Source organism: Nyctibius grandis, chromosome 10 (genome assembly GCF_013368605.1).
Source record: "Nyctibius grandis isolate bNycGra1 chromosome 10, bNycGra1.pri, whole genome shotgun sequence".
NCBI classification, from domain to species: domain Eukaryota; kingdom Metazoa; phylum Chordata; class Aves; order Nyctibiiformes; family Nyctibiidae; genus Nyctibius; species Nyctibius grandis.
Genome location: NC_090667.1, coordinates 5,382,974 through 5,651,906, shown reverse-complemented (window position 1 = coordinate 5,651,906; position 268,933 = coordinate 5,382,974). Strand labels below are relative to the sequence as shown.

At 41.7% G+C, this 268,933-nt stretch overlaps 2 protein-coding genes across 2 annotated transcripts; both read left to right on the top strand.

Annotated features, from left to right (window-relative positions):
* The first annotated feature begins 60,405 nt into the window (after positions 1-60,405).
* On the top strand, positions 60,406-240,981 carry ADAMTS2 (ADAM metallopeptidase with thrombospondin type 1 motif 2). Its single transcript, XM_068408867.1, has 22 exons — positions 60,406-60,493; positions 61,487-61,848; positions 129,258-129,417; positions 187,097-187,299; positions 198,486-198,569; positions 208,350-208,506; positions 209,405-209,510; positions 211,171-211,314; positions 213,223-213,355; positions 214,844-214,957; positions 221,825-221,970; positions 223,405-223,580; positions 227,401-227,534; positions 228,361-228,484; positions 229,127-229,207; positions 230,643-230,806; positions 231,993-232,152; positions 232,824-232,956; positions 234,737-234,944; positions 235,367-235,496; positions 236,174-236,263; positions 240,069-240,981. Exons 1-22 carry the CDS (start codon positions 60,406-60,408, stop codon positions 240,521-240,523), a joined length of 3,552 nt encoding a protein of 1,183 aa, XP_068264968.1. The 3' UTR covers positions 240,524-240,981.
* Positions 240,982-254,431: 13,450 nt separating this feature from the next.
* LOC137668228 (uncharacterized) lies at positions 254,432-257,769 on the top strand. The gene is made up of 2 exons (XM_068409607.1): positions 254,432-254,496; positions 256,259-257,769. Exon 2 carries the CDS (start codon positions 256,261-256,263, stop codon positions 257,251-257,253), a length of 993 nt encoding a protein of 330 aa, XP_068265708.1. The 5' UTR covers positions 254,432-254,496; positions 256,259-256,260; the 3' UTR covers positions 257,254-257,769.
* The last annotated feature ends 11,164 nt before the right edge of the window (positions 257,770-268,933 follow it).

Below are 268,933 nucleotides of genomic sequence, written 5' to 3'. Positions count from 1 at the left end.
GGTGGCACTTAACGACATACTTAGCATGTGCTAAATGATTTAAGTGATCTTGCTTAGGAATACAATAGGCAGAACGTGACCTTTGATATGTAACACAAAAAAATAGGCATCTGCGAAAGCACCATGTTCCCAGTTTTTTGATTAGTTCTTATTCTGCTTAGCTCTGTTAATGAACAGTCTGATTTGCATATCGCTGTCTACACAGACATACTTGTCTTTTTCCTTTGACTCTGATATTTTCCTACATGCAGAGTTTGAAAATTCAGCTGCTGTGAGAAACATGTGGCACCGACACTCTGCTATGACTCAGTTGCTGGCAGGTAGCCCTAAACACTTGCTGAGTAAGCTGTTATTCCTGAGTTTGCAATTCAATGGCTTATATTTTGTTGGAAAAATTAATACAGTGATGTGATAGTTTTTGTGGCTTCTTTTTACTTGGCACGTTTCTCCTACCTGTCATCTTTCTGTTGCTTTAGTATCAGCCTAACATAAGGATTTAAAAGCAGCGGTCTCTTTTTCAATACCTGAGAATCTCTCATACACCTGTTTCTCTGAGGTATTTCTGCCTAATTTGCTGAATTATTAAGGACAAAAGAAAGAACCTGATGTTATGTTTTTTTGATTATGGTAATAGGAAGTATTAGGAAATAGAAACTATGCCTTTGTAGAAGTAGCATTTTTTGTTGGACTGAATTTTTGTCTCTCAAAGTTCCCAGACCTTTCAGTCTTAAAAAGGGCAAAATTTATTTTGTGCTACTTGCAGAAACACTACATTGTAAAATAGGAAATAAAGTACAGATTTCACATGTTTTTACATATTTGTTTACCCTGATAAATTCAATTTTTATCTTAATTTTGAAATGTTGTAACAAGGCATGGGATTATCTTAAAAAGAACTCAGTCTGCTGCTACTGCCAGATTTCCAAAGAACTTAGGAAACCCAACCTAGGAAACCTTATTTTAATATAGTTCTGAGTGTACAGTTCATTACTGTCACTAAGACACTCAGATTTAGCTTGACTTAAATGTCAGAAAATATTATTCAGGTGTGGAAGACACCAAAGATCACAGCTAACTGGTATATTGAATCTTAATTAGCAAGGAGACCATATAAAACTCAGAAGATTCTATGAAGTAAGAAAACAACCCTGACATTCTCTGTTCGGCTCCGGGAATTTATTGCTGACTTTGATCTCCAGTGATAATCTCCAAAGAGTTGTGATTCTGGCTGGCTTAAAAATTGGTTTTACTTTCAAACTTTGCCTGTTAAGTCATTGTTACCAAACAGCTCTGGAGGGACTAGAACCTCATAAAAGGCACTTCATTTCCCATTGTGAAAGTTAGAGATTAGGCAACAAAATTACATAAACCAAAGATTGTTTCTTCTCTGCAGCTCAGTTTACTTAGTGTTAAATATATTCTGTGCATTGGTTTGTATCATGGTTGTATCATGTTTTTTTTAACAATCAGCACGTTTTGTGCAGGCCCCATGATGTTTAACAATATTTTTAAAGGATATAATAAACAAATAGTTGTGAAATGGACTAATGCATTATTCTTTCCTTGAGATAAGACCGCAGTCCATGTCATAGTTAACGGACTCATCTGGCAACTGGGGGAAAAAAAAAAGAAAAAAACTTTTTCTTCTAGCTTTTCTTCTTTGATATTTGTTCTTGGCAGGATTATTTCTAATTATATTGTTCCTTTTCCTAATCTGAGAAGGGACACATCGTGAGTGAACAAGCAGCTCATGCATCTGAACTGCGGCTAATAAAGTGCAGACTTTCTGCTGAAATCTTTAGCTGAAGCTAAATTTAAATTTTTAAGAAGTCCATTGTCACGACTAATTACACAATTTCCCTTTGTTATATGAGGACATTATGGGAGCAATCTGTGAAACACTCTGCATCAAACTTCAAATTATTTGGACTTTTATTATGGTAAAGTTTATGAATTTGCAATGTGACCTTGAAAAACACTTAAGGCACTCAGAACTCTGAGATGAGTTTAGCTTTTATTTGAGACTACTTTTATTTGAGACAGCCATGTTAAATGTTATCACATACTTATACTGTAATTTTATTGGCAACATATCATCTGTGTTATAAAAAATTATTGGGATACCAGCATCTGTTTCTTTCTTCCTGACACTTCCAGTGTTATGAAAACCAAAGCTGAAATCTCTTATTAGAGAAGTTGGAAAATATTCTCGTGTTCATATTTAAACACAAAGCAACTCTAAGCCCATTTTCTCATTTCTACCTTGCATAAGTAAAAACCATTACTGGTATTTTCTAGGCAGATATCTACCAAAATCAATGAACTAGTACACAGATTTGCATGAAGTGCTGCAGAAAAAATGCCCTGGGGAACCTTTCTGAATGTTTACGTAAAGACCCTGTTGGTATGAATTCTGTTGAAATGTTATGTTGTGCTAGGACGAATGTGAACAACATTCGTTGGATGCTGAAAGTGATGCTTAGAGAGGATTAGATCAACTTGTCATACAAAGTTTGTTCGCTAACATTTTGGTTGGCTGTAGCATACAAGACTTGACTGTCTTGTGTTATTGAACCTTATGTTTATCATGATGCAGGAATAGGTGTAGGAGATTTCAGTCAGTACTGAATTGGCATTTTTATGCAGAATGGAGCTGATACAAACTTGTACTTTTCAGTCTATAGGAAGTTCTGAATTCTATGTTTTGTTTTCATCTCAGGATAGGAAGCAATGCACTTTCAAAAGCAAGTTCTTAATGCAGCTTTGTTTAAACTGACACATTGCTGACAAAAATTGTCTATAAAAGCAAAACATAATTTTCCCAATGGCTGCTTTGCGATGTAAAACTTCATTCTGGTGTATTCTGGGCACCTTCAGATATGTAACTACATGTCCTCTGTTCTTTGGGAAGCAAAGTAGTACCATTGTCACAAAATATACAGGACATTATGAATACTGTTAGTTTTACTTCTAAGGTTTAGTAACATGGTTGCAAATAGTCCTTTTTCCTTGGATTATTTATCGCTTTCTACATTTGGGAGTGTAGATGCCTTTTAATGGCCAAATTCCTTTATTTTCATTGCCATTTTTTCAATGTTTCCAAGAAAAAACATGTGGGAGGTAGGTCTGCTCTAAAACGGAAAGAAAGTAGATCTTGTCCTGGAACTCATCATCTCTTGGTGAAGTTGTGCTGTTGCTGTGGAATCAGTTTGACAGAGAATGGTCGGTCACACTGTTCCTGTTATAGCTTAGCTGGATTTATAGGTTATCAGTTTCTGTCAGGGCCCAGCTGTGTGTCTTCAAATCCTGCTGAAAATTGCTGCCCTCTAGTATTTCTCTGATACATTGTCATGTGTAGCTCTTCAGCAGCTTGGACATGTCTTGAAGCCCTTATGATTTGAATAACTGTGGTGGAGCAAGTAGAAATAAGTACTAATGATTTGCATTTCATTCAGCTCGGAGCAAACACAGACTAGATACTCCAAAGGCCTCTAGAGAAGTGTAACATAACTGTTAATGACTTACAGAAAGCTTTGTTAATTGTTTCCCAGTTAACTGGTTCCAGGAGATTCTGAAAGAAGATATGAAATCAAACTATGGGTTTGCAGACCTCAGCCATTTCCATTGTCAGGGGAAGGGGTGAGCAGAGAAGACAGCAAGAGGAGACAATTGGTTCTTGATCAGAAAATGAAGTTGTGTGATAGAAACTTCTTGTGTTTTTGTGTCTCTGTGTCAATATTATAGCAGTTTCACTTGGTATTGCATGGACTCTTAGTTTTCTGTGGACTAAGAATCAATGAAAACAACCTGTTGTAGCTATGCTGAAACTCATTCTATTGGAGTCTACACCTCCACTGTGAAATGTTTCTATATATGGAAAAAAGCTGAAAGCCATTATAACAAATCGATATTGGAGTGTTATTGGTGGGAAGGGAGGGTTGGGAAGAGGGGTGCCTGTATGAGGTAATAATGAAGAAGAGAAGAGAAAAGGACAAGTACATGGAAGAGAGACAGGAACAAGCTTGACAAGGAGCTGGCAGTCCAAATCTGAGAAAAGCTCAGAGGAAGAGTTCATGTATCTCCATAGCATATATAGTGACTCTCTAACCTTGCTCTGTTGGTTTCAGTTAAAACAAAAAAAAAAGCCTTTGGTAGATATGGCAAGTCCAGATGACTTAAGAGGATGAACAGAGGATGAGCAACAGGAGGATGCCAGGTGTGTTCTCCAACTCTTTGGAGTTTGAATAAATTTTCAGCCAAATAAACAGTCTTTTGAATTTTAGTCTGAAAGTTAATATCCTGTATGCGATAATCTGATCAGCTGTTCAGATGTCCTTCAGCAGAAATCGTGGCTCTTAACACCTCATGGAATTTCATGCAGCTGTCCTTACTGTTAGTTTTGACTACTCCCTGTTATTTTTTTTGCCTGGCTTAGTTTTCTGCCACTGTCTGAACTGAATGAGCTTACAGAGGGGTTAGAAATACACTTGAGCCAGCACCAGTACAATGTTTAATATTCTTAGATTATTAGAGTAGCTGTAGCACTTGAATTTTGCAAGAATTCCTGAACAAACTTTCAAAGACATGTTTGAACTATGTAAATCAAAACTGTAACTGAGGGTGATTACCAAAGGAGAATGTATATTTGTATTTATGCTGCCTGAGCTGTATGAAAGTCTTGCTGCCGTCCTTAGTCATGCTTTTCTTAATTGCAAACAGTTGCAAACGACTGTTTGTTTGCATAGAATTAGTAAAGAATGGACGCTTAGGCATTTTCACCATCTAGCAAGGAGTCTTTCATGAGAGCGAAACACCAATACTTAACAGTATAGATTACTCCCTATTGACTTTGGTAAATATCAAGATATTTTCATTTTCTTCAACCAGTCTGTTCTTGCTGTCAGTCATAATATAGCTAGAATCGCTATTGTGCTTTCCAAACAGATGTTTGTGGGAAAGCTGCCTGTTTTATTGATACTTGGTAGAACTGAAATAGATTTCTCTATAGATTTGTCTCTGATATGCTATTGATACGCATCATCAACAATCCCTGTTCTATGGAAGTAATCAGGAGAATGAAATGGAGGTGGTTCAGAGAAAGCTGATGCGACAAAATTATGGACAGTGTAACACTGTTGTAAAGGAATGCAACTTCTTAGACTTATGATCATTTTTAATGACAGGATGGATTTTCAATCAAATTTTTTTTTGTGACTTGATTATCTTCTGGTTCTCAATGATAAATATTAGGGGAATGGACATTGTATTTGTTCAGCTGGTGTGCAGGAAGTGTGATTTGGCACATCCAAGTAGCTCTTAGGTGGTAGATGCTTATAAATAATTACACAAGAGTTACATTAACTTAATTTTACTTTATTTAAGGAACAGTATAAAATGTACTTTGTTAACTGGCTTCCAAGGAAGAGGAAACGTAGGGCATGTAATAATATGTTACATTTAGAAATCCATAGAAACATAGCTTTTCATTACAGGCTTTGTTTTCCTACTATTGCATATATTATTTTTTTATCTTATAATTTCTGCTTTTTATTCTGTCTATATTTATAGAAGAGGTCCTTCACTTGTAGTCTGTGACTGCTGACTCTTCCCTTCAAGAATAGATTATTGACTATTTTCTAGTGCCTTTAGTATTATAAAACCTTTTTTTTAGTTTGCTATTGGTGAAGAAGTCATTCAAAAATAGTTTTAGTAGTTTGGCTAAAGCCTGTAAGTTACATGCTGTTTTAGCTTTTTATCGTATTGAATTCAGGAGGTGAAAATGACATAGTAATGAAAAGTCAGAAGGGGGAGAAGTGGATCAATATATTGCTAAATACTTATTGAAATTTTCATGCTTAGACTGTTCTGGGCGGTTTTATTTCTGCTTAACATTTGCTGAGTAAAAGTCATTGCCCTAGAGATGCAAGATTTATTGACACACAGAGATGAAAATGATTAGCTAAAAGGTTTCTGCACGAAGAGAATCAAAATCAGCTGAAACACTACAGGGTGGCTCATGTACAGGAGGCAGAGCTATTTCAAATAAGTTATTAATGTTCAAAGCTAAAAGCTGAGCTTGTTAGTATTACACCAATTGCTTTGCTTCCTTTGCAGGGACCATAAAATTCTGAAAAAAGCTTTCATTTATATATATATGTTTATATATTCTATATACACACACACTTTGCCTGTTAGAGTTCATAAAGGCATTACTATATTTTCATAGATTTATTTTCTAATTAAGTACATGTTTGTTTATTTGCAGATTCCAGCTTTTCAAGAATTGACTTTATGGGATGTTCCTGCAGTCCTGACACAGGTAAAGCTCTATGACAATATATTCTGATTCATTAGGAATCATGCTCACCCGTTTTCCATTTGATTTCATAAGCCACAAACTAGGTGTATTGGTATACTGTATTTAGCTTTTTAAACATCTGAAAGATGTTAGCATGATTTGGCTTACACTGCCTGTGAGCCTGCCAGAAGGACTAGGCAGAACTTCTGCTTTTTGGCCTACTGAAGAGCAGGTTGTGTCTTCAGACTTTCCCTTGACTGTACAGGCAGAGTATAGCAAAGCCTGGAAAGATTAATTGTCAGACAGATCAAATTGAAATACAGTGTGGTTTGGTGCTCTTGGAAGCCAAATATAGGGAAAAATTCATTCTCTAACTAGATGGCATTCAAAAGAATTTACTAACCTTACTAACGCCACTTACAATCCCAGTGTCACTACACTTCTAGTGATAAACTCTAGTAGGCCACCTCTTTACTTCCTTCATCCAGTTGCTGAATGGACAATCATCCTTACACATGGTCCTGAGGAAATTTGTGGTACTCTGTAAGAACACACTGTGTTCCCACCTTAGCAGGCTGGCACAAATGCCACAGGGGTACTTCTTGTTGCAGAGGCTGGGGTAAGCACAGAAAGTGCTTGAAGCAGTGTTAGTGTCCCGGTGGTCCTCAGAATCAGAACTGGGTTTCAGGAAGGAGATGTCTTGCTGTTCAGCTTGTCTTGACCAAAGAACAGGGTCTTTATATATCTTACTGTTTCTCCTTATTAAATCTGGAATGTCCTAAGCAAAAACTACTAAATAAAAAAGATTAAATACAACTCGCAATTCAGAGAAAATGAGATGAGAGATTGCTGAACACCAGACAAACCTGGAAGTATTGAATAATAATGTATATTGTTGCAGGAAATGTATGAAATTTGATTCTATGTTTCATGCAGGTTTTAAAGCTCTGAGCAGGTTTTATTTTCAAATAGAAATTATTAAATATAACTTTTCAATACTTTTACATGATTAATGTAACAGGCTGATCTTTCTTTGAGTACATCATAAATACCATCCACATTGGTGTGCTATATATGGAGAGTTTTATTGCTGCAGCACTTTATGAAATTATTCTTTGGGAAATTATAGATAGTCAATGAATAATTCAAGGGAAAGAATAAAATGAAATCTAATAAAGTCTGCATATGATTGAACTTTGACATTATTACAGTAATGTGTATATACAAACCTTGCTGTTATTCTGGAAAAATGATTCAAGTAGAGCTTGATTTTTATAAGAAGAGATGTTTTCACACTTAACTTGTCTGAGAAGAAAAGTGACAATTACTAACTAGTTGGTAACCTGAACACCAGTCATACTTTCTTCTTTTTCCATAGAAGTAAAGAGCAAAAGATAGAAAAGATAAGTTGTTGAGGAAATATTGGATTTTTGCCAGGGATTCCAATCATTATAAGAATTTCTGGGAGTCTGAAAATACTCCTGTAAATCAGAAAAAGAAAAACCTTGAGGAAAGGCACCTCTTACAGGATTATAACAAAATTTTTGTGCTAGGCACAAAGAAGTCAGAGCAATGGACATGGCAGTGGGTACAAAATGGCCCAGATGGAATGAGAAAAAGTAGTATCACTGCTGAAAGCAGCTGTACCCTTTTCTCCCTTTGCTACTTTGGAGAAATTAAAGGGGTGAGGCAGAGGTGGTTACAACAGGTAGGCAAGGGGGAGAATGGTGTAGTTTTTACTGAGATGGGAAAAACTGGGGCAAGTAATGAGGGAGACTGAGGAAGTATCATATTTGTGTTTTCCTTTGTGTACAGCTGCAGGACTCAGTTTCCTGTCTATACTAAATTACTAGGCCATGAAAATAGTTCATAAACTCTCTGATACATGCTTTAGATTGCTATGATAGAGTCCCTGTCACTAACATCTTGTGTAACTCCTTACAGGAGGGTTGGGTAACTGGAAAGGGCACAGAAGTGTGCACCCAAGAGCTTAGGAGTAGCTTTCACACCTTTGTACAATCTCACAGTCATAGAGGAAAAGGGAGTAAGGCAAGAGAGGTGCTGTTCCTCCTCCAGAGGTTTAAAGCCTAGTTAGCATCAGACTGCTGCCCTGAACTGCCCTCAGGATTTTGTGCTCTCTCCCTCCTATCTGCACAGGTGTCGCCTAGAGGCTGACCTCCCAGCTTAGTGTAGAGGTGGTATGAATGCCTATAGTATCTTCATGCTATGCAGGCTTTGACTTTGGAGACAGTTTTAAGCAAAAAGCCCCATCATTTCAATGGTCCTTGAGCCTGGGAAAAGGACAGAGTCAAAATCAAGCCCACCCTGTATTTCAAGCAGCTACAGGAGTTTCAGGCTCTCTGTGTTAAAAAATAAAGTCCTGTGGCTCCCTTCCCAGTAATTTCATACAAATACATCCATTTTTTCTATTTTATTTGGTATATAACATGGCACCACTTCTTCAGTGGCTGTAAATCAAAGTAACGCCATTGATTTTAGTAGGAGTATATGAATTCACTGCAACTGGTTGGCTCGTGATTAACCTCAGTGGTCCCAGAGAGATTTATGTTAGCTGGAGGTTTAATCCACTGATTTCAGGGGAGCTGTCCAACTTACTCCAGGTGGAGAGCTGCCTAGCTCCTATTACTATTTCTTTCAAATTTGTTAAAAAAAATTGATCACAGGACACAGAAGAAAAAAAATTATGAGCTTGACATGTTGATGACTGTTGTGGAGTTTCCTTAAGATGAACTGATCTTTAGGTTTAGAACCAAGTCTTGCTTTCTCCTTGCTGCATATCACCAGCTCTTAAGTTTGTCCCTAACTTGAAGTAAATGAACAATCTCACTGAAGCTGTTAGACATGTGCCATCGTGCTGTGGTGCTGTTGAAGTCCCTCCACTGAGGACAGTTGACACAGCACTCTAAAACTAATGTAAATGAGAGTAGGATCAAGTATTTTTCTGTTTGTGTTTCCTTTTATTAGAAAAGGAAGAAAATAAAAAAGGGAATGGTGAAAAATCAAGTAAGTCGTATTCTTATTTGTCTGGAAAAGTCATGAGTACTTTTTTGGAATTGCCCCCTGGTTTGTTATGAAACTCTAAAATTTTTATTTTTAGTTTATTTTCATAACTAATCGGAGTTTCACAAAGATGGAAATTTGTAAGTGTGTGGGAATTGATGTGCACTAATTTTTGTTCTTTCCCCTGTTCAGTTTGAGGATCTGCATGTTGATCTATTTCTTTTGAATTAATGTTTATTTCAGTAAGCTGAGGGAATTGTTATTATTATTATGAAAGGGCCTGGTATATATGTAAATGAAATGCAGTGAAGCAGGAGAAAGGAACTAATTTGCTGCTGGAATTTGAGGATAAGTTATCTTGGCCAAAGCTTCTAGGTAAATATTATCTCATACATCTGACCTGCTTCCTCCTTGTCTTAATGAATTCTTGTATTGTAAATTTGTGTAAGGGAAATTGATTTGGAACACTAACAGTTTAATCACAGTCACCTTATATGTTACTGGAATATTTTCAGTTACAAGAAGTGTAACATGAGTCCACCTTATTTTTAAGGAATCTAGGGAAACAATTACTGTCCTTGTTGTCAATGTGTGATGACTGCATCTTTCACAACTCCTCTCTGCAACAAAATTTGAGTTATTGTCTAGTCTAGACCTTTGTCTGCAGAGAAACATATAGTCCTTAAAGAATTTTCAGCAGTTCTTCCATTGTGTTGGGATGAGTAGCAAGAAACAGGGGACAGAGTATTCATGAGGCAATGCTGTATTCGGATTTGTGTCAGTTTAGAAGAGGGAAACTACCTGTGATCCTACCAAATTCAGTAGCACTGATAGCAGGTTTGAGTAAGATTGATACTCTTCATAGAGACTAACTGTATGTAATAAAAAGGTATTAAATATATTTTTAAAGAAAAAATGATCTATACGTGGATCAAGGTCCTGAATATTTGAGGATACTGTACATAATCAACCTGTTTCCTTCCTAGTTTTTCCTAATTCATAGGAGGGAAACTGAGGCAGAGGAATGACAGGAGTTAGCTTGTGGTGTACCTGCTTATCAGGAAACTGTGAATTCAAGTTTCTTTTGCCAAGTCATCTACTGTGCCATTTCTCAAAGTAATTTGAATACTGAGAAAAAGACTTAAATACTTATTAGGCATCTCTCTTAAAACATTTAAATGGGCTCTTGAAATGATGTTGGGTTATGAGAGGTGGCTGATTACTGTTAACTCGAGTGAGCTATGATGGGTCAGATAAAACAGAGTTACTGTGATCAGCTGAAGATCCAGGTTTTAAAGTGCAACTCTTTTTTTATTTCACTTTATTTTGCTCCCAAGGATTTCACTTTGATAAACTGCTTAGAAACGTGGTGTTAGGAGACTTAGTTCTTTAGTTACAATATAGGGAAAATGCATCTTTTTTGTTTGAAGAAAACTTGGTTTTATGAGAATTCCTTTGATACTTGCAGTATATACAACACACAGCGGGATCAGTTATCAAAAAGGTGACTCTCTCATGCAAGTTAAAGGCTGAAATGATGAATTCCACATCTGTTAAACAGACTTAATTTCTGGTGACATTATAAACTGAAAAGGGCAAGCAGCTCCTTTTTCATCACATGCAGATCTCTCCAAAACAGATTACAATTTAGAATGTGTTCAGAATTGAAGGTAAAACATCCCTTAGTCACTGCTGAATGATGTGGAGAATGTGAGTTACCCTGTTAGGGGAATACTTGCTGACTTCTTAGGATACATTTTGGCTCACTATCTTGAAAGATCTTGCTGGATTCAAGTTTTACAATTATAAAGATGGGCTCTTGGAGCAGATAATTGGTATCAGTAACTTTCTGTGGTAACATGAATTATATGTTACCAGACAAAAGTTAGTCTCGTGTTCTGATATGTTAATCCACTGCATGGTGGAAGGATACAAACATGAAAAACATCTATTAATCATAATTTAGCATTGAAAGACATAGTCAGATTCTGAATCCCTTATCTCATAACGGGCTACGGAATTACTGCTGGTGTAAAATTTGAAGGAAGCATTGACAAGTCATTACTGACTCCATTACTTTTTATACATCTGTGTCCAAGGCATAAGAAAAAAATTTGCAGAGTCAAGTTTGCAATGCGGCCTTTTTTAAAGGATGCTGCACAATGAAATACCTGCAGGTTTGATACATTCTGTAATAACTACTTTGAAACAGGACTTCGTAGTGTTTTATGGTTTCTTTTCATGGAAATCTGCCCCATCTGTTTCACAGATACTTTTTTTTTTTTTTAGTCCGTTTCCCTCCCAAACCCTTTTCTGTCTTCAAGGAAGTGATCCTAGATTTACTATTCCTACTTTTCTGATGAGTCTGTTATAGAACGCATCTAATCTTTTTCCTTTCTTTTTATTGCTCACAAAAGATGGGATATATCCCACCTTTGCAGCTAAAATGAATTTGGAAGATAGTTTTAATAGCTGATTATTATTATATGATTTTCTAAACTATAATCCACGTGCTACTGGTTAGAATACTTTGTCATGGATAGACTTCCAAGTCTTTGGTTTAGTGATATTTTCAAAGAGATTACGATTATTCAAAAGCTTTCTAGCAAAAAATACAGTTATGGAATAGGCTTAGGCCATTTGTTTATCTTGTGGTTTATATAATCTGCAGCAACTCTGTTCTACATTTTCAGAGAAGTTTTTTCTCTTCCAAAAAGAAACTGTTTTACATAAGAGCCAGCTCTAGACTCTGAACCACTGGAAATTAACAGGGTAGCATCTGTGGAACAACCACATGTCCACTTCAGTGCATTCATCTCAGCTGTTACCATTTCTCTGAACTTAGGAAAACACAGGTCAGGAAAACATGGTCATAAAGGCACCACACAATTACCTTTTCAGAACTGCAGAGCTGAGAAGCATAACAAGAATTTGCAGAATACATGTTCTTTTTAATGCATTTCTACTACATAAAAATACACTGCAAAGTCAGGGCTAAGAAAAGGATAGAAAGAAGAGCTCTGCTTATAGTGGCTTAGTTATTTTCCAGCATTGTTGTTTTGTAGTTCTCCCACTTCATCTGAACAATTTTCTTCTGAGTTATAACATAACTCCACATCCTCACAATTCCTTTCATAAATATCATCACCGATTACCATTCAGTAAAGTGCAATTTGTTCTTGACATATGTAGTTAAAGGGCTCAATCATGGGCCTGGCATTGCTCTGATATAAAAATTACTCCAAGCTGCTTTGAAGATTGCAGCAAATACCTCCTAACATTTTGAAAACAGAGATTAAACAAAATTCTAATATCACTTAGAGGAATGTGTTGAGATCTTTGTGCCTTTTGAGAGTGGGAATGTCATCAATGGGGAAATCTGAGGGGTCAGATCTTCAGCATGGTATTACTTTGATCATAGATTTTCCCTAGGAAATTATTTCTTCCTTCTATTTTTTTCTCCTGAGGATATTAGTTCTGCCTTTCACCTTACACTCGTGCCTTGTAGATTTTAATTAAAACCCCTTTCCCAGAATGAAAGGGAATTTATAAGTATGAAATTTTAATGAAATGCTTATTTTTATTAAATATTTATCCTTTTTTATTCTGGTCTACATTTTTCTTTGTCGTTTTGGGACAGCAGGTGCTTGAAAGGCTTTTGTTTTGTATTTTCAATGAAAGTTTGACATTATTTGATGTAAATGGCTTCTGACAAGCTAAGGGTATAGCTGGGTCATACCAAAGGTGGTCACCCAGAGGACAGTTTCTCTGAGAATTGCTGTCAGACTCATTTCCCGTGCAGCCAATCATTTAACAGGCAAGATGGTATCACTCCTGTTTAATAAAATGAGTTTTACATTGGAGAAGCAACAAAAAACCTTGCAGTATTTGCTATTTACTTTTAGGACAGAGAGAAAAGTAATGCAGTTGCCTAACATCTGTGTTGTTATCGCCAGGTGTCTACGAATCAAATGTTACAGCAACAGGTTTTTTGCTCAGTCCTAATAATTCTGTTTCAACAGCACATTGATGAGCAGAAGCTAATGTCCTTCTGTTCAGGTGTACTTTTTAGAGTACTGCATAGTTTGTTTCTGAGAAAGTCTCTCCCTTTTCTGAGTAGGCTGATAAAATTTCAGGCAGTTATGACTTTATAGCCCATTTTAAGTATGCACTTAGTCATACGTTTAGGAGGAGCAAGAACAGTTACTGTGTAGAATGCAATGAGGCAAATGATTAAAGAGAGTTTCTTTCAGGCCAGCTGATGCAAAGACTGAGGTCTTGTAGCCAGCCCCACATCTTGACTTCTGTCCTCGGGGTTTGTGAGTAGAAGTACCTTTACACTGTTTGTCCTGTATTTTGCCATTAAAAAATCATCAGCTTTAAAATTGACCAAAGCAGAGATTTTCTCTCCACGTTGTGCTGGATTACAAGTCCTATGTTTTGAGTTGGTGTAATCATGGAGATGCACTGGTAGTCTGTCATACATGGGGACTCCAGTATGTGTTTGTAGTAACATATCCTCAGAGCTGCTGACTGTTGGGCACTGTTTCCAAAGCAGCCTTACGAGTGAGTTCTAGAGTGTGTCTCTCTCTCCTTCACACAGGTCTAGCTGCTCCGTTTTCAAAGCACTAAGTCTGATTCTGTCATATATCTATCTTTCCTGCTTCTTAGACCCTGTTATGCCTTCTATCATCTAAGCAGTCTCAGTCTCTCTTGAAGTTGTTCTCAGTAACATCCAATGGTAGTAGAAGGGATGGCTGAGAAAAGAGACAGAAAATTTTCTGTGGAATTTTTTTATGTTCCATGAGAAAGAACACTATGGAACATTTACCCAGAGTGACACCAAAATGAAAACTAACAGTACTTGTCTTTTAACCAAAAAAGACCTTGCTACTCTGATTAGGAATAAATGAACAGGAGAGATGCTTCTCTGGGCCCAAAGCAGAGGTGAGGCATGTATTGTCTGAGACATTTTCTCCTTTGAGAGCATCGGATTTCCTCCGATTCAAGAGAAAGTGTAGAGGTCTGGGTTCTTATTCAGTCCTCACTTTGGCAAATACTCATCCAAGCTAGTGCCAGAACTAAAGCCTTCAGTCATGAGATTGCTCTCAAATTCTCATAAAATGCACTGCTTTTTTTTCTCATCATATCACATCAAGACAGTGCAAACATCAATGCCATTTAATGAACTGTGATGCTAGCTCATTGGTTCCAGGCAATAACTTTTTACTTAGCTCTATTATACAAAGATTAATATTAGCATGATCACTTCATCTGATTATTATTTTTTAAGCTGTCCCAGTTTTATGGACGTTGCGTGAATAAATTGTATTTGTTCTTCTTCTTCCCCTTGCAAGCACAGTTCCCTAATATTAAATCTTCCAACATCCTGCATCCTTTCTATCAGGGTGTGCTGTTGCTGAGCAACACCAGATTTGCTCTTTAAAATTATCCAGGTTTCTTTAGCCAGCTTTGTGATCTGGTGCAGCAGGGAAGCAGTAATATGTTTTAGTGCTTTAAAAATATATGTATTTTTTGTTCAAAGTATTTATTAACATTTATTGTATTTGGGCCATCATACATGGGTTTGTGGCTATACAATTAAAAATAATACAGTTTCACATAATTTTTTAATTCTGCTATGGGGATTTTTGTAATTATATAACTGTACTTGTATAACATACATTAACTCCTTATATATCAGTGCATGAAGAGAGAAAAATTAAAACATACATGTAAAGTTCTTATTAGAAAGATTTTAATTGATTTTTTTTTTTCCTAAAGCGTATATATTTCTGCTTTCTGAATGGTGTATGAGTGTGGATTCTTTATAGTTGGAGTTTTAAGATGATTCACCCTTCTCCTTAACCCTGCTAACCCTCAACTGTCTAGACATCACAAAAGTTGGCAAAATGTTTCTTTTGACCTTATAATTGAATGGTGTAGGAATTCTTTTCCTGTAGATGAAGCACTATTGACTGTTTTGACATGGGCTGTAATTTTAAACCTTGACCATAGGACCATGTAAATCTCAAATGTTTTATTCTTCAGTGTCAATTTTTAATGACAATAGCAAAACCCTTCACTTATAATACTTACTTTATTGAACTGATCCTGTGAATAATATGGCCATGACTAGCAAGGTGATAAAATGTATGTGTAAGATTTGCACATACGGTCAACAGGACTCCACTGACCCTTTATATTCAGTAAAGGTATATCTGAACTTTGAGACTCTGAGCTCACAACGTGCAGGTATCTTTAACTTTCCTGGACTTGAACATTTGTATAGAATGACGCATATGCAAAAAAGGAAACTCTTCTTAACTGGACCTAAGTTTTTACAGGATTCGGCATTGCAGACTTGATGTTGCAGCACTGTGGCAGAGATAGTTAAAGGAAGCATTTTCTTTGTAATGGGAGCAGGATCAAAGTAATTTAAAGGGTAATATTTGCTAATTTTGATAGAACAAATGATTGCTGTCAATTTTAAAATGACTTTCAGTAAATACGAGGTCATGGATTATCCTCTGCTATTGAATCCCTTGCTCTGATTCTGTTGAAAGCAGGATCCTGCTGGTTTTTATGGGAGCAAACAAGGGTTCTTTCTGGTGTTAGAAAGATTTTTTTTTTTTTTTTTTTTTTATTGTTCATCACTGTTTGCAGCAGATGAGTTTTTTGATGATGGGTTTACAGCAGTTGACCACTTGCATTTTCTCACTTATTTAGTTGGGAAAGAGGTGTAAGTGTTGCAACTAAAGTCAGTGGTTTCTGTGCTGTTCCTTCTCTAGGACATCAAGGTAACAAGGTATGTGTTATAATGTCATTAGAATCGAATAACATTGTCAGTATATTTTCTTACGGATCAGCTTTTTGTCAGTTGCTTGGGTCATGTGGTTAGTAATGTCTTCATTTTGTTGGGAAAGTAGCTAGGAATCCTCACACTGAAGAAAATGGGAAGTTAATTAATGCAAACATCTTAACGAGCCATCTGTTGAGACTGTGCCATACCTGTCAAGCCTCATGCACCATGAGGCACGTGGCTTGGCTCTCTCCTTGTGCTGTCTTGCATCTAGTTTTGTATCTCAACCAACAGTGATGCCTCTTCCTGGTTCTGTATGGCAGATTGGATCTGCTTGACCTGACTCAGGACTTGCGCCTGGCTTGCAGGGTTGCAAAGCAGGAGAGAGGCTGAAGGCTTGCTTACCTGGTGGAAGCTCAGGCTCCTAAGAACCCTAGTGAAAATTACAAACCTCAGCTACAGCAGAGGACTGTGACTGCCTTCCTCCTCCTGGTGCATGACTGAACACATGGGAATGCTTTGAGATGAGTCTTGAGCAGTCTGCCATGTTTGCACATTGCTAGAGAGCTGTTTACCAGGAGCTGAGTCTGTTTGAAGCATGTTCTTCCCTAGGTTCAGCAGAAAGTACTGTTAGCATGAGTTCAAACTGTTAGTACAAGGAGTTGAGAGAATAAACCAGTGGCAATAAGCTTGGAAATGGAGCTGCATTTTCAGGCACAGAAAGGAAGAGATTGGGCTGCAGCTTTGTACTTGCTTTCAGTTGATTTTCAGCTCACTGTTACTAAACAGACACTATCTTCAGCCCCTGCACTTCACCCTCAGCTGCATATGTCCACTGTTCTCCAGTTTTAGTGCTTGTAGAGCTACTCAATGAGTTGGATCAAGGAGCTAATTTGACTAAAAATGAATATTCGGAGGGTGGCGGTTGCTGGGTTAGTTTGCAGTTGCATCAGTTCCCTTATCAGACTCGCTGTGCAACCTTGGGAGAGCTAAAGCCAGCATAGAGAGGCAAGGAGAAGGAGTAGTTTCATAGAAAGGGGAATTTAGAAGTACCCCATTTCACTGGCAGACTGGATTTTTGCTGGATTAAAGCAGCTGTGTAACCATGGCCACAGATCTCATAGGACAGCTGAAGGGTGCTCTCTGTGCTTTTCTGCAAAGCTTGTAAATACCTGCTTTGCAAAGGAGTAGTGCTGCAAGAACCTTGTGTGTGAACTTCTGGAGGTTTATGGGACTTTTTAATTGTTTGTATGATAAGAGGGAGTTCTGGGGAGGTACCTTCGCATAAACCAACAGTGTAGCCATCAGCTGAATGTGTAAGTGGAAGAATCTTGCCTATTCTCCATCACAGCTTCCTCCTTATTGACTCTCTTCTTGTGTGCTCAAGTCAATATAACGATTAGAGATCAGTTTTAATTAAAAGGAGAGAATATTCAACCCCCGGAAGACGAAAAGAAGGAAGTGCTTGAATGCATGTGCAGAACAGAAAGCTAGAAGAAATGCTTTGGCAGTCATTGCAGAGGAGGCAAGGAAGAAGAGCACAGCAAATAATGATCAAAAAATGTTGACTGCCACATTTTTAAAGCTGTGAGAACTCCTTGAAAATGTTGACCCAAGCAATGATTACGCCTAAGAGAAACAAAAGGGAATTACTTAGGAGCTAATAAATCCAAGAAGGAAGACAAAACCAGTATCAGGGGAAAGTGTTAAAATGATGTGCAAAGGATGAAAGGATATTTTAAGTCCAGATATTCCTTTATGAATTTATGGGAAATGAGCCTGCTTTTGAATTTGAATTTGAAAGCTCTCCAAGAAGAAAAAAAATGCATTTTAAAATTCTGTAATTCTAATATAGCTGGGAGAAGTCTTTTTATTAATCAGGTCTCAGAAGGATGTCCTCAAATACAACTTCGTATTTCTCTTTAAGAATCTCATTTCCAGTGATGCTTGTAAAAAAAATTGGGTGCAGTTAGGTTGTTGGTATACTTATAGCACAGTTTATGACACTAACAGGTAGTATCTATACGTGCTTGTTTCACTGTGGTCTGCTTGTGGCTATTTGTATTCACCCGTCTCCTGTCTCTTTGCATGGATGGTAAGCTCTCTCTGGACAGAGATAATTTTTTGATTCTGTGTTGCTACACACGTCGTGTGGCTGCGTCCCAGCCCTTGGCTAAGAATCGTATTTAGTGTCACAACAAGGATAATGCCATTCAAATACCACTAAACTTTGCTGTGCTTCAGAGCCTTCTGACCTCTAACCTGTGCCCATTACAGTGAATTTCTGCTGCCATTTCTGGGTTGAGTTTGGCTGCTTTGGACTCCTGACCCTCACTGACCCAATTTATCAAACAGAGTGACAGTAATTCCATTAAGTAAGTTGAACAGGTAGTTGAAGAAGAGAAGTAGACTAAAAAGTGAATCATAAAGACTCAAAAAATATTAAAACAAGTGAAAATAACTTAATGTTTATTACTGAAAAAAAACTAAGATTTTTTTTAAGTCAATCTCTTCATGAGATATTAAACATAAGCAAATGCTATGTGCTTTGCTGAATTACAGCAGCATGAAATTAAAAAAAAAAAAAAAAGCATAAATCCATGCGGTGGACCTGAGAAGTGACATTGGTCATGTCCCTCAGGATGAAAGACTAAGTTTAGTATACTCTCTAGGTTCTAAAACAAGCCAACTTGTATTTAGTTTCCTTCTTAGTAGAGCATTGCAGGTACGTGCACAGGGCCAAAATCTCAGTCAGCACCTTTCAAAAGTTGACAATTTTCTTGGTGTCATTTGTTTACATTTTCACATTATCAGCATAGAAAGTCTTGAAGAAAGACCACAGCCAGTTAATTAACAGTTTAGTAATGGAAAGAGTTAACTGAGAATGCAGGAAAAGTTTTTTTGACAAATGAAGCTGCTGTTCTTTACTCAGTTGTTAAAGGCATTGGAAGCTTCTGGCATACTGATGCACAACCTTCAGCAGGTCAGAAGAGTAGGTCACTAGTTTTGTCTAGTGTACTTTGACTCTTATGAAATCTAATTGCATCCACTCAGCTCAGTGAACTTATGCTTAACTTAAATCATATTGCAAAGCATTCAAGAAAACATTTTTTTTTCCCAATGACAGGAAAATGATGCTAGCAAAAGTCTTGAGCGATGAAGGATTTTTTAATGATATGCTTGATATTTCAGAATCTTTAATTTCAGTTTTTGAAAGTCACAAGTAGCTCTGAATGCTGCACATCATTATCTAAAACAAACACTTCATTATTTCCCTGAGCACATCCTGGAAATAATGATCAGTTGCTGCCTACAGAAGATAACAAACAACAAATATTGTACTGTAGAAAGAATGAAATTTTGCACTGAAGTGCTTATCCTATGCCTCTTTTAATTTGCACATTATTCAGATGGTATCTAAAAGAATATTTATTTATACACCAAAAGTTAAACTCATTAAAAAGCACCACCACACCGACAACTCAAGATGTACATTTATTTTCCAAAATCTCATTAAGCTCAGGTACTTCTACATTTCCTTTCATAATAATGAAGCCCATACAGAGTTTCTTTCTGCTAAAACTGAACAAGGAATTTTTTAAAACAAGGTGTGCAATCCTTATAGACAAAACTGTTAGGACAAATGTATTCTGCCTCCCCTTCTGCTTCTGCTTTAGCGATCTGTGAAGGACTCCCTTCAATACCTTGCCTGGTCCCCTTCTTCAGATGTAAGTACAACTTGAACACGTTGTAAAAGTATACAGTATTGGTAGTTGGAAGGGAGCATGAGAAACAATAACAAAGGCTTCAAAGTATAAAGCTGCTCCTTGTATTATTTTCGTGTTAATGTGGAGTGTTTGGGGGTTTGCATAATTCAAAATGGCGCTAGATCAGAGAGAGGCAGGTTGAAATTTGTCAGTCATGTTACTTCCTCAGCAACATCACCATTTCATCACCCTGCTGGGATGTGTGTGTATTTGTCCACCTGTGTCAGTAACTGCTTAGTAGTAAACCTGTGCTAACAGCACTCCTTCACACTGTCAGTTCTTGCATGTGAATCAGATCTGAATTACTCAGCATTGCGCTGAATGGTCAAAGGCTCAGAGTCAAGTTTCAGGGCCCCAAATCCTTATACTTTTATTTGGGAAAAGAGTCCTCACTGATACAGCAATTCAGCTTAAATGGGTAAAGTAAATGTCCTGGGGAAGCCTTCCAGATTCTGTCCCTTATTTTCTGCTACTTATCGTTAGAAACGGCGAGACCCTTGTTAGTTTTAGACCTTCTAATTGTCATTTAAAGTATGCCTGTTAACCATGTTCCCCTTGTAACCTAAGAGTGAGTTTAAACTGTGTGAAAAGTATAAAATTGTCTGTTTTTATCGCATGTCTTTTACTTCTGGTGGAGTAAATGGAAGATAAAGTTCCTAGCACATTGGTGCGGACAGGTTTTAACCTGCGGAGGATCAAAATTACATGGAGGAGATACTTTTCCTGGATCTGACTTTTTACCCACTATCATCAGTTGCAAAATTCCCTTAGCAGAATTGGGCCTCAGATTTCCTAGTCACTTATTACTCTTAAATACTTTTTAAAAACATCGTAGAAATCCATTAGCGATTGAAAAAACGTATGATCTTTACATACTTGACTTATCTCAATGCTTTGGCCTATCCTCAAAAGGCTCTCATTTTTCAAAGATGTTTTAAACTGGAATGACATTTTGAATTCCTCCCAGTATGAGTAATCAGGGTAAAGCCTTGCAAGTATTTGTTACATTGCAAAGAAGATAAATAAAGGGCGCAACTTCCAAAAGTTTTTTTCTTTTTCTCTGTCTCCTGAAAGATTCTGTAATTTTAATACAAAGAACAACATCAAAGAAGAAAAAACTTAAATCTATCCTCTCCTCTCACTTTTAGGAAGTTGTTAATGTGATGATACTATTTATTTTTGGCTTCTTGAATTCTCTGCAGAATCACCTTAGTGTTCATTTATTATAGTCTTTTGAACAGATGTTCAAAATAAAGATGTTTAATGGAAATGTGTGATTAATACCAAGATCCACCCAAAATGTCCTGGAAAAAAAATCTGTTGTCTGTAACTGTGATTAAAGTGTCTCTGTAAGTTCCATAGCAAGTTTGCCAACCTCTTTATAGCTCATTCTCCATTACAGGGGAGAGCAGTGGATTAGACAGTGGGAGTTACGCTTCTTTATTTTCATTATTGTAATAAAATATAAGTATTATTTAATAAGTATGTGAGGATGAATTGAGCAGTAGGGCTTGAAGACGAAAACATTAGTTTTATAATCTTCCTAGAATTGCCATTTCCATATTCCAAGAACACTTAATCAGGACCATTATGGCAGTGCCTGCTTCTCTTTTCCCAAGGAAAGCACCACTAGCCGACATCACTTTCTGAGAAGTTATGGAAAAAGCTGTATTATTGTGTGACATGGACATCCTTTATCGTGTCCAGCCCAGCATCTGTGCGGACATGACGGAAGTGTACTTCAGCTAGTGAAGGATACAGAATATGATGAGGCATCAGAATATTAACAGAGGAGAGGGCTGTAACATGCACAGGAGCTGGCTGTGTCTAGATTTTTACTCCCTACTAGAATGAGAGTGACTTAGTTTTACAAAGATCATCGGTCTGTAATAAGGACTTACTGCACAGGGCTCACGACCTTTGCTTTAAAAAATGTTATTGAGTTTCTTTCTAGTGATGAAGTGTTCACTGCTGAGAAACAATCCTGAGCATGATGATAAAAGACTGCAAATGCCTAGCTGGGGAGGTACATCTCTAAAGGTGGTATTTTTTACAGCTGAAATATGTTATGCTAAAATACTCCCAGTTGGCCTAATTAAAACTGAGAAGCAAATGAATGCCGTATTTGCCATCTTCATGTTCTTATGCTCTTAACCTATATGATGTGCATTTATGCTTCAATAAAGTTCATTAAGGACCACATAACCTAAAGATAAATTGCAGAAATGGTAATTATTTGATTAAAAACCCATGACAGTATTTTACAGTAGTTATAATGAATTTCAGAAAACTCCTTTCAGTAACTTTGGGTTTAATCCGAAGAGTATCGTAAAGCATTAAATGGTTCTTTATACTAACAAATATTGAATTTTCTCCATGTTGTTGTACATGTGAGGTACTGCACACAAACCACAGGAACTACAGGATCCTTTTCTCAAGGCATTAGAGTGAACTAAGGAGAATTAGTGATCACACATCTTCATCTGTGTGTTTTGCCTTATCTGATTGCTCTCTGTTCATAAGAGAAGTCAATTTGGAGATGTGAAAGTTACTGTCTCCTCCCGTGTATTTCCAGCTTCTTACGCCCTCACAGAAACATCATTTAGATTCAGTTCTGTGACATCGCAGGAGCAGCACGGTGACACAGTTTTACTGGACAGATGCAAGAGGAAGCAGAGATTGCTGTTTGCAGTGCTGTCATTTGATCACAAGTGGAGAAAAAGGATGTTCATTCAACGTTGCTCAGTAATTGATACGTTTTGAAGTGAGGTGCAGTAGAACTGAGCAAAAGAGCAGCAATTTTTAGAGAGACTGAAGGGGCCAGAGGAGGGCACAGGACACCGTCTGACAGTACTATCATCCTAAATAGATCAGACTCTACTCTTTTCCCCAGGAAGAATAACTTAGAAGAAATTCCATATTGAGGCCTTTCCAGAAGGTGAAATATCCTTGTCCCTCTGTCTTCAGTGCAGATAGCTGAACGCAGTAATCATTGCTCTCCTGTTTGGTTGGAAATTGGCTTTCACGTTCCCAGTTTCACATTCGCTCTTACTGGATGGGGACACAAAAAAGTCACAGTCTTAATTTTTTGTTATATGCCCTGTGCACATTTAAGGCATTGCTATCAGATTCAGGTCTCTTGCTGAACATATGGCAAGGTTTGTCTTTCCAAGCTGCAAGACATTCAGCAGCTTGCTGATTTCCTTCTTAGTTACTGCCTCTTAGTTCTCAAAGAGCCAGTTCATACAAGCCTACTTTCCTGTTTCAGGAGATCATACTATGGGATCATGCAGTCATTGGGAAAAAGATTATTTCGTTGAAGGGAATTAATAATTATGGAAGAATTAAAACTCAATGTTAAAACCAGAAGCATTTTAAAGACAATATTTCTTTGGCTAAGTAGTTTTCTTAATTATAATTCTGACCTTCTACTCAATACATTATTGGACCTCTAAGAACAGATAATTGTCATATTCTAACAGATAGTCTTTATTTTTCTTGATTATTTTTCAATTTTCTACAGGACTTGTATATCAACACATTTTTTTAAATGTTGATTTACGATACTTTTTGGATTAAAGCCAAAGTTACTGAAAGGAGTTTTCTGAAATTCGTTATAACTACTGTAAAATACTGTCATGGGTTTGTAATTCAATAATTACCATTTCTGCAATTTATCTTTAAGTTATGTAGTACCTTAATGAACTTTATTGAAGCATAAATGCACACCATGGGATGGGCAGGGCTGCAGGCTGCAAACCACCTCCCCCTCGGTGGGGCAGGGACGCAGGGGTGCAGGGCTGGAAGGATGCAGAGCTGCAGGCTGCAAAGCACTTTGCCCTCCGCGGAGCAGGGGCTGAGGCCCGGCCAGGGACCCTGTGTCGGGAGGCGATGGGGTTTGCTCGGGGCTTCGGGAAGGGGCCAACCCCCCCCGCCCCCGCCCCGCCGCCTCTCGCACTCGTGCAGCAGGGCGCCCTCTGATGCGTCCCAGCGTGGCACCTGGGAGCCGGGCTACTCGCCACCTTCCCAGCAGCCCCTTTACAACAGGATGGTGGGCAAAGAAGCAGAGCCCTCCCTCCCTCTGCCGCAGCAACGGCTTGGAGAGGCTGGATCCCACTGAGCCCCCTCTTGCTCACCCCCAGTCCCCCATTGCCAACCAAGGACGCTGTGACAAGCCCCCCACGAATGTCCTCCTCCACGTGGGGTGCAGCACCCTGCCGTGGAGCGGGACCTTTCCCCCCAGGGGAAGGAGGAGAAATGTGTTTGTGCTCCCCGGCTTGTCATCAAAGGCTCTTTTCCAGCCGCGGCACCCAGTGAGGTGCTTTGCAGCATGTCTGGGCTGGGGAATTTGGCTGCTGAGGACTTTTCTGAGTGCTTTTTGTCTTGTGTGGCTCCTTCCCTCGAGCCCCACCACCTCCTGACCCTCCGCGCACACCCCATCTCACTCGGGTCCCTCCTCAGAGGGAGCCGTGCATCCTCCCGAGCATCCCCAAGCCGCTTTATGCACCCTGGTTGGTCAACCCAGCTCCGGCAAAGCTGGCAGCGGGGAGCTGAGACATCACAGTGTCCAGCTGGCTCCTCTCCTGTGCTGCCGGAGGGCCCTGCGTGTCCCTCGTGTGTCCCTGATCCCTTTTTTTGAACCTGAACTGTGTCCAGTTCTGGGCCCCACACTTCAAGAAAGATGTTGAGCTGTTGGAGCGAGTCCAGAGGAGGGCAACCAAGCTGGTGAAGGGTCTGGAGGGTCTGACCTGTGAGGAAGGGCTGAGGGAGCTGGGGTTGTTTAGCCTGGAGAAGAGGAGGCTCAGAGGTGACCTTACTGCAGTCTACAACTACCTGAAGGGAGGTTGTAGTGGAGTGGGAGTCGGCCTCTTCTCCCAGGCAACTAGTGATAGCACAAGAGGACACAGCCTCAAGCTTTGCCAGGGGAGGTTCAGGTTGGACATTAGGAAGCATTTCTTCTCAGCAAGGGTCATTAGCCATTGGAAGGGGCTGCCCAGGGAGGTGGTGGAGTCACCATCTCTGGAGGTGTTTAAGAAAAGACTGGACATGGCCCTTAGTGCCATGGTCTAGTTGACATGGTGGTGTCAGGGCAATGGTTGGACTCGATGATCCCAGAGGGCTCTTCCAACCTGACTGATTCTGTGATTCTGTAATAATGGTTTGTATCCTTACTGTTTATTAGGCTTTAAAATGCCTACCCATTTGTGTACACATCTTCCTAAAGTGAAAGGTAGCTAATGGTTATGTCATAAGCAGGACAGTGACCTCTAATGGTAAATAAGCAACTCACATGATGAATTGCAAAGACTTGTTCTCATTATAATTGTAATGAAACTGCATTTTCTGTACCTTTCTTCAGGGCCCACAGAAGGCACAGGCAGAGCAATAGTCACATAAGGCAGCAAGACAATTAGGGGCAGTAAAAAACAGCCCTGATCCCCTGCCAGAGCACTGACAAGCTAGCTCCTGCTGCTGCCTAAGGAGAAGCCAGTGTATATAAACATGGTCACTTCAGGTGTGAGTGCAGGAAACCCCTTTGAAAAATCTGTCACCCCATGTTACATCATCTCATCCCTTTGAACAGTGCCAGAAGCAGCCCCTTTTTGCTCCCTTTCCAGATCTCTGGGCAGTTTTTCCCTCTTTTCTTCCCCTTCCTGGGAAAGGTGTGACCTGCTCACTCTCCCTTCAGTATTTCTTGCTTGCATTGCTGTGCTGAGGAGCCCTGGGCCAGCTTTGCCTTTAGTAAAGCAGCACTGCAAGTGTTTTACAGGAGCAGGTACTGTCTAGAGTACAGCTGGGAAATGTGAGACAGACATTGATCTGCCTGATGCCAGAGAGCACCGAGTTGGGAAACAGCTCTGAGAGCCTTTCTCTTTTTTCTGGTTAAACATGGCAAAACTTTTACCCTTCTCTAGGCAAAAAACTTTACTAACACAAATTCAAGTTTGAATCTAATGTACAGAAATAATAGCTTGGTGACAATTTTGAACTTTATATATAATATTTCCCTTTAGTCTTCATAATACTGGATAATATTATCAAGTTATCTATTGCTGTTTGAATTGGGATAATGTGAGATGATGGGGATACGTAGATGTACCACATATGGGTCTCAGCACCAACTGCAACCTGATGCAGACAGTGTTCAGCAGTGCCAACACTAACATGGTGTCTGTTTTGCACTTGTGGGGTATAATCATCAGGTCAAGATGAGAAACATTTGTTAAGGTGGAATCAGATCAAAGAAAACTAGCACATTACCTCCGCAATGTAATCCTTAGCTTTCTGGGCAAGAGAGTTTGAATTTTTCACTTTTAGCTGTGAGGGAAACTGGAAACGGTTTGGCCAGGAAATTTCCCAGAACACCCTGAACAGGACTGCTCTGCTCCTCAGCTTCTTTGCTGAAACTTACACTGTCTCAGGAATTTCTTCTTTTCTTTTTTTTGCTGCAATTCACATCTTGATTAGTCTTACAGACGGTAGAGATTTTATTTTGTTACCTGGTGTATTACACAGATATAGGCTGCAGATTTTGAAGGCTCCTGGGAACTCAGGGTTTTTTTCACACTTATTTCCAATATTACTGTAAGTTTTTGTGTTTCAGATTAAGTTTTGGTTTTTTTTTTGTATTTTCCTAGTATTAGCATCTGGTTTGCTTTCATTTAATACCAGGAAGGCAGTTGTGACAAGAGTATCAGTGTTGACACCTTCTGATTTCAACAGTGAGATTTTCAAAGTCAGTCCTAAAATCTCAAATCTGTCCCTGAATTCAGATTCTGTGCTGAAGTCAGAAAGGTTTTATTACTCCAAATTCTTTTGCAATACTTGATCTTGAAGATTGCTAGCATTCTGGGTCAAAATCTTATGAAAAAATCTGTGATTTGGGCCTTAATTTAAAAATTGATCTCAAAGAACAGACTGTTTCCTACACACATCACTCTGTAGATAAGCCATTGGGAACAAGTCAAATGCTTGCAGTAATAAGGAATCTAGATGCATTAGGAACTGATGATCAGTAGACTGGAGAATCCTCATCAAAATAGCTAAATTTCTATATTTTTTTTTCCTGCAGTAAGAATAACAGTGTTATAGGTTGATGACGACCTACCAATAAGAAGAGACTAAATTATGTGAAATAATCTATGGCATTCCAGATTAGAATGTGTTTGTTTAGCTTGATTAAAAAGGAATGCACAAGCGTGGTGTGAGATTCTGAAGGATGGGACTGAAAGGTGGTGAAGTTCATAGTTAAGCAGTCTCACTGCTCCAGTTTGGAGGAGTCTGGGTGCATAGCCAGCCTCTCCTAAATGTCCTGACCATGGAATTTAAGTATCTTCTTACTGCTCATTCTAGATTAGTATTGTCTGATTTCTTTCAAAGCACTCTGAGTCTTAGCCCTTTTTCTCCTGAAATTTTCTGTTTGAGATGAAAGATCTAAAGACACTGCTACTCTAAAATAATTTCTTGTATGTTTGAACTATCAAATGTGATTTTTCTCTCTGTTTTCCTCATTGTTTATGTTTTGTGTTCATATGTTTTCATGCTGCCTCCGCTGCCACAGGCTTTTTAATTGTTTGAACAATTATACCTTCGGGGTGTTCATAGATGTAAAACTTACTGGTGCCATAATGTTCTGCAAAGGGATGGTGATTTAAACTCCCTGCATTTAGAGTCTTTCTTAGAGATTAACAGCTCTTACATTTAAAAATAGTCTGAAAGCAATTATTTTAGTTATTTTGCATGTTTAATAAAGTTACTAAAAATTTTCTGTGATAGGAACATGGCATAAACCAAAATTAGCTAATAAAATAAATCTTATATTACTGGAAAAGGTAAAGGAAATGAACCATATGCAAATACATTTTTAGTGGATGTTGTTTTTGGAAGCAATGTTTGTTTAAGAATTAGTTTATACAGTTTTAAAATGATGTATTCTGCAGAACTGTAGCTGACTTAGTAACATCAGCCAAAGGAGAAGGTAGCAGAGTTTATGACTTTCTAAGTGTATTTCTTGGTGAAGCCAGAAGGTAAAATATTTTAAGATTCGTATGGTGGCAGAGTATAGATTATAAGTGTGCTGAGTGTTGGACACTGGACCAGAAGGGATGGATAAAACCACATTTTAAAACTCTTTCAGTAGAGTTCAAAGCATTGACGAATTACCTGTGATAGAGATAATGAAAAATGTATTTTATTATTCTTTCCTGATAGCTGGAGTATTTCTTTTTGTGCAAATTTTAATCAGACTACATCCCACTTCAGGCTAACATTATAAACCAAGATTTAAGTTAAGGAAGCACAAGCAGTGCTATATGGGCCTTCCTTGTCCTTAGCATAAGCATACTAATCTAGGGTGATTATCTCTGAGTTTTCTAATCGACATTAACTGGATAATTTTGTGATAGAATTGAAGTTATTTGATGTAATAATTAAGTCTCACAAATATATTTTTTCCTGAAAACTACTGGAAGACTTTATTTAACTAATAAAACACTTTGTGACAATTCCCCAACATTAAAAAAATCCAATTACTGTTTCATAATCCTGTGAAAAAATTGCAAAAGATTTGTCTGTCAGACAGTTAAGTGTTCTGCTTTAACGTGAGCAATTACATTGAGGGCTCTTGTATAGTCAGTAAAAGAAGACAGAAATATATACCATTGCTCAGCTGTTGTAATGCAATTTGTTATAATTTTCTACTCTTTTTTGCCTGCAGGTTTCCATCTTTTTATATAGTATATATATGTATTAGATATAAATAAAATATAATAGAATATAGGAATATTGGAAAGTAATACATATATTTCTGTGGTGCTGTTTCTGTCAGTTCGTATTTAATATTTCCTGCTTTCTGGTCTAAATACAGGGTGGACTTTACAAGTACTTGCTGGAATGGATCATTTATACCTTGCTTTTAAAATCCTATGTGATACTTAGTGATATGGAGAATAATACTCAGTTTAATTAAAAATATCTAGTTTTGGTTCATAGAGTTTTTTAGATGTGACATACACAAATATATATATTTCAGATTTGTGTTTTCACATCTCTACAAATTAGAAATGATTGTTTTATCAAGCCATAAACAGCGAATAATACAACAATAACACATTTCATCTATGTTATGAAATGCAGTCAATGAACAATCTGAAGGGAGTAACTGTGTAATGTATTTGGATCTTAATAATGATTTGGGGATTTGTAAAGTACTCACGGGCTTCTCTGCAATCACTTCTGGGGACACTGATGTGTGCATTCAGCAATGGCAGAATGAAAAGATAAGAAACTGCCAAGTATTAGCCTGTAAAAACTAATATACAAGAATATTACAAATATTGTAAATGACCTGACCCTTGAGGTGCAATTATACACTGACTGTGGTGGATTATTAGAATTTCCTGTATGACTCTATCGATCCAGCTTAAAAGTGGGCAATGGGAAGAGCAAACAAGAAAGCACTATAGTAGATCTAGATATGGATGCATGAGTCCATGTTTGAAAGGCTCCACAGAAATAGCTGGCTGCTTGTATCCTGTCTCTGTGGTGCTGCAAGCCTTGTTCTGTGGAAGCTCAGAACCTGGAAAACAAAAAAACCTCACTCAGTTAACAGATGCAATTAATGAGAGCCTTAAGGGCTACGAAATATCAGAAGATATCTATACTTTTCAAAAGCTGTTTTCAGGAGCTTCCACCCATCACAATGAGGTGGAAACAGAGTCCATGTTAGAACTGCAGCAGCCTACCCAGGAGGCTAGCTAAACCCCTGCTGCACTGCTGGACCCAGTTTACCACATCCCTGTGCCACGGTGTGGAACACTTGGTAGAATGGTGGAGCACAGCCCCAGTGCTCAGGGTGTGACCCATGTTCCGGCTGCCCACAGGTCCCATCTATTCTCACAGCACACAAAGCTGGGACTATCTAGGAAGGTTTCCACAGCTGAATTTACTACCCAATATCACCTGAATGAAAGCAGGAACATATGGTGGCCCTTCAGCCTGGGAACACTGTGCCCAGGATATCCTGCTGCGTCCTCTGTAGTAGCATGAACACACAGTTTTCTCTCCCCACTTGAAGATGTGGCCTGTTGCAGTGTGTGTACTCCAGGAAAGCAGCTATGAAGCTTTCCTGAAAAAGCTTTTTTTTTTTTCCATGAAAGCTGTACTCCAGGAAATCTTTGCTATGAAGAAACTTAGCAGAGGAAGCAAAGTCTCCTGCATTTGTTCTATTAATACTAGAAGAACTTCCACACGTATCCCTGATTTTCTGATAGATGATGATCTCCTGTAAAGATTTTATAATGTGGAACTTGAATTTTCGTAGAAAGTATCTTCTAAAAGAAAGCTTTAAAAATCACTAAGAAATGTTCTGGCTTTAAAAGTGTATTTGTAGCCATTGAATTATACAACACCTGAAGACACAAATCAGTCACACAAGATTATTTAGGCAACATGACTTCAGTTTCTAAGTTCTTGAATTTGAAAGCCTTCTATGTTGCAAACATAGATATGCACTATTTAAAAGACAGAGAAAATTAATCTGTGATAAAACTTTTGTGTGGCTTATACCTTGAACCACAGATTCTGAGGACAGCATATACTTTTTATGTGAAAGGAAACAGAGTTCAAATTTAGGACACTAACCACTTGGAGGCTTAAACAGTCTAGATACAATGAAATTCTGCAATTAACCTTAAAATCTGCCTCTGTAGAACTGCAGATTAATCGGTCTTACATCTCAATCAACCATGAACAAGCAATATAGTGCATTGAACAAAAGAATAGGAGATTTCAGCATAGCAATGATTTGGATTCTTAGTGTATCTGTAATAGGAATTTTAATCCTGTAATTCCTCTGTGTCACAGGCTAGAATCTCTAGGTCATAGTAAACAATCCCCAAGAAATTCTTAATCTGTTCAAAACCCATATCAAATAAGATGGGCAGAAATGTCTTGTTTGACAAGTATATATTATTTAGAATCACTTTTTACTTAACAGTAAACACTATATGGAACAAAAAGGAAATATGATAACAGCTGGTTATTACAAAGGGTTGGAAGAACTGTTAAATTTGTCAAAACACTCTGAGCCAGATTTTAATTGTTTTGGTTGGTACGTGCTTCAGATTTTCAATTGGAACTGGAAAAGGAACTTGATTTGCTGTATCATGGAATAGTTATACATGCCCCATTGTCCCTATTTCAGTCATTACTCAGGAAATTAACACTGATTCACAAAGGAGCCAATAATTGTTTTGTTCCTCGTAGCAACAGGAATTCAGGAATGATGACTGAGGACATTCAGAAAGGTCTTTCTCATTGTTCCCATTCTGTGATCTAAAAGTTTATTTGATATAAATGTGCAGAGAATAATGAGACTAACAGGACAAAGTTTATATTTTTCGTTAATGACATCTAGATGCCACCTAGCACCTAGTAACTATAAAACACAGAGGACAAGAGTAAAACAGAGGCATTAATATGATTCTGCCTGAAATAAAGTGCTGATAGAGATGTCCCAAACAGTCTTTCTGTGCATTTCTGGAATCAAGCTGTGTAGTTCAGGTAAGGCAATCTGAAGTGTTGCAACCTGAGTAGAAATATAATGGCATTCTGCGCATGGCAAAGCTTTTCTACCAGTTCCCTCAACGGCCTAACTGGTGGAGTTACACCCGTGGTTGGTAAATTACGCCTCTTAGTAAAAAGCATAGGTGTACAGCAAACTCTAAATGCACTAGTCTGCTCCTAATCTGCCCCATCTATTAATACCTCTGAAAACCCCCTTGACAAAACAAAGGGAACAGAACACCTAGGAATCCAAGTAGATTAAAAACTACAATTGACAAAAGAGGGAAAAGATTTTTTTTTTTTTAATTATTTCCAGGAAACCTTCATAAGAGCTGCAGTTTAAAATATATGCAGTCAAAATGCATTTTTATATACCATTACTTTAAAATTTTATTGAATTGGAGGGGATGTATTTAAGGGTTGTCACTGTTCAACACATAGTGCCCACTGTGGCTCTGAAGTCAATCAAGTATGAATTTGTAGGTCTCACGCTGAAGGATAAGTGTGATGTGACGTGACTTTTTCTGCCTGCCTTCTTGAAACAACCAGATTTATTTGAAACTGGGCGAGCTATTATATTCAGTCTGTTCACAGTAGCTCTCTTCCTACTTTCATACTTAGATGCCATTAACATTAATGGGAGCTATGCACAGAGAGAGGAAATTAAATGGCTTAATTTTCTTGCATCTGGCAGACAGCTGTACTTGAAAGCACACCATACAGGAGAGTGAGTAAAGAATAGCATTTCCTTTTATTTGCTGATTCCTACTGTAATAAATACAGGCTAGGGAATGAAGTATTACAATATCCAACTGCTGCTGAAAATTTTACAACTAAACCCCTGGACAGCATGTTTGACAGAAATTAGCTGTATTGTATCCCCAAACCACTATTTTTGGGTTCTGTATGCAAATTACTGTTCAAAACTCACGATGGACAAATTAAGATAGTATATGGCAGCTTGGGAACACCCCAAGCATATAATCAAGCAGAGTTAGTCTGAGAAAAGATGTTCTTTCTCTAGTCTGTGCATATTTATGGCGAATCTATGGTCTTTGTATTTTTTCTAAAAGTGAGACAGCAGCATCATTTTCCTAAATCACCTCTGTACCCAAGAATCTAAAATTAATTGAGTGTTATTAAGCATTGCCTGTGACAGTGTCAGATTCATAGCACCAGAGGTCAAGCCTGCTGATTCACAGAGAAAAACAGGTTAAACAGTGAGTTGGTGATATAAACCGTGACATCTGCCCACAGTCGGTTCAGAAACTTTGTATGCACATCCGTGCAAACATGTATTTATGACCAAACACATCGTATGGATCACAACACAAGTTAACAGGGTGATCCAGGACCCATTGAAGTTAGTGTTTACTGCTGATGCTGGTGGACCCGGTGTTTTGCTCAGGGTGCATTTTCATGATCAGATTGAGGTGATCTGCGCTGAATTGCCACTGATCTGTCTTATTCTTCAGCCAGCCCAGGGCAGAAGGTGGGACAGTCCTTTTTGGTGACAATACAGTTTTAGATTGGCTTAAATCGATTATGAAACCACATCCTTACACAGCAATGACAGTATAATAAGGATGCAGAAAGCAATTTATTGCACTGTCATATGAATGAGCAAATTATTTTATTCAATAAAGATACCATATTTCAGTCTACATTAGTACATGTCTTTCCATGTCCTGCAGTCTAGCATTCACCGTGGTACAGCTGCAGCAACATTCCTAACATCCTGGGCAGTATGGATGTATAATAAAACTTGTCTTTTACCTGAAAGATCCCAGTATCTGATTAGGAAAAAATAAGCTTTACCCTCAAGTAATCCTTGTCTTTAAGCTCCTCACTCAGATTAATAAGTCTAAGTTCCCCCACAGAATCCCTAATTACTTCTAAATTTTTCCATCTGTGGATACAATTTTTGTTTGTTTTTGTTTGCAGTGGTAAGCTCATTTTGGTGTCTGCATTGTCAGTATGCACCAATACTCCTCATTATTGTTGAGTTTCTGTATGGCTTTAAAGAATTCCCAATTTACAAGTGGTCAGACTTTTACTTCAGACATTAGTCAACTTGTGCTATTTAGCTGACTGTGATCTTTTTTTTTGCAAATTATACTATATAAAGATTAATCTAAAAGGGAAAGTGGGCACTGACAATTCCTCAGAGTGGTATGTGGTTATTTTTGCTTTGAACTCAAACAGGCTGGTCCCTAGCCACAGTGGCAGATATATCATCTGAGTTACATAATAAATTTGTCACTTTTAATTCTGTTTGGGAAGATTTATAGAATTTAGGGCTTTATGATCTGGGACTCGGTCTGTACATAGTGTTCTTTTTGCACAGAGGGAGGAATAAAAGGTCTTGTTTTATGACTTGGCTGGTTGTCCTACCTGTGAGACTTTTCTCCATTGGGCGTGTTTTTCTCTAGTAGAATTATGGACAATAAAAATGAAACAGAAGTAGCAAATTGCCAAATGGCAACTTGACTTTAAAGACCACAACTGACCATGAATGAACTGAAAACTATTTCTAGAAGCGTAAACACCCGATTCTTCTCTCACATGGGTGTCAGAATAACACCAGTGAAGGTGTAGTGATTCAGGTTAAAAAAAAAGTATGTAGCAGCATCAAGTTTTCACTATTTCCAATATGATGCTGTGTTTGATGGGACGTGGTAAGTGATGTGTCAGATTTAAGACTTTCAATATAACAGCCGTGAGTAATCTCAAGAACTGAGTTTAAACAGTACAGCCCAGAAATGCCTTGTTCCATTTGAAAGATGGGATCCTTAGTGCATTTAAGCTGTCTGTGAAAAATCCAATTACTATTAAATAAATGCTTACCGTAACAATTTTGCTGAAGCTAGTTTGAGCATCTTTGAAGCAGTTCTCAGTTCACTTTTCTCACTATTCCTTGTTCACACCGTACATTTTCTTGTCCCATCTTGTTCTGTGTCTGAGTATCACAGTCAGCTGACGGATTCCTGTTATAAACATAATTTTTTTCATTGAGTTTCCAGAGAGTATAGTGCTTCACTGCAGCAAGGGAGACCTTCCTAAAGAACAGGGCACTGCAGAGATCAAGAGTATAATCGCTTGGCTGCTGAGCACCTGAATGTTTCTACAGGGATCCTGAATGCCTTGACATAAGGTGGGGTAAAACATAGGTCATGTTTGCAGGGTGTTATTATTCCTCTGTAATGATGCCAGTGTTCCTCTGCTTTCCTGTGGGAATGCTCTGTTCCAGAATAATCCTTTAAATCCTTTATTCTAAAATAGAATGTCTGCAGAAAGGAGATTCATGACAATACTTAGGGTCTGATACTTGTTTGTCTGTAGTTATCCTGGTCAATATAACCATGCAGACAAGATTTTAAACTTGGAAAAGCCACCAGGGTTTCTCTGTTTTGAACTTATATATCTGAATCTTACAAAGATTTTCTCCCCATGTTACGGTAAGTGATGTAGTAGGCAATGCTCTTTTAAAAAATACCATTCTCTCACATGCCTTGTGATTTTTGGAAATCCTATATAAAAAAACAAAGCCACACCATTACAGCTGCTGTCTTATCTCCCTTAAATCTCTCAGAGATTCTTTTCAGCCTTGATGTGTCTTCTGGGCATCCAGAGTCAGCTGGTGAGCTTTGACTGTCCTATTCATTCTTTGCCTTCTTTTACTTTTACCTCATACTACCACCTAATTCTCTGTGCCAGCTGTTTATAATACATCCCTGTCAGGGAAACAAAACCTAACAGAACAAGCAGCATACTTCTTACAAATATACTCTAACTCTTCATGCTGTTCATTTGCCTGCGTGCTGTCACCTTGTACCTGCTTCTCTGTTCACACCTCGCTTGACACTAAAACCTTCTGAGGCAAAATGGTTTTGATTCTGTGTTTGCATAGCACAGGGGTAATCTTTCCTTGCACTCCAACTACTGCTATCATATGTATTTTCACCATAGTAATGAACAGAGATCCCAATACTCCAGAGAATAAAGAAAGAGGAAAAAAATGTAGTTAAAAGGAATGACTGTAGTGATGCAGGAGTCACACAGACTGAAAGCAGAAAGATGGAAGAATATGCTGGACTTTGTAAAACTCCACTGTTATATAACTTCATATAAATTTCAGAGTAGTGTGAATTTATGTCCATAACATTACCAGATCATTCTACTTTATTATTCACTTTTAATTAAAAAAAAAAAAAGGTCCAGAAGGGTATTTTTATCCCTGCAGAGATCTTTCAATAAAATAAAAAGAAAGGTAACAGCTAAATCAGTATTCTGTATCTATCAGGTCTACTCTGGTCAGAAAAAGAAAAGGAAAAAAGTGACAGAGTAAAACTCTGATCTCATTTTACACTCAGACCTGATTAAGGGTTTACATAAGATGATAAAAGTGACAGTCAGTCTACACAAATATAATAAAATTGAAGAATTTTTATGGGCATAATAAAGAGACTTTTTAATTTATACTGCAGTCAAATAGGCACTCTCGCTAAAAACATCCCCCTGACTGAGACTCACTAATACCAGATCAAAATCTGAAGTAAAATGAGTAGAAATTAAAACAAAAATAGTGATTATTGCAGTGGGATGGGACAAAACACAGTTCTTTTAAATGGATCAAAGCTGCTATCCAAGATAGGGTTGTGACTTGCTCCAGCCAGGAACAAGCGAACAATGTTCATTTTCTTTGGGCTTCACAAAACACACTTGGGAGATCATTTAAATCAGATGAATTCATCTGAACCCAGCTATCCTTTTTATCCCTTGTGAAGCTAGTAAAAAAAAAAAAAAAAAAAAGTAATGGATCGAAACGAAACATTTTCAATACATTTGCCAGTGCGATTCACGCCCTTTCTAGAAGAGGAAGTACCACAGAAATAAGAAAGCCCTTCTGCTGATCCCATCATACTTTGGAGGCTGGAGGTAAAAGTCACTGGCCATGGTCAGCAAGATTCCCAGAAACTTCACTGAGAAATCGATTGAGTTTGAGAAGAAAAAATGAGGACAGGGCTAATTCCATAGGAATTCTGTCACTGCTCACTAAACTGAGGAATAATAGGAGTCATTCTGTTGGCTTTCATTAAGTTTTGGATCTGGCCTTATAAAAACAGTGTTTCATCTGAGTATCACAAAACACTTAAGTAGATCTGTCTTTGGGAGGATGTTTATACTGCTTAAAAGGGACTACTGACAGAAATACAGACTCTGAATTATAGCTGGCTTAAATGAAAAATTTTCTGTATCTCATCTTTTTCCTTATGGAACCATTTCACAACCTTAAGTGAAAAGCTAATCTCTGTAAGGTTTTTGAAACATCTTATAAATTTTAGTGAGGAATTATATCCCTATCAAATTCCATAGAGAAGTTAAAAGGTTGACTAGAAATGTAGAATTCTTTGGCAAAATCAATAGTTCTCCAAATATGTTCTACAGACCCCAATAAATTTCCATGAAACCTTGCTGTTTCATCCTGCTTGGAAATCTTGGTTGCTCAATTAACAGAGCAAAACTGTTTTGCAGTGCTCATCATCTTTCTGGTAGCTACAACCTGTAACAGAAACTGTTGAGCTCCAAGGCAGGAATAATAGCATGAAATTCTAAAGGCTCTCTCTTATGGTGGCTGTCAGAGTGCAGGCCTCAAGTAGCCGTCTCCGGTCTTTAAAGCTCTTTCATCTGTAGGAGCTACACCCTATTCCTGACATAGGTAATTTAGCATTTTTATATGTTCTGCTGAAATGTTTCACTGGCCATTTCAGGTCAGGTTTCCTGGATCATAAGTTCTGATCCAACTATTGAAATTCTTAGATTTTTCTTATGGAAAATTTATTTCTATTCATATAGCTTTCCATCGCTATAGCTGGAGATGCCAGCATGGAAGTAGAATTTCGTGGCACTTCTCCAGGTTTGATAGATGTTGATTTGCCCAGAACTGTAGCAATGAAAAGTGTCTGCACAACCAGGTGTCCTAACTGAAAAGGAATATAATAGAACATCAAATATATAAAACTAGGCTGTCTTATACTGCAACTTTGAAAATCAGGCAGTAAAAATCTATTCTAAGAGACACTTTGAAAATGTGATTAAATGTTATCTCATTTATTTAGTTTTTGTCCAGGGCCAAAATACAGCTATACCTGGGTGTGACTCTGTCTCTGCTGTGACACTTTCTGTAAAAATAGTCATGGATCAACTTGATCTCTGGTATAATTACATGGTATTAAACTCTGTCAAATATGCTTAGCACGCACCCAAAAAAGGACAGGAGATCATTTGTGGTATCAAAGCTTTATAACATGCAATCCTGTGCACGGGGTTGTTATTTTATAAAAGTGATAGTTATAGTTATCACTTCAATAGCTCTTCTGTTTTCAAGACTTCTGGTTGAAGCATCTGAAGTAATTCCTTGCTGGGCTCAGTGCTGTTTGTTGACTGGGGGATTGAGTGAACATGCTGTTGCTGGGAAACTGAGAGTGAGAGGCAGAAGTAAAACACGGCAGGTGGAAGCAGCATGTGGAAATGGTGGTGTTCCCTTTTGTTTTTAATAAGATTTCCCTGTATTTTATTAATATGTACCTGTTGTACCAGTCTATCAATAGACTGTTTGAGGAAAGAGGTGTTTGGCTGTCATTGGAAAGTTAGAGTGTGGTCAAGGCACAATGAAGTGAGATTTCAAATAAAATATTATATTATTGCCAGAATATTAGTGAAAAAAATGCTATACGTGTTCCAAGAGCAAGAATACTATCTAACTGGTGATTTTATGTTTTCTGTCCTTATTTTGGGTAAAGATGTACCCTTTTAGTGGACTGTAATGTAGCAGAAGAACAAAAAAAAAACAAAACAGAAAAAGAACAGACTAACTTGGGATGGAGAACCTCAGTTTTTAATGAGAGGATTGTCAAGGAAATATCATGACCATCATTCCACACAGAGGTCTGCAGATGCTGCTGGTGCATAAACAAAAAATAACAGAAAGATAAAAAAGAGGGACAGAAGATGTATTGAAAACTATTATGTTGCCAAGAGAAGGGCATAGTGTTGGTGCAACATGTTTGTGCTAATGGAGCAAATATTTTTTAAAAAAAGATAGTAGGAGATAGAGAAGACAAGAATTTTCTCTTAGAATAAATGTGTATAGGATGGCTAGCATCTTGCTGCGGACTAAATCAAGGTCCTCCAGAGTGAAAAAACTAGATAAATTTGCCTAAAAGCCTAAAACACCCTGTATGGGGTTGTAGGATTTGTATTCTCTACAGGCTGGACACCAAAGGAAACCTTTAATACATATTCCTCAATGGCAGAACCCAACATAAAATGGCAAATAACATCTTTGGGTTAGAGCCAGCTGAGTTCTACTCTCAGGCCCCCAACTACTGTAGCATCTACAGGGACTGTGTTAAACCTAGAAGTCAATACATTTGTTGCTGCATTTGGAATAAAACCAGCAAAGAACTGCAGGAAGGATGAGCTTTAATTTTAGATATCCATTCCAAAGATAAAAAGCTTTACTATCTTCCAAGGGACAAACTGACCTAGGATGCTACAGAAACTTTCCTCTGTTTTTTTTTAAGTACTTACATAATAGTGAATGAAAAGTTCCTTTTTCAGTGAGATTACAGTAAAAGAGCTGAGAACCTTCACATGGGAAGGAATACGTTAGAGTAATTTAAATATACCATGACTTCCTTTGTGTGCTGTCAGAGGTAGGCTGTTGTTTTTTGTCATCTGAGAATGATGATGTAGTATGGGGTAAGCTGATTGCTGTAACTCCTTGCTATGATCAAGTGATCTGAGACAGTATTTATGCCAACATGTAAAATATAATAGTATGTAAGAGGTATACATTGAACTATGTAATTAATACTGGAAATCAAGGATATGACACTGAAACTAGTTTAAAATCGCTTCCCAAATTAATACGTGCATCAGATGACAAAGATGAGTATACTTCTAGATAGGGTATTAAGTCATATTGGAGGTACAATTGGCAATATAACAGGGGAATCCTTAAAGCAAGAATCATAGCAATAGATTTGGGGTTGAAACAAAAATGAAAGTGAGGAGTGAGCTGCCAAAAAGTTAAACTTGGAAAAGAAGAAATGTGCCCTGAAAACATGCTATATTTTATACTGCAGAGCTTTATTAGAAAACAATATTTCATTAACAAAGCCTGGGGCAGAGAAATGGTGAAATATGCCAAAGATGACTATAGTAGGCAATAATACCCAGAGAATAAGGGCAAAACCCTGCCTCATAGAAACCAATGAACTTTTGCCATTGGTTGAGTGGGATCAACATCCTCCAACAGAAGTCAGTGGGAAATAACTAGGAGAGATGTCCAGATTAGATGCACTGATGAGATTTACATTGGCTCTGAGAGGAGACAGATCCTCCTTTAAAAAAAAAAGTTGTCAAACATGACCCAGTGAATATAAATTAAGAAAGGAATTGCTGTCCATCTGCAGTTGCTAAGTCCCCATTCTGCCAACCTCACTCTGAACTAAAATCAATAGGACTATTCAAAGGGCGAGGTACTGCTCACCATAATGCAGTAGCTTGCTAAAATACATTAGAAACCATTTCTGGGGGCCTGTTTAACTTGTGAAAGGGTTGATGACAAATAACTTAGTGAATAAAATGTCATTTAACATAGATTTTCTTGAAATCATTCTGTCTTTCAAGCTTCACTCATTATGTAGAGTTCCTATGATCCCCTTGGTGTATTACAAATATGACTATAGCCTAGCTAGCATAGGTACTCTTATTCAAACCTTCCATTCTATACACTAAGAATAACTGCAAAACAAGTTAATGTCCATAAGTCAAGAAAGCTTATGAGGTCACATATACTTGGAGTGATGCCCAGCATATGTATTGCAAGCTTTCAGTATGCTGGAAGTGCTAATACATGTAAAATATATTCCATCAGATTCAGCCAAGACATGCCTATGAGCACAGAATGATGCAAAAAGAAGTACGTGCCAATTAGAGCTAGTAGCAAGTCACTTCAGTGTAGGCAGTGTGCTGCTTTCTTCCAGGTGAAAACCCAGATGAATGACATACCCACAAGTCATCTGCTCGTTAGAAAGTATGGCAAGAGGAAATCTGGCTCGTGCTGTGTTTTGTTGGCAAAATTTCTGCAGAAAGTGAATCAAAGTGGCATAGGCAAGCATTAATGGAAACCTTCTGAGTTTGCTTTGGCTTCTGGAACAGTGCAGCCTTGAGCCATGTGAAGGGAAGCGTATCAGAAATGTCATCATACATGACATGGGAATGGATGTAATGCTGCGGTACAACCTTTCTGTGCCATCTAGCAAGACCATTTGAAGTATCTGTTCCAACAGAAGCTGCAGTGACAAATTCAGTGCTGTGTCCCTTTCCGTGCCCTGTGGCCCTGGATGCAAAGGTGGCTGGCAGGGAAAGGATATACGGGGTCAGAGAGTGGGAGAGAGGCTGCAGTACCACTGCTTGAAGTTGGGAGAATCTTGCTGTGAGGCTCACACTCAAGTTAGGTTCACTAGCAGATCTTGGAAATGAGATTTTAAATTTAAATGGGCGGATATTTGAATTGCAAATATTTGCACTCTATTTTGGGAATTGAAACAATAGTATATAACTGTATCTGTCTGCTTTAGTGATGGCTGTTGTTCCTTTCAGGTGGAGAGAGCAAATACTTGTGAAGAAACTTCAATTATTCAGCTATAGGGAATCCGAAGAATTGCCCCCAAAACTTACAAACAATGGGTTAGAAAAAGTCATAATCTGTTTAGAGAATATTTTTAAGCAGTGGAATTTTTTACCATGGTGCATAGTCTCTCAGCCTTACATTATTCTTCTAACAGAGAATACAGCCTAGAAGATTTTGTAGGTAAAAGGTGAGAGAGGAAATAACACTATCTACATTTTGCAAATGGAAAATTAAAGAATAGACCTCAATGGCTAGATTTGCAAAGTTACTTAGTGAAAACCCCCTGGAGTCAGATGTCCAGATGCCCATAAAAATCTTGCCCTGAATGACTTGCCTAAGGTCAGAAGAGAAATCTGTGGCAGAACAGGAATTTAAATCAGCTTTCCTGATTCTCTTAAACAACATCATATTTCCTCTAAATTAAGCCATACTTTTTCAACTACAGGTTGCTGAGCATTTCTGGTTTTATGAAGACCCCAATTATATAGCAAACTGCATGTCTCCTCCAGCTTCCCATATGGCAAAAACAAGGGGTTAAGGTTAACCTACTACAAATTTAGATATTTAATTCAGTTGCCTGAAATAGGACCTCTGAGTCTGTGTATAATCAGGAAATTATACTGTGAAGAGAGTTAAGTACTAAGGATGCTCTGAATTGCCCTCTCCAGGTCCATTGACTACATTGGGTGTTCATACTACTGAAGTTGCCTAATGTTAGATGGTTGCCTAAAATGAAGAGTCATTGGAAATGTGGGAGTTGTTTTCTGGGTCTCTGAAGAAAAGTGAGGCAGAAGGGAAAAGAGATGAAGTCTTGAAGTGAAATAGGTTTTTACTCAGCATATTTGAGAGGAGCTGCCTTATCTGCCACACTCACTATTTAAAAAGAAAAGAAAATTATTACTAGTTTTTAAGGACTAAAAGAATTTTTTAAACGTCACTTTTTGAAGTCAAGCTAAAAATCAATTAAAAGTAAGGGCCATGTTTATTAAGTAACCATTCTTTTAGCTTAATACTGATTAGAGAACAATTCATTTCAAGCTAAACATAATTACCATAGCAAATTATTGAACACAAATGATGTGAAAAAAACCTCAGGGAACCCCCCTTTTAATACTACAATGATATTTATTCTAATATCTAAATATATACATTTATTACAGATGGATCATTTTAGGAGTTGAGCTCTATTCACCATCTTTATGCATAGGTATGCCATACCATGTACTGTACTTTAATTAGGGTAGGTGATTCAGTTAACTGATCAGTCAGATTATTTATAAAAGCTGTTATCCAAACCGTGAAAAAAGAAAGACATGAACAATTAGAGCTTTTTTTAGCTATTCCTTAAATGCTCTGTTTTTGAATGAGGACTCTGCTGTTAAGGGAACGGTATAATTTCCTCTATTTTGTCATTAAAGGGGACATTTGACACGGAGTCCTCAGTTCTTTAATAGTCTGAGTCTAAGCTTATTGTTGTTAATGGATCAACATCTTTGACTAATTTACTCAGACCATAATTGCAGCCGGTGTAAAGGGAGGGGCCCGGACTGCTTATTGCGGGGCTGAGAACGGGCAGGGCACAGGCTTGTCTGTCACAATTACATGGTTCCGAAAAAAGCTCCTGACAGGCATTACCCACAGAAAATTCCTACGCACTGAAGTTTGCTTTTTATGAATCTAAGGTTTTATTATGGAAGAAATGGCAGCTGAAATTACAATTGATTAGAGAACTGATTCAGTAATTCATATTCCTGTTTGGATTAGTAAGATATAGAAAAGTGACCTTAAAAAAACCCTGATAATAGTCTGAATAAAATGGACAAATGTAAATTTTTGGGGAGACATTTGTTCAAGGCAGTATCATGAATTCACTGAAAAGCCACCTCTCTTCAGAGAGAGCTAATGTGCATGTTTTAAACTGTCTGACTTTCCTCAAAGGTAAGCAAAATCACTGCCCTGCCAGGTGGGCTGCTGCTTGCAGCCGGTTAGATAAAGTACCCAGTTAGTCAATGTATAGAAACTCAGTGCTCCCTGGAGGTAGCTGTCAGTAGTATAGTTTAATCACTCTGGGATCTGCCATGGGAAATAATAAGACATGAGGAGAATAGTTAATTCAATGTAAAATGTCATGGAAAACTGAACATCAGGCTCTAGATAAAAGTTAGAAATTCACAAAGTGAAAGGAATGTCTGTACTCAGTGTGAATATAATCTCCCAAACTTTTAATCCCTGTGCTTCCATTTCAGAGTTAAATAGCACTGAAATTCAGAATATCAATACCAAACTTACAGGCTGTTCCAGTTTTTTAAGTCCTAAGTGTCCTAAAAAAGTTTGCTTGAATCATGGCTTCAAGGAACTGCCTTGTAGTTCAGTGCTCCCCACAGAGGAGGCAGTGGGAGGCTGCAGAGGCACACCTCTGTTAAGGGCATATGCCAACACCTGGCATGTTCCTGGGTAATGAAGCCTTCAGATCCCTCACACCCAGGTAAAATCATACTCAAGCAACAGCAGCTACTTCAGACAAAATGATGGTGACAGACACTCTATGACTCTCTGAAGCAACACTGTACACCCCTCATCTGCAGCAGACTATTTTAAGCACCAGCTCAGCTACACCTGTTCCCAAAGCCTCCTCTCTACCACGGGTAAATTTCCAAAAGTTTAAGACCCAGTATTGCACGGAGTTTCTCGAGGGCACTGTGGCATTGCCTGCCCTGCAGCTGCCCTTCTGTCTAATGGTGCAATCATACTCTGAACTGACAGATGTTGCGAATGTAAGCGAGCAAGTAGAAATAATAAAAGGGATCTAAAGAGCTCAGAGATACGTGCAGGAAGTAAAATGAGATTCAAGCTGGAGAAGTGCAAGCTAATATACCTGGAGGAAATAATAAATTCGGTTCTGGACAGCTCAACAACAGAAATGTAAAAGGAATTCAGAGACAACCAACAAAAATGATTAAGAGGCAAGACAGAGTAGCTTTGCAGAAAGATGAATAGCTCCAAGGGGGCAGCCCTGAAGCCCTTACTCAGCTAATGTTAGGGGACCATGGTATTCCAGAATCTATTCCTACTCTCAGTCCAATAAATAATATAATTAGTGTTCAGATGAACAGGTAATGATGACAACCCAAAGGGAAAGAAGGTTGAAAGGTAGGAACTTACCAAACCCAAGTGCAGGAAGCCATGGGAGACACCGTATTTCCCATGGAACAAGTCTGTATCAGCATTAGGACAGTCTTGAAAGAAAACCAGAACACTTTTGATTTCTTATTCCATAGGTGTTTGGGCTGCTTGTGTGTTTGTTACCTAGTTCACTTCGTTTCTAATGGCTGGAGGAGGTAAAGGATTGTAAGTGTTGAGGTAAAAGAATGTGAGGGAAGTGTGGGGCTTTGAAACAGAAGGTAGAAGGTTCTTTTGCACGTGATTAAAATGGCATATGTTGACTTTGATTGTAAGGTATTACTTGTATGTGAAATGGTCTAAAGAGATGACTACATTTATATTTGAACTCAGATTAAAATTTACATAACTTCAAATTTTTTGTATTTAAGTTAGACTATATTTATAAAATGTGTAACAAAAATAAGGACAATAAACATTTCTGTCATCTTGTATATTGACATATATGGACAGTAGAAAAGTTTATCTGCCATGGCCATTGTGTAATTCAAGCCAAAATATTGGTGAATTGAAAGGTAACATTTTCCAGGACACCAGAGCCTTGCAAGGTATTTAATTTTGAAAATTCATTTATAGCTGGTACTTTCAGTGTATTTTTCAGTATCAAGTGCATATATTTCAGAATTATATATTTTCTTTCACTGTGATTATATACTTTGTTCTTGACATTTATTTTTGTCCTTTGTCATTAAAAACATCAGCAATTCAATATACTTTTCAACAATTTCTTTACTAAGCATATAGACACAAAAGTAACAATTGCCATCTTGTGTGTTGTAAACTCTTTGAATCTGTTAATGATTCCACTGTCCATACACAGTGTTTTAAGTACAGGCAGCTAGATATAAATTATGCATTCCTGGAAGATGATTTTAAGTGACTAGGAAGCTGAACATCTGTTCTGTAGGTGAACAGAATGGCAGCTGATCTCATATTGTCAGAAAGGCAGTGTGTTTATTCCCAAACTTTTTGTTTGATGCTTGGCTGTGCCTCAGTGTGGATGATGCAAATGACATCTGAGAAGTGCACACAAGTACGTGAAACACAGGCGTGTCTGATTTAAAATCTTTTGCCACGAGTTGATCATGCCAGCTGTTGGGAAGTGCTCACCAGTAACCCATATGTTGCAATCAAGATAAGCAATGACTGTATGTCATATATGCTTTAAATTGAACAGGAAAAGCTTGTAGAAGTCCTCAGGAAAAGTACTGTACCACTCACTCTGTCTGTACATCGGGTATTAGAGGGCATTGTTGCTAATAAATACCAGCAGCACTACTTTGCAGTAATACTCCTTCGTTTGTGAGAAATCACTGAGCCAAATAACAAGAAGTCGTTGCATACCCTTGGGTTACAATTCCGCGTCTCTGCAGGAATAACTTACCCCAGCAAGAATTGGATGGGGCTCTGTTTGTGGTATTATTGTTTCCGCTTCACAATTGTTTTAATTGTGACTGAGACCTCAGCCATTTGTTAACAATTTGGATTTTTGTCAGAGGTGTGGCAGGGAATGTGAGTTGTTTTGGAAGAGAACAGTTGGAACAAATTACTTTGATTGTTCTATAGAATTAATCAAGATGCCAATAAAAACAAGAGTCCAAATTCAAACTGTGTTCCTACAACAGTGGGAGGTAGAACCAGAGTGTTTTTGTGGAAGTTTTCACCATGTTATTCTATGAAGTTGGTGAGAGCTGTGTGTCTCATGCTGTTTCTCCACCAGCCTCCAGTAAAATGAAGCACAGACTTGCTGAACAGGTAGTTCCTGCTATTTGTGAGCCTCCAATATCCTTTACCTTTACATGAGTTTTAGGTTCCCTCTCTCGCTTTCCTGACAATAGTGCACTTCTGGTAGATAAAATGACTGTTTTAGTGCAGAAGGAAGAAAATGTACACAAATGAAATGCAACTAAAAAGAAAATCAGTCTCAAGAGTGAGTGAACGTTTTTAGCCAGTCCTCACCTGGATCTCCCTTTCTTCTAATGCAGAAACGTAAATCAGCTTCACGATGATGTTCTGAAGGTCTTGAGCAGCCACTTGCAGGTGAGAAAATATGGGGAAAATAATATTCTGCTTGCTTTTAATAAGGAACATAGGATTTGGGATTGTAATATGGGATGTTCTGTATTATAGAGAGTATCTAGCAACCTTCCCAGTAGCAGAATTTTTACAACAGTAGCTTCCAACAAGCAGTAGAGACTCTATGAACAAATTGTTTCTGTAAATGTAAGCTAATTGTTTCTGTAAATGGCCAATACAGAGATTTAAGAATCACTACTTTGTTGAATGCCATTGCTAACAATTGATGGTGAAAGTGGCTATTATCCTCCAACCATGTGTGTATCTCCCTTGAGCTGAAGGAGAACTTCCTCTAGTTGATATGCAAAAGCAGGCACACCGCTGAGTTGCCTTTAATCTGTCTCGGGCAAGGCCATGGGTCTTGAAGAGGATCAATACAGTACATACAAGCTACTCTCAAAGAGCTGTCTGACCATATGATATAGTTTCAGCAACTAAATTACATTCAGAAGATGTATAGAAGGTGTTTTTATTTGTGTATGTGTCCTGAAAGAGACATACAAATTTACCTTAAACGGAATAGTAAATACTGATGAAACCTTGTGGTCCTTGAGGAAGACTGTGAAACCTCATGTCTTTTTGTTTTCATAAGTGGTGACTATTCCCCCCTGCAATAACTATTCTTTGCATTTGGTGTATGGTAAGCTTGGGACTTGTTTAATGAACTGCTCACAGAGCTGTTGACTTTTGTATTTTGCATTCATAGCATTTCTTCTTAATTTTGAGATAATCACCTTAGATATTCAAATGAATTAGGGAGGAAACAATTGCTTTTCATACAATCAAATCCTTTGAATGGGTTTTTTTACTGGAAGGGATTGTTTGGGGGCTGTAATCAGTCAGCAATGGCTGGATTTCTTGTATTTTGATGAAAAGGAATTGGATTACAAAGCAGCTTGCCATTGCCTTGGAGAAGGCTGAGAACGTCAGGGTGCTGGACTCTTCACAAAACATGGCTATTCCCCCGAGCCTCTGAAACAGGCGCTGAGCTATGCTGAAAATCTATCTCCCTCTGTAGATGCTATGAACTCCTAGAAATCAGTGCCAAAAAAGTTCCCAGAATGGGGACACATTCTAATCGCAGCACACTGAACCCCAGCCATGATCATGTACTTTTGAACTGTTACGTGCAGTCCTCTGCTACTGCATCTGATTACATGTTATTTTGAGGCTTCAGATAAGCAAATGCAGAGCAGTTCAGAATGATAAGCTAAAAATGCTTGTATCAGGGATATCTCAAAAAAATTTTTTAGACAGTTACAGAAGAAATTCCTCTCCCACCCTCCTGAAATGTGATCATTACAATAACATATATTGCAAAAGAAAGCATCTGTATCAACACCTCCTAATAGAAATGAACGGAAATACTGACTTTGCCTATTATTATTATAAGGGTTGTTAGTACTGCTAATAAAATGGTTCTTAAGCTCCACAGCTAGATGGGTTTCCTGTGGAATTGTCTAAACCCTTCCAATGCTAACTGTTTTCAATATTAAGAAAAGTATGTGCAGAACTGTTGTACCAGAATAAGGCCACCTTTCCCAGGAAATACAGCTCCAGTTACAGTTGTATTGAAGAAAGGCCAAAAAGGCCAGAGCAGAGCGCTTATAGACACATTTCCTTGTCATATGTGGAATGCTAAATTACTGCTGACGTGCAGCGCTTGTGTTTAGAATTGAATTTGCAATGGGAAGCTTACTGCAGCAGGACCAAAAGGATGCCAGCAAAAGGGCACGAAGGCAGACTCCTACATGCTTCTGCCACTCAAAACCTTTCTGCCCCACATGTACAGAGCACTTCATTTGCTCCTGGGTTCTTGTCTCTTTTCCAAAGCCCACAGGTTGCCTCGCCCTTCACCTTCCTGAATTCTTTACCATTTTCTGGCAGCCATCTGCTGTGTCTCAGTCGGAAATGTCTGCTCCTCTGTCTTAATTTAAAAAACCCTAACATTTCCTCCCAGTTCTCTTGGAGAGGAATGCACATCATAGACTGTTGCTCACAGTAAGCTGTACCTTTGTCTCAACAGCTGAACAGTGTGAGCAGAGAGAAAACAGGCAGATGCAAGATCATCTTGCAGAGTAGAAAGTGGATGAGCCTCCAAACAATACTGTATTCTAACCCAAACTGATTGCTGAACTTTCAGCTCAATTTTAATTTCCCTTGATGCCATATTTTAAAATAAATATGTGGCCCTTTTTCATTAGTATTATCCGGCCTTCTATTACTGCTGTTGCCATGATGTTCCAAGTAGCCATGCAGTGTGGATGTGAGAGGTCTCAATATCTGCAGATTGGTTACAATAACAATCTTTCTGGTCCCTCAGTTTAAACAATTTAAAATGTCATGCCAGGAATGAAAAAATATTAATCACTGCACAGCTAAAAAGAGTTCGTAGGAAGAAGACTGACATTGTAGATTCAGACACCTGTTGAATGAGATGGGGATGGTGCTGAGAAGGAGATAACCTTTGCCTTGAAATCTCATGTCAAGTTAGCATGATGTGAGATCCTGTAGTTTCCGAGTGCAGGTCCATGGAGCTCAACTTCTCTTTTGTTTTGAAGCGAAACACCATGTAACATGCAGGAGCATTGGTACACAAAGGGTAATATTTGGATATTTTGGGATAACTTAAATATACAATTAAGCAAAATAGTTCCTTCTCATTATGACATAAGTGGCAGTTTGTCTAAGCAGATTTAATGATTATAACAGCGGGGACCAACTTTTTTCTTTCATAATTAGCCCTATTAGAGTGAAGACATGCACATGGTTGACCTTGAAAGAAGAATCAATATTTTTTTTGCTTTTCTCAGTGTATATGTATTTAGCATACAATGTGTATGCTTTCCCTTTTTCATTTCTTGCATCATTTAAAATACTGTTTGATCAACATCTAACGTGAAGTAATATCTAAGAAAGGATTGAATGCAGATGTTTAATGTAAGTTGCATGTTCTTTCACTGTTCTGATGTACCAAATTACCAAACCTTGTAACAGTGAACAAATGTTTATCCAAGTGTAATGCAGATTCATTATGGTGATGTTAGAATATGTTCTGAGGTAATGATTACACGGTCCATTGAGACTTGAGTTCTATTCTTGATTTTCCAGCTGACCTGCTGCATGAATGTAGGCATGTTATACTCTTACACCCTGCCAGTGATTTTCTTACCATGTTTATCATGTCTTGTTTCTGTAAACGGTAAGATGTTTACAAAAGAGTGAGGCATTTACTGTATTTAATAGGATTTAGCACAATATGATCTAGTCTTGTTGGAATCTGCTTGGCATTACAGTGATTCAGATAATTACTTATAATCATGGCTCTTAATTCACCAATGGCACATTTTCTTTAGGGAATCTGTACATTAATCCTCTCTTGTAATGATATTGTCATAATGATATTAAAGTTGTAAGAGGCTGAACTGCAAAATTTAAATCTAGTTATTTAATGGCCTCAGAGAGCTTTGAGAACTATTTGGTTTAGGTCTTAGTAAAGATCAGAGGAATGGGAGTATCAGTTTATGTAGTAACAGTGGTCAGCAGTAGCTCAGGTTGTTCTTCAGTCCACCATTCAGTTTGAGAGCAGAATTTTTAAGAACTGGCCAGATATTGCCCACCCTTTAGCTTCCATCACATTTGTATTTTGTTTTGAAGATTATTTCCCTTTCCCCCTCCTGCTTGCAACGTCCAATTAAAAAAATGAGAATATCAACTTCATGAGAAGCTTCACGTTTGTACGATATCATAGCAACGTCTGTGCTCAAATTGCATTTAAAGGATGAAGCCAGGTGGAACACCATCAGTAAGCAAGACAGGCGTAACATTGGAATAGGGAAATTTCTAGACAAACTTGGAAAAGAATGAAGCAACTCTTTGTCTTAGTAACCTTGGAAAAGATAACATTTCAGAAATACTTAGTCTGGTCATAAGGAGCATTTGCTTTTCTCTCTTCTCCCATGGAACATGGCAGCTACTAGCTACAATACAGTGCCACCTGGAAGAAGAAATACTGTAGATTTCTTAAATATACTAAAACCCAATTATTTTTCCCTTGTCCCTCAAAGTCAGAATTGCTCATATTTCTGATACGTACATACCCAGTAGCAAATAATGTTTGAGTAACGACTTAGAGTGAAGAGATGAAGGAGTCATGGAGACGGTATTTGCAGCTCTCTAGGAAGAGATTATTTTTCCATGTGGACAAAGTCAGATTTGTGTATAGCTTGTGCTACAGCTGCATTTCCACTTTTGCTCTTGATGTATTTCATAATCAGCACAATTTACAGTCAGAGTTATTTCTTGTTAAGACAGTGGGTCAGGAATCTAAAAAACTATTCAAAGACTACCTGTAGTATGGCTCTGGGGTTAAGAAAAGAATTGCTGGTAGTGGTAGTGCCTGAATGGTCTGTAAGGTCCCTGAACTACAATAAACTAGGGAGAAGATTTTTGAAAGTGTGGGCTTTTGATTAACTTCTCTAAAATAGAACAGAGTTTGGGCTTTACCATTATTAGGAAATGGCTATAATACTGAAAACTATAAACTATAAAGATACATTTTAGCACTCTGTATGTATATGAGAAGTCCCATGATTACCATCAAACTAAATTATTAATTTAACTACTGCCAGTTGACATGATAAATATGACATACCTATAGAATATTTCAAGCATATTTCTAAGAGAGGATAAAATTCAGAAGAATATTTGGCTCTTGTTAAAATATTTAACTGGAGTCACTTTTAGAACCAGAGGAGTTGATGTCTGTCCTTAGTTGGTTCATATGTATTTGTGTGTACACAACTGTAGTGAGGGCAGGTTTTACAAAAGGAAGGTACAGAGATTGAAAACTGATTAGTTTTAAGAATTGTCCCCCGTATCACGCACATCGGTATGCGCATATTCTACAGAACATGTACTTCTTGCAAAACCTGCCAGGCACAGAATGAAATCCCTCTTATGAGGACAGCTGGAGAGTTATGCAACTTCAGGAGGATTATGCAGATGTGTATATGCTGTGAAGTTGCCTGATGGATTATGAGCCTGTGTAGGTTTGATTTAAAAATAAAAACAACTTAATTCTCTTCTCTAGTGAATGCAATGTTTCCAGAGAGGACCAGAAGCCTGGAGTCTGCAGAACTGATAGAGTCTGACTGATGCATAGAGCTATTTTGGTGTCTTCAGTCTGACCAGCAATGAGAACACAGACAGATCAGAAATTAAAGAGTTGTTCCTGCTTTTAAAGAATTCATCTTTGACATAGACAAGATGCACGGACTGCTTTTGAAGTTAAGTAATTCGTGTATAGCACTGCCTAAAGAAGACAGAACCCAGAAGTTATTATAGGTGGAAAAGGTTGTCAGGGAATGCAAAGCATATGCACTTTGATCATTGATAACTATCCCTTATGTAGTATCACATCATTACTCTGAGCATGAAAAAAGATTGATAAAATACCACACTGCAGTTGGTTAACTATGTTGAAACTCAAGCAGCCCCCAAACCCCCAAATTACCACACAATGGCTGAGGAAATAAATTGTATCACATTTAGTAGACATACTTCACGTTCTTCACCTGCTTCTGTGTTTAAGGTTTCTTTGCTGTCTGACCATGAAATGCACTTTAAATAATTGTCAAAACCTACATGTTAGAGGCTGGGACACTATAAGCACAGCAGGCTGAAATAATTCAAAAACGCGTTGCCAGTAGGTGATTCTGATTGTATTAACATCCATTTCACATGAGGGTCACAGTTCTGAGTTCAGTGAATTTACTCTTGATTTATACGTCTATAAAGGACAGGAACAATCATAAGATACTCCCTGTGATACTCTGAAATCAATACAAAGAACCAAAGAACAAGGAAGGCTGCTAACAAGCTTTCAGGTCATGGACTGAGCGCTGCAGTCTACTTGTCAGCCATTGGTTGAAAGTGGAGCAAAAACCAGCTATAAATTTCCTAAACATTAGATATCTGTTTGAAAGTGATTTTATTACATTTGTGAAATGAAGAAGGTCATTAGAAACATCCAGATTTTCCCTTTGTTCCCTTGGGGCACTGAAATGCCTAACGTGCGATTTGCATTTGCTGCACCAAGCCAGCTTTCTACAGCTTTGAATTTTCAAGTGAAATTTTCTTATTATGCTTTGTGAATGTGTTTCCTTAAATGTTCATTTCTGTGAACTTGCTTTATTATTTCCACTAAACTGGACTTTCTTAAGCTGCAACAATTTTTTGTATGACCCAGGTTTTATTAGTTTACAAGGTGTGCTTACTCAGTTGGAGCTATTCGTAGTTTGGACTAGACCCTAACATGTCATTTGAAGAATAAGCTGAAGAACAGCCAGAAACGTTTGGTTATTTTACTGCATGTGTTTCAATAATGGCCCTGGGCTTGCTAGAGATTTTCCATGCTATTTTCCTTTGATGCTAGAGTGACATAATTTATAGTACACTCTAGGAGTGCCAGCTCACACTCAAGTAAGTTCTGTTCTGGGGTTAAAAATAAGGCAGGGATGGGATTCAATTTCTGCGCTACAAAGGTGAATAGGAATTATTCTAGTCTTCGTCCTTCTATTGAGTTTTTATTGGTGACAAATGATCTAAGAGGCTTGCTTTCAAATATTCCTAAAGAATCCCTGCCCTCATTCCTTCATCTGAATGAGTGAAGGATTAGGTAGAGCTTCCATGTGCAATGCCGCATAATTTGGCAGGCTTGGCAAGTGGAGCTAAAGGAAATGCAAAATTCACAATTTCAACATAAATCTCCTTTAGTAAGGTGGAAAATGCACATTCCCAAAAGTTTTCCATCTCCAGACTGCCTGAGAAGTGTTTTCCTTTATCTGTTAGGCACTGTGATTGTGACCTTCCCCCGGAGCTGGCAGTTCTCATTGAGTCAAATTCCATGAACCTCTGAGCTTGTTTGACTTGAGGCTGCAGATATTCCGCATTGGACAAGATCCCAGTAATCTGCTGTGCTTTTCCTTCTGTGTTACTTATATACTTAAACGGCAGCTACAGAAATTATATAATTTCTGTGGCTGATGAAAAACCTCTTTAAGTATAGGATCCTGGATAGTAGTAAGTTTTCCTTAACCTAATTTGGAATGACTTTTCTGATCAAGCATGGTGCTAGCATATGAACTCAGTATTTCTGCCACTGCTTAAAGCTTAAACTCGTCTCTGAAGATGCAATTATTTACGGTTTTCTCCCTTTCAGCTTTATGGCTCCCAGAAAGCATGATTAAGGGAAAAAAAAAAAAAAAGGCTAAGTTGCAAATGCCCAGCATTTCTCGAGGTGGTAGTGTAGGCAGTGAGAAGGGAGACGGGAAACAGCTTGAGACTTCTGTTGTTAAAGGAAATAATTATTCAGATAAATTGTTTGTAAATGTAAAGAATAAATACTATTTGAAAAGTGTGTCTCAAGTAATAGATAAGGATTGCAGGGATGACTTTTTGAAAGATTATACCACCTGTCAGGATTTTGGGATGGAAATCCTTATTTTTCTACTTGTTTCACTGAACTGCTGCGTTGAACTTTGTACTTAGGCGGGTCACTTTCTTCACTGTCTTACTAACTCAATAGAGCTCAGTCTCCACTGAGCCTTCTAGGCATTACTTCAATACAAACATACAAATAATGATTCTGAGGCTGGAAAATCTCCTGGTCTATTTTAAATGGGTATTTGTTTTTAGTGAAGATATAAATTACTAAGATGGCCTATTATCAGAGTTGCAGCTGTGAAACAGGCAACTGGAAAGCAGAATTTGTTTTGTTTGAAGAGAGAAATGAATCTGAAGATCTTGATAAGGCTTAATTTTAAAGACTTCTCATGTTTCTTAACTGCTCTGTTTTGAGGAAAAACCTGCTTTTTGTCTATACTCCATTAGATTTATACATGAATATTTCAGAGTAATTTTCTAGTAGTTGTAAAGAATACTTTTGCTTTGTTTCTTAATATATACTCTTTATGTGTGTCCTTACTCACTAAAACAATGCCCAGACTGAACAACCGATTAATATTGTCAGCAGTGGGTGAATCAGTGAAAATGAATCGTGTGGTTTTTCTGGAGGGTGAAGAAATCTGCATGGCTGAAATGCTCCTGAGACAGTTTCTTTCTAGCAGAACAATTTGTAAGTATGGTTGGTTGAAACTGCTCCATCAAAATCGTTTCTCAACAATAAATTAATATGTTGACTAGAAACATGTTTTTCCTCCAGAAATGTTTCTTCTGGAAGATGTTGATTCTGCTCTTTTTAAAAAGTCACGGTGCACAAAGCCAAAATATTTCGGCCAAACTTGCTAAATGTTTTTCAGGGAAAATTATGTATAGCTAGATTTGCACTGGGAAAAAAGTCCCAAAGCCTTGACTGGGGCCTAGTTGCCCTAAGATTCCTTTGTAGGTAAGGCTGATAGTGAAAGTGATGCCCCAGAGGGTGACAGACCTTAGGGCCATCTAACTTTTGTTCAGTCTCCCAAATCTTGCACAAATCTGAACTTGGTGACTTGCTCAAATTTGTGGCATAATAAGATGCTAAATAAGGTCTGTCTTTCTGTATGGGCTGAAGTATGTCGATAGGCAGGATAGGAATGCTTTATTGTCACTGCCTGTGTGTTTGATGTTTCTGAGATTTCAGACCTAGGAGAGTTATTTTAGCAACAGATTGACATGAACAATATGAAGAAGGGTAGAACAGTATTGAAAAAGTGTTTGGTTCATTCAGTGACTCTATTTTCTCTCCTCAAAATAGATCTCTCATAAACTGGAAAGGAACTGGTTAGTAACAAATGAGAATTCTTCAAGAGGGAAATCAAATGTCCCAGTACTAATTAGTTGAAATTAAGATCATTCAAATATTTATATACGGAAGGCAAGTATTCCGGGAACATGCTGGGATAAATCACATGGCTGGAATATTAATAGCGAGGCAATAAATCTGCACAGAAGGAATCAAGGTGAAGACATAGCGGAGGGATTGTACTATTTATCAAAAGACAATTATACTAGCAGTTAAATACAGATAGTTAGTGAAAGAAGTGGTAACACTGACATTTTATGTGTTATGCTGACAGAGAAAATGTAAAGGGGAATTAAGATGGAAGATTTACTGTGGGCCACAAAATCAGGACAAAGTGGCTGAACCAAATACAGACGAAGGTGAAGGAAACTTGGATCCATGCCCCTAGTTCTGTTACTTCCTTCCCCGCATCTGAGTGCAGATTCGTGTGTGTGTACAGTTCAGCTGCAAGCCTGTGGTCAGGTAGGAGCTTTGGGTCACGTGCAGAAGGAATTTGAACCTGTGCTATCAATGACCACAGACCCGAGAAGCCGTCCACGGCTGGTCCCTATGCGGCCAGCAGCTGGCAGGTTAATCTCTCGGCCGGATTTGCAGGCAGCCTGACCTTTTACTGTCTCAGGCTGCAGGTATCCTACACGGGTAGCACTGAGACACGGAGAGAGGTTGGGAACAATGCCTGCTGCTCCGTTCTGTCTTGGAAGACTGTACACTTGAACCTTAGATAGCTGAGGTGAGAGTTAAGTCCCGTAGCCCAACAGTGACAGTCTTCAAAACTACTGCTTAAGTTTTTGTCAGTGAAGTTCCTTAAGCCCCCGAAGTTCTGGGGCATATCCTGTGCTGCTCCTGTCTCAGCAGAATCAGCCAAGTCTTCTGAGGACCTGTCTGCTGGGGCAGTGTGAGCGTGTCTGCTAAGGGCCAAGGAGCTGGTTCTCAGGAATCTCAGGATGAGCAGGCAGAGGGCATGCCCCCTCGTTATACAGGCAATCAGTAGCTCTCCTGTTGTAGGCAGGATTTTATTAGTTACCAATTAAAGATGTACATATTTTTCGTAATATTACCTCATTTCTTACTCCAGGAATCAAAGTGACTAGGCTGGGTATTACTGCTTTAATTTAGTTTCTTGTCACTTTATTTTTCTTAGAATATTTCTTTGGCTCTTTCTTTCTTAAAAGAAGAGTAGAAGTGAAATTATTAAAAAGAGCTTGATAATTTAGTAATTTATTAGTTGTTACATTGGTCTGGTTTTTCTGTGTGATGGATTGTTTCATTACTGTGCTCAGGTAAAGGGGGGAAAAGGCAGGACTCCCTCAGTTTTAGTTACTGCTCTTTAGCATACACTGCTTCAAAGTCAGCATTAAATACATGCATTTTTTCCTAGCTAGTATATAATACCGCCACGTAATGGCAAAAGGGTTCAACCAATACAGAGCCTGGAAATGTCAAGTGGGGAGGAAATGAACTGACACGCTATTTTAATTTTTCTTCTTTTTTGTTAAGCTTTATAATGTTGCATAGCCCCAAAGTATGCACAGCAGTTAAGGGTGAAAGCAAAGACAATGATCTGCATAAGAAACATAATGCAGGCAACACACAGTCCTTTTGCAGAAAGGTATCGTATTCCCCATAGGAGGTCAGAAATGAGAACCCTCCTTTCTGGGGAGCCTCTCGCCTAAGAGCTGGGACCTCTTTGGGTCATGAGGGCTGTAAGCAGACTGTAAGTCACCTGCTCAGGTGATAACATGCGCTTTGGAGAAGGCACAGTGCTGCAGTCCAGCATCTCCCCTCACAGCCCAACTAACATAGGGAAAAGATTGATTTTCCCTTGAAAACAGCAAGAGACCTTAGAAGTCTCAGATACAAGGTTTCTCATTGCAATGTGCAGTTTAATGTGTTTTGAACACTTTCATAGCAGCAGCTGGTGATTTAAGCTTAGGATCTTTTCATTTTACTAAGCAAAATTAAATGTTGAGAGAACATCTCCACAGGGAAGGTCTGGCTGCAGTTTATACAGATGTACCCTAGCTAGAACAGGAACTGATGGCACAAACTTGGTGCAGACAAGAAGATCTGTAAATCCAAGTAAATCCTCAGTCAGTCTGTGCTGAACTCCATGTTGGTTCAGTTACAGTGCTGTCCGTAGCTCAGCGAGCTTGTTTAAAGCTACTTTGGGTATTTCAGCATAAGCTGCTAGAACACCCTTTCTTCAGATTAGGTATTCGTTCAGGACACAAAGCATCATTTTCTCCTTTCTCTATGCCTGTCTCCAGCAAAGGCAAACATCTGTGTGATTGTAGTCGTGTTTGGCAGCAGCACAGGCATACCCTCAGCTCAAACTATCGGAGCACAGTTGCAGTATCTAGTCCTCCTCCCTGTGACTTCATTCACACCAATTAATTGAGAGGTTTGTAGACTATGAGTAATGCAGTAGTATATACATTTCACATTGAGTTTTTCTAGTTCATTCTAAAAACATTTGAAGCATCGTTCTGGAGACAGCCATGGCAAGGCCCTACCATGGAAACCCAGGCAGTGACCTTGGCTGCCCGTGTCAAGAATCCTGGGCGAATAGTTTAGGAAATGGGGAAGAACGAGTTTTGAGGAGGGCATTCCCCTGAATTTCTGTGCTATAGTGGTGTAAGAGCAGGGATGTAAGAACTTTTTCAATGTCACTCGTTCAGGCTCTGTGGTTGTTGGCATGCTTCGGACCACCTCCTCAGGGTCAAAACATGGATCCATGTTTTCTCTGGAAGGGTAATGAGCCCATTGCTGTGCCATGTGGCACATCCTCAGTTTGTCTAAATTTGCATCATGAATCTGTTGCAGAAAATATTGGCTCTGTTGAAGTCAGTGGCAAAACTCTCACTGGCTTCAGTGGTCGATCAGGATGTACTCCAGCAAATTCAGTGGAAGCAGAGTTTTTACCAACTGCAGATCTGGCTCTATTTTTTGACACTTGTTCTCAGTTTGGTTTTGTTTAAGAGAAAATTTTAAAGAAGGTTTTAAAACAGCTCCACCAACCCCTGGAGCCCAGGGAGCTTTTGGGTCTTGGCCCCATGTGGTAAGATAACAACATGTGCACATAGAATTTGGTTCCCATATAGAAATAAACTTCTACGTGAAGGCAGTTACTGATTCTTTTTGTTTGTATCATTACTCTGCAGTACAGCTGTTATACATATTAAAGCATATTTTCTAACCTCCAATTGTTTCAAGATTAAAAATCCATCTTAATTAGTAGAACTATTGGCTGGGTTGTTTTGTATTTCTCTAAAATACCTTGTCTCCTTATTTTTTTCTGGATGCATCATATACAAATAAGAACTTTGATTTCAAATATAGGGCCAACCCCTCTCCCTTTCAAGTTTATGAGCAGAAGTTATTTCAATTTGAGTAGGATGGGATGGAGGGAACACAAAAAAGCCACATCATCGCCTTAAAATACAAGTCCAATAAAAATGAAGTTGGAACATTACCAGCTGTGTACTGATGAAAGTATATGAGATTTTAAGTAAGAGAAGCTGCTCAATATGGACTCACAAACAAAACAAAACAAAAAATGAGCCAACAGAAAATAAACAAAAGGAAGAACTGGGAGAAGCAATCCCAAGCAGAGGTCATTTGAAAAGATAAGTAAAGGGATGTTTGAATGTAATGTACAAATTGATCTACTCCATTATTCAGAATAATCTTTCCCTTTTTATCCTTAACCTAAAAAATGGGAAAACCAAACCAGAACAACAAACTAAGCAAGCAGAAAATCATGTACTGCCATAACTGATCAGACCTGGGGTCCATAAAAGCCAGTCACTGGCATTGAGCAGTACTAGCTAAGTGTTGTTTTTCTTCTATACCCTTCACTTGTGCCCATCATATAGGGGTGGAAGGTAACAACTGGACCCTTAGTCATACAGGAGCAAGAATAGTCAAGGATACCCAGGAAAATTCGTTGGCAGAGGACCAGCTTCCTGCAGGAAGCCATTGCATGCAGATTTCCAGAGGGGTGTAATAGATGCAGATGAGTGAGACAGTGAGAGTCAGTCTGCTGTAGGTCAGGCCGGGGACTGGTGAGGACAGCGAGAGCCCAAGAAGGGCTGTTAGGATTCTGCAAGGTTAAAGAGTAAAGTGGTGAAAACAGCAAATGATCCCTATAACGTAACAGCTGAGTAAATATATACATTATCTGTAAGGAAAGTGGTTGGCATTTATCCTGGCCATATGGAAACAAATATAACTTGTTTTTTCCGTAAAGGCCACTCTTGATTATTTAATTATTTTAAAAATCATCTTCTATATCGTATTTATAGTATTCCTGATTGCTTTCAGGGTCTCTCTCTCCATTTGCAGATATTTAATATAAGATGGCTTTGCAGCAAGTAATTTCAGTGTTATTAGCAAATAGTCCAAACAATTTTTTTCACGTGAAATGGCTGCGTAGAATAATTTATTCGCTCGGATGAAGATCTCTGATCACAGTTTGCCATTGTTGGTGGCACTTTCTCCATTTGGGTCCTTGCTTTCAACGGGAAAGCCGAGACTCCAACAAAACTCATGCCGAGGTGCCTTAAGTTTGCCTAGTCTGGCTCTGGTTTTCTTTGACCACCAGTTTCCATGTGAATTCACAGCCTGCAGCCGGGACCGCGCAGCCCGCGGGCCTCGATAGCTGGGGGCTCCCCAGCCCGGCGCGGGGTGTGGGGTGTGGGGGGTTCGTTTTACTGCAAACCGCTTTCGGCCAACTCCCACCCCCGCTCCCACACCCCGTCCCGGCGCGGGGGAGCGCCCCGGGGAGCGGGAGGGTCCCGGCTGGGGAAGGCCGGCGGCGGGGCGGGCGGTCCCCGCGGCCCCGGCGGGGCGGGCGGTCCCCGCTCCCCGCGGCCCGTCCCCGCTCCCCGCGGCCCGGCTGCGCCGTGTGGCAGCGCCTCTGTCAATCAGCCTGACTTCACTCCTGCACGCCCTGTGTTTCCAGTATTATACCCCCGCCGCCTCCTGGTGTCTCTGCTTCGCTGCGAGCCGGGAGCGCGGCCGCCACTGCTGCTGCGGCTGCGGCTGGGCGAATGCGCGGGCGGCGGGGCGCGGGGCAGCGCTGAGCGGCGCGGAGAGGCGCGGAGCGGGGCTGCCGCCTGGCCCGCCCCGGCTGCGGGCGGCTGCGGGCAGCCCGGGCGCCGGCCCCCGCGTCGGGCCGGGGCCGCCGCGATGGACCCTCCCGCGGGCATCGCCTGCCTCCTGCTCTGCTGCGCGCTCGCCCTGCCCGCCGGTGCCCTGCGGCGTCCCGGGGACAGAGGTAGGTCTCCGCCGAGACGCCGCGGTCGCCCCGCCGCCTTTGGGCTGCTCGCCTTGCCCCGCCGCCGCCGGCCGGTGCCTCGCAGCCCGCCCGTCTGAAGTCGCGGCTCGTCGGCCCGCGGCTTTCCGCTCCCCTTGAACTTCTTCTGCGGCTACTTTTGCCGGGTTTCCAGTTGTTTCCTGCAAGCGGCAGGCGGGGACGGGGACAGAGGCGCCCGCGCCGCCGGCGGGGAGGGGACGCGGGAGCCCCGCCGGCAGGGACAGCGCTGCGCCGGTGCCCGCAGCCCCGCGGCCGCCCGCTGCCAGCCCCGCGGAGGGGGCGAGCCCCGGCGGGCCGGCGGGCAGGGTTCGGTGCCCGGAGTTCCCCGTGCGGGATGAAGCACACGGCGGCTCGTCTGCCCCCTCCTCTTCCTGCCCCGGCCATCGCCGCCGTCCGAAGCTCCCGAGGCTGCCGCTGACACCACTGCCGATCGCTGCCCGTGGCGTCCCCATCCCCAGTCGACTCTTCCCCGCCGCCCCGGGGGTACTTTGAGGGACGTGCCTTTCCCTTGCAGGCTTACCACCTACACACCAAGCCCCCACCCCTGCCCCTCCGAGCAGTCCCGAAGTGAATCAGCGACCTCTTATCATCGCTGGCCACCCGGGTAGCCCCGAAGTTCCCAAGGCGACCCGGGCACCGAGCGGGTGGGCGGGGGAGCAGGGTCTCGGCTGGGTGGGCAAAGGGTTGCGGGACCCCGCTGCATGGGCAGGAGCGCAGGGTCCCTGCTGGGTTGGGAGGCTCACGCTGCCGTCTGGTGTTTTGGGGAGCAAAAGACAAGTTTGAATGAACTCTGCACAGTTCATGCTGGTGAATGAAGTGCCTGCACAGAGTGCAGTGTCCATCTGCCTTATGTAAGTGTCTGCTGTGCTAATGAATAATGGAATTAAAATCCCGCGGCATCAGGATATGTTTAGTTGTAGTATCTCTCTCCTCTCTTGCTTTTTCCCTGTAAAGATCCAATTCTGAGGAATATAGAGGAGTACAGCCTCGTCATCCCCACCAGCACCGATTCAGAGGGCAGGTTCCTATCCCACTTGGTGTCTGGACCGCCAAAAGCACGCTTCAGGAGAGCTGCGGAGGACTTGCAACGTGAAGCAGCAAATGAGCAAATATTTTACAATGTCACTGTTTTTGGAAGAGAGTTTCACTTCAGGTTGCGGCCAAACTCCAGGCTCGTGGCCCCTGGAGCAACAGTTGAATGGCAGGAGGACTCTGATGAGACTCACATTGAACCTCTCTATGGGAATTGCCTGTATGTTGGGGATATCACTGATTTGCCAAATGCTTCGGTCGCTATCAGCAATTGCGATGGGCTGGTAAGTTACTTCTGTTGTTATATCGAAGATAATGACATTAATTTCCTACAGTCTTTAAATATAAAATGTGTGGACTGTCAGAAGCTGACACCTCATATGGTAACTGTGAATGCAAATTAACTAATGTTCCCTTGTGTGGGAATAGCTGCGCTGCACCAGGCACTTCTTTACAGGCAGCAGCACTAGAAGTTTGAGCACATGCTCAGTAGTAGCTACTCTGGAACAGAGCAGCTGAAGCCAGGATTTATGTTGATTGTGGTAAAGTTGCTTCAGGTGTCTGACAATTTGAAATAGAGGATGAAACGGCATGTTCTTGGCATCCTCTTCCACTTTTCACTTCCAGTCTGTGAAGGGAAATTTTAGAAGAGTTAATCCTGAATAATGGGCAGGACTGCCCTGGAAACAAATATGGTAGGTAAAATATGTTTTTGCCCAGCAAATTTTAATTTATTCAGAGTCTGTTGCCATGGATCTTTCACTGGGTGAGTTTTATTGCCTAATCAAGTGATTGATGGAAAGTCGCAAAAGAGTTTGAATTTTACAAGCAAACCAGCTCCCTGTGATACGTTTTGTAAGGTTGTGTGTTTTAAAACTTGCTGCAGCTTTCTGTTCTGGAGTGCATGTTCAGCAGTTACATTATAACTGTTTGTCCCTGATGTTCTAAACTGTCATACTATCATCTGAACAGTAATTACTGCACAGCAATTTGTTTCGTGAGAAAAGGGCTACATTTTTGATAATGAACAGTTTATCCAGCCAATATTTTCTTGCTATACCCTTTAGAGTTCATAATTTTGAGATTACTTAATTTTAATGCATTCTGTTCTCTGCATAAAAAGCCAGTATGAGTCAGTTGTATTTCTATTTGTTTAATCATAGAAAGTTGTTCATTTGCTGTGCCAAGAAGATAACATGTATGGAGATAGTATGTTGGCTGTCTGAGAATGGAAGGGAATCAAATACTTTTCCCCTTACTCTTTCCTTTCCTGTGGTTTCTCGTAGCCATGTGCATTCCTGTTTTGAGAAGCAGGTTTTAATGTTGCAATTGTTTGATGTGGGCAGCTGTCTGAGGGCAAGAGGAACACCAGGACTGAGCAAGAAGAGCAGTTCAAAAAGCAGAATATGAGCCTGCAGGCCTGCCTCTGGTGGGGAAGCAGAAGTTCTTTGCTCTCCCCATACCTGGCACAGATCATTTTGTGTAAGGCAAAATTTACTTGCTCTGGGCATTGCAGAACTGGGGTGGAGCCAAAGCTGCTCTCCCTTGTTCATCTGTGCTGAAAGGTGAAGGAAGATCCTGTTGACAGCTGCTGCTGGCCTCGTGCTGGCTCTTCTCATCAGCACAGGTGTTGACGGTAAGGGCAGTGGGGGAGCTTGTTCCTTCCTTCCTTCCAGTGTTAGCCAGAGCGTGGACTCCTTATATTTGGAGAAGAGAGGATGAAATTTAACAGGAGTTAAGGCCAAAATATGGATAAGACTCTAAAGGTTCAAGGCCTCATGTTGCATGTATAAATGGCAAAGTGTTTATAAAATGCTGCTGTTTGCATTTCTAAGTAACTTCTCAAATACAAAGGAATGAAGCCAGGCCTCAGTTCAATGGCGCTCATAAACAGCTAGAATCCAGAAAGCTACCAAAAGAATTTTAGTTTTCAACCTGTATCCACAACCTGTGTGCCTGCATCTTTCCAGGATTCTTCTTTTCATTAGAAGAAGCAGGAGAGTTGGTCAAATGTGGGAGCTGCCATATTCTAATCAGAATGTCACACTGGTTCTCGCACGGCGCTACAACTTCTGTGATTCTGCTAATACATTTGGAAATGGCTTACTGTTTCCTCCAGTGCGTATCTACATTGTAAATGTTGCAGGGCAAAGACCATTTTGGTTTTGTCCAGGTCACTGAAGCCTTCCTGCAGGAAGCATCACCTCAATACTTTTAAGCATCTGGCCATAATGATTTCCCTGAGATTGTGCAGTAAATCTGTTGTGGAACAACAAATTGAACTCCAGTCCCTTGGGTACTATGTTCCATCTCTACCCATTCCCTCCATCTCAGTTTCTTCCTTTCTTGGGGGGAGAGAGTTTAAAACAGATATCAATAGAATTATTCAAACTCCAAGAAATGATCCTAGTGGTTCCCCAAAAGCCACTGGTCTATGAACAGCAATAACGAGCAACTAACCCTCTGAAGTTAATGCTGCGCTTAACTGTCTCTTGGTTTACCTTTCTAGTGCTTGTGTTTGTAAGGAGTATTGGAGAGTCTCTGGAGCAGCATATTGCTGGCAAGACATTCTTAGAGGCCACTGAGCTGTATGTTATTCTCAGGTTTATTGGTATTTCAGATGTGAATGAAGACATGGACAAGGCTATTCTCAACTGGTTTTCTGTGTCTGGTTTTTTTTCTTCACACCTAGTTTACTTCAGTGGAGAAATTCTGTAGTATCATGGATTTTCTTTAAGTTGCCTAACGATATACATGCCATGGCCAGTGTTCCTAGTATACCACAAGTATTTCCACCTCCTTTTCTAGATTACTCTGGAGCTAGCGATGGTGGAGCTCTGTGACAACAGAGTAGTCAACTGAGAAGTGTTAGAGTTGTTTGTTATAAACTTTCTTCATTTAATTCCTAGTATTTTCTTGAACTGCTTGCTTTTGAAGGTGGCTTGACATCTGCCTGTGCTTCTGGTGGGCTTCCAGCTTTTGCATCCAGACATTAGGGCTAAAATAGTATTTGAATTGAAGTTTCCCACTTTGATCTTTACATTACAAACTTTTGTTGACTGAATCTTGTTCAAGTCGGTGAATGCATCTACTGCCTTGCCAACTTCTGATGTTATTTCCTCTGAACATCGCCTTTGGTTTGCACTTTACTGCCAATTGTGTCTTATTTTCCAATTATTGTCTGGGAAGAGTCTGTCTGGTGGTGTTGGTATTGCCAGAATAAGAAGTTGTTGGAAGGGATTTACATGAAAATAGTAGATCTGTGAACAGATTTTGAACTGTACTATAAACGATGAAGGTTTTTAATCTGCGATAATTCTAAAAAATGAAAAGGTACAGTGAATGCATATACTGAATTACCTACTGCCCTGACTGAGGAGATACGCAGTTTGGGTCCTCCCAGTTTTCTGTAACAGAAGTCAATGACAAAATTAGTTTAATTGACCTAAAAATCAGATCAGAGACAGATGAAGAGGACTTCTGAAGTATGCAATCTAGGTGTGTTTTCAGAGCTGGAGTGGGTCTTTATGAATAATTGGAAAGTTAAAGCTAATCAATAGTTTTTTTAACAGCTTTCTGAATTATGAATGTGATTTTTACCATTTTAAAAAGTTTTGTGAAAGCTTTCCCACTTAAGATAAAAACACTCTGGACAACTTGGTATCATCGTGATTGGCATGATGGCATTCAAACTAATTTTCCACTGCGTGGGCAGAACCGACATGGTCAGCTGTCCGTGGCCTGCAGGCTGTTGTGGAAGATCTTGCACTTTGAGTATGTTCTTGGTCCTTGGCCAGTTCCTTACTTGTGGATGCAGCTGGAGGATGAGGGAGCTGGCTGTTCTCTCCAAGGGTTGGTTGTGAAGGAGAAGTGCACGGAAGCTGTAAAAATGCCATAAACCAATAAAGAGTTAGAATTATGGCAGTCCTTCTATGTTATTGCCTTAACTATGGGAACTCCCTTTCTTCACCCCAGCAGATGAACCTGCTGTTGTAGAAGAACTGTTTATTCATCTGGATTTCTTATTTTGATAAATATTTCTGCAATGCTTGAGGCTGATGTGCTAAAAACATCTTCTTCAGGTTGACAGGATGGCAATGTTTGGTTGTGGAACTTGAGACGCATGAACTCTCTCCCAGTCTCCTCATAACATTTGTAGTCTGTGGGCTAGAATGTGTGCTTAAACACAAGCAGATACAGGAGAAACGCAAGACAAACACCACATCTGGTGTAGGTAATGAGCACATGATTAAATGCAGTGCAGAGTTAGACTTACTGACAGGATTCTAAAAGGCTGAGGATCACAGTTTCAGGTTGAATGATCAGTGTGATCTAGCACCCACTGAGGGAAATAGAGGAACATCAGTTTCAGTAACACAACATGATGTCTTAGCTCTGCTTCATTAGTATAATTGTCTTCCTTTTTTAAAAGTGAAAATATTAGCTGTCCAGAAGTTTCGCTATAATGTCATTAAAATGGGAAGTTATTAGAAGTGGACATATGGAAAGCAAACTATTCAGGACATTTATGGTTGTATGTTTTCTTATGGAGCTGTAAGCATTACATGTCTTGGGGTACCAAGCCATAGTCACCACCTTCTTATGTGATGAAATAGGCACGGTTTGCTCTACAATGTTTCAGTCTTTACTGTGTGTTGTAATAACCCTCACAAACCATCTGAGAGAAGCCTTCTGGCTGGCTGCTTGCCCAGATGCTATTTCTTCTAGAAATGCTTGGGAAGCCAGCAATGCTTTTTAGACTCATACCCAATACTAATAGTAACTGTAGCACTGGGCTGACCTGGGTGGGTTTGTGGTGATACGTTGACTTTACTAGCCAGTCATGAATCTCCAGGAATTGACTGGTGCTTTAACTACTGTTAATGTAAGTGCATGTCTGTCATATGTCCCAAGACTTTTTTTATATATTATTTGTATTATTGTTTTAAAATCAGATAATGGAATATTTTTATTTTCTGCAGTCTCTGTTTTACAGGGGAGTATTCATACAATCTAATTTTAGACACATGACGTAAATTGTAAACGTAGGAACCTAGGTTCCAGATTCAGTCAATGGTGTTTCCTGAGAGCAATTCCAACTACCCATGTGCGATGCCCACCTTTCTCCTTCCCGGAGGAATATTCCCCCCTCCCTCCTACCATGTTCCCTGCATTCCTGAAGACATTTAAACACCTTGTGAAATCTGTCCTTGTTTAGTGTAATCCTGCTTCACTTTGAGCATGAGCTTGAGCTCTTTGAAGTCAATGAGTTTTAAGGTTATATTTTTAAATACTTTCCTGATTGATAGAGATGCTTTCTTGGAACTGGCCACAGAGCTGAAGTTAAATCTAAGTCACCTTAGGTGGATTATGTAATTTACCTGGATAAGAGGGTGAAGGATCTGCTCACAATGAATACATCAGGAGAAGACAAACATGCTTATATAACTGTGTTATTTTTCCTTTTAGACATCCATCTCCTGCTTTCATATGGATTTACAATTTAGTTTAGTTTCTGTTTTATCTGTTTTTTGGATTACACTGGTTTGTGATGTAGCAAAAAAGCAGAACTCAAGGTAGCACAATATTGTCTTCAAAGTCTGGTCAGGTCAAGTGCCTGACTGTTAAAACAGATGTCTGCTACAAATAATTCCAGTAATTCTTTTTTGTATTCTAAGTTTTGTATTCTAAGCATTTACATTATGATCAACTTGTATCAATTTTTAGTGGATTAAAATTTGACATATAGAATCTCTTCATTTGGGAGCATTTTCTCTTTAAATTAAAACAAAATCAAACCAAAGTTGCCATCTGTTTTTGTGCAATGGCAAAGCCCACTGTGGGCTTTTTTCTTTTTGGACAAGTAGAACTATAATACAGTGGCAGGAGAAATGCAAATAATTCCTCTGACAGTATAGAACAAAATTTAAAAGCCATTCTCTTTAAGAAAACAGCAGCCCTTCCTTTGCAGATTATTAGAGTGGGATCTCCATTAACCCATATGGTCTTTTGAATTCAGCTGGGGTCTCTACGTGTTTAAGCCAAGCATGTATGTACATTTTAGCACAATCAGAGCCTGACTGCACATCCACATCCATGGTATAAAAGACCTGCATTGCCTGACAGAAAGCAATGGAGCTATTTTGATACCTAACACTCAAGCATATCCATATATTTTCACAGGACAGACTTTGCTTTATAACCCATTGTCTGGGTTTCTGCTGTTCATGTCCCTGGCCAACACTAGCCTAGCTGGACAGCCCCTTCTGCTCTGTCAGTTGCAGACACTTTCCCTTTTAAATGTTGTAGTCTGAAACACAGAGAGTGTAAACACTATGATTCAGCCTCTAACTGGAGTAAATTATCCTCATTTTGCTGTCCTTAAAAGACAGTCTGTCATCAGTAAGTACTATTTTTTTTTTTTCTTTGCATCTTCTGTGCATGGATCATCTCACCTACATTTTATCTGAGAGCAGCGTAAGTCATTTCCTACATCACACAGGTGGACACCATCTGGACAGAATATCCTCAGGCAATCAAAACCGGTATCTTTGTGGTATGTTGTAGGCCTTTGGATAAAAGACAGGCATTTCCTTATGTCCTATTTGACCTTCTGTTGCATTGTCCTCATTGTGGTAGTATCTCAGCTGTACTATTCTCTTCGACCACACAAGAACTAGTTTTCCAACCAGGATATTAAACCCTGTACATTCAAGAAAATGTGCCTAATGGCTCCTTCTACTTTCCATCTTGAAAGATCCAAATATAGGAACTAATTTTGATAAGGCCATAATTACTTTCTGGGGTAAGCAGAACATCTATTTTGAGAAGTCTGTCCCTCTTCAGCTTCCAAAGGTGTGTCCCTTGAAGAAATGCTATTAGCTTACTTAGCTACCAGCTCAGCGCTTCCTCATGGTGCGGCAAGGTGTTCCAGTGTTCTCTGAGAATTTAACAGTACAGGCTCCTGCAAATGGCAAGACATTCCCACATTTTGAGTTAATTATATGTTTACCTTTTGCTACAGAAGGTTGGGAAATATTTTTTTTCATCAACCAGAATTCCATCTGTTGCCCGGAGCAGGACCTTTTCTCCACAGACCGACCTACTTCTGAGCACTTTTTATTAATGGTGACTGTTGCTTTGTAAGCAGGTCATGCCATTACTTAATTGCACACTATGACATTTCTCATACTGGGCCTGATTAAAACACAGAATCAGGGAGCAGGTCTTCAGTCTCTTGTAGGGGGTTGCACAACCTTGCATTTGCTTCCCGTGAATAGCTCTGATGTGCACACCTTCTTTTTCAGATCACCTTCTCCCTTTATTGCTTCCCTTCTTCCAAAGTTTCAGTAAGTTCTTTAACACATCACGTGTGGTTTCTTTAGCCCCTTTATCTGCGCATGTTTTAAATTCATCTTTGTTTGCAGAGTCTTGACACAGCGGGTTCCCAGTTTTAATAGTCTGTGAAATGAAAGGCCCACATTTCACATGCTATTTTCAGCACCGTTCTATTAAACTGTAACATTGAAAAAGAGAGTGTCCTCTTCAAGTGCTGAAGAGCATGTTGCTTCTTCATATCTAAATCACAGTCTCTGCCATAGATCTGAGTTATTCCCAGGTCTCAAAATGTCTGGTACTTTCCTCAAATCTGGAGTTCCTGGAGTCAGAATTGTGATTCTCAGTATTAATTTTTTTACTTCTAAGTAAGTATTTTCTGTTTAGAGTAAGTGTTTTTAAGGGAGAGTTTCCCTCAAGTAAAAGACAGATAGATGCAAGTTGTGTTTCTTGAAGTCTCAAAAATTGCTTGGCCAGTGAAAATCATCCCAAGTATGTTATTTTGAAGGTGTCATTTTACAGTACAGGTGAGTCTCTTAGTACCTCATTGCTACTGAGAGGTGTAATCCTGTTCCCCTGGCTGCTCCGTGCTGTGCTCCTCTACTCCGTCACCCTTCTCATCTTCCTCCACCATATGTTAACCCAGTGGGTGAGTGGCCAAAGCAGTGAATTGCTGCCTGCCAGTTTAGCTGTTTAAACTGGTTCTCTGTGGGGTGAGATGGACATTTGTACAGGCAAAGGGATGAATGTGGGAACACTCTCAGCTGGGCTTGAGCAGAAGAGTGAGATTGCTCCTTCAGTAAGAGATAGACTCAAGCTGGATTGTAAAACCACATCCTTGTTCTCTTGGTTTTGAAATGGGTCTATTTAAGGGAGCCTGACTTGTGCCTTTGAGCATCAGAAGCTGGAACTGCAGCTTTGGACAAACAAATTGTTCTGCTCTGCGGATGATGGCTTTCCGCTTTGTAGCTGTGCTTGATTTTTTTTTTTTTTTTTTCTCTCCTGTCTTGCATGTACTTCTGAGAGTTTGTCCACTGGCATGTGTTATGTGGGCTGGCTGCCCCTCAGGTGGCAGAGATTCAGTCGCTGAATGTGGTAACTTTGGTATCATTTTAGCCTCTCTGGTGCCACAGGGAGAACCTGCCCTGACCACTAATTTATATACTTGCCCCTTTTTTTTTTTCCTCCCATGTCCCTTGTAGGACGGTATCTACTAATGTATTTGTTTTCCAAAACTTTGCCTTGCTAAAATTGAAGTCCAATTTGTACAACTTGCTGTTACTGTTTGATCTTGGTATCCTAAGTGTGTTATAGTTTATCAGCGTTCCCTTCAGGTTTATATTCTTTCTTATTCCCTTTTTATTGGTTTACATCAAATTTAATGTTTTGCCTCTCTATTGCTGCACTCATGACCTTTATCTTCAAAATAAACAAATACACTTAGTTATTCATTTGTGCATCTCTCGATGGAGAATGCAGAGGTTGAAATTGCCCAGGATCTATGGTACTTTCTGACTCTTAAACCTGCAAAGTACAATATTATATTTTTTCTTTTGATGTGGTAAACTATAAATAAAGCTACTTTACCTTCCTTCCTAGCGTTGTTCCCTTTAACTTTTCCTGTAGTTGCCACCTCTGTGTTTGAATTTCATTACATGGTCAGACCACTTTTTCCCAGCATTTAACCTCTAGCCCAGTGGACCTCAGGGGATGGATTACAATCCATTTTCTACTGAAATTAAGCATGAAACCTACTAATCCTGTAATGAGAGACTCAGTGAACATCATTGGTATCTTTGTGGATAAGAAATGCTCCTTCTATCTGTAACTAGATAAAGCTAATTTAATGCATTTAAGTTATTTCTCTTCACTAGGTCTGTTGACTGTAGGTGGCTGCTGTTACTGCCCTTTAATGAAGGTCAACTATTTCTACAAGATTTTTGAAGCAAGAAAACTAGAAGGAAGTACATGGTCAACATTTAAACTGGTCTTTAAAAGAAGTAAAAGCAAAATATCTTTCTGAGGTTTTAGGACGGCATAGTGCCACATCCTGATGTAGGCCCTGAGTCTTTAAGCTCTTGTTAATGTGCTTTCTGATTTACTAGCACTGTAAGAATACTGAAGCTGATGTGTGGAGGAGAAGAACCTGCATGGCTAACTAGCAGGCTGGCCAGCAGCTCCTCCTGACCTCTTTTCTTTTACCCCGTCACTTGCAGTACTTCCAAGAAGCAGTCCATGAAATGGCAGGAGTGGTTGAATTTTGTATCCAATACAGCATGTTTCTACAGGAGCCCTGAGTGTAGATCTCTTGTCGGGCTGTTGGGCCTGCTTCCTTCCGTTGCTGGATAGTCCCTCTTTCGTGCCTGCCTCCTCTCTCTGTGCCCTGTGGGCTGCTGGGCTGCAGCAGCAGCTTCCAGCATGGCCAGTGGGCATGTATTAGCCACCTTAGGCAAACCCATCCCAAGGCACCTTCACACTGTGCACCCAGAAGGACGGGGATGGCAGATTCAGTGCTGCTCTGGAACAATTTGGCCTGTAGAAGGAGTTTTTTTCAAGTTGTGCTTCTGAGCATGTACTTTTTGGCATGATATAATGAACGTTGTACAGTATAGGATGGAGAAAGTCAGAATAATATGGCAAGTCCAACAGGAAAGAAAAGGATTGTTTTCTTGGGAGTAAAAATATTTCAAGAGCTAAACAAAGTAATAAACCATTTAAATTTTAATACAAATACAGTAAAATGATAGAATTTAGAAAGGAAAAGGGGAAAGCACAGGTTTTACTCCAAAGACTTGCTAATTTTGCTGTTTTTTCCCCCACATGCAAAATACAGAACTAACATCCAATACCTGCTCTAAGCAGATGCATCTTGTGTGTTCTCCCACAGTCAAATGTGTGGTTCCCAAGGCTGGTGCAAGGGCCAGTGTCCATGGCCATCACATCAGCTGAAGGGGAGACCTGTTTGCAGGCCAGAGCCCATAGTTTGGAAGTGGAAAATCAGCCTGCAGAAAATGCAGAGATTAACTAAGGATAGATGGCAGCACAGGCTGTGGTTACTGTTTTAATGGTGGTTTTATTTGTTTTAAATCATGGCTTTTGGTTAAATCGTGTTCATCCAACTCATATGCAGAAGAATATACTTCTTAATTCTTTAGAGTGTTAAAATTGCTAGGCTTATTTCTTTGCCCATGCAGAGGAGCTGTGGAAAGAATGTGAGAGATGTTGTTTGGAAAGCATTCTGCAAACCAGAATGTATTTAAAAAACAGTCTTTGAGAAATAAATCACTACCTGATGATGAAGACAGCTGAGCTGGGCCAAGAGTCTTTCACGTGCCAACACTCTCACACGTGACAGGAGTTATATTGGAAGCTGGCAGGCTTTGAAGCTTGCGAGGCTGAAAATGTCTAAAAATTTTCATATACTTAAACAAAGTAAGTAATAGCTAGATAAAAATATAGCTTTGAAACTTTTCAAAACACCTCTCTCTAGAACAGTGTGAACCTACCTAAGGTCAGAATCTTTTACCTATTGGGAACAAAAAACCCTCCAAAACCCAGAAGCACAAATTATACACCACCTCAGTTCAATACCAGTAAAGAGCTTAGAGATGAAGAAGTTCTAGGGATGAATTTGGATTGATTTCAGATTTATAACGAAGCTTGAAATCAGTTTCCTGATAGTTCTAGGTTTCATTGTGAAAATGGCAGAGCCACCATTCATCAGTAAACCAAAATACTTAATCCCCAAATAAATGTTAGAGGTGTCTGTCAATATTACATTTGTTTGCAAAGTTATGGCACATTAAGGCTGACATAAGCAGTAAGTGTAAAAATGTGATTAATCAAAGGATGATTTACCACTCTGAAAGAGGAATATGCAACTCAGTCTGGATAAGTAATAGACAAGCAAAGAAAGAAAAGACAATTTAGAAGACATCTTGAATTAATTTAAACTCCTTGGTAGGAAAGGGCAATGAATTTACTATAAAAATTAAGTTGTTAGTTCACTACAGTCAAATTAAGGCCAACAATAATCATATGCATCTTATAAAATAGAATAAAAATTCTGAACCTGTGAAAATATAGTATCATCTTGCATTTATCTAAACAGAGAATCACACAGAAAAAGTAGATCTATGTTGATTTTTTATGTCATGGTCCAGCATCATTTTGCATAAAGGCCTGGAAGGTCTCATGGCAAGTAGCTGATCTTTGAGTTTGTTCCAAAGCTGTTGAAGTGAGTGTGTTTAGTTTCAGTGGCTTCATTTCGCTTTGTATGGGCAGGTTGATTAGCAAAGAATTTGGGACAAAAAGCAGGCCATGGACTATTCCTCATCATAACCTTGTCTTTCACCTCGTTCTCTGTCCCCTGGTGCGGTGGTGGTGGTGAGGGAGGCGAGTACAAGAGGCTCAAGAGCAGCTTTTCCCATTGCTGTTTATATCCCGTATGCTGGATGGAACAGGACAGAACTGCCAGCTTCTAAAACTGAAATAGCTCTGCTAACCCTTCTTCCCCTTCTGCCTCACACCACATCCCCACCACAGAAGAGGTGATGCATTAAGCAAGGGGGAGGGATCAGGAGAAACCCTCTTCTTGTCCATGCCAGGAGGATGAGGCAATTCCAGCTGCCTTGAATTTGCAGGCTCATTCTGACAACTCTTCTGTCTCTTTGTTCCTAGGAAGATGCAGTCAGAAAGGAGAAAGATTTTCCTGCTTACTGAGGCTGCTCCTCTTTGCTTCTCCACTGCTGGAGGTGTGATGGTGGGAAGAGTTTCTCTGCCTGTCTGATATTATTAGCTCTGACCTCCATAAAACTAGCATAACCTGCAAAAAAAACCCCAAAATGCCAAATCCAACCCCCCCAATCAAAAAATCTCAAGTCATGAGAGAGAGGAACATGAGAAAAACTCTAATTGCACATCTGTTCAACAGACTTTTGTGATAACTCAGCAACAGCTAATTGAAACTCCTGGATCATAAATATACTTCTAGCCAAACTGGAGTTTACTTTCTCTGATGCAATCTCCTTTCAACTCCCCATTGCCCTCTGAGATTCTGGTGGTCAGGATTCCAACAATCTCTCACTAGATGGGAAAATTAGAAGTTGGCTCTATTCAATTATAATGAGCTAAACCTCTGCTAATCTGCCTCATCGTGTCTCCATGGATTTCTGGGAGCTATGTCACTTTGCATTAGCTGAGGACCTAGCCTTATGTAATTAGAAGTTTTCACACTCTTCTGGTGACATGCCCTCCTCCAACAGTTTGGATCACAGGGTACCATGGTTTGCAAAGAGATAGCAGGACACACAAGATCTGTGAATGCGTATACACTATTAATGTGAGATTTTGTTAACTCATGTATTCAGGATTTGTTTACGTACTTGAAAATAGTGAAATGCATTGGAAAAGGAGACCAGGGGTCCTGGCGTCTTTAAAGGTTCTCTGAGTCCTTGGTCATGAATGGGCAGATGGGTTAAAGACGCATCTGTGAGGGCTGTTTGTTCTCACTCAAAAGTGTAGGCTCATGGCTTCCTGTCTCTGAATTACCATTCTGACGTAATTTTTGTGCCATTTTCATGCTATCATGCAAGCCTGTAGAAATCATGGCACCAGTGGCAAAGCTATTGAATAAATACAATGTTAGTGATGTGAAATTCATCTGTGATGGATGTACTTAGGTCTTTGAAGGGTTTAGCTGCTACTGGCAATTTTGTGTTCCTTTGGGGTAACTGACTTGTGGATTTATGAAATGTTTGTGCCTAGGTAACATGTTTATAGTGCACTTCCAGAATGAACTCCATGCAGTCTTTAACCCAAGGATATAATTTTGGAATATTGAATCATTGCTTGCAAGTCCTACAGTACGTTCTAGCTATCCCACTGTGGGAAACTGTTGTTTTTTTCTCTTTTCATTTTATATTTGTTTATATTAAGACCACTTTTCTCTGACGTCAGAGACCTATCAGGTCAAATTTAATCCTCTATGTATGTCTTCTGCACCACTGAGTCCATTGCTTTGACTTAATACAACGTTGACATTTGCAAGGAGTCTACTAAATCCTTAAGTTTAAATTTTAGTTTGTTGTTAGGACATCACATTCTTAACTAAAAAAGGCAGAGTCACAGGGAGAACCTCATATATGGAGGCTGCTTAGTGACCTATGTGCTATTGGTGACAAATCGCGAGATGCCTTAAAGTACCCTTTGGAAGAACGATGAAGATAGACTGGCCCCTGTCTCCTCTGAGGAAGTTCTGATCTTTCATAGCCTGCGTTATGGAGGAGTTGTTTGCACTCAAAGAAGGCAACTGAAAGTGGATTAGAAAGCACTGGAACATTTTGCCTATCTGGAAACTCAAGAGAAGTTTTGAAATTGCATTGAGATGCTTCAGTGGAGTTGCACTTTTGGCTACTTCTAATTGATAGACGGTGACCTTACAGCTTTGGTGTGGTGCTGCAGTGTCATGAGGGAACAGAACACAGTGACAGAAACACACATTGAGCATCTTGTCATAAAGCTGCCCATTGGTGCATCTAGGTGATGGCTGAGCCTGTGGGTTCTCAGTCCTCGCCTTCACAGAGCCAGGGACCTTCTCAGCATTGCTCCTGTGCCGAGGAATGTGGAGGAAATGGCCATCTTTGAAATTGCTGCCAAGAGGTGGTTAATGCGCTCCACCACAGTTAACGGGCTTGAATTCCAAAGCTACACAGATTGTTTGAAAGTCTACCTCCCCACAGGCTGCCGCTGGGCTGGTGCGCGGTACCCCTCGCCTTTTCACGAGCTGGAAATACTTCCTTCACTGGAGAAAAATGCACTGTGGTTCCTGCAGAGGAGTGTAGTGTTCAGAGCAGTAAGATGACTGTCTCTGTGTGTGTTTTGGGGGAGAGGAAGGGATGGGTCAGAAAAAAAGACCAAAGGAAAGAGCAGTTAGAGACGTCTGATCAGTGTCAGCAGGGCAAGATGCTGAGCCCTGGCACTGGAGTGCTGAGGTGACAAGAATAGCTTCCCATGTAGCAGGAATGAGCAGAAAACACTGTATTTCTTGGCTATTCACAACAAAATCCTTGTTCAGTGAATATTCTCCTTTAACAAGTACCTCCAGAAGGGAGAATGAAGCAAGAAGTGATGTCCCCACTTATCCTCAGTGCTACAGGGCAGGGCTGGAATACTGACTCCATTTGAGAGCAACCTGAACTTCTTGCACCTCAGAAACCAGTACACGAGATGGTACGAGGTGAGTCAGGGCTGCCCAGAGGCACTGGGCAGATGGGAGCAGAGAGCTGGAGCCACGTGCGCACGTCATCAACACGTCCCGTGCGCTGCAGGACAGTCCCCTCCAGAGCTGATGTGATTGATTCCACAGGAGGGGTTCACAGCTCCAGCCCAGAAGGGACTGAAGCACCTCTCATCCTCATCTTGAATTTTCTTCTTTCTCTATTAACATTCTGCCAAAGCTGTTTTCAGGGAAAGTTGTCTCGCAGCCTGCTGTGCTGCCAGACTGGACTAATGTGAAATAAAAAAAAAGCCCAAACCAACAGCACAGGTTTCGTTCTTTTGTTTGGGCTTTTAGGAATTTAAAAAAGTATTCGGTGGCTCTGCTGCTGAGTCAGCACTGGTGGGATGGGATTTCTGAATGTGATCTCTGTGGTCAAACTTTGCAAAGAGCTTTAATGTTTAATGTGCCAGTCAATTAAAGCATGCTGCTATGTAAGAAATGATGCAGTGGCTTTGTGCGGCTTGGTTGGTATTGCCAAAATGGGTTAAAAGTATCAGAAGAAGGTTTAATATCCCTGTTTACATAGTATCATTTTGCTTGCTTTGTGGTTCATTAATTTTTGCAATGACTAGGGTATAGTCTAAGAGCGGAAAGCCTCCTCTCTGTATGATAAAAATAGCTGGTGCGCTCTCCTGCTAATTTGATTAAAGTGGTTATGGAAATTCAGCTGTGTTACACGTCCGGCTGACTGCTCCACTGAACAGAGCCTTCTTCAGTCGGGCATTGACGCTCTTAATGCCACTTGGTCAGGTTTGGATGTTGTCTTGCCAAGCAGCCTTAATGGGTTAATGACATTGGTGAAGTTTTCTCTAGAGCAGCCCAACAGATAGCTGTGTTGGCACAACTAAGGTGGTGCCAGAGATATAACAAGTGTCTGGGGGCAGAACCATTTAAATACAGTTGTGTTGCCAAACGTATCTTCCCGCAGGGTGAACCCTCACGTGCGTGCATGATGTGGGAGCCACAGGAATAGCTTCAGGAAGCTGTAACCTTTTGCCGTCCTCATCGTGGGAAGGTTTTTCACAGAGAAGCTCTGCATGCAGTTAGATTCCTTCTGACACTTTAATCAGACTGGCAAAAAAGGGTTGTTCAGCTGGTTTTAGGAGATGTTCAATAATGAGATTTACTTTAAAGCGAGTAAAAATCTTAGGAAGGTTTTAAGATTGTACTTTAAAGTGTAAGCTTAGTGTATCTGTTCTTTTCCTAAGGGTGTTTTACTTGATTCTGGTACTAATTCAGGAGTTGGTCCAAAGCCCATTAACATAAATGAAAAGAGTTTTATTGACTTTGATGGGATTTGGATCATGCTGCACTAATTAAATAGTGAGTATCCATTAGCAATGAAGAAAACAGAAGACAGGAGAGGCAAATACTGTAGTGATGAACCCTGTGAAGTTGAGTGAACTGCAGCCAAAGTCTCAATATCTTTACAGATGGGCTTTTCCATATTTCTCTGCCTCAGAGATACAACTGTGGATTTTTGAGAGACCTGAATTTATAAAGATCCTTACATTTGTCCGGCTTATTTACAAGTTTCTGTAGACATTCATTCAATGAAGGTGGTAGTAAGAAAAACATGGGAAGTGAGGTGTGACAGAAGAAAAAGATAGGCTTTAAACAATATTGAAGTCAGGTGCTAATAATTTACATTTACTTTGCTTGAATATATTCTTGTAAGGTTTTTAAGGAACACAGTTTCTAGACTCCAAAGAAAGGATAAACAGTTTTCAGTGCTACTGATGCTATAAGTAGAAGGTAAAAGTTCATATACTACACATCTGGAAGGTCTACATAAAAAGTGGGTTACATTTAAAAAAATAATAATAATATTTTTTTAAAAAGGCTATTATGGAACTAGCCACAGAAACAATCATGTACAGACAGATTAAAAATACAGTATTTACATGCGCTGCTGGATGGATGCAAAAATGATCTGGCATTAAAACTCAGAGATGCTCTTCCTCGTTCCTTTTGCTGTGACCCGCTTTGCCTGGGTGGCAGCAGTAGCCCTTGAATTCAGTAGCCTACAGCACTGTTGAGACACTGAGGTCAGCACTCACCAAAAGCATTTACAGGAGTTTCCTTATGACAGTGGGATGGTTGGAAAAACCCCTGCATTTTAAACAAGTCAGATGTGCTGGAATTCAGCTGTAACCATGTAAGCTGAAGTTTTGTGGAGACTGGGTGCCCATCTGTGTTTGGATGTCAGTTCTCCTTAGGCGTCTTTGAAAATACAACCCTAAATGAGAAACTTTCTAAAAACATCTTTCTGGCATCCTTTGCCTGCTGATGCATTTATGGGGAAGGATAGTGCTCTCATGCCAGTTCACAAGGTTATTTCCATTTCAGATGTTTGTCTTCAGGCTTGCTAGTGTCTACTGAGCATCCTCTCTCTTAAACTGAGTTAGCAAAAGAAAGGTTTTCCCCACCTTCGCTGCTCAGGTATTTATGAAGAAATACTGTCTGCAAATTGTTTTAGATCTTTATTAAAGTTATTGAGAAAAAGTGTTGATGATGACACCATGATACCATCTTTTATGTTTGTAAGCATATCTTGGCCCCCTATTTGCAAAAATCACGAAGGTTGCATCAGCTGCAGATTGGAGATTTTTAAGTTGAATTGCAGATTTGTAGATTTGTCCCTTCTGTGATAGCCAAAAATCCAAACAAAATAAATGCTCTAGTAAAATGAAATTTCCTAGAATACTCAAAATAGGAAGGGATGAAGGAATCGGTCTCAAGCTTAACAACTCAAACTTTCTTCTGTGCTTCCAAAAATAACGTCTCTGAAGTGGAATCCCACCTCCCCCTTTTTTTAAATCTTCCCTTTCAAATCCAGTGGTTACTTAATAGAAAGTTTCCAGAAAAAAATTCTTCTGGCTATATGTTTTATGAGAGAAAGATTAATTGGAAAGAGTTTTTTTTTCTCTTGAGGAAATGGGTGTGTGGGAACTGTGTCTTAAAATCAGGCCTTTGGTGGAGCCTGCAGACTGACACTGTTTGGGGAATTAAAAATTGTTCTTGTGCTTGTTGAGAGGGCAGAGGAATAAAGCAGAAGAGATTGTCATTGAAGGATGCCACCGCACAGCGATACCCAGAAGGGCGGACGTCACCTTACAACAGTGACAGGTTATAAAAGGGGGCTTATAAAGCAACTAAGAGCTGCTTGTCTGTTCAAGGATGAAATTCTGCCCATTTCTGGCCAATTCTATTACTATATTAGTTCTGTTGACCAATGTGCGTACACAGATAAGTAAGGTTACAGAAGAGTTACAGGATTAACTCTTCAAAGAACATGAGTGCCCATTAAAGTGATTTCATTAATTATAAGAAGAAAATTAGATGGAGACTCCGGCGCATGGGAATATGAAGATGGATTTGCTGTATATGGACTGCAAAAGGAGGTCTTTCCATATAAAATTACTTTTTGTTCTGAGGCAAGGGAAACAATCCAGAATAGAATGTAAATGCTTTCATCACATTTAGCTTCATTGTTTCTAAATTAAAATATTTCTGTCTAGGAACAAATGAGAAACTAATTTTTCCCCACCCAAAATCTAATTTGGCAACGGTTGGTCCAAGTTTTTTTTTCCTTTTTTTAATGTAAGTGTTGCCTTATGTTCCAGGCAATACAGCGTGTGTTTCCATAGCAACCTCTTCTTGTATCTTGAACTTGTCAGCATCAACATATGACGTTTTAAACTATCAAGCATTTACACATACTGCCACCTCTTTGGACCTGAGTGAGATTTGCCAAAAACTGGGGTCTTGCAGATAATTGAAGTTAGGGAGAAGTGATGGAGTCAGATATTCTTCATAACTCCTGCTTGTTTACAGAGAATATAAGAAGTCCTGTTTCACTGAACTCAAAATAAATCAAGCAACGGGACACAGATTCCTGCTCCCAGCTGACAGGCTGGTGCACCCAACAACTAACTCAAAGTCTAGGGCTGTTTGTCTGTGGGTTCTGCGTCTGATCCTCTGAACTGTGTGTTTTTGGGTTGTCTCCCTGACTTTTCTCAGGTGCACCTGCTTCTCAAGCTGTACTGTGTTCAGCAGAGTTGTTCTTGACCATGGGCACACATAGGCTTTGGACAGTGATGTACACCAGATCTCTCTCTCTGCTGCTGTGTTGCTTTGTATTTTAAACCCAGTGAATGGTGAACCCTTTTCAGGTTAAGTGCAGTCTAATTCAACTGACAATGTCTTTGCAAAACATATATGTAATAAAAAGTGAGGAAGGGGATCAGAAAAGACCTAGCTGGCTAGGAGGGAATAGAAGGGATGGTATTGCAGTGAGCAGTAAAGAGGAATTAGTTTGCCTGGCCAGACATAATTGTAAAACTTTCTCTTGTAGGTAGGAGGGAGCACGAGTATAATTCTATGAGATGTGCTTTTACTGTCTTCCTTTTTCTGTATGTAGCATGGTTTGGCTGCTGCTTTGAACTTCTACAATATATATTTGAAGATGTAGGCAAGCTGCCAAAAATGTGACTAATAAAAAAAACGCCTATTGATCTCTTTTTAAAGCCTATCTTAACATTGCTCTTTGGAAGATAGTAATCGGTTCTCGCTTATTGTAGTATTTATACAGACACCTTCCTGAAAGATAGTTCTATTTGTTCCAACAGAGAGGAATTACTGCTCTCCTGTTTTGGCTGTCAGTGTGTATTTGGATTTATTTTTCACATGATTACATAGGAGAGAGCTGATTTACCCAGAAGTACTTGTCATGGCCTTAAACCCTTACTCCAATGGTATATCTCCATGTTAAAATAAAAACAGGTTAATGGCTTGTTTTGTCTTGATTTCTGACTTTATGGCTTGGAGCAGGAGACTCCTTTCACAGATGACCCCGTGCATTCAAAAGATGCTGGAGTGGATTCTTTCCTCTGTATTTACTGAAAACAGGTATTGCAGTGATGTTTAACTACTAGGAATTGTCCTCAAGCACCCCACCCATGCACTGCTCCTCACCAGGTGCCCCTGTGCCATGAGCTGGCCCACACACACACACAACTCCCCTGGGAGCTGTAGCCCTCTGGCCCTCATTATAGATGATGGTATTTTGAGGTATGGAGCAAACCTTTCCCCATGGGACCTGGGAGGAGAAGTGATGGTGTAATGACTTTGGTGATTTGTCACCTAGGACTGGACACAGGCTGTGCTCCAAAAGCAGAGCAGGTACTGTTTGTGCTGAAGGAGTAACAGTGAAACAAAAAACATATCTCGCCCTATGTTTACATTCTGGGGTTGATATCTTTATCAGGAGAAATGAGAAGTAGATGCTTGAATTTCTCCTGGACTTTCTCAATAACTGAACTGGTACAGTGTGTTCTCAGGCCAGTGCTTTCATCCAGCTGGGATATAGCCAGGGGGGAAATAATTTCATACTTTTAGTTTGCTAATCAGGAAATGAGATAATTCATATAAAAAGTCTCTTTTTGGCAAAAAGAAAAGCCTTCTGGTCACTTTGCAGACTTTAATTTTCAGATAAAGAATTTCTATTTTGCTTCTGAACCAATCAAACATTTAATACAAATAACATAAAGCTTTGTGTTTTCTGTGTTCCTTGAATCCAGTTTTAGACAAGAGTGGCCTTTCCTTCCTTTCAAAATACAGCTGGTTCTCTTGAAATTCTAGGTGTGTAAATACACATACTGCTCTCTTCTGTTAGTTTTCTGCATCTTTTGCTTATTGAAGTGTAATCCAATAAATACCACCTTTAAATCCTCTTCAGGGGGCTGGGAAAGTTCTGTTCTGTTGTTGCTGAGGGAATTACTGAGTTTCAGTATTCCCTTTTTTTTGCCCCTGGTTTGCAAGAAATGTTGTCTATTGTCCAGAGTTGTCCTTACATGAACTCTTCTAAAGCGTTTGCCTTTTTGATTCATCTTATTTCATTTATGCCACTTCTGCATATTGAGTCCCAAACTAAATATAGCCTTACCCACTGCATTCAGTGCTTTTGGGTGAAGGAATCAGACTGCCTCTTCCAAAGGACTTATGTGTCTCAGCATTTGTGTTTGCTATTGAGTGTCTGTTACCCTTCTTTCTTGCTGGTACTGTCACCCTCTGAGCTGCTGATGAGCTGCCATTCCCCAGGTTCCTCCTTCCCAACAGGCAGCTCTGCATGGCAGCTCCTTGCAAGGCATTGATTCAGCCACCCCACATGAAGAGGGGGTAAAGTTGGGGGCATTGGAGAGGGAATTATAGAGTTGCAAAGGGAAAGTGCTGTGAATGCAGCATATACACCCTCCTCCCGCAGTGACAGTGGCTTCTCTCCCTCTTTTAAGCTTCCCCAGACTGTAGATATGAGCTGTTTGGGGAAGAGGTAGGTAAAGCATCTCTCCGTTTCCCATTTATAGAAAATAAGTTGAAGTGGCAATGCTGTGCTGGCTCAAAAGAGGTTAGCCTGGCTGAATTTGGCAATACGTGACTGTAGCATTATTTTGCTTACATAAAATAGCAGTTGCATCGATTCTGAAATTGAGAATTGCTCAATTATTGGGGCCAGTACAATTAAAACCTAACAGATGAAAGTGAATGTAACAGTAATTTTCATTTTATCAAGTGTCAGTTTCACGTCTGTCATCTTGTATTTGTGGTTGCCTTGGGTCACTACTACTCAGTTGGTTTTTAGAGAATGCTATCAGAATAATTTCATGTTAAGAGAGACCGAGAAGGGCTTAAGGGAGCATAAAAGCTCCAATTCAGCAATGTATTTGCATGCATCCTTTATTTTAATCCTCTGCATAGTTACCTTACCAAGTACATATTGCTCTTTTCTTTGGAAAAAAAATAATCTTTTTAGTTTCTGGATTAAGGTTTATGGGAATTACTGGAAAAGAGAGGTTTCCTGGAGTAGTCTGTATATATCGTTATATTTCACTATACTTGTAGCATTATATTGTATTTTCAAGATAGTCCAAGTACCAACTTTTGCAAAAGGCAGTTGATCCTTTTTGTGGAAATCACAGAAACTGAACATAAAATATTGATTAAATGAAGATTGGGCTGAATAGTTTAAATTATTGTACATTCAAAATCCCTAAAATACTTAAAAAAATAGACCTAATAGGCAAATGGTGCTAATACACCTCTAGAGCCTATGGGTAAAAAGGGTAAAATAAGTAAATTGTTCTTACTTTCAGTACTTACAGGGAGCATAATAACATTAAGAAAGGAAAATGTAAAACATGTGATAGCAGATGCCAGACTAACCACAGTACTCAGGCTCTCACGAGAAGCCCCCTTTTCAAGCTGTACGCGGCCTCGGCCAGAGCATTCTTTTTGGACTGAGAGTTTTTCATTCCTGGTCTTTGGCCAAAGGTAAATTCTCCTTTATGTGGAAACTTTCAACACAACCGAATCAATAATTTTTTGAATTCTGCCTCTCATCGGTGCTCCTGCCACTTCACCAGTGCTGTGCGAATGGTACAACAGCTGAGAGAGGTCTGGTGAGCGTTACCTTCTCTAGTGTTCATGGTGATCAGCTGAAGTTAGGTTAGTAGTTTAAATTGTCAGCAATTAATGTGTTTGCACATGTTCACAAAAATATTGCTATGTTCCTTTGCCTTTTATTTGTAATATCACCAAGAATGTTTATGACACTGATGATTGATCTCTTGTATGACACAAACTGCAAAATCTCCTGTAGTTGTGCCTGTAGCTGGCCTAATAAAGTGTCTGAGACCCAAAACAACCTTCTCAGGAAAATAAGATTTTGAAACTTCCACTAATACCAAATGCTATGGTGGATTTGCTGAACTACTCTGTATATACCCACTCTCTCCATAATCCAGTCCAAAGAGCAAATTTTAGTAGATTCAAGCAGGAAACTAAAAAAAGATGTGTGGCACCTAGTGAAAAGTGTCGCTTCCACATGCAAGCGAGCTATGGTCTTAACTTGCTTGACCTCCAATGAGTTTAAACTATCGAAGTCATTGGCGCAGGGGGAGCTTTACATATCCTGCTAACTGGTTCTTTTGGCATGTGAATACGTTGGGATATGTAACCCCACACAGATGAGTTCCTGAGCTGTTGACTTTTGTTGGATCCATGCTGTAGACTCCTGAAGCAGTGGAGGTGTGCTGGACTTCACTGTCCTCTTCCACTGTCCTCACTAGCCCCTTTCAAAATGCTTTGGAGTTGTTTCAATGCTTGAAAAAAATTATTTCTATCTCCCCTGGGCAATAGCAGTGATGAGCATCACTGTTCTAGCAAAGAAGGGAATGTGGAGCCAAGGATTTGGCTCCATGAAGTGGCCAGAACTCTTGCATGAGGCAACATGAACTGGTCAGGCAATTGAAGAGGAGCTAAGGTACACTTCCAGTGCTGTTTGAAGGTAATTTTCAGTTTCACTAGGACTAACTTGGTTGAAACACATTCACTTGTGATCTTCCTTGAGGTTAGAGATTTCAGAGCTGTTTCACTTGCAGCTTTATTTGGGTGACTTAGTACCTTGGTGTTGTCTTTCTGTTGTGTGGACATTCCTCTGCTTGCTTCTCTGAGGTTGTCCCTGGAGGTTCAAAATGATCCTGTATCATCAAAAGAAATCCCTTTTGCAGTTTACCTTTTGACCTTTACCTTGCTTTTGGCTTTTCTTGGCAAGCTCCTGGCTTTACGCACCTGGATTTTTCTAACCGGGCAAGAATGGTCGATGCAGAATGGATCAGTCTGGGGTCCTTGACAGTCTTACGTGTGTATGAAGCTGAATCTAAATAGTCCATTACTTGCTGTGGCTTATTTAATTTCACTCAATTTTTTCTCTCCTGATGGTTTATAAGGTATTCATACCATGTTTTGCCTAATTGACTTAAGTTAACTCTTCTTTTCCAGAAGGAAACATGCCAAACTCTACAGTTTCAAATGAAGAGTGTAGTCACATTGGCATTTTTGCCTCATCTTGATTACAATGTTTAGTAGTGGAAAAACTGCTGCTAAAACTACATGATAAAATGCTATCAGGCTTTTAAGGAAGACAAAAGCTAAATGGAGTTGGCGGGAGACAAATCTGGCCACTAAAGCAGTTATATCTCATGGCCAGTCTCTGCTGTAATCTAGGTTTCCATTCATTGAAAGGATAATAGCAGATAAAGTATGATCTCTTCTTTAATGTAATAATGTGGGCATTCATATTTTCTTGAGGATTCAGACTCAAGTTCTGAAGAAAGAAAGGTTTTATTTCAATTTGGCTGGATATTTTGGAGGTTCTAATTAAAAAAAAAAAAGGAAAGCCTTTTAATCTAAAGAAATAAATGCTGTGTTTCTGCTTGAATACAGAGAAACAAATTTACTGTTGCTTTTTCTTGGTTTGTTTAGTTTTGGGTTTGGTTTCTTTTTTTTTTTTTTTTTTTGGAAGCACTTGTCTGCTGAAGGCTGTAATTGGCTCTGGAGAAGGCCTTTTACTTGTGTTTCCCAGTCATGGATGTCTGCACTTATCTCATTCTTGGCATCCTCCCATTTCAAAGTAAGACGTGGCAGTAAAGTATTCTGAGGCTGTGCCAAAGAGCAGATTGTTGTAGGAAAAAAAGTGTTTCTTATATGTTATGCTGAACTCTTAAGCTTCTAAGGAATTGGGCTAACCCGTTTTCCCTGTGAGATTAAAAGAGAAGGTAGTTACCACCCAAATAACAAGCTGCTTACTGGTACCTCTGAGTACAGCAAATATATTTGGGTGAAGAATAACTTTGGTGTGCGTCTCTTTACCTCTCCTGTTCTCAGAACCTGGCTGGGTTGTGTTGGAAGGGCTCGCTGCGGGATGTGGGGAGGTGCCTGGCATCACCCATGTGCGTTCTGGTCTGCTTCGACTCTGAGACCACTGCTGGTGTGGGAAAGGTGGTCACCCTGTAAGAAACCCTGTGCAAATCAGATCTGCTTTCTTTTAAAGATTTTATATTTTTTGTTTTTTGAAAGCTGCATTTATGAGGTGGAAGTGAAAATGAATGAGGGGTAAAGGAGGAGGGAAAGCTGCTGATTGTAAACATGCGGTAAGTGTAGATCAGCCTTCCTTACCAGCAGGGTTATGCAGAAATAGAATCCTTTGCTAGTTTCCTGTGGGATGGATTAAGGTGTTAATTAATGAATTTGGAAGTCACTGTAGTTCCTGTATCTGAGAATATGGAGTGCAGTTATAGAAAGAACGGGCAAACAGAGGAACTTGTCAAGTTAAACCTTCTATGCATTGATTCATAAATCCACGTGTGGATTGTGGGAATCTACTTGTGAAATGGAAGGGGCTAAACTATATTTCGTTAAAGTGTTAAATCTGGGTTGGAACAGGAGAAAGTGGTGGAAAGTCTGTAGCTGGCAAAAGGAGATTGCTTTGCTTCAATGTCACGTGGACTAACAGCAGAGCCGGGTGTAGAGCTGGAAGAGGGCAAAGTGGGACCATCTACTCAGAATTAAAGCAAGAGATGAAGAGAGAACAGTATTTTTAATCATGTTTCATCTGAGGAGTACGTTCATTGTCTCAAGACAGATTTTGAGATTTTGTCCATATTTGAACTGGAACAAGAAAACAGTTTTTCTCAAGCTTTGGATCTGACTTGCATCCAGAGCAGATTTGGATGAATTCCCCACTTGAATTGTTAAGGACTTGGAAGAAATGTTTTAGTCTTGGCCTATTTCTGGTTAAAATACATTCTTCTCCAATGGAACAAAAGTATTTTTCTAAAAAACCTTGAAACAGGCAGGAGGAGGTTATAATCTCCAGAGATGAGATTAAAATTTTGAATGTCTTTTAAACTAATCTGCCTTTGGTAGGCAGATTACTAAGACCTGACTGTTGGGCACAGTAGTATGTGGTATTGAGAAAACTGTACCCTCAGTGCAGGGAAACATGCCTGTGAACACAGCCTTTGCCTGGTTTACTTGAGAAATCTGACAGTGCACCCACTAGACACAATGGTTCGTTCTCCCTCTGATCGGGTGTTTTCTGTTCTGTTAATTAGGATGTCTCTGCTCTTCCGTATCTCATTTCTTGAAGTAATTTCTTAATGAGTCAGTTGAAGTTTTTTCAGGCATGGGAAGGGATGGGAAATTTGGTCAACTGGCTAACGTTTCCCTCTGGTATCTGTTTTGATATCAATTATGATTCAGCTTCCAATTAAGGAGGTCAGGGTGCATTAGCAACTCTCCAGTTCGTGGCTAAATACTACATAGAGAGATGGCATAAGGCTAAATTCAAGATTATCCAAAGTAATTAGGACAGAAAATTACTTAGTTTGCCTTGCTGGAAATAGTCTGACTTACTGCTGAAATGATGCCAGCCTTAGTTCAGTTCTCTCTGTAGTTCCAGGCAGAAGAAAGCCTTTTACAGCAGATTGTAATCTTTAATAAGGTTGCGTTATGCAAGTGTGTAAACTAGGATGAGGAAAGATGAGAGCAGAACTCTCTGAAATAGTATGGACTTAAAATGCAAAAGAGATGAGCTGGCAATTAAAAGGCCAAAATTACAAATGATCTGTTGGACAATAGGCTCTGAGGTTAAAGAATGATGGCTGAGAATATGATTTTGGGGAAGAAAAATAGACATGTCCTATACTGTTGAGTTTACTTACATTGAGTTATTAATGTCCATGTTTTGTGTACCTTCATTTCTAAATATTTCTTATAGCATCATAGACAACATTCATCCTTGTCGTAGTGACTTGCCAGGACAAGTGAAAACGCTATCTGCTAAGCTTTATTAGCCTGTGTTAATGTGGCCAGGCTGTGTAGGATGTGCTTGGAATGCAGCGATTTGTACACTGAGGAAAAAGATCATTTTTTCAAATTAAGTTATGAAATTTGGCAGCGTTTCTTAACACAAAATGTATGCTGAGTTGGATCTAGAACAAAAACATTACTTTTAATTTGAAAAAATTGCTTTGCGTTTATCAGAGGTGCTTCATACGTCTGGTCATCATCAGAAAAAAAAATCCGGAAAACAAAAGTTATACTGTAGAGTTCCAGAGTCTCCACTGTCTTTTTTTTTCTTATTTTTGTGATGACTAGAATTCTGCAGGATCAATCCTATGCGTTAATATTATTCTTAATCATAGGATTTATCTGTGTCTCAAGTTATTCCAGAGTGATAGAGCTCTTCCCTCTCCTCCCATGTGACAAATGAAATTTAAATCTATGTATCTGAAACATTGCTCCATGCAGGGTTCCTGTTCTTCTCTCTCACTATACTGGAGCTCTTCAGACCTTGATCACTGATGTCAAGTGAGACTTTCCACAGTTGTCTTCAGGTTTTGGACCAGATCCAAAAACAACATAGTGAATTTCTTAACTACTTATATAGAGGTTTCATATGTATGATACTTCTTTTTTGTGCATTTTTGAAAGCTACCTTTTAAAACCATGGCCAGACATGTCCAATTGTATTGCCTTAAAAGCTAAGGCCCTATCGTGCCTGCAGTAAATTACTGGATGCTGTTCTACCACATGTGCATGCACCAATTTATCCTCTTTTGGAGTCTGTCTTCCTGCACATCTGACAAAAATCTCTGGACCACAGCCGTCACTTAGCACTTTGAAATCGAACCATCTTTCATTACAGTTGGTATTTCTGACCTTTAAGACCGAAATTCTGAATGTGCCCCCTTGTCAGCATTGGGTTTTATGCTGTGCTCTAGGCAGTAATTTGCTGAACCCCTCCTGTGTCTTCCAAAAGCCATTTTCCTTTTGTAATTAAAAAAGAGATAGCTACAAGGAAAGCATAGTATACAGTAGACTCCTAAGGCTTTTGGATTTTTTTCTGAATTAGGGAAAGGTTTTGGAAAAACTTTGATTTCTAAGGCTTAAACAACAGCAATAAGAAGTGAGATAAAATTTTATGAAAAATTGATAGAACTCATGAAAGCCTTAATAAGGGAAACGGTTTCTATAGCTAGCACAACTTGATGCTCTGTGTAAAGTCCTGGTTACATACATGTCACCATGTTGCTTAATTTGCTTGTTCTTAAATGATGATGGGACAGAGCTTTGTGCGATATCCTGGTGGTCCTGCTTAGCAGATATACTCATGCATATCATAGTGATAACTGGTTTTGCTTGGTGTATGCTTTGCTGCATGAGATAGGGTGGCCTTATTTTACTCAGGAAAAAAGTATCTAAGGTATTCTTAACTCCTTGTTTAATTGTCTTTGAGTTAGAAGTGCTGCTTCAGATGTGACATCAGGGCTGTAATCTCCTCGGGCTGATGATACAGGTAGCTGCGGTCAATGTAATGGCTAATCCAGCTCCACAATTTCAATGGGTTGAAAGCCAGTTGGGTGTTCAGGCAGCTTTTAAAATTAGGTCATTCTTAAGTGCTCAAATAGGGATTTAAAGGGCCAAACTTACACACACACACAGCTGAATGTTCCAGTTTTAGTTTAACTAGGGGTGATGGTGTTTTGTTTTTTTTTCCTCACAAGATGCAAGAGGATTTTAAGCCATTGCTACTTTTGTGAAGAGGGGAGTGAGGGTGCTCAGGACACTGGCATGCTGGCAGAAAAGAGAGGTGAGCAGGGATGTGTAGAAAGGTAATGTTCAGGGTAAAAGTCTTGGTCCTTTTCTCTAAGGATGAGCCCTTCTGAACTTAAAAAGCTCCTTTTTGTTTAAGGCAAACCTTTGCTCAGATGGCAATGTTGGATTTCTTGTGCTAATCTAAATCTTCTATGTCTTCCCCTGTGCAGTCTCTTTGCCATTGATTTTTTATGGCCCCCTAAGTAAAAGGGGAAATTAAAAAGCATCTATTTGTTTACTCTAGTCCTGTCATCTGGAATAAATGTCCTAATTTATCCCAAGCCCCGCTTACACTAAGAAAGTTCAGTTAGCTGATGGTAAATGAACCTGGGTCATTGTTCATTAGTCTCTGTAGGTGGACAAAGCTTTCTGCTCTACCTTCTTTTTCCTCTTACTTTGATATTTAAATGCTCTTACTTGGTCAGGATGGGTGTTTTTATTCTGTTCCTTGAGGCCCCTCATGAAAATGAAATGTTGCATCTTACAATATCCTGTTAAGCAAACCTGCCTGAATAAAATACAGCTCCGTGTTTTACGACAACAGCTGACTGTGCAGAGGTGGGGAACACAGGTCCCTCAGGACTCGCACGCTCCTTTACCTTCTCCTTTGATGATGATGAAACAGATGAATGCTTCCCTTTATTTTTAATTACCCTTCCCTTGCTGTGCTGTAGTTTGAAAGGAGATTTCAGAAAGGCTTTAAATAAATGATCTTAAAAAGACCACAGTGAGGCACTGCCAAATCCATGTGTCCCTCCCATTGCCTGGGGCCACATGGAGCATCTGCACTACTACTAAAAGGAGCAGGAGAGCCCCGGCTCGGGGACCTGCGTGGGAGGCACCGGCAGCAGAGCATCGCTGGAGATCTGTGCTGGAATTTCTTCTCCTCTCTTCTCTTGGTGTATTTTGCCGTTTGGCTCCCAGAGGCAAGGTCTGCCTCTTCTGTGAGATGATGCCTCCTGCTGTCAAAGCCATGAGCAGATGAGAGCCATTTGCTCCTTACATGTATTTGCATATTCTGCAGATAGGTATGAAAAAAAATGGGATGCCCAGGGGTGTGGGAGGAGCACGGGAACTGAAAGCCCCTTATGTTAAGGCTAATTTATGGCTAGGGCAGAGAGTTGTGGCAGTAGGCTTGGGCAGTGGGCTTGCTGACCCAGCTGATGCATTTGTGCCTGGAGCTGTTATGATATATTCTGTTGCTTCCATCATGATTACAAATGCACCATCTCTTTCTTCACTGCTCCCAGCCTACAATTTAAGAGAAAGTGTGCCTGAAACTTAGGAGAAGATGATGAAAGAGGGAGGGATTCTTCTCTCTCCAGTTATCCATTTGTTTCTTGGCTTTGTGTGAGTTTCTTTTTTTTTTCTTTCCTGTTGTACTGAGATTTGCAGGCAGTTTCTCATCCTGGTTCCTCCTCCTTTGATCCTCCTCCAAAAGCAAAAAAAAAAAAAAAAAAGCAGCCATGCTTTTTAAAATGTTTATTTGTAATCCAACTGTAAGAACTTTATCTGTAAGAATCGCAAACTGAGATTTCATGACCTTCAGCGTTACCTATTTTGTTGTACCTGCTAAGGCTTTTATCTCAAGATATTTTCCTTCACTTCTGAATTTTGAAATAACCGCTGTTATGGCCAAATACCGCACATCACCGCGCTGACATCCAGACTGTGCAGATTACTCGCACTGCACAGAATGTACTCCCGTGTGTGGTGTCGTCCTCCAGCGTGACGCACAGAGCTCGACTTTGCTCTGCGCAAGGCAAGTTTCCGCATAAACGACAAGAACTTCTGCAACTGGGTTAGCCAGAGCTGGAGCTGGCCCTGGCTTTTATAGGACAGCAGCTGAAGGACAGTGGTAACCACTTCCTCTAAATTTTAACTTTTCTGTGTAGCTCAGCTTACTGTGATGGAACTTCACTGAAAACTACTGATGTTAGGAAAGGCTTGTGAATGGGTTGGAAGTGGCGCCTGGAGTAATGATAGGCTGCAGATATATCTATCTTGGGTTTGGGGTTTTTTTTTTAGATGTTAACTTTGTAGTTAGAGTTTATTTTGTACGCCTACACTTTTCCACTGCAATACAATACATATTTTATTGGTCTGCTTTGAACAAGGTAAATCTGGATAAAGTTAAAATAGTAAGAACATTAGTCAGATTATATTCTTATTAGTGTTTCAAAAAATTGTTTCCTTCCCCTTTATGCCCCAAAGGGAACTGATGCAAAATACCCTATTAAAAAGCTTCAATTAAATACATTTTTTTATTTAAGGATCTCAAAGAACTTTACATGAATTACATTTTTTTTTTAAGAGCATGGAATGGAAGAAACCTCCTGAACTTCTGCGTCCCTTCTGCCACCGGTGCAGGCGGTCATGTTACACCATCCCTTTCCTAGCAGCACCCATGCGAGGTTGACCCTTTTGTGATCTCTGTTTCACAAACCAGCAATCTGTGGCAATTACGTAGAAGGGACAGTGGCAGAGCTAGGACAAAGCTGGAGTTTTGTGTTGCAGTTACACTACGCTGCCCCTAAACAGAATATTCACCAACTGTAGAAGTTTCTATAGTAGTTCTGCCAGTTTTTATGATCAAGTGTGTTTAATCGTGGAGATTACAAATACCATAGGATTTAATTTTGCCAATAATTTTTCTTACTGTAAATTTCGGAAGCAAATGGAATAATTCAACTGAAATTCACTTTGTGTGATACATGTATTTATCTTAAACAATTTTAATCTGAAAACGGTCTTCAGTATTTTAGGATGAAGATATTAGAAGGTGGAACTCCTTGCCATGCACTCATGAAAACAGGCAGTAACTCTGCTGCGGTCAGTGAAATTGTTACGTGAACACAGAGAGCCTCAGGGCCCATTTTATGATCTCGTGTCTGTTTAGGAAGCCTGACGAGCTGGAGGATAGAGTTCTGTCTCGTAGACGTGAAGCCACAAGTCATTATGAGCTTCCTGCTCATTCAGAAACTGCAGTAACTAAAACCCGCTGTTTCCAGCGCTGTGTTGATTTTGCAGACTCTGTGCATTGCAAGAGTCTAACAGAAAGAGAAGATTAGATAAAAGTGGCATCCATTCTCCTTGCAGGTAATTCATCGTTGAGAAAATAGCAAAGAATAAGTATCCAAAGGTGAAGGAAGTGTTGACAAACATCATGGAAAGCTGCAGAGAATGAAAATGAACATGCAGTAATAATTACTGGCTGGTGTCCTTTCAAGCCAAGAGATTTACTTCTTAATTAGGAGACCACTTCTTGGGCTGGGGATAGTTAGCAAATTTAAGCGCAAAAGAAGGGAGATATAAGAATCCTTTGTAGTTCATTTGTTCACTACTAGAGCTTTTGGAAAACAGTTGAAGACGATAATAAGTTTTTTCAAAGCATTTAGTAATTTTTCTGATCAACTTTTTTACAGCTAGTTCACCAGTATGTATACACTCTTTTAACAGCAGAGAAAACTATTGTTAGAGCTCCTGAAGGGTTATCACCCTGATTTGTGACTGCAAGTGGATTGCTAACCTCTCAGCACAACACTTGAGTAGCACAGAGCAGGCCAGAGGAATTTCCTTAGTCTCCAAAGGTATGAATGTTGACATTGGACCTGATTTTAGGAAGTGTGAAGCACTCTGAAATCCCATGGACGCTAATGGAAAAAATATGGAACAAAGTTGCTTTTCTTCCTGCAGACGGTCTCTCTCTGCTAGAGTCGTGTGGAACTGATTGAGCATGGGACCGGGAGGCAGAGGGGAGTATGTTAATTCTCCAGTATTCTCATATTTGCAGTAAGATGCCTTTTCAGGTGGCACTGTGACATGGTCCTCTTGCTCACTGGATATCAGGGTAAAGATGTGATGAAAACCATTGATCTTAAAATCCACTTGGAGAAGATGGGAGTGGTACTGAGGAATGAGTGTTTTGTGTGGTCAGCAGGTAGGAGGTATGAGGAGAATTAAAAACTCTGGAGGGTGTTTGTCCTTTTCTTTGTGGAAGTGTTACACAACTAATTTTACAGAGTGGTTTGAAACTGTTGTGGTTTCATTGTCAGTACTAGAGATGACATGGGAAAAAAAGAGACAAGGTTGGTGGCCCTTAGAAACACAGGAGAAGATGTCTTCTCGTAGGCTGATTTAACACTGTTGAGACCAGCAGGGATGTCACTAGTGTAACTGATGGGATTTGGATCTAGTAAGCAAACTAATGGCACGGTGTGACTTTGAATCAGTCATGCAATTTTAGAGGTGCAGGTGTGCCCATGGTTGGTTGTCTTGGCTTTTGTGGCCAGCACAGGCTTTCCAGATAATTCTTAGCTCTGTTTGCAATATATTGGGTTTGATTTGACTAGTGAGGCTGATCCTGTTGGCTGTGCCTCCATGAAGAGATGTGTGCTTGGTCATACGTGAACCCCAGATCAAATCTGTGTGCCCTGTTAGAGTATATGTCAAGGAACACTTTCCATCAGCTACAAGACCGAGCGCAGTGTGCCACAGAAGCAGTGTCTTTTGAGCTCTTTTCCATGATCTGATTTCACTTGCCGATTGATTTTTGGTTTATGTCCGTCTGGGACAGTAAGTCCATTGAAAATCTTTGTTGTATATTGTAAATTTTAGAGTTTGGATCATTTACCGCTATTTTAGTCGTAGAATGAAACCCGTCAGACACGTCTTTCTGTCAGAAGTGTGCTGAGATCTGGTCAAGACCTGACCCACTGTCCCTCACAATCAGGCATTTCCAGTATGTCTCAGTTATGAAAAATAAAATATTCTTGAAGCAGAAGTGCAGCATTGTCATGTGGCTTTCTCGCTGCTGTTTAGCTGTGGCCCAAGGTCGCATTTCTCAGTGTGTCAAAATAGTTTATAAAATAGTATATAGGCTTTCCATTTTCTCTTAAATGTTACTGAGAAACTCTCAAGGGCTAACAAAACAACATTATAAAATCCCCAGAAGCTGGCTGTGTAACTCACACAACTGTTCCAGCTCAGTAACAGCAATATATCAAATGAAGGGTGTGATAATTTCTTTCAGATTTAGGATGAGAATTAGAGACAGTCTTCCTGAGAAGCAGTCACACTGAGAGGGTGAAAAGTAAATGTGGTTGTGTCAGTATAAAGATGTTTATTGAATATAGAAGTGTTTGTGAAGTGTATGTGTCAGAATTATGATCTAAGAGTATAATAAACCTGTTAATGTATACATATAGTATAGTAAGCCAGTGGCAGTGTAAATTCTAGGGCATATACGATGAGTTATCCCAGTGACCTAAATAATTTTCTGTCAGAATGCTGCTTTCCTCTTACTTTTTCAAATAGTCTGTAGTAAATCTTCCATGTGTTTCACTGAGATTTATTCTTAAATCCTCTCACTATTTACCCCTTAAGGTTGAAAGCTTGAATTTTAAGATAAGCTGCCGTAGAAAAATGCATTTCACTTCCAGACAAGCAAGCTGCTCCTAACACTTACCCAACTTCATGGGGAAGGATGTGGGAGACATGGTACTTTGCCATTTAGGCTCCATTAAACATATATACTTAGTGCTATAAACAGGATGTTTAATGTTGTTCTCACTGCTTCCAGTTTGTTGTGCCTTGGCAGGTGTATTTGATGGAGTTCTTTGTGCCGTAACCTTGTCAACAAGCAAGCGTGAAAAATAACTGATCAAAATTGCAACACAAATGGGTGTTGTGAAATAAGCTCATTATGGTGTGCTGTTATTATTGGCCTATAATTAAGTATTCTTTTAAAGTATGCAGTTTGCATAGGGTAACGGGTCATAGACAGGACCGAATTTCATGTACATGGGGTACTCCAGTACTCAAGCAAAGCATAGAGGAAAAAATATGCTTAAAGAGTCATTATTTGGTTGCAAAACAAATGGAAAGATTAAGATTTCTCTGCTTTTCTGGCACGCTGTGAAAGTCAGTAGTCCCTTTGAAGAACTCAAAAAACCTCCCATATCGTTGCATTATGAACACATTTGATAGATACCATTACTGTTAACAGTTATTTTGCAGAGAACTTGGGTGGAACCTGGTGTAGGAGAGGTCCTGCATGTCAAAGTACAAATGCTTAAGTGGCCTTGTGGTATGTTCTGTAACCTTTGATCCGGACAGCTCTTGGGCTGAGTACCAAGGCTTCTGCTCTCATTTACTGTGTTTAAATGCTCTTGGAGATGTGTTGCATTAAAGCCAACTTAAAGCATTCTGGCTCAGTCCTGCTCCCCCCCCCCCGGATTACAGGATCATGTGAAAAAAAAAAAACTTAAAAAAATCATTTTTTAGTTATTCACGTTCTCTTTTTGTTTCTTGACCCTGAGCATACTTTTTCTGTGGTATTTTCAAGTTGTTGTTTACGTATTGTGATTGCTTCATTCGTATTTTCCTTACAAGCCCACTGTATGAATATGATGGCATATGTTTAAAGACAGGAACTGAAACTTGATCCTGTGAGGCTTCTGATACAACCAGGAGAGTACACATACAGTTGCTTACAATTAAAAAGACAATTGATTTCAAATACTTCAATACTTAGAAATTGATTTTAGGTTTAGGAGTCTATTAGACTCCTTCTGTACCATATCCTGGTCTCACTGGGAACAGGAGGAGCAAGCACTCTGGTTGATACTCAGTTCCTCAAAATACCACTGTAATTTGAATAATCAGTAAGGGTTGCAGAAGAGTTCCTTCAACGTGATCTCCAGGGTGTGCTCCCACCACGGGCTCCCATCACGGGCTTGGTGCTGCTCAGTGCTCGACCCTGCAGGCAAGGTCCTTGCAGCGGGAGTTTCTCCCTGACACAGTGATCTGTCAAGTGTCCCAGAGCTGTGCTTTCTTAAGGGCCCATCGATGGACAGTGGCACTTCTCAGCACTTATCAGCCGGCAAATATTTGGGATGTGGTAGGATTTTTCCCCGAGTTCTCATTTGTTTGCTCTGGATGGACAATACACAAAATGTCCCACCATAACATGTTGTTTAAATACTTAAAGAGGTAGAGAAAACCATCTTCTTTTGAAGACGTGTTTCAGTTCACATTGTGAGCTCAAGATGAGAATCCAATCTGATTTAGGATTTTGATTGCCTTCAAGATCTGGGGTTTGGGGAATCTGCGATTTTGCTCTGTCCTGTTTTAAGCTTAAGATTTCCTTGTACAACTTGGAGTGCTCAGAAATAGTGGTGTGTTAAGCAGCAAAGCCTGACTTAATGGTGAGAGAATGGAATAGCTTCGTACTTGGAGCTATCCCATAAATGAGACATAGAAAGCACAACTTTTTTAAAAGGCACTAATAAGTGTTGCTGGTATAAAACCCATTTAGAGTAGATAGGCTGGAGCTGTAGGGTAATTAAGAGCTAGGCTCTGTGTCTAGGATTGTGTGGTTTTGTGAATGCACTGGCAAAGTTTTTTTTCTCTGTGCCGTCCATCATCCATTGGGATCTGTGACCTGTTTTGAAGAGGTTCGCAAGGGTACTAAAACCAGCAGACCTATGAGCAGGAAGGTTACTTGTGTCATCTGACCCCCTGCTTTCCCGGAAATTTGTTAGATGCACGCATTGGAAAAATATTGATATAATGGTAAAACAAAAATTAATAACTACCTCAGCCTTCACCAAATACTAAAATAAGTATTCTGTGCTTTCCACAGTCCTTTGCTCATTGGAATTGATTTTCTGCTGGAGCGTGCTTGCTGTGTAGCATTGGAATGAATTCCTGTAGTTTTACAAATTGGCTAGATTAGAAGATCCAGCTTTACATGTCAGGAGTTGTCAGATTCTCCAGATAAATGGGATACTGCCTGTCTTGGGTTTTTGGCTGGTTCCTAAGGCCTATGTGCGTATGGGGATTTTGTGTTTTTTTTTTTTTTTTTTCTTTCTTCTGTTTTACTTATAGACTTTCATGTAAATTAATAGAAACTGTCAGGGATCATAAGTCATATCTGGCCACTCTGGACAGATGTCTAGATTGCTCTGACTGCAGCTTCTGCAACTACTAAGAGCTTCTAGGTGGTGATACACTGACACTTGAACCAAAGCAGTAACCCCTAGGAGTGTCAGCGCTGACATTTGTGGAAGATGGATGCGAGAACTGCTCTTCCTTTGGTACCTTCAGAAAGGCACGCCAGAAGGGCTTCAGGAAAAGATATTCCTTTCCTCATCCTTTCCTATCCAGCAACTCCATGAACATGACATCCTTCAGAAGGACCAAACAGTCTTTGAAGTGGTAAAATTGGAGAGTAGACTTCCCTTTCCGTATACCAATCTCCCCTTGACATCCCATGGAAACACCTTCATGCGAACTCTGAGCTCTGGGAGCTCATGCTGAATGCCCCCCTTGTCTGCTGGGGAATCCCCAAATGAAATGTGTTTGACTGAATATGTTGTATGACATAGCCTTTTATGATTCTCAAGAGTCTGTGATGGTATGAGTTTGGGTATAGTACGTCAGACTGAGGATCTTTTCCTTATATGAAGGATGGCGTTTTTATATTCGGTCAAGTGGTTTGGTAGTCCTGTTTCCTTGAAGGTGGTCTGCTCAGCTGAGGTCCTGTTCTCCTGTACCTTTAGAAGCACACGTGATTCTTCAGCAATCACATGACCCAGTTAAGGATGGTGGTATACTGTCTGTGACCTTACTTTAGGAAAAACCAAATTTGAACAATTAATGGAAATTACATTTAATGCTGCCTCTGACCTGCAGTATTCACTCATCAGCTCACTTGCTTTAATGATATTTCATTCAATTTTTTTCTTTCCTGGAGAAGTTATGGTCAGCTGCCAATTCAGCTTTTATTCCAACATCCTACCTGAAATTATGTATACATAAAGACTTTCTTTAGGTTATATTACAAAAAATAACAGTCTCCATCAAATAGTGGAAAGCTTCATAAAAAGGTGTTCTTTTTTTTGTTTTTTTTTTTTTTTAATGCAGTCTTAACTGTTGAACATTTTGTGGCTTTTCCTGGTGAGCTGCAATTGGGATGCAAATTTTCTGCACAGCTTAAAGAGCTGTTCATAGCCTGTGGTTCCATCATGCTTTCTTGAGTCTAGGCTGCTTGGTCAGTGAGAGAGCACTGATGTGTGTTCAAACACACGATGTTTAAAATGAGGAAAAAAAAAAAAGAAAAGCCTTTGTATTTAGTGGAACGTATAGAATGTAAAGGCCTTGTGTGAGAATAGGAGCTGGGCAGAGTTGTCTCCTCCAAGTCACAGTGTGTCTAGAGAAGGGAGAAAATTAAAATGAGCAATGTGGGAGCAACGTAATGTGATCTGTATTTGGAAAAAAAAAAAAGAAGAAAAGAAAAAAAAATTGCTATCTCACAGCTGGAGGGTTTCCTCAGAGAGCTACCTTGAACCTTCTGAGGGAATTTCCCAGTAGTGTTTGTGAATGGGTTCAGATGTGGCTGGAAACCACTGAGGCCTGAAAGCGGTGCTGGGGGGGAAGCGTGTCAGTGCTCCTGAAAGTAAGCAACGGGCTAAGAGTTTACCAACTCATAAGCCGAAAAAAAAATAAGGGAGATGGGTAGGGTCAGTTCTCAGAGCTGGACGTGAAACATAGCTGGTGAATGTGCCGCTGATCTTGCCGAGAGCAACTGTAGATCAGTTTTATAATGCTGAATGTTTGAAGCTTTTTATCTTCAAACTCCATGTTTTTTCCATTTGCTGTATATAAGTTTTACACATGCCAAGACTGTCAGATAAATGCATGCTTGATTCAGCTAAACATGTATTTAGCTGACTTCTAAGCCATTTTCTTCAAATGAGTGCGTATTGCCATTTATATTCCCAAATTGAGAAGGTGATTGTGAAATCAGACTCCAACGTAACTCAGTCCATGATTAAGTTTTCAGGACAGAGCGTGTTTGTATTATTTGTAAAATGATCTGTATGTTTTCAACATTGTATAAAAGCTGCTAATAATAATTCAGAGAAGCTGTGGAAAAGAAGTTCTGAATCAAATGTAAACAAACTGTAAGTGAATACCGATTTCCTAGAGCAGCTCTTACCATTTTTAGGTTCCCATCTTATGTAAAGCCTTAAAATATGCAATGATTTCATATAAACAGGCACGAATATATGGAAGTTGGATACAAACTACAACATGAATTTCAGAGTACATGTGAATTTATTTTGTAACTTAGATCAAAGTACAGAATGAAAAAGATGCTTCAGTTGTACTCTGAACCACAGAAAGCAGCGGAGGGAAGCTCTGAGTTGCTAAATCCATCCTGGAGCCCTCCTGAACTCAATTTAGATTGAGTATTGCCCTCAAGTCAAAGGTATGATTGCAGCTTGTGTAGGCTACATCCGCTAGCTTTAGAATAACTGAGTTGGGTATTGGTAATAGTATTGCTGAGGCAGCAAGAGCTTGATGGAGGGGCTGCAACCCCCCCAAAACAACCTGTAACTGCAACCTCCCTCCTCCCAAAAAGGGCAATAAGCCTGAGCTGAGCTTCATGGTGAAATGAATACCCAAGGAGCCTGTTTTAAACTTACTCAGTCTTAGCCTGCATGAGCTGCAGGCACAACATTAGGAAGCAGACAGACAATCCGCAGAGCGTAGAGGGAGGTTCATGCGCTAAATCCAATTGCTGAGAAAATGAGATTCAGTTAAAAATCCTCAGATTTGCTGTTTAATTTCTCATCATGTTTGGGATTATATCTGCCACCTCCTCTGAGCTTCTAAGACTGCATTCAAGTTCAAACATTTCTTTGCAACCACAACAGCTAGAGCTGTTTTGTTTTAAATGCAGGGAGAGAATCCCAGGGAGTTATGCTGCTGCCAGAGCAGGCTTTAAAAGAAACCCCTGCTGGTATCATAACAACAGTGATAAAATTGTGCAATGAGTTCCTTCCTCTAAGCATGAATTGCTTAAACTTCATAGTGGTAGAAAAAAGACTTCAGTGGGACAGAAGTGACTGTGGTTGTGTAGGATAAACCACTAATTTTGCTGTCTGCCACTTTTCATCAACTATAGTGTTCTGTCACCTTGAATTATAACTTACAAATCTTGTATTCAGATTGGAGCGTAACCTTGAATTGAGACTAAACAAGTAGATGGGATCTTCGCAGTGAGTTTGCGGGAGGTACGATGCGTAATACCAGATAATACAGAACACAGCTATGAAATGCAGCGCTGTTACGGACCTTAGCATGTGGAGAGGAACAGCTGGTGAGTCACAGTGATAGTATGTAGCATTTCTGCAAAAACTCTTCCTCATCCCAGCCTCTGGAAGGTCGGACTGTTTGTGCAGCAGTATGGGAACTAGGTGAAGCTGTGATCTTGGACCCTGGGAGTGGGATGGGGACTACCATGTACCTGTCTCATTTTAGGGCAGTTGAGTGCTGCAAAGGGCAGAACAATTCTGGGGGAGGGGAGGTGGAAAGAGATACTGAGATATCGAGGTCTATAAAATCATGAATGATCAGGAGGAGGTAAACAGGTGATCACTGTCCCATGTCTCTTCCTATATAACAACTAAGGGACATCAAAGAAAACTTACAGAAAACAGTTTCAGACAAACATAAGAAAGTTGACACAGAGCACAATAAAGGCATGGAACTACTTGATGTAGTCCACATCCATATTGTGGATGCTGAAGTGTTGCGTGAGTTTGAAAAGTCATCAGAGATTCATGGAAGAAAAATTGGTTAAGGGCTGGGAAGTATCCAGTCACCAGTGCTGCTTCAGGAAATCCCTGACTAGCACTTCGCTGAAAGTAGGAGGTATATTCTGGAGGACATTGCTGCTTGCTTGCCTTACGCTTATATAGTTTCTTGAGAAGCAGTTATAGGACACCTTTGGAAGCAGGATATTGAGCTTTTATCTTGGAGTCTTACGGTACTGAGGATATTTGTTGTTATGTTATTGGGACTGGGGACCCTTGGGGCTTCGCAGGCAATCAGTAGGATCACAGACACTGCTGTCATATCTTTCTCTAGCATCCTCTATATAGACAGACGTACCTGCAAACTCCACATCTATCTTTTGGCCCAGTAAGCACAAACCTTTGATCGTACTTATCATATAGTATGACAAAAATAGCATATTTCTCCACAGCCCCATCAACACACCCCATTATTGCTGTTAGGAGTGGCTTGGAGCTCTGCTGTTAATGCAGTTCTCAGTAGCTTTCCTGTATTATATTGTCCAAATATCCCATCACTCTCCATGTATTAACCTTTCTCAGTTTCTTATTATACAACTTCTCCCATATCTTCTTAGTTGGCACCAAAGCTTTTCAGACATTGGAGAAAATGTTTTCTTTTTGTAAGTCACCATTTGCTTTAGCAGTATGGGGTTTGTGTTCGTTGTGATATTTTTAAGATATTTTCTTGGCATAATGACTGATTTGCAAGAAGTCGAGAAGACACAAAAAAACCCAAGATGGGAAATTAAATTTGGTTTAATTTCTTGGCAGTGTGCAGAATCATTTCCCCGGTGCCTCTAGTTAACAGTGTAAAATTTCAGCTTATTCCCAAGCTATCAACATTCTTGGGTCTTTTTGTGGCTAAAAATCTGCTTCTCATGATCCATGTCACTGGGACAGGGCAAGAAGTGACTATGTAGGCTACTCCATCCCATGCTTTTATTGCTGCTCTGAGTAATGGATGGTCAGAGACCCCTTGCTAATGGGATGTTTTGCTTATTCATAAAATTTCATCAGTGCCAATTTCTGAAGAAATTTCTTGGTGTACGTGCAGTGTTGTACCCAGAGGCATGAATTTGGCAGGCCTGATAATAAGTTTTGAGTATTGAGGATTGTTATGTCTTCCTCACCAATATGTCTAAATAATGGTTCATAATTAACTCTGGCAATCTCTCTTGTCCAAGCAAAATTCATCATTTTGTAATTCTCTGGGGCTTTTGCCAGCTTTCCCGTGAGGAGTGTTTGGACTGCGTGTGAAGAGGTTGCAAGGCCAGCTAAAAGAGCCAGCAGAGGGTTCCTCCAATTAGTGTAGTGCGAGTACGATGCCCGTCCTTGCTGGGAGCGTGCCCTTTCCACTCTGCCAGTGGGGCAATCATCAGAGAGTCCCTGTTTGTAGTAAATAGTGCTTGGCCTCAGTGGAATGAAGCCATGAGGGTTTTCTAATCTTACCTGTTTTTCGTGGTGTGCATGAGGCTTGAAATTTCAGTGGAGGTGGATATGAATATTTTCCTTGAGGAATACAGACCCTAGATGCAATTCCCAACATGGTAAAAGTTTGCTTCCCATCTTTCTTACCATCCTGTGGTTGCAACATAGACTATTTGCTATCTGTAGAGGAGTCCTCACACTTCTATTTCAACCCCTACGTTGGGAGTGGAACGGGTAAGATCTTTCGCCATTCTGCAGGAGAGTTACCAAGGACTATATTGCAGGGACCTTAACCTCAGGCTGAGAAGATACTGTGTGTTTCTTGGGATGGTTCATAATAGCTATATATTTCCATCTGGTCTGCATTTTTCCCATGCTTGCTCCTGCAAAACAAAGTTACCAAGGCAGACCGGTCCCACATGTCTTTAGAAGGGTGGACTGAAAAAAAGATTGCAGTGTCTTAAGAGTTTCTATCCCGCTTCCCGGAAATCGCTATTACAGGAAAGTGCTGGACCCAAGTTCTGATCCGGGATGGAAAGTCCTATGTGCTTGGGTCATATGCAAAGGATTTGTGAGTCACATGGAATTTACACGTCACTTGCTGAACTCAAACCTTGGAAAAGACTAATCTTCTATTAATTTATGTAAACAGGAAACTGTGTTTAGCCATTCAGATGTTCTCAAGCTGCACACTCTACCCTCTTATAGTTTTCCCTAGAGAATAGCAAAGTCCTGTCAGCACGCCAGTCCTACTTTATATTTCATACCTGTCCGTCGGCTCTGCCTGCATGCCTGTTTCTCCTGCCTAGGTTTGCATTATTTTATCTTTCAATTTGAAAACTATGTACATCTGTAAAAACAAAGTGTAATATATAGTAGTGGTATGCTACTGTATTCATTTGAATTAATGTCCCCTAAAGTCCAAACGCCGCAGATTTCATGTATTGCAGAATGGTAGAGCTCTGTGCATTTAAAGAAAACAAATCCTGTTTTTATAAGGGCCAATTTATAACTGGCTCCAGGTTTGTTTAATTTTGGTGGCACAACGAGGGGAAAAGTGGCGGCAAAAACTTAGATTATCAGTCTGAATTCACGGACTGTACAATCTTGTTTTTGTTGCCTCTCTACCAACAGGAATTCTGCGTGTTCGCATTCTTGATCCTTCTCCTCTTCCTTGAGGAAACACAGCTGTGGAGCAGGAGCCGTGACTGTACTGCGTCCCTGCGGATCGCAGGGGGAGTTGGGTTGCACTGTATGTAAATGAGATTGTGTCATTTCTGCGTGTCAGGGATAAGTGCTTTATCATATCACTTAACATCTGTTTTCCCATTAGTCAGTTTTTCTGCCCTGGAAATGGCCAAAGTCAAACGTCCCAGTCATAGGTACGTGAAGATGAATAGAAGGCATAAAGTCATCCCAATTTGAAGCTGTGAGTGTTTGCTTTTTTGTCCTGACATATGTTCATTTATTTACTTGGTGTAGTAGCCTTAAGATTTTTTTTTAACAATGCTTGAGGGTAGTTTATTTGAAGAACCAAAAAATTTGATCCAAACTCACTGAAACTGTGAAGTTGCTGGGGCTTAGCTAGAGCATATCAAGCCTCTGTCAGAATGGTCTTGTCTGGCAGTAAAGTGGATGTAGTTGCTGTATGTTCATTTTCTGGGTAGGATTAAGTTATGACAAACAAATGCCTGTTCCAGATGAGCATATTCCTCAGGGCTTAAGGAGCTTTAATTTATGTGCATCAATTTTGTGGCACTAGTTGATGCATTTACTTCTCCTTATTCTGTGCACCCTTCTAGCTTTGGATTGTAGTGCCTCCTTATCTGATCGGAAGCCTGCTAAGCTATGACTTTTTTCCAAACTACTCCGAGCACCTGAAACATCTCTCACATAAATTTTCTCCTTACACATATTTTGTGATCTCCTTTCATGGTTGGTGCCCACTGCCCTGTTTTTAAGGCAGTTGCAGCAACATCTAAATGGTGCAGTGGAGTGGTCCTCTTGCAATGCCTCCACACTGCCCAGTGTCCACTGTCCCCCTTCTGTTGGGTTGTTGAGGCTCAGAGCCTGATTAGTCTGGGGGAAGGAGGCATGGCTCAATCACAAATCAGAACACACAATTCTACTTTTTTCTAAATAATCTGGTCTACAAAAAATGCTGTGGATTAGCCCAGAAGTGGCTAATGGCTGTGAATGGGGTCACATCAGCCTCTCACTTCTCTGCTCCTGCGATCACAAGTGAGAGGCTCCTCTGGGTTAGAAGCCTTCGCCACCTGCTCCTTCAGGTGGTGCAGAACTCATTGCCGGAGAGAAGATCTTCATCTCTGATCTGTGAAGCTTTCCAGGGGAACTCATTTTGTGCTGTTGATAATGTAAGTTGGCTGTTACTTACAGATGGTCTTTCGCACTGTTTCTATGTGAACCAATAAGCCGTACAGTGTAATAATGCCCAGAGCAGATGTGTGTTAGAGAGAGAACGGTGACAGTGGAGAGTGTTGACCTGAAGTTGTGAGTTACAGGGCCAATACATACCATGAGCTGGAGTATGAGATGCACATATGGGATCCTGTATGTGGTTTCAATTTACATGGCAATTTTCTTCTTTTTATATATGTTTTTTTTTCTCCTCTCCTTTTACTTTCCATCAGTATCTTTTAAAGTTCCTGGAAGAAAGCAGACAAACCATTCTCTTTGGAGCCAACAGCAATACCACATTTCTTTGCTTTTGGCAGTCCTGCTAGCGCTTTGGATTTCGATTTCCTTTACCTACTAGATATATTTATATATGTAGATATTAAAATAACACAAAATGTATTATGTCTGTTTCTGTTCATCTTTAAAACAACGTGCAGCTGTTGAACTGCACATGAGCGTTCACTTGCCGCGGGTCATTTTTCCTGAATGTGTTGTATTGCTGCACCCAGGCAATGAGAACTATCTTGGCGAACAGTGTGATTGGGCTTGGTTCTCTCTCCCTCTCCTTTAAAAAAGTAAGAATAATAAAAAGTAATTACAGGTATCTATGTGGTGAGGAAGAAACTTTGAATGATGTTCTTGCCTTTACATGGTCGTTTTTCATCACCTTATGTTTCCTGTGAAATAAATTTCCCATTTCTAAAAATCCACTGGTGGCAGCTGGGTAGCAAACCACTTGTGACACTTCAGTTGAAACCCTGTTCTCACCACTTGAGCCTTTTCTGTTGGACCTTTTTGCTCCTTGCTGTAGGTTTTGCTCTCTCTCCCGTTCTGCCTTTCCCATCTCCTTTCTCTTGTCTTTCTTCTCTTTGGTGTTTTGAGTCATGGGCCTTCCCATTCCATCTTCCTTCCTGCTCACAGCCAATAGAAGATTTATCTTAAGCAGTTCTCAGCTGCAGGACTACTAAGGCTCCAAAGAAGGTGTTTCCTGGGGTATTAGGCTGGCACAGATTGGCAGGGACCAGGTCAGCAACTTCTGGGGCCTGTTTTCCTTTTGCTTCTCTAATTGCCTCTGCAGCCTGTCCTTGTTCAAAAGGAGCATGAAGTGTTGGTAGGCCTGAGTGTGTGCTGTGTTCAGGTCATACCATCCTGCCCTGAGAGGTCACTGTCTGGAATTTTGAGTCACCAGATTACTCCTCCAGCATGTTAGTCATGTTTCTTGGATGCAAACCAGAGGCTGGGACTGCGTAGGGTTGGGGTGGTGACGTAGCAGAGAGAACACAGCTGTAGATCTGTTGGGGTTAGATGGAAGTTTATGGTCAATCTTCCCGCTGAAAAGAATATTTTTTTCCCAGAGCAAACCCTAAATTTGCTCCAAAATGTCTACCTAAAGTTTAGATTTTCCTTAAAAAATGAGAAACAGCAACTTTTTTGAGGTTTATAGAGAACTCAGATATTGAAAATATTTTTTATTTAATTGAGAACAGAGGTAATTTATTTATGCTGACGTATTTCTCAGGAAGTGGATGGGGAGCCCCTTTCCAGCCTTTCAAAGAGCCACCCTTCCCCTCTGCTCTCCCCTCGTCTGTTTCTCCATCACCTATGCATAGAAGCACTGAACACAGCAATGTCACTAGTCTCTCCTCTGTGAGCACAGGCTTCCCCCTCCGTCATGGTGACCTGGAGGGACAGAATTTGCTCTGAGGTCCATCGCTACCTGTCCTGGGCCCTCTTGTTTATTCTCAGGTAATGCAGAATCGTGTTTCTTTTCCTGCTTTTATATACTTCCAAGGATTTACTTGAACTGCCAAAAAACCATTGACAATCTGGCTAAGATTCTGGGAAAGAATCAAGATATTAGGTCTGCATCATGAGTCTCCTTCCTTCAGTGCTGCCTGACCTTTGGGATCCCGACGTGTGCAGAGCAGCACACGCTCAGCTTCCCAGCAGAGCAGAAGCTTCTCTGCTGACGTATGGTCCTGTCCTCTGCTACGGTACTGTATTTTGTTCTCAGGGCTGGGACTACAGTGATGGTCTGTAATGTGCTGATTTGCAATTCCCTGACATATGCTAGTTACAATGATACATCAGGTTTTAGGAAAACAGCCCTCCTAATAGACATGGGAGATAACACACCAGATGACTGTTATGAGAGAGATCTGAGACATCTTATTTAACTTAATATCAAACCAAATGGAGAAACTTTACAGCAGTGACTGCCAGATTATCCTCTGAGGACCACAGCCTGGCTATTTGGCTGCCAATGAAACTACATATTTTTGTATTTACTAATGGGGAAGACGTGAACTCTCCATGGTGAGTAATACAGATAGCAGCAGCTCAGTTCCTCTTCATTCATCACTGTGCTGCGTTCCCCCAGCAAAGGTCAGTGAGTGTGTTTGGTTTGCTTGCCTCCATTGTAGGATTTACGTTCATGAATCACCGGATGGTCTGTGATCGCATCCTGGGAGTGCGGACCGAGAGGGTTGCTGCGTCAGGAGCCTGGATGCCTCTTTCCTGCTCTTGGTGGAGGACGGACCGAGGTGGTGGTTTAGCGCAAGGAGGGGGTCAGGACGTGGAAAATTGACTCCCTTGTAGCCTGTGACTCATCTTACCTTAGGTGTGTTCTTTCACGTGGCAAGGGAAAAGGTCTGCGGTCAGGGCTTCATCCTGAGATTTACAACAGCGAGCCACTGTCAGGAGAGGCGATGTATTTCGAGTCTGCTGGTGATTGTCTTGAAGTAGGTCAGTAGGTCATACCCAGATATCTTTAGTTTCTTTTGAAGGATAGCACTTGTAATCCAGGTGTTGGTATATCTTTTAAACTGCAAGTAAGATAACACGTTCTGCTTTCATGTAATACAGGAATTTCAGATGCAGAACAGTTGGTTGTAATGACCGATTCTTGTATGCTTTCCTTCAGGGCTCACTTACGTTAAGTTTATTTTAATGAATATGGTATTGAACTTTTCACAGTAGGGTTTAGTGAACAGATTGGAAATTCTGAAAAAGATATTAGAACTGGGTGAATAATTCATAGAGTAATTTATTTTATGGATGTCACCTTTTTCTATTTTGAATTGCCTGGGAATAAAGCATGACTTGCTTGAATTTACTTGTTAATTAAAATTATGCATCAAATAATTTCTGTCAGCAATCCGTACTTTGTAGCTCATTCACAAGTGATTCGTTGTGAGCGGTTGATGTTCAGACGCTCAGCTGTTACACTGGACACAGAAATCCAGGATTTATTTTTTCCATTTTTTGATTAGATTATCGTAACTTGCTGATTCTTGTGTTGTTGAGTTGACTAAGATTCCAGAGTATTCTGATTCATGAGTGTATGAGAATATTGTAATATTTGCCAGAATTTCCTGTTCTGGCCAGCTGTTCTGCCAAAACATTATTTCATTAGAAGGCAGATGAAGCAATTTCATTAACAAAAATAAACCGTCAATTTTTTTCCTGTCTTTTACCTACACTGAAACTTAACTTCTGAATTTCGTAGTAACCAATATACAAAGGCAGTCTCCGTCTTGGCAATGTTGCCAGACTCCAGTGTTGACTTTTTCAGGCCTAAGTTTGCAGAGCGAATGAAGAGGAACTCTGCCTTTTTTGTCTGTTTCTCTGTTCCTAATAATGGGTCAGAACAAGTCCATGTCAGGCCCAGAGATTGTAAAATTTTATATCAGTAGATTGCTTGGTTTGTGGGTTGGTTGTTTTTTGCCTTTTTATTTATTTATTTTTTTTTTAACAACATTGACTCAGTTGCACAGTAGCAAGAATTAGTTGCCTTCAAATATCTTTCCCATAATTTTCACAAAACTCATCAGCTAATGAGACCCGTGTATCTTTGCACTTTTTCAAAACTGGAAGCTAATGGGATACTTCCAAGCACACTGATCTGGAGAAATTGCTTCAATCCTTCTTTTTCCCATTATAATGGGCTTTATTAATGCACCAGATTGCAATATACAAAATTAAAGGCATTAGACATGTATACTGCTGCTCCTTTGACAAGGTGCTGCACATTGCCTGCGCCAGGTTTGCTGGCTGTAGTCGCTCTGGCTGCACGCTCTTTGTTACACCGTGCTGAGGTTGAGGACTCCTGCAGGCTGGGAAGCAAGGCTGACCTTGTGAAACCCCCTGTTTTGTTGCCTCTTTTTCTACTCTGTCTCAGTGATCAAGTTGTCATTTTAAATGCAATATAAAATCCCATAAGAACGTCAAGAAATGCGTGTAATTTACCCCAGCTATATTTTATGTTGTTGGATGAGCACTGAAAGTGCAACTTCAGGAAAGCACAGCCTGGCAGCCCACGCTCCCGGACTCGGCTGCTGCCCTGCCAGGTAGACGCTTCCTGAAATAGCATTGCCCACAGGGATCGTTTGTCGTATTTGACTTGATAACTGGCAATCTGTTGTAACCCGTGTTGCTTTTTCATCATTTCTTGCATGGTTATGCCCTCAGCCTGACATGTGCCTCCCATATGGAGTCAGCCTCTGGGGCTCTGTGCCCTGGATCATGCACGTTACGGTTGGACTTGATGATCTTAAAGGTCTTTTCCAACCTAAATGATTCTATGATTCTATATGGAACCTGCAGCAGGAGGGAGGCAGGTGCCTGAGCGGCAGCGTCCCCAGCTCGCAGCAGTGATGCAGGCTCTGCCATGTGCACCTGGGTAACTACACTTGACTTCTGCGACCTCAAGTTCTCCAGCTGCTGCGTATTGGCAGATCGTAATTCTTTCTGATTACCTCGTGTTTACCCCGTTCCTGGTTTGTTTTTTGTATCTAGTTCTTGTGTGCAGGGTTGTAGTTTGATCATAAGCAATTTGTGGGTTGTATATTTATGCAATGCCTCACTCTACTCCTGAGCTACTTCAGCAGAAATAAATGGTAATACTGCATGTTCAATATTTATTCTTCCTTTTTCACTACGAGAGAGTCAGAGCAATATAATAGGATCTGTTTAGCTCATTTGCTTTGCAGAATTCTTCCTGCTTTTTCTCTGTGTAGGTGTCTAGTATTGCTCTTAACTGTAGATTGCAATATGTATGTTTTCAGAGAGTAAACATTACTCAAATGTGTACAGAAGATTCTTGGTTAATAATAGATGAGATGAACATAACCTGTTTTGATTTGGCATTATACATCCTTAAATGGGATGCGTAGGGGAGGCACATGGTGCTGTCTGAAATGCACAAAAAGACAAAAATACAAATATCTCTATATTTTTTTCAGTGCACAGTTCCTTAAACTTGGGTCAAAGGAAAGAGGAAGGCCAAATTCCAGTAAACCTATGTGTATTATTAATGTGCATTAGCTCACTCAAGAGGACCTAGATCTTATCTGTATTGCTCAACCAAAAAGATGCAAAACAGATCAGTGGAGAACAAATGGAAAAAATTCAGCCGATTACCTCACGCATCTTCTCTAGGAGTAGCACGAGGTCGGACACCCTTAGGTGTGTACTAAATGAAGGGATTTTTAAGCACAGTGTCCAAGGTCTTTGCTACAACCACGTGTCTTGATATTAAGAATGTTGGCTGTTCTGGTTTAGGCATTTCCAGCAAGAATTCAGAGTATGGTTAATCCTTTCCTTGCAGGCTTAGCATGACTCGTCAGTGAGACAGGAGGTGCTGGAGGAAAAGGTGGCAGCTGGGGGAGTCTCTTTCTAGGCTTCTCCATCCACATGTTTTCCATATGAATCAAATGCTTTTAAACAACATTTTTTAAAAAAAATTAGTCCCATTAGATAATGTGATTGCCTGGTCTGTGCTGATCTGTATATGTATTTGCACTGCGAAGTTGGTCTGTGGTACTGATAATCTAATTTAATGATTTATTTTTTTTCCATTAAATTCACAGGGGCCTCCTAATATCAGGCCCTGGCTGTCGTTTTAGGAGTACCTGCGTGTGCCAGATACCTGGCTGTTCTTTGCGTGCGTGCTTCACTGAGGAAAGGTTAGGTCCAGGTTCGAAAAGCAAGTTTACTTACTTTGTTACGCATACAAATATTTAATTGTATTTCACCTCTTTTTTAATGAGGTGTCGTTAAGAGTCCCTGCATGTTAATTTTAGCCCTCTATAAAATTTTTACAAGTACTGTACAGAAATGTACAAATGCCCAAGTTTACCTTGGCGGAGCACAAAAAGGAATTTGAAAGTAAATTGATCTTTCAGCAATTTTTCCCCTATGAATCACTTGTAAAATAGGAAAACCCTCTGTTTGCGCACATCTTTCACTTGTGCTGAGGGTCTTGGTGGCTGCAGTCTCACTTGCAAGTCTTGGACAAGAACAGAGTCCCAAAGACCAATTGCTGCTACCTGAATTTTGTAGTTCTTGAGGTTTCACAGTCGTAGCCCCATGAGTGTTCAGGCACAGGAGCTGAGCACTGAGAGCTCTGGCCATAGCTGGTGACTTTGGTTTCCGAAATGAAACGTTAGGAGAATTTTTAAGGTGTGATTTAGTTTCCCTGAGACAGAAGCAATAAAAAAGGATGGTGCAGAAGCTGAAGAAATGTTTGTTTCTTAATTGAGTTCCTTTCCAAGGAAGTTAAAAAGGAAGGAAATTTGAATAGCTGCTGAAAGGAGAGTTCTGTTATCTACTTCTGTAACCCTTATTTTCCAAGGTTTGGCCAGTATTTATACATCTCTCTGCTGAGCTGTATTTTTGGCACCAAAATATTGGTTATGGTTTGCATAATCATGTGATTCACTTCAGAAGCTGCCTGCAAGAAAGCTGAAGTTACACTTATTTTAAAAATGCAATTAATTTTAAAGCATTATGCTAATTTTTAAAAATCTCTGCAAGATGTGGAAAAAAGCAAAATTTTGTTCATTCTTGAGGGACATGGAGAGAATCAAATTAAAAAAAGTTATCAATTCCTGTGATATTCAACTAAAATTACTTTTTAATTTCTTCCAATAAACTATAAAAATTCAGTGGAAACTCTGTAAGAAAACCCTTAAACATTGATAGAAAAATGTTGACCTTCACTACTCTGCTCTCTTTTCTTCCTCCTCTTTGCCCAAGGTAGGAAGTTTCTACCAAAGCTGATTTCTGTCAGAGCTGTGGTTAAGTGCCATTACCTGGGGTGACTAGTTTTACACATACAACATGCTTGTGAAGGTAGAAGTTTGCGAGTGGATGAACAAGTTGGTTCATGCTAAAGTCATTTGGTGCCCATGACTGTACTGATGCATTTATAACCAGGGATGTTGTTATGAATTTAAATTTAGTACATTTAAAATTTTGTCTGTATTAACGTTGGCTGATAAAGCGAAGACATCCCAGATATAGTGCGTCAAGGATAACAAGCCCTGTGTAAAATGAGGGGAAGTCTGGGCTCTGGGAGCACACACGTGTTTTAATAATCCCTCTCTTCACGTGCTGTGTCTTTTCCCAAAGCAAGACCTCAGGGCTAATTAACCTTCCTTTATACTTCCTCTCTTCTTCATCTGAGGTTATCCACATGGGTTGAAAAGTGACATCTCCTTCTCCTGGTAATTTACCATATTTCTAAATGGGTATTAGCCCAAATGGAAACCAAAAATGGGTATCTGAAAATTCTTTAAGGAATCAAAGTGGGCTGAAGTACTTCTCTTTGGTCCCTCTGAAAGGGGCTGGTGATTTTGTGGAGAAGGAGGAAAGGCACTTTGGTCCAGATTTCTTCTGGGCACCTAACTCAGGGATACCCGTGGAGATACCACTGTGGGCCCTATATGTTTGTGCTTTGTGGGCACATGAGAGACCACTCGAAGAGTGAGTGGGGTCCTCTCTATAATATAAGCATGACGTGACCTAGCCATACCTGGATTTTCAAAGAGACTGTTTCGTCCGTCACCAGTCACAACTTCCAGGGATGACTTGCTGTGTGTGTCTGTCACCAGAGGAGAGCACTTGGCAGGCCAGGGGTTAATCCTCACTGCTCCATACTCTGTGCCAGAAGCTGGGTCTAATCACAGTCTGCTGTCATGGGACTAAGTGGCCTCTGGCTTTCCAAGACGGAACAGGTTCCTTCCACATACTGTAATTCTGACTGATGGAAGGCTGCTAAAGAGGTTGAAATATGGCTAAAAATGACAGTACTCGGCCTCGGGCTCTTCGGGGAGAGTCAGTGTATCTTGTTCTTTTGTGCTCCTCACTTCTCCCTACCTCCCCTTGCGCTTTAATGCTTTCCCAAGATTTCTTATTCCTGTAGACCTGGGGCGAAGGTGGCTGTTGGTGTTTGGTTCTTGTGCTGCTGAGTGGGAGATGCTGTGTCTGCACCCATCCGTGCTGCCCGAGTGCTGGTTTGGCTCCGGGAGATTCGGTGAGCGCCCAGTCCTGCCCCGCTGCCGGCTGATGGCAACAGCATCGCTGCATCGCTGTCCTCGGCAGCCTGGCTCGCAGAGGCAGACTTCTCCACTGAGCCCAGGCGCGAGGGGAGAAGAACAAAGCAATCGCATTTGTCCATTTACTAAAGCAGATCTAAGTGTTGTGCCATCTGTTCTGTGACTACATGAAACCCAGTGAGCTCTTTGGAAAAGGCAGAAAATATGTTCAGAATCTGAGGAAAAGATGGATGTGAAAATAAGATGCTGAGAATTGGTAGGAGCCTGGATAACACCAGAACAGACCAAAAATAACAAAACAAAACCTTGAAGGAGAAAATACAAGAAAGAAAACTGCCTTAAAAGGGGAGGAAATCCAACGCTCATTAGATTTTTCTCCTGTATCTTCCCCACTGACTTTCATGCGTGTGTTCAGTTTTTCACACTGATTCTACTCAGGAGAGCAGATCCAAACTGGTATTTAATAGTTCAGAAACGCTGTGATACAGCAGGAGCCCGCAACGCCGCACCCTGCCATGCCGGTGAGGGGGACCGGTCCCTCCTCGCTGACGAGAAACGCCAGGCGGCTCGGGGTGACACTGGCTACCCCAGCCCAGCATTGGGCCTCCTCCGCCTGCTGCCAAAAGGCACAGCTGTGATCCAAAGCACAGCTGTGTGTCGTTTTTCAAAAGCCAGGAAGGAGAACTGCAGACTGCGTGAAAAATGATAAAATCTGGAAAACTTTTTAAAACAACCTTTATAGCTTTGTGAAATTCCTGCCTCCCCAGAGTTCAGATGAATCCCATGAAAGTCTAATTGTGTTAAGCTCCTCATTGCGCTGCAGTCACTGGCCTGGGCTGGTGGCCGTGCTGGCGGCGAGCAGCTGGAAGAGAGGGTTGTTCATTGACTGACTGCAGCGGAGTAGCAAAGGGATGGAGCATGTGATGATGTATCCCTTAAGGCTCCTACTTTGTAAACTGAGAACTGCAGCACGGTCGGAAGTGACTCTGGTGCTGAGAGCTGCTTGGAGTGTGAGGTTTTGCTGGTAGGAGAGGAAAGAGTATCTTGTGGTTCATGATCTGGACTTGGCCTTCAGGACACCTGGTTTCCAGTCTCTGCCACAGAGTTCCTGCATGTCCTTGGGCAAGTCATCCAGTTTTCCTGCATCCCATTTTCCAGTGAGGGATGGGGGATTGTTTTCCTCCAGCACGGTGCTGTGAGGCTCCATAGGGTTGGCAGTTACCATAGAGATGAGGTTCCTAAATAGAATTTGAAACCTGTTGAAGGAAAGCTATGAAACCTGACGGTGTTACCAAAAGAACAACTCGGCTTTGGCTGGGTTGCATGGGGCAGCTACAACAGGTTGTAAAACTGTCACAGTAGGTGTAAGTACTGTGAAACCAGGGTCAGCTGGAACATAGCCTTGTAAAAACAAAAAGCTACTAGTACAAACTCAACCCTTAAATATGAAGTAATATCACTAGTTAAACAAATAAACTAAAAGAGATTTTTCTCTTTAGGATCCTCTGGGCTTTTTCATTTGATAAAGTCTTTTGGTCTGGCAGGAGTCCAAGATCAAGAAGTCCAGACCTGCTTCTGTTCTTTCTGGGACACCCTGGAGCTTCTGGGGCTCCTCACTGTTTGTATTAAAGGTCTTTAATTTGCTATAAGATGTCAGCTGAAGAATGAAAACCGTGGAGTTACTCTGTGATTTGTTTTAGGCAGAGGGAGGCAGGGGAAATCATGTTTTAATTTAATTGATACTCTCTTACTCTTTATTGTGAGATGAAGAGATGCCTTTCAGGTATTCCATATTGCACCATTAATTGTTTTCCTCTGTCTTTCTCATTCATATTAAACCAAATATTTAATGTCTTCTGTCTCCCTGCTGAAATGACGGTGGTTTTGAGGTCCTGGTCATTCCCATTCAACTTCTTTGGAAACGTTTCAGTTTGGTTGTATTTGCAGGCATCCTGAATCCAGTGTTTTCAATGCAGCTATGCCACTGACTTGTGTAACAGAATAATAATGCCATCTGTCTTGCCTTTTTTTATCCCAGATTTAAACAGCCTTTTTTTTTTTTTTTTTTTTTTTTTTTTTGGTGCTTGTTGACTTTGACTGTAGAGTGAGAGGAAATCTTCATTGAACTTGTTGCAATAGTCATCCATCCCTCACCTGAATTGGAAGCAGCTAATTTAGGACTTTTTAAGATGTGTAGGTTGGTTAAATACTCCTGCCAAAGCATTTTAGTTTTTTTGTCAGTGTTAGCTTCCATTTGACAGTTTCCTGTGTGTTCATTCCCTGATCTTCCTGAACCGTGTCTCTTGGGCTCCTGACAGTGCTATCTCTAACCTGAATTGTGTAGTTGGCAGCGAATTTAAAATGGAAAAGTGAGGATTTTGTTGACCTCCTTTGTAATTTTTCAGAAATGTTGGAAGTTCATTGTGAAGCTCAGTAGCTCACTGGTCATAGGGCCATGTCTGACCACCAGTGTGTTCATCTGTGTTGTCTGGGATGCACAGGAGTTGATTGGAACCTCTATTTTCTGGATGAGGGATGCTTCACTATATCAGGCCTTGGATGCCCCCATGTCACCAATGGATACCCTCATTGGCATGCTGGATGCCCTCAGTAAAGACAGGGCAGCTATGTTTTGCCCTGTGCTGGATATTTCTTCCTCCTCTAGGCAGGACTTAGAGAGGTGATTGCAATAACTGACATTGATTTGGGTGGTGGAGCTGATACAGATTATCTGATAATTTCTTTTGAAAACTAATATTTTTTGCATTTATAAGGGGAGATAACTGGCTTTCTTACTATAATATTTCCTCTGATCTAGATTCCTGGCTTGTAGTTCTTGTAACTGTATTTGGACAATTGACTTGGAGAAGTTTGTAAGCATTGTTGTTGGGTCAAGAGTTCCAATTTTTTTTCTCTCTGCCTAGCAGTCTAAATTAATAATGCCTGTTTAATTATAAAGCAATCTCATGAGACTTACGGGCAACTTTAAATAAGAAAGCCACATCGTTTTATAGAAGACATGTGAAGTATGGAAACCGCCTCTTGAAGAATTTCCTTAATATCTTTTGTGGTAATAGCATTGTCCAAACAAACACATGCCACTTGTAATCTTACCAGAATGTGTGGTGGCCCTAACCCAGCTCTACTGGTGTGAATATACAAGCCCACTGGCATATGGTGTGTAGTTTGATTTCTAGTAGTTCTGAAAGATTTACAGGCTGCTTTATGCTTCTTTCTTTGCATTTATTTTCCACACTCTCTTATTTTCAGGGAGTGCATCCTTTATAGGCTCCATTTGACTCAGTGTGTGTTGTGTGCAGCTTCTGACTATGTAGTTGCTAGTTGTTGCAAAAAGGTTGGAGCTTCATTTCTATTTTCTTTGAGAAAACAGGCACTTTTCTTTTAACTTTTGCCTAGGAGCATAGGTGCTTTTGTTTTCCAAAATAAAATGTTATTAACAGTATACCTTCTACTTCAACGCTTGCTAATTTTTCATGTGCTACAGTTATTATCTAGCTGTGGTTGCATCCTTAGAGTTCTGTGTGTGTGTGAGTATTTTAAGTACTTTTGTGCTGCCTGGAGTCTGGTGAAAATTTTATGGTTACTGGAGCCGTAGTCTGAGGAACAGGCGGAGGGAACATTCTTGTTCTTCAATTCAGACAATATCAAATTGTTTTATTAGTAGCTGCAGCCTTGGAAGGAGTGGAGGAGAAAAACATCAGGAAAAGCACAAACAGCAAAAAAACTAAAAAACTGGAGGTGATCAAGATGATGGAAAGACCAAATCATATGAGCCATACTGTGTTGGACCAGATGTCCATGCAAGTCCTTGTATTGTCTTCAGAACTGGCTGGTAGTGAGTGATTGTCTTTGGTGTCTTACCATTGGTAGCCTTCTGTTTTCTTAGTAGATGTGGCAAGGGGTTCTGAAATGGAAATGTGTGTTGTGTGAAGCTGTACCCCCATCATCTGTCAGGGGTATTGGTCTTTGTACCCAAGTTCTCTTTACGAGCTGCTCTTAGAATCTGGCTTGGCATTTTCATTTGCACTCAGTCTTCTGGTTCTGAAGCAGTTTTGAGCAAACCGTGGCGCAGGCAGTAGCTAGACTGTTTCATTTCTTAGTTTTGTCAGGATGAAGTCCTGTAACCTCTTTATTGTAGATGTTGTTGTATAACCTGCTCTTCTGATTTTTCAGTTTGAGGCAGATCCTTCAGTTCAACCTGAGGTGGGGAGAGCTCCTACACAGGGGCCTCCTCCAGGTTCACCAAGGTGAGCATGTTTGAAGAATGTCATATGATTTTGCTGTTACAGTGCTGTCTCTGAGTGCTCCTTTAAACCTGGATAATCTGTTGACCTTACAGATGCCCTGATGAGTTTTCAGCTCCTGATGTTTCAGAAAGGTTTTATGATTAGTTTTTATGCTTTTTGCAAGTTATTCCTCAGACTGTCTTTTGGCTTGCCTTATTGTGATTTTACCTTTAATCTGCCAGTTTATGACCCTTTCAATTTTCCTAATTTGGGCTTTTTTTTTTTTTTTGTAGGATGCCTGTACGCTTCCAATAACCCTCCCTTGCCTTGCTGTTTAGCAATGCTGACTTTGATTTGCTCTTTCTGAAGTATCACTTGTTTGATGGATAGCATACACTTGCTCTGGGCCTTCAATTACATTGTCTTTAAGTTCAATGATACCTGCAATGAGGTTATCATTTTTAGGTGCCCATGGAATTCTTCTTTAGCAAGTTTCTTTATTCTTACGTAGTCATCCTTTCTGGAAGCGAACACTGCAGGAGAAATATTACAGGTTTTGTTGCTCTTGCCAGGCCATCAGAGAGAAGCATGATATGATCAGTGCTACTGACTATTCTGCAATGACAACACTTCAACCACACTGCTCGTGCAGTCGAGGGCTGCATCCCCTTTGCGGGGCTTGGTCTCAAGAGCTTCATGAAGCAATCATTAGTGATACCTAAAAATCCATCCTCAGCACCACTCCCCAAGATGATATTTACCCACTCTCCACAGAGGTTACTTCCATTACTATGTGCTCACTGCCCTTGCAGCGCTTCTGTTCTCCCTCTGTACATCTCAGTTGCTGTTGCTGTCCTGATCAAGCAGTTGCCAGTATCACCCTATACTGTTCTTTTCCTATATACACCTAGAAATTTAATCTAGAGGGATTCTGGATTCTTCTTTGACATGGTTAAATGGTTAATCAGAGTAAATTCTAGGCTCCCTTCTTCACTGGCACGTTGGTGTGTTCCTGTGTGCTTCATACCCTGCTATTACAGTGTCCCCAGACTGTCTTCTTTTCACTGAGTGTCTGATATGCTCTTATCAGTACCCATCAAACTTGCCCTTCTGTAAACTCCTCCCCTTTTATTTAAAGTACTCTTTACAGCCTTTCCAGTACACAATACAGTGCCGATGTGGAAGAAACTAATCTCTCCTGTACAGACTTTCTCCATTCCAGAGTTTTTCCCAATGCCTGGTGAATCCAAACTCTTGTTTCCATACCCACTGAATCCACAGCTCGTTTCCTCAGCCACGTACTGTTTTTCTGACTGGTCCTTTCATCAGACTGGGAGCATTAAAACAATGCCATGATGAAACTCCTTGTTTCAACTTGCAACTTGACATCCAGAACCTCTGTCCTCATGCCCACAATGACCACAAGCACCAACTCCTCCCCAGTGCTTCCTAAGAGACCTCTAGACGTGCTGTGAGATCCACCACATTTGCTCTAGCAGTCAGATTGCCATGTGGATGCATGTACATTGCCCTTAAGGAACAGTACTCATTTATATGAGAGTGCACTTCATGTAGCAGCGAGGAGGTTGCTTCAGGTGTCTCTGGGTGGTCTGGCTGGCTTCTGTTTTTGTGGTTGGCCTGTGAAGTTAGGGATGGAGAGCCTCCAGCTTCTTTCCAGCTACAGCCAAGCTCCCACTGCACTGAAACTCCCCTTTGCCTTGGTGGCTTGTTCAGGACGAAGCAGAGCCTTGGGACAGGCTGGGCTCCCTCCGCTCATGCAAGGGGCTTGCAGAAGAGGCCCAGCTGATGTTTGATTTTGCTTTTCCAAGGACGTAGATCACCAGCCACTGCCAAGTTCCCTGAGCCTGGTTTGGGCTCAGCTGATGTTCTTTGTTTCTTCCTCTGCAGAAGTCTGCTAAAATGTATTTGTTATTGTGCAATGTCTAAACCTTCTTCCTTGAACTGTAGGTACTAGTGCAATGTAAAGAATAAGGAGTGTAAATTTAAAGATTTTTAAGGACAAGCTTTTGTTTTTTTTAGAGTTGCATAAGACTGCCTGTGACATTGCAGGCTAAAATTTCTATCAGAGTTTCTTTTTTTGTTTGTTTCCTGGTATGTCCAAGCTTTTCTCATCAGCAATGCTTATTCTCTCTGTGCTTTCAGATCTTGGAGAGTTATCATATGCCTCCCTTCCTCTTTGTCATATAGACAAATAGTGCACATTAATTCTTTGATTTAATCCTTCTTAATAAGCCTGTTCCTCCAGGGATTAATTATTTTTGTTTCTGTACTGAATCTTGCACTTTGTTGACATCTTGTACTGGGAGCCTACAACTGAGTGCAGTATAAAATTGAAAGCTAATCTCTCATTAGGGTTTTGTGCTCTCATTTGGATAACCTCTTTCCAGGTTCATTTCTCCAATAAAGGGTAAGAGAAGGAAGGTTAAAATAAGCCTGTATGTAGGATGTGGATAGGAAAGGAATGGAAAACAAGTCCCAGCTGTAGTGAACTTTTGGTGCTTTTGTTTCCCTTCACCTTTATGGGCATCCAGTTAAAGTAAAACTTACATTTAGCAGAGAAGGACCCTGTCTGATTTCCAAGCCATGAGTAACTGCATTGGTCACCCCTGGACCTGTGGCTGGATTTGAGTTTTGAGCTGTTGCATGGAACAGTGTGAGGTGGGTGTGAGATGCTCTCTCCCAGGTGGGAATTTTTACCTGCTGGGGGTCTTGCTTGCAATGGAGTAGCTAACGTCAGCAGCTGCAGACCAGGGAGACCTGGTTCTGCCAAGGTGCACGTCTTTCTAGGATAATGATTTTGGAGTAAGCTTCCTGAACCTGCTCACTGTGTGATTGTGTGGGCACTGGGGCTGCTGTGTGAGAAGGGGTGTTAGGGCACGGCAGAGGAGGAGGAGGTGGCTCCTGCTGCCCTGCAGCCTGCACTCTGCAGCTCACCTACTCCTTTGGAATATGAAATGTTGCTGCAGTGGCATCTTCTAAAGGGAAGATTCAGGATTTCTATAATGGGATTTTAAATAACTTTAAATGCTAAGTTTCAACTCAGAAGAATTTAATATATTAAACTTTTTTTTTTTTGATATAGTAAACCTTCTTCTTCAGTTTGTGTTCTGGATCGTTTTATCTTGTTTACCGTAGCAAAGACCTAGACTCTGTTTCCTATCCATTAATGGACCTGATCCAGCCCTGCTGAAATCAGGATGAAGACTATTTTGGAAGGCTACAGCGATGCTTTGGTGAAAAGTCTTTGGCCTGTCTTATATAGAAGGTCAGATTAAACTGCTTTAATATTTATGAATCCATTTATGAATCCTGGCCTTGAGATTTATGAATGTGACGCCCGTTGACTTCAGTGGGTGGTGATTTGTGCCTTAAGCAAATACATTTTTGAAAAGAAACTTGTGTAGCAACCATCCCATTTTGTGAGAGTTTGAGCTGAAGAGCTTTCCAGTTGGACTGGTTTTGTTTTCTTGCAGAATGTCAATTCATTTTTTATTGCTGAGGGTAGGACTCAACTGTGCGTTTTGTCAAAGTGACCTCAGAAATGCTTTATTTCAAATGGTTCCTTGTGTTAAAATTGGGAAATTTAATCCTTTTCGATCTTGCTGTTAGCAAATTCATGGACTTGATATTCATACTTTTCCTCCCTGAAAGATTAAAATTGAGAAACTCTGTTGCAGGGAACTGCAATTACAATTCCCTGCTTGCAACAACAGCAATCAAGTTTACAATCCCCCGAGTCTGCAAGATCTACCGCATTTATCATTTTCATTCTTAACAGCTATTTAATAACTCACCTCTTTCCCACTTGGAATTACACATACCTGTGGACATCAAGCCTAGAGACTTTCCAAAATGTTCTTGCTTAAGCATTATTTTAGCTAAAATAACTGCTGGTCTCTGTTTAAAAAACTACAGAATTGTAACAGTTCTTGCAGCTGAACCCTCCGGAAGGTTCCTGCTGGTGGTGGTGTGGTGGAGGCATCCGAAGGGTGTAAGCCAGCCTGGCAAAGGTGCGATGCTCTTTCCCTGGACAGCACCTGCAGGGATGTCTGCTCTGAATTTGCCTGCTCCAAAGTCTCTGTTACACTTTTGCAGACTGTATGCCCTATTTGCTGCACGTACTCATTTTGCAGAGCGCCATGTTCTTTTGTATTACCTAAACCCTTTGGAAATGAGGTCTCCCTCTTGTGATCTACTGGGATTCAGAGGTGAGCGGCTGCTCGGATGGGGCAGGTGGTGGAGGACAGAGGCAGGAGATTTACTGAAGGGAAATGGTGCTCAGGGTCGTGGCTTCTGCGCTGCTGCTGGCCCTCGGCAGGCACTGAGGGACAGAAGGGAGAGTCTGGTCGTTTTGTTGTAAAGGCGGAGAAGTTGGAAGCAATGTTTTTAGCGTTGTCCACTGGTAAAAGCCAGGCACTGTGGCCAGGACGCTTGTCTTGAAATCTGCTGGCATTGCTTTGTGAAATCACTTTAATCATGTCTGTTTTCTTGATGGTTCCGTGAGAATGAGACACAGTCTGTCTCACTGTTGTGTCTCTTAAAAACCACAGAAAACCCTTTTGAGTTTCTGAAATGAGTTATACCAATACCATACAAATGCAAGATTTGGGTCCAGATTCTCATCTGCTGTAAACCAATGCAGTTCTCTTAACTTCAGGTTATATTGGCTGCAGATTTGTCCCACTGCTATTATTAGTCACACCTGCAATTGTATAATGACTAATCTGGGCTCCAGGGAGAGAACTTTATTTCTGGTAGCAGCGGAAGCATATAGATGCGTGAATGGAGGGATACCCATCCTCCCTAGAGCTACAAGGACTGTACGAAAGCAGCCTATCATGAAAGCACTCTTAGTACGAATAGCTCTTGTAGGGTGCTTTTCATTAGTAGATCTCAAAGTGCACTAAAAATGTGACCTTATCCCCATTCTGCAGAGGATTAATAGGGGCCCTAAGTAACATGCAGCTTCATAGGCTCTGCCTCTGTCAGTCTATGTAATTCCTACGTGTATACATAATTATTTCCCCCTTTAATTTTTTGAGGATATGTGAAAATAAAGTAACTTAATTGCAAAATGACTTGGAAAAAAGCTGAAAAATACTCCTTTAGATTAACAGGAATACAAATGTGTATGCTCAGTTAAAGACTTTGTTTTTCTCCCCTTCCCATCCAGCCTGGGACTGAATAAATCCGTGTAGCTTTAGGGTAGGAGCAGCATACAGCACAATAAGTGGCAACATGTTCCAAATGTTTGCTACAATTCCTTCAGTAGCCCGGTTCACTGTAAAGAAAGATGAATTTGCAGCACTGTACAATTCTTCCTCTGCAATGCTTCAGTAGTTCGAGGCATGTTCTCAAAGAATCAAATGCAAATATGACATTTTTTATGAGCTTTTTTTTTTCATTGTTATCTATATGAATGAAGCTAAATGGAAATAAAATGCCAAACGCATCTGTTCCTGAATCCATGTACTGTGTGGTTGGGAATGAATACATCGCACAACTGAAAATGTTGAGAGATCCTGTGTGAGCAGGGATGAGTTTGGAAGGTCTGTGTTATGTCCTTACTTCTGCCACAGACTTCCTGGGTGATCTTGCTACAGTCATCAGAGCTCCTGGTGCATCAGGTCCATTCTAATGTAATTGAACTAATAATATTTCCATATTTGACTTTAGTGTTGGGAGGACATATCCGTTGTTGTTTGGAAAAAGCATGTTCCTGTGGTTCTAAGACCTAGAGAAGGATCGTAAATAAAAATAACATGTGGAATTTGCTTTCAAATTCTCTCCTATACTAGTGCCAGTTTTGGTCAAACGTATAGCAGTTGTGTATTTAGGGGACAGACACATTGATATAAAAATAGAATAAGGCCTTGTCCAATATGCTGTCCTGCAAATATAAATATTTTCTCTTTCAAGTAATCTACAGAGTATTTTTTGGCAACTATACAGTGAAATGCAAATCTCCTGTCTCTGCTTCTCTGTGAATTGATTGTTGGGAGGATCCCATGCTGCAAATTCCCCTCTGGAGGCTTCATTGGCATCGCAGGGAGTGCAGGCTCCTAACCCAGGCACTGAGGTTAAATATCAGGTAGTTTGAACCTCCCTTTGGTCTCAAGAAAATCACCTGAAATTCAGGACTGTATTTGTTCATGCACAGGTTTGTCATGTGGCTGGTTACCTTTTTCAGAATCAAATACTCAAAAAAATAGAGCTCTCTATTTACAGAAATACTGTTTCTAAGAGTTTGAGACACACTGTTTTTGTAGGTTACTGATTTAATTAACTAAGCAGACACTTGGATTTTTATATATTAATTTCAGGTTTGTTCACATTTAGTTTTAGCTTCCTATCTGTATCACGTGCTTGGAGATTGGGAAGTAAATATGCCTATATAAAGGCAATGAGAAACTTTGTAAAGCTGTACTAATGAGGAAGAAAGTGAACATTAATTAAACTTGCAGTTACAGGATGGGTTGAGGCTCTGGAGTCCTGAAGCAGCAGCTAGAGGGGTTACTTCATTACAGCCTAGAACAGGGCTGTGATGGGAATGGGAATGAGGAGACAATTAAGTTGCTCACCAAGTGCAGATCCAGCGAGACATTTAATTATCCACAGGAGCTAACACTCTAAAACCTGGAGTTTTCTGTAGATCTAAATGTACTAGGCAGTTTTTCTGTCAAATTAGACTTTCAAAGAAGTCTTTAGAAATGCGAGAGGGGTTGGGGATGTTGAGGAGACTGGGGAAGGGATCTGCTTTTCAGCTGAGCTCTGCAGTGCGGTGACAAACTGTTGGCAGGTCTCTTGGGCTTGAGAGGAGATCTTAATCACGGTGGATGGGACTAGCGTGATTACCTTGGGCAGAAAGCCCCAAGTGGAGGTGGTGACCTGATGGCACAGTGGGCCTGCCTTGTAAAGCTTGAGTTGGTAGAGAAGGGTCCGTGGGGCCACTGCCATTGCCAGTATCTGTAGTTCCTCTGGTCCTTGAAAGCCTTGGAAGGAGGTCTTCAGGGATCCACAGGAGCCCTGTTACCCCCAAAAGAGATTAGTGGAGCCCTAAACTCCAGCCCTGTGTATTGCAGTGGACTCATTTGTGACTTATCAATGTAATTCTTGTCTTAATTAGACGGGGCAGTCGCTCTCTGCCTTCCTTGTGGATTTTTTCCTGAGTGGCTTTCACTTCTAAATAACCACCTTGCTAACCTTAGCAGAGGTTTTGATTCTCTGAACTGCAGTTTTCTTTTGATTAAGTGTCTTCTGCTCTAGTCTTTAATGTATATTAATGAGTTCTAAGAAGTGCTTGACTTGAGTGATTTGCAGCTGGGATCTAAAAACCCTTGAAAGGAAGGCCTGGGGATGTCTCTCTTTGGGAAATAGTGGGATATTGTAGGCTCCTTGCTACAGTTTGGTGCATTCCAAAGGCAAACACTTTTCTAATTAATTTATATTTTTATTAGTCACAGGACACAGTCACTGCTGCTATCGTTATTTAGCAATATTCCCGTATTCACTTTAGTTTCAAGTTGAAAGTCCCGGAAGAGGTGGGGAAGAGGTAACAGTGAGCTCAGCATTTTTTCCAGAATGGGAAGTCCTTTCCACAGAGATGCTCAGTCCCACACCTAGTTCTCAATTACACGTGTGGCTGCAGGGTGGTAGGTGCAGGGGAGACACCACTGATCCATAACTCCTGGAAGTACAGTGGTGCTGGGATGGCTGACGAGCAGTATAGGATAAAAAAATGCTGTTGCTAGTAGTGACTTTTAAGCTCTTAGTTCATGAAAGCAACTACTTTTCTTCTGTTCAGAACTTAGGGAAACTGATAATGGAAAGAAAGGCTTAATTCTGCTTGCGCATCCCCTGGAGTAAATGTCCAGACGATGGTCCAAGAATTTTCTCAAGTCCTTCTAGTCTGACCTGTGTTGAAGGGAAGGCACAGATTTGCTCAAACAGTACATCGTTTCTGTTTTAGTCATCTAGAGGCATCCTCCAGGAAATCGCAGCAACTTTGATGCTCTCTGTTGTCGTCATAAACTTGGGGGTTGTCTGACAGCTCTCTTGGCATGACAGACTGACCATGCTTTTGCCAAGAAAGGTTGGACTAAATGATCCTTTAGGTCCCTTCCAACCTGGTGTTCTGTGACTCTGTGACTCTAAGGGTGATGGCATCCATGGATGAGAACAGGACTGATGAGTGACGGGCATGAGCAAACCCATGCTGCTGGAGCGATGCCTTTATGTTTCTTGCTTGGCTGTGCGCAACACTGGTGTTGAGTTGATGACTAAAAGCAATCTCCCTTTCACGTTGGGTTTTTGAGGGTGTTCTGAGTAGTATCAGAAAAAATGCATTAGGCAATTCGTCTTGAGCTTTTCATGTTCAAAGCACTTGGCAAAAAAATAACAAATCAACCCTTGTAATTATCCTGCAAGACTGTTATGCTGGTTCAGAGGTGGAGATATGGAAGTAAAGAGGTTAAATGTCTTGCTCAAAGCAGCAAGGAAGTGTGTGGTGGAGACATTCAGGAGCCCCACGTATTTCTTAATGAATAATTTATAACTGTGGGTATATTATTAGGCAGATGGCTTGAACTGTGGATTGCTGTAGGAACTCTGCCTTGCCATCTAAATGAATTTTCTTCTTAAAGTCTTAGACAGCCATTTTTTCTTGTTTTATTTCATGAGAATTTGTTGGCTAAATCAAAGACTATGTAGGATATACAATATATAAAAATATATAATTCTTTTACAGTTGAAACACACACTAACTCCTAATAATTCTGACCAAAAATAATTGATGTGTTTCTGAGGACTAAAGGAAAAGAGAAATTCTAGTGTAAGAGACAAAGTTATTTTAGTCCATGATTAAAATGAGAAAAAGAGATATTCAGCCATGTTTGAAGGTTAAATTCCTTCCTTTCTACACTCCAGCAGAATTAGGGATGATACCGCCATGGGGATGGGATGTACAGCATGGTGTCGTGTCTATCTGAGAAGCAGAGTGTGAAATAAGAGCACCTGATGGGCGGCCTGCTCTTTGGCAGTATTCAGGGCCACATGGATTCCACTGCATGCAAAAGGGCCAGCACCAGGCACAGTGATCGGCAGGAAATGTCAGCGTTTGACCACTGGTTTTATGTCTTGGGAACCAGCATTCAAATATCTCTTTTGTTGAGTCTTACAGTCTGTCCCAGGGCATCACCTTCATCTTCTTGGGGGCCAATCTTCGCTCTGACCAGATGTTTTCTTTTCCAAAAGGCCACCATGCCCTGGAAGCTAAAGTTCACCTATAAAAGTTGTTCTTCTGTCTAATCAGTTCAACTACTTGATTGTAAATTTGCTTATCTGTTAATTTTCTTAGAAGACCTAAATCCCTCCAAAGTCCCATCAGTACCCCCCCCCGCGTACAGTGTACAGCAGCATTTCCCCCAGGATCCTGACGTATGGTCTGCATTTTAAACTAAAATCTGGCATTACCTGCTTAGTTAATAGTGGGTTTAATAAATCCAGAAATACATAAGAACATGTGCGCAACCATGTAGCTTTTTGCAAAAGCAAATTCACATTTTTTTCACATGACAGTTGAGCTCTCAGTGTATTTCTTCTGGGCGTATGTACGGCATGTGCAGCGTACTCCGTGCAGTTGAGCATGCAAATGCTTGTTCCTTCTTGATCTTGAGTTGTGCATTTTCATAAAAAGACTGAAATGTCTAGATATCATATTTAATATCCAGAAGATGTGTGTGTGTATACAATTAAAATAGACACTAAAAGGAGAATAACATCAATTCTGGATTTTTCATGTATTCCTCTTTACAGTAAAAGATCAGTTGCTGTCTCTCTGAGTTCAGCACTTATTTTTTTGGTTGTCTTAGCTTCCTTGAGCTGCTGAGCCTGTCTCACCTTTTTTGTGTCGGATGCAGAATCTAAATTAGATAAGAAGAAACAGGACAGGATTTCAAATTCAGTTTCCTCTATACAGGCAGGACAGCATCAGTTTAAATTGCTTCGATATAATTTTGCTTCTTTAATCCTTCCCCTTCAATCTGTTTTTGTATACATTATATATATGAAATCTGGGACTGGAAATCTTGCCTAATGTAAGTTAAGACATGACAAATGAACCTGACATTCTTCCAAGGAGGAAACCAAAGAACATACTGTATTTATAGCAGTAGGAATATAGTTTGCTGCTTGTAGAAGAAAAATATGTGTTGTATGAGAACTTTAGTGCTGGGATATGATAAGAATGTTTAGGTGGTACTTGCTTCAAGTGAGGATATTGGGTTCAAAGGAGACAAACCGGTTCTCCTGGAAGCTTGAGGTAGGACTTCACCCAGCAGAGGATTTAGGCTCCCAGAAGCTCGGATACCAAGATGAAGTGTGTCACAGTGTCAAGATGTTCTCCTGTGCCCAGTTTGAAAGTCCAGTGACTCCAGGATTATCAGTAGGCAGAGTGGGAAAGAGCGTGGTGAAGGAGCTTCTGAAGGTTGAATCTGGGGCTTCTCAATGCTTTCAGGTTAATAGTAAGATTTTCTGTTTACAAGCTAAGAGTTCATTAGTTTAAGTTCTCAAACACAGATGTGCAAACATATGCAGAAAAATTGATTCAAGCCAACCTTCTCTGCAAGCCAGCTACTGGCTGCTGTGACCTTCTGCAGTAGGGCAGGACTGCAAGAGGAGACAAATACAGGCGATCCAGGTGCCCAAGTTGTTTCACCTGCATGAAGATGATGAAAAGACTTTTAAAATTTTTCAGTCTTTATGAGGGTTTCCCTGAACACAGTGAGAATCGCTTTGGTGATGTTCCTTTGAGGTACTCTGTAGAAGTGCAAATTTCTTTTTTTCATACCAGGGTACCTGGTCCAGTCTGAGTAAGTTTATATTTCTTAGCAATGCGCTTCTGACACCGTTTTTAAACTCGTTGTGGCTAATTCTTGAAAGAGTATTTTGTCAACTGAACCCTTTGTGTCAAGGGGGAACTAATCACAAAGCTTAGTTGCCTGCATGTGTAGATGTAGTACTTTTCCGTCTTGCGTCTGAACGGAAAGGCCGACTCTACTTTTTTTGACTGTTGAACTGCTCATCAGGACCAGCTTATGGCGCTAAACTGATCCTTTGTTTGGCAGAGGTAGTAAGCACTGGGGTGGTCTGGGCCTGACAGATAGCTAAGGTCATAGTAACTTTCACTGTAGCTGGTTTCTAATGGGGAGTGTATTTCCTAGACAGATTCTTAGACCTGTACTTTGCTCATGTGGTTCGAGAAGTCCTTTAGGTTCAGGGTTGTACCTTTTGTCCTTTCTTGTCAAGTTGAGGAAATGATGTGTCGTTTTGCTCTAATAAAGAATTCACCTGGTTTTCTCTCTGCATCCTAATTGCTCTCTAGAGAGCACTAAAGTGTGCTTAAGCATATTGTAACTGTTTACTCACGACGTCTGCTGTATGTGCAGTAACGCAAAATGTTCGATCTCTGCCCTGTCGCTGCAGGCTGGCATGATTCGCACAGACAAGGACGAGTTCTTCATTGAACCTCTGGAGAAGGGGGCCCACGAGGAGGAGGAGGGAGGAGGCAGAACGCATGTGGTCTATCGCAGAGCAGCTGCCAAGAAACAGCTTCCTATTGAGAACGCGGATGGCCTGCATAAAGGTAAGGCAGAGATGATAATGCCAGCTCATGTATGAAGTGTAGCTGAAGGCACATAGCCAATGTGATCAGCTGTCTCTGGGTTTTTTATCCTTGAAAATGGAAAAGTGTTCTCCTCCCTCTGTGGATGAAAATGTAGGGAAGGAGTGTAATGCTTTACCCGGGGTAAGCAAGCACTGCAGCAACCAAAACCATCTCCAGGATGGTGGAACTGTGCATGCTTTAAAGAGTATCCTTGACTCCAGAGGTAGCCAGCATAAAGTTGTGTATCCCATTGAGTCCCGGGGTCAGAGCAGAAGAAGGAGATGGTGGGTGAAGCAGCAGCGCAGAGGTGGCTGTGCGCACTGGGGCCAGGTAGCAGTGCTGGCTTTGCAAAGGCCGTGTTGGAAGGCTGCAGCAAGGACACCAAGGCTGACATGGTACATGGGCTTTTCATTGACAGTGTCTTTGAGCAGGATTTAATCCCAACACGGAAATAATGGTATCTTCAGATATGAACACAAAATTTCTTGATTGATTTATGTGTTTCCAAGTGTGGAATTTAATGTACTAAGTATGTGATAGACAGTGATGGAATAACAGGAGCTAAACATAAACACCTGTTCTGTGTATATTTTTGTTTTCTCTGGTAACTGCTTGTATGTTGCACCTTTTTTTTCTGAATAAATAAGGGATGCGAATCTGGTAAGTGGATGTTTTGACAGCTGATGTTAACACTGAGATTAACTGGGTCGTTTGAGTGGAAACAACAAAATAGCTACATTTTTGTTCCAAATGTGTGTACCAAACTGCAGTTATTGGCCACTCCTACCCTGATATTATCTTATTTCACTATAGTACGTTTTCAAGTATAATGCCGTGTGTTAGATTGTCCTTTGTAGAAATCTTCCCAGTGATCCCCATCCCTCTACTATGCTACCTTAATCATTTTCAAATCATTTTACCTGTTGTAAAAATTCTACTCTGTAGTCTTCCATATAGTAATTCCTAGAAGCCACTTGAAGGAACAGATAGTCACAGAGATGAGGCACTGAAATTAGGGCCAAGTGAACAATACAGATTTCTCAATGTTCAAGATGGAATGGGGAAAAGAAAACAAGCACTAGGATTCCACTATTTTTTTTTTTTCCACTTTGGCCGTCAAAATGACCCATGACTGACACAGTGCTGTGTTGGGCTCTTCTGGTTGCCTTTGTACTCATTCTGGAGCAGAGCTGGGGAACGCAGGAGTCTGCCACAATCCCAGAATCATAGGATGGAAGTTGCTCTGTTAGTAGACGTTTATGAAATTCTTGCAGTGTTGGAAAATATCAGTCAGTCACCGTGTTTCCTCTTAAACAAAAGAGACTTGATTTTATTCACACCTTATGGCAATATTTTTGGTTTTGGATGGTAAACATTCCTCAGGAGTAGGAGTCTGGTACACAGAAAAGCATAAATTGTCGATCAGCTCCAGTTATTGGCATGTGGTACCTGCTAGAGGAAGGCTCTGGCAGCAGTATCTGAGAACACCTCTGAAATGCAGCGCTGTGCTGCGGGGCTTCTCGTGGAGCTGATGGCAGGGCTGCTCGTGGGCTGCCCGTCGTGACTGGCGCAAAGCTACACGCGGTGTGTGATGCCACCGGGCTTCTGCGTCTGTCACCTCACCTGTGCTGTGCGCTCGCCTGAGGACTGAAGTCTGTAGGCTCTGGTACAAAGGCACCAAGTAATAACAGCCCTCAGCCAGCACTGTGGGATTAAAAAGCAAAAGTGAGGCTAAACGCATGCAGGCAGGGCTGAGATGTAGCACTGACCATGTCTGGAACAGCAGGTGTCGGTGATAGGTGGGAATAGTTGTGATTTTTCATATTTCAAATTTTAAAATAAAAAAAAAAATGCGAAGAGTAGTAATCTTCCCTTCCATCCACCATCTTTTGATTTGTTAAATCGATTAAAGATTAGGTCTTGTTTTGGAAAAAAACCCACTATACTGTACGGGGTTTTTTTCCATGACATTCTCTTTACGTTTAACAAAAAAAAGTGAACAGCCACTCCAAAACTTGTCTGTTCTCCTCCACTTTTTATTAAACCTGGCTTCCCACCTCTGCCTTGCTCTAGGCAACAGGCATGGAAAAGACATGCTTTCAAAAACTGTAATTTTATTTTCCAGTTTGTCTTTTTCCAGAACGCATCTAGTTTTGGTGAACAAACATCTAAATATTTAGTGGCTGGGCATTGATAAGCACGCTGTGCTGCGTGTTTCCATAGTGCTCTAAATGAATCAATGGGCTTATTTAGGAAATACTTAGTAGGACACTTTCAGCATGCTGTATCTATTAAAAAAAAAAGAGGTTAACCAAGGGCACTCCCCCTCTTCCACCATCCCTGGAGACAACTGCATTGTTGAGAAGTTCCATAAATTTACATGTGATGAATTGTAACACTTGGACTATTTTTAAAAGTCCAGCCTCCAGGAATCTTATGAATATGTGATGATTATTTTTTTTCTCTAGGTGAGCTTGTGGCTCTTTTAACTGTTGATAAAAACTTTGTAGTTTCTGACTGTGTAAATATTTTAAAGTAATGAGTAACACGAAGTATGTAGCATCCCATAATTTTTAAGACAGCATCTTTCAAAATCCCATGATATGTTAATTTAATCCCATGATTTGGGAGGGGATTGTGAGTCATGATTTTTGAATGTTTGGGTTTGGATAGATAGATACAAATTCCTTATAAACTTTCCTGTCTCTGGCACTCTTTTCACAAGAAATAGGACAAGCTGTTCTCTCTCCAGTGAAACGGGAGGTGAAGGAATTGAAAGCTCCATGAACTTGGGGCTACCCAGGGAGGTGGTGGAGTCACCATCCCTGGAAGTCTTTAAGAAAAGACTAGATGTGGCACTTAGTGCCATGGTCTAGTTGACACAGTGGTGTTAGGTCAAAGGTTGGACGCAGTGATCCCAGAGGTCTCTTCCAACCTAGCTGATTCTGTGATTTTCTGTGAAGTTGGGTGGGTCGGTTGTCATTTCAAGGACTTGGAGCTTGTGCTGGGCAGTGGTCATGCCAGACCTCACATGGCACAAGGGCTTTGCGATTTACTCCCACAGCTGGTGGGTCCGTTAGGATGCTGCTGTTAGGGAAATCTCTCCAGGTACTCCCTTGCAGAAGTGGGGCTGGGTCTGTAGAGCAGAAGACCTGAGCTGGGCACAGGGGACCTCCTGCAATGCAGGGCATGGTGCTGTGCAGTGCTAGGGGAGCTCTTCTCGCCTCCCTTCTCCACGCAGAAGTGAAGAGCTCTTCATGCCCAATGTGTTGCCTGAGTAGGTGGTCTTGTTTAGTCATTGGAGACTTTGGGGACAAATGTGCTCTAACTGGAGTTATTCTCATAATGAATCTATACGGGGACATAGTCTCCTAAGTGCAGTTCTTCTGGGTGGTGTTTTGTTGGAGATCTCAGTACCCCAAGTCAACTTGCATGCCCCCATGGCTGCCCAAGCAGAGAGCTCCAACACAGAGCTGCAGGACAGCAGGAGAGGTTTAGGCTGGATATTAGGAAAAGGTTCTTCTTCACCCAGAGGGTTGTGGAGCACTGGAACAGGCTCCCCAGGGAAGCAGTCATGGCGCCAAGCCTGACAGCATTCAAGAAGCATTTGGACAATGCCCTCAGACACATGGTGTGAATTCTCGGGCTGTCCTATGCTGGGACAGGAGTTGGACTCGATGATCCTTGTGGGTCCCTTCCAACTCGGGACATTCTGTGATTCTGCGAGCGAGGTCCCTGAAGCTGATGGGCAGCTGCTCTTCCCCAAAAGACAACTAGGACTAATGGAAGATCCATCGACTGATTGTGAGGGTGAATTCGTGCATAAAGCAAAAAAAAAAAAAGGCATTTTCCCAGCTGTGGAAGTAAATTCTAGATCGTGCTAACAGGTATGGCGAGGTGGACCTGACAGCAAGGTTTTTCTGGCGTTTTCCATACGCTATTGTCTATCTTTTATATTATAGTAAGGGAAATTGATATTTTACTCCATCTGTTTAAAAAATATAAACAAACAAAAAACGCAACGTCCTAAGCCCTGGAGAGATCAAGCTCTGCATCTTCTATGTAAAGGCTCTGCTGATGTGCTGGGTTTTAAGAAGTGGAATGTGCTGGGAGAGAATGGGCGTGAAACGAGCGGCAGAGCTCTGGTCTGGTTTCCGACCGTACCAGGTTTGCTTTTGCATTTACGTAAATATTGGGAAAAGTACAGACTTGTTTTGGCAGCCTGAATCATTGTGTTTTGACTGGTGTAGGATTATCTGGTGTTTGCAAGAATCACAGAGTAAAGGGTATAATATTTCTACATGTTTTTCCCCTCTCAAACAATACTATTTGTTAATGTACTGGAAAAATGTAAGCATCGTATTTTAGGCAAGTAATAATCTGCAGCAGAGTAGTACTGTGAAAGTCTGTGCGAGCTCACTGCAAATTAGGCTAATTGTTTTGGAAGGAGAAGTATTTTCATGTAGTGGTTGATGTATTGCAGGTATGGTGGGAATAAACCCTATTTTTTCTGGCAACTGCTTTTACTACTTGCATGCGTATAATAATTTATCTTCCTCTAGATAAAAATAAGCAGCATGTTGAAAATATTTTAATATTTCCAGTTGAATTCCTTCTTACAAAGATGAGAAATGTTGCTTGACAGCAGTAAAACTTCCTACATGATAGAACTAGAATTAAATAGGCAAGCTAGAGGAGGTTGTTTTTCTTGAAACTGCTGGGTTTTTGCTTCAATGTTCTTTAGATGTTAAGTGAAGAGATGGTAGGTATTTAATTAATGGTTATGATGAGGTCTGGAAAACCAGCTTGATTTTTGTCTCTAAAGACAATCTGATTATCAGGCTTGTAAGCTTTGTATCACATCGCCCCAGCTAAATTACTATGTCTGTTATGTTGATCAGCTGAGAGGAAATGATTATACTAAAACTTCCTTAGGGTTTGCCTTCTCTCTGAAAATCATCATCTAAATACGCTGCTCTGAGTTTTATTGTATGGCTTGACTGACGAGAAACAGAAACTCAGCTTTAGCTGACAGTTTTATTTACTGTGCAGATGAAAGATGACCTTAGCCAGGAACAGTTGATTACTGAGGAAGACAGCAAGGTAACTCTCCAAATGTGCTTGAACCAGGCAGATTGTTGTTTCTTTAACTGCTAATTAAATGCCTTGGAATGGCCAAACCCAATCTGACACAAGTCCCATCACGAATATACTCTGTGCTGACGGGATGGACAGACTCACCGCCTCTGCCGGAGACTCGTGACGCCTTCCCAGGGGCAATACTGGGGTTTGCTTGTGGTCGGACCTTCAGAGGGGTGGTGGCTTGGCGCTGAAAGATGTGATCATTTTGAGCGACCCTGTGATGTACTTTTGGGGGCAAAAAATGTCCTTTGTGGTTTTTAATGTTTCCGCCTCTTTCCTTGTTTTTTATGTCGAGGGTGGCTAACACCCCCCCAGCCATAAACACACACCAGTCAGGTAGAAGAACAGAAATAAGAAGTTGCTGCTTCTACTCAATAGAGGCAACCAGCTCCTTTCTGACAGGTAGCCAAACCTCATCAGAGCGGAGCTGCTCCTCAGGCCTGGTATTGACATCTCCTGCCCCTCTGCAATGCAAAAGGAGAGAAGCCTTTCCCCTTCCTCACACTGATGGGACATTCAGGAGTCCCAAGGGGTTGGGGCCAATTCAGCAGGAGGGAAATCCATGTCAGTTTAAGCTGAAATGACCAAACACTAGAAGATGTTGGAAAAGATGAAAAAGTTAAAAATTTGATCAAGTTGTAACAACTCAGTTGCCAGAGCTTTGCAGGTTTTCAAGATGATATTTCAGAGGAAGACTCCTCCATCATAGTCCATCAAACTGTCAATGCCATTGATTTACTAATGTATTTAAATTACTTTTTAGAAACCAGCGAGCATCTGGTGTATATTTTTCTGGATCGCCCGAAATGACACTCAGATTGGCTGCAGGCTGGCTGGTTGCCATTCTAATTTACAGAAACTTTCCTGGTTACCTTTGCAGGGGAACAGTTCCTTCAGGAAACTGAAGTTTCTCCAAATTCAATCAATATTTCCTCTCAGCATGTACTCCTGCTGATTAATTACTGTTCCCTTATTTTGCAGTCAGTAAAGCACTGATGACAATATTTTTTGTCTCCTTCCTACATCATCTGTGCATGATAAATACATCTGTCTTTCTCTCCTGTCTTGGGTTTTCTCTGAATTTCACATTGCAGATTCATGGGGCTTTTCTGGGAACAGAAAGATTGAGAATTCAGCTGTGAATCAACTTCTGAATAAGAAGCAAGGTTATGCACTCATGAAAAAAGAAGTCTCCAGAGAGCAGTATTAGGCAATCGGATGTCACCCTTCCCACCCATAGGCACAGCTGATGAAGCAGTTCTTTGCTAGCACAGGCAAATAAGACCCATGCAGCAATTTTAATATGAGACTTTAGGATAAATCTAAAGGTTTCTATTTTTATAACAGTACAATAAATCACCTGGGATGATTAGGTGAAGGCTAATGAACAATGCTCTTACATGTGCTTGTTGTGAAATACAAGGAATAGCCTCTTTTTTCCAGAGTTGATGGAATTTTCTGCCATAGACCTCCCCAGCGAGTGACCTTAGCTGGGCCACAGAATGATCTCGGGTAGAAAGTCAACCCTCCCAGTGCTTCTGGGACAGTCAGTTTTCTTTTGCCTGGAAATAAAATTATTATGAAATTAACTGAACTTTTTTTTTTTTTTAATACTAGTAATTTTGCTGTGTTTTTTCGGAGGGGAAGAGAAGTGCTCATGAAACTAAAGATGCGTGGTGATGCTTATGATTATCAGGACCACAGTAAAGCTGTGTGGGCTACTTTTACAGTGGGCTTTTTTGAATTTTTGAGTGCTTTGGAAAGTATATTGCATCTTCAAAGGATTTTTCCATTTAATTAAACATCTTCTTTTTCCAGATGCTAAAAATTGCTTTCAGAATGATTGAACGTTCATTAAATACTTTTGTATTATTATTTCTTTGTGACATCAAATGCTGTAGTCAGTGCATTCAGTGTAGTCAGCAGTACAACCTGAAGGGAGGCTGTAGTGAAGTGGGAGTCGGCCTCCTGGGCAACTAGCGATAGGACAAGAGGACACAGCCTCAAGCTTCACCAGGGGAGGTTCAGGTTGGACATTAGGAAGCATTTCTTTTCAGAAAGGGTCATTAGACATTGGAAGGGGCTGCCCAGGGAGGTGGTGGAGTCACCATCTCTGGAGGTGTTTAAGAAAAGACTGGACATGGCACTTAGTGCCATGGTCTAGTTGACATGGTGGTGTCAGGGCAATGGTTGGACTCGATGATCCTAGAAGGCTCTTCCAACCTGGTTGATTCTGTGATTTTGTGCAGCACCGTTTTGTTTCAGCAGTAACAGGAATCCTCTCCTAGATCAGTACAATCGGTGGGGCAGCCTGGAGCGATGCAGAGCGCTGCGCGGCACGGCGATGCTGCGGCTGGGACGGGAGCAGGGAGAGCTGGAGTGCGGGGCCGGCCCGTGGGGCAGAGCTGTCACCTCCCTCTCCCATATGCCCCCCAAAACTGCAGTCATTCCTGTAATAAACCGTCACTAAACATGGAACACAGGAACATAATAATAGTATGTTAAGAAGCTCAGTTTCTATATTTGTCCCCACGTTTCTCATCAGATAGTGTGAGATTCATGTGGACTTCGAGGAAACACTTAAGCTCATGCTTAACTTTAAGCAGGTACTTAAGTCAAATCTATTTCAGTGGGATTCAGATGTGTACCTTAGGCTGCAAGTTTTTTTATTCTGAATGGAGGTGGGTTTCTGTTTTGGTTCTGAGGCAAGATACCAGAGCAAGTTACTTCCATTTAGATATGCACGAATTAAAGGTGAACAACTTATTTATGCTTATTGAAGTATCACTGATTTGCTTGTATCATTAGCTAAGGTAGAAATAAAATTAACTTCATTCTCAACTGATGAGTTCATTTTAGCCTCTCTACTAAATTCAAACACTATGATGAGGCTCTCCTAAGTGATTGTTGTGAACAGCTTACAGCTGGAGCTGAATATTACCAAATGTTGCTAAATATACAAAATGACAGTAAAGCTGATATTGTTCTATAAAACAACAGTTTCCAGTTCTCATACAAATACTCCTGCAAAATTTTTGTGAGAAGCTCTGGTGTAAGCGTGGGGAAAGTGCTCATTTTTATTTTTCACATTTTTCTGTCAATTAATTCAGCACTAGGGGTGTGTAAAACTAAGCTTGATTAATCACTTGTTTATTTATGTTTACATTTAGGCAACACTTGTTTGTTTATAGATACATTTATAGTGACAAAACATTTTACAACAGTTTTCATTAAGATTTGTTTTTATTCTTCCTTATAATATCCATTGATCTCACAAACCTTAATGCATTTAGTCTGTCAGTCTCCTGGGAGGAAAGAGAGAACAAAATATTTGCCTTTTGGACAAGAGTAACATAAACCTTGTTTTTACTGAAAGCCGATCCTGTTTCTTGCTGGTAATAGCCCGGTGTAAGAGCAGAGTTCATCGGAGCAGCAGTTCATAAGTCAGACCTTGCCTTCAGAGCCCCACGCGAGCGCTTGCGTGTGTGAGCGTGTGCAGCTGCCCACAGGCATGTGAGGAGTTGGTGCTCATGAAAATGTATGTGCACACCCACACGGTTTTTGCAATTTCACATTTACTGGTGAAGTGTCATCCTATTGGGGTTTGTTTATTTACAAGCTGTGTTCATGTTGTCCAACCTGCTGAGAAAGACAGAGGATGGCAATGAGCCAGCGGGTGCTGATGTCTCTGCCAAGCACCAAAGGAGCAGAAACTTGTTCACAGAAAGACCTTAATATTCTCTCCTGACAAACCAAAAGTGTTCTGCAACCCGTATCTCCATTTAGGAAATGGATTCTGAAACTGAGAATTCAAAAATATGGGTAGCATGTAGTGTTTGCTGTTCTGTACCATGGGATTCAAACTCTGTGTTTGATAACAATACGCAAAATAGCATCTGGTATGCGTCACTAAAATAAGCTCTAGTAGAAAATACCGATAAACATTTTCTGTTTAAAATGTTTTCTGACTAAATGTGGCAAAATCTTGTCTGCTGTCCATGATAATGATGATAAAGTGGTTTGACCAGGCTAAAAGCTCCAGGCATTGTCAAATGAAAGCAATGGGCAAGCCCAGAGCTGCAAGTGAGATGGATATCCTTCAAACATCTAAATTTCTCTCATTTCTTGCAACAGAAGAGCCACATGTGAGGCCTTGTGAAGTGGTCCAAGGATTAAAAATGTATTGCAGCTGATTCTGACTGTTCTCAGCTGTGTGAAATGAGCTCCTCGGTGGTCAGTCACCGAAGAAATGCTGTGTGCTGCTGGTGTCTCGGTGCTTGCAGAAGGGGCACTGGAAGGGTCACTGCATTTGTAGCAGCGTGAGACCCAGCTGGAGAATGAGAAACAAATCACTTGGTCTTTCTCTGCACTAATTTAATTCATGATGGCTGCTGTACACCAAGCACGTCCCTACAAGCAAATGCTGTGTTGCTCATGAGCTCAACGCTGGTTAAAGGGAGAATATTTCAGTGCCTCAGAGCTGGTGCTGCGTAGACAAGCGTCACTGGGGATGTTCAAAGCGAAAGGCTGGGTAGCGAATGTCTGAGCTGAAGGATGGTTTTCTTTAGCAGACCGTATATGTGGTAGGTTATCTATGATATAATGCATTTAATCACTGCATTATGCACTGATCCCTTTAAAGGCTGTTCTTCCCACTGCCCTAAACCCCTCTCCCAGTATAGCCATGACTGCTTGTCCTGCCTCCCTTCCCCGTTGCAATCACAGGTCCCCTGTGGCTTGGAGAGACGTGGCGGTGCTGGGGGAGCGTAGCAGTTCAGGCAGCTACCTCTCGCCACTACTACGTGCTGGGTGAACTGATCAGACGGAGAAGATACAGAGAATTTCACCTGCCTTTTGCAGCCAGGGTGAGAGGGGGATGCAGCTCTTTGGGCCTGATTCTTCCCGTGGTGTGTGCAGGAACAGTGATGAGCAGGGAAGCATGTGCTGCTTTGATGCTTAAACTTTAGCAAAGCATGTGTTACTCTCTGTGGGAGGCTGGGGAGTACACCTGTAGTAACCCAGTGGTTGGTATGAATTAGGTGCCTAGTCTACAGAGCCTTGGTTTATAGCTAGAGCCTGTGTTGGGTAATAACTTTCTGTAGCCTTTTTGTAACTAACTCTTGCTTGTTTGTGTTCTCTGTGTTTTGAACTCCCTAAGCAATGCTTGGGGCTGCCTAGATTTTTTTAGGTAAAAATAACCTTCACTTGAAAAGCAAGCAACAGCAGCGCTAACTTTCATTTCAGCTAGTGCAAGTCTCCTTTCCCCTGTGCTTTCCTGAAATTATAAGAGGTGCGAGGATCTCAGCCCAGGAAAAAAACAGGAAAATTTCTGATTTCAATTGCTTTAAATCTGCACTTTGGCACAGTAGTAAACTCATTTCTTCTTGAAAACTTGTGCTTTTCTATAAAGCAGAAACACTGTTCTGAAACAGTGGGATAAGTTTAAGGCAGTAGCAGAAACTATGTTACTGCAAACTATGAGCTCAAACTGTGATTTTTCTAAACCATCATGTTAGAAGTGATTGATTTATAATTATTTTTTAAAATATCTTGTGCCAAACTGTGTGTGGCACGATGTCTCACATACATGTTTGCTGGTAATAGTTTGAGTTTAGTTGTCTTTGCTCATTTGAATATAAACCTCAGGAGTTGTTACCTAATATTTGCATATTAGATTTAAAATATTCTGTCTGCAGGACTGACTTGGGCCATGATGTATTCTTAAGCCACACAATGATTGTTTTGTTAATAGAGTGGTGCCTTCTTGTACCATTTCTGTTCAAGGCCCACGCATGAGCAGTAACCACTAGCTGACTTACTGTCACACCCCAGACGTGCCATGATGCTCTTGCCTAGTTCGAACCCTGCGATGCTCCTGCACAGACCTGCATCCTCATACTCTGTTGCTGAAACTCTATCGTAATAACAACAAGGGCATGGTTTGGCAATTAGTTTACACGAGTCTAGCTCTGTGTTAATGACAGACTGGTCCTCCTCTCTCCTGCCGGCCACACAGTCCCTCTGCCAGCTGTTGCTGTCTGAACTGTGTTGCTGAAAGGGCTGCAGTCACCAGCTGGAGGCTGTTGGATGGTCAAACACTGCCAAGGCAGGCAGCAGCATCATTGCGGCGCTCTCCTCAGTGCCCACGGAGACCCCGGGCTCTGCTGGCTGCGTGTCTCGGAGACCCTCATGGACATTGGCACCCAGCTCCCTTGTCTGCTTGTCCCATCCCCATGCAAAGGGTGAAGTCTCTTGCAGACCAAGAGGTTTCCTCTTTTACTACGTGGTGTTGCACGGCTCTTGGAACTGCAGTGCTTGTTAGTGGGTTAAATACAGTGTGCTTTGTTTGTCAGCAAGTTGTTTGATGAAAAGCCTGGTATGCATCTTTGCTCTTCTTTTTATCTGCGAGTTTTTGTGCAGTCACTTACTTGTTCCAGCTCTCAGTGTGTGCACGGACCATCTGGCACGGCTCGCCTGCCCGGCAATGGGTAGTGCTTTCAAGGGGAAAAATTGTTAATCATAATCTGGATGGCGAGGGGGTTAGGGATTGGTTTTATTTCAGCTGCAGAGCTGACAGTTCTACAGGTAGGTAGTTCTTCAGAGAAGGTTTCTCAGCAGCCCTTTGCAGGATTGCCCGATGGGTGTGCGAGGAAAGGCAGCCGGGAACCCCGAAGGACCAAGTGGCAAGGAGTGAGGAGCAGCGGGCCTTGGCGGCTCAGCCTCTGCAGTCCCTCGCTGCTGGCCCGCTCATGCTGCAGGAGCCTCGCGGTGCTCAGGATCGCTTTCTTTAGCACTGCTGGGCTTCAGTTGTCCTTGGAACAGCACTCATTTCCTTGGGCTTTGCTCCATTTTGCAGGATTTGGCCACTGCAGACTGTCAGTTTTAAGAGACACGGCTTTTTTTTCCCTGTAACCCTGATATTGTAACATTGCTTCAACAATCGTAGTTTTTTAGAAATTGGAGTGATTCTTTACAGAACATTTGAGGAAGGATTCTTTTATCCAAAGAGCAAGTTGCACATAAGACATGCTCAGTCCTAAACATAACCTGAAAAGAAAAGCCTAATAGTGGTTTCTATGAACTGCCACCTGTGGGAATTTTTTAAACTTATGGTCTTGTCAGGTATCTGTGCACCTTGTGACCACGTCTTTTTGCCTGTCACGGAGATCTTTTTTCCTGTTGTACATGTGGAGGCATATTACAGTTGTTGAAGGTGCTTGCTGACTGTGAATGGTGAGAGACACTGAGAAATGTTTTATGTCTGAAGCAGCTGCCTCTGAAAGCCCATCCCTGCACCTCCCTTCAAAAACCACCTCGCACGCGTAGCAGGGAAGTCAGCAGACAAAGCTTACCTTGGTGGGGTAGGGATTTTTTGGTAAACTTTTACAGAAATATGAACCTTTGTTTTGTTTTCTCTACCTCATCCCTTTTTTTGTGAAGTATCTTTGGAAGGAATCGGCAGTGTGGTTTAAGTGACGTGGGGTTTTGAATGGGTCTTTGGGTGTGAGAAGTGGTGACATTTGGAAACAACATTCTTCCACAGGTCAGCAAACCCAGGTCAAGTCATGGGAAAGTGCCTGGTATGACTGGTAGCAACAGTAACTAAATAGTGACATGAGAAATTGCCCTTGACTGACTATTAATATATATGAAATTAACAGGCACTGAGAATTGCATCTTATGAGCTGTGTTTTGTGTTGCTGAGTGGGCAGCAATCCTGTTTGTCTGATTGAGCTTCACTATATCATAGTGTTCATCCTACTGGGTTTCTTTCTTTCTAGGGTTTTCCTTTTTTAGAGAGAGCGTTATTTATAGTAATAAACATATCACAGTCATTCATGTCTTTCTCCCTGTGGAGCAGGGCAGAGGTTCGGTCCCCATATCCCCATAGATAGAGATATCTATCTCTGCGTCTCAGTGCTCTTGTACCCATTTATTCATGTTGAAGCTGGGTGGGCCAAACCCTATATATATGGGGCTTCAATGTATTTGTTCAGTGGCTTTTAAAGCAGATTTTTTTTTTCAATACATCAAAAAATGGATTTTATGGGGATTGGGGAATCAGTTCATTCAGGTGTCTGAGCTTAAAATGATGTATTGTCTAAAGCCATAGATTAAATGTGGGCTTGAATCCTTGTACACAGGGTTGCTGGCCATTCTTTATGCCAGTTCAACTTAGCCTTTTCCCAATCCCTCTTTAGGAAGCATTGACTGAAGAGCAGGCTGAAAATCATGCATTTTAACTTTATATTCTACTTGCAAGCTGAAGTATTTTTTGCTTTGTTTTTCTTTAAGCAGAGTCTCTGGAGACTTGTTAAACTATGAAGTGGTTAGAAAAATGCAGCCCAAAGGCTCTAGCTAGGGGTATTAAATGTCCTAGGCAGCCCTAAAACGCTGCTCAATCTCCAGAGTAAAATATAACAAAGGGGGAAAATCTGATTTTGAGTCACTGTAAGGTGACTTGAATATAATTTCTAAATTTCCAGGTACTTTTCTTGGATATCCCAATTACATGTGTGCAGAGAAACGGATGGTATTGACATTTCCATGGCAACCCCTTGTAGCCTTTCGGATATTGACCTGCAGGTCATACATTACTGAAGCAGAATATTTTTGGAAGACTGGCAAAACCTCTCAGTCTGCTGCAAAATGTACGGACAACAGCACAGCAACAAAATGCAGATGAGAAAACACAGGCTTTGGAGTAAAGTCTGGGCTGAAAGTTAGGTGGAAGTTTTGTTTAGGACTCCACTGGTGGTGAGTAACTTTAAGTGATAGCCCCGAGGGGCAAGTTTCTGCCATTTTTTGGCCATGGATCTGGTTTGTATTTGTGGCTGGATGTGCGATAGAGGTAGGATGATTGTAAAAATGTCATACCAACTCCTATTACACTTCTGTTAGAGGTGTTAACAGACTTCAAGAGAGCCTCACCTGGCTGCTTTCATGCTGCCGTTACACTGGCTGTTGGGGATGATGGTAGGATGTGGGTGGGAAGAGCTCACAGCCTAAATTAGTTAAGCCTTAGATCTATGTGGAGGTGTTTACTGGTCCATAATAACTGATTGCCTGCTGTTCCATTTGGGACCCTCTTATCAGACATCCTGGAGAGAATGAAATAGTCTTCTGTGCTGCTGAAACCCTGGTGGAAAGCACGGGCAAAGGGCAGAGCGTTCCTTGCAAGAAAACTGGTGCGTCTAAGCTCTGAAGATTTGCGGCAGAGAAGACTGATTGCACTAGTAGGATTTACAGTCCTTATGGGTCTCAGGTCAGACAACTGGAAAGCCTGATTGTCTCTGAAGTGATGGTGGGGGCATTTCCAGGAATCTCTGGGAGAAAGAATCCCTTAGCTAAAAGGCCACATTTCTTCCTTAAGATGATTATTTCTTTTCCATTTTTTGACGTTTTTAAAGGAGAGCTCAGAGTCTTTGCAATGTGAGATGGAACTGTACTCCCACCAAATAAATTACAGTGTCTCTTTCAAAATCCCTGTAGGCAACGCATGTTACGTGATAGCTAATTCTCACAGACCTTATACGAATGCATTTTCTGGGAACTGCCTTTGTAATAATAAATTACTGGTTGGCAAGTGGATAGGGTTCAGCCAAGCCATGCACTTGAACCCCTTCGCACTGATTGTAATGGAAAAGTTCCCAGTGAGTTTAATGGGAGCAGACCCAGTGCAAGGCTGTGGGAAACTGGGTGGCTGAATTTGCCTGAATTGCAAAGTGTCTTTGTCTGCTTCTGTTTTGCTTAATTTTGTACCTTCTGGGTTTCATGATTTGCTTTGAGATTCATTTGAACACATTGAAACTAATCTGCAACTTGAAGTTATGTTAAGAACTGAGCGTTGAGAATATGACCTGTGTGTTTCTAATGATGGAGTGTACCTGTGGATGTTGTGGAATGGACCTAGGTATTCCTAACGAAGCCATGCCACATGGTTCCTCACTCTCTAACACCCCTTTTTATGTCTGATAAAGAGATAGCAACATCTTTCATTGTTCAGGAAAAATTATCAGAGCTCCTTGGAAGATATTCTTACTTTTCTTACTGTTTTACCACTGTATTCCATGCATAGATTGTATTCTTTTATGTGCTATTTCACAGACTTTTTCTGCCTTTGGCAGCTCAGCCACCATGAGATGATTTTTTTTTTCCCCTCTCACTTAATGCTTTGTTGATACCCTTCCTCATCTCAAGAAACACATCATTAGTTTCAACCAGTTCAACCAATTTATCATTAATGAATCTGATAAGAAGCTTCCAGATCATAAGCGACCAAGTTATATGTCTTGGGCTTTCAGAGCAAGCTGCTCCTTTTTCTTTTTAATGAGCGCAGTCTTTCTTCCTATCACCTGGTCAGGTACGCCTTCCTCCAGTGTTTGTTACAGATGCATTCAGAGCTGGGATGTCATTTTGTTAAGCTCTGTCAGTAATAATCACGCTTCCATCCTTTCTGGTGCTTTCTGATTAAATAATTTTCTGCATTTTCTTTGTACAGCCATCTTCTGGGATATGCATTTCACTGTGCTTAATCTCATTATTCCATTCATACTTTGTTTTTAATCCAATTTGCAGGATGTACATAGTGCCTTCCTTTCCCATAGTACTTTCAAAAAGCACTGCTTTGTGTTCATGTAGCAGTACCTTCTTCTCATACCTCTGCTCCAGTCTTCTGAAATTGCTCAACTGATTTCAATAATTGAATGAATTAGCATTGGGCTGTTCTTCTGTATGTTTCTTCCATTCACCAAAACTGTTTCAACTCTACAGTGTAACTGTAAGAAGTCTAAAATTTTTACTCCTCAGCTCTGTTGTTACTGGTTTGTTCTTCCAGTTCCTCTCTTTTTCTCTGATCCAACTGAGCTACCACTTTTTTTTTTTTAAACAACCAAGACTAACTTAGGTGTCCAGGTGATGTCTTGGTGATTTCCATCTTTCCCAGATATCCTAGTACCTTTCAGGCTTCTCATCCACATTTTTTCAAATAACCAGTCACACCCCCTCAATATTTTGACCACTGTACACTAAGATGTCATGTTGCATGAGGCCTTTACTGCTCTCATTTTCTTCCAGTTTATAGTGAAATTGTTGTAAGAATTTGATGTCATTGTGTTAGCAGTTAGGAGAATTTCTCTTTTATGGGCAAATTTGACTCAAAACACAAAACCAAGAGGCAATCCTTGTTCCCCAAATCCCAAAAATATGCATTAAACCCAAGCAAAGCACCTCTCAGTTCTGTTAGAGCTGAAAAGCACAGAAATGCACCTCCTTGTGCGCTACCACCAAAGCATCTTGCAGTATTGGTCTCTCCTTATTCTTCCAGAAGTCATTGTCACGTGCAAATACCTTTTTCACTTCCTTTATAATAAATGTAAGTAGTTCAAGCTTTTCAAAACAAGTTTCAGCTTCTTTAGATACTCAGGAGAAGTGACTGTCTTCAACCTGTATAGAAAGGATCTCAAAGAAGGTGATTTTGTTGGTTTCAGGATTAGAACAGAGAGTCAATAAGGCACCTACACACTTTGAAGCTCCTAGTCTGACCTCTGTATACCCGTTAGCTGCTCTCCTCTTGTTTCTCCCCCTCATGATCTCCTTAATGACTAAGTCAGGGTAAGCCCTTGGACTTCATTTCACTTTTTGCTCTCAAAAACCGCAAAGTGCTAACAGGATGTTTCAGAAATGCTGCCAAGAGCTCAGGGTGAATTTCCTTCCCTTGGAAGTGCTGAGCTCAGGCTGGAAGAGGGGGCTGCTGTTCAAATCCAGGCTGGGATCTGCCCTCCCTTTGCAGAGGGGTCTGAAGACACACACCACTGCTGCAGGTGCTTTCATTCCTCTGTGCTCTTGCCCTTTGCCAGGAGAAAACTTTCCTGCTTAGAGTATAGATACGTAGTGCCCTGTCCTGCCAGCTGAGGGGCTTCCATTGGCTCCTGGGCAGGCTGGGTCAGGACAGCGGCACAAGTCACCTTATTCCTGGGGAAGAGCAGCTCTGGTGCACACTCAGTGCACGATGGTTCCCTGCCAGGGTGGTTGGTAGGCAAGGCGGAACAGCACGTAGCAGAGTGAGGAAGTGAAGAAGGAGTGCCATTTAGCATCTGGTTGTAGAGAGAACTGTATGCTTGCAATATGTTTTGCCTTCTGCTGGCAGTCCTAGTGTGAAAAGCAGCATAGCTTAATTAAGCGGTGTCAAAAAACTCGATTCTTCCAATCTGCCTTCCAATCTGAAGTGTTGTTCTTTGCTGATTTAGCTGTATCTTGCAAGAAGTGTATATCCTTATGGCTAAATGATCAAGTTTCATGAAGAATTTCAGTGTCACCTTATTTTTGGTGCATTTTAATAGGACTTGGACAAATCTGTTAGACCCTGGGGATCATCATTCTGTCCAGGATTTTCCAAGCAAGGATCTGTGTGTGCTTTGACCAGAGTGAACCTGCAGTGTCCAAGTTGTGTGGGACTTAATACGCAAGATGTGTGGGATTCAGTGTGGCTGCCCTGCACCACTGGTCCACCTACACACTGTAAACCCAGTACATACCAGTTGAGTCCTGCTTGCTGTGTGTGCTCAGGAAATTTTAGAGCATGCTCTGCACATGTGAGACAGCGCTAAAGGATGCCCCAAGTTTACTGGGTACGTGTGTGGCTCACTTGTTCCAGTACATTGCAGCTGCACTAGATTTATTGCACTTACGGAATCTGTTACCTCATGACTCAGTGCTCTTCCATGGAGGAGTGGTCCAAAACACCAGTAGCTTGGTCAGACATCTGGACATCTAGAAATGTGAGACAAACAGCCAGTGTTCTTTAATTCCACCTGGGCAAAACTTCTGGGAAGATAAAGAGCAGAAGTAGGAGGAAACCTGGATGAACAAACTGATGTCAAAACCTTAGTCTCAAGGACGTACTGTTCTCAAGAGCTTTGTTAGGATTGTGTTTGATAAGAATCAAGTTTCAGTGGTTTTTGGATTGTGTTGTTGAACAAGATGAAGCTTTCTTTGCTAAACTAAAAATGAAGAATACAAAAGGAACTTGTTATTGGGTAAAGATTTTTTTCTTACTAGAACCATCTTCTCCTGAAATATGAAAGCTCCTTTCCAAATGCAAAAGTTATGCAAACATGTCTGAATATAGAAGTGAAACTGGAAAGCAGTGGGTTTCTTTTGCCAGTTTTGCAGGAGGCCACCCACGAAGGTATATCTTCTTTTTTTCTGTTTCTGGTTTTGTTTTTTTTCCCCCTCTGGAAAAACACAATAAATTTTGGCCAAAATCAGAGCCTGTTTTGATTTTATAACCATTCTTATCAAAGCAGGAGTGAAATGTAGTTTGAATTTTCCAATAATGTATAATTAGCTGAAGGGAAAAAAATTAAAAATAAAGTTGAAAATTTGGTGCAAATGATTTATCATGAAGGCTCTAAGTCCTTGTTTGGACTCATACATACCAGCCTTTCTCTACATGAGCATGGAGAGGCATTCAGTCAGAGCGTTTGGTTGATGCCATTTTCCTTGCTATTAGTTGGTTTTGGCTGTATTTTTCTCCTAGTTTTGAGTGTTTGATAATGGTTTGCTGAATTTAAATGAAAGTCCTGTTTTGACTTGACATTTCCAATCTGTTTCTTGACTGTTGGTATTCTCAAATTTTAGTCATCTTGAGAGGCTGTTACTTTCCATTCTGCATACTCACTCCTTCCAACCAAACAGGCAGGAAATGTACTTAATAATTTCTGTGTAACCCAGAGAAATGCAGGATTCCCCGCGGAGGGACGCTTTGCAATGGTTACAAATGATTCCTCTCTCTTTGCATCTGTCTCTCTGCCTCGCGCTGCTGTGCATACCATCTGATGTATGATTTTTTCAGTGTAAGCAAAACCTTAGAAATGTGGTTAGAATGTGAGATGTTTATCATCCCTTATGATTCAGAAGCCAAATACTCCAGATCTTTGAGGTCACTTTTATAGCAGTATCAGTATCCTCTGACTGCTATGGAAATAATCTCTTTGGTCCTTCAGCACACCCCAAGCCCGTGTACCACCACTCCCTCCTGTGCATTGTTCAGACGTATTTAAAAGAATTCCAGAGAAAAAAATTCAACAATTTGCACTTGGAGCCTACATTGTAGTCTAAATGATCTCACTGCTTTAAAATGTTTTCTTGGGTCTAGGTTTAATAATTTTTCAAAATCTATCCTTTGTAGCTAACCCTCCCCTACTTTCTTCTTAAAAAAATCCCTTCCCTTCCATGTGCCAGTGTTTTCTAGACACATAAGCTGTTATCAGGTTGTCTCAGCCATCTTTCAATCACGATGTACTTTTTAGTTCCTGTAGGTGATTATTTTTTTCTTCGTCTTCATCTTTATGTAAATACAAAAATTGTACTAATGTAACCTCCTGTAGTTAAAATGATGCAGCTTCGCTTGTGGCGTTGTGTAACTTAGGTCTGTGGGAAGACAAATTCTGCTTGGCATAAGGCACCTTTATCCTAGTACCCACACGGTTGCTTGTGCTGATAATCATCATCCAGAAGGTAAGTGATCTAGGACAATAAACCAGAAGGATGCCTTTAAGTGAACAAAGATTTCCACACCCTTAAAGAAAAATAAAGCAAATGGGTAGGCAGCTTGGCAATACAGTCATCAGCTGAGTAAATGTGTGTCCTTGAGCAGAGTTCATGTTCTGCTGTGCTTTGGTGCTGTTTGGAAGGAGGAATGACTCTTATTCATACGTTTGTATTCCCAAATAAGTCCCAGTGATTAAAACATCCTGACTGAGCAAGGCTGGTTTTTATAGATCCAGAACTGGGACAAAGCAACAGTCAAATGTGGAGGATGCTGTTAATACTACAGTGCTGTCCTGGCTTTGGTGTAGTTGTTTTCTTTAAGGGATACTTTTCCAGAAGTGTTGTGACTGTGTGGTGTTGGAATGGCATCACATCCTGACTTTGAATTAAAAAAGGTTTCAAAGGTAATCAAATATAATCACAAACAAAAACCTTAATAATGCAGGTGTTGAATTCCTAGGTCTGGGTCATATGGAGGCTTTTTAAGAGTTACTTCTCATCTACACTGGTGATGGTCCAAAACTCTCCAAAGCCATTGACTTCATTGAGATTACACTAAATATCTACCAGCACAACTGAGACTTGACTCTAGTCCCAACTCTTTATTTCCCACGTGCTACATGGTTCCCAAAAATGGGGAAAATGTTATTCTATGCGAAGGGGAAAATAGATCATTGAATGTCTGTGCTGCGGTATATACTAACCAAAACATAGGAACTGGTGCCAGAAAATTCCTAGCTAATACATCCAACCTATTTCTTTAAATGGATTGCTCAGCAGTTCACTGCAGTCCTTGCTGGTTAAATCATGAATGTCAACAGGAACTGGTGGGAATTTAACATTACAAAAATGGAACTCCACCGTTCAAGGTAATGAAAAATCCAGAAGCGAGTGGCACTTACTAACATCCACACTTGTTCTCTCATCCAGCACTGCCGTGTTGCAGCAGTTTGTCAATGGGAATAAGACTGAATCTGCATGAAGTGCAAAGCGTTCCTGTTATTCACTTTTTTGCTTAATAAAATAATTGGAAAATCAATCAGAAATACCACTGTGCCAAACACAGGCTTCTACCCAACAGATATTAAAGAATTTGGGACAATCAAACCTGAGTGAAGTTGTGGCTCCTCTGAGCTTACTGGGAGCTTTCCCAGGGACTCCCATTTGGTAGAGTGTTATGGTATGCTTTTGGCATGTAAAAATGCATGTCATGAATTTTGCTGCTCTTGGTTGGGACTGAAATTTCCCTGAGTCTCAAGAAGAGACAGGACTACTCAAGGACCAGTGAATTGTCCAAAAAAATTGTGAAGGAAATAGAAAGCACTGATGGAGGTGGTGGTCACTGTGCATCTCTAGAAGTCTCCGAGGGCTAAGGGAACAGGGCCAACAAGTAACAAAGGAGTTGAAGATGCCCAGTACCTCACAATACCAAAATTTATAAATCTTTTTTGTTTCTGTCTCCTATTATTCTTTTCCACAACTCATCTTTAGCGATGCCAGAAGTGTTCTTGAGGTTGGCATGGGATAATTGTGCCCAAGAGATCGAGGTGTCAGCATCTCAGCAATAGTTCTGCTGTCCTCAGCTGTTCCCAGAACACAGAGTAGATTAGTGGGGCCTCCACAGAAAGAGAAAATAGCAATAGGCTTCTAAGGACAGGGAATATCCAACATAACAAACCCTTTCTTGTTTCTGAAATGGCCCAATAAAAATCTTTGTTCCGTATTATTCATGTGTTAAGTTTTAGATGTTTCAATGTAAGTACCTTCTGGTTATCTCTGGGTACCCTGTAAGTGGCCCTCTTGAGAACCAGCCATCTGTTCGTGTAGCGTCTATGGCCTCAATTAGATTGATCTGAGGGTACTTTACAGTATCAATATTTATCATTATTATTATCAATAAAAACAAATATGAATGTGCAATAATGCTGTTAATGCTACATCTGCATTTTCTCTCTGTTAAATGTTTGCACCAAGAAGCTTTTGCCCGAGGGCAGGGCAGGGTGGCTGGGGCAGGCTCGGTGGTGCTGGTTTGAGCAGCTGCCATCCGTGTAATCCTGGAGAAATCTACCTAAATCCTCCAAATCAGAATTTTCATGCTCCCTGCTTGAGGCTGGGTGTGAAATTTTAATTTGCGCTTGTCAGTCTGAAGTAAAGGGGAAAAGGGAAAGCAAAAAAAAAAAAAAAAGAAAAAAGGCATATGATAAATTTCACACTTTCCCCCGAACAAAGCGATGCAGTACTTTCCTCCAGGCCTCTCAATGAATCTCTGTGGGGGCAGTTTGAAGCTGGCGGTTTATCTTGAGAGATGGCAGAGTTGTAAGCAGAGTGGGTAGTATCAGCTATCATTGAGTTTATATGACTCTTCCTATGATTGAACTCTGATTTAATTTTGCTAAAAATTTGCCAAACTTTACTGCTTTGGGCTGAAGTTTTTTGTGTCAGGTGCTTGTCAGAGCCAAGTTACAGTGGAGACTTCAGCCAGATTGGTTTTTGGCAAGGCTATTCAAGGTCCTACTTGATGAACAGAGTAAACAAGGCTCTCCAGGAGAGCATCTGCTCAGGAGTTTGTTTTCTTTTTGCTGTCCAGAGTGTCCCTTCATGCCTTCATTCCTGATCCCTTTTCAGACCTGGCTCTGATGACTAAACTTCCTCCAGGGTTTTTCCCTGACGCTAATCACTGCTCTGCCTGAATGTTTCACAGCCATCAATGCATCTGTTTTCATAACTCTCTGCAAGAAGAGAGTGGTTTTTCCACATCTTACAGAGGAGGCAACCGAGTAACCCGAGGTTAGAGCTTAAACTTCCCTCATGTTCTGGCTGACCCATTTGAGGCACTTTTTTTTTTTTTTAAGTGATTTAAACATTCAAAACACACTGAGCAACTGTAACGCCCCGTTGAAGATAGAAGCTCTTGAGGCTTTTGAAAATGAAAGGGTGATGTTTCAAGCCAGATGGCTAATAAACGAAGAGCACATACTTAGTGGTACCTGCAAAGGAAAATCTTTGTGGTGTATGTGATAGAGCTGAGTTCAGTTTTCCAGCGCATCACTTTGTATTCCTTCCCTAGACACTTTTCAACACACTTCTAATCTTTTGCAACATATGATAAAAGAAATTCCACAGAAGATTATTCACTACCCTCTTCTGATTCATGTCTACACATGCTTATAGTTTGTGTGGTCAGGGGTTCAGTGGAAATAAAAAAAAAAGAGTATGTGAGCATCTCATTAAAATCTGCATCATAATACATAAGTGCTGGGGACCAGGGTTACGGTTGCACAAGCATTAATTAAGGCATTTCCAGTAAGCAACCTTCATAGCTGAGACAACCTTTGACACTGCTGCTTTAGAAATGCTATTTAAACGTGGGGTTTCTATTTTGCTGTATTAGAGAGTTGAAGGACAATCTGTACTCATTGCTGTTTCCTACTGGACTTGATATGATCTGAGGTGTTTTCTGGTGGATACTTGGGCAGTGATTGATTCCTGAAATACTTCCAGTGGGAGTTAATCCAAAGCTTAGTGAAATTATTGGTATTATCTAGCACCAGACTGCTGGAGAAGTCCTAAATAATCTGTATCTATGCTATGGGTAAGTGGTATTTAATAAATGCCAGTCTAGGCATCTTTGATTTTCCTTATTTCAAGAAATGTTGTTCTTTAAAAGGCAGTGTCACGACACTATGCAGTAAAATATTTCATCATTGAGGCTTTTCTTTGCCCTGATAAGTTTCTAGAAATTTTGATGACAATCGCTGCTACAGTCCTAGGGTGGGGCAGATATTTATCACCTGACATTTGAATTATACCAATTTACATGAAATTTCCATGATTTTAGCTGATACTACAATTTGCCATAAGATGGAACTTGCTCTCCACAGCCTATATTTTGAGTGGTGTGGTGAAAACTTACTGAAAAAATAAATCATGTCTGCTACGCTGGACAGAGTGAGGCATGTTAACATCCAGTTGTTAGCTAAATGGCACACTGCTAACTACCCAGTGTCTCAGCTGGGTTATGCAGCAGTGGTTGTAATAGCTTGCTGGACTTGAGATTATGGAAACATCACTGAGCAGAAACACAGATACTGGTTGAAAAGAAGCGATAATTGAATCTTTCTGAATATTCTGGTTTTTGAAAATACACTTAAATGTCTGTTTGTTGAAAAGGGCAAATTTTGCTTTCATAATATAACACGCTCCAATCAAACACACCGATGAAGACCCTCAGTCACACTTGTGAATGAAAACAATTGTAAAGTACTAACATCTGTCCAGTGAAAGCGAACGTGGGCTGGATAGAGATCGTCTGTTCAGCTTTATTTCCTTCTACCTCCTGTTCTGTTACTCATAAGAAGTGGGCAACCATTAGGTGGTCTAGTGCTTACACAGAAGCGGGCTTAGTTGTTCATGGAGAAAATAATGCCAGTAAGTGAACCTTTGGGGGTAGAAGAGGGCTTTGGAGTAACTTCTCCTGTGTAGGGGAAGCTGTTGAGGCAGTAGTAGGGGACAGGGGGGGTCTGTTTTGCCCAAAGTGGTGCCTAGGGTGAGGTTCCAGCGCAGCCCCAGCTGCTGGAGCAGCCGGGGAGTGGGGGCCAGCATTGGCCAGCAGCATGGATCCTGGAAGAAGTGCAAGCATGTGAGGATGGTTATTATGTAAAGACCTTTTGAGTTTTCTTTTACAGGAAAATAGTCCTATGTGTGTCCTCAAGAGTTTAAAATGGAGGTTAATATCAGGTTTTACTATCACTATAACATGAAAGAGCTCTGCCTAGCACCCAGCTCTGACACACAGCCACCCACCCCGTGTCCCTTGGCTTCAATCTTACGCAGTCAGCAGACACAGAGAAATTCCTCTGTAAAAGGACTCGGAGCATCTTAGGTTGGCGTCTTTTTCTGAGTCACTGTCTGAAGATGCCTTTTTTCCTTTGGTGACTATTTATAGGGTCTAAGGTGAGTAGATTCCTAAACAGCTAGCTGCATCAGATGCTAAAGTTAGGCAGGATGACTCACGCCATGGATAGTGACCTAGTTTGAGTTGTCTGCAGGGTAAGGTGTGCGGGAGATGTAGGGAGTGTTGTAAGGATAACAACAGCAGTGGCACTGGGCGCGCCAGGGAAATTCTACTATATCTACATAGTGTTTTTATAGGACAAACCTTTTGTACGACAGATTCCTGTATGGAAAGGAGCTTATGAAAGCTAAGGACTGACTTGACCTTCCTACTGGATGTGCTGGGTGGATGGTCCTTAAGTATGGGTTGTGCAACAAATATACAAAGATGGAGATATTGTGTCCTGGTTTGGACTAAAACAGAACCAATTTTCCTTTCAGTGATTTTTTCCTTTCATCTAAGTCTCTTCTAAGTAACTGCACTTTCTGAAACTAGGGTTTCTCACTGGGGAGGATGCATGAGGTTTGTGCAGGATTTCAGCCCAAAGGCCAGTTTCCTGAAACTACTGAGCAAAGACCATCGATGGAATATTACTGAAAAGACAGAGAAGTCAAGCAGAAATTACTAGTCTCCAGAAAGGAATAAAAGCAAACCACCTCATCTCATTTTCCGAGTTAAAAAACTGCAGCTTCTCTTTCTTATTCCACACAGCTAATATTGCTAATTTATGAACGCTTACATAGCCAAGAAGGTAGCTTCCTAAATCCTTGTCATATTTACATGTAAAAAGCTATTAGAATGCTAACTGGTGAGTATCTCTTGTGTACCTAGTTACACAATGTGCAACCATGAGTTGAAGGTGAATGGAAGTGAGGAGGCTCCTTACCCTGGCAGCAGATTGCTTTTGAAGACCTACACCACGCATAGCTTGCCTGCGATGCCACCCAATTAATTTTACAGATCTGTTCTCTTGTTTGCGTCCTAGTGAAACAACCAGTTGCTGAATGGCAGGAGCCAGCTAAGCCGTTACCTTTTGTTTCATTTTGCCAGAAATTCATTTCATTGGCTTTATTTTTCTCTCTACTTAACCTCTGCTTTGCGAGATGCAGTGCATTTATGAGGCCATCAGGCCCCTAGTCTGGAAAGTGAAGTGCATGTTGTTATATCACCAGAATCCTTCCGTGTGTGCATGAACTTGGTGGCACAATAACCTGAGTCCATTCTGGTCTCCAAATAAGCAGCAGTGTTCTGCTTACTTGTTCTGCCATGAATTTCAGTGAGGTGATGCAAGTGGCAGGAGGATGTCTGGCAGTATGGGAGGGCAGTACAGCTATGTTTCCTGTGGATATGGGAAAACAAAATTTGATACTAAACATGTTTTGATTCATTGCTAGAAATGCCATTTTTAATAAAGATCTTGTGTGGATTCCGTCATATAAATTCGCCAACCTGCTTTTGTGGTCATTTTTCTAAAGTTAATCTAGTTGTTCTATCTAGAAAATATTTTCTTCAAGGAAAGCAACATGTTTCTAAGGAATGAAAAGACAGTTAAAATGGCTCCGTTTTCTATAGTTTAATTAGTGAAAATAGTGTATGTTGTATGCAGAGAAAGGAGATATGTTGGGTTTTGAGAATATTAGTATGCTGCAAGATTTGACAGCTTGAATGTAGGTTACAGAGTTTCAGTTCATTAGTGATACCAAGAAAGCAATTATAGTTTCTGGGAGACAGGTAAAGTCTCCAGTGGCAGATTTTTAGGTTGTTGGCATTTGTTGCTTTGGATGGGTGAAAGACTCTCTTCTGGAGACATATATATATAGAGAGAGAGATATATATAGATATGAGAGATATATATTAAAAAATACAGAGAACCTCTTCAGAGAGAGGTAAATGCACAAACTGACTACCAGGAAAAGAGATAAATGACTGCTTTGGCTCCCTTTATTATGGCCAGTTGTGACTGCTAACTTTTTAGTGTGGTAGTTGCCGTTCAGGGACTAAATCTGAATTCTTCTAATCTTTTCTCACCTTCCCCACTACAGAGTACAACAACTGAGATTATTTTTCCTGTTCTACATGAGAATTGCTTTGAAATATGCTTGATAGAAATGGAAACTTTCTTATGCTTTGATAGAAAAAGAGGTTCCCTGGTTGATCTTTCAGGCACTGATGAGCTGCAGGGCTTTTTTGGCTGTGTACACCACTCTTTAGCTTGACATCCTACATCTCCTATACATAAAACATGAGCCAAACTGCGAACACAAGCTTCCAGTAGGATAACCAGCATTCCCCTGTGATGCTACAGGACAGCTCTACAGTACATGGCTCTTAAGCCTTGCTCAGACTGCAAACACTTGGACAGAAAACCGTGATTTTGACTCAAGTGGTCAGGATTTCATTACAATGTCTCAAAGCTTTGTCGGTGTATACACTGATCCTGCATTTTCTATTTCATCTGCTGCCACAAAATGCCAAGCTGCATCACTTAACAAACTTTTCTCCCCTCTCTTTCTCCCTTCAACCCCTGAAATCATGCTGAATGCCTCTTCAGATCTGAATTCAGGCAAAGCAATTTTGCAGCACATCTTTCTCTCTCGCCAAGGAGCGTGTACTGGGATGTGCTTGCGGTTGAGTCCCCTTAAGCTGTTCTCAGTGCATAGTCTTTCCCCATATGAGCAACTTTAAAACTGAGCATCTCTAACACCAGACAGTTGATTTTGGCAGTCTGTGGAAGGGAAATCATAATTTGTAGGCAGTTTGGCTGGCTTGAAGATTTAAGAACAAGCATCCTGATTATTTTTCCACTGAATGCAACAGGTGGCCTACATTTTTGAAGGTAGCTGCTATGTTACAGTTTTTAATACTTTTGTAAAGGCCTCATTTTCAAAAACTGCTGAGCCATGCTTGCTCGAGGAGTCAGGCTTATTGAAGACATTTCAGGCACCGAAAAACACTTGCTGCCTGAGAAGATCCTAGCTGCTGAGTTGTGTTTGGATTTTGATAGATAAAACTATTTCACTAGACATGGCATATAGCAAGGCTATACACATAATTGGTTTAAGACTAAATTATAACATTATAATGATGAAGCTGACAGTCTTTTATCACAAGCAAATGAATTTTCATCTCTTTTACTAATCCCACTTAAATCCTTTTTGGGTCACTGGAAGGTCATTAGGTTTTCCAATGAGGTGTTTCCTGAATGAGTTTTAAAGTACTGTGACTTAATGCTATTCTTAACTCTCTGAATTAAAAGGAGGCATAAATCAAGCCTGAATGGGCCCTAAATGCACACTAGAAATAGTCTGGGATGTGTCTGACCTTTTCACAGTGAATGGAGATCTGCCTGGTGCCAACGATTTATTTATGCCAGTGATACTGGTTTTCCAGCAAAAGATACCAGAGCGGTGGTCAGGAGGGCAGGCGGGATTTCAGCCATAAGTGTTTTAAACTGGTGTGTGTAAGGATGTTACAAAATAAATGGCAGCACATTTCAACGATGAAATTTTTGATCCCTGAAGAAAATTAAAACATTTTTGCTTGCTTTCAGTTCAGGTTCACACACCAAACCCGGGCTGCATTACAAAAGCAGGAGTCGGGTGATCCTGAACCAGGCGGGAGAGACCCCCCGTCCCACCCAGTTCCACCACCCGGTATCTGTAAGAGAGTTCACGGCTCTAGGCCTTTCAGCAGTATGCCTGTTCTACATTTTTAGGAAACCTTACTTTTTTGGCCTGTATTTGAAGGCCTGACCTATTTCCCAGTGGAATCAATGAAATTTTCTGCTGGCTTTAGTAGGAACCAGATTGATTTTTAAAACTTAATAAATAAATATGCTGTTTTATTAACTGTGTGTTCCATTTTAAAAATAGGAGTGGTATTTTTTCCCTGTATAACAAACAATAACATTAAACGATGTTGATGAAATGATGATGATAAAAACTTGTGTGAAAATTACGTGAACTGCATTTGACATTTTCCATAGCGCCTTGCAGTTCTGAAATTTTATTTGCTCATGAATAATGACATCTGAGTCTCTGACTGTGTAAACCTTTAAATATAAAAGCATCATAACAAGTTCTCTGGAACTCCATATGTGCCTACAGATAAGGACGTTAGCGAGCATGGTGTAGTTTTAGATCATAACATGGCAAGAAATCCACTTTAGGATTAACTTCTTCCTGTAGAGCAAGTTCTGTGCTCCACAGAGTCTCATTTTAGCCTTTTTGAGGACTTTGGTAGGGCTCAATCTAGGTAGTTCCCATCACAAATATCTATTACATATATTGTATTGCGTATTGTATATTGCATCTGTGTGCATTAGAGAAAACATCCTGCAGGTATACAGGGTATCAGCCATGTTATAACCAACAGAATACTGTACAACCTTCTTGTGGGAAAACTTTGCAACTCCAAAAAATGTTGTCATTTAATGGAATGGGCATTATTATAATATCTTTTGTCACTGTTCACATTTATATGAGCAAATTGAAATTGCTGAAGTGAAGAAGTAAGAATAAAGCTGACTGCAGTTTGCTGGAAATGTGGCTGGTCAGTGGCTGTGTGTGAAGTTGGGTAAACACTTTGTGTCTTAGAATTGACTTCAGAGTAAACAAAGTGTTTGTTCCTTCTGGGAAACTTTATTGGCCTCAGGTATGATTCACCTTATTTCAACTCATGCTCAAAATAATCTTGTGGGCCTCATGTTGTTCTTGGAAGCTAATAGGGAAGAACATATGCTAGTCATTGGTAATGTCAGTTAAGCCCTTAATTAGTGATGAACCAACCTCAGTTTCTCCCTGTGGTTCAGTTCAGATACTGCTCAAAAACTCAGCGATTCTCCAGGTTTTAGCCAAGTCTTTTGAAGCATCTCAAGTTTTGCAAAACTGCGCTTGTTACTCTACTAAAAGTTATTTTTTTTCTGGGATTTCTGGATTTTTTTTTTGGGGGGGGGGGGATTTCTAGATTGGGACCAAGCAGTAAAATCCTCAGCCATTCCCTGGCAGTGTCTTCGCACTTTGGGATGGGGATGAGGAATGTAGAAACAGGTGTTTCAAAGATAGAAACATGTTTGGATCAGAGATTATATTCTGTGTCAGCTCCATACACTCTTCTGAAGTCAGGAAGATCTTAGCTCAAGTTTAGAGAAGGTCAGTATTTGCTTGTGCTCCAGCAAAGCTGCATTCCTTTGCTTTGAAAACAAGTAGGTAAGCGCTAGGCTGAGCTTGTGTGCACTCCGAGAAGGTGATTTGGGCTGTAGGACCCGCACTGGTGGAGCACCTGGACAGGTTTGTACCCGCTCTGTAGCCAAGCAATGATGACCAGATTTCAAATGAAAAGACAATCTACTCGTTCCTTGTCTTCTTAATAAGCAAATAGTGGTCAGTCGGGGCTGTGTACAGCTTCTCAGTAGCAGTGGGTAGTTGGTGTCTGATGAGTAACAGCTTTCTGAATGTCTTCAGAGGTGGAACAGGGTGCTGGGAGGAAAGGCAAGGTTTGGTCATTTGTCTCTCTGCTGTGTCACTTAATTAAACACGGTGCCGTAAATAGCACTCCGCATGGACAGCGGAACAGCCTTGCCTCCATATCTGGAAGAGGAGTGAAAACACATCTTCACAGAGGCTGCGATGTCTGAAGAGTTAGAAAACTGCAATTAAAGCCTTGGTTTACTAGAAAAACCCCGAAGTATTTCAGCTTTGTTTCAGAGCTTTTCTGCGCTATGTTTTTAGCGGAGTGCTTTTTAAAGTAGGACAAAAGCCTTAGGTTTGGATTGAGACGAGCAGAGCTCCCAGCGCATGACTAGGCCCCTTTCCATGTTACCTTGGCTGGCCTTTGCAATGTTTTTTTCACGTCCCCTTATAGGCACAGAATTAAAGGTTATTTCCATTCCTGCTTCTTATCGCTTTGATCTTTTGCCAGCTCTTAACATCTCCAGCAGATTTGCTCTGGATCTGTTATTCCCATACCTACCCTCTGCCTGCGACATTCTCTGACATTTCGATTTCTGCACCACCCCTTAGTTTCTTTCTCTCCCCATTTATTCTTTAAGATTTTTAAAAAAATTATTTATATATTTTTCTCCTCACTGGAACAGCTGTATGAAATTATTGATATTTGCATACAATTGTTACCAAATTCATGAGTTTCACCCCATGAATTCCAAAGCCACCAGACTGCTCAGAATATTTTTGCATTTTCTGGCTGTTTAGCCAAAAAAAAAAAAAAAAAAAAAAAAAAAAAGAAAATCACTGTTTAATTCCTTCTGCAATACATCTTCCAGGTGGCTTTCCTCTGTGGTTTAATTGTTTATTAGCTTTGGGATCTTCTCTGAAATTAGACAGAGTCAAACCAAGGACTGGCAAAGATTAAGGCTCAGTAACAATGGTGTGACTTCTTTTTCTGAGGGAAAACAACCCAACAACAACAAAAAATATATTGGGGGGGTGGCAGAGGAGGAAGAACAAGTAAAGGGATGGATGAAAGAGAAATTAGAAAAAAGAAAAAGGAAAAAGCGAAAGCTTCTCTGTTATTTTTGAGTTACTGCACGTCTGTTTCTCTTCTAAATCTATTTTTCATGGATTAAACAAAAGAATGGAGTGTGTCTGAACCTGTTGTAGCATAAAACAATATCTTTGTCTAATGGTCTAAAGCCATGACCAGGAGGTAAGAGTCCCACACTATTCATTATCCTGCTGTTTCGCCGTGCGTGTTCTCAGGCCAGTCACTAATGGCATTTATCACTCTTCTTCCCCTGCAGAATATTCCTCACGGTGAGCTGGGTCTGATAAATCATGTTTGAAGAAGATAGCACCCAAAGTGATACAATTTACAGCTTTTACCCTCTGGCGTACAAAATACAACACAACTTTGTGTCTGAGTCTTTGAAGGAGGTCTGCAAAGCCACTGGAATTAGATAATAGTAAAAAGAGTTTTATGTTCTTTTCCGTGGGGAAAAACAGACACTAAACTTTTGATGATGTTGAGTTTTCTTATGCCTGTGTTCAGAGTATACCTGAAAAGAGTAAGAGCTTGAAGATCTGCTGTTATTAAAGGAGGAGAATAGCTAGTGGGCACCTTGAGAGAACGTGCAGTGGTGGAGGTGGGGATGTTGTGGTGGCACTGGGATGGGACATCTGCTCTCTGTTCAGTCACCTCCCCTCCAGGGCCGCATTTTCTCTCTCTGTGCTGTGGTGTAGCGATACAAGTCTCCTGTGTAAGTATTTTGAGATCTGTAGCTTAAAAGGTTGGCTGCTGCTTCTTCTGCTTTCCCTGCTGCTGCAGATGTGCTTGTTGAATCCACCTGGAAGCTCAGGCAGAACGTTACTGACTCCTTAAAAAAACCAACCCCGATACTGTACCGTTTACACAGAGCATCTTTGTGGCAGGGTGGGACAAGCTGTCGCCTGCCCTTGGGGCAGAGCCCCAGGTGCTCAGAGCCCATCTTTGCGGTGGTGTTTGGGGACTCTTCCTCACTGAGATTCGTCTCTCACCCGGCATGACGACATGGCAGGGACGGCTGAGCTGCAGCTCAGTTGATTTAGGAGTGAGATTTAAGACTTACTGTCTAGACGTTCTCTGCGGTGGATTTTCAGCTTCAGACTTAACGTGTTCCTTTTTTCCCAAAGTAATTCAAATCGACTGACCTTCAGGGCCTGTAAAAAAAAAAAAGTAATCTATCATTTCTAGAAGATGTAGTGATATTTCTTTTGTGTATTTGTAATAAATACCTTTAGCCTTCTCTTCTGTCTGCTTTATTCTTATCTTAATTCAATCTCTTAAATTTATACCATCTCCTACTGTAAAGTCAGTGTTAAGGATCTTGTTGAATATTATGATGAATATAAAACCCAGGTTTTTTTGGAGTGCTCTTTCTAACTGATACATGAGTATTCAGGTCTTAGAAGAATTTATCCCCTGCTTCTACAGCAAAATAAAGAAAAGTCTGTGGGCACATAGGTTTGGATTCAGGTGTCTGGCTTGGGAAATGGTGCAGAACATGAATTGCTGTTGGTCTTTGGGTAAATGCAAGTTTTGTTGAAATGGTTGTTAAACGGAGACTGAGGTCTTCCATGGCTCTGCTTGCTGACGAGTCGGTCTAGCTGCCTGGTTTTGGCAGAATGAACCTGTGGCTTTATGAAACATGTTTTAATGGAAGTGTCTCATAGCAGAGATCAACAAACTTTCGCACAGACAGTTTTGCTTTATGGCGATGGCTGTGTGTGTGCCTCTTGCAGGGCTCATTACCCTCTGTGCAGAACATGATCACTGTTACTGCGCTTGACTGTAGGCCATTCCTACACTAAACAAAACAAAATGCTTATGCTATTACTGGGCCAACTTTTAGTTAATACACGGAGTTGGGATAGCACAGGATATGTTGCTGGTGTTAGATAGTGTCTCATTAGCTACACAGACAGTATCTTTCTGCGTTTCAGGTTAGATAAGTTTAACCAAGTAGATAAGTTTAACCTTGGTTTTCCCTAGCACCAATTTAACTGACTTCAGTTACTCCCAACTCTGGTGGGAACAAATTAGAGTAATTTTTGATTGGTAATAACATATTGCTGAAAACGACTATGTATATTGAAATTACAATTGGGAGGAACCTAAAAAGATAATATATTTTAGGGGTGATGCAATTATCCCTAAATTAGGAGTAACAAAAAAGAGGTATATCTTGTAATGAGGTTAGACTCAAGAAATCCAAGCACATGAAGACACAGAAATGTAAAGGAAGCATAAAACATGTATTTTCCCTTGGAACAATATTTGGAAAAGCTGGCAGAGATTTCTGTTGCAAGGTGCCACCTGCCCCTTTCCTTGGACCTGCTGCTCCGAATCTCACCACAACCAATGAGAGGGGAATGGTTCTGCACAGCAAGCCCAGCATCCTGCTGAGCATCCGCTTTCTGGATATCTGAAGGTGGCTCATTACGCTGAGGGCTTTGTCCTGGACAGTGGCAAAGTGTTGGGCTGGTGACAGGGTATAATTTGTGGCACTTAATGTCCTGTCCTGTACAGCTGGGGATACGTCAGAAATTTCCATGCTGTAGGGGAACGCAGCCTTCCCTAAGGATGTGGATTTGTCTTGCAGCAGCAGTGATGGCATCCGTAGTGCTGCTCATCAGCCTGTGTTGAACTGCTGTATAAAGGAGGTCGGTGTGATTAGAAGTGTTTGCTTTAGTCCTTCTGTGATGAGACTTTTGTCTTTGAAGAATAACAGAGGAAAACATCCCTTCATATTCATTAAACAAAATAATAAAAAATGGCATAAGATGCAAGTTCTGTGTGAGTGGGCAGGCTGAAGAGAACAGCTGAGTTGTTCAGTCAGAAAGGACAAGTATCTATGTGGTGCGATACCCAGTGCCGAGGGTCTTGGAGGGCCAATTTTTTGATTAATTTGAAATTGTAAGTTAAAAAGTAGATTTGCTTCTACATTCTTAGAGCAGGATGCTATGCTTAGAAATTAAGTTCTGTAACTTTGGGCTCAACATACTGTATCCTTTGTATGAAGGCGGCTGGAGCTTCGCTCCAAGTATAAGACTTGGCTCAGCCTAACCTGTGGAATCGCAGCTGTGACCTCTGAAACGTCGCCCACACTGTGCAGGTACGTGCTGAACACACGCAGCAAACCCCAAAATGATTAATTAATTTGCCCTTTTCCAAGCCTGGGAAGGTTTGTTACTGTTACCTTGCGCTGGGAATAAAGCATCCATATTGCCTGGGTTTCAGAATTCCACTGAAAATCCTGTTTAACGGTTAAAGAAGAGAGAAGCTTCACTTGTTTAATTTACTGACTGATATTCCAGGATTCTGAATGTTCCTCCAGGTTCCAGTGATTAAGTAGCAGTGCTGGTGTCTGGACAGACCCAAGGGGCCTGGCTGTGCTTTTATGGGCACAAAGTTCTCTCCTGCAATGTGCTCTGATAAATAGCCATTGTGTTGCTTGCTCTTTTCCCATAACCAGGAGTTCCACAAGAGCATCGCTCTGCGGTGAGCTGGAATCAAGCTTTGAAATAATCTGCTCGGAGAGATTTGAAATGGTATTTAAAAAATACTGGGACGTTGCTTGTGAGCTCTCCGCTTCTTCCTAGCAAGTTAGAAGCAAAGATCATGGTTGGAGTTTTGAGCTGACTTGTCTTTTGAATTTGAGACCAATAAAATAGCATGTTGGTTGAGCTAATGATATCTTCAAGCATACTAACAAAACACTATTCTGGTGGTCTTGGAAAGGAAAAATACGGGATAAATACCTCACAGTCTGCTCAGCGACAGGATTATCTCTGGCACAGATGATGTCTGCTTAGTAATGCTTATGTTCTTAGTTGTGTTTTGGTTATTTTGCAAAGATTAGGATGAAATTGTGGCTCTCTAAGTTAGTGGGAAAATCTCTTATTAGTGTCAGGTGTTGAAAATATGCTTGTAAACTTTGGAGTGGAGATTTTGTTTAAGGACTAGCACTAAACTGGGTGCAAGACAGGACCCTGACAAAAGGAAGGAAGAGAAATGTGAAATGCTTTATGGGAACTGGGAAGGCTGAGCAACCCACGAGCATCTCTGTGGTGTTGTCCCTATATACTTTTATACTGCAGAAAATGTATTTAATATATGGCAGCTCGTACATAATCAGCTGTTGCATCTTTCTTTTTCTCTCTTGTGCAGTTTTATCCTACATGTCAAGCATCACTCTGGAATCTCAGTCTAATATTCAGGGTACTAGATGATGACTTAGATCTCTGCGTGAAGAATACTCAGCTGTGTCTGCCTGCAAACAATTGAGTTACATCTCTATTAGCTAGTAAAATAAAAGGATGGATAACAGAATTGTGGATATTTTCCACTGACGCATAGTTTCAGTGTGACTGCAACTCACACTGTATGTTTGGAATGGCTTTGGTGTGTTTTTCTGTCTCTCTTGCTCTGCTGTGCACATACCCACTTCTCAGAACTATTGACAAGATTTACTTCAATTCACCCACATATTTGCATTAGTTTTTCACTAGTCTCCATGGTAAATAACAGAACTAAGGGCCTTGGCTGAATGGAAGCTGGAAGAACAATGCAAAAACATCTGTGCTGCGTGCACACATCGTTTGAAAATCTCTTCTGTGTAGGTATCAAAAATTTGTGACAGCTGTGAAGCTCCTACAATTCCTTCAGTGCAACTAAAAGATTAAAAACCCAAAAAGGCCAGAATTTGATTTAGAGCAATCGCATACGAGAGACTTCCTGAAAGCAGCTGCTGTGGAAAAAATTTAAATGCTTTTTATGATATCTTATGGAACAGGACTAGAAAGAAGTTAGGCTGGGACTTTGAGAAATTAAATCTCTCTCTTGCTTGCTGTGGGTTGTCATCCCAACACCTGCCTGTCCCTGGAAAGGTGCTACTTTAAACACTGCTGGGCTGTGGGAAGAGGAGCCAGCAGGATAGAGGAGGGCTGAAATCCATGCTGGTGTGTGGAAGACACCGCGGGATATTGCAGTCACCTGGGCAGTTTGGAGACTTTCATCTCTATCCCAAAGAATAAGAAATACCATGGAGAACAGCTGCCAAACCCTGTTACCAACGGGACAGGTCTCCTTTTGTCTGGTGAACCAGGTCAGACCCTCACGTGGCGGTTTGGTGCATCCAGGGATGCACAAAGCACTGTTTGCTCTATGCCACCTCACTGCGGCAGAGCCTCAGGTGGATCGCTGGGCTGCTTTTAGGAGGTCTCAGGTCCAATGGGCACCACCTTACTAGAGCTGATCACCTGAATTATGCATTGTGCAGTTTCTGTTCCTTGTTTCTAGTGTGGAAGCCAGGTGAGAGAAACATTTATTGAATGTGACTGCTTCAGTGTGTCACTGTATCTTACCCGATTGTAATAGATTGTGTGTGAATATGCTGTAGATAAAAATATACAATAAAACCTGCATGATTTGTGTGGGTTTTTTCTTGGTATGGGTAATAAACTTGCTGGAAAATGTGGTTTAAATTACCCAGAATATCCATTAATGCAGAGAGCAGGATGAGAAAGATAACTCTCAAGCCTGTCTGAAGGCTTGTTGGGGCGGTGGGGCTCCTGGGATGTGCAGGAAGGGTGCTCAGCATCCTGCCTAATTTATAGCTGCCCCATAGCTAGGCAAGGGCAAGGCTGGGGACACGTCCACAGATGCTGTGGGAGGTCTGGGAAGGCAGGTTTCTCTCTTTTGGGTGCCCCATGTCGCCCTCTCAAAGCAGAAGGCTCCTCTGACCCATGCTCGGTGGCACAGAGGCTCTAGGTGTGACTGTCTCCTGGCTGCTGGCAGCCTGTTCTTCTGAAAGGCCAGGTGATTAGTGGGAAATTTGCTGTTATTTGATATACAGCATCTTCTAACAGAGTCCAGAGAAAGATGTGATGAAAGGCTTATATGTAAGTAATTAGAATGCTGCAGTATTCAGTTCAGGCAGAAATTAATATATGAGGTGAAAATGTCAAAATAAAAGGTCAGGAAAGTGAATTACAAAGAAAGTTGAACATGAGCTAAGAGGCAGTGTTTGTTGGCAGAAGCTCCCTCCAGTACAAAAAGGGTTAGGAAGGGGGCTTAGAAAGACTGAATATTTCACACACAATTAAAATTCTTTATCAGTTGTCTTGAAGAGTCATGTTGCATACTTAAACTAGGACAATTAATATAATGAAAAATTCATGTTTATAGCTTCTGGCTTTTGCCCAGGGATACTTCAGAGCCAAAAGTGACCCTTTCCCTTAGAGGTGGTTCCAAGAGCTCAACATGACATAGGTGGGGCAAGGGAAATTATTTAAAGAAAACAGAATTCTTAAAACAATAGCCACCAACTATAAACACAACTGAGAAATTTTTAATAATAATGTTCTTCATAATAAACCAAGCTATCCCTTTATATAAGGAGGGCAGCCATGCAGCATTAAATAATGATTTAGTAGGGCTGAGAGTGGTGGAATCACCGTTTCTATTTTAGCAATAAGCAATAATAATAAATTGTATAGGAGGACGCTACAAAAAAAGTGTTGGAGGAAATGCACAATGATCGATTTTTCAGAATTAAACTGTACAGACATAGTGAATCAATGAGCTGTTTGTGCTTAAAGCTTCACCTACTCTGTCTGCTGAAATTGGAAATGTGTGTTGTCAAAAAAATTGCTATAGTTCTAAATTGCTATGCTGGTGTCTTTTAAAGTTAATCCACTTGCTTCCAATATGAAACTGATTGTTTTCTGGTTTTCATAAGTTGCCTCATAGATTGAGTGAGTCGTCTGAGTTGCTGGTTTTCCTTCCAGCAGAGATTTGCTGTTAAAGCTGTTGTCCTACTGTATGTAGATTTCAAGGATTATTCATTCATTTACTTAATGTATTGTCCCAAATTACTTATGCAAAGTAATGCAATTTAATGGTGGGGTTATTGATCATTTTTGCTTTTCTAAATGTACTTTAAGAAGGCAGATTAAGTGAATCTTAACAAAATCTCAAGTTAAGTACTGAAAGGATTTCTGTTTTGGCAAGTTTCTGTAGGCAGCGTGCTCTAGACCTTGCATAACCTGGCATGGATCGATGGCATCTGGTGATGCACTGACTTTTGGGGCTGCTGCACTAGCAAAGTAACGGTGTGTGGTATTCTGCTTGGAAGACTGAAAGTGACTCTTTTCCTCAGGTGCACAGAAACCTCTTGCACATAGTCTTCACTGCTGTCTATCTTTATTGACAGCTGTACCTGAGTCTTCATTAATTTTTAACATAGATACACTGTATGCAGTGTAACAAAATTATGTCTTCTAGCTAGACGATCTAGTAGGTCTTCTGACTGCAGTGAGTCTGTATTCTGCCTGTGTAATGGAAGTGCTGCCCACAAACCACGGATGTCAATACCAAGTCTTGTCTGTGGTTTCACACCAGTTGCACGTACAAGGTCCAAATCCAAAATGGATGTACCCAGGCATTGACTGTGGTGTAATTCATTTATCTCACATAGAGTTTCCTGTTCTCTAGACCACCGTGAATGACTATAACTATCCTCTTATTAGATCCATTGCTCTGTAAAATATTATCCCCTGATTTTTTAAATCTATTTTAAGGAGGCAAAGTTTGGCCATGTGTATAACTCTCCTCCCATTTTTCTGTCATTTGTCCCTCCTCTCCTCCCCCAGCACCCTAACCCTCTGCCCAACATTGGTGTCCTCAGCCAACTGACCACCACCAGCAGGCGTTAAGGGCAGGTAGTGGTGTGCAAGTAATTTCTTGAATTATTAAAACATTACACAGAATCACAGAATCACAGAATGTTAGGGATTGGAAGGGACCTCGAAAGATCATCTAGTCCAATCCCCCTGCCGGGGCAGGATTGCCTAGACCATATCACACAGGAACGCGTCCAGGCGGGTTTTGAATATCTCCAGAGAAGGAGACTCCACAACCTCTCTGGGCAGCCTGTTCCAGTGTTCAGTCACCCTCACCGTAAAGAAGTTTTTCCTCAAATTTAAGTGGAACCTCCTGTGTTCCAGCTTGCACCCATAATTAGTTTTAATTAAAAGCATATCTTTTTTTCTCTTCAGCTACTCCTGTGTTACACGAATGGGATAGCTGTGGTGTGACCTGACCTGCTGGGTTTTTATTTGCCTGACATTCCCTCGGCTAGGTTGCAGTGAAGGAATTTTTTGATGGCATGGTTCAGTTGAGAGTGCACTTCTCCTATGAAAGATGACTTTGCAGAGATGACATTGTGGACTTCCATATGCATTGCTGTGGAAATGCTGCCAGATTTCATTGTGGTGTTAGAGCATTTCTTTGAGTGCTGAGCTATGCAAAGTTGAGCTTGGATCACAAAATCAAGTTGATTTCTCTTCTGCTCACTCATCAGTAACAGCAGAGTCTTGCACTCAGAATTTAGGAAACAATCTTGTTACATCAGTCCAAATACAACCCAGATAATTTTTCTATAGCTATCCTGATCCTGGAGTAAAACAAACCCCCAGTGTTAATTATGAACAGAAACAGGTCAGCTACAGAATGCAGCTAGAAACAAAGACATGATGTAAAGTATCTTTTCAAATCAGGCATGGGATAAGTGTAAATCCTAAATCTCCTTAAATCGTTTTTTGACAGGATTAATAAACCTGTGCCTTACGTTACCTTGCTCACCTCCTTTGGATGTTCCACACTCTGCGGCAGCCTCCTGGGGCCACGGCTGCTGCTGCTGTTGTGTTACGGTCCCAGTGATGGGACTGTCAGCTGGAGGTTTGGAGACTGTGGTTCAGTCCCTGTCCTTTCACTGTTCCCAGTGTTATAAAATCGCCATTTCCAGAGCAGTTCACCTCTAAGAGAAGGTGTTTCCTTCACGTGCCGAGGCAGTCTGTGCTGAGCTCTGCCTGCCCCTCTGCCTTTGCAGAGCTGGGTGCAGTTGGTGGCTGCAGGATGCTCCTGCACCTGCTCAGACTGGCAGTAGATCTAACATTGACTTAAGAGGAGGGGACCAGTTTGGGAAGGGGAGTGGGCTCATTGAGCATTGGCTTTTTTAAAGCTTTTTATGGAATCTGGAACATCTGAATGTAGAACTGCAACATAAAAGATTAATTATCAAATGGTAGTGTCTTTGATATGAGTCTCTTAGTTACAGAAGCTGGAAATGATTCCATGTCAATGCTCCTATTAATTAAATCACAAGCAGAATCAATATTTCTGGTCCTTCTCTTTCAGCAACTTATACTATCCTTCTTATGATAAAACCTGTTCTGAATGCATCTTCTTTGGATTTTACTCCGTGTTCATCACCATGATGTTTGAAAATCTTCAGCATCAGTAGCTGCAGTGAGATGCTCAGCATCTCAGGATCTCTGTTTGGGGAGAGGCGCAGTGGCCGGTCTAATAACTGATTTCTAGTTATTTATTTTTTGTGTGCTATCTTTCTGCAGATATCAAACTATTCTTGTCTTTTTCATTTGGCTTATCATTATTGCTGTTTAACGATAGATGATCCAAGGGGATACACAAAATGAGGAAATCTTGGAAACTTCTCCTCAGGGTGTTGTGGAGAGGGTAGATGGGAATGCACAGTATAATTAAGACTACCTGGCAGACATTCGGGCAAGGGAGATCATGCTTAAGTAATTTGCTGGAGTTGTTTGAGGATATAACTGCCACAAGAGATAAGGGGAAGTCAATGACTGTGTTGTATTTAAATTTTGAAGGTGGTTTCTGCATCCAGAATGAGTGTGCATGCTGTGGCCTGGCAGGAGAAGCTCAGGGCAGCGGCAGGGAGGGCACCGCATGCAGGACCAGGTCCTCTGGGAGGTGGCGCAGGAATAGCAATGATCCTGCTAATCTTCTGTGCTGTCCCACCTGTATCACCGTGTGCATTGAGGAAGATGCTGTATTGGAAGATATGCATCATGAAGTGGGACAGCTGAGGAAGCAGAAAGCATCCGTGGGCGTCAGTGGGAGAAGAGGGCGCCAGTGGAAGCCGCATTCAAGGGAGCCTGGAGACCAGGGGACCCACTAACTGCGGCACGCTGCCTGCTCCCCTTCAGGCATCTGCTGCCTGCCCCGTGTGAGAAGCTGGGTGTTTCTGTCTCATCCTGGTGCCCAGGGGCTGGCCCAGCTCAGCGGCTGCCAGAGCCCCTTGGGGAAGGGACCTGGGCAACCGTACGCAGATGGCCGGGGAGGAATGGAGCCCTTCCTGAGCCTCTGCCTGCAGCTGGGTGGGGAAGGAATGCTGGGTGATGTATAGTGGGAATTATCCATACTGTAACTGGAAATGCTGGCCTGTCTCTATGCTGTGCATCGGTGGTATGCTCTGACCTGCTGCGTATAGGTGGCTGTACAGGAGCACGCCAGGGTAACGTGCCGAGAGCCAGCGGTCACTCCCGGTCAGAGCCAGAGTGATTAACTCACGTGTGTGTAATGCAGCCAGCCAGGAAAATCCCCTCTCCCTTGCAAAACAAGGAATGAAGCAAACAGACAGAGTAGACACACTGTGGTATGTATAAACTTTTTATCCAGGTGTTTGTGCTATATATATGGAATAGGTTTAATCACACATAGCAGGAAATTGTATAAGAACTATGCAGGAGGATTAACCTTGATTTAATGGGAACAATTTTTTTATTGCTTTTAAACAAATTGACAGGTTAGTGCTGGCTCCTCAGATATGGCAGCACTCATGCTAAGTCTGAATGACAGAAGATTTGAGTGGTTTCAGCATTAAAACATCCAGAGAGGCTTTTCACAGCCCTGGACCCAGTTGATGTGATGCTAAGAAGCTCCCAACTTCCCAAATCTCAGAAGTTAAGCACGGTGTTCCTCAGCTTTGAGCTTAAACTTCTAAATTCCAACCTGCCAGGCAGTGAGAGTGGGCCTCTTCTGAAGCTGAATTACACTTAGCGTATGGATTTATTAGATGAGACTTTTCTCAGTCATGTCAGGCATGAAAGACTGAGTATAAATAATTTGTTTAAAAGCTGCATAGAACTGCTGTCTGTAAAACAATGTGTTGCTCTGAAATTGCCAATTAGAGCTCCTGTTCGTTTTGTTGTGGAAGAAAGATGTGCTCTGACAGCTTTCCTTTTTTTTTTTTTTTTTTTTTTTTTCAGATTAGGAAATAGAAAATCTTGGTCATTTCTCACATTTCTAATTGACATTCTAAAGAGGCACATTCAGTGCAGAGATGTGCATGAGCTACTGAGTTTTATTGGGTTTTAGTTATGGCCAATAAAACCCATTTTCTACACAGTTATTTAATTTGCATCTGCAATTGCTGCAGTTGTACATAAATTAGACATGCAATCGGAAGCCTAATTCAGCTTGTCTGCTCCTTATGCTACATCCATAATTACAGAACCGTGCTAACTTCATGTTAGGAGGCAGAGATTTACAGAAGTTTGAGGAAGCAGTTGGCTCCAGGGGAAAAAAAAGGCTTGTTGCTGTCAGCTGCTTACATGATGGTTAGACCTAAAGCCCAGACAGAGCTGGAAGCACCTCATGGTAACTCAGAGAGTTAAACTCAGGGGTTTAACGCTGCTCCTTCCTTTACGATTACCTGCCAATCTACCGGCTGCTTAGGTTTCCTAGAGGAAATTTTCATCCCTGGCAGATGTTCAGTTGGCTCTACCCTGCATTACCCAGAGTCTGCGGAAGATGAGCTGCTTGTGCTGGAGAGGGTGAAACCACCAGCGGTCAGCAGCCCCCATGCCAGGAGCTGGGTGTTGCTTCTTCGTCCCTTGGTTCTTTCTCGCTATTCAGTCCCCTGTTCCTCCCAAATATGTGTTTTCAGACTCCTACACTTTTGTGCTATCAGCGCCTCTTTTTTTGCCTCTTTTCTTGCAGTTCTTCACTGTCATTTCCATCCATGGTCCAGCACTTGGAAGCACATTGAATGTTTTTCCCAAAGCCCTCTGGCTCCATCACCATATTCTGTGTGTGTCTGCCAAACAGAGCAACTCTTCTCCCCAAACCCACACAACCCTCTTCTTCCTCACTCACATTTTGGCATGAGCCCTTTCCTTGTCCAGATGGTTATCTACAGAACCTGTTGGGGTTTTGCCATCACTTGTCATTGGGGAAGGGTGTTGGTTTTCTGGAGATTATTCTGAGTCGCAAGGAGAAGGTGCAAACGTGGCTCTGTTGAAGTTAAGCTGCTGATACCAGTGGGGTGGGATATTGCTCCTAGGCTGCTGGGCATGTTTTTGGCCTTGTTGAGGTAGCTCTAGGTAATGTCTGGATTGAGCTAGATCCACGCCTGGAAGACTGGGAAACAAAGAGAGAGGAGCTGCATTTGCAGCTGGATGAGAAGGTACATTTCTACTCTCACTTTGCCTTGACTAATGGCAACAGAGGGTTTCTGCAAGTCGTCAGTCTCCCTGGCTGAATTCAGGACAGATCTGCAAGACCACATGCTGTACTCTGTAGAATTTTTTTTTTAATCTTTTCACAAGGAAGTTCAATCAATTGCCTTAGTTTCTCTGTTGTGAGACTTCAAATGGATGTGAAACTTGTGACATTAAGAAATAATCCTGGCAGGTTTATGCTTCAGACATTTTGTTCTTTGCTGACTTTCCTCGTACTTTAGGTGATGTAAATGCCGATGTTCTCTTTTGTCTCCCAGAGCATTGCTTGGCCTTCTAGATGACCTTTTTTAACAGAATTTAGTGAAATTTTGTCTGAAAATGTTTAGCCCCCTAGAAACATAAAAACACCAATCGGAGCCCACAGCTGCGCTCGGGCGGAAGAGGTAGCCGAAACTCATGCGATGTGTAATGGTTGCTGCACTAATTTCATACTGCAGTTTGACACTCCTGCTTTGTGGTTTCACCTTTAAAAGGTTTTTCGCTTTGCCAGCTGCTTTGCTTCACTTCTTTTCACATTGTGATTTTTTTTTTATTGTGGTGGTGGGGTTCTTTGATTTGGGTCCCCCACCCCAGTGCAGCTGGCTGCTCAGAATCAGTATTTTCTGGGTTTTAGCAAGGCTGAGAAATGTTGCTGAAGACTTGGATAATGATTTCCCATTCAAATGGCCTTTTTGGGTCAAGAAGTAGGTAATAGCTTAAAACTGGACAGTCTCTGCAAAAAACAAGCTCTCGGGCTGGAGGGTTGAGGGTCTCCCTCACATTGCCTGGTTGTGTTCAACTCCCACAGATTCCAGTCCTTTGGCAAGGTGCAGCCCTTCGGCTCTGTCTGTGAACTAACTCCTTTAACTCATGTTATACTTCCAAGAACTAAGGCACAGACTAACTTTGCAACATTTACAACTTCACAAACTAGAGCTGGCTTCTATCATTGGAAGATAAACACCCCCAGGTGCTTGCATGGTTGTGTGTCCTCCTCTCCTCTCCTCCTCTCTGCTGTAGCCTGAGCTGGTTGAGTACTTTCATGTTTTTGAATATATGTTCACTGAAATGAAACGTGAGTCCTTGCTCCATTATTTGAGGGTTTTTTTTACTCTCAAAAAGCCTGCAGTTCAATTTGAAAATAGTTTCAGAACAATCAAAACTTGTTTTTGGTGAACCAGTCATTCAGCAAAATGTAAGAGTTGCCCAGCCACACTGCAGTGTTTCAGACTAAGGCACCTTGGACTAAAACCAGAATGTAGGAAACCTTTCTGAATGCTTCAGAAATTTTAGAGAAGATTAGGTAGAAATAGGTTGGAAAGAGTGAAAAAGTAATAAATGAAAATTCTCTGATCCTAAGAGAAGTATAGGAAATGTCAAATGGAAAACTTTGAAAGAAGGCAGCCTGGAGCTCAGATGAAGATAAGCTGGAGATGCAAGCACCTAGATACCATCAACCCTCTGCTTTCTTGGGACAGTACCAGCTGTTGATATCATTTTTCTAATAAAGATGAAACCAGTGAGAAAATGATGGGTATTGATTTGTCTCAGCTTCACTAAATACATGTCCAGCTCCCATGCTGCAGAATATCATGCAGAGTCCTGGAAGTCCAAAATACTTGTTTGGGACTCAAGGGGGCTTCCAGGGCACCAAAGCGAAGCTGAGTCTTTATTGACTGTGGTACTTTCACGTCTTTTTCTTGTTGCGTAACTGAATAGCACTGTTGTTGGACAAGTAAAAGCTGTTTTGTCTGACTTTCAAAACCATTACTTTTCAGCACTGATTTATGGTCTTAGATCTATGTGAAAAGATAGTATAGGTGGACTGAGGGAGACAGTATTTGTGGTTCTTGTGTTGCTGAGGAGAGAGGTAGGAAGCTATGCTCTTAGGTTACAGCAATCTGTTGAGGAGTCCCTGGCAGCCAAAGTGTGCCTTCGTCAGCTACCAAAAGATACTACTTTTCCCTCCAGCCTTGCTTCCCCCGTGCTACAAGATGTCCCTTTATTTCTTTAGAGTAAGTTCAGATAGTGTTTAGCTTTGCTTTTTAGCTTTGTAGACTTCTCTTCTTTTTGGGGTAAATGGGAAAATACAAAGAATTTCTCTGTTGAAGAACTGAAGGGGTACTATTCTCGTGCTCACCAAGAACTGAAAGAGGGTAAAAACTGACAGGGTCTGTTCTAACTTCAGATGAGGGGACCATGTTACTCCTTCTGTTAGCACAGTATGTGTTAATAATTAGTATTTTCAGTGTTTGTATGATCAGTATTTTTATCTAAACATTTAGTTTTTTTGAAGAATAAAGAAGATTAATATAGTCATGGACAGCTTTTTACCTTTTAATTCCTAAAATGAAATATAAGCTATAGTGTTACAGCCGATGGTTTGTGAAAGGTTTTTGTATTTGTCCTATCTCTTCCTATGGTCAATGTTTATCTGATCACAGGCTTTTTCAGAATCAAGTAAATTAGGAGCAGCTTGGTTAGCCAGTTCTTAACTAGATAGAAACAGATGATAGAATTCAACTAGTCCAAGTCCAGTATTTGAATAAAACCCCTGACTCATTGCAGAAACTCAGATCTTGAGTGACTCTGGTTTTACCAGTTTTAGACAGAAGCTGTTAATGACTGGTAGCCTTTACTACTTGTGTCAGCAGAGCTCTCAGTTAACTTCTTGATTACTCTGGCAACTGCTTTGTAAGGCATTTCGAAAGGTTTTTTTTTGGTGTTGGCTTTGACATTTCCCATTTACTTTGTAAAAGTAACAGGTTAAAGGCTAAATGGTCTTTATACACTGTTCCAGTTCAGGAGGCAGAAACTACTTGAAGCTTTGGAGCAACTGTCCTGTTTTACCCTTAACAGCTTCTACTGTTTCTCTAACAGCCATTGGCTTGTCTAGCCTTTTTAGCATTAGTTTGGGTTAATATCATTTAAAGAGAATTTAATTGATTTTTTAAAAATTTAATATCTCGATTTGCTGTTGTTTCTGATGGTTTTCCAATATGTTTGGCTCCTTTTAAAAACATTTCTAACAGAAATGTTAGCTAACAAGCGAGTTGTCCACCAACCCTCCAACCACCATTATACCTTGTTAAAATAGAGTTCTTTCATTTTCCAATTATTATATGTGTATACCTATATATATGTGTACTTATATACATGTGTACATATATATATATATGTAAAAGGCTTCCCAGCCCTTCTTACTGGACATTGTGCATTTGCTTTCCAAAGTCTGATTTCATTCTCTGTAGTAAGAGCAGAGTAATCGTTAGTACTAAAGCAATTTTATAACACTCTGCAAAGTGAATACAAATGCAATTGCTGACCACTGTAAGGCTTATTTACACAGACAAAGATGATACTGTCTTTAATTCAGGAGATAAATTCCTTGCTACATAATTCTTGAAAGGCTTTTATTTTGAGGCGCGGTGGATCTGATCTGTCCCTATAGGAGAGTTCTCTCTCGCCTGCCAAGGAGCATTACATCCTACCAGCTACATCGCATTTAATAGTCAAATGACCTGAGTTTGATTAGGCTGGAAGCCAATCTGAAGAACAAGTCAGCCAGCACTGAGTACAGCTTGCTTGTCAATAATACGTGAATAACCCGACAAAAATACAGAGGTGCTGAAACGATGATCGTTCCTTTGGGGGAAGGGGGATATGTGGTGGAAAGAGGCAAATGGAAACTCTTTTTAGGCCTGGCACTTACAGTTGAGTGGGGTGAAATTTTTTATTGATGCTAAAAGATACTGAATTTTCACTGAACTTCACACAGATAAAGAGAGAAAAACAGTGAAAATGTTGAAGGATTTCATGGCAGTGGCTTTGAAACAAACCATTTCCCTTCATTCCCTTGAAACGTCTTGTATTTTTAAATGAGTCTCTGAATTGAGACTTGGAAGTGCTTGATTTCACATCAAATGAGTAAAACGTGATTTCAGATGAACGAAAATAGTTTGTTTCTTCACTTAAAAAAAATTTCAGTATTCAAGTCCATTTGACCCAAAAGGAATTAAAAATATCTTGGACCTGCTAGAAAACTAAACAACTGCATGTTGACCTGCCTCTAATCCCTATAAAGCCCACAGATAATGCTAAATTTATCTTGAAACATTAAAGCCCTGCCCATGTGCGCTGGGGAGATGGATTGCCTTGCAAACCTAAGCTCTCATCCCTGCGCTCCCTGAAGCTCGGAGGCTGTTCAGGGCTGGGGAGCGGGAGGTGGGGCCAAGCCCTGGCTTCGCCTACCTGGGGGCAGTGGGGAACGGCAGCAGGAAGACCAGCCGTGATTTCTTTTTATTTTCCTCTTTTCCATTTGTGTTGTTCCAACTTCTGCTGCTTGATTTGCCTTCTCCCCAGAGAGTTTTGGTATCCATGCATCCATCCAGCTTCTATCCTCCCTCCCTTTCTCCCTCCCCTCTCCATCCCTGGTATATACTCATGAGAAGAGCTGCGTTTCTGAAGCATCTCTTCTCAGCCGTTGTCTTTGGGACCCCATCTCCCAGCCACACACCCATAGGAAGAGCAGCATTTAGCAGTTTGCCTTTTGTAGGGCCTGACAGATTCAGAGCTCTTGTACAAATGACAAAAGAAGCCTTTGCCCTTGATTTTGAAACGCCTTGGGAATAAACCTCGTGTGCTTTCACTGGAGCAGACACTGGTTCTCGCTTTCAGGGTTTTTTACTGTCATTTGGAAGTTTAAGAAATTCCTGCGTCCTCCAAGTTAGCTTTGTCTTTCTTACAGTCTCTAATCACTTGCAGCTGGTTTTGTTATTGCAAAAAGTCCAAGCAGATTTAGCAACAAGGATATTTTCAAAACATAGGTAAAATTATAACTCCTTCTTGCTCTCATTCAAATCCTGCCAGCGTAAGTAGCCAAGGCATCGTACATCACGTTGCCTTTGCTCAGACTGCCCAGATGATGTTTTCTTCTTGTGAAACTCAAATTAACCTTTTTTTTCTATCTGACTGCTGATTTCTGGCATAATATTCTGAGATGTACAAGAAGTTGGTTGAGCTTAAAGGTAGTTGAAGTTGCACATATTTTTCACCTTAGAATTTGGAAAACTTTCTTCTATGCTTCCCTTCACAAGGTGAAATGAGCCGACCGTTTACTTTGTCTAATTAAAAGATCGTTATGATTATGTAGAAGAACAGGAGCTGTTTGCATTGTCATTTGTGTGATACATTATTTACACTGATGAGATTTATACTATGTTTGTTATACTTGACATTGAAAACATTTAATTGGATCATTTACAACTTTGTGAGACTTTATACCTGACAAAGGAGCTCCCCTTTTAAGAGGATAGAATACTTCCACTTTGAAACATTACCAAAAGGCAGGATTTTTTGTTCTGTAGTTATGGCTAAAAAGCATTGGGAAGATGCGTCCTTGCTTCAGCCATTATTTTTCAGTAGTATTTCCAGTGGTCTGTGGTTATTGTATGTATTTCTTTGTCTTGTCTTCTCTCTCCCTTCTCACCTCCGCTGTTCTGGCTAGGAATTTGACTTTTTTCTTACCTCTGTGTTTCTTAACGTTTGTTTGTTAAACTGTAATGAAACTTAATTACCCCTTCTTGCAGAATAGTTGGCTTATGGAAAGACAACTGCCATCCCTTGTAACCTGTTGTTATTCAGGTCCCATACCATGGTTTGGCATTTCATTCTGTTAAAAATGCAAGTGGGGTTGTTAGACATGTCACCTGCAAAGCCAGGAGGTCAGCTAGGCAGCTTACTTAATGTGCTAATTTGCTGTAATTTAATCATGCTTGGAATATGGATTGGATGTTCAAGTATCTCGGTGGCGGACTTGGACTCAAATAGCCCATAAACACTTCGTTAAAGCCTGGTCGGGGAAAGTAAGTTGTGGGTCAGATCCTAATCCTTTGCTCAAAGGGCAGCGAGAAGGCTCCGCATTTGGGAGTTCAGGTGGGATCGCTGGGGCTCGTACAGCCTCGTGGAGCTGTGGCTCTACGCCAAGCGCCTGCGTGGAGACGTGGCTGAACTCTGCAGTTTAATTAATTATGCATTAGCTGCAAATGAGATTGAGAGCATTGAGCTCCCTTTGTAGCTCTACATGAGTCATGTAAAACAACACCCGCTTTGCAGGGATGCACACGTGCGCTTGAGGACTTGCGAGGGATGGAGCCCTGTTCCTGGGGCAGCTGTGGGCTCTCTAAGTGGTGGGATGTGGTAAATCAGGCAACATATTTTGCTATTCACAGGCTCTGCAGTACAGGCCATTTTACAATGACTTGCCAAAATATTTGCAAGATAAGCATTTCCCAGATGCAATCAATTAAGTCAGTGAAACTTAGAAGTTGGCCCATAAATTAATTTTCTACAGAGTAGCTTTTTTTTGCCCCTTTTTGAGCTTACTTTTAGGCACTGATTTAGAAACATCTTGCTCATTCCTTAGTTGGTGCTAAGTTGTGAAACCTGTGTTTGCATTAGTAAGGTTGAGAGCTGAAAATTTTCCAAAGGGTAAGTTTTGCTGTTGGAAAAACTTTGTGTTCAGTTCTCAAAGAGCTCCATTTCAACCAGGTCACACAGATTGGTTTGCCTGGCTGGTTTGCCATTCCTTTCATTTCCCCTTTTTGACTATTATGTTGTAATATGAAAGTTAAAATTGTAACACAATATGTTGCACCATTTTGGAAAAAAAAAAATTTTTAGCCCTGGGTATTCTATTACCTTGCTCTCACTTAATCTTTTAACAGTGCAATTATCTCTCATCTTTATGTTATTCATTGTGTGACTGTGGCCCTGATGAGATCAATTTAGTTTTCAACTTTTCTTTTTTAGTATTGTAATACCTTTTCTCTTTGTTGTGACATGCCAGAAAATATCTCCTTGGCAACATCTCACTGTGGTTATTCTTAGTGCCTCTCGCCTGGCCGTTTGCCATGGCATCCACCTGGCCATTGTCACTGCGCTAATTGGTTTATCCTTCGGAAAAGACAAATTTTTTTTTCAGTTTTGAAAGTTTTCCTCTATTTTGCCACTTCAGTAGGTTTCAGCTTTATTATTCTTTATAACTCTGATTCAGGCAGGCACTTGAGCATGTCCTGAGATTTAAAGTCACTGTGCTGTTGCGTAGGTGACAAGAAAGAAAGGGAACAGTGATTGTGCCTGTGTGTTTGCAAGAACGTGCATTCGTTCTGCTAATTTGGGACAATTGTTCTGCCCCAAGAAGTTTACAAGAATTGCTCTATAAAGGCCCGAATGTACATTATTTGAAATACTGTTAAATACTTCGAACTCCTCCTGATTTCAAATGCCATGACCAGGTCATTCCAGGAGGAGTTCAGCTGCCGTATCTGCTGGCCTTCTTGCAGCTGGAGTCCTGTTTGTGAGAGCCCAACCCAGCTTACCCTGACACCCATGGCAAACTTCCCCGGGACAGATGAAAGGTGGAGCAGGCTCTGTGTTAAAATGTGATTTGACTAGAAACGGCATCACCGTAAATTAAAAAGCATGGAGCTCGTAATGAGATCATATGGTTAGCAAGGCATGCAGCCCAAAAGTTTCCATTTAAATTACTGCTTCTTTGCAGATAAGGGCAGGACAAGGATTCGTAACCTCAGTGAGGATGCCTGGTGCATGCCTGGTCTTCAGACTGCTAGTGTGGTCTTGCTTTTGGTTTATATAAAAAAGTGGAAGAGAAGGAATTTGAACACACACCCAAAGAGAATTCTGCTGCAATAATTGCTCTTGGTTAAGGATTTACCAAGTAGCAGCCACCGTGTTAACCTGTGATTCAAGAAATCACAAGAATCCTGTGAAAATTGAGCTCCAAGTTAAAATTGTGTTGAGGCAGTGTCCTGCCAGGGATGCCTTTCAAACAGGGCTGACTCTGTATCATGCACCCAGTGCACGGTGTGTGATTTGCTTCTCTGGTTTAGACCATTTTCAATTTGCTTTCACCTCACAGGAGCTCTCTTCCATTTTAATTCACCTTGTTGGATTTACCCAGTTTTCTTATGAATGATCTATAGCAAAAGGGTCCAAATGCAGGCTGTAGTATGGGAAAAGGGGTTATAAATTATGAAAGACCAATGTAGCTGAGCAGGATGGTTAAGGAGGAGAAGAAAGACAAATAGAGGACATTTGGAAAACAAAACAGAAAGCAAAGAGGAAGGTGAGCAGGGCTGTAAACCTAGCAGAAATAAGTTTTAAAAAAATTTAAAAATCAGAGAAACTATTGATTAACAAATGAACAAAACACATCATGATTTTGCAACTGGAATGAAAAACAAAACCCCAAACTAAGGAACTTAAAAATGGGAGAAAAAACTGCCGTGGGATAAAACGCAAGTTTTGTTGATTGTTCATTGCTGCTTCCAACCTCCACAGGTTGGGCTTCAATTTACCATGGAAGACAAATGAGGATTTTGGTAGAATACATGAATAGGCTAATTGGGGGCTAATTGGGGAGTCAGTTGATCACAGAGGATAGACACAACAGAAGCCTACAGCATACGAGTGGCAGGGAGCGTTACAGAAAGATGACTTGTGATTTAAAGTGCAATTCCCAAAAGAGCAGCTCTTTGTCAAGCTGTCGAGGGCATTTGGTACTTTTCCAGAGGTGCAGATGAACTTGAGCAGTGGGAAGCCGAGAGCTAAAGCAAGTCCGCCGTGCCTCCTTCTGCTTCCCTACTGCACAGCCTGTTCCTCCTGCGTTTGCAGCACCAAGTGATGGATGGCCTCGCGCCTACGCCGTGATGGCAAGTCCCAGGCTCGGAGTGGCATTGCCACCAGCTGCAGTGCAGCTGGGCGGGGGTGAGTGCCCCGTGCTTCTGCGCCGTTGCAGTGCTGCACCTGCAGATATGCTGGCCACCATGGCAGAACGGGCTCCAGCTGCGCTTCACTGGCGTTCGGTCTGAGTCCCTGGGGTTAGAAAGAAAAAAAAAAACAACACAACCCAAAAAAGCAGCTGGTGGTTTGCAGAAAGCCACATGAAGGAAGGGGAAGCTGGGAGTCCCTTCAGGAGGGTGTCCTAGGAATGGAGATCAGTGTCAAAACATCAAGTCAGAAGTGCTCATCCTGGTGAGGCTGCAGAGAAGGTGCTCAGCAGTCGGCTCAGGTGTTTGTCTGCTCCTGCTGTGACAGGTGAAGTGTCCACAAAAGCAAACGAGCTGCATTTGAAATGGTGGCTGGCTAATCTGAATGCTGCATGCTCGTATTTGAAAAGAAATTCCAGCGAGTTGCTGTGCTGACAAGCCTCAGATGATGGCTGTGAATGTGACACTCAGTTCAGTCTTCCAGCTGCCCGTCCGGGTCTCTGCTCTGGGCTTGCCACAAAGTCTCCTTCCCCCTATCAGAAAGAGGAGGTAAAAAATTAGAAACTGCTTTATTAGGACAATGTTGCTGCTGTGAGATTGAGGAACCCTAAAGCTGGTACTATTAAAGTGCAGAGGCTTCATAAGGGGCTCTTTAAGAACTGTAGTTGCAGCCGTATTTCCCTGAGCCTTTTTGAAAGGGATCGTGAAAAAACAAAATAAGATCACAAGCCAGCAACTGTGCTTTTGGTGGATGTCCTAAAGGGAGAGACAGAAGATGCAGGGAGAGGCGATTTTCCTGGCAGGCAGTGTGTTCATGCTTCGGTAACTCACAGCATCTGTTTGAGCTTTGCCTGCCACGATGGGTAAGGCAGTATCAGGAGATGTCATGTAATTAGGTTTCTGTAAAGCGCATGATATCAAAGATTAATGAGCAAGGCAAAAATTCCCAGAAAATCAGGTGGTGTCAGGCATTCCAAACTGTCACAGAAGGAGAATTCTTCTGAAGACCTACAAAGGCAAAACTGGTGTTTGTGTCAATGTGAATTTTCCCTGTCCTAGAGATGGGGATCGGAGCCAGGCTGCCTGATGCTGCCATGGTACTGGGTGTTCAGACCTCTAGTCCCAGCGAACATGGAAGCTCAGATAGAGCCCAGATACAAAAAAGTAAAATATCAGATTGAAAACTGGAACAGTTTAGGCAAAAGATTGGGATATTGCGCATTGCTCAGGAGATGGGAGCAGGGGAGAGGGATCTTGTATGATGTATAACGCTGTAAGCAATTTGCACCTGCACAGTATAAAGACCTGTCCTCTTTAGGTTTCTATGTACTCTACATATATTAATGCATCATTGGGGCTGTCACAGCTGAGAACATAGGTTCTTGAGTCAGCAAACGACTGGGACTTTGCTGCCTAGGAGCAGATCGGATCACTTGCCTGCATTAACTGCAAGCAAAAACGGAGGACACCCAAAACAACCCCGAGGCTGCACCATGAAGCGGGTTTGTGCACACGCTTTTCCCTCGGCAGTTTTGCTGCTCAGCTCTTGGCTGCTGTCTGCATCTCCCAGCACCGCGAGGAAAGTCTGTGTCAGAAGCAGGAGAACAAGCCAGGCTCCGTGGCTCCTGATTCGGTGCTTAAGCCAGAAGCACAGGTCTCCCGTTTATAGACAACTTGGGCACTTTTTAGTCCTTCACTGGGAGATGGTCTGCAGTGTTAGGAGAAAATCGCTGAAATATCAATGAGTGTTTAGCTGGCGTTAGAAAAAAGAGTTCTTTTCAGGGATTTTTGGATGAACTGTTACAGTGCTGCTGTCCTTTTGATTTATTCTGGATGAGCAGCACGAGAGAAAAATACAACCTTGTCTCTCAGTGGTTAATTTTCACAAATGTGAATTTTTCCTAGCGGGAGCAAGGGGAGGGTTTCAACACAGGCTATTGTTAGCCCCTGCAAATGCCAAGTGTCTGCTCTGGGGAGATGGAGAACAAAGTTGGCACCAATAATTAGTGGCTAATGCACTGATTTGGCAAAAGTTGCTGAAAGTGAACATCTGATGGAGAGGTCTTGGGATGATTTAGTAAAACAGTGCAGTCTGAGATGACTTTTGAGATGATGGTTCAAAGTGCAGGGGTGATGAGAAGGAAGGTAACGTGAAAAATGTGAAGTCTGGTGTCTTATTCAGTTCTTTGAGTTTTTCTCTTGAGCTTTTCTATCATATTGTTAGCAGTATAATGACACAACAAAGTTGCTGATGTTAACTAAGGAAAGTCGAGATGGCAAAACATCACAGATTTCTCATTTACTATAGATGCGGCAGTGTTTCACTTCCTCTGCAGAAAGATACAGGTATTAATTTGATTTGGATGTAACTGTTATTTACGAGCCAATCCAACATGGGTATGACACAGCATGGGCCAGCAAATCCAACAATTCATCATCCAACAGCCTGAGAGGCAGAGCAGCGCCGGAGGAGGAGTCCGTGCGATGTGTGGTCAGGCAGTGTGTGGAGGCATTGCTGGCTGTTCCAGGAGAGCCTCCCGGGAAAGGATGCTTGGTGGGAAGTCGGGATATGAATCAAAAATCTTACAGCTACTGTTGTAAATGTTTTGAGCTGTGCTGCTGGTCTTGGGATGATTCCAGCACCAGCTGGAACCGGTGTGGCTCATGCTCTGCTGGGAAGCACATCGGGTCGGTGCCTCAGAGGTACCAGTGCCCACTGGGAACGTTGTCTTGGGGGGGTAACACTCGAGGGGTGAAGGTAAATGTGGATATGGGGAATTTTTATGCTCCAAGCAAAATTTAAAGTAGTTGGTTGGCCCCCACTGGCAGCGAGATGACTCCCAGGGAACCTCCTGATAACTTTTCTCGGGAGCTGGCAGGACGGTGAGGGCTATAGTGTGACAGTGATGAAGTGAGGAGCAAAGAGGGAGGACAGGCAGTTTTCACTGCAGGAAGGTAAATGCAGGATGGTAGGATCACATTTTGCCTCTGGCTGTTTTACTCACCGCAGGAATAAAGATACCGCGCTAGGAGTTAGTTTGACTTTGACACATAAGGGAAAGAAATGAAAGCACAAAAGCTCCAGATACCTTCACAGCCAACCATCCACCAAAATAACACCCGCCGCCCCCAGCCAGCAGCGCTGCCCGTCTGCAGCCGCAGCGCAGGGCTCAGGCTTTTGCCTGCCCAGCACGGCTGTTCTGCAGTAGCAGGTCTGATAGCTTTGGCCTTCCTGCTCATTACTGTAGGTTTTGGTGAGCAGCAGAGAGAGGACATGACCTGCAGCCTCTGCCAACCTAGTCTTACTTTTCTAGAGAGCTTTTAAGACTTATGGTCAAATTTACAGTAACTGTGATTTGCCTTATAGATCAGGAATGTATGGTTGCCCCACAATCCCATAGTGAATCCCCCGAGACCGCTGTGATAGGTAGGTAATTACTTCTGGGCACTAGCAAGGATTAACACTGGAGTTTTCCTGCTGGAGTAAACCATGAGGTAAGGCTGGAGCTGGCTGCTTGGCAGGTTTAGAGCCCTGATAAAGAGCTCTCTCTATTGCTGCAAGGCCAGGCCCCTTCCCCCTCCACGGTAAACCTGGGAGTGACAGCTGGGCTCTGCGTGAAGAGTGAATTTTCATGCTGAATCATGGATTCTGACCAGACTAATTTTAAAAACTTGCAGCCCCAGGAGCAGAAGCTGCTGGGAGCCCTGAGGCTGGCAATGAGAACATGGTGGTTGTGCTTATTAGCTGCATTAAATGCTGCCCTCCCAGGAGAAGGACATTGTGGCTCCATGGGGACGTTGGACCACCGTGTGGGGCCTTCTGTCTGTCTGGTGAGCGAGGGGAGCTCTGCCAGTGCAGTGCGGTGGCCTGCAGCTGTGGCTCTCGTGACAAGCATGTCCTTGAAGCTTGGTGGAGAAATGTTAAGAAGCTGCCCAGGCACATGTGTCTTTCGGGGGCTGTCCTTTGGAGGTCTCTTCTAGGAGGCACAGAGACAAGCATCTCGCCACACAAGGCACAGCCGGGGCACTAAGGAACACAGTGGTGGGGGCGAGGGAAGCCGGGTGTGCGTCCCTCCCAGCAGCCGGAGGCTGTAGAGGCTGATACGTTGTTGTCACCATGGCAGGGAGCTGGGGGGGGCTCTGCTCCGGCTGCACATTGCCCAGGACCTGCTGAAACGGCAGCCTGAGACCCCGAGACAGTGGTCTTAAGGCAAGAGCACAGACGTTCTTGTAATGAGCCCAGTGATCTGATGAGTCATTCATCCCTTCCCGAGCAGCCAGTTTTGATGTGAAAACTTCAATAAATGAAGATGGAGAATCCACTTTTGGAACATTTCCAAGAGTTGTTTCTTATTTCTGCTTTGAAGGTGATGGCTTTAGCTTCCTCCCTTTGCTTCCTATTATGTTTCTATGAACTAAGCACTGGGAGCCTTTAATCAGTCCACAGAAAGGCTCTCGCCGCCTTTCTTCGCCTCTCGGAGCAAGTCTTTTCTTGACATTCTCTGAGATCAAGAGATTCTCGTTGGGGCTTACAGTGCTCTTGTAATGGAAATGATAATAATGGTAGTAATGCTAATCATTGTTATTCTGTAGGGTAAAATGTCAAGACTCCATATTTACATGTTAATTTTTAGTATGTAGGTGCCACATGAACTGTATCCCGTCCTGTCAGAGAACGTGCTTTCCATATCACAGGCAGTATTAGAAATCATTAGTAATAAAGTTGGCTACTGTTGTGACTGATGGATTGGTCTTTGACATACAATAATGCGAAGTGACATGACAAATTGGGAATGAAGGATGAAAAGCTGTTAAAAGAATTCTTGAATGTAGCTATAAATCAATTCATTTCATATCCAAAATGTGTTCCTGAGTTGTAATGCTGAAGAGGATCCATGTTGCTACTGTTGAATTGTGTGTGTATCTAGGAAAGGAGCTGATGTGTTGAAGTGATAGGGATTGGTTCGTTACTACCTGCCTGGATTTAAAAAGGTTGTATTGGCAACCAGTTGCCTTGAAATAGGATTCTGTGGGCAGTAAGATCAGATTTTCGAGTGTGATGTCTGTCTTTAATTGTGGTTCTGAAATGGAGGATATCCTTGGTAGCACAAGACCCGTGAACGGTGTATTTTTGTTACAAGTACTTTTAAGCAACAAGTATTTTACTGCAAACAGCTCCATTCTTCTCTTCCAGACATTAGTATGACTTGCTATACTTTTGGCCTCGTATTTATTATGCAATGTTACTTTGTAGAAAGTATTGCTTTTGCTTTGCAAAGTAAAAATATTTTGGATCAGATTTCTCTCTCACTTAGGTCATTTTTAATTGACGTTAAGTGAAACTAGTGCTATTGTGAAACACACAGAACATAACAAACGCTGCTACTTCAACTTTATAGCAGCTTAGCGACCTGAGCCTAAACCTCTCTTGGTTGATAACTCGTTTGTCTCTTTGATTTCAGCGGCTAACCTCACTAATTTGGATAGTCTCGACAGCGCGTTGAGCTTTATTGAAGACCAGGTGCACAGATCGAGGCAGCGCTATCGAAGGCATGCGGCGGATGATGATTACAACATTGAAGTCCTTCTGGGGGTTGACGACTCAGTTGTTCAATTCCATGGGAAAGAACATGTTCAGAAGTACCTGCTGACCCTGATGAATATTGTGAGTACAGCCCCACTAACTGCTCTGTGGGAAGGCACTGAAAGGACAGTGAATGTAGGTTGGTTTAGCCATTTGAATAAGACATAACAGATTTTTCTCATGGCAGGAGATAAAATAATTCTAGGAGGAAAATCCAGGCCACTTTCAGGAAAGCCAAAAGGGGAGAAGGAAAAGATGAAAAAGGGGCCAGGAAGAAGCTGACTGTGGGACTCTTAAAATGTTCAAAGTCCTGCTTATGTGCTTTGGTGGGTGGGGGCACAGGGTCAGGGGCTCAGGTTCCTGGAAGTCATTACGTTTTAGATGTATATTCCCTTAACCTAAACTCCCTGCTGAAAAACATGGTTTGGAGAAATGTCTTCAAATAAGGTTCTATTAGAAACGTCGATTGGCTTATACATTTTTAAAACTACTCAGTTAAATTTTTTTGATTCCTCAACAGCCACTTTAGGTCCCAACCCACCTACTTACTCCTTGCTCACCCTGCAGTAAAATGTTATGCAGTACATCACTGAACTTTCTTAAGTTGATTTAGTATTTACTCCATGACTGACATCTTTAGGTTTCCTTAGCTAAATATTTACTCTTCAGAACCGTTGTCTGTGCAACTATATAGTGTTGTAGTGATGAAAAGAGAAGCTAGAGAATATTCTATTTGAAAGAACAATTTTTTCTTTCTAAATATCAGCACAGCAGACACAGCAGCCCTCTAGTACCCCCGTCAGTAAGCAAGGACTCTGTTTTGTGGGAAAATAATAAAGTTTTGAAAAATCATCTCTATTATACATCAAAATAAAAATACGTTTTATTCTTCTGGCCAAAAAAATGGAAATGAGTGGTAGGCCCCCTTCATAGGCAACTCATTGGGGGATGACTTTCTTTCTTCTCATTCTTGTCTGGAACAGGAGTCTCAATAAAACACACTTCTGTAAAAGCTTTAGGTCCAGTGAATGTATGTTCTTAGTGAAATAGTGTTGAGTAAAACATTGTAGGTCAGCTCTGGTTTTGACAAATAGAGTATGACTGCTGAAGTTTACAGTCATGTCAAGAGGATGAGCATCTGCAGGTGACTTCTTGGCAGTACAAACCGTAGAGGCAGATATATGGACATAAATCCAGGCTATTACGTACATTTGCCTGGGATGTATTTTTTCCAAGATATATTTTTTTAATTATGAAGCTTGTTTTTTTCTTTCTTTATTACTTTCTTTTAACAATGTGTAGAATGTCACTGTTTTTCACTTTAAATGAGAGGTTGAATACAATTTAAGAAAATCCCTTGTGTGATACAAATTCAGTTGCACCGACTTTTTATATGAGTATTGTAAATAGCTAAAAATCTGCACTAACATTAGAGTTATAGGGTACTTAGTGTCTGCTCTGATGGCTGTAAATACATATATTCTAACAGAAACGACATTTCATTTATTTGTGTGGTTTGTTTCCTCTAAGGCTTAAAACAAAGTCTACAGTGAAACAGATGGTTTTATACATCTCTAAATTAACAAGCCAAACAGGCCAAACCCCGAATGTGGCCAACAGGCTGAAACAGATTAAACAGGACTCTTTACTTATCATGTCACTTCAATCTATTTTTAAGAATTAAAATATACAGTAATGGTAAAGAAGCCATAAATGTTCCAGCTCTGGAATATACTTCTTCCTAATTTTAGCAAAGCATCCAACACACAAATTGCAAGAAATAACAACTCTTAAGCATGCTGTCTCTGCAAGTGGTTTAGAAAGTGCAGCCTGTGTAACCGTGCCCACAGGGCTGTAGCAGCTCTTGACATAGGCAGTAGTTGTTCTGGTGGGAGATCTGAGGTAGAAACATGTCTTTTGGGGACTGAGGATGTGTCCCTTGCCTTGTGTCCAAGATGTAAGGAGCTGTTTGAGATCCACAAGGCCTCTTGAGGAGGCTCTGGGTAGTCTTTGACAGTCAACAGCATTGTCCTGTTCTTTCCTTCTTCAAAACTTGGCTGATTGCTAGAGTCTGTATTTTAGCAGAGGGATGGATGATGGTAACCAGTTGTGTTTCCAGCTGTCCAAACGTTGCTCCAGTATAGAGAAGCAAGAGGGGTTTGTGACTGCAGATACCAGGTGATGCTGGGGACCTGTCTCATGTCGAGGGACATCACAACACAGAACTTCTTCCCCTCAGCAGTGTAACTCCAGCTGGCAGCTCCTCCAGCTCTTGCCCTCATGCTAGGTGGATGCAAGGTGTGTTTCTCTGTAGACCATCGCTTTGGTCTCCTTTGCTGAAATGCACACAGTGACTTCCCTGTTATCATCTCTTCCACCTCCTTGAGTCGTTTTTTTCTTGGTAGAAAATGGGCCCAATATAAAAAGCCTCAGGATCTCTAGCTATTGGGGGTCGCATGCAGACAGTATGTTTTTAATGAAATGCGTAGGTCCAAGGGCAGCTGAAAAAGAAGAGGCAGCTACAAAAAATCCCAGCTGTCTTTTTAAATCTGGTGGATTTAAAACGGATCCTGCTGTAACCATCAGATTGTGTGTACCCTGCTGGTTTTATGGATGTAATCAATTAGCTTCATACAGTAACGAGGCAGTAAGCACAAAATCAATTAGCTTCGTACAGTAACAAGCTAGTAAGCATAAACTCAAAGAATGCGTAGTAAGTAAATAAAATAATAGTGGAGGTATTTACTGGAGATAAGAGGGTGATCAAATAGTTGAATTTCTCTGATTCCAGAAATGAAATAAGTCCCAGGTGAATCCTCCATTATGCCCAGGCTCCTCGAGGCGTGAAATCCCTTTCCCAGAAGCAGCTCCCAGCATGGCTGTTTCTCCCCACTTTACTTGATTTCACTGTGCGTGATGACGTGAGCAGTTGTCCTCAATTAACTTTTCCCAGGGATCTTGGGTGGAACCCTACCACCAACCCAATCAAAACAATATATTTTTTTCAAGCCCAGAGCAATGACTTACTCAGTAAATCTGCTTTGTGCTGCTTAAGCAATGTGTTACAGTCCACACCTAAAAGCCATAAAGTGAGAAAACACAGGGGCCGGCTGTCCTGGCTATCTTGAATAGCTATGCTAATATTTATCCCAAAGTTTGGAGATGAAGTCACTCCCAAACGAATGGTGATAGACGCCAGAGGATTTTTAATGCTTTGGGCTGCAGCCACGTATCGCCTGACTGTACGCCAGCCATTTCACCGCAGTGAGCTCGGCCTCTTGCCACCCCCTTTTCATCCTCCAGTCATTTCCTCACACAAAAACTCTGGTTTCTCTTGACATCCTCCTTTTCTCTGCTCGGCACCATCAGGATATTCAGTCCATCTTTGGAAAATATGCCATTGTTTTCGCTTTAGAGACCCTCGGCTGCCTCTTGCTTGCACCATTTTCTTCTGTACATCATGCTGTGTTTCTTCCTGGGAAGGATGTTCGCTTGCACAGTCCTCTGCATTTCCAAGCGTGAGCCCACACATTGCACAAATTAACTTTGTATTTATAGCGTGCAGGAGCATTGCAACAGACGAGAGAGATTTGAGCGGTATCTTCCAGCTCTCTAGTTTACTCAAGAACATGGAAGGTAATTTAATTTCAGCAACAAGGAGGCTAAAAGCTCCGGGGATTTTATCTGCTCATACAAGTGTTTGGGAAATACTGGAAAAGCGCAAGGCTAGAAGTGGCGTTGGAGAATTATCTTGTTCCTTGGGAAACAAAAGGATTTCACTGCAGGATGCTTTGGGCGGAGGAGCAGGGTGCTGAATGGATGTTAGTGAGCTACAGTGGGTACTGGTGGTAGCCAACCCCAGGGCTGAAATTCTCTGATTGTTTCATAATCCTCTTAAAAATAGTTTTCAGGATTAAGCAGAACATTTGCTGCCTGCCGTGGAAGAGCAGCAGACCTGAGACTCACCAGTACGTTTACCGGGCTGGGCCTCCAGTATTGATTAGGGTGAATATTTCAGCCTCTACAACCCTGTGTTTAGGGTCACATCCAGGATGGATATCTTCAAAACAGACTTCCTAAAGAGGCAGAGGTGGAATATGTGATCTTGGAATATTTCAGCTATTCCAAATAGCAAAGTCTCATGAAGTAAGCTCAGTTGCAAATGGTTGTGAATGCATTGGCTCCATCTGTCTTCACTTCATGTCTTCAACTTTCATGCCCCTCTTCAAACTGTGTTTTTTTCCCAGTGAGGCCCCTGTTTTAGCTTTTTCTTGTGTCCTTTGTCTTTCTTCCTCCACAATATTCCTCAGTTCCTCAACTACCTCATTTTCTAATGCAGGCAATTTTCATCCTTGTATTTTTTGGAAGAATTTGTCTACAAAGTATGTACATTTTTTGATTTTTGTATAATTTTCAGGGGCAAAAGTCTTAAAGTTCCTTTCTGTTCCTTTGCTGTAAAAGATAAGATATTGCAATATTTAGGGGTTGGCCTCTGTTATATCCATGTAGTGGATATATGGCCAAAATGTTTGCGATGCTAAAACCTATCTTCTCAAAGTAGACAGGTGCCTAACTGCCATTATTTCAAAGGGAGCTAGACCCTAAATAGGATTTATGCCTCACTCTGGGCTAGATTTATCCCAGTATTTAGTCATTTACCTGCCTTTGAAATCAGTGAGAATCAGTTTTAAAAATTAGCCCATGGGATTATGTCTCTCCCAGACTTTAAGTGAAACTTCAGCTCCAGAACAAATACATTAAACAACTTTTCATTTGAATAACTGAAATCAATAGGAGTTATGCAGCGGGAGCTTTGGAAAGTCCCCGGAGTCTTTCACCTGCATCTTTTGGCACTACACATGTCTTTGAAATAGTGGCCCTGAGGCACTTTTGAATATGTTATCCATCCTCTTTAATAGGATGTACATGATACTACTATTATAGATGAGATTTCTGCTTTCATATCTCTGGCTGATGAGGGATGAAGATTTGCAGGTACAGAACAGCAAGTCCCTAATGAGAAGAAAGGGCAGAAATGCCATTGGTTTCTAACTGGCAGTTGGATGAAAACCTGAAAGCATGTCCAATTCAAGCTGTTAAAAAGAAAGTGATGATTGAATACTTTGAAATAATGGTGCACCCTGTATTCAGAATCATGCTTTTCAAACTAAAAAGCATTTTTTTAGATGGGAAGGATTTCAGTAATATAGAATTGACTGGATTTTTAAAAATTAAATAATTCCTAAGCACCAATACTCATTGTTTCAAATCAGTTTGCTTCAATATGTACACTTCGGATCTGAACTAACTCTAAGAAGTTCCACAAATAACAAATGCAGTTCCAGCTCTATTCATCTGAGGGACTTCAGCTGTCAATAATTGAATTACAGCTTGCTTGAAAACTTATATGTATGTGAGTTAACTCCACATTTAGACTGTTCATTATAAACCAGTAGCTGTGACTAATAAGAACAGTTTCTGAAGAGGCCTCCTGAGATTTTGTTTGTTATCTTGATTGCCACACTACAGTGAAAGTTGTACCTGTGATTGGGCATTCAGGAGGTCCCGCAGGAAATACCCTCTCTGAACTCTTACAGGTTTTACTCATTTTCACAGGGGTATTATTTCCAGTGTCAATTAGGTGAGCATTGCTCATTGTTATTAACTGGAATGCGCCTTGCTGCCCTGTTGGACATAGCACAGAGCATCACATAGGTTTTGGCACCATCCTTGAAGTAGAGGTAGTTACTGTTAAAAGATAGATTTTTTTCCTTTACTCCAAATATCAGCATGAACTTTAGCTGTAAAGGTTGCAGTCAGGGACTTTTGAGTTGTCACAGTGTGGTTTGTGTGATGGAGTATGGATAATTAGTATCAGCTTTCAAATTTTGGATGCTTTTCTTAACCAGACCACTTAGATGTGAAGAGGTCACCATATTTATTGCATTGACATCACACCCCTATCCCTTGTAGTAATATAGTAAATAAATCTGCTTAATTATTTTATGATACTATAGTTGATTTTATTAAAGTGATCTTGAGACAGTAATTCAAAAAAATACTGAGTCATTTGGTGCAAAGGTAATTTACAGTGTTTAGAGAAACTTCTCAGAGCAGTGGTTTGTGGGCAAGAATGAGGAATTCCAAGAGCCTGAGGGAGGAACTAAGGAAAATGAATTAGTCATGAAGTCAGAAAACAAAGTCTATGACCTTTCTAATGCCAATGTTACAGTCGAAGATGAGATAGAGACCCGTAACATGAAGCTACCTAGTGCCTTGCCAACACATCTGCTCTGGGGAATGTTTTTCATTCTGATCAGAAGCAGCTAACTTGGACTAGGTAACATCTACTGACTCTCACACCAGGGAAGGTAATTCAGGACTCGAACTCGTATTTGCATACAAAATGCCAGATTCTTATCTCTGTTTCTCGATGTACATTGCCAAGCTCGTCTAAAACTGCCTGTTGCCTGTGGTTTTGAGCAGAGCGATAAGATGTTTTTCAAATCTGAGATCACAGTTTGACCTTTAAGTTTCATGTGTGTTGTGTGCTTTCATTATTCTTTTTTCCTTGTGACGCTCAACAAAGATTTCAGAAAAAAAGAGTTCCTCTCTGAGGAAATGAGGAAATGCCTTGTAAGGACTAGAAGGGGAGGCTGGGAGCCCTGGATTTTGCCTGATGACTTTCTATGTGACCATAGTTTATCCACCCAAGGAATTGATGTAATGTTATTCCTGTGGGATTAAGATGAAGCTTTGGGAATGTTAGAAATGTTAGTTTGGGATCTTCAAAAGCATAAAGGAGGTGATGAAAATCGAAGAGGATAGTGGTGTTTGAAGTGGGAACACAGAAAAATAAAGTGAGAGGGGAACGCTTTTGGGAGGGTCAGATTACAAAAGTTTGTGCTCAGTATCCACTATGACATTTCTGGTTCCTATTCTGTAATTCAAAACAGACGTTTCTTACAGAAATAGACAATCACTGGATGCCCACCAGGCACCAAGGCTTTGCTGCAGATAATTATGATCTGATGAATGAGCTGCATCTTGGGCTGGGCTCAAACAATGGCTTGCCAGGAGCTCTGCCATCCCATGGGGAAGGCGCTGATGCTCTTCCAGCTCCTCTGCTCTTGCTCTGGCAGAGATCCACACATGGTCCCCGCTCTGCCCGAGAGCACGTAGCCATCAGTAGTTCCTGCAACAGTAGTTACATAAGGATGTTGGGTGATCAAAGAGCAGTCTAATTGGGTTGGATGGATTGGCAATTTGTGGTGGCTGAAAAGCCAGATGCATAAACTGCATCTTGTATTGTGCCCTCTCCAAATGGTTAGAGATGCCCTCTGATGGCTGCTGTAGCTGGCTCAAATCCGTTTGAGGTTGATAGTAGCCAGAGGTTGAAGCTATGAGATGTCCGTCAGGGGTGTGTGCTCAGGGAGCCTGAGGAAGCGGTGCTTACCCAACCATACGGTGCAAAGCATGGAGCCGCAGAGGCTGCGCCTCGGGACGAACTCGGCCGCGATGATTTATGGTTCAGCGGGATGGAGCCGTGTTGCGATGAAGTGGGCTGTCTTTTGCCTAGCAGATACTGACAGACTTTGCAAGGCTGGGAACTCCTTCAAGCTGCATGAATGAGTTTACCGATGACTTGCCAAAATATGCAGATTATCCTTTCTCTTATTGCGCGTTGGTTTAATTAGAGATTCAGGGAACCACCTGACTTTCCCTAAAAATCCTGCCAGCTCCGTCAGCAGGTAACCCGCTCTGCACCAAGACTACCAAAACTGCAGGCTGTTTATTGCCATTTGTGTTACAGCAGTTTTCAAAATTCCCTTTTAGGACTGGGCTTCACTTTGCTCAATACTAAAAACTTTGGAGTGTTTCTTTTACAAAGCATGATGCATCTCGCAGATGCTTAGCTTGTCTTTAGTTGGGGTTTTTGATGTATTCCTCATGCTTACTCTGCTGACTTGAAACTCGCTCAGGGCAGAAGAATTATAAAATAGCAGAGAGGGACAGAAGAAAAAAAATAAATAAAGTCTTTGGTTTTCTTATGTGGCACCAATCCGTGCCAGCCTGATTTCTAAATAGCAACTTTAAAGAGAAATGCATGTTTTGCTTTGACTGAAATATCCTGGAAAAATAAACCAAAGTTATCCTAAAATAGTTTGTGAACTACAATAGCTCGATGAAAGTCTCTTTACACTGTTCCACCATGCTTTGAATTCCGTGAGATTTACTCAGCCTTCATCATCACCCTCTGTAAATGCTGAATCACTGTAGGACATCTAACAAGACTTAATGCATTCACTGCCTTCGGTTCAGGAGCTGTGATTTTGGGATGGACTCTGTGTACTTTCTTTTCCTATACAGCAACACAATTTTAGACTTACTGATCTAAAAACAACAGGAGATCGACTCTGATTTTTCTTGTGTTGATATGAACCAGGATGTCTGTCCTACTGAAGTACATGGAGGTGCAGTGCTGTAAAAGTACTGTGTAATCATTTTCACACCTCTCTGTATTTATGACCCAGACATCTGAACATATATATCCATTGGATGATTACCTCTGCTTTGAAACAAACATTTCAGCAGTTGTGTTGGATGAGAGCCTGGAGCTTTCTGATTCCACAGCTTGGTTGGTCATTTTGGGCACGATACAACGAACTGCATTAGCCTGACTCTGCTTTCTTGTGGAAATGACAGGTGGGAACTGGGAGAATCTGGGCTAGGGATTGTGGAGGCCCTTTCTCTGTGTGCACTTTCCATGAACGTTTGAGGGCACAACATCCAGTTGCTTGGATCTCGTATCCTTAATAACTTCCTGAAACAAATAGGTGCAATTTAGGCTATGCTGAAAAGAAAGAAAAGCATCTATTTCAGCATCTTATCTATGTGCCGTGAGACACTGCTAGTAAAGCCACAGTTTAGCGTAGGGAAAGGCACAGAGGATTCAATGCAGCTGCTGTGTGAAGAGGGATTGGACTCATTAAGGAAACCAAGACCCAGAGCTTTGAATTGACCCACTGTCTTGCAGAAAATCCAGTATCCCAAGAGAACCAAGCAGCTTTTTAGTGCTTGTGCTTTACTGTTCATTCACAGTTTGTTTGTTAGATGTCATTTGCATGAACAGTCAAACAGTGTTTCAGTTCTGTTCCATCAACGCTTTCAAGCCAAGTTTCATTTTGGCATGCAACAGAGATACAGTTGTTCTGTTACTCAACTATTGTTAAAAGAGGCTTAGGTTAAATTCTGGAAGTTAATGAGACAGCGGTGTGCACCAATTTGGATTATGCTTTATGAACTAATTAAATACTTATTTACATGCAGTGTTTACTGTCCTCTATAAACAGGAGTTTTTGTTCAGTACTCATTTCATGTGTAGGTAATTTACAGCTTATTTCAGCCTCATATCCTTGATGCGTGTGCTCTCTTCCCACTACAGAGAGGCAAATTAATATCCCTGCCTCCCTTGACAACATGCAAAGGGTCTTTTTCCTGGGTGAAAGAATTTTTGTAAAGCAAAACGTGTGTTTATATCTTACCTCTTTGTAATCTGTGTTCAGTAATGGTCCTCAAAGTAGAAGTAAAAGATTTTTTACGTACAGGAATATAAAGTTAGTCTTCTGAAGTCTTATTTAGATGTGCAAATAAATGGTCTAATTTCCAGAGGTATTGTTTACAAAGCACATCTGAACAGATCAGCTCCTTTACCCTGCAATCAAAATAGCGACCGCTGAAGCCAGTCATAGCCACGGGCTCCTCACCCACCGTCTTCCAGCCAAGGATCTGCTCATCAGCCGGTAATGAGCCTGGATCCCAGGCATCCCGCAGCACGTTCCCCGGGCGCCCAGGCAGGTGCCCTGCAGGGTGTGGGGCTGCTCCGGGAGCCGTGGTTCAGCCACACCGTGTTGTAACCATCCGCACAGGATGCTCAGGACTTCTGAAAACTTGGGCTCTTATCAGGCATAAAATGAGGCTCTTATTTCCAAAATACTGATAAAATGAATTGAAATTCACTTCAAAATGTCAAAGGGTTTGCTTAGCAAAACCTATACTGATGTATTTAGATTTAATGATTTTTACAGATAAAAGATGGGCTATTAAAACCAGGGCTGATTGAAGAAACAGGACATTATTTACTATGTTTCTAGTGAAAGGTTTTCTGAAAGGTACTTATTAGCTTGTAGTAATGAATCTGTTTTGTAGGAATAAATGAAATTTAGGTGCAGCCAGCAAAGCAGTCCAGTTTGATGCAACCTTTACCAAGGGAAAGAGGTGTTAGGAAAGACACTTGCCTTGCAGGGAATCTCATCTGCCTTTTCTAATTTGTAAAGCTGAACCCCTGCCATTTGGCCAAGTCTCATGTAGTGTTCATCACAGAATACCTAAATCAGTCTCCTTAACAGTTAATATTTGCCTAGCTGGCTTGTAGCAGTGTTTCCTAAGTAATCTTTATACATCCACATTTAATTCTCCACTCTAAATATTTACAGTTCTCTTTTCAGTGTTCCTAGGGTGATTTCCTCGTGTGCCTGTTCAGTTGTGTAGCTCTGGTGTAAAAAAGAAGGCAGTTTTAAATTTGCTGGCATTTTGTAGCCTTTGTTCCTCTTGCAAAATTTAACATTGATTAGTTTTGACACACAATAAAGGCAGCCCATGTGGCCACCCATGCTTTTTGAGGGAGGTATATCCTCTTGTCAGAGTGTGATGTGATGGGTCCCAGATGGAAGAGTTAGAGGGTGCTGAACCGATCTAGCAAATGGCTCTCAGGAGAGATGTCCTGTCCTTCTGCTCGCTCGTCCCCTTCCCCATGCACGGCCTTGCCCAGTGGAGAGCTGGTCAGGGTTTTGCTGGGATGACTGTGCTCTGGGCTCCCATGGGCACACGCAGCTGGGCGGGAGAAGGGAGAGCTGGGAACCTTCCTTCTGAGCAGCAGGAGCTGTTAGATCAGCTCAGCTGCTTTGTGTAGGTGCACCATGATACATGTAAGTCTGCTTAGGCTGGCACTTAAATACCTGTTAATATGACGTCTCTGATGATGTGTTGATTTTACATGATTTCCTGAATTATGGCCTGTTGGGAGGCTGCAACAGAGTTTAGGAAAGAAAACGTTGCCTCTCGCATTGGTGGGATTTTCACGGTTTTATGTATGATCACAAAGTGATCTTTGGCTTAATGATAGCGCATAAAAGGTACTGCTGTGTCACTGCTTTCATAGTTACTTGTTGCCAGCACCGTGGTTAAAGTGCTGAACTCTTTTGCAGGTTAATGAAATTTATCATGATGAATCCCTGGGTGCTCACATTAACGTTGTCTTGGTGAGGATAATCCTGCTGAGCTACGGCAAGGTAAGTAAAGGTGAATTTAAATGGAGGATATCGATATCTCTGAACTTCATTCTTTTATGAACAATGTAGTTACTGGCGACATGTATCAGTTTCATGTTTTAATTCATACATTGCCCTTTCCAGTCTATGAATATAAAGAACTTTTATGTTTATATGTGTTTGTTTATAATTCGAACTTCACATTTCAAATAACTTCAATTTCTTCTGGGTTTTCCCTGTGTCATTTTAGGTTGCTGCTTAGCTCTGGCAGTCTATCTTTTCAGATTTATTTGAAATAATCCATGAAACATAGTGAACATTTGGGTTCCTAAAGAAAACAGGAGGTATTGTGGTAGAACTGTGTGTAAGTAACAATAGACATAAGATCAGTTCTGCAAGATGCAGAGGGTTACAGCTTCATTCCAAGAACTCATTTAAACTTGGGCTTAACGTTAGTGGGACTACATATGTGCTTAAAGTTAAGTGCGAGTTCTGTGGGATAGGGGCCAGAAGGCAAGAGCTCTGCAGATCAAATCTGTAATTAAGAATACCAAGAGTTCTCTTGCTGTTTCTATGGACGGGGTTACTCTACAGGCAAAACTCAGGTAAAGAGGAATTAGATGCTAAATGGTTTTCAAAAGTATTGAACTGCTCAGTACCTCTGTCCTATTTTTGCCAAATCAACATCAAATTCCACCATTCTTACTTTCTGAACCTGTTCTGAGGAATTAGAACAAAGCCTTCAGTATTTTACCATCCCACTAAAACACACCAGAACTAACAATTTTTAGGAATATATATTCAAAGTACGTAATAAAAGAAAGGGCACACGTACAAGTTAAGGCAGTGCATGAATGAAGCAGCCTGGTTGGCTTCACAATATGAAACTATTATCCCAGTCTTGTTTGAGTAAGGATTTCTTTTGAAAGCATGTAGCTGATATCTTCAGATTCATTTGCTCCGTTGTTGGCAATTTATATATATTATCAAGGGTACCATTTAAATAATCATAATAATTACATTATGGTTCTGTAACTGATGAAGTATGTACCATCAGTGTCAGGTTTATGACAGCACTTTGGACTGTTCCGAGTTCTTCACCCCTGAACAGCCTTTTACTGTATTGGGTTTTTTTTTTAAAGAGGATTATATTGTTTTATACAATGTCATCTGTTGATAAGAGTAATATGGACAACACTTGAGTTGCATAGCAACCAGCTTTTCAGTGGTTCTTGCTTGAAGGTACTCCATTCCTTGAAATGTACTTATTTTTTAATATTTTCAAAGACAGGCAACTGTACATTGAAAAGTTTCAATAATTTCAGTAATTGCATTAATTACCCCGGTAAGATGAAAAAATGGAAGATGTTCCTTGGTGATCACATGCTGAAATTACTTCAGGGGCAATTTCAAAAGATCTGACACGGTTTTACTGAATTAACACTTTGTGTAAGCTATCACCTCTGAACTTAGACTGAGGGTATGGCAGTCAAGACCTGCCAAGGAGCACCAGGCTTGGTCGCTGGCTGGGTGATGTGTTCGAGGAGAGGGCAGCGTGTGGCTGTGTTGTGTCTGGGATAGGCGTGCTGAAGCTACCAGCCCTTTCCTGACTCCACAGTTTTTCTCTTAGTTCTTCAAACAAATGACCAACGCTATCTGACTTACCAGAGGGGCTGATGTGAAGGTTTGACCATGCCTGGCTGCTACCCACTCATTTACCAATTCCATCAATAGGATTGAAAAGTGCATCCTGAAAAGTCTGCTCCATATCTGTGGTGGCTTCAGAAGCTACCATGCATTTCTCTGCGTTTTCTTTACGCTTACTCCCAAAGTCACAGGCTTTTTTGATGTGATGGGATAAGTACGTGGGTACGCGCGGTGCATTTTTCTTCAAATGGGAAAAAGATGAGCTGGCTTGCTTCTGCCTTTTTGACTTCAGTAGTAGGAAGATTGGTTCCAAATTTTGGAAACTACGGATACATTTGAGATGAATATAATTCAACGTTTGGGCAAATGATTCCATTTAGACCTGTTTTGGTTGTAACGGCTCTGTAATCCAGCTGGCTCTAGAATACTCAGGGGAATAAGCAAAGCAACCGCTATCACCAAGTGCGGAGGAGGTGGCAAGAGATGAGCTGAGAATGGATTTAAAAACCTTGACTGGTTATTAGAAAATTTGTTTGGAAACATTTAAATCCTGAGCACTGCATAAAATCCTCTCATCGCCTCTTTGAGGTGGATGAATAAAGATTATTATTCCCATTTTACAGCTAAAAAAACAAAGATGTTAAGTGTTATTTTCCAAGGCCACACGGAAGGCCACTGGCAGGCTGGGGATAAGACCTCATAAATTCCTGGCTCCAGCCCCACGCTCTGTCCATCGACAATGGTGACTTTGTGTGCAGATGAGCTGCCCTTGCACAGCGGCAGAGAAAAGCACACACATTAGCTGGGATGGTGTAATTAAGACAGTTATTAATGAAAAAAAAAGTCAAAAAGACTTTTGCGGGAACTGCAGGCGTTTCAGTAAATGCAGCCACCTGAGGATTTATGAGGGTTATTTCATGGGAAATGTGAACGTGGCAGTGCAGGATACCCCTGAACTCTCCTTCGGAGCAACAGGCACAGCTCGAGTCACCCGTATTCAGACTGGAACAGGGTGGGATAGGCTGAGGGATGCTGTGTCTGCTCTGTATGCATCTGGGATGGCAACCAGTAGGGAGAGAAAAACTCTGTTAGCTATAAATCAATGTTGGCCCCAGAACAAGTGGTTATGCTCTGGCCATGTGTTAACTTGGTCAAGTTGAAAGAAGAACCTGACCACCAAGGCATAGAACCTTTCAAAAAGATTAGGGGAGGGAAAAAAAAAAATCTTTTTTTTTGCGAAGAAAACCCAAATGGCTTTAAGATGGCAGTTCAGGAAGAAGATAGTATGGGATGGATGCCTACAATCTCATAGGACAGGACTGTTCAACTGAGAAGGATTTTTCAATTGTGTAAGTTTGAGAAATTAGCAGAGCTCCTGCTGCCTTCATTTGGGACAAGATTTTACCTTCGATCTTTTCATAAAATGGTGCTGTCTTTATCTCTGCCATCTGACCTTTTCATGTCTAAGTTTCATCCAAGCAGGGAGGATGTTCTTGGTTCAGCCAGGATGGAAAGCAGTGGTTCAGTCTGAGCCAGGTTCTTCTCTCTGTTTCCCAGAGGGTGGCACAGGCGACACAGCTGAGATGGAAGGACAAGCCAAGTTTATCCCTTAAATCTGGTGTTTGTTCTTACCATTTTGCTGTTGACCCTGGTTGGAGGGAAAGGGATGAGTGCTCCCTTCATCTCTGCTTGTCCCGGGAAGAGGCAAAGACTCTGGCTGAGAGCAGTTGTGCCTGGCAGGAGAAGGGGATTGTTAGCTCTACATTAGGGTCACAGAACAGCTGTGCTTGGAAGGGACCTCTGGGCATCGTCTAGTCCAACCTCCCTGCTCAAAGCATGGTCACTTAAAGCAGGTTGCTTGGAACCTTGTCCAGCTGGGTTTTGAATATCTTCAAAGACAGAGACTCCACAACCTCTCTGGGCAAACTTTCCAATGTTTGGCCACTCTTATGGTAAAACTACAGTTAACACTCTTACAGTTTTTTTTCTTGCATTTAAATGGAATTTCTTATATTTCAGTTTGTGCCCATTGCCTCTTGTCCTTTCTCTGGATACCACTGAGAAGAATCTAGCTCAGTGTCTTTACTCCCCTCCCAGTAGGTGTTTATATACATTGATGAGATCTTCCCAAGCCTCCTTTTCTCCATCCTCTCCTTGTATTAGAAGGTCACTAATGTGAGTTGAGTATCTTAGTTTTCCGCCGACATTGGTAGATGCAGAATCAGTGGGAATCAAGCCCTGATCTTCCATTGTGCTATACAAACATGTCTGAAGATGAAGTTCTTGACCCCAGCCTTTGGCCATCTCCAATAAGCAGTTCTGAACAGGCTGAGTTGCCAGGCCAGAACCTACATATTATATAGCATTTTGGCTGCTGTTCACATTTTTGCACAGTTTTAATATGCTTAGAGTGAGGATAAAGATGAGAGGAGAAGTTATCCCTCTTATTTTTTATCTGGGTAAATTGTTGCATTGCTTTATTTATATATTAGACTCATAGCTTATAATTTCCCACTGTGCTTTGTTGGAACCTTGAAGAGCGTAGAGCTGGCTAATAGCATAAACAGTACTTTGTATTCCTGATCTGCTTACATTTATACAGAACTAGAGACTGAAAAATGTTTACAAACTGCTGCCATAAGAAAGCTTTACAGATCCTTTGAATGCAAAATGACAGTTTGCTGAATGAGCTATTTTTGTTAGTTTGGTTACCATGGACACTCAAGAATTGTATTTATTTACTTTCTGCTTGTCTTGTTCAAGATGAGAGAAGAATATAGGAGATCTAATCCAGTATACAATGAACAACAGAAGTGCCAAGTAGAAGCAATGTAAACAGTGTGTTTTGTAAAGACTTTACACATTCAAGAAGGGAAGGTCATGTTAAATTGTTTCCCGAATGTGTGCACTGCTGTGGTCCAACTTTTGCTACCATAGTTTGAAGCCTATCAAGTTAAGTGTATTTCTGCTCCTTCTGGAGCTACTGAAGAGCAGCAAAGCCTCCTCCGTTGGCACTCTCGGAGCACCACCTAATGGATGAGTTAGGAAAGGTCCTGTTCCCGCAAGCTTCTGACCAGCCTAAATTTCTTATGTTCTTACCATCAAGTACCTGCTCATCAACACCATTGCAAAATTGTACCCAGTTATGGCAACTGGCAGACAAATAAAACAGTTGATTAAGGAAAGCTGCCATTCTATGTGTGATATCAGTGTGTCATGCACTGGTACTGGCAACTTGAACTTTCTTTAAAAGTTTGGGTAGACTATAGACTAAATTTGCAGTTTTCTTCTAAGATAACTTTGTATTTGAAATTGTTAAAGAAAAAAAATTTGCCATATTTCTCACTTTCCAAACAATCTCCAGAAGTATTTGAAGGACCTTCCAGTCAGCTTCATAAATGACTTGGTCTTCAGTGTCTTCATAACAGAGAACTAAACATCAAGCTGATAACTTCCCAAAAGATGAGACAGGTAGCAAAGAAGGCTTGAAGGCCTCTGGATCTATGTGGTAGTGACTTTCAGCCATTTCTTACTGCCCTGCTTTGCCTCGTTGTACGAATGGAAGTTGCAACTCAGTTGTCTTCTATATTTGTTTGGTTTTTTTTTTCTGCAGCCTCCATCTAAGGAAAGTGGAAGACATTAGTAGATGTTGAGTTTCCCAGAACAAGGATCTCTGCTGGTTCTCTAGGGCAGACTGTTCTCATAACCCTCTGTGGTGTCTCCTCGTAGGGGGGATGTTCTCCCAGCTGAGGCCTTTCCACTTCTGGGCCAACATCTCCATCTGTTTCCATCAGCAGTTCTCTGAAATGCCCACAGATTTTTTGCTTTTCTTGCTGTGAGAAGGAAAGTTTCTCTTTCCATTGGCAGTTTTCCTGCTGATCAGCTGAGTAATGCTCTCCATAGGCCTGCTGTCCTGTTTGGAAAGAGGTCCTTCCCAGCCAGGTCTGAGCTCCCAGCCAGCTGCAGGACCTGCATGTTCCTGGCAGTGTGGGGCCTTTGCTGGCCAACAGTAACACCTACACCTCTTCCCCATATGCAGCCTGCTAGCCCCCAAACTTTCTCTGTTTGCAGTCTGACCAAGAGGGTTTTTACCTTTACTTATAGTCCTTATTACTGTACACAGTTCATCTCTTTTCCTCTTTCTTCTTTCACTTTGTCATTTAATAACAGGCGGGGCTTTTCTGAGTCTGACGAAAGCTCTCCATTGACTTCCAACAGAAAATATTATCAAGTGTTATCTGATATTGCTACAAGAGTAAATTTTTGGACAACGCCCTCCCAAAACATATTACATCTGCCCTGTCTAGAAACAAGCTGTGCGTGGCCCCATGATTTCCTAAGTTCCTTTTTGCAGGACAGCAGCATTTATCTTTAAAGGCGAGGCAGCTGAAGAAGTGAATAAAAATGCAATGTAAAGACATCTCTGGCTCAGGAAATCCCTGATCCAAAGACCACTGGAGCCTTGGAGATTATTTGGAGGCAAATAGTATGCTATACTTGCACTCCTATAATTCCCATCCCTGGGCACCCCATTGCCTACTATCAGGAGAGGACCATGGCTTACATGGCTCTTTGGTCTGAACCAGTGTCATTGTGTAGCATGGTGAGGTTGACTCGAACCCCAGATCGGTGGTTCCCTGGCCACGCAGTGTTCACTGTTAGTACTGTTGGAGCCTTTCTGATTTGGAAGTCCTTGACAAATTGCAGAAAGTGGGAACTGGGGTGAAAACTTGCTAGGAATCAAGTGGGTTTCTCTTTTCAGGCTGCTACATTACAGTGAAGAAAGACAAGGGGTTAGTGTCCAGATGATTTGAGCACTCAGTGAGTGGCCTGTGAGTATTCAGCAGGTAGACTGAGTTTTTCCTCTCTGGAAGTCCTCCTCAGTGACACAGGACCTTGACTCGATATTTATGTCTGTAGCACAAGGGCACTTAAAATAGGTGACTTCCTACTGAATGCATCATTTCCCAAATTAAAGAGCAGTAAGGCTCAGTTTTACATGTGCCACAATTTTCATGTAAAATTGTGTCATTGGCGAAGAAGTCGGGCCGTCAGCTGAAAAGTGTTTTATAGACTTGTGTGTTCTCAGTTTCCCCTCTTATGCCAAAGGGGTTTTCTTCATTTTCCCCATTGTGTTGGATGCAAACCCACCCACAATGCTCCACATTAACCAGTTGGTTCTCCTTTTGCTTGTTTGAAGACAAACTCTAAAATCACTGTTTTGATAAATAACTGAACCAGTGGTTTTGCTCTCGGAGTGGACTTCTGTATACAGTGAAAACAGTTGTTGACACATGCCAGATGCCAACGCAGTGCCTGAACCGGGGGAGCTGCTGGGTATGCTGCAGCAGGCTGATCTGGTCTCTGGCAGACCCGACGTTCATCAGACAGTGCTGCAAGCTGCTGTGTTAGTTCGTTCAGAGATTAGGCTTTTGCTTTTGTGCTGGGGTCCACTGCAAAGATTTCAGTTTAGGGGACAGGGAAGAGGTGACATATGACAGAGGGGAGCTATAAACTGGTTGTTATTTAGAATTTATTGCTTTTTTTATATTCCGTGCTTGTTTGCTGATCATGCAGAGATTTCTTTGCAAATATTTGGATACCCTTAAACAAAGCACATGTTGATAGTGTGTATTTTTTGTTTGGTTTATGATCGATGCATTGATCATGTAAGATGATGTGATTTTCATTTGGTGGAATGTACAGAAGGAGGTCATTATGAGATAATGAACTATTAGCAAACAATACACACAATGAGATTTTTCAACTTCATTTTACAGCATTCATTGTTTTTTGAATCTTGCAGTAAGATTTCTCACTGAGCTCCTTGAAGGAACTGATTTCTTTTGTGAAGCTTTGGAGAAATGAGAACAAGGTGGAGATGATGTAGACGGATTTTTTGTTTGTTTGCTTGTTTGTTTTTGTTTTACCACTGATGGGTGTTACTAAAGACCTCAACAATGGTCAAACCTTGTTTGAATGAATAGGATTTTTGGCTTGAAGAGCCGTGATTTTACCCTATAATAGTCACTCAAAGTTTGTTTAAGTCTGCTTTCATAAAGCTGTTGGAGCGATTCCAGAGGAGGGCCACAAAGATGATCAGAGGGCTGGAGCACCTCTCCTATGAGGACAGGCTGAGACAGTTGGGACTCTTCAGCCTGGAGAAGAAAAGGCTCTGGGGAGACCTCATAGCAGCCTTCCAGTATCTGAAGGGGGCCTACAGGAAAGCTGGAGAGGGGCTTTTTACAAGGGCAAGTAGTGACAGGACGAGGGGTAATGGTTTTAAACTGAAAGAGGGGAGATTTAGATTAGATATTAAGAAGAAATTCTTTACTGTGAGGGTAGTGAGACACTGGAACAGGTTTCCCAGAGAAGTTGTGGCTGCCCCCTCCCTGTCCGTGTTTAAGGCCAGGTTGGATGAGGCTTTGAGCAACCTGGTCTAGAGGAAAGGTGTCCCTGCCCGTTGCAGGGGGGTTGGAACTAGATGATCTTTAAGGTCCCTTCCAACCCAAACCATTCTGTGATTCTATGATTCTATGAAATATACAAAGATGCAACAAAGGCACCTAAACTGTCCCACCATTTTAATACTGTTATTAATTCAGTTTCCAAGGGAATTATGGCTGGAAGCAGTATGATCCAGCGTGGGATTATATTACAACTTTTTCATTCCACAGTGGTATCAGAATCCAAACTGTGCCTCTATTTGGTTTATTAATTTGTTTTTCTGAACATTTGCAGAATTGTAATATCCCAGTTTTGCCAAAATCAGACCTCAGTTTGGCAGACTTTTCTTTTATCAATTCCAGTTGTTCTTCCTCAACCCTTTGAGGATTTTCTTTTTCATGTAGTCAATACTCTGTGTACTCCATCATACACTCAACTAGAGGACACGTCAAATACATCTGTATTTAAGCACGAACTATATTACTCCTCTCTTATTTCTGGCCCAGGCTAGGTTTTGCTCTACATTAAGTATTTTGGAATGACAAATGCTTACAGTACAGTATAGCATCTAAATTGTCGTGGTTTGTGTTATGATTACAGTGTTGTCATGGTAATATAATTTTTGCAAATGAAGAGCCAGGGTTCACATATGTAGTTCTTACAAATCCTGGAAGGCCTGGGATGGGTCAATTAGTCATACATTTTATAGCATCCCGCATACAATAAGCTTTCCTAAGTCTCAGCAGTGCACAGTATTAAGTAGAATTAGCTGGAAATTCTTAAGAAAGTACTATTTCGAAAAAAGGCAAATGCAGTAGTTAGATTTTAAAATATCTTCCTCTTTCTTGTTCAAGAGAATTGTCCTTTGCACCACACTTAACACACATTAGCTCCTCTAAGTCGGCTAAGCCGTGTCGGCGCACCACCCATGTAATGTGCAATTTATAGGGAGTATGGTGTACCACAGTGGGAAGCTACGTGTGCTACCTTCTGAATGATCTTCAGATACGGAATGGGTTAATAAAAATTCACTTTAAAAGATACTCATTGGGAAAGTCCATTTCTGAAAGTACGCAGTTGAAAAAATTACACTTAGTTTTTACACTTAATAGAACATCCAGTAGTGTTCTGAGGTCTTACAAAACAGCCCTAAGAGCTTGGGTTCATGACAAAAGTGGGTGACGAACCAGGAGCATGGTGCTGGCTGTCTGCCGTTGCTGCCATTTGCTTCCCTTGGCCATTAGGCATCACCCTTCCCACACTGGGTTAGTCTCCACGGGCCAACAGCTGCTGCAGTTCCAACAGGGACACGGGCTCCATCAGAAACTGTATATCTAGACTGGAAGTGATGGTGCAAGCTGATGCCAGGGTGGCATAGAAATAATAACACACAGTGCACAATGCAATATCAGTTTTGTCATTTAAATACCCATCTTTTTCTTCTGTTATATCTTTTTATTTTTCTTTTGTTACAACTTAGACTTCATTAATGCAGAAATTGCATTTAATCTAACCGTGAACTTTAGCTATTTTCTTACTTTCTTGATCCAGTAAAATTTGTTTCTGAAAGTGCAATTGTCTCTTTATTAAGAGCAGACTTTTAATGGAAATGGAATGTTTAGTCAAGTGCCTGAAGAAGTTGGGAGAATAATTGCTCAATCTTTTAATAAATGATTATTGGTGTCTTTTTTTCCTGCGCATGGGCAGTCCATGAGTCTGATAGAGATTGGGAACCCTTCACAAAGTCTGGAAAACGTGTGTCGCTGGGCCTACTTGCAACAGAAACCTGACACTGGGCATGCAGAATATCACGACCACGCTATCTTTCTCACAAGGCAGGATTTTGGTCCATCTGGCATGCAAGGTAAGCTGTCCATCAGGTTTTGGTTTGTACGTGTCGAGACTTGTGAGCAGCATTTCTGTTTATCACTTAGCCAAGGCTAGTTATGCGAAGTTTAATTGTGTATCTTTTGCTTAGTTTTGGTCAACATTTTCTTTCCCCAACAGCTCTGCACAGGGCCATTTTCAGTTGTAACTGTTTCACTTATTTTATCCTTTCTTACTGGTGGGATTATTTATTGGATCATTTCTTTGCTCTTGCTGAAGCCAAGCAAATGGGATCCCTATATAAACAGTCCTGAAAAATGCCCAAAGATTAAAGAATAGATTTTGTGTTTAAAAAGTCTCCCAAGCTGTTGCCGTGTTCCAGCAGGATTGCCAAGAAATATTGTTACGGAGATTCTGGAACAGCAAGGCCAAGTGCTGTCCACTTTTTCCTTTTTTCAGAGCTCTGTCTCTGGTGAGATCAGGTTCGTTCACTGGAGGGGATAAATCTCAGAGCTTTCCCATTCCTTTTGGGTTGGCCAGATCTGCTGTCAGCACAGGGCTGGGGCTTTGCTCGTGTGTTCCCTGAGGGCTGGAACCGCACCGAGCTCCTCGTGAGCTGTAACACAGCAGCATGTGGTGTCCTTTTCCCCAGTTGCCTCACGCAGTTGGAGAAGATAATTGCAGGATGGTCCTAGAGGTGACAACAGTTTTCTTGGTGAGCCAGGAATATAGTTTTAATTTGATCAGCAGGCTGATTTCATCTGTTTCGTAGATGAGGGAGCACATTATTAAATGTTTGGGAGCAAAGGTCTCTTGAGAGGACCACTTCAACTGTTTTTGTGTCACAACAGAAGACAAGTGTTTGTCCTAGAGCTTCTCACCACATTGCCTTTCCATACTTGTTCAATTTCTGGAGCATGGGGTGTTTCTCACAGGCTACGCTCCAGTCACTGGAATGTGTCATCCTGTTCGAAGCTGCACTCTGAACCATGAAGATGGTTTTTCATCTGCATTTGTGGTGGCTCATGAAACTGGACATGTGTGAGTAGAATTGAGGACATCCTGTGTCCTACCTTATAATGTTGTTGGTACTGACAAATATCCATGACATTGGAAAGATACAGTTTATGTTAAGAAGCAATATTCAGGCTTAGCCTTGGCTTCAGATCTCAGCTCTCTCAAGGCTTTCTTTATAGTCTTAAATAAGCTTTACATTTTGGTATTTTCAAATGGAAAAAGGAACTAATACCAAAATACCTTCCAGGGCTGCTGTGCGAGTAGATTGAATGTTGTATTATAGTCTCCTAGTGGAAATGTAAAGTGCTCATAATGATGAAATAGGAATTCATTGAGTCAGTGGAATACATGATTCTTGAAAATAATCCATATTAAATAAGCACATCATCTGCATATGTTAGTGCTGCTAAAGGATACAATACTGTATAGAAACGAGGTGCCAAGCACTGAGGTTACAACTGTTCTAGATATTTCATATAAAAAGTACAATCATTTTACTTGTTGATGTGATTAGAACCAATGGCCAGGCAGCAGTTGTCAGAGCTTTGGTTTCTCCCAGAGCATTTTAGTTTCCCTGTTTGCAGAGAACACCCACTGATTTCCCATTTTCTCTTTGGTAGAACAACAGTTCCCAGAAGGCTTTTTCCAAACAGTTTCAATCTATTCTGTTTTCCCTAAGAAAGCCTGCAGGCCCTTTTCTCTTTGTTGTACAAGATTATTAAGGGCTTTAAACAAAAAAATTGCCAAAGTTTATTGAATCTCACTGTAAACGTATCTTAATTAGACAGGGACATAGAATTGATACCCAGATGGTATTTGATTCCAGAATTTTGAATTAGGATTAAAAAGAATACATAGTGAGCTTTAAAAGAGATACCACAGAAGAATGTTTGTAATCCCTTAAATCACATTCAGCCCCAATCTGTTAATTTGGTTTAATTTATGGACAGATATTGCTCATGTTATTTAAACAGTGCTCATAGAAGAGATGCAGTGTAAGATCCTAAGAAAGGGGAGGAGAAAATATATTCATAATAAAGCAAAAAAGAAAATTTAAAATATCTGTGACATGGGGTAATTTTCTTGAGAGCACCCACCACTTTCCAGGCTGTTTCACATTTAAACAATGTGGAATTGCTACTGGGCAATAGCAGCAGCTAGTCTGAACTAGCTTTCAGTGTGGCATCTATTTTTTTTCCATGCAAAGGACTTGTCTACAATTGCAAATTACTTCAAATTAAGCTAAGGTGTGATTTTTAAAAAGTTAGATAAACTCGTGAATAGCTCCAGATTGGAGTATGAATAAATTTCTGTTAATACTCCTGGAGGGTAGACTAGATTCTTGATCCAGAAGTGGATTCATTTAGCCATAGTAATCCACAAATGTGGGTGTGCACAGAAGTCCGAAGAAAGCATTTTTAGTCTGTTTTGAAAGTGGATTAAGCTAATCGCATGAAAGTACTCTCAAGGGTCAATGCTTTTATGTGGGAGGTACTACAGACCAGCTCTTTAGCTTCAGTCTCACCGGCTTATTTCTCATGACTCTGCTCATGTGGACAAAGGTCATGGGATTTAAGAACCTTGTCGCAATCAACCACTAGTGCCATTTGGGATGTGGAAGCACTTGGGCACTCAAGAGTTCACCTGTGATGTAACTGTGCTGGCTCTCTCCTGTGCGGGGCAGTTTAGGCATGGAGCACGACGGCCAAGGCAACAGATGTGGGGACGAAGTCCGCCTGGGGAGCATCATGGCCCCCCTTGTGCAAGCCGCGTTTCATCGCTTCCACTGGTCTCGTTGCAGCCAGCAAGAGCTGAACCGATATCTCCAGTGAGTAGCTGTTAAGCAGCCTCTCTCCTTTGATTAGGAGGCATGTAAGAACATGTGCTTTCTACTTTTGTTAGTTACTCAAATAGGGTTGAATAAAACAAAGAATCTCCTCCATCCTATTGGGAACGAGATGCTTTCCCATCAATTGCAAATAATAATGCAAGTTCTCAATTAGTTTGATTTCAGTCTATTTTAAATTGTTCTCATTTCATTTACATCTATTCATTCTCTGGACAGTCGTACTACGTATGCTGACCTCTCAGGGGTTATGAGAAGACACTATTACTTATCTTGTTGCTAACTTTCCTCCCTGCCTAATGTACCTCCTAGCTGAAGGAGTGCCTATGCTACCCATCAGTATGGTGTGTATCTTACAGATACCACATTTGGCTTCAAGGGCCGTTTGTGGCTTGTGATACATGTCAATGATAAGATGGTGCTGCCTAAAGAGGAAATTCAGCCCTTTAGGTGCTCAGGGCTTTTCTTGACTTTAATAGAAATCTAAAGAAAGAGCGTGGTTCTAGAATTAATTCTTCAGTTGTTACTTTTCCTTGAAGTACCCTAAATGCGAAAGCTATTTAAACAGCTTCATCCATGTCCCTTGCCTTCCCTTTGAACCTGACACTTTGGGCACTAGACTTGTGCAGGAGTTCCCTGACAAACTCTGGTGTTTATGACTATGTTTTTGCCCCTCACAGAAAAAAATCTTCCCCTTGTTGTTATGTGCAAGTTGTATGGAAAAATACAGGGAAACTACTAGGATACCTAGCAAAAAACTGAAAATGAGTAGGAAAAAATGCAGCATGAAGTAAACATGATTCAATTTTTTTGTCAATATTTTTATTATCTTAGATATCTTAGGTATGGCTATTGGGAATAAAAATATTGTGAGATAAGTGTGATTGTTTCAGTTAGCAAGATCCTTTAGAGCTTTAGCCATTAAATAAAAATCATCTGGCCTAGAGGGCTGCTTTACATTCTTTTAAATACAGCTATTTTTAAATATCTTATAGCAAAGCAGAATGGTGGTTGCTTTGAAGTAAATCTAACCTCAAAATCCTGCTTTCAACTGTTGGTATCTTCAAGGCAACCTGAATGATTGCCAGAATAGACTCGTGTATGGTGTCCTCATGTCTGTTAAATAACTTGGAGACATTTCAGAGATACTGTTGACCATGTTGGTCTTATGAATTAACGAATGATTATACCCTGTAACCATGCAGTGATATTAGCGTCAGTCCTCTGTCCACCATGCGACTTAGACGTGATTCTGGTACGTTACAGGCTATCCTCACTGGTTAGGGGGAGAGGAGAAACTCCCACATTCGTCACACAGAAAGGAAACTTTTTACAAATTACGGATGGAGCTGAGAGCTATCAGGCAGAAACAGGGAACAAACCTGAGCGTTTAATGCAGGCAGGAAAGTCCACATGCTTGTTAATGAGTCCCTGCTTCTCAGCAAGGACACAGGAAGACCGCAAGCTTCATGGTAATCTCGGATAGTTACCCTGGTTTCTGCTTCTAAAACTTCACTTGAAAGACAATTGCAGGCAGCAAGAAATTCCACAAATGGAAAATTAATTAAACTTTCTTTTCTTTTTGGTCTCATGTGGATTCTTCCTTTGATTCCTTTCACATAGGGAGCCTGGAGACTGATAAGAATTTACCTGGAAGCTAAATGGAAATTACAATGGAAGGGCTTCAGAAAAATTATATATAGAATCCATTAAAGGTGGATACAACATGCTAAAGTTAATGTGAGCATAATTGCAATATTAGCTGCTCTTCACGACCAGTGTCTGAGAAATCGTAGGCTCTGTTTTGATTGGAACAAAAAGGCAATGAAACCACAAACACTGTGCAAGTCTCACAGCCCCATCTGTTACTGTAATTTTTGCCTGTTGCAGTTCCTATGATTGTCTGCGTGATGATCCCTTCGAACATGACTGGCCTTCCCTTCCACAGCTGCCAGGAATTCACTACTCCATGAATGAGCAGTGCCGTTTTGATTTTGGTTTGGGCTACATGATGTGCACAGCTGTGAGTACTTAAGTTTGGCTTCTGCTGTTTCTCATCCAGGACTGTTGTGTCTCTGAAATGTCCTTAATAGGGACAGTGTAGTGAAGCCCACAAGAAAAGTTGTTGTGCCCACTTAGCTGTAAGCAAGGAATAGCAACTGAATGTCAATAAATATTTTAAGTATCTCTGTCTTTTTTTTTTTTAAACTGGAGTTACAGAAATAATTATTCTGTAGTTTCATAAATAGCTGTAAACTTCAAGCAAACGAGCTTGCTGCATTATTGAGCCTCCTAGTTATTTTGCTACAAAACTCCCACCCAGATGTGAAGGAGATGGATTTGATGGCACATCTTGTAGTGCTAGCACAGGGCAGTATGCTTTTATGATCCAATTTTATGGAAAGCGTGATGCATTTTGATGCCTAGCATGAGAAAATAAGCGTGACAGTGAGTAGAGCAACTTGCAAGGACTCTTGATGACATGGTTGGCTCTCTTACACCAGGAAAACAAGAGACAAAGTCTAAATTCAAAGCAGGGCAAGATTAATGCAATTCTCAGTGGATTGGTTTCAACGAGCAGAGTCTTCAGCAGCAGGGCTGTGCCTCCCACCTCCAGCTCCTCAAGTAGGACAAAATATTAAATGGAAAGAGATGTTTTCAGCTGGTGTGGCAGCTGCTAGCACATAACATTTCTGCTTTTATTCCCATCTGCAGGAATATGTGTGCTGAGTGGTGTCTCTAGATAATGGATGAGATGTTTAAAGCATCAGCTGTAGTATTGTGTCTTGACACAGTTCCCACTGATGCTGCCGTGGAAGAATGTCCCAGCCAAAGGGAGTCTTTTCTTCCAGCCATTCTTCAGACCCTGGGAGACAGAGGCTTTCTATTCTTCTTTATTCAGAATAGCCAAAAGCATGGCCAGACATCACGTTTTAGTATACTGTGTGGTGGTTGGTCCTCTCCTATACAAGCTCTGTATCCTCTCCTGTACGAGCTCTTGCGTTGTAGGTAAAATGCCGATTTATTTATTGGATCAGGGTCCTGAGCTCAGATTTCCATCCTCCTAAGAAGGTGGTTGCATCAGCTGAGCTACGATCTGAGCAGCTCATTTCCTTCTCCCATGAGTACTCAAGGATTTTTTGTTTTGTTTGCCAAATGAATCAGCACCATTTGAAGAAACTGTAGGAAAAGGCAGTGTGTGTCTTACCACGCAGAGGAACTCATTTCCCCCTTGCCCAGTCTGCCTTTGGTCACTAGTGTAAAACTATTCTTGCCAGACCTTGTTCCATCAAATGCAGGTGGGATCTCGCTTCAGAGTCACTGGTGATTTTGCATGAAAGTTCAGAGATGCGAAATCCACAGACACCGTGGTGTTCCTCAGGAATCAGCGGTAACAGCTGGCATTTTACAGCTGAGAAAGAAAAAACCCCACCATGCTGCAGCTTCTATTGCAGTTTCCAGTGGGAGCTGTCTCGAAGCATCGTCACCTCTGATTTTCCTTGTGTTTCAGTTCCGTACGTTTGATCCCTGCAAGCAGCTGTGGTGTAGCCACCCTGAGAACCCCTACTTCTGCAAAACAAAGAAAGGGCCTCCGCTGGACGGGACCATGTGTGCACCAGGAAAGGTGAGAGTGGGTGCTGCATGTATCTGCACGCTTATGTGTGTTCACGTGTGTTTGTGTGCAGTTGGGGATGTTTCCTCTTAAAATCAAGGGGAACAAGAGAAGAACCTATCTATCTTGAGGACTTGAAGTCTTCTAAGATGTAGGGCAAACTCATGAGTGCAAGTAAGGCTGTTGAGCAGCGTGAGGTGAGGAGGCAGGGGCCAGGGCTGGTGTGTCCTGCATGGCAGCTCTGTGACCATCGAACCCCATCCTCATGCAAGTCATGGAAGTATCTGCAGATTGCCCTGTGCTTCTTGGCAAGTCTTTGCAGCAGAGACAAATAGGGGGAAATTTCCACTTGTCCACGACTTGTGTGAGGTCAGGGGGGTTGTGTTTGTATCAGTGATGTTGTAGTGATGCTGACTGGCTTCCCTGGTGCTGGGGGTGCAGAGAGCAGTGAGGTCCTGGAGATGACAGCCAAGCTAAGGCCACTGTGGCTGCCCCGAGGGAAAGGATGGATGTGGGAGTCAAGTGCCAGCTAGAGAGAGCCAACATATGATGGCAGAGAGGGACTGTGAAGAGAGAAGGGCAGATTTGCAGAGGTGGATTTGCTGGCTTGAGGAGAGTCAAGGGAGTCATGAGGAACTCTGGAGGGAAGGTGCGAGGTGGCAAGGGCTCAGACAGGTCCAACCCCTCAGCCACCATGTTGGACCTGCTCCAGGTCCCAGATATCCTTCTGTGGAGGTCATGCTGTACTCATAGTGGATCTGAACTCCCAAGTCCTTTGAAGTCTGACTTCCCTGGGCTTTGGATGCAGTGTTTGTGGGGGAGAGGAAGATGTCGCTACTTGGAAAGGTGTGTTGTAAAACCCAATGGATGACATAGTTTATGTGATAAATGAACCATATTAGCAGCTGCTGTTATGGTTTGAAATGTCTTTTTTTTATGAAAACATAATGTAACGCTAAATTAATTCCCTAGCAAGTCATGCTCTATATAAACCACTCCCTTCTGGTTTTCTCTTCTTTAGATTATTCCTGTTATAACAGCTTTGTTTCTTTTTTTAAAAAAAAATATATTTTTTTTTAAATGACAGTCCAAAGTCTTAGACAGTTTCTTTGGATTCACTTTGCTATATCTTGATTTTTGCGTTAAAAATATTCATGAAACCCCCAGAAAAATACAGTTATATTCCATTTTATTGCATCACCCTCTTCCTGAAGCCATTCATTCATATTAGTATTTGAACAGAAATGAGAAGGAAAAAAGAATTTGTAACCATACAGTTAAGGATCTGTCAGTGCTTCCATTATAAACAGTTTGTCAGGATATTATGCAACTCAGCTGTAAAAATTTTCTCTGGACTGGAACTTGGGATCCAAGGCTTCAGCAAACTGTGCAGACAGCCAGACTTTTTAGTTCAGTGGAGATGCAAGAGAGTATGTGCACATTCTGAAGTTTCACTAGATGATAGGACTATGACTGTTTTATTCCCAGAGGAGCTGTCCCAGTTTTTTGATAAATAAATTTATTGCAGCCTTCCAGGAGAACCTGAGAAAATGATATAAAATGAAAACCCATTTTATTAGATAAGGCTCAGCAGTCTGAGCTAAACATTTTTTTAAAAACAGCATGAGTTATGAAGGTTATACAGCTGACTTTGTATATCTGAGCTCAGCATTTGACCAGTGTATTTATTAGTTGTTGGTGTTTTTAATACAGGCACATCAGATCAGTCCTTTTCCATCTGTTCCTTTCCTTTTCATCTCTGCCTTTGATTTGGCCTTTCCCTGTTCACTTTCATAATCGATTTGGACAATACCAGAGACTCTTACCTGAAAGGACGGGGAGTGTAAAATGCATGTATTGCTCAAAGCTGGGACTCAGTTGCAGTGTGGCAGCTTCCTTTAAGATACGTCTCCCATGATACCTCATCAGCACGTGAGGAAGAGGAAAATAACTTCGAACTTGATCTGCTATTTTCTTTGGAATAGCGCCAGAAAAGAACAGAACAGAAACATAAGCAATTAAAGATGTTGATTCAAAAAGATCCATTTGTTTCCTACTTCAGAGACTTACAGTTTTCATCATTTCATACAACTAATTCCCAGGGCCTATTTTAAGCTCAAACCAATCCCAACACTGCTGATGTGTCAAAGAAACATCCTGGCTTTGCAGCAGCTGAGGGGACTGAATGCCAGAAACGAAAGCGATGTTCAGGAGACCGAAACGGCCGATGGTGCGTGGATGTTCTCACCTAAGCCTGGTGTTCAGATAACTGGTGACTGGTCTCTTTGCTTCCCCAAACTTAGCAGATGCTATTGAGGAGAATCCAGTCCAGCTCCCTCCTTCCTAACTGATGATCAAGGGGCAAGAACACCTATGGGAGACATGAGATCCATAGCACATTTTCAGCAAATGCGCTAAGGGCTGTGTCTCTGCACACCCAGGCTGTGTCGTGGACCTGGGCACTGACCCTTAGAAATGGAAGCAAGATTAGACTTTCTAATGCTGTCTATATGTGTGTATGTTTGCATACATATAGATGTATCCTTAAGTAAATATATGTAAATATATGCAAGCTCTTCTGTGCATGTGGTTATTTGAAATAAGTTGCCAAAAGAGTGAGGTTCTGCCATTTCAAAAACTTTTTCATGAGTCTCCTTGTGCAAATGGAGACATTGAACAACCGTTATGTTAAATGGCAGCAAACTAATAATTTGCTGGGTTCAGGGATAGAAAAATAAAATATTCTCTTGGAGCTTCCCAGACAGAGAAGAAAACTACTATTTTTATAGACTCCTAAAGGAAATAGAGTATTTTATATTGCTCCCAGCCTGATTTTTTAAAACTAGATTGAATTTTCAATAGCGAGAGGGAAGATTCTGTCAATTTTCTGAAGCTTCAATGATGCAGCAATTTGCAATTACTTCTGTGTCTGAATGGTCACATTAATTTCCATGAAATAACTCCAGTGTGTGAAGTTAAGCACATGGAGGGTCAGAGTCTTAATGTGAAGTCAAAGACGCTCCATAAATTGCTATAGTAAACCATGCAGACGAGGCATAACTGTGCAAAGCTTAACTCTGCATAGCATTCTGTGGATTAAAAAAAAATATGCTTTCAGCTGATAATTTATTTACTTGTATACAATTCTGTCAGCTCCACCATCAGCTTCAGGCTTCTGAAGCCAGGCAACATTCAGAAATAGATCATCAGTTTTTGTTGTTCCTTTTTTTTTTAAACTATTACTCTTCTGTGGAGACATTTATATCTGATGAAGTAGCTAACTGCTCTCCACAGGGTAGGAATAAAACCCAAAGTCATTCATGCAAGGAGATTGCGTGATCAAGTCCATCTGTTTGCTGCAGTGACTAACACAAAGGTTTGCACCACCTGAGCGTCCTTTGTTTTTTTCTTGGAGAGAGGTGAGAGCCTGGTACCTGCCCCTGCCAACCGAGCTGATGTTGCCCTTGGACGTGGCTTATGTGCCAGGGATCCAGCACAAACCTAGCAGGTATTCTCTTTGCTTGCACCATGCTAATGAGATGATCTGAGTCAAACTTGGAATGATTTTTTGAGTCTGTCAGGAAAGGAAGGGAATGATTAAATATTGAAATAAGTAGATATTATTGAGAAGGAAAATGGACCGAGAAAAAAGGTTTCTGAAAACACTAATGTGTGCTTAAAGCAATCCAGATAATTTCCCACTGAGAAAGCTGACCTCAGCTTCTCGTGGCGACAGGAGACAGATGGGTAAGTGTGTGCTGTGTTAGTCACAACAGAAACAGTGAGAATACTTGATTCTCCACTGGAGAAACTTTTATGGGCTCACCGTACACTTTAGTGTTGGATCTTTCAGTTTATCCCTTGCAACTAATTATTCCCAAACAGATGGAGCAGAGCGGGCCAGCCTGCATGTGATAGGAAATAAGAATAAGTAAGTAACCCTCTCCTGGTACGATCTCAGGGGAGCGGGGAGAGCTGAGGGCCACCAGCCGTGATGCAGTACGAGGGGTTACCTCGTAGATAACTGAGGTGTCAAGCGAGGAGACAGGAGAGTTGCCAGTTGCTGCCTGATATAAAATAGGTAGAGACATCCATGGAAGACCTGCGACTCTTTTCTTGAAAAATTAACTTGCAGATGCGTTAAGCCCACAGGAACACTCTGGCTCTTTTTTTGGCGTCCGCAGCAGCTGTTTCAAAGAACTGCTGAAAACAGCAGTGGAATGTTTTACTGCAAGAGATTTAAGCTTCCTCTCCTGGAAATTGCACTTGTTTTGGACTGTCCTCTTTGCCAGAAAAATAGGCGAGACTGCAAGAAGTCATCTTGTCTTCAACTAAGAAAACAATTTGCATTTACCCAGGGTTGTTTTTTTTTTTCTCATAAAAAAAATATTGGTTTAATACACTTTGCTCTTTAAACAAAACCCCCTGTTTATGAAGGGAATAGTGGTTGAAATTGTCTCTTTGCCACCTCATTATGTAGTTAATATAGGCAATAGGAAGGGTTGGCTCTGGCTTCCTTTATTACACTGGAGATAGCTCCATCTCTGGTTCTACCTCCTCGTGCGTTTTCTTGCATGGGTCTGCACAGAGTTGAGACTCGGTTGTGAATCGTTTTGTTTTATGTCGACTCCTTTCTTTTAATTCACAAACAAAAAGGCAGAGCTAAGGTTGACGCATTTTACACAAACGCTTGTCTCCTAATAGCTCTGCCTCAGCTTCCTGACGATCGGCGTACGACCAGCTTCTCCAGTAAAAATCAGTGCTGCTCTTTCCTTTACGCAGCAAAGTCAATAAGACTTTCCATGTTTGCCTTCCAGTTCAGGGACCAGTCACAGTGTCAAATAGGTGGTTTGTTAGTGGTTGTTGCAAACCCACATCCCCCTGTTCCTGGCTAAAACGGGCAAAAAGAGATTGGAAAACACAACATCATGTTTCTCTCCCTTTCCTCTGCGGAGTCCAAGCGCTGGATCCTGGATCATGGCATAATGAACATACACTATGTGGCTCTTGAAATGGATTCGGTGATTGCTGTGGAACTTACACCTGAGGGATGCAGAACCCTGATAAAAGGATGTTTAAGCAAGAACAGATCAGGAGCTGTCACATCTCATCTGCTTCCAAGCCCAGCTGAAATCTGTATTGACAAGCTGATGCGTTGCCAGCTTCTGCCGCATCTCTGAATGGCCCCATTGCTACACGGGGCCCGACGACTCAGACTGTTTGTTCAAACAAACTTCTCTAAAGCCATAAGTAAACAGTCCCTGAAGGGTACAGCACTGAGCTTCAAAACTGAAGAAACCAAAGGACATACTAGCATTTTGCATTTCTTTCATGCTTTGTTCTGTCAAACAGCTAAGAAAAATCTGCCCAGTACAGCTCCAGAGCAGGCTTGGTATAATTGGCTTTATGGTAACTCATCTATTTCTTAGGTTTTGACTTTAAATATTTGAAGTCATGAGAAAGAACGAATAGTTGAAACTAATTTCTACTCTCCTTTCCACTCCTTGTCCAACCAAATCAGCACCAAAATAAATGACATGAATAAAGAGCCAGTCATTGAGCAGATTAGCGAATTTACTAATGATTCTCTCTTTAAATTCAGCATTATTAATGATTATCCATTACTTTTAAATTTGTCTTCCAGATCCCTAATCGCTCTATGCTTAAGAACGCTCTCCTGTTATGTATCTTCTGATTGTGTTTTTGCTGGCAGCATGCATTTAGCCATATGCTCAGCTTGTGCTGCCTGCCAAATTCCTGCGTTCCAGGGCTTGTTAAGCTGTGTAAAATGTTGTTGTTGACTTGAATGTTAAGGAAAGTAGGTGACTGATTGCACTTGTTGTTATAGCCATCTGTGTGCCTGAGCCAGAGCTCCTATCCCAACAGTAACCGTTAAGGCAGACAAACTGCGGCAGTCTAACGCAAAGTCACTTGTTGGGCTGGAAATATTTTGCAGCACCCGTACTTCATCAGTAGACTTTCATGAAAGCAGAAATAGTACCAGGAAGAGCCAGAATCTGTGATCCTTGAGAAGAATTCATCCTGACTTCAGCTAAGAAAAAATTCTTTGATTAGGGACTGAAGAAATTGGTGGAAAGGCGTTGGCGGGTTTCTTTAACGAGACGGGAGAGAGTATCAGTACTGAAGCTACGAAGGCTCTTGAAAAAATGTGTAAATACCTTATAGGTTTGGGGAATGTAGCAAATTGTGTGTTTCAATCTCTGTAGAGTGACTGTATTAAAAATAGGTAAAAGAAAAGAGAAAGCCTGGTAGGGCGCGATGAATTGCGCAGAAGTGGGACTGTCCAGGGCTGCTCTCTGGTGTGTTGGTCGGTTTTACTGTGAGATCTCCAGGGAGACTGCAGGAGTTCTTTCTTTAATAGCAATAATGTTTAAAATGGGAGCTGGCTTTAATTGCATGCCACTTTGCTGATCGGTTTTATTGCAGGAATATGTATGCCAAGTTAGGAGCTGCCGGGGAGGACGGTGCTGGGGCAGCAGCTCTCGCCCTTGCTGCCTGCAGTGGCAGAGGCAGAGTTTTGCCATTAGCCTCCAAGGGTTGGGACTCTACCACTTCCCTTGAGTGAATCTGTATTAGTTATGTTGAAATCACCACTGCAGGCACGTGATAAAGGCATGTAATGCTGAGAGCAGTCTAACGAGCTTGGTAGGCTTGAATCCTGCAGGCGTATATGTCCATACTTAATGCGTGTAAATTCATAAAATCTGAGTGAGTTTGTGATCATGGGCACGGTCTGACAGTGAGTCTCACTTTCTCCTGGTGAAAAACAATCCAGAACTTGTGCCTAAAATGAAATCTGTTGTACCACAGCTTCTCACATGATATAATTTTATCATCTCATCTGATTGTCTCTTTTAGCATTGCTTTAAAGGCCACTGCATCTGGCTAACACCAGACATCCTGAAGCAGGATGGACACTGGGGGGCATGGAGTAAGTTTGGCTCTTGTTCTCGCACCTGTGGCACCGGGGTGAAGTACAGGACACGGCAGTGTGACAATCCGCAGTGAGTACACATACACCCACATGTTTTTCTGATGTGGAGTGAATGAATGGTGAGAATCCTTGCTAAAATACTGGTGCAATAATGCAGTGAAGGATGCTGAGTGGTGCTTGTTAAATCTGATGTATAGTGTATGTGGTCAGAAGTTCTACTTTTGGCCATTAGCAAGTCATGAATCATCTTTATTTCTCCATTTAATTGTCCATTAAGCTGGTTATGCAGTTACATGGATCTTGAAAGTGCTATTACACTATTGCATAAAGCATAAATAAAAATTTAGGGCCCTATTTGTGTCTTATTTTAATATGTGAGTATGAAATAATGGCAATGATTTCCTGGATTTCTTTTTAAAATTCGTATACCTTTTTAAAATCTTTGTTGATTCTGTGATTCTGTTTAATCCGGCTTTTTTGGATATTTCAACAAGGTCTTAAAATATCTTCAAACTGTTTTCATTCCAAGTTGGAACAAAGCTCCAGAGATCAGAACCTTCCCCAAAGTTAATTTTAGTAATATTGAATTGTTTTGCTTCGATAACTTATATATGGGTCATCCCGATAATATAGAATGAGTTAATTTCAGTAACACTGGGAGTATAAAATATTTAATATAGATTGGTATGTACAAATGATATGAAATGTATAATTATTTCTATCTTATTGCAATCTCCTATCCTAACAGCAAGAACTGAAACAATTGTCAGAATTAAATGATTTTACCACACAGAATATTTTTAACATTGACTTTCTCAGTTTGTGCTGATAAAGTGATTGAACTTGACCAGTGTTAAAAATCATCTTATCATTGATTAAAAAAAAAAAGTCAACTTTTATGAAGCAGCATTTTCTGATGGAAATTGTTCTGCTAAGAAAAACTCAACCAGTTCTAATTTCAGCCTTTATTACATTGGCAACATGAAAGTGACCTTTATAATTGTGGGCACAGTTTTAGTTGTAAAATCTATTTTCATGTAGGAAAAGCCTAATGTACTATTGAAAATGTTTTCTGGGTTTCCTGGGTGCAAACCCAGCTACGACTCCTGAGCTTGGTATTGCCAGATCCAACAGCGATCTGGTGAACGTCTGCCTGGGGGCTGCGGCACTGGGCTGGGCTGTTCCTGGATTTGCTGCTGGCTTAGGGGGTGAATGTGAAGGAGTCGCTTCATCTGCTTGTGCTTTCCTTTCCTGGGCCACACCAAGAAAATGGCTTTTCTTGCCTTTATCAAGTGGTTTGAAGCTTTTCTTGCAGAAATTGCTTTTTAAGAGCTAAACAGTGACAGCAGGTTTTTAAAGGAAATAATAGATATTTTCCATACCATTGCTGGCTTCATCAAACACCTGCTGACGTGGGAATTAAATTACTCCTCAAGGGATTTGAGAGATGCTTGATTCATGCATTAACGGCAAAACTAACCATGGCTTTCTCTCCTCCCCACAGTCCCGCCAACGGAGGCCGCACGTGCGTGGGGCCGAGCTACGAGTTCCAGCTGTGCAACACTCAGGACTGTCCTAAGGACTTTGAAGATTTCAGAGAGGAGCAGTGCCGGCAGTGGGATCCTTACTTTGAGTACCAGAACACGAAACACCACTGGCTGCCCTATGAACATGTCGATGGTGAGAGGACCCTTTTTCCTCTGAAAACTAAAATCAGTTGCAAACACGATTAAAAATTATATAAGGAGGGGTAAAACTATTTCTGGGGAAATCATGCCTCAGAAATCTCTTATGAGTTGTTTGGAGGGATCAGTGAGTATCAGTGTATGAGTGATCCAATTCATATAATGTACTTGGATTTTCAAAGAGCTTTGGACCCTGTTCCTTAATAACTGCTTTTAAACTGAGTTATGAGATAAAAGGGAATGGTTTTGCATGGGGGTGTGTGTCCCACAAGGATGGGTGCTGCTGAACACGCGTGGCAGTGAGCTGGGAAAGGGGGCGAACGAGGTGACAAGATTTTGTCACAGATTTGCTCAGGGACACAAAATTACTCAGACTAATTAAAATAAGAAGGCCCATAGTGAGAGCTGCAGAAGGACCTTGTGACACTAAGTGACTGAATGTGGCAAATGAGAGAGGGATGGAGAGCACTGATCTGCCTCTGTGTACCTGCGTGATGGGTCTGCATTTTAAATACTCCGCTAATGTGGTTCAGGTTGTGCCCATCTCACTGCTGCCCCCGTTGCTAAAAACCCCACAGCTGAACTCAGAAAGGCCCGAGTAAAGCAAACATAAGCAGTGACTTCTGAATAAGGAGAGTTTAGATAAACTAGGACTTTTCACCCTGAAAAAGTGATGATTTAGATTAAAAAGACAGAGTTACAGAATTGTGAGTGGCACAAAGAGACTCAACATGGAATGATTATTCACTCTTTCTCATAAAACAAGCCTGGGAACATCAAATGAAATTATCAGGTGGCAGATTTAAAACAAATAAGAGGAAGTACTTTTCCACACAGCTTGTAATTAAACTGGAATTCATTGCCACAGGAAGTTGCAGATGCCAGAAAGTTTTAGAAGGGATTTAGAGAAATTCTTGAAAGTTCTATAATCCGTTAAGAACTATTAAACACTAAGCTCCAGCCATGGCTTAGGCAGTCCCCAGGCTGCAGTTTACAAGAAACTTAAAGAATATTCTGAGAAAAGTATCAGGTTTGTTCTTACATTTTCCTGCAAACGCTGCTGGCAGGTGTTGGGTTGGACAGGTGCTGGATCTGACCCAGCACGGTCAGTCTGATGTTCTGGCATCTCAGCAGAGATCGCCTCTTAGAAAAAAAACGTTCATTTTCCTGTTAATGCCTCTGCTTAACTGTCAGTGAAAGTGCAGCTGGTTTATTTGGGCTTTGAAGGCTGTTGCCCTGCTATTGCCACGTTGTGTTGAAAACATGCCGAGAAGAGGTTTTACCCAACAAAAAGGCGAGTGGCAATGATGATTCTCACCTTGTTTGAGGAGTGCAGGCTGCTTGCTGTTTTTAAACCTGGTCACTTCATTTGAATGATGGGTGCTCCAGGGCAGGTCTGGCATGACAAGGGGCAGGTACAGGGCACCCGAGCTGTCCTCAGCCAGGCACCCATGTCTGGGAGGGGAAGGGTCACTTTGGGTGAGTCACTTTGCGTTCCAGTGAGAGGATACTCTGCCAGAAGTTAATAGCAAATTCCTTGTAATTAATTTGCCTGACTTTCTTCCCAAACAGTTGTCAGGGTTCCCTCATTCTTTCTATGCCATCTTGTGCAATCTGGGGTTTTCAGAGGCGCAAACAGCCTCACAGCTTAATTTCATGCAATAGCTTTGCTGGCACAGGGAGAGGGGATGAGCACTGTGGCCCGCAGACCTTTGCTTCTGCTTTAGCTCTTGGAGCAGTCTGCTGCAAAGACCACTGAAACAAAGCAGATGTTTTTCTATTAAATTCAATGGCTTCTGGGTCAGAAACCAGCTCAGTGATGTCTGAGCACTGATCACTGGGCACTGCTGGTTTCCCATATAACTATGGTATAATTGCAGCCGCCTTTAAAGTTACATTTACCTGTGCAGGGTTATTAGAGGGAACAGCTTTTGTCTGAAAACAAGGCCAGAGGGTGGCTTATGCTTGAACTCTAATATATTGAAAACTCCCTTTTGTAAAGATAAGGCATATCAGTGACATTGTGCAGATAACGCAGTCATGGCTCAAAAGCGACATAAATCCACACACTTGACACGCAGCTCAGCTGGACGTGTCTGACACGTTGTGTATGTGATGGGGACAGAGAGGAGCATCTCATCCCGTGGCCAGAGAAAAGCTGCCAAGCTGGGGTACAGCCCAGTGTGTCCTTGAGCACCCCGCTGCTGCCCCGTGCCATGGCCTCTCCTGCTCCAAGCCCCCTGAACCCCCATCTCCCAGCCTCCGCTGGGCTCACACACCCCTGTGCTGTGCCAGGGCAGTGTACAGTGACATTGGCAATTAGCTCCCAGCCTCAGTTAAATGAGAAGGAAACGCATGGGGAGCAGGGCACGGACAGGCACGTGCTCACTTCATGCTCCTACTATCCCCAACATCAGTGAATAGAAATAAAATAATTCTTTGCAATTAACAGGGTCCAATTTAACGGCACTTGCACATTAACTGTTCCCATGGAGCAATGGGAAGAGAACCCTCTCTAAAATAAAGCCCTTGTACAGGGTTGTTGGCACCCAGTCAGACCTTCTGATATTTTCATTTCGTCGCGTACAGTGACTGTATAGCATGTGTGGGGTGGGTGTGGGTACGTGTCTGTCTTGTGCATAGTTTAATGTTTCTAATATATACAAATCCATTAGGTCTGTGGTTATTAGGATCTTAATAGTCCCCTATTAAGGATCTGCACAAGAAAAGTAAAGTACCTGTTTTAATAGCCTAGACTGCATTTTTAGCATGACATCTCTGCGTTGTTCAGGAGCAGTAACAAAGGTCTCTGATGTACCAATACCCAGTGGTCATGAGGACATCAACAGCAATAACAGGACTTTAGTAAAACAGGGCAGAGGCCATGGAACTGTAGAGGGGAAGAACGCAAAGGCCCTGTGAAGATTCACTTTAATTGAACTGCTATAACGGAAAGGTCATTATTGTTTTAAATGGTGGGAAAATTGTCCCAACTTTTAATCATGTTAAAATAGCAGAATCTTTATTTGTTTCATCTAACAGAAAGGCCATCTGCTCTTCACTGCCAAGGAAAGCATAGTGAATCCTATTAGGGAGTGGGGGACAGCAAGAGATATTGATAAAATGAAATACACTGATGGAATACAACTTTGTTCAGCCACTGACTAGTCATTTCAGCTTTATTTTTTGTTCTTAGCTCTTTGGAACAGATTAGAAGAGCGAGCTACACTTGTCTGACTGTTAGTGCCTATGTTAGCAGTAAAAAACATATTTTTTTTCTGAATCTCTTTGTCATCTCATCTTATTTAATGATTTAAACTATCGTAAATACACATACAACAATGAGGGAGAATTAATTTCATTTTTAGGAGGAAACTGTATGGCCCAGCTGTCTCTGAAGACATTCTGGATGCCAGATTTTGCATTTTTCAGATTTAAGTATAGTACAGGACAAACTGATGCAGAAACCTGCATCTCTCACAGGTAGTCATGTAGCAGACTGTGGAAACCTCTGCCAGATTGCATCATCCGACAAAGGATTCAATAGAGGCCCCCCCGTCAAAGTAAATGATCTGTTATTTTTAAGACTGTCCCCTAATGATGACATATGGGTGCTTTATGATTCAGCAGTTCCCAAATGATCACATAGCCTTTGAAAGGGGATAAGCACCCATGATTTATGGGGCACCATACTGTGTTCTGTGACGTATGCAGGGAAGAAGAGATGGCTAACAGTACCGAAAGTTCTGTTCACAAAGTCAGCCACTAAACTGTTAGAGCTGAACACGTACAGTTTGGGTCATTTTATTTTTCAGCTAAGGAAAGGTGCCACCTGTATTGTGAATCAAAGGAAACAGGGGATGTGGTGTATATGAAAAGGATGGTACATGATGGAACCCGCTGCTCCTACAAAGACGCGTACAGCATCTGCGTGCGGGGAGACTGCTTGGTAAGTTTGTCACGACTTGTTTCAGAGCTTAGGATTGTGAAAACAATTAAAATGGTAGCTGGAGTGTTTCTCTCCACGAATGACTACTTAAGTAAGTATAATAATGCTTTGGGCAAGAAGGAGATTTCATTAGGATTATTGTCACAATATTATGTGTGATATTCATAGTTGCCATCGCGTTGCAGGTGACTCAATTCCAACAGTGCCTACCTACACAAGTAATATCTAATGCAGTATTTTAAGATGAACTATTACAGTTAGCTTTCAATGAAAACTTTTCCTGCTGAGGTTTAGTGGGGGTGGAACGTACAATGAAATAGGAACATGCAGCAGCTCTCAAGGAAATGGTGTTAAGCTATGGCTGATGTGCATTCTCTCTGTATTTGATTGTGCTATTTTTAAAAAATCAATGACAGTTCTTCTAGGTTGGCACCTGCCACAGGTCATCTTTCGATGGAATTAGAGGCTCTGACCTAGCAAAGCACTGGTGGAGGTGCTTATCCTCATATAGATGCCTTGATTCTCCTGGAATTTAAGCTTCTGCTTTAACATAAGCTGAGGCTTAAGAGCTTTTCCTTAATGGTGCTGCTTTCCTTCAGTCAGAGGACCACTGTGAAGCATAATATAAAAATAGAATCACCTGACTGACAGCTGTTACAGGAACTGGAATTATAAAAATCTGTTTAGATGCTGATCTTCCAGGAAAATACTACTATTTGTACTTCTTTGCTGAAGTAGAAATCTGGGTTTTGATATCTGAAGTGAAGGCTCATTTGAATTGAAGCGTGGATAAATAAGAATGACTGTTGTTCTCTTTTGTGTGCAGAAAGTTGGGTGTGACAGGGTCATAGGTTCCACAAAGCAGGAAGATAAGTGTGGTGTTTGTGGAGGAGATAATTCCCACTGCAAAGTGGTAAAAGGAACATTTTCAAGAGTACCAAAGAAACAAGGTCAGTGTGTTCAATGTGTTTTGTCATGGGGAATTCAGGGTATTTTTGTTTGGTATCTTCTGTTTCCTGGAAAGTACCAGAGCAATCACAAATCATTTACAGCATCACTAATTCCAGTAAACTCTCTGGACTTTACTTTGAGTTATGTCTAGAATTTGAAAATGAAACTTTTGTCCGGTGGTCAGTTAAGTTTGCTGATACCAGGGCCTGTGCATGCATAGAGGATAGCTTCAGTGCTCCGTGTTGGAGAGCTGTGAACTTATTTGTGCTGCTGGTGTCACTCAGCTGCTCCGTCCGAGTCCCTGGAGTGCTGCAGTAATATGTCGTGATCACTCACTGTCAGACAGGAGCTTGCACGGTCTCTCTGTGGGTGCATGTGGCACTTAAAGCCCGTTTCAGTCTGAAGCAAAGTCAGTTTGTTGATGATACTTAAGGCATTTTGCTTCTGACCCAAAGCCCTTTGTCCCTGTTATGTTCCATCATCTGGCACAGAAATAGGGGTGGGAGTGGTGCTGGATTAGATTCAGCTTGCTGTAATACACCCTGCTTTTAGAATATAAGATCTATTTTAAAACCTAAGACAGACTCTTCCTGTTCGTGGCATACTAACCAGTTACTATCTTTTCGTATACTACAATAAAGGGCACATTAAGATGTTTGAAATTCCTGTTGGTGCGAGACATTTACTTATACAGGAAACAGACGCCACCAGTCATAATCTTGGTAAGTAACAAGTAGGAAAATTTTCAGTCAGAATAATTTTTTCTGCTGTTTATTTTTGTCTCTGGAGCCTCACAATGTGTTTATGCATTTGTTTACCCATTATCCTCCCACACCACATACCTCCTTTAAGTATGTTAAATTAGGAAACATGTTTGGCAATTTGATTTCCCTGTGCTGTGTTCCCCGGTGTCCTAGCCAGGAGATCCCTGCATTGGCATGTGCATGCACAAAAGCTTCTGGAAGAGGAGCTGAATTTCATTCTGGGCTGCAATGCATTATCTTTGTGTGCATCTCTCGTAATGTGCTTCCCATCCTCAGTCATTTCCCAGCTACATCCAAATCCGTTTCAGGTTCTGCCCCATTGCTAACAGGATTGATACAAGGCTGCCCGTTCAATCACGCAGCTTAGAAAGTAATTGAAATCCGCTCCTCGTGGTGCCCTGTAATCAATGCGAAGCAGCGTCTCGTAGGCTGTTATTAATTGGAAGCAGATTCACAGCGAATGGCCTGCTAATTGTAACGTGAGTCATTCCAGCTTCTCACCAGCAAACGCTTCCCTTGCTGCTCAGTGCAGCCTTGCCCCGTGGATCAGGAGAGCGATCGCTCACAGATTCGGACAAAGTTCTTCTTTCGGTGTGGGGTAGGCCATACACAGGGGACACGAACAGGGTGCTGCCTGTCGAGGCCAGCGCTGAGGGAGCAGGATGCTCAGGTAGCTGCTAGAGAGAGAAGGGAGTTAAAATCTAGTGGTAAATAACAAACAGTTCCTGCTTCTTCTAACGAGGAGAGCAAGTTTTCCATCTCAGGAGAAAACTAAAAGTGCTAATACAAAGGTGGCTGAAGTCTCTCCGGGTGAGGGATGGGGCATTGGTTACAGCTGAAGCAGAGGAATCGGGCACTGTGAGCAAAGGCAGGCGCCTGCAAAGCGGCAGGAGCTTAAGCAGGGCTGTGTCGGTGTCAGGAGCAGGAGAATTAATATAGTTTCTAGCGTCTCTCTCTTGTTGTGGGGACCCGCTGGGGGTTAGCCCAGTAGCCTTTCTCTTGTGGAGCAGTAACAGCCCCTCAGCTGCCTTACAGTATGTCAAAGAGCTGAGCTGTGGGACCCCCACCGGCTGTCAAATTGGCTTGGGTTTGGCCAGTGGATTCAGAAGTTGTTAGTCGGGAGCAGGCAGACGGACGCACGCGGTGCAGTCGCGTTGGCCTCATTTCTCTGGCAAGGCAGGCTGTGAAAAAGAAAAAAAGGACAATTGATGTTTTTGGAGCTGAGCAGGAAAGCGTTGGCAGATCAGCGAAACACCTGAAAAAGTCTTTCCAAACCTGTGAGGGAACAGAGAGAAAATGCACACTGGCCTTTTGTGCTTCTTCCACTGGGACAAGAGCAGAACAAAACTCAGAAGTGAAGCTCTTGTATTCACTTTTCTTATGTCATTCCTAGCAATTAAAAATCGTGAAACGGGGAAATTCATTCTGAGCGAAGACAACTATGTGCCAGACTCTAAAGTATTTATTGACATGGGTGTGGAGTGGGAATATCGGAATGACGATGATAGAGAAACCGTGCAGACCATGGGGCCGCTGCGTAATGGAATAGTTATTCTGGTAAGTCAAATGAAAACCATCTTCCACAGAACACAATGTCAGGGTTACAGAGCCATACTGTGCTATAATATATTTTAGATTCCTCTTGTGAGTTGCAAGAAGACATCTGCTTCAATTAGAAGACAATGGAAGTTGTATTTTATTCCTTTCTTGTAATTCATTGCTCTGTACAAGAGTTGTTATAACTCGGGGTTATGTGTTGAGCAACCAACTCTCCTGATTATTTCCTGTGGATGGCCTAGCGATGGCCACTGTGTAAAGACTCTCCAGCTTACTTATCATATCTGACATGTGAGCATTAGTTTAAAAAAAGGTCAAAATGGTTCGTATGAGATGGATGGGAAGAGGAGCTATTAGATCTATGTTTTGAAAATGTATCCTGCAAAGGCAGATGCAGGGTTCTTGTGCTCCCAGGCTCACTGTGTCAGGGCACAGCTGGTTCTGCGGTTCCCAAACCCACCCCACTATATTCTTTTTTTCCATTGCAAACTGGCAAACAATAGACTACAGTGAGTAGGGGGTAGGTTGATTCAGAATCCCTCTGAAAGCAGCTGTAGTGTGTTGATTTATACCAGCTGAATGTCAGAGGAGGAATAAATATTATGTTTTCAAAGGACCAATATTTTGCACTTTATTCCCATTGAGTTCTGTTTTCTTGCATTTGTCTTAGTGCAGTGTGATAGTGAAAAATCTTTCTAAATAGTTTATATTTCTGTCAGGATTAAGTAACAGGCTTCACAGAATTCCCAGGATTATCATAAGAATATTTGTGTTTTGTCAGAAACATAAGCAATTTTCTTCACCACTTTCAGTTATCTGTGCATTTGAATTTGCCTTGTCTTTCAATGGAACTATCCATTATCGTTTTAGTACAACATTTCCTTCCTTTATGATGGGATATGGAAAAAATTTAGTATTGTGAAGTCAGTCCAATGCTGGCAAGAAAAATCAGTCTAAATCAACAACAGCCTTTCTTAACGTGCAGTTTAGAAACTCTGTGTCATAAGGATGGGGATACTTTTTCATCAGGGAAAAAAAAATGTGTTGAGTGCAGCTAAAAGGTTTAAATCCCTCCGGGGATGTTTTTACATCTGAGCCATGATGATTGCTATTTCACGTCATTTCACATAGCTTCTGATATCAGTCTTTCAAATCTTTTTTTCCCTACATCTGTTTTGCTTGCTAGGTGATTCCTCATGGTGGTGCCAAGATATCTTTGACTTACAAGTACATGATCCATGAAGATTCCTTGAATGTAGATAACAATAATGTTTTGGAAGAGGACTCTATATCGTACGAATGGGCTCTGAAGAAATGGTCCCAATGTTCAAAACCTTGTGGAGGAGGTAAAAACAAAACCCCAAAGCATTCAAAATTGATTAAGAGAAAACTGAAAGAACGAGCACCATGTCTGGAATTCATTGCCACAAGACATTAGAGAGACGAGGAGTATGGAAGGGGTTTATTTAAGTTAAGAAATAGATAAATAAATAGCAAATGGAGCTAAAAATCTGACTAAAATGGTTTTGGGGGTCAGATCTGGAGTGGCTCATTTCTCAAATGTGCAAGATTTGGGTGAGGGTCTCCAAGCTGCGAGGCACCAAACCTCAAGGTGCCACAGGGCCGCCCTTAGTAAATTTGCATCCTGTGATGTGGACCTTGCAATGTGAAGACCCTGCTTTTGGGGCCAGATGTACACCCTGATGCTGTTCACCAGACTGATGGGCAGGTCACAGCGCTGGAGTGTGGCTGGGCAGGTTTGCAGAATGTTGTTGAGATGCTAGATGATGATGTTTTTCTCATTATAGCCTGTAGGGAAAAATAAAGAGGATGAGCAATTCTGGGTGCTAAATCTACATGAATAAGTGTTTATTCGGTGCAATTTACAGCTCTTTTTGTAGCGTGTTCACCTATAGTTCCAGCTGCAGCCTTTGACACTGTATGTGCAGTTTGTTTGAAACCTGAGACCTGTATAAGATCTACCAGTACTGAAAATAAGAGGAGTGTCTTTCTTCAGGCTACCAATTCACAAAATACGGCTGCCGGAGGAAGACAGACCACAAGATGGTTCATCGGAGTTACTGCGAGTTGATCCAAAAGCCGAAGCCCATTCGCAGGGTGTGCAACCTCCAGGAGTGCTCCCAGCCCATGTAAGCATCGCTGCCCACCAGCAGTGCTCGGCGGCAGCTGCCATAAGCACTGTACCCAGGTAGCACTTGTCAGCTGAAAGAGGGTGACTTGAGCTTGATCTCTGCTTTTCCAACTTGATACATGGCTGCTTGAACTTGGGGGCTCTTAAGTGTCTCTGTGCATCATTGCAGAGCCCCAGGACTGTGAGGATGTGTTGCTATATTCTGCTTGTAGAAATACTATTTCTAGGACTGCTGGTTCTTATTACTTCTGAAATAAGTTGGATTAGAAAAGAAGTGCTGTCTTGATCCAGGTATTTGTGTTCAGGCCATCTTGAGGTAATAAAAAATAGATATAAATTCAATTTATACCAGTTGATTATACACAGTGTGAATTAACCATTGAAGAACAAATTTATGGAGTGCTACATAAGAAAACCAATGTCATAGTTGTCAAATCCAAATCTACCTAAAGTTCATCTTTTTTGACATTTAAACTCAGGGAAAGATATTTGACCTGTTAGATTTCTCTGGCTGCCCTCGTACAGCATGGTACGCCTGTTGTACCTTCATCTTTGCTATACATAGTCAAGTGTTATAAATATTTTAATTCACATTTTACAGGTGCTTTTTTTGACTGGCAGCAGGTTACTCCTGCCACATGTAAGACTCACATATTCCTTGTGTTGCTACTGCGACAAGAATGGAGTATGTTGATCCCAGCTTTTATCTCTGGGGACCCAGTCTAGATTCCAGGAAGCACAGCAAATAAGTAGAACGTACCACACAATATTTCCTAACTTCCTTTCAAAAAAAGGATTTGAAAGAGAGAAAAGTCAAGAAACTGTGCCCCATAAACTCAGCATGGGTCAGGGTTTAACATTTATTTATTGGAAAACTGAAGTAATGACCTAACTGCCTCTCAAGCTCTCTGGAAAGGACTGTATTCTTCTTTCAGCTGCAAATATAATTGGACCCAGGTACCACAAAGACTCAATAGGATCCTAAACTGTACTTGGATTCCAGAATGTTTCAGTCACCTCTGTTTCCATAGAATGGCATCGGAGCATTTTGCACTTGTACATAGGAGAGGCAATTATTCCAGAGATTTTATGAAGCTCTGTGACACCCACTACACTAATATGCTGCTTCACTGCTGGGAAAAAATCATCTTTGTCTCGGAAATCACCTTAGGATTCATGGCTTTGTGCTCCACAGTATTCGCCTTCCTCCACAGCTGTGTAATCTCAATAGGCTACAAAGAGAAACTTGGGTGAAATTGCCACTTTACTTTTAGTTTAACTCAAGTGTTTAGTGCATTGCCTTGTGCTCATGCTATTTCTTGACTATTTCTAAACCCAGGATTTTATGAGTACTTTAGGACAATTGCTTCAAACTCAGGATATTTCTTCAGCCTATATATATATATTTGGTTATGTTTATCCCATGAATACTGTATACATTGAACAATATTTCCTTCTTGCAGATCTCTGCAAGATCAGAGCCAGCTTAAAATCAAAGCAAATGAAGCAAAGTAAGAATAATGCTTCTCTCAAGAGATAATGAGAGAGAGTCATTTTAAAGATCTGGGTCTTATTACTGATTTTTCTGGGACACAGTCAAATAACCCTCTCTATAACTGCTTATGGTTCTTCATATCTTCTTCTCTTTCCATATCAGAACTAGTATTGACATCCTGTTAAACCTGTGTTTAAGAGTTACAGTTCAACAGACAGTTTGAACTCACCTAATTTAGGAGAGAGAGAATTTTACTCAACTTATTCTCTTTTCACTAACCCAGATGGGTTACAGGAGAATGGGAGCCTTGCAGCAAAAGTTGTGGGAAAACAGGATATCAAGTACGATCTGTCCGGTGTATCCAGCCCCTACACGATAATACAAATCGGTCTGTTCATACCAAGTACTGCAACAACGACCGCCCGGAAGGCAGGAGGCCTTGCAACCGGGAGCTTTGCCCAGCGCAGTGGAGAATAGGACCCTGGTCACAGGTCAGTCTCCTTCTGGAGGTCTCAGGCAACTAATTTCTTATAATGCAGAGGGCGAAGTCTTTGTGTTTGTTCTGTGCTTTCTATTCAAATGCATTAACACAATAAACTAATACCTACACAGAGGGTGTATTGCTTCTACTGCTACTAATGCCACAGAGAGTGAGCTAAATGGAGGGATGGTAGTGAAACCACCATCAAATAAGCACAAACAATTTTTATCCTCATTGGGTTGAATAAGTGTCACAAGCAATGCCATCCCTGGTGCACTCCCTCTTGCTTAGTTATGGTAGGTAGCGTGGTGGTTCAAATAATGTACCATGTTGGCTCAGATCAAGGGCAGTGGTTTAAAATTTAAAAACTAATTTCTAATCCATTGTTTCCGGAGGGTGGCTGAGGGGTCTAACTGGTGCATCTCCTTTCAGTGCTCTGTCAGCTGTGGCAATGGCACACAGGATCGCCCAGTCCTGTGCCGGACGAGGGACAATGCTATTGGCCTTTGTAAAGAAAATAAACCAGAGACCATAAGGATTTGCAGACTACCTCCATGTCCAAGTAAGTGCTTTTCTTCTCTAGCTTATACTACTCGCTGAAAAAAAATATGTTGATTGTATTTATTTGAAATGCTTTCATCGAATTTATACTTGTGTGCTATGTCTGCCTGGGGTGGCAGCTCTCCATAGTTATCTTCAAGGGTTATCTAACTCTTTATTTTTTTTTTTTTTTTAAGTTATAATAAATTTGTTCCTACTTAATCCAGGACACTAATGCCTTTAGCCTTGTTAGCTTTTCAGCTGTTTACAAATGATACTTGTGAGATCATTTTACATATTCCTATTATTAAGTAATTAATATTTTTCTTTTATTCCTGATGTATTTCTTGGGGTAGCTTTTGATTCCTAATTAATTAGAACCAAGCTGTCAATTATGGTCTCCAATACAAAGATTTTAAAGAGGCAGTATAACTAAACTAGACTGGATGTATCTTAGGACATACTGAACGCTGCTGTGAGAAGTACTGCTGGAGAACTGGCCTTTAGGCTGTCTTCAGTGTTGGCTGTCAAGTGCTGGGCACAAGTTGTAGCCCAAAACTACACAGCCTGGTCGTAATCCTTCCCCGGGCTCCTTCGCCGTTGGAGCCCACTCACTCTCTTAGCTTCTCCACTTCTGACAGGTCAACTACTTAATGCTAACATATGTTGTGTTACATCTTTTTTTTCCCTCTATTCAAGGAAACGTTTCCGATCCTTCAAAGAAAACCTACATGATACAATGGCTGTCAAGACCTGATCCAGACTACCCCATCCAGAAAATATCTTCAAGTAAAAGACCCATTTATAACTCTGCCTTTGCCCTTAAATGCATGCCACATCGAATGTGGACTTTGCCTTTTGCTCTCTTCTTCTCTCTATGCGGAAAGTTCCCTTGACTTTGCCAAGTTTAAATCTTGGGCTGAATCTTTTTTTCACACCAGGCACTTGGTGCTCGGTGTCTTTCTTCTCTGGAGCTTGCGTAGCACTGGTGGTGGAGGTCTTGAAGTGTTGGATGTGTGAAGTTGGATCTCCACAGTATGTTGCAGTCCTCTGAAAGGGAGCTGGGATCGGTTTGCTTGTTGCTTGGTGATGGTGAAAAAAGGCTCTTACTGGTTCATGATGTTCAGTTTGATAGCAAAACTGAGAACTTATTGTGAATGTGATCACATCACAATAATGACACCTTGTAGTGCTAAAGTTCTCCTTTATCTAAAAACCCTAAATCTCATAACCCTCTAGTTTCAGTTTGCCGACAGGGTAGTCTGATGAGTGAAAGAATTTTTTCATTCCATTTTCCTTTGCGGTGCTGTTGCTTTACTCACCCTTGCTGCTCATTTTTTATTCCTGACCCTCACATTTATGTTTGTAACCCATGGAGGGCTCACCAGGAAGCAGAAGCTCAGTTTCTGTCAGTACTTTCCGTGCTGCTACGACGCCGTCAGCTCTTGCCAAACGCCTGGTGGTGGTTTGAAATATTTTTCCTTGAGAAAAGCTGCATTCATTTTTCTCGTCGCACAACTTTTGCCAGTTTTGCGTATTTTCACTTTAGAAACAAAACCGAAGCAGAACAGGCGTGGTCCATGTTGAAGGTTGCGTGGTGGTGTTTTTCTTAACCCGGCGGAGGCAATATGATGTTTTCATCGACTACGATGTCTCCAGCTGCTCAGCACGGAGCTGTTTATACTCATTACATCTTTGGTCTTTTTTCACCATGTGCATGTCTGACTTGACTGGTACGGTTGTATGTGTGCGTGTGTGTGTATGCTCTATAGATGTGTCAACTGGCAAACATAACAGTGTGAACTACTACAGAATTACCTCAATTTTTATTGCTTTTTTTGCTTAGAAGAAGAATTTTAGAAAAATGCCTTAATGTTGAAATGTAAATGGCATTAATTTACCAGATCCAGCTTTAAATATAAACAGTACACTGGTACGTTGAGTTAATCTTCATATGGAGCGTTTTTACTTGAATGATAACTATTAGAAGGCAGTAAATTTAATCTGAGGTTAATTTGCACAGTGCATATCCATATCTTCATCAAGACAGGGTTGTGACCTGACTTACTGAAATTTAACTGGCATTCTTGCTTCACCTTCCGTGTTTGTGTTGAAGATTTGGAATTCACAAGTCATAAACCTGTTTGTGACAGTCAGTATCAATAGTAGAAGCGTATCAACTTTAAAACCGCAGTCTTGGAGCAAATTACTACCTTATTGCATTGATCATATTCTTTGGAAAAGTGGCATTTTTGAATCTTCGGGTTGTCAACAGTGTAGCACTTCAAACTTGTCATTATCATGTGATCACATATTTAAATTTTGCTGTTAATATGATGATTTCCTGAAACATGTTAACAATTTACATGACAAGGTGAAAAAGCAAAGACACGTATCTGGCACTGAATACTGTTATGTAAAATAATCGGTGTTTAACTGTATAAATATATTCATGACTGTTACCTTTAAATAGACAATGTTTAGTGATGTTTCAAGAGATGGGTGGCTATAGAGAATGGTGCAATAAGGTATCTGGGCATTGTGCACTATGTCTATATGCACTTTGGTTTATCAGGGATATTTTATTAGTGTTTTGTATGTATTTAACATAATATTAAAGATGTGCCAATTCAGTTTGCTTTTCAATATTTTTTTATGAGACTAATGTGTACCAAAGTGACTGTGAAACGGATTTATTTTTTTCTTACTGATGTTTTGAAGATATACTTCCAGTCTGTCATGCATACTGCAAGTAAAAATAAATAAAAGTTCAGCAAATCTGGATATTTTGGTTTGGATAGAGGATAAAAATTTCATTCTGACATTCACAAGTTACAGAGTTTATTTATATAACTTATCAGATGTCACTAAACATATTACATAACGCAGTTTTGTTTTCATGTATTTTTAAGCTTGACATTATGTATTTTTGGTAGGAAAAAAAGGCATTTTTCTAAAGGTGCTTTTAGTGATTCTTACAAAGCCAAGAGCAGATCTGCCTTGTTGAAACTACATTTAAATGTTATACCTGTTGGCTTTTATTTTGCAAGCCTTTTGGAGAAGCTTGCTTTAAGGTCACGCCACACAAGGCAAAATGTTCAAAGGGGACTCTACCTGGTATGTAAAAATATATATAAAGCTGTATAGGTACATGCAGTCCTTTGTATAGAGTTGTGCATGCAGAGATGAACAGTTCCAGCTCTTAAAGACTGGTTTGAAAATGTCTCCAAAACCAAGGTACTATTCTTAGGTCCCTAAGGAAGGAGTTCTTTATTTCCAGCAGCGTCTCAGTTCAGCATTGGAAAAATATGAAAACAAATTGACACATTTGAAAATAGGAAGGAGAATTTTGCTTTTCTGCAACAAATGCAACAATCAGGGCATAAATACAACGCAAGGAAGGTGTTTCCACCTCCCTCAGCCAGCACTAGCATTTTAAAGCAGCAGCAACAGTTATTAGTTTATTTTAGACTGATATGTTTGCCAATTAAACACCTGTAATGCCCTGTTTTGTTAACTGAGGATGAGTGAAGAGGCGCCAGCTCCGCTTTCTGAGTTCACTAGGTATCTCTGAATCTGCTCTGGTTCTCTACTTTGCTGTAAGGTTGCTGACAGGGTAAGTCAGTGTTCGTAGCAGGATGGTGAAATACGAGCTCCAGTAACACGCTGGCTTGAGCACGCTGTCTGCCATCGGGTACGCTCTAAATAAAGGCGAGTAATTGGAGTTACTCATCCTTTACTGTAAGAGTAGGTGGAAATGTAGTAAGAGCAGGGAGAGAGGCAGAAGTGATTTCATCTGTGTCTCAGCACTCTGGTCACAGAGAAAATATTTTGTTACTGATCATGCCAAGCATCGGTCAGTCTGCCTTTCTCCTCAGCCCTCTCCTCTCCTACAATCGCTCTGACTCCTCTTTCTTTCAGCAAGGGCTGCATGTTGGGATTTTTCCTGGTAGTTCCTGGCTCTGTCACTTCAGCCTGGAGGCAGAGGAGCTGTAGAGTGTGTATGTAGGACAGAGGACAGGTAGCTGCCAACCACTCACCATCCATCAATTCATATGGTCCCCTACCTCCTCTGAGCAGAAATCACAAGGGCTTGAGTAGTCTCTGAGTAGACACCTGTTAATGTTTCTCAGACAGTAAAACAGTGTGACCAGCTCCCCTTTAATGCCTTAGCCTACACTTTGCCACCAGCAGTTCAGCAAGATGAGGATCTGCCATTATGTAGCGTTAGCAACAACACAGCACTATTGGTGTGTTTTGAACTCTTGAGCCAAGGCAAGAATGCACATCATCGTGGCTGCATAGTCTTCAGGGTACCACTTGCAGAATGTGAAGCCAAAAATTAGAGTGTTATGGTATATAGCATGGATGGGGCTGGTACAGAGAGTTCAGATCGGCTTTTGCATCTCTTCAAGTGAGTTGAGTTTTAGGTTTAATATTAAGCCTGCTTCAGCTTATAGAAGGCTCGTTTGACGGTTTCCCATCCCACTTTAAGCACCAAACCCTCTGCCCACTGCCAAAGCTTCAGCTGTGTTTCTTTTTCTGATTAAAGTGAAGATGCTCTTTATTTATATGTTCCCTTTTTCTCTTTCAGAAGATCATTGTCAAGGAGACAAGTCAATGTTTTGTCGCATGGAGGTTCTCTCTCGTTACTGCTCGATTCCTGGTTACAATAAGCTGTGTTGCAAGTCCTGTAATATGTACAGCAACGTAACGGACGACGACAACGTAACAGATTCTAACGTAAATAAGAATAATGTCATTGAGGAGGAGCTCCTAACAACCCTCAGCCCTCTCATGGGAGTGTCCACCACACAGCCTGCCACCAGTCCTCCTCTGGTTTCTAAAACACGTGCACCTCCTTCCAATGCAACTGAGGAGCACCCAGAAATCAATGCGGTGGACGTTCCCTATAAAATCGATGGGCTCGATAATGAAGTATCACAGCACAACATCATTACACGGAGGAGGATACCCTATGAAAGGACAAGGAATCAAAGAATTCAGGAGCTGATTGCTGAGAAAAGGAAGAGACTCTTAGGAAAATAAACTAAAATGGAAATATGGCACAAACAACATTTTTCTCTTATAGAGATGTTACCAACATCATAGCATTGCCCATGTTGTAGAGACTAACAATGGGGAAAAATCAAAGTGGTGCTATGGCAGAGATGCCAAATTCGAAAGCCTACTATAAATGGAAATGACAGATTGTTTCATACGTGCTAATCGGAACACTTTGACGGCTAGGTTTACAGGGTACCGTAGAGTATTAGTGCAATATCATTACAGCATTTCACTGAATCCAAACAAACTGTAACACCTAGACCAGGTTAGCAGGTTCCTTGTTTATGGGCTCTTTTAAGTCTTCTATGCCTGTGTAAAACTGCTTGGGAGCAGTAGGATGGAGGAAAACAGTCCCAAGACATAGTAAATCCCTTGGACACTGACAAGCAGGTGGTCAGCAACCCTGTGATGCTTCTGTGCATTGCATAAACCCGGGCACTGACTCGGCCCCCGGTTCAGGAAGGTGCTTAAGGACATGCCAGCCTCAGCTCAGCTGGCTTTGGGAGAGCTGCTCCTGGGGTTACAGCTAGGCGTGTGCTTACGTAGTTTCCTTAACCGGGACTGTGTAAGAAAATATATAGAAAATTCTGTAGCCATATATTTATGTGTAAATTAAAAACTGGCAAACAGTAGTTTACATATTTCCATAAACAATTTCAAAGGATTCTCCTAAACTTCTGAATACATGCAAGAGATTTAGTAGGGTAGATCTGGCCAACTTGGACTGACAACATCCTAGTCTTTCTGTTTACAATTACCAGTATTTTTGATAGACTTTAAGTTCCTGTGATGCAACAGCCTCAGTGATCTTTGGTTGGTGCTTTTTTTTTTATTGGTCTGGTTTTTTTTCTACCCACATACTGTTTAACTTAAAGATGACTGGATTCTTGTTGCCTTTTCTTTGGTGCTTTGTTAAGAAAACATTTTTTTTCTCCCATAGGACGAGGTTATTTCGGAGGAAATAATTTTGTATCATCTTCCTTTCCTAAGGACAGCTTTATTGGTGCCGAAGTGAACAATTGTTTGCTGTCCCCTTATGTATCATGTACATCCACACATGACGTGTACTCACAGTACCAGGTCTGCTGGAAACTTTAAGACATGTAACCTGACAACCCTTTGAGTATCTGAGTACTTCCTTTCCCCTCAGCGTTCATCATGATTTTCATAGGTCATTTTGAATTCCTGGTTGGAGATCAGAAGATGACTTCAGCTTGGCTCTAACACCGCAGAGACGGGGAGCGTGCACTGGTTCCTGCTGCAGGTGGCATCTGAGCAGTTCTCCTGGTTTGGACTCTTCCATTTGTTTCCTCTTTGCTGGTAAACCTCCTGCAGAGCCCAGGGCTTCCCTGAAATCCTCCTTTCACCACTAGGTAGGTCTGATCGTTCCTAGTTCAGATTTTCCAGTCTGAGAGTAAGATCTCATCCTCCAGCCTGAGCTGGTCTTAGTTTGAAGCAGAACCAGTAATAAGCCTGTATATAGTAACATAATTATGAGAAATGTGCTGTTTCCAGCAGTGTGTAAGCTCTTCTGTGGCCCGGCTGCTGGCAAAGCTCTTCAGCAGTATTGCAGGGTGAACCAGTGTGGCTTCCTGCACGCCTGCCTTCTGCCCTGGACCACCACGGCTGACTGAGCTGCCCAGTCTCCTCTTCAGAACAAGCCAGTCCTTCTAGAAAGGAGGCGAGAGCACGCAGGAACAGCAGTCTTTGAGATGTTGAACTGTTCTGGCCTGAGCTGTGGCCAGAAATCTTTGAAGGACAAGACCTGCTTTCAGAAAAGTACTTTACAGAGATACGCGCCGAAGCAGAGGAGGAACGGTTTCAGCTGGTGTGATGGCATCAAGCGTCCCTTCTTACAGAGGACTGGGGTGATACAGTTGGGTGAGTGTTTCAGAGCAGCTCAGATAGTACAGAGGTGGCAGTTACACTAAAGACCATGAAGACTGGGAAGCATAACGGGCCTGGTGAAAGTCCAGAGCATTAGGAAACATCTTGTGGGCCAAGCAGATGTAGCTGCAGATGTGAAAGCAGCAGCCAGCGCAAGCAACAGAGTAATCTGTTCTGGTTTTGAAAAGCAAAACTAAAGCTCCACAGTCTGGCAGCATTGACCAGCGGTTGGCTGGGACAGTGGCAGGAGCCTCACCTCAGACTTTAACTCATGCGACAGTAACCATTTTCCTGCAGTTGAAGGTTGCTTATCTTTAGTTGCCCATGGCCTGCCTGCTCTTACAGAGCCACGATGCACAGGTGAGCCCAGCACTGGCCCCAGGAGGCTTGTGGCGAGGGATTTGTGGCTGCCTACAGACAAGTTTTAGTAACAGCGTAGGGTCAGGTCACATCTGTGCAAAACACAGCAACGTAGTAATGAGCACTGAAGGAAAAAGCCAACCCACCGTGCTATTTATAAGCAAGGAAGACGTGTCTAAATCAGCATCATTCCAGCTGCTGTGCCATTGGAGACGGAAGCTGTAGCTGGGCTCCCAGCCTGTAGACATAGTGAGTATTTCTTGCCTTCTGCATTTCTTTTACACAGATGTGGTTAGTGTAGAACTCAGCTTTTCCCATTCAAGTTATTCTGCTTTTAGCTCTGTGGACAATAAAAATAAACCACAACCCCTGGCTTTTTCATAGCCTAGAAGCACATCCAAGCATATGATAAAAATGTCATACAATAGGAAAAAAAACCCCTCACAAACACAAGGGTGGAGAGGGGTTGAGGCTTGCATTTACAGAGGTGGGGAGGTAGAAGTTTGCTGCCTGAATGGTACCAGTCTTACTCTCTGGGACTTTGTGGAAACCCATTTCTCTGACCTCCAGAAGACTGAGATAACAGCTTCTGTTCTTCCTTAGCATCAGGAATAGGCTTAGTTAACCAGGCAATGTGAAGAAATGCCACAGGAGGAAGTGCCCACAGCTCAAGTGCTTTCTTACACGGAGCCTCTTCTGTCCAAAGGACTTCTAAGTTGTGTCCCAGTAGCAAGTGGGGCAGGAATTGATTTGGTGCAACCTCAGGTGACCTTCCTGCAAGCAGCACGAGGAAAGGCCTGGTCCAGTGCGGAGACCCAATGTTTAAAAAGGCCTGGGCAGTTCTGTGCTGAGCGTTTCCAGCTGTGTCTTCCAGTGGCCAGGACTGCTTAGGCTGGGCAAGGTCAGGTCGCAGGGGTTCGCTCGCTCACGCGCGGCATGGACACCTTGCTGAACTTGCAAAGCTGGTTCAAAGTTCAGAAACTTGACCACTTTGTTCTCTCTCCAGAGTGAGTCAGTTCACAATCCAACAAACCAAAAGGATTTTTTCCAGCTAAGGTGGAAACTTCTGCTGCATCTTGGAGCAGGAGCAGCCTCCCAGAAGGCTGCTGTGGTGCTATGCTAGGTCTGGTGCTCATTAGGGACCCGGTGCAACGCCCAGTGGCATCTGCATTTAGGAAGGGCTTGCTCCCTTCTCAATCTCAACTTTTAGGAGATTTAACTTGATTTATTTCTTGCTGGTTTTAATTCTACTGACTATTTCTCTAGCTGTTACTTGGGGAACACTGAAACGATATTTGAAGAAGCAGCTTCAGTCTAGATTGCTCAAGACAGTGAGACACTGATGGACCCAGACCGTTCCATCTCCTTATGGAGCAGAGCCACTAGCTGCCTTCTCTTTACAGTCTTGCTGTGTGAGGGGGAAAAAAAGGTCTCTTCAGACCAGGAAAGATGCCTTCTTTTCAAGCTGGCATGAGTTTTTCAGAAGGTGTTTTTTTTCAGCAGTTCCCCATGATGGTGGTTTTCTAAGAACACGTACCTCACTTCTACTGGAAAACACAGAGCAGAGCTCTCTCGGTGAAGAAAAAGCAGCCCAAGGCAATAGGTGGGGTTTTGCTCTCAGCTAATCTTCATTCCTTGTCATGCAGTGGAAATTTTGGTCATTTTTTTTTTTTGGCTGGTTGAACATTGACAACAGTTTCCTCTTTTCTACAATGTGGTAATTGGGCAAGAGCAGCATCGTAGTGTGTCTTCTGTAACCATTTTGCTGTTGCCCAGGTACTGCATTTTTAGACATAATGAGCAGAGAGTGATAATGTAACCTAATCCCCAGAAACTAATGAGAGCGGATTTATAAGTAAATATATTCCTGCAGAGACCATCTCAGAGACCTGAGAGCTAAAGCAATGTGCTCCATTAAGCAATGCATTTTGTGATCTAACCATGCAAGTACACAGCTTCCTAAACTGTCATTTTTTCTGTTGTTCTAAACTTAAAATCCAGGTGACAGCCCCTCATGGAAAACAGAAAAAAGATCCCAAATGAATTCTGGTTCCTTTGGCTCCAATCTACTGCCATTTTTTTCCACCACCATTCCTTTAAAAATGTCTGTAATCTATTATGAATGCATCACTTTTTATATTCATATATCCATTCAATATTTAGAGTCTCACAACATCTCCATAGAATGCTTTCAGATATTTTGAGAATTCTAGAAATGGTGCTTTACCAGTACTCAAAAGGGTTTTATGTTTTATTTTATTACGTAATGCATTTAATGTCTTATGTACTCACCTACAATGCACAGTATTAGCTATGTTCATCTGAGTATCTATATGCAACTCCCATTCACTTACATATGCCTTAACAGAAATTGCAATAAATAGCCATTTCTTGTATATTAAAAATGTATATACAAATTAGAATCTTTAATTTTATAATTTATTAAATTCAAATGTCTGTGTTCTTTTGCAAAGTGTTTGACTTTTCCCTGTGCTTTTTCATTGACGTAACATTATGCAGAGACACTGGGGGAGGAGGAACCAGCATCTTCAGACTCAAAACCAATCCAATTTCTAAAACTTTACCTTAATGCAGTGGGATTGGGATACACTTGCTGCCAAAGTGCTACGTCCTTGTTACAACATCCATCATCCAAGGCCAAATATCATGAAGTCACTGGACCTAAAGCTCGGTTGATAACTGCACAGAAATTAATTAAACTCCCTTAAACCTGCTTGAGGCTCTCAGCCTTTAATTCAGCTGAAATCCATCCTGGTCCATGTATCATCTCCTTAAAAGGCTCCGTTATTTGGGCTTCTATTCAGGACTGATGAGCAAATTTTTCTTTGTGTGTCTTATTGATAAAATAATTGCTTCTTTCCATGAAATTCTTTTGCATACATTTTTCCTGCCATATCCTGCACGCTCGTAGCCAGGTTCCCTTTAAGGCATAATTGAATCTCTCCCATCTATTTGAAGTTTGTTGCTTGAGGATTTGAAAGATCCTCGCTTACCTTGATTATTCAGTTAGCACCCTGCAGTGCATTCAAGTCCAACATGTTCTTTAATCAGGTAACGAACCACCTCAGCATTTTCAATATAGAAAAGACATTTACTTACTTAAATGCCCTGATAAAACAGCAGACCAGCCAAAACCTGGGTTTCATTTACTGTGACAATTCTTATAGCATCTAATTTACAGCTGTGACAAGGGTTATATTTAATTGGCTTTTGCTTTCCCAACACAAAGACTTGCAGTTTTTTAGAGTGGCCACAGGAAAGGGTCCCACATCTATACCCCAGACACGAGAAGCACCCATGGTGGGTTCAAACACATCCAACACCGCTCCCTCCCCCAGTCTTCCTCTCTCTCTCTCTCTGAAATGCCTGAAGATGCCCATTACACCACCTCTTTCTCCAGGAATATTTGAAGACAGAAGCAGGCACCTGCCATGGGGCTGGATGTGCTTGGAAGCTGTGCTTAGGGAGCAGCACCCTGAGTGTTTACTCCAGGAGCCTCACCCAGTTGAAGGCGTTACATCCTCTAAATCAAGTGGCCCAACTCAGGTCTCATTGCAGATAACAACTTCTCTCCAGAAAGCCTAGTGCTGCGGGGTGGTGCAGGATCACAGCGGGTTACACACCACTGAATACATCATTTACCCAGCTCAATGCAGTGTGCGCATTAAAGCAGAAGCTCTCTGGCAGTGGAAGGAAAGGAAACATTATCCTAAAAGAGCGAAGCTGAAGGGAGAATGCTCTATCTCGTTCACATAGACGATATCCATACACTATCCTACTCCCATGGCATCCACAAACACCACATTACTGGTGTTTTGCCTGTTCCTGTACACAAAGCCACAGCTGGCTCCAGGCAGCCCCACAAAAGCAAACCCTCCAGGTGGGATACGTTGGCAGCAAGCTATAAGCTAAATGCCCAAACCCTGCATCGCACTGCAAAAGGGGTCGCAACATTTGCAACCTCTGTCTTCTGTGCCTGAGGACCACCTCCTGAGGAGGTGCTGAGGGAAGACCCCGCTATCTTCATGGCCTTGGAAGAAATAAAATTGGCCTATGCAGTGCTGAGACTGTAAGGGGACTGGTGCTGGGCATTATCGGTGGCTCAGCTTTTTGATATATGTATATATAGCTTGAGTTAATTTATGGTGTGTGCATACACTCGCCTTCCTTGTGTGTGAGGGGATCTCTTGCTCGTGCACAGGCAGTCCCAGGTGCTGCAAGATTACCCATCGGGCAGCTGGTTCAGCAAAGGCAGGAGGAATGGGCTAGGGATGGAGTTTCCCAGCAGAGACCCTCCAAATCCACTTGCAATCCCACTAACACCAGTTAGAGGTAGCTTGCGCAGAGCAAGGAGCCTGTGCTGGTAAATCGAAGCCTCCCTGAGCAAATATTCATGTCTTGGGAGAAGGACTTACAGCTTGGTGGTGCAGAAATGAGCAAATGGAGTCAGGGAATGGAGCAGCTGGCTCCGCTGAGAGCTCTCTGAAAAAAAAAAAATTAAAAAAAATAAAGCAAAGCAGTTCAAGGAGCAATTCCAGGCCAGGAAAGCAGTTATTCAGGTTATTCTCAATTACACCAGGCAGAATGTAGCTCCTCCAAAGCGCCGTGCAAATCTGACTGCCCCTGCATGCAGGGAGGGGGGGGTGCAGCATGATTTCCAGCCACCCGCCCTTGGGGCTTCTGGCTCAACACCGGGCTTTGCTCACAGGGGTCCAAAAATGGTGCAGAGCCCTTCTGGGGGCTGAATGCTTGGAAACCCCATTGGAGCTGCATGTGGGTGGGTGTGTGAACATGCGTGTGTGTGTGCACGCATCCTCTCCTGTGCTCTCTCCCCAACCATTTCTCCCCACCATCCCCCCTCCCTCATTAGCAGCTTTCTGAAGCGATGGAGCCACAGAACCACACCAAGTGCAAGCACACTTCTAAAAACTCATTACAGCGAGCAGCAGAGCAGGATAACAGATGTGGGAGAAACCTTACCATAGTTAATCTGCTGGTTTTTACGCTTCATCAGCAGAGTGCTCCCACCAGCCTTCGGTGATGAAGTTGCACGTTGCATCTGTGCTACCCGAGCAGCACTTGGGTTCCTGTCAGGCCGGTGATGGAGGATGTGCTCAGGCTGCTTCGCCTCTCCAGATGCAGAGTTTCTAGTTGAGTTACCACTAGATGGTGGCATGGCACAAGAAGTACAATTATGAAACAGCTGCTGGACTTCAGTACCAGGGTGAAAAATCCCTCAGTCTGGTGAGAAGGGCTCTGTGCACCCCAGGGCTGCAGGAAGCACCAGATGGAGCAAAACCCGCTCAGCTCAGTCCCCACCGCAGCGGGGATGTATTCGACGATGCTGTTGCACAGCTCTTCGTGCCTTACCAGCAGCTGGGGGCTGAAGAACAAGCATGAAGCCTGTGGGAGACAAACACAGAGAGCAGCAGCAGTGAAGAAATAGAGCCATGATCAGCCCCGACACCCAAAGCACAGAAAATAGTTCAGGAATTAAGTTATTTTCTGGGAGTGCTATTTCTTAGGGCATCTAAACACAGCCGAGCTCCAGCTGAAGACAGAAAGCTTAGAGGGTAGTAACACTGCAGGGGTTTCCAGTGATGGTTATTATTAACTGGTCTGGTGATTTTTTTTTTTTAAATCAGGGAAAGCTCTTTTATTAAAGAAATGTAGCAGCTACGGGAAGACGAACCTGTCCTGGGTGAGCCAGGAGCTTGGATCAACAGCCGAGTGCTGAGCAGCTTGTAACAAATCATTTACGCAGCAAAAAGGGGCCATTTCTGCTTGTGAGTGACCGGGATGGTCCTGCAGTTGTTCGTGATCAAAGAACCTCTCATGCCACAAAAGTTATTTACAGCAGGTTTACTCGAATTGTTTGGGTCCTTTGTGATCTGTGCCGGGGGGTGTGGGACTGACTGGGACAGCTTCCAAAATAAAATTGATCTCTGTATTTAAAAGATGGAGAGCCCAGGGCCTGAAAAATGAAAGCTGGACTGCTGTGCAGTTGAGGTCTCCAGAGCAAAGGGAAGCAAAGCAGCTTTCCCGGGAGCTGAGCAGCCACCCTCTCTTCTGCATGGGGTGTGTGTGCTCTCACCATAGTGCCACCATCCGTGTTCCTGGGCCACCCTGACGGGTTCCGGCCTCAAGCAGCCACTGCGAGCATGGTGACACGGGGGTTTTCATGGGACCCTGGGTAGAAGCACGCTGTGAAGTGATGGCAGCACAGTGTCCTCACCGAGCCCTGCCACCATCGCCAGCGCTCAGCCCCCAGCCTCTCCGTGGGGCACGTCCAAAAGGGCCAAAACTGCGTCAGCCTTCAGGCACTTTGGGATGGTCAGGTGTTTTGTTGGAGCCTGGATGTGCATTTCTGATCTAAAATGATGTATGGCAAATGCATACATACAAAGATACAATGTAACCTTATGCAGAACAGTAATAAAATAAATATATAAATATTTATATTATTTCAAATAAATAACCGGGGCTGGATTCCCAGGGGAAGTCACCAGTGAGCAGCCAGCAAGGTTTGCACTCTATGAGGCTTCAAAGTACTTTAAAAAAGCCTGCACTGGCACCAAGCTCTCTGCCAGCCGTGGGCAGCCAGCGCCCAGAGCTGGGCTGAGGAACCCATGACACCGGCACGGCCTAGAAACTCCCAGCGAAGGCTCCCTGGAGGCATTCTCCAAGCTTCATTGAGACCCCAAGTGTCTCCATTTAGCCCACACCCAGGGCTAAACAACAACCAGTTGTTCTATCACCCCATCTCCCCTCCCCAGCTGAGAAAGGGAATTGGGAAAAGGAGGGAGACTCGTGGGTTAAAAATTAAACAGATTTAACAAAATAAGAAAACTAATATCGATAATAATACAAAAGACACAAAATTATACTTAACTCATAGAGTGGTGGCAAGTCCCTCCAGGGGTAGTAACTGTTGAGAATAGAGAGACCAGAACAGAGCAAAAAAAAAAAAAAAACCACCCCCTCCCATCTCCACCAGCTTTCCCATTTATAGTGACCATGACGTTAATGTTATACAACACACCTGTGGGCCAGCCTGGGGCAGCTGCCCTGGCTTTCACTGCTAATGGCTTTGCTCACCATCCCACAGCTGGCCACAAACTGAAACAAAATGTAACAGAAAAGTGATTCTATAAATTTTATCCCTGCAAAACCAGTACACCAAGGAAACTGAGTGCCTAAATCACTCCGAGCCTTTCCAAAGCCTCCCGAAAGGACTCCACCCTTGTTCCCAGCTGGATGGAGAGCTCAGCTCATGCGGACAACCCTTGTGCTCGGTGGTGACGGGCTGCAGTAACCCAGCCTGCACAGCAACCAGTTCCTAGCTTGAAAAAGACCAAGAAATACCTGGTAATTTCCAGAAAATCTGTGTGCATCAATTATTGTGTTTGTACAAGTAGCTGCCACTGGTTACTGTGTGAGCTGCAGTCAAGGCAACAGCTGCGGGTGCGACATCTCTAACCCAGCTCTGTCTGGTTAATACGAAAACAGCTCATTAATGTTTCACGGGAATATCTTTGCTGTGTACCATAGTGGCTGCTTGCTGTGATGCACGGGAAGTTAACAGGCTGGGATATAATTAGAGAACACAAATCACCTGGAATCTGGCACGAATTGGGTCAAACTGTTTTCCTTTGCTGAACTTTTAATGAACAAATGTGCAAGAGAGAAGCAGCTCGCTGCAATGAGGTGTGGAGGTGCTCAGGGTCACGCTAACCCTGTACCCTGGCCCTGGCAAGAGCTGACGCTACAGCCCAGCCCGGCATTAACGCCGCTCCCTTATGACACTCTCTGACATGTTCTGAGATATCGGCTCGCAGCAAGGGAGTGGGGTGGCAGCGTTGCCCAGTCATGCACCAGTCACAGTATTTGCTGGTTTACTGAAAACCCTCATTTCTGCAGGCAGGAGCGTGGTGGGACCGCATGCACAGGTCAATGGCCATCCCTTTGTGATGCTGGTGGCTTGGGGTGCTGCGGCTGCTCCAGGAGGAGGAGAGGGCAGAGATGAGCGGAGGCAGAGAGCTGCCAATCAGGGTAAAACTGCTTAATAAAAAGAAAAAAAAATTTAAAAGTGAATTTACGGTTCTGCCCGTTACTGGGAAAGCTTGAAACTGGCACCCTAAACGTCCCTTGGAGACCTTGTAACCAGAACGTGAAGGGAATAGACGTTCAGTTTAGTGTCTTTGTGACCCGATTTTGGCAGCAGGCACAGCCTGCCAGTGCAGGAGCTCGAAAACTGGGATTTCTTTCAGACTGGGATTTTGCTGCTGCAGCCAGGGCAGTGATGCCTGCGTCCCAGGGTGCAGCTGTGTCACCGTAGGCTTGAGCACAGCAGCAATGAGGCACCATTGAGCTGTCACACCGGTGCCACCAGGTCTGACCCGCATCCAGCCGGGGAGCTCGACAGCTGCCCAGCTCCGCCGGCACCCACAGGGTATTGGTTTGCCAAACCAGCCTGGAGGAGCTTCTACTCTTTTACCCTTTCTGTACTGATTCATTACTTTGGAAAGCATAAGGTGATTTTTTTCCCCCCCCAAATAAATATCCCTTGCAATATGCCAAAGCAGAAGTTATTGATGGCACAGCCTTGGCAGCGCTGGTGCCCCATCAGGTGGACGTTGGCTTTCACCAGCAACGCCAGAGCCAGCCCAGAGCCCTGTTTGGCATTAGGAGTATTTTTCCTGAGAATACCACAAATGGGAATTGACTTTGGTGTCCATTTAGGGCTCCCAAAGATTAATTGGTTTGTTTATCTGAACATCAACAAGCTTCAACAAGCTTCAACAATGCCCAAAGGAGAGCTGCCTGTTACACTTGTGCAACTCAGCTAAACCGTGTGAATACAAGGCTTTCCCCAAAACGGGCAGCATTCAAAAAAAAAGCTAACGAACAGAAAACCAAGCAAAAAATAACTCTACAGCATTTAGATCTCAGACACTCAACCAAGCCTTGCAGAACTAATAGCTTGTGTTTTCCTCGGCAGCTTGGGCACCGCTGCTGTTGCTGTTTTCTGTTTGCTATTAATCCATTTGGTTACGGTTTTCATGCACGCAGGAACGCTGATTCACCACGCTCTCACGGGAGGATAAGTACAGGAGACCGGGGTGGTTTAACCAGAGCCATCCTTACAAATGCTTGGAATAAGCCTACAGCAGTTTTGCAAAGAGACAAACAAGCATTCAAAGATGCATCTTTTTTTTTTTTTAATTAACACTTTCAGCAAATACTCCATGAAAGAGAAAACTGAATGGCTGAGGTTGAGGTAAAAAAAAAAAGGTATTGCTGTAAATTATATTTGGTTAATGATAGCTACTTTTTAAGCTGTATCTGGTATTTTTAAATTTATATTTTAATCTTCATATCATCAAGACTGTAAAAAAAGATGACAGCGAATAAATCATTTATACTAGGTTTATCTATATTGGGTAATTGCAATAACAGTAATTCGAATAAATGTGATTTTTCTACAGTAACACCAGACACCTGGAAGAAACTAATTTCAATAGATAGAAGGGATTTTTTTTTGCAAACCCATATTTTTAGTGTAGTTTCATAAAGAAACATCTTACCTAAACACATTTTGTGCGGACCCTGATCACTTTAGAGGCTCTTGGGCAGCTTGTCGGCACGGTGCCCAAGGTCTCCGCAGCCCCGTCCTCCACCAGAGGCTGCCACGTCCTGCCGGACACCACCAAAACCACACAGAGGGATGATGATATGGAAAAGCTTTAGGAGAGGCCCTGACCTTGTTAGACATCTGATAACCCAACCCTGAGCCTGAAATTCCCCTGGAGATGATGTTTTCCTAATTCAGCTGCTCTCCGAGCTGCTGCCATTGCAGGTGGGGTGGCCACGGCCAGCCTGGCGCCTTGCTCCATCAGACCACGCAGCCTTTGAGAAGGAGATGTCTCCAGCGGGGAGGAGGGACTTTCCAGGGGAAGGGGACATTCTCTAGGAGTTTTATAAAGAGAACGTATCCATGCACATCTGCACATGTGGAATTTTTTTGCCAGATCAGTGATTTTCCTCATGAAATGGCTTTCCCAAGCTTTATACTGCAGCTGCTTAGAGGAGCTGGGGTCTGAGGGGTTTTTTTTTCCATTTGATGGTAATTATGGTGCCTGCAAGCAAGAAGGAGAAATCTAAGCTGTAAGTTGTTGCTACTGCATGATCCCAGCTGATCATTGCTGTTAGCACATTTAATGCATGAAAGCTGAGGGTCATTTTGGCAAAGTTCAGCTATTTGGCATCAGAAGCCCAGACAAACAGCTTAAGCTTGCACAGCTTTTATATTTAAAAGCTAAGCAACTGATATCTCCAGAAAGCAAATAATTTCTGCTTTGAACCATATCCTGAAGGGATGCACAAGCCTTTTGAGCTGCTTATTTCTTTCCAGTGGAGATAAAGAAAGAACCTGGATGTTGAGTGTCGGCTTGGGTGACCAAATTCGAGCCCGAATGCTGATAACACTGAGAATATTTGCATTAAAACTAAAGCAGTGATTTTCGGTCTAGGATTTCTGCTTTTCTCTCCATCCCTCCCAGCAGCTCAGGACAGGTGATGTGGGGAGCAGCAAGGTTCAGAAGCGCAGTCACACTCTGTCCTTGGTCACACAGGGATGCTGGGCAGTGTGGCTATTCCCCGGTAATGAACAGCAGCTATCGAGGCTCCCTCGGAGGACAGTATTGGGAAATAAAAGCAGAAGGAAGATTCTGCTGCAAATCAACTATTCACCTCCCCACCCAACGTGGTGCTGCAAGGGAGGCTACGAGAGGGATACTGGGGTTATACTAAAACTGCAATCAGTTTGCAGCATGTTAATAAGCCTGAAAACAAAGACAAATCCCTGCTGCCCAGAGACCTGCAAGGTCGGATGCTGCCAGTCCTCCTGGCAAAGCGATTTGCCGTAATGCACTTGTGTGGTCTCACTCGCCGGGTGCCAGCTCAGCAAAACACAAACAGGGCTGAAGCTGGGGGCAGTGGGGATAGGGGGGTGAGAGGAGCGGAGCCTGGGAGGGACAAGGCTGCTGGTGCCGGTGCCGCAGGGACTGGCTGCTGCTGTGCCTCTGCGGTGGGTGCACGGCTCAGCGCAAAACTGGGAGCAGGGAGGGAGGAGAGCAGCGACGACGGTGCTGCAAGCACCCCCTGCTCTCTGGGGCAAACCTGGCGAGGTAGCATGAATTTCCTTGTGAAATAATGCAGAGAAGGAGAAAAAGCAGCTCAAAATTAAGGATTCACCATTCAGCCATGAAATGTGGTGGTACTGTGGCTCGTCTTTTCACACCCCCCAACTCGGAGCACAGGCACCACCATGGCACCGCGCTCACATTTCACGTGGGGTAATACAATAAGGCAGTGGAGCAGCAGGGATTTGTCATGGACCATCCCACCTGGGATGGGCTGGCCATGCCTCCCTGGTGCCCGCTGGCTGTCCCGATGCTACCCGGCGTGTGCCGGCTGCGGGCTCTCGGCAGGGCAGGCAGCCAGCGCGTTATATTTAGCAACAGCCACAAAACAGGCAGCGGAATCAGCTGACGGGAGGCAGGGAGCTGCTGCACGGGTTGGTGTTAGACAGCACATACTCTGTACAGAAAACAGGGAGCGAGAGAGCAGGGGAGAGACGTGGGAGCTGAAAGGCGCCCGTCCCCGCGCACCGGGCAGCAGTACAGGTAAGGGGAGGCCGTCGCAAAGGCTGGGGTCAGGATGGGGCTGTGACCCGAATGGTGCTGGGAAGGACTGGGATGGCCGCAGCCGGCGATGCCCCAGGCGTGGCTGGGAGTGGAGGCCGCAGGGCAGGGGGTCCTGCGCTCCGGGGCTGGTGGGTGCCCGGGGCAGGCGGGAGGGCGGCCTCGGCACAGAGCGGGGCCTTGCTGGTGCGGTGCCTGGGGCAAAGGGGGTCGCATCCGGGCTGGAACCGATCCATCTCATAGGAAGAGTTTTACTGTAAATAGGTAATTTAATTTCCTTCCAGAGGAAGGGCACGTTAACAGGACTTAGTTAATGATTAGTGCTATCATAGATTAACACGACATATCTGTGCCCGTTACCTGAAGCATCCGGCTGCCCCCTCGACGCCGGAGTCAGAGCAGGCCCGGATCCTGACACTGCCGAGCTCAGGCAAGGGGTGGGAGGGAAGGTGGAGGAGCAAGACTTCTTCTTAGTGCTTAAAGAAATGAGAAGAAAGGAGCACACTGAATAAAGAAAGAGAAATAAAAAGGCCGTAAGGTTTAAAATGAGCATACCCTGCTCCCCATTCAGCAAATCTCGGCTTAGCTGACTTTACCAGTAGCACCTGAGATGGAAACCAGTAAAAGCCAGCAGCAGCTCAGGGAGGGATGGACACCCTGTGAGCTCTGCCCTGGGCTCGGCACGAGCTGCTCACTTGTACTCCATATGTGATCTGCAGCTTTGCAGAGAGGTTCAATAAAGCCAGATTTATTTTCAGCAATGACAAGCAAGGCGGTAAAATAGCTAGCAAAGCACTTTTGTGTTTAATCACACAACAAAGCTATATTGTGTTGGCAGATTATTCACATACAAATGCCATTGCGGGGGGGAATAGTAAAAAAACCAAAGAGGATCCAGGCTATGCGGTCGTTTCTGCCAGAAGGGGAGATAAGAAAAGCACAGGGGAGGCAATTTTGAGAAAAACCAGTATCAGTACAGTTAGCAAACACTGCAACACAAAATATTTGTAAAAAAGTTTTACCTGACTAGGGGGAGCAGTTTGATGGAAATCTACCCTAGAAAGCATTGAGGATAAATATTTGAATATAAAGGACATAAATCAAGTCCCTTAGACTCTACGTAATCATTCAGGAAAGGATCCACCACTCCATAGCTACATTTATGAACCATTGGCAGAGACAAAAAAGAACAGGTTTGCACATTATCACCTTCAGCTTCTAGAAGAGATCAGCCATAATGTCACTTCATTTACATGATGCTCCCCATGGGGGTAGGTCAGCTTCTCTTCTCTTGAGAATAGCTCTTGCCTGTTTGGACACAACACGAAGTCAGAGCCCTGTTCCTGTTAAAGTAAACAGACGAGTGGAGTATTAAATAAGGAGAGTAGTTTGTCCCTTGCTGCTACAACTGGACAGTGAGACGAGCTGGTGCACCTGCACCACACGGCTTCACCTGCTGACCCCTTCACTGCTTCAGAAGGGAGCACCATTGCTGATCTCTTTAATGAACCTGTCATTTTCTACTGCACTTAATCATGTGGCTTCTTTTGTATATATGGGCTCTTTCTGAAGTCGTGGATATAAAAGTACTGCCAGCAAACTTTTAAAATGCAGTTTCTGTAAACACTGCTGTTCGCCTCAAGAAAACATCAGGTGGCTCAGGGAGCACGAACTGTAAGAAACAAGCCCAGAATTTCCTTACCTGGCCTTCACATGCTGATCTTGTCTGGTCTGTTCTCTGCAGCCATGGCACCCCGGATAAGACTGAGCCTTTCCAAGCCTCTCCCAACCATATGCGAAACCCATGAGGAAGCAATGGAAGATTCAACCAGCAACCCGAAGTGCACTGGAAGCACTGCAGCCAGCCCGGACTCGTACTCCAGCGACGATTACATTCAATCCATTTGCCACCTCGCCAGACCCACCTTTTCGGGCCTTCCTGAATGCTGCCATAAGGTTCAGGACAGAAAGACTCTGAAGACCCTTGAAGACAGGTCATGGTCCCCATCCCTTGGGAGGACACAGCAGGAAATGTCAAAATGTAAATCAATGAATTTCATCTCAAATGTGGTGCCGCTGGGGAAAGTCTCACCTGCAGAAGCTGACATCTGGTCCAGAGAGGACCCCCTGGCACAGATTTACACCCATGCAGGAAAGCTCTATTCCTCCAAGGCTGCTTTGTACACTAAAAACTCCAGCATGGGTTACTCACAGTGCAACTCTTCCTCTCCAAACAGTGAACTTCATCCCCCAACCACAGAAGAAAAAGCCACAAGGAAACCCAATTTGCCACGAGTATTTGGTTTTCCAAGGCTTCCCTCCCCAAGACCAGTGCAGAAAGAAGTGGTCTGCTCAGAGCTGAAGTATGTCAGAAGAGATGAGGGAGCAGTTTTAGGGAGTAACCACAGTCAGAAAGAAAACAGCCCCGTGTTCATTACCAGTGAAGAGCTATTGCCATGCCCAGCCAGAGGGAAGCTGCTGGGAAACCCAGTCCTGTGCAGCTCTGTAAAAAGGCAGAGTTGTTTGTTCAATACAGCAGGCACTCATGAAAGAGAAGGGAGAGAAAATTCTCACTGTGACAAAAATGTAATGGGTGATGTCCCCACTAAGCAGAGATCCTCTGAGTGCTTCCAGGCAGCTAAAAAAGCCATGATCCATAACTGGATTTCAGAGCACAGATGCATCTGGAAAGAAGCGAAGGTAAAAGCTTGTTTGCTCCCAGCCATTGCTGAAGTGTGAAGAGGCAGTTGCTCAGAATACTTTTACTCACCAAATATAACCACCCTGTGCTCTAGAAGCTCTCCCTGGAGTCCTTACACAGAAAACATGCATGCAAGTCAGGCAGACTTTGTGACCCATCATATCCCTCATCAGTGGGCAAAGGGACAGTTCAGAGTCTCATTCACTAAGGAAACAGCAATTAGTTCTCATTTTGGAAAGGCAACAGTTCATAAAGCATCTCCCCCCCAAATATTGCCTGGAACTGCCCTGAGCACGACGGAAAGCTGGAGAGAATACAAACCCCATCTGCTCTGGAGGAGAAGTGATCTGTGGGAACATCAAACCACTGGTGTTTTCCAGCAAATGCCTAACAGCCAGATGTTGCTCACACTTGGGTACAGTTATTCTGAAAAGAACATTTTGACTGATGCTTGGACAGTACTAAATGTCTCTCTCTGACATATACATTTACTAGGAGACCCATTACAGATCACTGTGTCAACACCAGAACACCACTGGGTAGGTCACCTGGTACTGCAGTAGCATAAAGAAATATATTTTAAATATCATAAGAAGTTTTTATGAGGATTTGTTAGAGGGCAACATGGAGAATATTAAAACTCCTCCCAGTGGGGATTTTCCTCTTGCTTATCCAGCACAACTCTGTTACCTTTACTCCTTGATTTACCCTTGGCAGGAGGAGAGCTAGGAGCCCTGGGTGGGCATTGCCATGCCAGTGCTGCGGCTGACCTGGGGCTGTAACAACCTGCGATACCAGCTGTGAAAAAAACAGGTCTCTGCCCTGTGACAGCCGCCCCAGCCAGGCTGCACACCACAGGCACCCACAGAGCTGCTGCTCAGGTGCAGGAGCCCCACGAGCTCGCACGCAGCTCTGCAGGCTCAGCGGCACGACGAGAAGAGCAGCTTTGGCTGAGGGGTGGCCTGTGGATGCTGGGCTGGCGTTCATGGGACCTGAATGCAAAACAGTCATTTCTGGGGTTCCCTGCATACCTGTGCTTCTGTGTTCTCACCCACCTGACCATGCCGACGGTGCTGACTGTTCTTTGCCTGGTGCTGTGAGACTGAAATGTGAAAAAAACCACATGTGCGTGTTACAACCATCCAGCACGTAACATATATAAAACAATTCAGTTGATGTCAATGCTACTCGGGATGTCTGTAGGAAGAACAGCATAACCACACTGCTGTAAGGTCCCGGCGTGGTGTGGTGAGCACGCACCCAGCTCATCCCTCGCTGCTGTGTGGAGACTTCTCCGTCCGGAGACACCATCTCTCATCGGCACTTTCTCCTGCAGTCAGAACCATCTCAGATACCTGCGGTTGGCACAGCGCTCTCCGTAGCCAGCCAAGAGAAGTAGGTGAGAAAACTGCAAAGCAATACTAGCATAATTATTATTACTACTACTAGGAATAAATCTTTTGGCACAGAGGAGAGCAGAGGGACCAGGCCGTTTGTTCAACCGCAGCTAGGATGGGAAATACCACTGGAAAGCTGCAATTACAAAAATGCTCACAAGCGATTTCTAAACCACACTTGAGCAGATTAAATCAGAAGGCAACTTCTGCTCGGTACCAACACGAGTGTAAATTCGCTCGAGGATCAAAAGGTGAGCATATTTGAGCTTCTCATTCTCACATCTCTTACCTCAGATATTTTTTCTCATGTTGAAACTCATCAACTGCTTCTCATCTTCATTTTTGAACTAACCACACAGCAAGAACAAAAGCGAAGGCGGCTCCAGCTTTTATTAGAGCTGATGGAGAAAGTTGAATCAAGGAAGGTGTCAGCCCGCTCTGCCTCCTCCGCACCCTTCCCTTCCTTCTCAGGTTAACGCTGGGATTCAAGTGATGCTTGTCCTTATTGCTCTGCTGACATTTAATTTCTCTCCATGCGGATATTTATGACACTAAGTCTTGTGCCAACTGCATGTATCACTGCTTTCAACAGAGAAAACAAATAAAACTGTTACTTCGAGCTGCTGTTTCCATTACTGCAGAACCATGGGTGGTTGTTTTCAGTGCAGGGCTGGTCCACAGCACATGACCTTATGCCTTGCCACCTAAACAGCCTCTCACCTCACCAGGTCACCGACAGAGCCAGCTCCCAGGCTCTTTCCCCACACATCCAGTGCCTTGCAAAGCTTTTCTGCCTTGTCAGGGTCAGGCCTTCTGTGCCCAGGACCCAGGCAACTGCTTCTCTTCAAACCAGCCAAGCTGTGCACCAGCAGGTCCCTCTGGGACAAGCACTGTAGCTAAAATACCCATCCTCACAGCAGAGGCACGAAAGGCCCTTCACACCTCATCCATTTGGCAGCTGATGTCCAACACTGTGATTCTTAGCTGCCACATAATCCTGTGAGTCTCTCAAACCCCGAAACTCATCAACTTTTCCAGCAGAGCTCCCTAGAAACCTAAAACCTGTGAGCAGGGACCGGAGCACTGATGTGCCGTGTCAGAGGAGAGCCCAGCCACGTGGCTCACAACTCAGCCATGCCTGCTGCCCCCGGCTCTGCATATATTTCAATACCCAGAGCAAAGAGGTGCAGGAGCGGGTTAGAGCTGCAGCTCAGGACACCCTGGGAAAAGCCTCCTGCTCCTCTCACGCAGGACAGGGAGAAGAGCCATGGTCTGTGGGGCTGGGGTGAATGGCAGGGCTGGGCTCAGCACTGGAGGGTATTTATGAATGTGGCAGCGGTTCCAGGTTTGGTCAGCAGCAGGCTGCTACGTGCCCGTTGAGCACTAGGTGTTTGGGGTTAGGTGCAGCAAGGCTTGGAGCAGATTGGCTTTTTCTGGAGCATACTTTTTCTTTAGTGAATATTGAGGTTCTCCTCAAGCAACCAGGTTTTGTGTGAAGCCAAAGCTGCTGGGATGCAGCAAAGAGGGGGACAAACAGAGGCACAGACAAGTTAGACATACACCTGGGGCCATCGGGAAATGCTCTCCCTCTTTTCCTCTGTACAAGACAGTGATGGTTAAGTAATCACCAGTTGGGATAAATCTGCAGAAGTCACAGCCTGTTCAGAAGTGCTCTCAGACAAGAAAGAAAACCTTAGCTAGGAATTTAGGTCACGGAGTGAGATAAAAGCCATACTGCTTCCGTGGCCAGTCTCATGGCAGTCTCTGCATTTGAAGTCACTGGCAGAAAAACCTAATTTATTGAGATCATCAGAACTGCCAAAGGGATTTGGATTAATTTGAATGGGGAATTGGTATCCAGATCCCACCGGCAGCTTTCAGTCTCAGCCTTCGCAACCAGTTCACAAGCAATTTAGGGGGCTAACATGCAATTTTGCTTGCATGATCATGCAGCCTTTTATGGCTGCAAACAGTAAATGCATTTGGACACAGAATATCACCAGCAGAATTTACAAACCAGAGACGGCGAGGCAGAAACAGAACTGTCCCACGCTTTCCTCAAATCACTGATCAGCTCAAACCAAAGGCGAGGAAGCAAAGGCTCTGTGAGCCTTGCTAATGGGATCTGATGATTAGACCCGTACAATGCAGGAGCAGCTCAGAAGCTCTTCCAGCACCACAGCACACAGAGACCCTCATCCACCGCAGGAGGGGACTTTCTGTGCCAACACGGACAGCCAGGAAGATGGGTGATGATCAGAAACTAAAATATGAGCCAGTACAACATGAATACAGACAGGGATAGGTCAAGAACGGGTCTCTTTCAGTGAGAATATAATGACCAGAGACAAGCTGGAGCAGATTTAAGGTCTGGACATGAACAGGGCGACGCAGGAGGCACATGAGTGAGATTAGTAAAAGCAGTTTCTAAATAGGTCTTTAAATGTGAGCTCTGAAGTCAGGATAAAAGCAGCTATTTTTGTTTTAAGAAAAAAAAAATCCAGCTCTTAAAGCTCCAAGAGAAAACACAGTGCCTAATTTAAGGGGATCAGACCAGATCTGACCCGAGGCAGAACGCAGGGTCCCTCTGCTTGAAGCAGAGGCTTTGTGAACAGCGCATCAGGATTTCCCTGTGCCCTGAGGTACCTGCAGTTGGGCCTAATTGCTCATTGAGGGCATATTTTAATTAACCTTGAGCCTTCCTAGGTGGAGAGTAATGATAAATGGTGCACAATGAAGTTAAACTGCATTTAGTGACTAAGCAGGAATCCCTTCGCTTTGAATGAAAACCTCGTATGTCCCATCAGCAACGTGATTAATGGCATTTGGAGCTGTAACCACGGGCAGAAGAGGGATCAGAAATGATGGCTGAAAGCTTTTCTGCTTGTGTTTGCAGAGTTAGATCACTCAAGCACAGCTCTCTGCCTTGCTCACCAGAGCCCACATGTGTTTTTGTGGCTGGCATCACTTATGTGGGCCACAGTTGACAGCAGTGATGACCCCTGAAGCACCACATCTTGTGCTCATGGCTTTTTCCCATGCTCTGGGATTGTCAAGTATCATTTAATTTGCCTGGCATGAGCTAGAGCTGATGCAAAATACATGTTGTGTAAATAGAGTTATAATGTCCCTGGCAATCGCAGCCTTCCTGGAATTAATGCTCCTGGAGGCAACGCTTCCGAGGACTGTTGCGAGGAGCTGTAGAAAAACTGGGCATTTTTGGAATACCATCTAGTTGCTACATAATGTTTGACCAAATGCCATTTAAAATCAAAGGGAGACCCTAAGTGCTTTGGAATGGGCTTGTAATGGGAATAATTTTCTGCTGCATTTAAAGCACAGATCTCTAATAGCAGCTGATGAGGGAAATAAAATTATTAGTTTATTTATTTGTGTGTATTAGCATTTTATCAACCATTTCTTGTCTTTGCTTTTAAATTACTACAAATCAGCTGAGTTTAGCTGAATGTTTTATTATTTTTCCCTTGGTCACAAGTACGTAGGAGAGAAAATGGCTTCTGGTTTATACCAGCAGTACTGGGCTGCAAGTTTTATATCTTTCCAACTCACTCGATGGGGCATCGAGTGGAGCTCACCCGGCTCGTGGCTCAGCTTCAGAAAAAGGAGAAGCTGCACCTCAAGTGTCCAGACTCCAAAGCAATTACATGAGAAACACCAACTTTGCTTGAGATGCTCTTCACGTTCCCCCTCAGCTCATGCTATGGAAGCATCAAACTGCACAGAAAAAATTGTGATGTCTGCTCACAGATGCCCTTGGCGGGTTCGTAATGCCAACTACCCCCCAGCTGGGTGCTGTACAAGTGCATGGAGGGCGGCCGCCCTCGACTCGCTGAGCCTATGAGCCATTCAAACCTCATTAGTGAGATTAGCTGGGTTCTTCAGGTTAAGGCTGATCTACATGAAGAGCAGAGGAACCTGTGCATGGTCTTTGCTCACAGCAGAGCCAGACCTGTTAGTCAAAAATATTCCTGGTCTTTAGGGCAAGTAAATGTAAGCACAGGCTTGATCATGCCCAGTTTTGAATGCAGAAACACCCAGGTCCTACTCAAGACCCCAATTTAAGGACAGAGCAGCTGACACTGCAGTTAGCAGCAATTTGGTAGCGATGGCAAAAGAAGTTTCCGCTCCTTCCCAGGAAGAGCAGGTAGGGATGAGCTGGAGAAGCTGCAGCTGGGGCTTTGCTGCTGCTCCCAGGCACCTGCAGCCCTTGACCTGTCTCTCCAGGCTCGGATGCTGGTTGCTGCGTACACGCTCAGCGATGCCTCTGCTCAAATGCGGTTTGTTGGAACAAGGGTATGCAGATGGAAAATGAAAAATGGGACAATACACAGAGAAAGCACCAGGCCTTCTTGCTGCGCAGGGTCAGCTCCTGGAATTAGTTGCTGCAGGATGTCAACAAGATAAAATTTAGCAGGCTTCAAGAGAGGATTAGACAGTCCTGTGATCAGGAACATTTGTGCAATGCTAACAGGGTCAAAGAAATACAAGAGAAATTAAGCGTTGTGCTTCCCTGAAGGGCTGAGCTGGTAGCAGCTGGATTTAAAACAGATTCCTCCCCACCTCCACTTCCCAACGTTTTTATAGCAACAAGCAAATAGCAGGATCTATTGCAAAGTCTCTTCTCTTTCCTTAGAAAAGCATCACCTGCTCTAGGAAGTCCCCGAGAGCCACAGTGATGACTGGTCCATGATACAGCACGTGGTGAAACCCTCCCCTTGTAATTTCAAAGGTAGGAAATGGAAGTTTTAACGTCTCTGCTGCCTCTGTGCTTCAGATCCAAACATTTATCAAGAGAAGAATGAGCTGCACAATGAACCAGCTGCAGATGAGCCAGTTGTGTCTTCACCCCGAAACCCTTTTCTAAGCATAATTAACCAAATTAATTATTTAACTATATGATAGCATCAACCAGAAAAACATGCAGGGGTAACAGCTGAATCCAAAAGCCAACACTAGCAACATCGTAGGGAATGCTGGGGGGGCCATGGTTTCTGCCACTGAAGAAAGGAAGAGAAATTGGGTCTTGCTGCAGGTAAGCAAAGCAAAAACCCCAGTGGAACACGGACTTTGCTCTTCACGTGGGCAAATACACACTAGCTGCTCCATTGAGGTAGCACCTGGAGGTAGCTACCATGGAGGCAGCAGGTGTCAGCTGGGGTGCACTGTATAATCTTTTCCAAAATATTCTTTTTCATTAGAAAGATGCTGATACAGCCTTTGCACATTTTTCTGACACCGTAAAAATGCTCCTGGCACAATACGCCAGAAGGCATGGAGCACTGCGTGTGACAGCAAGGGTAGTAAAACCCACTCCGAGCTCATCAGTTCACTTGATTAAATTTCATTGTCTTCAACAACAGAATTCTGACAGAAGTGTCTCATTAAGCCTAATGCTGGCAACAGAAAATTACCTGGTCACCTCAGTCCAGCAGTGGAAATCTTTGGCTTCTGTGCCCAAAGACAAAACCTTCTTCCTACAGTCCATTGCAAAAGATACGGGATAGAAAGGAAAGCATGTCAAAATTCAAATTTCATCCCCGTAGGCTTGGCAGAAATTTGGGATGCCCACTGCCTTCAAAATTTTGGTATTTGAAAATAAGGATGAAAACAACTGCTGCCAAAATTGCCAAGGAAACAAACCCTCCCCAACCCTCCCCACCAAATTCTGTTGCGTCCAACGCCGTTTGGTCAATTCCAGCAATTTCAGTTCAAAACGAAGTTCAAACTGTTTTGCAAAATTGTATTGTGTTTTCCGTTTTCCTCACTGCATGCTCGTCCAGGAATAGCAACACTTAATATGAGCTGTCACAACTTTGTCAGACTCTAAGACACGGTGGGGCCACAAGGACCCAGCTATCAGACAGAACTCTCTAATTAGGATTTATCAGAATTCTTTCTTTTCTCATTAACAGTATGAAGGGCTACATTTACACAGCAGTTTGCCACGTTTGTGTTTTTTTTTTCCCCTAGGGAAGTGTTTCTTCCTTGGATCATAATAAAACAGTTGGGCTATAAGTTTTTACTGCTCCTGGTACAACACAGGGACATCACATCCTGATCCTCACTAGCTCCCAAACTATTTCAGCTCCGTTGTATTTCAACAGACAACATGGACTTCTGTATCTTTATGGATCAGGGCCTTTGCAGCTGTATTTAAGGAGCCACTGCTTTCAGTATCTTAGAGTATTTTTAAAATCACTATGAAAACAAAGTGCTGCACCGCACCATTTCTTTTACTGTGGACAGAGGAGGAAACCACCCGCCCTACAGACTGAAGGCACATTGCTCAGCCTGCTGTGGAGAGGTGCTCCGGGCAGGACACGTACTCTGTGCTCTTCTCACACCCTTTGATCTACCTGAGTGCAGAGCAATCGCACCCCTGTGACGCCTCCTCCACACGCTTCGGCTCCTGGGAGGTGATGCTCACCTGCAGGACACGAGGGAGCAGAAGCAACCCAGGATCTGTGCTGGGGATTGCAGCATCATCCGCTCCACAGCCCGGACACCCAGGACCTTCAGCAAGCTACTGGCTTTTTGAGTTATTTTTTGCTTTCTGTAGAATGGGAATAATTCTTACTTAGGAGAAGAAGAAGGATTTGTAAGATGAGCCAAACCTATATGAAAAAATAATTGTATAGAAACAGATTTTTCATAGCCAGCAAAGGATTGCAGTGGTAGAAGAGGAGCACGTGCTGCAGCACTGGGTGGATTCTTTCTCTTTATTCCTTTCAATAGTTCCTACAGGACATGAGTAATACAAAGACAAATGTAATGACAAGGCTGGCTGTCCACTGAAGATAATGTAACTAGATGTAGCTGCAGTTTTCACACTGTCAGATGTGAAAGCTTAATTAAATTGTACAGCCATACCAAAGACTCAGGACTGGACCCAGCAAAAAATGTAAACTCAGCTCAGGGGAATGTGAGCGCCCGTGTTTGGTGCTGCCGGTCAGACACTCGCCCTCCCCACCTGTGCTGGTTTGGTGGGTTAGATCTCAGGGAAGGCAGTCTGTTCTACACGCACATGGGGTAACTTCATTTTTCGTACTCCTGGAATACCTGTTTTCCCAGTGAAAGCCCAGTGGAGTTAATGGAAAATTTCCTGTTGGCCGTCTTGGGCCAAGACTCAAATTTCTACCTTTTGTTCATCTCCCTCCTCCCTCACTGGTCCCTGGATGAAGGGTTCCACCTAAGGGAGAAAATGTTACCCAGAGTAATCCCAGCCCTTCCTGTAGTCTATTACTAAACTTACACCAGAAACACTTCTAGTTTAATACGTGCAAGTGTTTGCAGGAATAGCCCACACTAATGCAGAGGTACAGCCTCACAGAGAGCAGCTAAGGCAGTGTAAACCTTCAGCTGTTTCACACACTGTCTTAAAACACTGCGAAGGGAATGAAAATACAGAAACTCATGAACTGAGAAACTGAAAATAAAAATGCAGTTTGAAGGATAAGCATGTTTGACTTGCTCTTCTCTCACCAGGCAGCGCACCTTGACTTCTTACTGGATACAGTTACTATTCACCGAAAAGCTCATGACCAGGCCAAGACCAGGGAAGTTCACAGGTGTTAACCAAGGCACATATTAAATATCTCCATTTGCATCCTTTGCATGGTAACCTGCAATTCCCGTTTCTGAGATTTCAGCAGCAGCTCTTCCATGGATGGCAGCATATGCTCCATGACCTGTCTGTGCACAAGTCTGACTGACAAGAACTGGGTTTGCAGCATCCCAACACCACACACTCTCACATGCCCCTGGAGCCTGGCTCATGTCCCCACAGAGCCCAGAAAACTGCAGAGAGCAACTAAACGAGGAAACAAAAGGTCCAGCCTCATCAAGCGACTGATGTGTTAGAAGCAACAGTTCTGGCTTGGGGGTCACCACACTGCCAGACATGATGCCAGGCAGGATCTTCGCCCCCACACTGCTCATAAGAGCAACTTGTATGCAATTCCTAACACTCTCCTCTTCCACTGCTTGATCTGGGAGAGGTGGGAAGGGAAGACACAGTTAAAAGAAATCCCCATGCATCTCTAGGCTTTCCCCCATCTAATCTGCACCCTGGTGATGTCTTGCTGCGAGGGTCACCAAAACCAGCACACAGCTTGGTTCAGGTCTTTAGATAAAACAGGTCTTAGCTCTCCTGGCCAAAAAAACCCCAGACTTAAGTGGTATGCTATTTTTTGAAAAGGAAGAAGGGAAATAAAATCAATAAATCCAGCCTCTGAAGAGCTATCAATACCATTAGCCACAGCAGAGAAACTACCGTTAATTCACTATTGGCACCCAAAGGGAGCAGCCTGTGCCTTGAACTAGAAAAAAATAGGAAAAAATCTAGAAAAACTAGAAAAACCAAACTAAACTAACTAACTATGAAAAAAAAGTGCTATGAACAATTAGCTGAAGCTTAAATCTTTGTGGTCATTAAAACCTAGCAGGCGTGTACATATGCTTTCATTTCTGAAATGTATGGTTTTTTACAATAAACATTTAGCATTTTTACAAGAAATGAATACTGTCCACTGACACACCGGGAAGATTTAACCAGAACACACCTTCCTATCTTTTAAAAATTGATAACCTGTGAGAATACTGGGCTTATTTTAGAATAAGAAAACATTGAAATACACCAAAGGTCCCCATAGCTTAATTAGCTTTACTGCTTTCCATGCAAACAGAGTAAGTGAACATTTAGAGAGTGAACAATTAGTGCCTCTGGGTTAGGATGGGAAGATGAAAAGCAAGAAAGTAACCAGAACACTCACATTTAATGAAGTACAGTTTCTCCCAAAAGGTCACCCAATGTACCTTGCATATTCTTGTCCTTTCCACTTACCTTTTTCTCAGCTTCTCCTCCTTCCCTCTCTCTCTCCGGGCTCAATTCCAGACGTTTTAAGGCTCCTCTGCTCTACCTGTGTCAGTAGAAAAGAAATGCCATGCTATCACCTGCACTGATTTGAGAAATTCCCACCCTGTAAGGCACAAACTCAACTTTGTACCACCACTGAAGAGCCAGAGGACACGGGGTATGAAGGACCAGTAACTAGGAATCTGGCCAGTGATTTGGTATTCAAGTATATTAAAATAGCTGTAGTTATTTTACTGCAAGGTAACGAAAGACAAATTTTCTCATACCTGACTTAGGACCGCAGGACACAAGCTCAGCTCAATCCTTTGAGTGAGAGATGCTGTTTTCCATATACACTCTCTGGACAGGACACCAGGCTCTCCATTAGTTTTGGCATGGAGTTTCCCTACAGATACATCTCTCAGTACTTACACGCCAGATTATCAGATATTATTTAAGAGCTCAACAAGTCCAATTTGGAACCATGTAACAACTGTACTCATCTTAAACCATAACATTAAGTAGATTAAATGCAGCAAGTGAAGACCCTAGAATGATTTTACCACTGAGGACCAAGTAGGTAATTTTTATTCCCACCACGACAGCTGGATTTATAAAGCCAATATTTAATTGGCATGGACATTACAAAACCAACTGCTGCTACTGGAAAAGGTTCGTTCCTGGGCCTGAATTCCCACAAATACGTTTAACAACAATTCTACGAGCCCCAGTTTCAGGATAGCACTCGAAGATACCTTCATGCTAAGGCTCTGTGCACACAAAGCTTGGGTTACCCGCCCCATCTAGTGGCAAGACTGCAAATGTGACAGTGGGAATTAAAATCTCACCCCAGAGACAGAACCAAAGAGAAATCATTGCTGAAGTCTGGAATGGACTCATCTCTGTTGGGGATTTACAGCTGCTTCAAGACAACAAATCTTAAAACCACAAACAAGCTGAACGCTCTGGGGTGTGTGGTATTAATGGAAACACTGAACTAGATCATTTATTTCAAAGCAAAGCAGTGCCAACATACTGAACGTGAGTTCTGAAGAGACGCAGGGGTGCCAGTGAGATGTCTTGTGTGCTTCAGTGCTTACACAGCAAGTGTGCTCAGATGTTTTATGTTTTCTGCTGCCAGTGATGGGAACATCATATAAAACAGAAGAGTCTCCATTGTTACGCATACACTCTGGTACAGAAGAAACCTCCCCCGCCCCTCAAAAGAATGTGATATTAAAATAAGCTAAGGATGAGAGTTAGCTTAATCTCATTCCTGAAAAAAAGAAAGATGCAAGAATTCTCTTTGTTCCCCTTCTATGGTAATTAATGGAATCTTTGAACCCCTCCCTGCTGCCAGACTCCAAGTCTCCTCTGGGCTTTCTAGGATGGGGAGGGAAGAGGAAGGAAGGAGCAGGGTCTACTGGACACAGACAAAATCTGTGG

Excerpts from the sequence above, each read along its gene's own strand:
- ADAMTS2 (XM_068408867.1), top strand. The coding sequence starts at position 60,406 with ATGGACCCTCCCGCGGGCATCGCCTGCCTCCTGCTCTGCTGCGCGCTC. Across the intron at positions 60,494-61,486 it reads GCGGCGTCCCGGGGACAGAG|ATCCAATTCTGAGGAATATA; the intron begins GTAGGTCTCCGC and ends TTCCCTGTAAAG. Across the intron at positions 235,497-236,173 it reads CAGACTACCTCCATGTCCAA|GAAACGTTTCCGATCCTTCA; the intron begins GTAAGTGCTTTT and ends CCTCTATTCAAG.
- LOC137668228 (XM_068409607.1), top strand. The coding sequence starts at position 256,261 with ATGGCACCCCGGATAAGACTGAGCCTTTCCAAGCCTCTCCCAACCATA.